Consider the following 288358-nt stretch of genomic DNA (forward strand, 5'->3'; position numbering starts at 1 on the left):
GATCAGACCAGACAAGTGGGATGTACCAAAGCATCCCTAAACTGGGTGGGATTCCGAAAGACCCACATGCAGAACACTCTCACCAAAGGACATGTCATCCTGCGCCAGCACATCTAATTGGTAATGCTTGATGAAAGTATGAAGCGTTGACCACGCCACTGCCCCACCCAGGAGGCCACCTGCGCTCTTGTAGAATGTGTTCGCAAGCCTACGGGCACTGCACGACCCTTACAAATATAAGCGGAAGAACTGGCTTCTTTCAACCAGTGAGAAATCATAGCCTTTGAAGCCTTAGCGTCTTTGTTCACCCCTTCGAATAGCACAAAGAGGTGATCCGAATGCAGAAAGGAATTTGTAACCTTCAGATATCGCAACAGGGACCTGCATACATCCAAAAGATGCAGCTCCCTCTCTGGAGGAGACACCCTAAACCAGTCTGGAAAGCCTGGTAGCTCGACATTGATTCAAATGAAAACAAGAAACCACCTTCAGTAAAAAGGTCGGCACTGTCCGCAATATCACCCTGTCAGACTCAAACCAGAGAAAAGGGTCCCTACAAGAAAAAGCTTGCAGCTCCGAAATCCACCTGGCCGAACATATGGCCACCAGAAAAACAGCTTTCAATGTCAGATCCTTTAACGACGCTCCCCTTAAGGGCTCTCACAGAGCACACAAAGTACCAGGTTGAGGTTCCAATTCGGACACAACTTCCTCACCAGCGGCCGTAAATGCTTGACTCCTTTAAGAAAACACACAACATCTGGTTGGGAGGCTAAAGACCTGTCCTACCCCCTGCCCCTAAAGCAATCCAAGGTAGACACCTGAACCCAGAGAGAATTGTAAGCCAGACCCTTTGACAGCCCTTGCTTGAAGAAGTCTAGAATATGCGGGACATCCACAGATAGGGGATCCAGTCGCTGCTGAAGGCACCAAGCATCAAACACCTTCCAGACCTGAACATAAACCATAGATGTAGGAGGATGTCTAGCCTGTCTCTGAGTAACCCTTTAAGCGCAACCACCAACTCTCAAAAGCCAAGCCGGAGACAAACACGATCCTCCCGATTCGAAAATGTGACCTTGCCGAAATAACCCTGCCATCTATCGCAAAACCTACCAGATCCATGAACCATGGCCGCCATGGCCATTCCAGCACCACCAGAACCACCTGACCTGGATGCGCCTCTACGCGCCACAATATTTATTTATTTATTTATTTTAGGGTTCTTATATACCGATATTCTTGTAACAAGTTACAAATCAATTCGGTTTACATTAAAACACAAACCAGCGCTAAAAAGGCATTACATTAAACAAGGAAGCTGAGAACTTGGGAACATTTACAATGTTAACGGGGTGAGTACACAAAAAAACGAGGAACAGCTTTAGGCGGGTAGCAAATTCTTAAAACTATGGTTAACTGGCTCAATGTCTGAGGGGGCCGTAAGTTGCGTAACAATACGCAACTGACCAGAGGCTGAGGAGGAAACACGTATAGGAGGATTGCCGTTGGCCACAGGCAAACTAGAGCATCCAGCCCTTCTGCCCCAACTTCTCTCTTACGACTGAAGAACCTTGGCACCTTTGCATTGCCCTCGTTGCCATTAGATCCAACTGGGGAATTCCCCACCTGGCACACAGGCAATCCCAGGCCTCCAGGGATAATTCCTATTCCCCCAGATCTTACTGCTGTCTGCTGAGGAAGTCCGCTTGAACATTGTCCATGCCTGCTACACCTTAGAAATGACGCTTCGTCCAAGTGAACAACTGTTGAGCTTCCAGAGCCACCACATGACTCTTCATACTTCCCTGATGATTGATGTAAGCCACCGTTGTCATATTGTCCAAGAAGATTCTCACCAAATGACTCTTCACCAAGGGAAGAAAGGCCTCTAGGGCTCTACGTACCCCCTCATCTCCAGGTGATTGATCAACCAGACCATTTCTGCTGGAGACCAGTGTCCTTGTGCAGACCACCTCTGACACACCACCCCATCCCCCAACTCTTGAGTCTGGTGTCTGTGGTCACTACTACCCAATCTGTGGCTTCCAGATCCACTCCTTTCTCCAAACTGGGATGGGAGAGCCACCATGAGAGACTGGATCTGGATTCTCCCCAAAGAGGCAAAGATAGATGATACTCCTCTGACAACGGATTCCATCTGGATAACAGCACCTTCTGCAAAGGTCGCATATGAGCAAAGGCCCATGGAACCAAGTCCAACATGGAAGCCATAGAGCCCAGAACCTGGAGATAATCCCAGACCTTCAGTACCGACAACTGGAGCAGTCGCTGCACTTGTGCTTGCAATTTTGACTGTCTATCTGCAGTCAGAAAAAACCTGCCTATCCGAGTATCGAATTGTGCTCCCAGAAACTCCAAGGATTGGGTCGGCACCAGATGACTGTTGCATTTATCACCCAACCCAGAGAACGCAATTGGAACATCACACGCTGTATGGAGTAACCACACTCCTCCTCCTTCTTCACCCGAATAAGCCAATCATCCAGATAGGGGTGTACTCTTGCAGTAAGGCTGCCACCACCACCACCATCACTTTGTGAAGGTGCGGGGTGCCATGGCTAAACCAAAGGGAAGAGCTTGAAACTGAAAATGCGACCAACTTTCAAGCCCGCTTGGGAGAAATCCCACTCTTGGTTTACCAGTTTACGGATCTTCACAGGCAGTGGGAAGGCACTAGGGAGCCCACGCAGGCCATCCAGAACTGGGTTCACCCCTTTGCTATCTGACACTTCCAGAGCTACCTTCACCCCTAGTTCCTCCAGAACCTGGGGAATGAGGGGCTACAACTCCTCCTCCTCCTTTTTTTTTTTTTTTTTTTTAACTCTTTCTTTATCATTTTTAAATGTTAATAAGTTAAATCAACTTGACAAGCAATGGTACAATAGAGATCAAATTAAATATAAAAAGGAAAAAAGATACAATATAAATACAAGATCTCAAAGTACTCTGTCAGACTACTAAAAAAAGGATAGATCCAATGAAAATAAGAGAGGAAATATAATAGAAGAAAAAAAGCCCATCCAATGCTAAGGGAAAGAATCTTAAAAAATTTAAGGTGCCATATATCACAGAGATTATTGGCTGGGTGTTAAGGGTGCAATATCCTGTCTGGATCTATCATTAAGGAAAACATTTAGTTGGGAGGGGTCAAAGAAGACATTTAACTCCCTGAAATTTAACACATTTGCATGAAAAATACAACCAGAATAAAGCTTCCAAATTCAAAACTGCAGGACGCATCAACAAGAAACATTTCCTCTTAGTCTGAGTTACTTTAGACACATCTGGAAACATATGAACCTTGAATCCTAAAAGGGATTATCTGTCTTATGAAAACATTTCAAGCTAAAGTCCTAATCAGAATCCAAAGCAAAGGTCACGAGTAGAAATACAACATCTTCATCCACCAAACTTTCAAAAAGAAGAAAGATGTGAGGAATCTGGTAAATCAGCATCAGCAGGAGCTTCTCTCACAGCTTTCAAATTCGCAGTAACAGAAAAGGCTTTAGAGATAGGAGGAAGCAAACTTTCCTTGAGGGATACATTTTCCATGAAATATCTACGTAACATCTCCACAGGAGTAGTGAACTTTTTTTTTAGGAAGGTTAATAATCCTAATGTTCTGGCGACGTACGACATTTTCAAGCATATTCTGTAAATACAAATGACCAACCAAAACAGTTTCAACAGATTTCTGCAGGACTGCCTCCTTGATCTCCCAAGAGTCCGTGCTTGATGAAATTTCAAGCAATTGAGAATGTGAAGCTTGAAATGAGTTAGATAACTCATTGCTGCAAGACAAACTGAGAAACTTGGTTAGAAAGATTTGATATAGCTTCCCAGATTATGTCCAAAGTTATGTTAGTGGGTTTGGCCCTGGCAGTAAACAGTATCTCCATAGAAATAACAAGGGAAGTAAAAGCAGGCAGAGATTCGGCTCCCAGCACACACCAGCCGTCAGCTCTGTGATCAACTCCGCCATTAAGGCACTGCTTGAAGCCAAGTCAACCGGCACTCTGTTGTCATCTAGGCGCGACTAGGGCAAAACATTCCCATCAGCGCCAACCACAGGGGCGCGGGTTGTGGAGGAATTCGGCACACCTCCGGGGTTAAGGATGACTTAATGGGGCAGCTAGTGGCAGACCACTGCTCGGCAAGCCGCCCAAAGACACCCCAGCATAGTTTGAAGGAAGAACTTGGGTCTGGAAAACATGTTTGGCCATCAGGCCAGTTGAAGTCGAACTTTCGGAGACTTCTGAGTACGCTTTTGCCTTGCCCTTCCTCTTATCCATAGCAAGAAAAGGTAAGAAATGTTTAAGAGGCAAAATATTTTTAAGGCAAGAGGGGAATTGACAGAGCAATGTCCCTTAGCATGTGGCCATCTTGGATCCCCCCACAACTTCTCCTGCCCTCCATCCATCACCTGAAACTCATCCAAATCTGGTTCATCCACTTTCACATCAGGATTGGAATTTGGGTCTGGATCAGCGGCCACATCCGGGTTCACTTGCAGAAGATCTACAGAATTATCCTGTATATCATCAGAGCCCTCCCAATTCCTGGGAACCTTCTCTATCCCCATACGGCTATGCCCCAGCCACCTCAGAAAATCCACTGAGCAACCAGAAGATCCCACCTTCTGCTTCTTGGCTGAGCGACCGGGAACCTTCTCGCTGGGACGCTTCCCCCCTGCTCCTTTTCTCTCCAGAAAGGCCTTATGCAGCAGGAGTACAAATTATGGGGGAAAAATCCTCTGGATCCTCAGCACTGTGAACAGATAAGCTACCTTCAGACTCCCCTCCTCCAATCTAATTCTCTGCAGGAACCTGAGCCACAGGGAAACGCGGGGGAATCACCTGCCTCCCTATGGCCCGCGGACCACTGCCTGTGCTCCTCTGTCGGTCCAGCTGCCTCAATTGATCGCCCCGGGGACCACAGCCGTGGCCCCCAACGATCTTGAGGCCCTCTGGTCTCCCGATGCACTAAAGGAGGTTCCCTCCTCCTCTGAAGCACAGCCAGTACAAAGGGAACAGGAACCGAGTCGGGCCGACCAAAGGCCACAACACTTGTACACCACCATGTGTGGTTTTGATGCCATTCCCACGCGGCCAAGAAAAACTCGCCAAAGGAGAAGCACCATTTGGTGTGCGCCACCGAACACACAGGCCGCGCACATGGCTGAATTGCGGAGAATGGCGTGCAGGAAAAAGCCCTCCATCTGCTGGGATCCCCCAACAGCATAAAATAGTAACGGGCTTATCCCTCCCCACCTGCACCTGGCGTCGACAGCCCCCACTACCGGGAGTGCCCTGCCGTCGGACTACCTCCCAAATGAAACTCCTGGTTTCCTGCCTTTTTTTTTTTTTAAACTTAATCAAAAGAACAAAAAACAGGAATACTTCCCTTTGTGGGGATGTTGGCAAGCAGGAGGCGGCCTCGGAAGCCAATAGGGAGCCAATCCCCCTGGCTATCAGGGCCTCCGGCACTAAACAGCTATAGACAGGCAGGGGTTACCAAGCCCCCGGTTGCCCAGCTCCACCTGAGGGATGGCCCACTAAAGTGCCTAACATCTCAGGGAGCAATGAGTTGAATCTGAAATTCTTCTTTCCTTTTTTATTTAATTACTTTTGTATACCGTCATTCTGTATTCAATCACAACAGTTTACAAGAAATAATAAAATCAATAAATCATAAAATTAAAGTAAAATGACAATAAATATCTTAGTAAAAACAAATAAATTACAAGAATTAAAGTAATAAAGACAAAGTATAAAAACAAAAATGAGATAAATCATGAATAAGAGTAAAAATGCAAGTCTCATTCTTCAGAAAAATTGCTTAACTTCCCTGCCATGATAATAACCAATTAATCAGATCCCTCAAAAGCTTTTTTTTACGTTTTTAGATTTTTTTTTTTAAAAGTCATAAAATCTGTTTGCAGCCTTAAATCAACAGGTAAAGAATTACATAATTTAGGTCTTGCTGTTGAAATGGCTCTCTCCCTCACCTCACTCAAATGTACAATTCGTATAAGAGGGGACAACCAGAAGGCCTTTATTTGCCGATCGTAAATTTCTCAATTTCTCTGTGGACTGTAAAGATGTAAAGCCGCATTGAGCCATTCTGTTTTATCATTGATAATACATTTTTGTAACAGACAACTTTAAAAGCAATTCTGTATTTTACTGGCAACCAATGCAAAGAAATTAAAATTGATGTGATCAAACTTTCTACACCCGGCTATGACCCTAGCTGTTTTAAAACTAGTTAGATTGCAAATTTGCACCTCTACCATCTGCTGGAGACAGAGAAATACTGAGGGACTGCAGGCGGCACTCTCGGTTATGTAGCAGTACCTCAAAGTTTTGTTCTCTGCCTCCCTCTGCTAGTAGGGAGGCAAACCCCACTTGTCTGGACTGATCTGGGTATGAACAGGAATGGCCTTCATTGTCTTCTGTCCCTGAAGGTATGAAGTGAATAAATTAAGCAAGTGCTGGGAGCTGTCAGAGCTATGGGCAGTGATGGATAAGACACTGTACTCCATCTGCTCTGTGGTTGGGAGCCTTTAGGTAGTAATTTACCCAGCTATTATGCTGAAACCTTACTTAAGCTGATACTACTTAAACAAGACTTGGGCGGGTGGGGGGAGAGAGATCGGCTGCTACCTTATTTTTTTCCCCTCTGTTATGCAGCTAACTGTAGGCCTGCAATTACTCCAACTAGAATTAGTTGGATAAATTTACTCAACTAGTGCTGATATTCAGTACTAGCCAGATATAGTTAAGCTATGTTTCTGGAATACCTCTGCTTTTCCTTTTTTTTTTATCTGATTACATTTCAATTGGGTAATGATTTAACCTGATTAAAACTTAGTCGTACAAACAGTTTTAAATATCCCACCCCACAGATTGGCTAAGTCCCAAATGCAAACAGACAACCTCTTTTGAATATCTTCAGGCTGTAGTTGCTGATTAAAATACATTGTTCTACACAGAGAAAATGGAATATAAATCTCTCAATGTAGTTAGATCAGGGGTGGGGCAACTGAAGGCCACAACCCATTCTAGTTTTAAGGATAACCCTAATGCATATGCATGAAATAGATTTGCATAACTGAGGCAGTGTACATGCAGATCTCTCATACGTATTCATTAGTGATATCCTGAAAGCCCAACTGGTTTGCAATTCTTAAGAACTGCAGTTGCCCAGAGGCTCCTCAACTGCTGGAAGCCAGTTTTCCGGCTGTCCATACTGAATATGCTTGAGATGTGTTTGTATGCAGTAGAGGATCTCATGCATATTTAGGTTGGATATCTTGAAATGCCAACTCGCTTGTAACAATCGATGGCTAGAGTTGCCTACACCCCCCCCCCCCCCCCCCCTAAACTGTGGAAAGTCTCATTTTTAGCCCCTGGCTTCAAGACCAACAGGCTACCTTTAACCCAGTTTGCATTCAGAAACAAGGAACATTTACATAGCCATGGTTTGATTGTAGTGTCAGTTTATTAACTAGACAACTCCAGCATTAAAAACTGTACATTAAATACTTGAATTCCACATCAGTGTAAATCTGCAATAACAGTAGAGAAACAAGTAATGTAAAATTAATATTCCTCTCCTTCATTTGGCTCTTAAATCAACAGGTTATAGAAATGTCAACAAAGAAATGTATCAAAATGGATAATCTTACTTAGCTTCATATGAGCAAAACCAAGTTCATATACAAACTACTACCCAGCAACAGATCACATAAGACCACAGGTGCGTGCAGCATTCCCAATGTAACAGAAAAATGCAGCAAAGTGAAATTTTTCAACTACAATGTATGGAAAGGTGTCATTCTTCATGTTGTGCGCTAATCTGGTTTCTCGTTTGAAATTAAGTTCAAATGGAATACTTTGAAGAATACTCTCTAATGCACAGGAGGATTTACTTCCTCCGTAGCCCAAAGTTAAAGCGAGAACTCAGACTAGGGGCTTTTGCTTGCAGCAGAAAGTCATTGTATGCCTCCTGAATCCTGAACAGCACTGTCCATTTTTGCTGTTTTAATTTTGAAACGTAAAAAGGACCCCCCTCCAATAATTTAGCACAAAGAAATACAGCTGTGAATGGTACCGGAGCTCAGACATCTAAAAACTAAAACTCCAGTAATGGCATGATCACAGTAGTCTTTCTAGAAAAGCTTTTGGCTGTTTGGTTACAGATGGGCAAATATAACAATCCCTTTAGGCTAATGGCATTCACTGTTAATTCTTGAGGGCCACAAAGGGGTTGGGTTTTCAGGATGTCTGCAAGCACCCTACCTCAGTTTTCTGCAGATATGTCTCAAGAATATTCATTAGGGCTAGCCTGCAGCCCCTAAGCAGTTTGAGGACAGATGCTGCTATAGTATGTCCTTTGAGACCATTTTATATTGTAGAATATTATCTGAACACAGTCGGGGGGCAAAGTTCTATCTGAAGATTTGGGAAATTAAAAATGTGTTAATAAATGAAAGCTAGCCTGCCTTCCAATGATTTCCAGCGTCTTGCCAAGCAATGGCTTTGCTAAATGAAAGTTTATGGGCACCTGATAAGCCTGTACAGATACATACTGTCCACCCAGCACTGGATACCAACACTGCACATTAGTACACTAACAAACACCATAGACTGGATTTATTAACTTCCATTTTCACTTTTTTTTTGTCATTGAGACTTACATTATGTTTGGGTCAACAAAGAAACCCAAAGAGGTTTTATAACATTTTACAATTAGTAACAATTCTTTAAAAAAAAACAACAAAAAAACAGAACTATTACAGCACAAGACACAGTAATAAAAATACACCCAGCAAACCCACCATAACAAGACACAGTATTTACAAAGACAATAAACAAATTATCTAACAGAGTCCAGAAATACACTGGTTGGATTTTGATTGGCAACTCTGTTGCCGTACATAGTGAAGCCAGCATGCTTCTCTCACCACAACCACAGCGAAGGAAGAGAGACTGCTACACAGGCACGTTGTAATATAATCCGAGACAAACCTTCTTTTGCTCTTAAAAAAACAACATTATTTGTATAAAGTAACATTTACAGTATAAACAGAATTATGATCACATGTTCCTTAAATAACCAAGTATCAGCGACTAATGGCAATCCCCACTTGAATTGGCACATTGAGTGTCTGAAAGCATTTTATGGTAAAAATGGTGAAAGGACTGCTCACTTTTAGCTGAAGAGACACTGTTAACCATGATCTGATTTGTTAGTTGGAAAATGAAGCAAAGAATATAAACATTAGCAGACCATCTTTGCACAAAATATGCCCGGGCAGCTTTTAGCTGAAACTTCAGCAGGGTGCTTCCCCTCTTCCCCCAACACAAGAACCTTCTCACAGACAGGACACTAGTCGAGTACTCCAACACTCGAATGGACCGAAGGGAGAAAGCAAATTCCTGCAGGATGTGCTCAAACAGGCGCAGCTGACTGCAGGAACCACCCACTCCAGGCCCTGCACAGGGCACTGGAAGGAAGTCTGGCTGTGGAGGTTGAAGAAAACCAAAACCAGCATCTTTATCTCTTGCAAATACTTTGAAATTCATGCCGAGATGAAAAATGTGGTTGTTGCCCAAAACATTCCCAGTAAAGTCCTTCTTATTTTTGCAACTTGTCTGCAGTGATGATAAAGCAGAGGGGACACAGTCATTACATGTTCTGTTTAAAGACAATATATTAACACACTTTATACAGAAATCAGAGCGTCGGTTTCATAAATAGAAGATAAGTTAATGCTTTTAAACTGCCCAGGAGCTCTATGCACGTCGTATAATAAAGTGGTTTGGAAAAGCTCTAAACGCGAGTGCCCATTGATAAGAGACAGAGGATTACCCATGGGCTACCCTCACAGTGACACACAGTGTCACAACAACTGTGGGGAAAACACAATACTGGAGCTAATCTACACATCAGATTTGTACAGGCTTTTGGTTTTTTTGTTTTTGTTTTTTTAATACAATCAAGAAAAAAAGATACAATTTGTATCAACAAACAAAAGGTTATTTCTGGTTATTTGAGGCATTGCTCTTGGCTGCTTGTACCATAGAGAGAGAGAGAGAGAGAGAGAGATGAAAGGCAAGTGACTACAAAGCTTAGAGTTTCCTTGTGTGAAATTTCTCAAAGACTGGTACCATTTTAAATGGCCTCCATTCTGGAGGTGACTCCTTGCGGGCTGTAAAGTACAGCAGGATCCTGCCTGAATAAAATGGGCCATTGCACCCAAATTCTTACCTTACTGGAATTCTGAGATGCTAGAGCTGAAGGGCCACTGATCTTTGGCATTAATGATTATAATGTCATGTTATACATTCAGGGAGTCTGTGGGGTGAGATCTTAAAGGATGGAATATCTATACAGGTCAATGATATGCCTGCACCCTTCTATGGAAATACAGAGCTTTATATACTGCACATGATAAACCACCCACTGCATCCAGGAAATGAAAATAATGGTGTTACCGGGGAAAGAGGAGAGAAGGAGAGAGCAGCCTGCAAGCCCCTGTCAAACCACCAGAAAGAACCCTGACTGCAGCCTCACGTTCTGTGTGTTTCACAGTAAGAAACATTTAGGCGGTGTCACACCTTCTCATGAAGCAACAAAAGGCCGACAAAGTGGGCCCTTCTCAACGTTCATGAAAAACTACAAGTCAACAGCTCCTAGCTCGAAACATAGCGAGCTACTAATGCTTCAAAATGTTGAAATATTTTATACACTCTGGCTTTAAATAAATAATAATAATAATAATAATACACCAAAAGAGCAGGGGGAGCATTTCAGTGCAGCGTTAAAAAAGCAATAAAGGCCTCAGAAGGCGTCAAGCTGCAAACCTGGTCTCCCCCCAAGTAAACGACGGGTCTTGCACTACCTGCGCATGTTTCTCGAAGGGAGATCTCAAAATCCTGCCCAAAGGCACTGCCCGCCTTGTCCTGGATTTGAGGTGTAACTCTGGGGCATCCCTTTTCAGAGGCAGCCACCTTCCATCCCAAAGCACAGGCAGGAATTCTACAGGAAATGAGGTGGCAATCCCACAAAGGATTCTGGGTGTTTTACATCCTCACGGAATTCTAAAGGAGGCGTGCGAGGACTTTAAAATGCAGAGTAACTGTTCCACATCTGAATATTTCCCAGTTGGTGGCTGATTTTCTTTTTTTTTTTTTTTAAGTACAGTTTCCAAGCATTTGCATTTACTACAATGGAACAAGCATACAAAGAACAGTAAGAGGACCAGAGTTACTGCACCTATCTAAAGAGAGGTAATACTGTGCGCAAAATCTACTGCTGGTTCCAGAGATTACTGTATGCCTTTAATTCATTGTAGTAATCTGCCATAGGTCTGGGCAGAAATCAAAGGGTTAATCCCACCCATCATTCTCCCATCACTCCTAGATAAGGGGTTAACTGCCTCGGACCAGTCCCTGGGAAAAGGGATGCTGACTATTGCCAGTTTCCCAGTATAGATTGTGATGGTGAACTTTTCAAAAGTAGCCACCTCGATGCACCCTTAGTCTTTACTCCTACTCCTCTCCCTTTGAAAGCTGCTTTGGGAGAAGAAATCTGCTTTTTCCCTCAAAACAACGCACGTAGAATTCAAAATCCTCGTGGGTGTGTTTTCCTCCCCAACCTGACCCCATCCCCTAAGCCCGGGTAAACGTACGCAGGTTGTTGATTTCACCTGCGTAAAGAACGAGCAGTTTTCAACAGCCATTAACCCGAGTAAATTGCTTTGGAAAACTGCCCTCCCAGCTGGTAAGCAGAGGCAAATTATTGCATATAAATCTGTCTTGCTTTAATACTGCCCAAAGCATTCGTTTGGCTCTTTTTCCTTTCTCCAGCTGGCTGAAGGATTCTTTGACTTGCTTTATGTTTAGAACTGGTCACTGTGCCTGTCCACCAGCAACAGATAGCAGAGCTTGTCTTAGAGACAAACGGTATATTTAATTGCAAATATACCTTTACGCATGCAATAGAATTGCTAACAATACATCTGAAGAAGTCACTTTTGGACAGAAGGGGAAATCTTGTACTTCTTAGTTAATTCAGCATATTAAAGAAGGCGAAATCCATGCAGTAAAGTATGCACTTCCTTTTAAATATCTCTAAAAATTTCTAATTAAAAAACCTCATGGTTACGGATCAAACCTAATAACTATTAGGTTCCATCTGTATAGTTTTATACAATATTCCTTAGCACAGAATATGAAAATATTTACAGCAGAATTCTAAATTTTCTGCATTTGAATGGTCTCCACATACACAATAGATACTATTGTCCGGGTCCTAGCAATGCTTAGTGTCCTGATCGTAATTTGGTAACAATCACAGCTGCCAACTGCTGTGCATCCGTCACGTGCGGGTTCTTCTCCATTACAGAAAGGACAATGCCTGGGGGGAATATATTGCAGAGGTTTTTGTATGTTTGATACTGGTGTTCAGGAATTATATGCTGCTCCCTGGGCTCGGCCATCCCAGCCCATGGACACCTCCAGAGCTGCTCCATCTTTTCAGGCATGCTGCGAACCATGACTGGTTCATAACAAGGCTGCATGAGACTGTTACTCAGAGGGTAAGACTGGTAGGCATAGGGATCAGTGGGACCAGGTAGTGGGTCCCAGCTGGCATGCTGCTCTCGGCACAGTGGTGGTCTCCTCTGCCTCATAGGGTTGCTTTCATACAGACGGGAATCAGAAATGCTGTCCATTCTTGTCATGACCAGAGCCCTCCCAGGTTGGGTCGTGGCAGAAGGATGCATGTTTTGAGGCACAGGATAGTCTTCAGGACAACTGGAGCGTGCACCCACCACTGGGTGCTGGATGTGTAGTGCCAGGTGGGAAACTGATTGTTTGCGTGGAGGTTGCTTAGGTTCCTCGGGCCCATAGCTCTGAACTCTAGTTAAGGATTCGTGATAACCATGGGCAAAGGGCTGGAGACGATTCTGAGATGAAGGCCGAGGCACCTTCATGTTGTCTTCTGGGACGGGATCCGATATGCCTAGATATAAGTCACTGTATGAGGCATAGGAATCCGTACTTGTATGGCTCAAACAATTGTCGGGACAGGGGCTGGAGTTCCTGGAGTACATCCCATGCTCTTGGTCAGACACATAGTAATCGGTGCTATGCATGTTGCTGATGCTCAGGTTGGAGAAGTCATTTAACATGGAATAGTAGCCATGATCTCCCAGAGATTCATATTTAGGATACTGCTCTGCATAACTCACAGAGGTTCCATGGCTATTGGTAACCAGAATGGGTGGGTACTGCATGCTGGTCATGTGCTCCAAGGAGGATTTTTGATGGGCAAACTGAGATGATCCAGGCACTGGGCTACTTGCAGATCGAGTGTTCAGTGCTCCAGCGGCGTGGCTTTTACTGGGAGGAATGGTTGGGACACTCAGCGCCGACACCAGGGATGGGACTGAGTTGGCTTCAGATTTTCGAGCTGCGGACAGCCTCTCCTCGGGTTCCACAGCTGCTGAGCGAATACTGGGGTCTGACTGACGCTTTGGAGCAATGCGTTTCACTTCGGAAGTCACTTCCCCTTGGGCAGTGGATGTGCCTGTGCCACATTTGACCAATGCGCCTTCACTCATAGTTTTCACCGCTGATAGCTTGGCACTGATCCGAAGCTCATCTGCCACAGACCTCTGTGGCTGGTTTGCCCGTTCTGGATGGTAGTATTTGCACTTATGTCCATATGTGCACTTTTTACCTGGAAATAATATGACATAATGAGACCAGAGCACAACAATTCAAGAAATATTTGGAGAAAAAACAAACCCACTAGATTTCCCCACCATGACCATTTCATTATTGCACTTGAAAAATTATCTGAAGCATTTTTATTTTTAACATAGAATTGGTGTTCCTGCGTTATACTGAAAAATCTTTCTTGTTTCTAAAATTGCAAGGGCTTGTAGGAGATAAGATACAGTGGAGCTGGCTTCAGCAGCCCTGGTTGCATAATGGCTGGTTGTGAGTTTTGACGTTCCTTTGTAAATACAACTTTATTCTTTAGTTCTCATCCACTTTATCCCAAGATCTGCTACAGCTAAATTGTCACCTGTTTCTTAAATATTTGTTCATTTTACTAACCCCAAAAATCCAGAACTGTTGATAAAGCAAAATTGCTTACCTTGTAATAGGTGTTATCCCAGGACAGCAGGATGTAGTCCTCACATATGGGTGATGTCACTGACGGAGCCCTATTGCGGGAAAACGTCTGTCAAAGTTTCTAGAAACTTTTGACTGGCACTGTGAGGGCACTGAGCATGCCCAGCATGCCATGATATTCTCTGCCACAGGGGTCTCTCTTCAGTCTCTTATGTAGCAATAAGCTTTAGCAAAAATAAAATAATAAAACGTATTGGACCCAACTCTGCGGGGTGGCGGGTGGGTTTCGTGAAGGCTACATCCTGCTGTCCTGGGATAACACCTATTACAATGTAAGCAATTTTGCTTTATCCCAGGACAAGCAGGATGCTAGTCCTCACATATGGGTGAATAGCAAGCTAGAGGCTGAATCATTTTGTTGTGAAGCAACAGTGAAGTATTGTTGTTGAAAATGAATCAGCCGAGGATTACAGCAGGTTGGATGTAGAAGGAGTTGGGATTAAACTGGAAACAAGTTCTTTAAGACAGATTGTCCATAGGCTGAATCTTGTCATCCTTCTTTGTCCAGACAGTAATGAGCTGCAAAGGTATGAAGAGAACTCCATGTTGCTGCTTTACATATGTCAATGATTGGCACTGAACGATAGTGTGCTACTGAAGTTGACATTGCTCTTACTGAATGTGCTTTTACTCGCCCTTGGAGAGGAAGGCCTGCTTTTTCATAGCAAAACTGTATGCAATCCTCTAGCCAATTGGATAGAGTATGTTTACCCACTGCTTTACCTGGTTTGTTTGGATCATAGGAAACAAAAAGCTGATTGGATTTCCTGTGGACTGCAGTGCGGTTTAAGTAGAAAGATAGTGCACGTTTACAGTCCAAAGTATGTAAGGCCCGTTCTCCTTGGTGAGAATGAGGCCTTGGAAAGAATGTGGTAAAACTATGGATTGTTTCAAGTGGAATTCCGTAACTACCTTGGGGAGGAATTTTGGATGTGTACGGAGAACCACTCTGTCATGTAGGAACTTTGTATAAGGTGAGTACATGACAAGTGCTTGTAACTCACTAACCCTTCTAGCTGATGTAATGGCTATGAGGAAGATAGTTTTCCACGTGAGAAATTTAAGATCACAGGAATCTATGGGTTCGAAAGGAGAACACATTAGTCTTGTTAAAACCAGATTCAGGGCCATTCTGTGACTGGAGGCCGAATTGGTGGTCTAATTTGAGTTAAACCTCTCATAAACCTACTGACAAGAGGGTGTGAGGATATAGGTGCATCTCCCATCTTATTATGGTAAGCTGAGATTGCACTTAAATGTACTCTTACCAATGAAGTTTGGAGACCAGATTCTGAAAGATGGTATAAGTAGTCTAGTAGAGAAGTAGTGGGGCAGGTGAAAGGATCATTATTGCTTTGTCTGCACCACAAAGTAAATCTTTTCCATTTCGAAGAATAATTCTTTCGTGTGCATGGTTTACGTGAAGCTATAAGCACCTGAGATACATGGGTTGAAAGACTGAGTGGTTGTAAAATCAAGCTTTCAACATCCATGCTGTCAGGGATAGGGATTGAAGGTTGGGATAGCGCAACCTGCCCTGATCCTGAGTTATGAGAGTGGGAGCTACTCCCAGAAGAATTGGATCCCTGACTGAGAGGTCTAGAAGTGTGGGAAACCATACTTGTCGAGGCCAATACGGGGCTATGAGTATCATGGATCCCTTGTCCTGTTGTAGCTTCACTAGAGTTTGGTGATGAGCGGTATCGGAGGAAACGCGTATAGAAGGCCTGAGTTCCAAGGGCGAGCAAAGGCATCCTTGGCTGGCTGGTTTTTCTGTTTGTGTAGAGAACAGAATTTTTCCACTTTGTGATTCAGATGTGACGCAAAGAGGTCTATTGTCGGTTGTCCCCAACTCTGAAATATCCTGGTCGCTACTGAGGGATCCAAGGACCATTCGTGTGGTTGAAATTGACGACTGAGTCGATCCGCCACCACATTGTGAATGCCTGTCAGATAAGTGGCCCGGAGGAACATTGAGTGGTTCAGGGCCCAGCCCCAAATCTGTGCAGCTTCTTGAAAAAGGAGATACGAGCCCGTACCTCCCTGTTTGTTGATATACCACATGGCTACTGTGTTGTCTGTTTGGATTAGAACAGTCTTGTGTGAAAGGCAGTCCTTGAACGCATGCAGAGCATAACGTGTAGCTCAAAGTTCCAGAAAATTGGTTTGAAAGGTTGCTTCGAGTTTCGTCCAAGTACCCTGGGTTTTGAGAGTGTCTATGTGTGCTCCCCAACCCAAGGTGGATGCATCTGTAGTTAATGTTATCTGTGGGACTGGTTGTTGGAAGGGTAGGCCCTTGTGCAAATTGTCCTTGTTCACCCACCAAAGTAGAGAGGAACGTAGTTGGTGGGTTACTTGAATTGGATAATGCAGTGGTTGAATGGCTTGAATCCATTGTGATCTTAGAGTCCATTGGGTAACTCTCATGGCGAGCCTTGCCATAGGAGTGACATGAACTGTGGAGGCCATATGGCCTAGTAAGGTTAGAAACTGATGAGCTGTTTGTGTCTTTGAGTGAATGGATTTTGCCAATAAGGCCAGCGTTTCTGCTCGATCTTCGGGTAGAAAGGCCTTTGAGAGCATGGTGTTCAATTCTGCTCCTATGAATTGAAGTAGATATGACGGTGTGAGATGGGACTTTTGATAATTGATGAGAAAGCCCATGGAATGAAGTAGAGCAATTGTTCTGTTGAGGGAAGCTATTGCTCCTTGTTGAGAGTGACTTCTGATGAGCCAGTCGTCTAGATATGGAAAAACATGGACACTTTCCTTGCGTAAGTGTGCTGCTATTACTGCCAGGCATTTGGTGAATAGTCTGGGAGCAGAGGCAAGTCCAAATGGCAGTACCCTGTATTGGAAATGTTGATGGCCCACCATGAACGCAGATACTTGCGATGAGGAGGAAAGTGGAATGTGAGCGTAAGCGTTTTGTAGATCCAGAGAACAAAGCCAATCTCCTGTTTGTAGAAGTGGAAGCATGGTGCCTAGAGACACCATCCTGAACTTTTCTTTTTTCAGAAATTTGTTGAGATTTCTGAGCTCTAGGATGGGACGTAGGCCTCCGGTTTTCTTTGGAATGAGGAAATAATGGGAATAGAATCCTCTGCCTTTCTGAGACCGGGGCACCGGTTCTATTGCCCTGGCTATCAGAAGGGTGGATAATTCCATTTGTAACTGAGGGGTGTAAATTTCATTTAGATGCAGTTGTGTGGGCGGAAAATCTTTGGGAAGTGAGAGGAAATTTAATTGGTATCCTCGATATATTATGGAGAGGACCCATTGGTCATTTGTTAATGTTAGCCAATTGTTGTAGAATTGAGATATCCGGCCTCCCACTGGGAGGTGTGGGTGGGGATTTGAGAGAAGGCTGAGTTCTCTGGATAAAATTTAAAAAGCCAGTGGTAGTACTTGTTTGTAGAGCAGGCTGAGGCCTAGAGTGTCTCTGCTGTCATGGCTGCGGTCTGTGTTGTGTCCTGGAAGGGCGAGGTCGAGAAGAAGGAGGGTAATATCTCCGCTGCCTGTAAAAAGGTCTTGTGGCATCCCTCTTTTGAGGCCTACGCCAACTGTGAGTAGAGGGATCCTGCAGAAGGGAAGACAACTGTCTGTTTATGTATGCTCTTTTAACAGACACACAGCATCTTGGACTTTAGAGCCGAAGAGGTTGTCCCCCTGACAGGGAAGATCCACCAACTTGTCTTGCACCTCGGGTCTCAGATCTGAGGCCTTGAGCCATGCCCATCTTCTGGCACTGATGCCAGATGCAGCCACTCTTAAAGCAGTCTTGAATCCTTCATAGGCTGCCCGGACTTCATGCTTTCCGGCTTCCACAGCCTTATGAATGATGGCTTGGGCAGCTTCTTGGTATTCAGTAGGAAGAGATGGGACAAATTCTTGAATTTGTTTCCATAGGCTCCTCTGATACTGTGTCATGTATAGGTGATAGGCAGAAATCCTGGAGTTCAACATAGCTCCTTGGAAGACCTTTCGTCCCAGGGAATCAAGAAATCTATGTTCTTTTCCCGGGGGGTTAGAGGAATGTGTTAGTGTTCTTTTTGAGCGCTTTTGTGCCAATTCCGCAACTACAGAGTGGTGGGGACGTTGTGGCTTCTGATATCCAGGCGTGGATTGTACAAGGTAAGTACTACCCATGCTGGGACAGAGCAGGGATGTTCCCAGAGACGGTGTTGCAGTTGCAAAAGAACATCATGTATAGGAATTGCAACAATTTGCTTTGGAGGGTCGACAAACTGGAGTACCTCCAAAGTCTGCTGTCTGGTGTCCTGCTCTGCTTGCAATTTGAAGGGGATGGAGTCCGCCATCTCCTGTACAAATGTTGTAAAAGTGAAATCCTCTGGAGGAGATTGTTTTCTGATATGTGGTGGTGATGATTCAGACATAAAGGCTTCTGAGGATGTATCCGAGGCGGTGTCAGACCAAGTGTCATACTCCTGAGTTTGTTGATGAGGTGTTGTAGTCCTAGGAGGAGAAGGAGGAAGACCAGAAGGTCCTGGTAAGGGTTCCTCGAGAGGATTCTCTTCTCTGGGATCAGAAGGCAAGGAAGCTAATAACTCCTGGTATCGTTTGGTAAGGATACTATGTAGTGCTGCTTCTGTAGATCCTGAAGCCTCAGTAAGGTATGGCACTGTTGGCGGATGTTTTGGCATCGAAGATTTTAGTGTGGTCGATGCCTTCTTGGTAGATACCGATGTCTTTTTGCTGTGTTGTATCATCAGGGCCAAAGTGTAGATGGATATCGGCTGTGGAACCAATGAATTTATTTATTTATTTATTTAACAGTTTTTTATACTGACCTTCATAGTAAATTACCATATCGGATCGGTTTACAGTTTAACAAAGGGAAAACAACAAGAGTAACAAATTCACGTAAATGAAAGATAACAATAAGTAGGAATAAGTCAAAAATTACAATCAACAATGAAGCCATCGACATCGATGTTGGTAAAAAAGAGAACATCGATGTGGGAATCGTCATCGATGACATCGGCGGAATCGATGTCGCCGGCATCGGGAACAATCCCGGTATCTGTGATGTCACAGGCATTGAAATTGTCATCGGTATCGGTACTACCGGCATCGGTGACGTGAGTGGTATAGGCGACGTCACCGGCATCGGCGCGTTCGCCAGCTTCGGCGTAGTCGCCATCATCGGCATGGTCGCCAGAATCTGATTCTTCAAGGCTTCCATCACTGCTTCTCTGATGAGTGCAGATAAGTCTTGTGAACTAGATGGGAGGATCGGCACCAATGGAGGAGTCGATAGCGGTGACTGTGAAGGCGGTACCGGAGTAGGTGTGGATGGTAGCAGTAGATCCGTATCTTTATGCTGCTTTGCACTCGATTCCCCCTGGGGGGGAAAGCAACGGTGACGCTGAGGCTCAACGATTTCGATGTTTATGTTTAGGCCACGGATCGGTGACTGACCTTGCCGATGACGTCGACAGGGGTTGGCGATGCCGCCTCTCCGGATCCTTCCAGTCGACGTTTTTTGAGGAGGAGTTTCTTTGTAACTCCTGTTGGAGATGATTTGGTTGAGGTGGAAGGCGATGGAAGGAGTTGAAGTTGGAAAAGATGTGCCATCTTTTCTTGCCGAAGTTTCCTACCCTTCGGGGTCATCTCCTGACATTGTTGGCATGATGAAATATCATGCTTCTCACCCAAACAGACTACACATTCTAGATGTGGGTCTGTGACTGACATGGTCCAATTACAAATCGGGCATTTTTTGAAACCCGAAGCCATGTCAGTATCGACAGCCGTCGATGAAAAATTTTGTGAGAAAAAAATCTCGTTTTTATAACTCAAAAACGCCATCAATTTGTCACCGTCTTGTGACAAAAGGGAGAGTGAGATCCCAAATGGGGACAATATGTGAAAAATAGTTGACTTTTCAGTCAGAATTGTGAGTAAACTCACAGGGCTCCTATCTCCGCGATGCTTACAGCAGTGCGGAAAAACGAAGGCTAGAGTGAGACCCCTATGGCAGAGCATATCATGGCATGCTGGGCATGCTCAGTGCCTTCACAGTGCCAGTCAAAAGTTTCTAGAAACTTTGACAGAAGTTTTCCAGCAATAGGGCTCCGTCAGTGACGTCCCATATGTGAGGACTAGCATCCTTCTTGTCCTGGGATAAACCCTGGAAGAAATAATAAAGTGGAAGCATCATAAGTCAATGCCAAAATGACCACACAAGAGTTTGTTTTTTCTAAATTGATTTTGGGCTTGTATGTCCGCTCGGTCTTAACTAAATATAACTCCTTTCAGAATTAGTAACCTGCAATATTTTCAAACCAAGCTGACACCCCACCTTTTTACAGTATGTACAGAGGATGTCATCAACTCCCAGAACCTTCTGTAACTCAATGCTCTCTATACAAAATCTGCAGCCCCAAAATAAAAGAACCCCCTCCCCACTGAGCACCCAATTTTAGATTTGCCGATAACTTTTTGACCTGAACCTTGAGCAGGGAGAAGAAAATAAAACCTAAACATCGGATATTCTAATTTTCATACAGTCAAACAAATAATGCAGCCATTTGCTGTGCCCCAGGGTGCTCCTTTTGGGGGATTAAGATTTGGGGTAAGCAGATAGTTTGTGGCTTCTTTTCAGTACAGTTCTGGTCTTACCATAGGGACATGGCTGTTTTTTATGCTCTGGAATCACAGGCCTTTTTCTTAAGAAGTTTTCCAGGCTTGGCCCGTGGCGACCTAGTGGGTCATCTGGAGGCATGAACCTGCAGTTTGAGAAGAAACATTTACAAGTTAGCTTCGAAGGGGTATTTTTTTCCTCCGGTAGTTCCTCCTTTTATTTACAGCTCACTCAAAGCCAGTACTGCGATCCTGGTGCTATGAGCCTTCATTCACAACTACTGAGGCCAGGAGGCATGCACCAGGGCTCCTCTTAATCGTGCCACCAGGTGACACCTTTAACGCTGACCATGACTCCCTCCCTCTGCAGTATCCCCACCGCAGCTGACCTGACCCAGGCACTGAACCAGAGAACCTCTGCATGGTGGGGCGCATTTCCTCTAAGGCTCACTCTACAATCTGCTCCTGATGCAACTCCAACATTGCTCTCTGCTTCAACGGCAAGAGGTAACGGTGAATTGGACTCAGACAGCAATAAACAAGGGCCCTGACTTTTACGGTCTGGGAAGCTGATAAGTATGGGGTCAACATGTACGTCACGGCAGATGCTACCATGAGCTTGCTGGGCAGACTGGATGGACCGTTTGGTCCTTTTCTGCCGTCATTTCTATGTTAGTCTCTGATGGGTCCTGAAACTTTCATTATGAATTTCGTAGTAGCCTGGCTATTTATTTCTAGTAAAGCCTTGAACTAAAGAATTGTGGGATGCAGGAGACAGTCTCACCTTCCAAATTGCTTTGCTAAAATTGTGTAAGAACATATTGAGGTAGATAACTCAAATGTTATCAGTGTAAGATGACAATTGTGGCATATTCAACCACTTATCCATCTAAATTATAGCTGGATACAAAGGGGTGTTTTGGGGGCATTCTAGGGAGGGGCTGAATATTCAGCTAACCTAGCTAAATATCGGGTATGTCTGGGTAGGTTAGCCGGATAACTTTAGACCTGCTTCCGAACAGGTCTAAAGTTAGCTGGTTTTGTGTGGCTGGATAACCTGCCACTTAACTGGAAACCTTCAAAAGATATCCAGTTAAGAGGCAATGCTAATGGGGAAAAAAACCCCTGCATTCCAAAAGGCCCCAACCAGCCCCGCTCCTTGCAGGGCTGAGCTTGCCACCTGCTTCCTGCTCCCAAAAATGCACTGTATTGGCTGCTATAGCAAAAGCCAACGGTCTCGCCCCCTTCCCCCCCGATCTTTGGTCCGGTTTATTTTTTCCCCAACTTCCAGGGCTCCCCCTCCTTCCCCTCACCCCAACCCTAATCCTCCCACCATAGTGCTCAGTGGAAGCCTGTGGTTCTAGCAAAACAGTCACCAACCCCGGCCTCTGGTTTTGCTACATCAGCCAACACAGGCCATTTCTGGAGCAGTGAACAGGCGGCAGGCTCAGCCCCACAGAGCGTTGGAATGGTTGGGGCTTTAGGCCCACAATCTTGGTTTTTGGGGGGTTTTTTTATTAACACGTCAGCGGCTATAGTCATTTGAATATAGCCAGTCAAGTCTTAAGTTATTTGCCTACGATTAGCCAGATTGTTTTAAACATTTACCGTTATCCGGCTAATGTTAGCTGGATAACTTAAATTGGGAATATTCAGTAGGATGTTTATCCCACTGAATATCCGGGGCAAGTCATCTGGCTAACTGTAGCCGGATACCTTGTCCACCAAACATCTGAATGAATATGGACCCCATTATGTCTAGCTCTTGATGAACAAAGAGAATAGATGCCTGTAGTCTTTTGTAAATCCTTTATTGAAGTGGAGACACAAGGGTAGCCCGACTCTGGCCGAGTTTCGCCGTCTCAAAACGGCTGCCTCAGGGGCTTACATATATCGTCTTGAGTTCCCAGTTTTTGTACAAACAAAAAATGTAAGATGATCATATAAGTGACTATATGATCCACAACAGTGTTCCGTCTTTGAGCGCTTTCAAAACTGGATCTCCACTAGTCACTTATATGATCATCTTACATTTTTTGTTTGTACAAAAACTGGGAACTCAAGACGATATATGTAAGCCCCTGAGGCAGCCGTTTTGAGACGGCGAAACTCGGCCAGAGTCGGGCTACCCTTGTGTCTCCACTTCAATTAAGGATTTACAAAAGACTACAGGCATCTATTCTCTTTGTTCATCCTGACGGCTTTTATAGATCGCCTTCCTTTGTGCTTTTTGTGTCTAGCTCTTGAGACACAATACTAGATCCTCTTACATGGCAAGCATTGGCAAATAATTTTAAAAACTGAAAACCTCTCTTTTCCTCACTAATTTGCCTGGCAAGAATGCTTCTGGAAGCCCTGATTTTGCTGTGACCTGCTTTCTGAGGACCTACTTGTCATTCACAAAGGAATACATCAGCAGTCGCTCCTCAATGAACTTCTTCCACTCTGGTTTCTCGTTTTGAAGGTCCCGGTAGTTATCATTGGAGACAATAATGCCATCAGAGTCAAAGGCCAGCTTGACAATAAACCGGTCGTCGTAGCATACCACTCGCCTGCCCTGCACTCTCCGAGATGGGGTAAACACCAGGATTTTCTCCTTCTCCAGCCTGCGTAAAACCTCCTGATCTGAGAACATTTATAGAGAGGTCATGGTGAGAGAGGCATTCCACACGGCAATACCAATGCTTTGTTAGTGAGGAAAAAAAGCTTAACCAGAAAGAACACTTTCAGGTGATATCCAAGTACCATACTGAAAAGTTCATTCAACTTCTCGTTCAATAGGACTAAGGGCCTGCTTCACTAAGGCTTTTCTCCCAGTCTGTCTCTATGGGGAAAAAACTGGAATACACCAAGATCTAAGAGAGCAACTACAGCTATTAAACAGCAACTAACACCCGGTGCTACTGTCACATATTGTGCTACAATCATCCATAAATCAAGTGCCTACATGCAATAACGAAAGAAGGGATCAGTCAAGATACAATGGCCTTGCTACCCAGAACCCAAATAGCAGGAGCAGAGAGAGAAATTTAGCATGAAAATCCATGGTGATTTCAACAAAGAACCCATAAGTCACAGTTAGAAACAGAGGTTTCCCAGTTATCTCCAACATGTTCCCTATACCTAGGACCCAATGGTCTTTTCTCCAGTCACACATGAGCAATAGAAAGAATAGAAAGAATGAAAGAGATCCTTTTACAAGGACGCAGAGAAGTCCTGGTTTTTCTCTAGCCTCTGCTCTTGAAATTAAAAAATGTTTCTATGATTACTCTGCATGCCCTCCAGTTGCCAAAATACAGCACTTTCTAGATGCTTCTCAACAGAAACTTTCAACTTACAATTTCCCCTCAAATGTTTCAGGTTTTGCCAAAAAATGTTTTGATTTTATATTGTTTTGGTCTGAATATTAAACTATTCCCATGGAGCAATAACATTCTTCAGGGAGTCCAGTTTGGTGATGGCTATTTGTATTCAAGAGCCTCATAGCAGCGCTTAGAGAATGGCTACTTCAGATGTGATTTGGCACTGAGGGGTCAGCTCTCGGGGCTTCACGTGGAGTCCTTACCTGTGATGGGTGCATCAGGCCGGGACTGCTCCTTTCTCCACGCTGGTACAAATACAGTGATGTCTTTATGTCCCTTCTCCAGAAACCAGTCTACAGCCAGCTGTATCCCTCGGCAAGAGAAGGCTTCCTTGTTCCCATGACTGAGAGAAAAGAGAACAAAGGACCTCAGAGCAGCAGGAGAGAATGAGGGACAGTTAGCAAATGAGAGGAGTCAGGCCACTAGGGTTGTGTGAGGAAATAGCACTAGTTTATGTTCCCATATACACTCAAGAATTAGAATTAAGCAAAGAGGGAGCGGCATGCGTGGACCCCCACCCTGCTCCAGAATAGTCATCAATGGGTGCAAAAACCAGGTCACTGTGACATGAAATCTGCTCCTCCTCTGCCTAACGCTTCCAATTCCCTGAACTAAAAAGGGTCCCTGCGACTATGACTGAAAGAAGTAGGATCACACCAAGTTATGACTTTTCAAAACTGCAAAACCAGAAATGGGAACGTTCACAGCAGCTCATATCAAATTGAGACGAGATTGCCTTCACATCTGGATCCAGGGTGGATGCTTTTCACTGTCTAGGAAATGCTGATCTACAACCCAGTATCCTTCAAAGGGTTCCTGCATTACCACAGGGCAGTCAAATCGACAAGCTGTAACCTATTCTGCTTACACATTCAAAGCAAAGTAAATTGCACTCCAAATATTTAGGAAGCATTCGCAGACTGCACTAATGACTGAGTGGCTTGTTACTCTGTTAACTGGGGATTTTACAGATGGCTCTGGGCTACTGTTTGCCACAAGGCTCTCACTACTGGAGATTACAGGATGTCTCTTATCTTTAGTGGGACTCCTCACCCTTTTTGAGCTACTGAATGGTTCTTATTCAGAAATGGCAATTTACCTAGGGTCTCATTTTCATAAAGGTAGAGTTTGAAAAAGTTTAATCAACTGATTTTGAGAGTTGGCTGGTTAATCCTCTGTTGTAGACATTTTCGCCCAATAACATGCTAAATTTAGCCACCTAAATTCGCAAGGCAAATGCATTTAGCAAAATAAAGCAGAGTTGCTTACCTGTAACAGGTGTTCTCCTAGGACAGCAGGATGTTAGACCTCACACATGGGTGACATCATCGGATGGAACTTTGACTAGGCACACTGAGCATGCCCAGCATGTCCTAATCCACACGTCCAGTCTCGTAGTATAGAATTAAGATAAGTCTCGTAGTATAGAATTAAGATAAAAATAAAATAATAAATCATAGGAGAAACCCAACCCCGCAGAGTAGCAGGTAGGTTTCAAGAGGACTAATATCCAGCTGTCCTAGGAGAATACCTGTTACAGGTAAGCAACTCTGCTTTCTCCTAGGACAAGCAGGATGGTAGTCCTCACACATGGGTGAATCCCTAGCTACAGGCTGCTCCCCAACACAAAAGGGGACGAACAAGCACCAACCAGGTGTCAACGGGCACAACCACCACAGGGGGAGACAGCCTGAACCCAATGGGCTCTAGGTAGGGATAGTTGGGTTCTATACCTCAAACAGGTTCTGGAAGACAGACTGGTCAAACCTACTGTCCCAGGACCAGATCTGTACGCTTCCTGATACAGGAGGTACAATCCCATTCCTCTTTGCTTGTTGACATACCACATGGCAACTTGGTTGTCTGCTTGGATCAGGACAATCTTGTTGGACAGCCAATCACTGAAAGTCCATAGAGTGTACCTGATCGCTCGGAGCTCCAGGAAGCTGAAGTGACACTATACTTCCTGAGCTGACCACAGACCCCAGGTGTGGAGCCCCCAAATGGGCACCCCACTCCAGGATGTTTGCATCCATGGAAAGAACAATTTGGGTAGGGATATTTTGGAAAGATATTCCCTGCTCCAAATTTGAAAGGACACATCACCAGGAAAAGGAGTCCCAGAGGGATGGCGTGATGCGGATGTTTTCCTGAAGGTTCTGGGTGGCCTGGCGCCACTGCAACCTCAAGATCTATTGGGCTCTGCACATGTGCAAATGTGCCAAGGGAGTGACATGGATGGTTGCGGCCATATGACCCAGCAGCTTCAACATGTGCCGGACTAACATCTACTGGCTCTGTTGACTCACCTCTGCTATGGATGCCAAGGTGACCACCCTGGCGTGCGGTAGGAAGGCCTTTGCCTGAGCTGTGTCTAGCAGGGCTGCTATGAACTCCAATTAGGTGACGGGCTGAAGAGAGACTTTGGGTAATTGATGACAAACCCTAGTGACTCCAGAACCTGGATGGTCAAGTGCAAGGACCGATCTTGACCATCCAGCCGCTCTTGACCAGCCAATCGTCCAGATAAGGGAAAACATGCACTCCCAGTCTGCGGAGGTGCGCCCCCCACCACGGCCAAACATTTGGTAAAGACACATGGGGCCAATGCTAGCCCGAAGAGCAACATTCTGTACTGGAAGTACGCTTTTCCCACTACAAATTTGAGATACTTCCTGTGACCTGGAAAGATCTCTATGTGAGTGTAGGCACCCATCAAACTGAGAAAGCATAGCCAGTCCCCCTTTTGCAGGAGGGGAATCAGGGTGCCCAGGGAAACCATCTTGAACTTTTCTTTTCTGAGAAACTTGCTCAAGGCCCTAAGGTCTAGGATGGGATGGAGTCCCCTACTCTCTTTGGAATCAGGAAATACCAGGAGTAGAATCCCTACCTTCTTTGCCCTGGTGGGACAGGCTCAACCACTTTGTCCACTAAGAGGGCAGAGAGCTCCCGAATGAGTACCTCCTGATCCACTACCGGCCCCCAAAATGGGCAAGGAGGAGAATTTGGTGGGAAACCCAAAAGGTTCAATCGGCAACACTGGCGGACAATGGACAGAACCCACTGGTCTGAGGTTATACTGGGCCACCGGTTCACAAAGAAGATCCAGTGTCTTGGATATGGGTGGCTAACTAATGCTCCCTATGATCCAGTCAAAACCCCATCCCAGGATTTGGCTGGGGCGCTTATTGGGGCTTGGGAGCCCACTGCTGCCTGGGCGGCCACGAGAGCTCACCTTCTGAGAACAGAAGCGAGGGGGCCAGAGGATAGTGTTTCCTCTGGAAGTAGAAAGACTTCCTCGGGCCATAACTCACCAACCTCCTGCCTGAGGAGGGCAGGTCTGAAGTGTTAGCGGAGAGTTGTTGGAGGGTCGATGATGATCCTGCAACTGGGCCACCGCGTCCCTTACCCTATGTCTGAAGAGATGTACACAGCAGGTCAGTGAGTCTTTCCTGTATCTCCGGTTGGAGATCTGAGGCCCGCAGCCATGGCATTCTGTGGGTGCTGATTCCTACTGCAGAGACTCTCGCTGCTGTCTCGAAAACATTGTAGGTGGAGTGCATTTCTTGTTTTCCACACTACAGGCCCTGACACACCAGCGACAGGAAGATGTTTTGCTGCTGCTGAAGTAGCCACTTGGCCGTCTCCTGCACCTGCTTCCAGAGGTTGCGAGAGTATTGGCTCATATAGAGCTGGCATGAGGCAATGCGGGCAATGAGCATAGCCTCCTGAAAAACTTTCCTCCTAAGGGCGTCCAGTGCTCTGGCTCTCTCCCTGGGGGCACCAAAGCATGGATCCAGGAGCACTTGGCCTTCTTGAGAGTGGATTCGACCACTACTGATTGGTGTGCCAGCTGGTGCTTGTTGAATCCGGTAGCTTGCTGGACGAGGTAAACCCCGTCCGCCTTCCTGTTAACAGGAGAAACCAAGAGGGGGTGCTCCCAAATCCTCAACAGCAACTCTTTAAAGATCCCGTGCATCGGGACCGCCACAATCTCTTTAGGAGCATCCACAAACTGGAGGATCTCCAGTATTTTGTGCCGGGCATCCTCCTCCGTCATTAACTGAAACAGGATGGCTTCCACCATTGCCCGCACAAAGCCTAAAAAGGTTGGGTCCTCAGGGGAAGACCTCCTTCACTCCTCTGGAGGAGAAGGCTCTGAGGGGAGACCTTCCAAGTACTCTGAGGAGGATTCCACAGTGTCATCCCCCCAAGGGGTCATAAGGTGCCTCATCCTTGCTGTAATCCACAGGGGATGGGGCCCTAGGTGCTCAGCCTTTGTCCAGGGGTCTAGGCACTGATGCCAGACCTGGCAGAGCTGGACGGGGGAACTACAGGCCGTGGGATTGGCACCGGCACTGATGGGGCTTCCTCCTTGGAGGAACTGGCAATGACCACCACATCGGTCAGGGGAAGCATTGGTGCTCCGCCGGACATCGATGGCACCCTGGGAACCGGCACCACCTGGGTTGGTAACATACCGATGAGCACATTGAGATGCTCCAGCAGTGGTTCAAGCAGGGAGAGCCCAGGCACTGATATTGTCGGTGCCACCAGCTCTATGCCCCGGAGTGCCCGGTCGAACGCCAGCTGGACTCAGTGCTCCAACTCCTCCTCAAACGTTGCTGATGCCAAAATGGACTGGGAGGTAGGAGGGGTGGTCAGATCTTCCTTGGAATCGCAAGGTGGATCGATGACAGACACCTGGACCGGTGGAGACTGCCTGGGAAGTCTGGAATCGATGAAGGTCAGGCACTCCTCACCACAGGGTCACTTCGGGGGCATCGTGGCAAGAGCTGGCACCAACCCAAGCCTGGCACCATGTATCAAGGACTACTGGTGCCTATGCTTCCTTGGCTTCCTTTGGTGCTTAGCCTGGTCTTTCCCTGGTGCCAAGGTCAAAAGTGACAAACCTGATGTCCTCAACCTGGAAGAGACTGACAGGGGCCAGTCCCCGATGCCCCTATCTGCCAATGACTTTAACGGAGCAGGTGGCCCTGCCGATGTCTATGGCTTAGTGTCCATCAGTGCCGTAGTCCTTCAGCGTTGATGCCACTGATGCCGGTTGATGGCTTGGACTTCCTTGCCCCAAAGAGCTACACCATATTGTCAAGGCAAGCGTGACATCCTTTGGGGGTCATATGGTCGCACGTGCAGTACCCCCGAAAATTGTGCGATGCCCCCAAGCAGAGGATTCACACCTCGTGTGGGTCTGTGATGGACATGGTCCTCGGGAATTAGGGGCATCAAAAAAACCCTGACAAGGTCATGAAGAGGTAAAACTCAAAGGGCAAAAACAATAGAGAAAGCGACGGGCAACAGACATTGCGGGCACCAAAGCACTGTTGCCACGGGGGAATGGATTGAAAGAAAACTTACTAAACCAACGAAAAACCTAACTGGAAGCAAGAAGGAACCAAGAGGACCCACGATAGGGAAAAAACCGCGATAGACACCGACCAAATAGGTGAAAGTTTTCTAAAAACTTTAGAAGATAACATGAGCTCAGAAACCATGATGCAATAGCTCTGTGGAAAAAGGGAGACTGAATCCCACGTGGCCATGTGGATTAGGGCATGCTGGGCATGCTCAGTGTGCCTAGTCAAAGTTCCAGAAACTTTGACATAAGTTTTCCGTGCCAGGCTCCATCCGATGATGTCACCCATGTATGAGGACTACCATCCTGCTTATCTTAGGAGAAAAAAGAACAGCTTTCTGGGGTTATTTTCCTGACTCAGTTAGGCAATCCCAACCACACAAAACTGTTCTAAATCTAAGCTGTTAAAATTTTGCCCAGCTGCATAGAGGAGAATTTTAAATCACCTTGGTGAGGTGGGGCTGAAAATTCACCTAAGGATCCCCGGTTACAATGCTCAGTGGGGCTCCGAAAATTCACCCCAAGGGGACTTATTACATATATTTTATTCCTTCTGGGCTATTATTGGATCTGCTACTGCTTGGAGAAGGAAAGCCAGTCTGTGAATGGGAAATCCCCTGCTCCAGACTTCACATTACATGCTTTGTGCTTTTGCAGCACTGTGCTATTTCACATGAGACAAATGTCAACAGCTATTCTGGCTACCTAAGAGCAGCTCCGAGACACACTGCATGATAGCAATGCCAGAATCAATTTCTCTGTGTACAAGTGGGACTGCAGGTACTCTGGTATCTGGCATTAAGCAGTAGACTCCTGGGAGTCTGAACATTTCACAGGATTCCTCTTTGATTCATGCTAATGTCCACAACTTGGATTTGCATCTTTCAAATTCAATGTAAATGATGACTGAAGATTGTTTCATGAAATGAGGCATTCATGGCTGCCTTGAGAAGTCAATGTATGATAAAACTGAGTAATGCAGCACTAGCGCTTTCCATAGTGTAAGAAACTGGAATCTGTCCAACTTTACGCATCGCAGTGAAAGCCCTAGTCAGAACACGTCACGATGAGTCACTGCGCATTTAAGCAAATGGGATCAAATCTATGGGTCATCCTCGCATTACACTTTCACTTTGCTCCAATTATGGGGTGAGATATTTTTCCTCCCGCACTGTTGCCAATTCCCAACAAACTGGTATTATAAAACGCATACATCTATCTAGAAATGGCATCAGAAAAGATGATACAATTGCCAATTTCTTAAAGCCATAAAAAGCGCGGTTTTCTGCGCAGATGTGGCGCTTTGGAAACAGCGCAGTCACTTTAGTTTTATGTGCGCTCACTGGAGGCGGCATTGGGGTGGGGATCAGACTTGCACGCAGACGTCAGGATTTTCAAAGGTCTGCGCTTACGATTACATGTAGAAGTAAGCGCAGACCTTTGAAAATCCTGCCGTCTGCACAGAGCAGACTTTACTGCCATGTGCAGTGTTATAAAATTACACTCCCTATAACGAAAGAAGAGCTCTGAAGTTTTAGATATTGTATCAAGGCCAGAGGATAAATTAAAGAGGAAATACTGTCCCTACCTTATAGAAAATGTAGTGAAACTAACAGCTGACCACAAAGAGTCTCACAAAACTTGTTTGTATGTTGCAAAATGGAACTTCTAGTCATGAGATAAAGTGAAACTGTTGCTTCTTTACTAGGAGGAATAGCAGTGGGCTATGAACCAGGAGACCAGGGTTTGAGTCCCGCTGTCACTCCTTGTGACCTTGGGCAAGTCACTTTACCCTCCATTGCCTCAGGTACAAAAACTTAGATTGTAAGCCCTCTGGGGATAGAGAAATACCTGAATGTAAACCGATGTGATATCTCAGATTGAATGTCGTAAATAAATAATACTATACATTAGGACTAATCGCTGCAACTATGGAGGGCTTAGCTGATGTTCTCATTACATAAGACCAACAAAAGGAGAACTAGGCAGATGCATGCTAGCTAGCTAACAGGTTGCTGGGCAAGCTCCCAGCATCCTGTCCACAGTCCCCTTCCTGTGGAGGCTAATAGCCACAGTAATAGCATGCGCTGGCCTTGCACTGAAAAGGCAGCAGCTTGAGCCCAGCACCAGCCTTCAGCTGGCACAAAACAGTGAGGAGACAAGCCTTGTAAAGTTCACTAAGAAAGGAGAAGTGTATCTTTAAGACTTAACACAAGTGGCCTACTTAAGAGGATACTGCAAGCCACAGCTAAATGCTTGGAAAGAAGTCTGAGGATTCTAGAGTTTTCTGGCTGATGAGAATTCACCCCATGGTTTGAACATTTTGAAATGGGTGCAAGGCTCTTGAGAGAAGGTCCAAGTATCACTTATAGTCATATAAATTCGGAATTACAGGGGGAGGGAGTTGCACTCATCACACAATGGCATGACCTAGCGGCTAGTCTGCAGGGTTACATGCACCAGGTTCTAGAGCAGAGCTGATGCAATTCTAATCCTCAAGGGCCACCAGCTAGTCAGGTTTCCAATATCCTGAATGAATGTGCTTAAGAGAGGTCTGCATGCATGCAAATATGTCTCATGCATTTTCATTAGGGATATCCTGAAAACCCAACAGGTCGGTGGACCTCAAGGACCAGAATGGCCCATTCCTATTTTAGAGAGCTAAGGACAGTCCTGCAAAGGCTGGGTTAGTTGGCCCTTGCAAATGAAGGCTCATGGTGCTCTAGCTCAATAGCTGGAACCCCAAAAGGAGCAGTAGGAAAGTGCCAGGCTAAAACAAAGCAAGTGGATTATATAGTGCTTTTCAACCAAACAGTATCCCATCTGTTTATACTCACAGCGTTCACAGCACCTCAGAAGCATGCAGAGAGCAAGCTCCTGGGAGCTAGGGGCTGCATGTGAGCAATATTTATCATTACTATCATTCCCTACTTATACCTGGCAAGCTGAGGCTCAGGGAGGTATGCATGTATGCTCAAAGCCTCAGAACGTCCATGGCAGGTACAGCATTGAAGGAGTAGCCTAGTGCTTAAGAGCAGTGGGTGGGAAACCAGAGTTCAAATCCCGCTGCTGCTCCTTGTGACCTTGGGCAAGTCACGTTACCCTCCGTTGCCTCAGATACAAACTTAGGACCTGTTTCTTCCCTTCTGTGTCTAAGCCCTCCAGGGATAGGAAAATACCTATGGTACCATTTTTAAGTGCCAAAAAGCAGAATAGAAATAAATAATGCAGCACAGGAGTTCTGCCTCCTATGCAGTCGCTGTCCCACACTGTACTGCTGTACTTTATAGTAAAGGTGACCAGTCTAGTTATAAAGGGGGAGATGAGGAGAGGAAGGCTGGGTGATGGGAGGGAGAAGAATACGGCCTCTCCATGTAATCACAGAACAAGCTGGTGTTTCATGGGCGGTCATTTGGGTTCTGCTTGGGCCTTCCAGGCTTCTCATTATATTGCACCTGTAAACTGGCACATGATCATGCTTTTTGCAAGACATCACTGCCATCACATGAGGAGAGACAGAAGCTTCAGTTTTGGGGGTTTTTGGTCATAATTAGCATAAATGTCACTGTAAATTTCTAGGGCAAATCTGTATCCATAGTTTTATTCCCTTTGTTTTACCTAATGCTTTTACTAAAACTCAGATATGGGCAAAGCAAATCTATTAAATACAAAGTTTAAGTAAGAAAATGAAGCCTAACTCATGCCACACAAAAGCAAACATACAAAACCAGTATCAGGCAGAAACGACAGAAGCTGTTAGTCTATACTTGACGAACACCAAACATACTTAATGTCCTTAAAAATGGCGCCAAGTCATCACAGACCATGCGGCATGGCAAAACGGGGGAGTCTAGGCTTCCGTCCTACCTCATCGCCACATTACTCCCATCAATGACGATTGGTCTCAGATTGTCAGTATTATCCACCACATCATCTTCGAGAGAAACCTCTGGGCTTGCCATCTCCCTGGGGCACGGACCCCGGGGAACCAGCATGCCTGCAGTATTGCTCCCAACGCTTTGCCCCTCAGTTTCGCCTTTGTTGCCAAGCCTTACCAGTTCTGCCAGAATATCATTTATGAGGGCATCAGCCCCGAGTTTGTTGAGGACTGCTTGGATCTGATCACTGGCATAGCCCAACTTTACGGCAAAGTCCATTTTGGCTTGGTAATCCTTATCCAGGTTGGCTTTGTCTTCTTGGGGCTTTAGGTGATGGTCCTGCAGCACCTGAATGCTGCCCTGGGAGAAGCTTGGCCGGTCCAAACAGGGGGATCGGCAGAGTTGTCGGTGTGGTTTGTTGATCTCTTTGCTCCTATAATGACTGCTGGTGCTGCCTCCAGATCCACCACAGCAGCCCCCTTCGCTCTCCCTGCCTCCTTGCTGTTCAGCCTCGCTCTCCGAACTGGTCCATTCATCAGACTCGCCACTGCATTCCCCAGGGTCCTGGACAGAGGCTGCTGCAGCCATCTGCTCTTCTCGCAAGGGCCTTTTCTCCATTCTCAGCTTCTCCACCATGGACCAGGCTGTCATCACGTTCAGATGTCGGCCCGAGATCTCCACGCTCTTCTCCCTCACTTCCAGCACTGCTTGTGACTCATACTCTATGACATTGCGCAGGGTGCAAAGAAGTTTCCGCAGGGCCGGTGTCAGGCTCTCCTGTTTGGTATGTTCTGGACTGCACAATGCCAAGATATATTCCTACAAAGAAGGACAAAAACAAGGTACTGACATTTCATTCAATGGCTGGAAATGCAGACTGTCAATGTGAAAATCTCAGAAACAGCAATGGTACTATCAAAAGCAAAAGAAATAGTCATAATTTGTAGTAAACAGTCAGCAGTTGAAAACAAATTATTAAAGTTCCCCATTTGCTTTCTGAACTGTATTTCATTCTTGAGGTAAAGTAGATATTTGAAGGCCAATATTCAGCTGCTATCTGGCTGAACAAGTTAGCTGGATAAACTTATCTGGCTAACTTAGTCGAGATATTCTGCCATGTGGCTGCACCGCTGAATATGTTCAGTTATCTTATAGTTACTAAGCCAGATAAGGCTGAATATTGGCACTTATCCAGCTAAGCTAGTCAGATATGCAGCTCCACCCCGCAACACCGCTATCCCATCCCTCACTTATTGGCTGTTTAGCCGGTTGAACAGTCAGATAAGTGGCTGCCGCTAAGTGCAGCCAAATATTCAGACACTTGGAACTTAACCGGCTAAGTGGAGCGGAATAATGCCTCCCTGAAGTTTTTGAAAGCTCATCTTACTTGGCCATGCCCAAGAATGGAACAAAATAAAATTAAGGTGCAGCTGTCCTGAATGCCATCAGGCACAGGGCCTCTCTTCCAAGGCATGGAAAGAGGCAGATGTGCAATATGGATAGAAAAAAAAACAGCCCATCTTTTATTTCTCTTAAAACAGGAAAATAAGATAAGACCAAAAGAAGGCAGGGAAGAACTAAGAAAGGAGAACATTAGTACTACAGGGAAAAAGGAGGGAGATTTGGCTGTCTACTTTTCCTTTTGCTATCCAAATCTACAAAATGCATAATAAACAACACAGAAAGAGCAATAGCAGAGGCCTCAGTGGCCCTCTATTTCCCACTCGAAAACCTTCAGGGTGACTTCCCTTTTTCCTATTTCTTTTTGGTTTTAGACAAAAAGGACAACAAACATGTTGTGGGTGAGACCTTTTCAGTGCTGAGTCAATTTTATGATACTATATTATTTATTATCTCTTGTAGGCAAACTAGTTTTGTAATGGCAGGATATAAAAAATCAAATCCACTTGTGACTGGCTTTTAAGAGATATAACGGGGGCCTCAAAATCTTGAAAGTTAGTCACAAATGTATTATGTCAATCCAACAGAAAGGTGCAGACCACTCGTTCTATCATGGGAACTGCCCTCTTCAAGCCACAAAAATGAAAGCAGAAGTGGAACTTTTTTTTTTTTTTTTTTTTTTTTTTTTTTTTTTTTACACGTGACCTTGCTATGTAGAAAAGATAAAACTAGTCTAAAGTTATCTTTACTGTGCTAAAAAAAAACCCAGTTCCTTTATATGAAAAACCCCAAACACTCCACCCCAGTTGCTTTCAGTAGCTCAGATGAGAATGAGAATGACAAACACAAGGTTAACTCCAAGGCCTGCAGTAGCTTTCTAGGAAGTTCCAACAAGGAAGAAAACCAAAGCATTTGGCACTTAACCCTTGTCCAGGGCACTATATTTTGAAATTATATTAGTTACTTATGATGTGAAATTTTCACTGCTGCATTTTAACAGTTTCTAATCTGGCAATTTGGTGATAAAGTCACACAAAAACAACAAAACAAAACAGTACAAGTGGATTCAAAAAAGAGACTATTAAAGCATAGGGAAGATTGGTCAAGTCTCTGTTCCTTGTAAAGGCAATGCCTATTTATACATTGGTTTTAAGTTACATGTAAACCGACACGATGTGCAAACGGTTGTCGGTATATAAAACCGTTTAAATAAATAAATAAATAAATAAATAAAGTTATTTAACATAAACCAGTATTGCTAGAAACTGAAGGGTCGGGCAGAGGATGGACCACTGACCTCATGCCCTCTACTTGCTGCTGTCATGGCCAGGACATTGAACAAGAAGGACCTTTTATCTGACCCAGTTTGGCAATTCTTAAAAGTTCTTACGTCCCTCTTCAAACCTTAGATGTGCTAAGTCAGAGATAAGTCCAGTGTTTCGTGTACTTCCTATACATATGACATATGAAGTTGTACGTATATTTCCCACATGGACCAGGACCTGGATGAAAATTTCAAAAGAACTGGATTGGCGGAGAAGAGTTGGGATCCCCGGTTCCTGCTTTAGCCCTTATTCACCGCTCCCTGTGTTATCCTGGCTAGATTACTGATCAGTCTGAGCACAAGGGTAGGGTTTGGAAGTCTCTGGGGCAGGGGCAATATAAGCAAATAAAATATCACATACACCACTAATTAAGATTTATTCTAAAAAAAAAAAAAAGGTAGCAGCTAGAAAACCTGCGTGCTACTAGAATACACAGTCCTGCCTGACTGATGATAAGTTCACACATTAAGGAGGGGTGTTTGAGGGGGTGGGAAGGATGCAGGAGGAGCCTGGGGGGGGGGGGGGGGGGGAGCCAGCCAGGGAGGGGGAGGTTGTTAAAAATATTTTGTGCTGGTTTAGTCTGGGGGCAGGGCTGATAGTCATCTTTTCTTGAGCGCTGCCAATGGCACACAGCAGAACGTTTTAGCATGCACTATTGTAAAATAGTGTGCGTTAAAAAAAATATCAAAGAAACAAAACTCTACCGATAAAACAAAGAACCCCTGGCACACCTCTAGAAAATCCTCCACTTTTCCTTATTCTTCAGGTTGAACTATTGTGGTCTTCTGTTTCAAAATCTAATTCCTAGTACTATAAATAGCAGTGAAACATAAAGAGCTAGTGAGTGTGTTCAGTCTGCCATTACTAAGATTAATGACTAGTTGTACCTGTTTTTGCAACAGAAAGAATGGGGATGCAGTCTTGCCACCTGGCTCACGACTTGCTGAAGTGTAGTTTTTTAATTCCTAGCGATGGTGCCACATGGAGAGACACCAGCAACGCCTGGGCCTGGAGGTGTCAGACTTGCCACTCAGCACCCGTGGGTCATGACGCACAGAGCGAGTGACTTCCAGGGATCTCTCTCCAATAAACAGTTCCAGCCCTGGCAGGCCGATGCCTGGAACAGATGAAATACAGCGGGTCCTTCCCAGATCTCGGCTGTGTAACACAGCTGCTGCTTTGCATGTGAGCATTCCTTGTGCCAATAGTTTACATATACATATGCAGATCAAGGTTATTTAAAGCACAGGGAGAGAGTGGGAATGAATTTTAGCACATCCACAGAACAGGTACAGGATCTGAGCTTTACAAAATGTTTCCCTGGCCTTTCGATGGAAATATGTTTCTGATCCTTCCTGAAAAACATTTTTGCATACTGTTTTCCACATGGCTCTTATCAGGGAGCCCTCAGGGATGGTCCCCAATCTCATGCTCTTTTAGGTTGTTTTATCATACACATAGGTCAACTACTGTCACATGGTCCTGTGACTAAGAGGCATCCAGTTTCCTTAAAGAGAACCAGAGCAACAGGAACCAGTGCAAGATGTTGTTCTAGAGGCTGTGCAGGACTCAGTTTGTGTTTCCATGAGGTGTTCATTGTTGCACATAATCTGCATCATTATTCCATGACACTCACATTACAAAAAGATAAAGAGCTCTACTATCCTTGGAAAGGAAGTACAAATACAAAACTATTACAGAAAAATCTTTGCAGCCCAATGTGTGCTATTTTGACTGATTAAATAATATTAACCTCAACTTGAAAATTAATACAAACTGTTGCCAGTTGTCATATTTTGGGAGCGATCCAAAGTAGCAGAAGCTTCCCCATTGCAAATTTCAATTTTTATTTTATGTACCTACAGCAGATGAAGCAGTCAGGGACCTCATCTAGTGCTGCAGTGCTAATGGAAGGGGCATCAAGCAAGTTATAGAGGAAATTCAAGCCACTGCTTCACTCCCATATGACCAGCTTATCAGTCTTTTATGCAGAACAGTGTTAATGGATGGGTAACGTTAACCGTATCTCCCTGATTCATTTTGTCACCTCATCTCACGAAAGAACTCAATCAAATATAAAGTGAAAATCCATCAACAAGATAACTAAACTTTTATTTCACATACATTCCTCCTTTCTGTTCTCTCCCCTCAGGAGCACACTGAAATGAGCATGATCTAAAAAAAGGCCATCAAAAGACAGCGGCATCCACTGTGAATACCACACAGCAAGTCAGATTCTTTGCAAACTGTGCTACCTTCTGTAGGATCAACAACAGAAGAATCCAAGATGTTGCAGAATATGAGCTTTCAGGATCACACAGGTCCCACCTTCAGATGCGACACACATTTCCGAACTTCACCTTGAATAAAAACTCGCAATTCTATGCTGAAATTATTATTTTTATGTTCTATAGCAAGGGTAGGCAACTCTGGCCTTGGAATTCCATTAACAGGTCTGGTTTTCAGGGCATCCACAATGAATCTGAATGAGAGAGATTTGCATGCACTGATTCCATTGTATGCAAATATGTCTCATTCATATTCATTGTGGATGCCCTGAAAACCAGACCTGTTTGTGGCACTCCAGGACCAGAGTTGCCTACCACTGCTTTTTTGCAATGGCCCTGAAGCTCTGGGAGCAGCCATATGTGTCACTATAGCATGGGATCTATTTAATGTTCGGGTACTTGCCAGGTACTTGTGACCTGGATTGGCCACTGTTGGAAACAGGATGCTGGGCTTGATGGACCCTCGATCTGACCCAGTATGGCATGTTCTTATGTTCTTAACTGTCACAAATCACCTCCCATGAAACAGGCTCCGACTGGTTTATGTAGTCAGTGCGAACCTATCGGATCCAGCAACTATGTGACTTTTACATCAATATCATCATCATTTATTTATCTCATGCGTTTCCGTGTCATGTGCAAAGCAACATGGCTTCTCCCTGAAGTTCAGGGGGGAATTGTGGGAATGACACACAATTTAAAAAAGAAATAAAGAGTAACCTTTTTAATTAACTGAGTACAAGTGTTACTGTGCTTGCCACATCTTTCAAGATATTCAAACGTTTTTAGATGTTGCTATTTCTCCTCCTGCCTGGTCTCTCTGCAGACTAATTCTCAGCTCAGGGACCCATCTCCAAGTTGCCCGTTCCAAGTGACTGAAAGTCATTACTATCCGAAGGCTGAGCAATGGCCTACACGTAGTGAGTTTGTGGTCTCAGACCAGTTTCCAGAGGGCAGATGCCCGCAGCAGCATGAAAAAATGCCTATTGCAATTGACTTTAACTGGCAACTTGCTGGCAGTCCGGACAGTGACTGAATGGGCGTGGAAACCAAAAGGATTGTGCAGGGCAGCTCTCGCATTGCCTGTGCTGCACCTGCTCTGTGAATAAACAGAGCTTTTGTTCCCTGTTTGTACAAAACATTATATCTGTTCAGCAAAGCTATTAAAGCAATTGCACGTCATCTGTGTTTCTTCGGCATTGTGATTTATACATTAATGTCAGCGATGGATGCTTTTCATATGTTTCAGCTTACGGTTTCACAACAGCAACTAGGAAAACAAAAACATACTGAATTCACTGATCAGGGATTTTTTTTTTTTTAAATATAGGCTAAGTTAACATACTCCCAGAAGAGTACATAACACTAAAATACAGCACCATATGAAAAGACTTCACAATAAAATGTTTCTTTATCCATAATCTGGGGCATGATGCATGCCAAGGGAATTCTGTCTTCCTTCTGCATCTCTCTCTCTCTGTTAGTTACCTCTCTCTCCAGCACTTCAATTGATTGGAAAATTAGTTTACAAAAAATAAAAAGCTGAAACCAGGCTTTCAAAAATCTCCACTCCGCTCCTGGACGAGCGCTCCCATGATGTTATCGTGATTGATAATATCGCTTTCCCCCTGAAATCCAGCATTCTAAATCTGGGGATGCTAATTGACCAGTCTCTACCTTTTCGCCCATTTGTAAAAAACAGAATCAGAGCAGGATTTTTCAAACTTTGAGTGCTGTGTGGCCTGAGACACCTGTTAGAAAAAGCAGATTTCCGGACAGTGAGACAGGTTTCCATCTTACCATTAGTGGATTGCTGTAATTCTACTCTTTTGGGTCTTCCAGCCTTGACCCTCAAACCTCTCCAACTGTTGTTGAATGCCGCGGCACGACTGATCACCGGCACGAATAGAAGGGAGCACATCACGCCAGTGTTATTTGAGCTACACTGGCTCCCAGTAGTGGAGAAAATTAAATATAAGATAAGACTGAACGTGAACCATCATGTTCAATCTTATCTCTTCTGATGCATCACCATGGAGTAATGCCCTATTACAGCTATACTGCCCAACCAGACAGCTTCATTCAGCACAACGAGGGCTCCTGGACGTGCCCTCACCACTTCACGCCAGGCTAAGTACCACCGGAGAGTGCACCTTCTCAGTGGCTGCCCCAGTGACCTGGAACTCGTTTCTGGAAGCATTATGGATGACAGACAGTGCGAAGTCATTAAAAATATGGCTGTTCAGCAATGCAATTTTACTAAGTCCACAGAAGCATTTTTTAAATGTTTATTTTATCTAGGATTATGACTATCCATTTTATGCAAACGATATGATTGTGCTTATGTACATTGCCTAGGATACGGGCGATTAATAAATACAAATAAAGATAAAGACAACTGAATGCAGCTCATATGTTTTCTGTATACATACATGCTGCTGAGATCACGTCCTTTAATAACGAAAGCCACAGCTCATGGACAGAATAAAGACTTCTTTTTCACAGTACAAGCTGTCTTCTAGCATGCTAACCAACTTTACATTAAACAGCAACAAGTTATTTAAAATACTTCCAGATAGCAGTCCTCAATGCTAAAACATTTGGGTTGTGAACCAAGAAAGTTAAAACCCAATATGATGTAAGTGTTAATCATCTCCCATATCAGCAAATTAATGCTATAAAGAACAGCTAATAATAATAGTAATGTGCTTCATCCCTTTAGATCCTCTCCCCTGAAAGCTGCTACCAAATCAACCACCCCAGAAGTGGCTGCATTTATACACAGTAAAGGACAATGATGGCAAATGGACACCAACTGGCTCATCCAGTGTGCCCAGGCTGAAACTTTCTATCTGGGTTTCTACCACTTTGAGCAGAACAGCACACTAATTCCCACTGCATCCAACCTTTCTCCCTTGCTCCTACCACTACCCTCCACATCTGCATGTTCCTCTCAATGATTCTGTCCTACTTGCCCCTCCCCACCAGCCCTTTATCACTGCTCTCTGGGGCTCTGGGTGCTACTTCCTCCTGCTGGCTGTTTTCAGGCATCAACCACCCTCAGTGCAACTTCACATCATTTCCCCTTAGTCCTTGAATTTCCTCTTTAATGGAAGATTTCACCTTCCCATACTTTACAAAAAGCTGTAAAAGATGTGAACGTTTCTTTCATGTCACCCTTATCTCTTTTCCCCTCCAACCATAAGCCTTTCTTTGTAGGTTGTGTTCATTTTAGTAGGCCTCCATCTTCACAGTGTCCCTACTATAGCTTCCAGAGCTGCACACACTACTCAAAGTGGGGTCCTGCAAGGGATCTATGCAGAGGCAATAACCAAGCAAGCAGTCCCAGATGCTTTATTACATTAACTGGCAACTTTGATTGAGGTCATCGGAGATGATTACACCTACTACCCTTTCTTGTTAGGTGGTTTCCAGTTCTTGCCCTTCTAAATGAAACATGGCTAATAGATTTGTGTGTCCCAAATGCAGGATTTTATATTCCTTTGCAATAAAGCTCATTTTCCAAACCCTTGACCATTCTTCCAGTTTATTCAACTCCTCTCATTTTTATTCTTCCTTTAGACTTCTCTACTCTGCTGAAAATGTTAGTATCATCTGCAAACTACTACTAAATATTCATTTATGCTGATGACATCCAAATACTTATACCAATACACAACTCTCTGGAAGACACTAGACAAAAAAAACAGGCAACTACCTCACCAAAATAAAGCAACTACTAACCAACATGAAACTTATCCTAAACATTGATAAGACAGAAATAATCATGCTGGACAGAAAGAATAACCCTACGCACATAACACCACTCAACATAACGAACCAAAAGTCAGCAATCTCCCCTGTCACCCATGCCCGCAACTTAGGAGTAATAATTGACAAGGAACTATCCTTCAAGAACCACATCTCCGCAAAAATCAAAGACGGATATCACAAACTCCTAACCTTACGAAACCTAAAACTTTTCCTTTCCCCCGACTTCAGAACAGTCCTCCAACTACTCATCTTCTCCAACCTAGATTACTGCAACTCCCTGCTTTTCAACTTACCTCTCACCACCATCCGACTGCTCCAAATCCTTCAAAACACAGCTGCCAGAATACTCACAGGAATGAAAAAATACAATCACATCACTCCAACACTCATTTCACTACACTGGCCCCCAATAAAATACAGGATTGACTATAAAATACTATCCATAAGGGGAAGTGACGTCATCCACCCAAGATGGCTGCTTAAATCTTTCCTCCGCTACTCCCCAACGCAATTAAAGCAGATATCTCCTGTTTTCAGCAGTATAACCATCCAGCGATCTTTATAGTTCAGAAGCTAAAAACCCAACAACATGGCTAGCCGCAAAAAAGCAGTGGATCTACAGCAATTTTCCTTTGATGCCGGGGGATCCCGTTTTGCAGCGCTGAGTGAGACCTCCGGGGCCGCGCCACCGCGTGGCGCAGAAGATAACCCAGACTTAGGAATGATAGCACCGGACAGTGGAGAAGAGTCCTTTAATAAAAGAGACCTGCAAAATTGGTTTCTGGACTTGAAAAAAGACATAAAAACACTATCGGACGAATTTCGTGATGCGATTGCCGGTCTCCGTACGGACATTAAAGATCTAGGGCACAGGGTGGATGATAGCGAGGCCTTGCTAGATGACCACACCACGCGTATAAACCATGTAACGTCGGAGATTGGTAGCTTACGTACCCTACAAGAAGAGACAGAGTTGAAGCTCGAAGACCTGGAAAATCGCTCCAGACGAAATAATTTACGCATTCGGGGCCTGCCAGAAGACGCAGCTTACAATGATTATATGGAAACTGTGCGGCTCATATGCTGCGCGCTTCTTAAAGCCGCAGCTGATAACGATGAAGCTTCGGATTTAATCTCTTCTGTCCTCATTGAGCGGGTGCACCATGCTCTTGGAGCGGCACCCAGGAATGCCCCTCGGGATATTGTTCTTTGTATGCTTCATTTTCCAGTCATGGAAGCAATTTTGAAAGCTGCGAGAAAAGTGGAAGCTTTTGAGTGGGACGGCCATGCTCTCTCACTCTATAATGACTTAGCGCCCGCTACATTAAAATGGCGCTGAGAGTATCAACCAGTCACCGCAGCCCTTCGGCGAGAACATCATTGATACCGGTGGCTCTATCCCTGTGGAATTGCATTCACTATTAAAGGTATATCATCCAGAGCTAAATCGGTAATGGAGGCGGTGACCATGCTGAAGGATCAGGGAGTGGACATTGTATACACGGCACCAACGAAAGCGCCGTCACTACCCGCTCTGGAGCCCGTAAAATGGCAACGGGCAGGGAAAGGCGATCGTCGATTGAAGCGGACATCAGGATCCAATATGCTGGGACACTCGTCCACTGAGGCTCGGAACCAAGATTTACCATCAACTTGAAAGGGCATGAAATCTCAGGTCCTTATCTTCTCATGGAATTCCTATGAAAGTACTGTGGTCATTTGGATATAATGGCAAAATTCTCGAATAATCTGCTTTATTATATATATATAGCTTGTTGGGGCTGGAATCGGGGATACTAATGTTCTGCTATTGAACGTACCGGGATGGGGAGGAGAGGAGGAGTAGATGTGACTTCTTCTGTTAGGGGTCGACCTCATGGGGGCGACATTACTGTTTTGCGGGAGGGGGGGGGGAGTTTAAGGGAGGGGGTGAAGCAGTTTGTTTGCAGTACAGTTCCTTTTAAGTAAACAATATCCAAACCAGGAGAGGGCATTGGTGAGAAGAGGGAGGCGGTTACATGATGTCTACTCTTAAGGTTGTGTCCCTCAATGTGAAGGGTTTAAACTCCCCAATGAAGCGGAGACAGTTATGCAATGAGTTATCTAGGCTGCAAGCCCAAGTGGTTTTCATTCAGGAAACGCACCTCAAGTGGCGACATGAGCATTTTTTGCGTCCTCATTTTTTTGATCAAAAGAACTATGCCGCCAGTACCCCTAAATGTAAATACTCTGGAGTGGGGATTCTATTGGCTAATTCATTGGGAGCAAAGGTTATTGACATCATTACTGGCCCAAATGGTCGCTATTTAATTATGGTAGTTGAGCTGCATAACTGTAAGTATACCCTAGTTAATGTATACTGCCCAAACTCAGATCAGAGAACGGTTTTAGATGAAATTAACCAGAAATTACATCAAGTGGAGGGGGGACATTTAGTAATTGGGCGTGATTTTAATATGGCCCATATGGTGAGTAAAGATACATCTTCAGGAAAGGGGGGAGCAACTCAAAGGGATCGGAGGTCTCTCAATCGACTTATCAAGGATTGGCAACTGGTCGATGTCTGGAGACTGTTGTATCCTCATAGCAGGAATTATTCATTTTATTCCAGACCGCATAATACGTACTCACGTATCGATTATTTTCTAATTGATAAAACGCTTCTAGATCACACTATTAATGCTGATATAGAATGTATTATATGGCCTGACCATTCCCCCATATGGTGGGAGATAAATCTCCCCAACTTTGATCAGGGCCAACGATATTGGAAGCTAAAATACTATCCATAAATACACAAAATAATATATGAAAAACAAACAAATTGGCTAAGTGCATTCATAAAACTCCACTCACCAAACCGAAATCTCTGTTAAGCTAACAAAGGTCTATTAAAAATTCCACCTGCTTGTCACAAACTTACCTCAACTCGGAAGAGAGCCATATCCCTAGGAAGCCCTGAACTAGGGAACTCCCTCCCAACCGAACTGAGAACACAAGAAAATCTAAAAACATTCAAAAAAGAACTAAAAACGTGGATGTTCACCAAAGCCTACCAAAACACCCTATGAATCTATGCTACAACTTCCCTCCCTATCGGCCCATATAAACATACAGATCCAATCCAAAATGTACAATTTACAACCAAACTAACAGGCCGATACAGTACAGTGCGCTCCGGCGGAGAGCACTGTTAACCCGCGATTGGACATGCGTTTTCGACGCGCTAGTGTTACCCCTTATTCAGTAAGGGGTCGAAAATGCACGTCCAACCCCCCCGAACCTAATACTTTCAGAAATTAGCGTCTACCCAAAGGTAGGTGCTAATTTCTTTGGGTACCGGGAAAGTGCACAGAAAAGCAGTAAAAACTGCTTTTCTGTGCACCCTCCGACTTAATATCATGGCGATATTAAGTCAGAGGTCCTGAAAGTTACAAAAAGTTTTAAAAAAAATAAATAAATTTGAAGTCGGCCCGAGGCTTGAAAACCGGATGCTCAATTTTGCCAGAGTCCGGTTTCCGAACTCGTGGCTGTCAGCGGGTTTGAAAACCGACGCCGGCAAAATTGAGCGTCGGCTATCAAACCCGCTGACAGCCGCCGCTCCTGTCCAAAAAGAGGCACTAGGGACGCGCTAGTGTCCCTAGCGCCTCTTTTTACCTATTTTTATCGCCGACCCTAATTTGAATACTGAATCGCGTGCACAGGAGAGTGGCCTATACGTGCGCCTCTCCCGCGGACTTTACTGTATCGGCCCATACGTATATAACGAATAAGATAACTATGTTAACAAGCATATGAATTTTTAAACACTCTGTTAAACATCGAAACTTTGTAAACCGTTGCGATGGCGAAACCGAACGATGGTATATAAAACTCAATAAATAAATAAATATAGCGTGTCACCACTACAAGGTGTATGCTGCACGGTACAGACACACATCAGAGAGTTAACTGCTCTGCGAAGCTTATCATTTAATCAAGACAGACAAACAAGACAAATAAGTGTCTGGGAAAAACCAAGTGCAACATTTAAAGTATGAATGGGAGAATAATAAATGGAGTTGAATTGTTTACTTGAAGACTACTAATGCTGCAACTAAGCATACTTTTCCCTCAAGTCCCTCGGCAATGCCTCTAAAAACACTACTGAAAACAAGACATGCCAGTGCTTGTCCCAGGGGAACCCCACTGCCTTCAGCAGAGTGCACTTCATTAAGTGCCAATCTCTGTGTCCTGCTGCTCAAGCACCTGCTTCCCAACTCTTTGGCCCACTCCCATACAACCAGCTTGCATATGCAGAACAGTGTCAAAAGTCTTACTGAAGTCTAGAAAGGCAATGTCTACTACACCTCCCTGATCCATCTTTGTCACTTCATAAAAGAAATGGATCCTGTATATCCGGGCAGGAGGATCTTCCTCCTGTGAAACTGTACTGTATTCCAAGGTGATGCAAATTCTGTTTCTTTAGTAATGTTTCCATAGTTTTGCCCATTACTGATGTTAGACTAACTGATCTGCAGTTGCCTACCTCCTCCCTGTTTCCACCTCTGTGTAGCGGATCACACTTAATCTCTGTCTCTATGATTCAAAACTACTCCCATTGCAAAGCCTGTTGCAATCCCATTTGAATGAATCAAATTACTCAAAAATGAGACAATCTCTATATAAAGTAATGTCTATGGTGTCTAAATTATACTTTTGCAGTGGTGGCTTGTGTATAAGTGCAGTAGTGCAACTGCACCACCAAAATTCACTTTAAAAAAAAAAAAGGAAAAATATACCGTATATCTTCCCTGTAATGCAGCCACAAGAGCTGTTGCAGCAGGCTTTCCCAGGAGCACCTGGCTCTGTAATGGGGGTGAGGGGAGGAAAGGGCTCCGTGCTGAATTTAGACACAAACTAGCTAAAGGACAGCTTAGGGCCTCAGAATATGAGGGGCTTCTAAATACAAAAATATTACTAACATTTCAAGTTTTATATTGTTTTGCTAATACTATGGGCCTATTGACCTTGACAAGGCTTAGAGCCTCAGCATGAATTAAATCAGCCCTGAAAGAGGCAGCAAGTGGACCACATTGGTTCACGCACAACAGGGACATCCCTAGGAGTGACTACCTTGGCGGCTGAAAGGTGAAATATAAAATCTAGATAAATATATAAAATAACTAAATGTAATCCTGGGCTGAGAAGATGGGGAGGGGTGGAAAGGGATACCTGGCAGCGACTGAAGGAAAAAATATGGGGTTCGGAGCAGGACAATAGTGCTCACTTTTGACCCACCAGCAGTCAGTTGCAATCAACACATCATAGAAAACAAAAGAGCTAGTGAAACTACAAAAAAATATACACCCAAAAGGTAAAACATTTTACATTTTTATTCAAATTAGGAAGAATTTTCATTTTTGCAGTCTGGCTAACTGCCTGGGAGGAAGTGCGAGATGATAGTAAGATCTTTATGTGGAAACTGCTAGGATTCATTAAAGTTCATTTCCTCTGGACATGACACATAGACGGGTTAATACTGTAATAGATTGTACTATTTGTTCTGTAAGACTGTAAGAAGCTACCATTAAGGAGCGACAAGTGTCCAGCTCCCACTTTTACTCCTTTTGACTTTCTAATACATTATAGAAATAACACTAAAGTACAGCATAAGGGTGCTTATAAAATAAACACCTGTTAATAAATAACTGAAGATTTTCGCGTCTGCCTATGTATTTGCTTAGTGAACACAATAAGTAGATGTGCCGGGAAAATAACCAGCATTTTGATGTGCTTAAGCTTTCTGCAAGCTTTGATCCCCTGTAAATAAAGCACCAAAAAGTTCTCGATCGTCTCCAAACTGCGGACTCCCTCCTCTGCGCCCCTCGGAGTTTAACTGTGAGCCACAGCCCAGACGTTACCTCTTACAGTCAAGACTCCTCCACACTTTTTGCTCTCTTGTAACGACAGTTCACATCTTAATCAGGATAACAACTACAATAAAATCATTTTAAACTTACAGCAGAAAAAGTCTTCATAGCCTATGTGGCTGCGATGCCTCCGATACCTTAGGGAGCAGTCGGCACAGCGCGCGGCGGAGCTGGCGTGCAGCGGTGCGCAGCTGGACGGCCGGCTTCTCCCTTTTCCTGCCAGCGCCGCGCCCCCTTCCGTGACGTCAGTGGGCAGGGGAAACTCTCCCGGCCCCTGCCCGCGGAATCCCCCTTCTGGCACACGCGGGACACAGCCCGCTCAGCCATTCGACTCGCTTTTCAGTTTTGATTTGTCACTTTATCGATACTTGCCTTCTGTAATCGGGACAAGCCACCCCTTCAGCCGGCGGACGGCGTACTCCATTCCTAAAACCGACCATCTCTCTACGCCCTGTCAAACCTCAATTCTTACAAAAGCAGCACTACCACAGTTTGCAAATGATACAGCCCCAAACTAAAAGCAAACCGTAAACATTGCCGACTGTGTCACTCCTCGTGATCCTGACGCCAAATCAGTGTTCACCGGTTAGGAAAGTTCCTCTTACATAACTGTTCCCACTGCCCGCAGTAACTGAGCATTTTATATTTAAACAATGTTTAAAATCTATTAAAACCATGAACGACAGAAGAGGAAACTACAGAGTAAGCAAACTGGAAAGTTTCGATTTTGAGCAATCTCTCACTAGTTAAGCTGTTTAAAGCTCGATCATATATATCATTGGCAAACACATGTTAACCTTATTCACTAAGGGGTAATAGTGTGTGGAAAATGCACATCCAACCCTCCCGAAAATAATAGCGCCCGCAACATGCAAATGCATGTTGATGGCCCTATTAGTTATTCCCACGCGATTCAGTAAGTAAAATGTGCAGCCAAGCCGCACATTTTACATTCAGAAATTAGCGCCTACCCAAAGGTAGGCGTTAATTTCTGCTGGCACCAGGAAAGTGCACAGAAAAACAGTAAAAAGCGCTTTTCTGTACACCCTCCGACTTAATATCATGGCAATATTAAGTCAAAGGTCCCAAAAGTTAAAAATAATTTAAAAAAACCAATGTAAAATCGGCCAGCGGCTTGAAAACCGGACGCTCAATTTTGCCGGCATCCGGTTTCCGAAGCCGTGGCTGTCAGCGGGTTTGAGAACCGACGCAGGAAAAATTGAGCGTTGGCTGTCAAACTCGCTGACAGCCGCTGCTCCTGTCAAAAAAGAGGTGCTAGGGGCGCGCTAGTGTCCCTAGCGCCTCTTTTTACCGCAGGCCCTCATTTGCATGCGGGCTGATACTAAATCGCATGCACAGGAGAGTGGCGCTCGCCTGCTCTCCTGCGACTTTTACTGTATCGGCCTGTATGAAAGGAGATTGCTAGGCGACTCCCTCAGCTAATTTCACTGAACGATCGGTAAGTTGGCAAATGGTGGCATGGTTAGAGCTTGGGTCCAAGTTTCACTTCTGACTTTGTGTGCGGTAATAAGGTGACTGGTTATGCTATATTATTCCTGAAAAAGGATTTTGATGAGGGGGATGCTAGTACATTCAGTCCGAGTCAGTCACCAGTGAGGTCCTGGAACCAGCTCTGCTAGGAACTGCCTGGCCCCTGTCTAACCATAGGTGCAGCAATGTCTGCTGCCAAGAACACACTGAGGTAGATCTTCAAAAGATACGCGAGCGCGAACAAAAGTACGCTGGATTTTATAAGATACGTGCGTTCCCTCCGAGGCCGCTCCAATTTTGGAGCGGCCTCGGAGGGAACTTTTCTTCGCCCTCCCTTCCCCTACCTTACCCACCCCCCAGGCCCTATCTAACCCCCCCTTACCTTTGTCGGCAGCCCCGCTCCGTCCTCCGGTCCCGGGGGCTGGTCCGGAGGCCTCGACCACGCCCCGGGCCGGCGCCACGCCCCCCGGGCCCGCCCCGAAACGCCGCGTCGTTTCGGTGACGCCCCGGACACGCCCCCTCCCGCCCCTTTTCGAAAGCCCCGGGACTTACGCGCACCGGCGGCCTATGCAAAATAGGTGCGCCGGCGCGCGCAGGCCTTTTAAAATCCACCCCTATGGTTTTATTCAAGTATGGCCTTTTTCCAGGGCTAGTGCAAGGATATTAGGTGCCCTAAGTTAACCATAGCCTGGTGCCCCACCTCCCCCTACACAATTTAAAATTATGCATTGATAACAGATTTTATATGAAAAATGACATTCTGGGGTAAAAAATATGTTATTATAGTTATATGCACTGCTGTGGTGCCAACCAGACAATCCTGCAATTTGGAACTCCTATGGCATTAGGCTTGGGTGTGGGCTTGATCCTCCTGTATCAACACTGTATTATTTGCCAACACTCAAACAGTAAGAACCCTACCTATGAAAAGGAACACAGGCAAATATTACACCAGACTCTAAAACATCAATACACCTCCTATCAGGAAAACAGAACAGGCCAAGCTACTACAGACCTCTACAGAGAAACCACATGCTATCAGAATGCTTCACGTCAGTCAGGCAAGCAGGATAAATACCTTCACCAAATACAGAGTAAAGATACCAGAAAGTATAAATAGAAATGTGCAAAAACTGAATTGTAAATTGCAACACGCCAGAAATATCACCATTACTCCTGATTAGATTAGAGCAGCAGGTTTTGAACCAGGGAAACCAGCGTTCAAATCCCACTGCCACTCCTTGTGACCTTGGGCAAGTCATTTTACTCTCCATTGCCTCAAGTACAAATTTAGATTGTGAGCCCTCTGGGGACAGAAAAATAACTACAAGTATCTGAATGTACTCCACTTTGAAGCGCTGAAAAGCGGAATATAAAATAAATAAAGAAATAAAGCTATATAAATCATTAATCATAATAGTAAAATCATACTAATAAAAGAATTTCAGAACAGCTGATGAATAAAAATCCAATTAAAGACTCATACAAATTTTGAAAGCTTTCCCAAACACCAATAAAATATTTCAAAATAGTAGACACACCAACCACCACCCAATAATTAAAAATAAGAATTACAAAAATTCTCCATACCTAGGAACTTTTGATTTTCAGTTTGGGCTTTTTTTGGGGGGGATGGGGGGTGGTAGCTGCGATACACAAACTTTCTCCTCTCTCCCCCACATGCTCTCACACACATACATGCTCTTTCCTCTATAGGCTCTCATATACACATGCTCTCTCTACCCCAGACCCTCACTCTCCCCATGCTCTCATACACACACACACACACTCTTTTGTCCCACATGCTCGCTCCCTCACATGCTGACCTTCACCTTTCACACATACTTTCTCTATCCCATACATGCTTTCCCTCATGCTCTCTCTCTCACACACACACACACACACAAGCTCTCTCTTCCATATACTCTCTCACACACATGCTCACATCCATACACTCTTTTTTTATCTCTCCCTCCTACCTACAGGCTGCAGCAGCAGCTTTCTTCTTGGATTTCCATGGCATCAGAGGCCTCTACCCTCTTCCCTTGTTGAGCAGAAACAGCTCCTGTCCTTGACCACGTAGGCCATCTGCTGCTGCTCCTCTTTTCTGCCACATGGCCTGGCCAATGCTGCCTCTCTTCAGCTGTGGCCCAGCCCGATGCTGCAATGTGTGACCCTCTCAGTCTTTTCTTCCGGGCCCACTCCTTCCAGCTGCGATGATTGGGCATCCTTCCGCCTGTGCAGGCCCACAACACATTTCTTCTTCCAGACCCTGAGGGCTGGAAGAAGGAGGTCCAATTGCCTAGGTCCTGCAGCTGCCACAGGTGTCAGGATAATGGTTTTCCACAATTCTGAACAGGTCCAATGGAAGCAGTAGATGGCCACTGGGCCACCCCCAAACCTGTGACGCTATAGGCAGTCGCCTAGTTCGCCTAGTGCTGGCAGCGGCCCTGCCTTTTTCAAAGCCACTGGAAAGCTACATGGTGATCCAACAGGATTGTACACTGAGTCTGCCAGCCTGAGAAACCTCCTCCCATACCCCATTACAGTCACAACCCCAAGACAAGCTCCAGATTTATGGGCTCACATCTGAAGAAGTGATGGAACGCGACCTTAGGCTGGATTTTAGTAAATGTAGCTTTTATTTTTATTTTTACTAAGATCCAAGTGTAGGGTTTGGTCCTCCCTTCTTGGCCTTTTGAAGGGGTTAACACCCTGCCACCTATCTCCACTGGGGACACCATTAGTTTATAAGTATAACCATTACCAAAGCAGGACTAAATCTCCTGCTATAAAAAGGCTGAAAACCTTCACAGATGCAGAATTCACACCAATATCAATAATTTATTTCCTAGTTTTTGGCACGACAAATATTTCCCTATCCCCAGGGGCTTACAATCTAAGTTTGCCTCAACTACAATGGAGGATGAAGTGACTTGTCCAAGGTCATAAGGAGTGGCAGTGGGATTTAAAGCCTGGTCTTCCTGGTTTGTAGCCCACTAGGCTACTCCTCCACTCTGTGCAGAAAGCATTTCTGTGCACATAAATCATATTTTATGTGCACAAAACATGCTTTGCGCATGTTTTCTTTTCATAAATTATGTTCTATCTGCTAACCCTTTTCTTTGCACGTTTTCTGGTTTGTGTGCATTTAATTCCCGCTGCAATAGCAGATCATTAGCTTACTGCATCAGGAGTTTAAAAACATTAGCTTGTGCATTAAAAAAACTGTGAGCTGGATTACAATTTTAATGTCCCAATACCAGCACAGTGATTGTCTAAACATCCAGCCTCCCAGGTCCCCTGCATAGCCTGCCAGCCAGATCCAGCTATATGACTACCTGTATTTCCACTAGGTCTTCTGCTTATCACTCTACTCGTGTGATTCTTCACAATTCTTCCATTACTCTGTTCCAGAGCTTTACATAATATTAAACCTCTCCATCAGCTACACTCTGCCATTATTCTACTAAAATGTATTATATTTCATTCTGACTGTAAAACATTTCTATAAATGATAACACACATTTTTCTATACCAGATGCGCACACACACACACTTCTTTCCTTAAACATGCAGCGATTTAGTCAAAACATTATTTAGGATGAGCTACCCCTGCATATGTGCTGTAAACAGGGGTGCTAAGGCACCTCCTGAGGGTGCAGGTTTCCTTTATATATGGGTCAAAAATTGTTTTCCACATCATAAAAACTGTTGCAAGTCCCCTGTGCATACATACTATATAAGTCTGTGTCCTAGAAAGGAATTAAGCTGAGGCACTTTGGTTTCAGCAGAGGCTACTAATGTCTACTCAGCCACACCAGAAAGACTCTGGGAGTTTTCAGCTGAAATGAGCCTCCTATCACTTTTGCATCCTGTTCACACTGTGTCGCTCTCCCGCCCTAGTATAGCAATATTACCTTTTGTTATTTAACAGCTCATTCTTTCAGGCTGCTTTTTCATCACCTCAAACGTAACCTCTGTTTACTATGACTTTCGTATACACAGTCATTCATTCTGTAAAAGCAGGCAGCCATTGGAGGCTGTGTGGCAGAGAGCACAGCCAAGCATCCAATCGTGGTATCTGGGGCCTGTGCCGCATCTCTCACATCACACAGGCCCCAAAATAGCAACTCCTTTGTATCTTGGCTCAGTCTCTCCTTTGATACATTTTATTCCTACAGCTAGGCTCTAGGTCCTCCTAAGATATTTGTCTTTCTTGTCTATATGTTATGAAATAAAAGCTGTGCTGCTCCCTCTCCCTCATACTGATTACATTGAATTTATATTTCGGATGTATCGAGTTATTGCTAACACAGCCTAATTTATTCAGATCTATAATGATGGGGTAGCTAGGCAGGATGACCCTTTAAAGCAACAAGTCTGAGTAAATAAAAAACAAAAGTGGGATCTTGCTGTTTTAGTTTAGACCAATTGCTATGTTAATTATTTTAAATCTATGACCCCTATCTGCAAGGTCTCTTGCACCCAGAAATCACAGAGACAATCTTCTTAGCATTCAGAATAACTGGTTTCCTTTATTATTATTCTTTTTGTATATTTCACTTTTCAGCACTTCAAAGCGGATTGCATTCAGGTACTGCTAGGGGCCAATGTAATAAGCTGATTATTAAAACTGTGCTTATAATTCACTGGTTTCTTAAGACACATGCTAAAATGTTTTTAACTCCCAGCACAGTAAGCTGATATGCTCATGCATTTGAAATTAAAGAACGCTTCAAACCAGCCATGGGTTAGGAAAATGGATGCTTGTAAATTGAGCGTCCATTTTCCTAACCTGACCGCCAGCAAGACTTTTCTTTTTGTCACATTGCTGCTTTCTGTGGTTCCTCTGACTTAATATCGCCACGATATTAAGCAGTTTACAGAAAAGCAGTATTTTCTGCTTTTCTGTAAACTTTTAGGGCTCCTCAAGACTTAACACCAGCTAATAGCCTCATCAACATGGCATTTACATGTGATAAGTGCTATTACCTATGCACTGGTTTGGACACGCTAATCCCCTTACTGCAAAATGCACGTTCATCTGCAGGTTCACCTCTACTTTAGCCTGAACACAAGGTATTGCATTGGCCTGATTGAGTTTAAAAGTCAGGCAGTTGACATGACTAACAGATTTCAAGACAGGTTATCTACATAGCATAATAAAACGTGCCTATACCAGAACTTGGTGGTAAAAACAGGAACTTACTATTACAAGCTACGCAGCTGCAGTCTGTGTTCTGGTTAGTTTATATGTTAGTGTACTCACCACAGATCAATCTGGTTCAATGAAATATAAAGAAGCACTGGGCTAATGTTACAGTTTCACTCTGTATTCCGGTTACTGCCCTTATTTGCATTAAAAAGAGGTAGCAGCATTTGGGACACTGTTGTTAGTTCAGTGTTTGAATCACCTACATTGGATCCTTTTATTCAAAAGCTGATAGGACATTACCCATGTGGACAATACTTGGCATGTCCCCAGGTGATACGGTGCCATTTCCCTCATTACAGAGACACAAACTGAAGATTAGGACCTTATGTGCTTAAGTAGGGGTTGTATATATACTATGGCGCCCCCTGCCATGCGATATACATTGGTAAAACCAGGACAGCATTGAAACTATGCATGGTGGAGCATTAGATGGTAGCTGCATTAGATGGAAAAAGACTGAAGCTCCATTAGTACAATAGTATTTAGTTGCTCAGCATGAATTTGAAGATCTTAAATTCTATGTTTTGGAGAAATGCCGGGTAAACTCTCATGGAGGTGATAAAACCGAATTGCTTATCTGTAACAGGTGTTCTCCTAGGACAAGCAGGATGGTAGTCCTCACACATGGGTGACATCATCGGATGGAGCCCGGCACAGAACTTTGATCTCAAAGATTCTAGAGCTTTCAACATGCCCTACTGAGCATGTGCAGCTAGCTGTAGTCATCACCCTGCCCCCAGGCAGAGCCCTCAGTCCATGATATAGCTCATACACGGAGAAACTAACTCCCAGGGGAGGTGGGGGGGGGGGGGGGTTTCATGAGGACTACCATCCTGCTGTCCTAGGAGAACACCTGTTACAGGTAAGCAACTCTGCTTTCTCCTAGGACAAGCAGGATGGTAGACCTCACACATGGGTGAATACCAAGCTACAGGCTGTCCAAGCAGGACAAAGTGAAAAACTGCACAATGCTGGAGCACTATCTCCATCCTTTGCCTGCGAGGCAGCCGACCCACCAGGGTGCAAGCTGGGGACGTGTTAGGTTCTACAAAGAAAGCCAAGAAAAAGACTGAGACACACCTTCTCATACATAGTAGGGATGCCAGAGGCAGGGGAGTGATGCGAGTGCAAGCAGAAGCAATAGTGCAACATGGAAAACAGTACAAGCAGAGTTTCTAACAAAAAACTGTGGATTTAGATCCTCCTGGATACAGGAAGGAACCAGAAATGTAAACAAGAGAGACTCCCGGACGAAAACCATACAGTTTATTCGGTGTGAAAAAAAAAGAAAAAACAAACTGGGGTCCGAGAGCCCTCTAGAAAGAGACTGACGACCATTGACAGCCAAAGGTCTGGAGAAGAGTGCCCAGGTATGGCTGGTAGGCAGAATGGGCAGAAGAAACCTACATCACGCTTGAAGAACAAGCAGTAAACCACAGCAGGGCCTGGGACAGACACTACGTGCCAAACCATCAGACCTAGCTGACCGCGCAGGACAGCGTCAAGGGTTTCAGGGGATGAGAACAATCCCCAAAACAGACCTGTAGCCCAAAGCTTCCCAGCAGGAAGATAAAATAGGCCTGAAGCTCACTCAAGAGCACCTGCCAGAACCGGTTCATCTATCCTGTCACAGGATAGCAAGGGGAGCAGGAAGGCCCTTTGGGCAATCCAGAGAATGAGAAAAAAGCTAAGGCAGTATCTCTCCCTGCAGGTATACGGAGAGATACCACAGGCTTCTTAGCTTCATCTCCACTCCCCACGACAAACCAATTGGAAGTCGGAAGGATCTAAGAACACAAGGAGGCAGACTGGCGGATTGCCTGGGCAAGCACAAGTCGCCCAGTTGTCTATCAACTCCAAGTGAACAACTCACTGCCAAAACCAGCAGGGAGTATCCCACTGAGATGGAGCCCTCAGTCTTATTGAAACAGTGGAAACTGAGAGCAACTGCCCCAGGGGAGAAGTCCTGAAGGGGGATGTGAACAAGTCCATGTCTGGGTTCCCCAGAGGCGGAAGATCTGGTTTGCTACCCCCTGCTCGAGTGACCACTCTTGGGGCCTGAAAGTCTGACTCAGTCTGTCCGCTATGCCATTCTCCATTCCAACCAGGTACATGGCTCGGAGCAATATCCCAAGGGACAGAGCCCAGAACCAGATTTGTACTGCTTCCTGACACAAGAGGTACGATCCCATGCCTCTTTGCTTGTTGACATACCACATGGCAACTTAGTTATCTGTTTGGATCAGGACACTCTTGTTGGATAGCTGATTCCTGAAAGCCCATAGAGCATACCTGATTGCTCAGAGCTCCAGGAAGTTGAAGTGACACTGCATTTCCTAAGCTGACCACAGACCCCAGGTGTGGAGCCCCCCAAATGGGCACCCCACCCCAGGATGGATGCATCCATGGTAAGAACAATTTGGGTAGGGGTATTTTGGAAAGATATTCCCTGCTCCAAATATGAAAGGATGTGCCACCAGGAAAAGGAGTCCCAGAGGGACGGCGTGATGTGGATGCAGTCCTGAAGGTTCTAGGTGGCCTGGCGCCACTGCAACCTCAAGATCTATTGGGCACTACACATGTGCAAATGTGCCAAGGGAGTGACATGGATGGATGTGGTTATATGGCCCAGCAGCTTCAAGATGTGCCAGACTAACACCTGCTGACTCTGCAGAGACTCCTCTGCTAGGGACGCCAAAGTGACAACCCTGATACAAGGCTGGGAGGCCTTCACCTGAGCCATGTCCAGCAGGGCTCCTATAACTCCAATTGAGGTGATGGGTTGAGGTGAGACTTCGGGTAATTGATGACGAACCCTAGTGACTCCAGCACCCGGATGGTCAAGCAAGGTCCAATCTGCACCCTGTCTGAGAGGCACTCTTGACCAGCCAATCATCCAGATAAGGGAAAACATGCACTCCCAGTCTGTGGAGGTGTGCCCCCACCCCCCATGGCCAGTCATTTGGTAAAGACATGTGGGGCTAACGCTAGCCCGAAGAGCAACACTCTGTATTGGAATTACTCTTTTTCCATTACATATCTGAGAAACTTCCTGGGACCTGAGAAGATCTCTGTGAGTGTATGCATCCTTTAAATCAAGGGAGCATGGCCAGTCCCCTTTTTGCAGGAGGGGAATCAGGGTGCCCAGGGAAACCATCTTGAACTTTTCTTTTCATAGAAACTTGTTCAAGGCCCTCAGGTCTAGGATGCGATGGAGTCCCCCCTGTTCTCTTTGGAATCAGGAAGTACCAGGAGTAGAATCCTTGCCCTCTTTGCCCTGGTGAGACAGGTTTGACTGCTCTGGCTGTTAAGAGGGCGGAGAGCTCCCAAAGAAATACCTCCTGATATACTACCGGCTCCCAAAACGGGCGAGGAGAATTTGGCGGAGCATCCAATAGGTGAAATTGATAACCTTGGCAGACAATGGATAGAAACCACTGGTCTGAGTTTACACTGGGCCATGGATTTGCAAAGAACCGTAGCCTGCCCCCGGCGTCTTGGGTACTGGTGGCTGGCTGATGCTCCCTACGATCCAATCAAAACCCAGTCCCGGGATTTGGCTGGGGTGCCGACTCGGGTTTGGGAACCCGCTGCTGCCTGAGACAGCCATGAGCGTTCACTCTCTGGGAATGGGAGCAAGGGGCCATAGGATAGTACTTCCTCGGGCCCTGCCTCAGTCCTCCTGGCTGAGGACTGCGGGTCTGAAGTGCTGGCGGAGAGTTGTTGGAGGGTCTCATGGTGATCCCACAATTGGGCCACCGCGTCACTCACCTTATCTCCAAACAGATTCTCCCCTGTACACAGCAAGTCAGCAAGTCTTTCCTGTACCTCTAGTTGGAGATCCGAGGCCTGCAGTCATGCCATTGTGCGGGCACCGATTCCCGCTGCAGAGACTCTCGCTGCCATCTCGAAAATATCGTAGGTGGATCGCACCTCGTGTTTTCCACACTCCAGGCTCTGATGCACCAGTGACAGGAAGGTGTCTTGCTGCTATTGAGGTAGCCACTCGGCTGCCTCCTGCACCTGCTTTCAGAGGTTGCAAGAGAATTGGCTCATGTAGAGCTGATAGGAGGCAATGAGCATAACCCCCTGAAAAACTTTCCTCCTAAGGGCATCTAGCGCTCTGTGCTCTCTCCCTGGGGGTGCCGAGGCATAGGTCCGAGAGCGCTTGGCCTCCTTGAGAGCGGATTCGACCACTACCGATTGGTGTGCCAGCTGGCACTTGTTGAATCCGGTAGCCTGTTGGACAAGGTAAACCCATCTGCCTTCCTGTTAACAGGAGGAACCGTGAGGGGGGTGCTCCCATATCCTCAACAACAACTCCTTAATGATCTCATGCACTGGGACCGCCACAATCTCTTTAGGAGCTTCCACAAACTGGAGGATCTCCAGCATTTTGTGCCAGGCATCCTCCTTCATCATTAACTGAAATGGGATGGCTTCCGCCATTGCCCGCACAAATCCTATGAAAATCATGTCCTCACGGGGACACCTCCCTTGCTCCTCTGGAGGAGAAGCTTCTGAGGGGAGACCTTCCGAGTACTCTGAGGAGGATTCCATAGTGTTGTCCCCCCAGGGGTTGTAAGTTGCCTCATCCTTGCCGTAATCCATGGGGCAAGGGAATTGCTGACTGATGCACTAAAAACCTTTTTTAAGTGAATGGAAGTAGTGGTAAATTATTATATAGCTGTGCTGGTTTATGACCATGCCTATAGGAACAGCCTAATGCTAAGAGCAGTGGGCTATAAACCAGAGAAATCAGGTTCAAATCCCACTGCTACTCCTTGTGACCTTGGGCAACTCACTCATCCTCTATTGCCTCAAATAAAAACTTAAGATTGTAAACCCTCTGGAGACAGGGAAATACCTACAGTACCTAAACATAATCCACTTTGAATTGGCAGAATATAAAAAAACAGCAGATTCATAATATTCTGATACCACTATTCAATTAATAGTGCACTCTGTTTTTTTGATTGGGTAATAGCTAATGCCATCATTAGCATGGGCTTTGCATGAAAGAGCACTAACCTGCATGCACACCGTCGTGCGCAAATCTCCTCACTGCATTGGCAGTAAAGTTTGCACACAACTGCAGATTAAACTGTGCACTCTGCCAGGTGTAACTTATTAGATTGGCCTCACTCTTAGGAACGTGGCAGTCACAGCAGATATTACAGAAGAAAAGGCAAAAGAGCAAAAGTAGAGACAGAGAAAGTTCTGAGCTCTTCCCAATTCTATAGGAGCAAAGCAAATTTACATATTATCTCATTATTTTAAGTTTCCATAGATGGTGAAAGCAATGAGCAGGTTGGCTACTTCTATATCCTGTGATATCACATTGATATAATACTGATTAGTAATAAGGATAATCTTTTTAACAAGTTCTTGGCCTATGGTGCCATCTAAGGAACACAAGAATGCACAGCAGAAAGTACTAGGTAATCTGTTGAAAATATGGGAACAGATGTAGGTTTCTCTTATTGGTGTTTTAAGCTATTGTTTGCTTGTTATAACTTTTTTTTTTCTTACTAGGGACTGTGCCACTGCTCACCAACCCTGCCAGTGGGCTCTCCGCTCGACTTCATAGTCATGCCTAGGCGGAAAATGCAAGGAGTGGCTGGGTAGGGCAAGTGACTTTAATAAAAGGGTGGGGAAAAAGCTATAGAATTTTCAACTCCACCCCTCCTTTTTTCCTTCCCCTTGACTGAGTGTGCCTGGATGTTAAGGGAATCCCCAACAAGAGAAAGTGATACTTGCATGGCAATGTCAAAATGCAAATTTTGACTTAGAATGTGTACTTAATCGGTGTCTTGTACTTGATCTGTTGGGGATAGAGGAATGGGGGTAGGTATGTTGGGGGGAGGGGGGAGAGTGGCATTCTGTGGGGAAGGATGTAGTTCAGAAGGTTTACAGAGGGAGGCAGGAGGTGCAGGTGGGGGTGTGGTATAGGTGGGTGGTGGTGTACTTAGGATGTGTGTGTATGTGTGTGCGCACGCACTTTTTCCCTCTTGCACTTTCCACATTCTCCCCCTATCCCTCTCCTCTCTAGGTGGGAATAAGGTGTATGTGTTGTGGATGTGAAAGTGGGTATCAGGAGGTGAGTGGAGTGTGTGTTGAAGGGAGCCCACCCCCATTAGCTGCCATCCTCTCCCCTGGGCATGTGTGCACGCTCTCTCTCTCCCCCCTACTCCACTCCTGTTCTCCCCTCCCTATGTATGTGCAGGGAGGGGATGTGTGTGTGTGTTGTGGGGAGGTGAGAGTGAGGGTGTGTGTTGGGGAATGGACTGAAAAAAATGATCACTTCCTATAAAAAGTCTTTAGAAACCGTTATCATATTTTCATACATGAGAAAAAACATTAATTTAACACAGAGAAACCAAAGCAACAGTGCAGTAGGTAAAAAAAAAGTTTCATTCACACTAGCCATTCATACTACTACCACGCCATTCACTCAAATAAAACATTAACTAATTGTGCCCACACAAAAAGCCGACCAATATACCTCAACCGAACACGTCTGTCATAAAAAAATAATCTTTCTGTGAAGGTTGTCAGCACGTCAGCTCAAAAATGGTAATTCTCAAAAAAATATACCCCAATGGGATATTTGAATTAATGTTTGTTTTTTTTGAGAATTACCTCTTCTCCCCTCTGCCCCCTCCTCCAGCCCCGTTCACCTACCCGTCTTCTCCCTTTTTTGCTCCGTTTTCCTCTCCCATTCCCCTCCTTCACTTACTCTGGCCCTACCCTCACCTCAGGCTTCCTGCAGCTGATGAGGCCTGAGAAGCAGCCTCTCCCCTGCCGGCCGACTCTGCATTTATCTTGCATTGGTGCGGCCTGGGAAAGCCCCTCAGCTCTTCTGCTGATGGTGACTCCGTTTGGTTTCTTTTTTGCTTTTGCGCTGGTGAGGGCCTGGGAAACCCAACCAGCTATTCTGCTACCATACCTCAGTTTGGTTATTTGTGTTTGTTTCCTTTGTGGTGGTGGTGGGGCTCAGACTACCCCCACCAGCCCTTCTGCCATCTGTGCTGCTGTTCCTCTTTTTTTTGTTGTGCTGGTGGGGCTTGGTAAAGCCCATCAGCCTTTCCAGTGTCAGCACCACTGAGGCACTCACTGGCCCCACAATGCAGACTTTGCGTTCCTCACTCACTGCCTTTAAAACCACCCCCCCCCCCAGCTCCAGCTGATTGTGTTGCATATGTGCAGACATGATGCAATGATTATCTGAGCCCCGAATAATTATATAATATATATATCGAAAAAGCAGTTAATGAAATGTAACAAATAAATAAATAAAATACAACTTTCAGACTATAACTGTCTTAAGGCACACAGTTCCATCACCTACTTAACATGGCACAGGAAATGTTTATGACCTGGAGTACACTATCATCCTCCCCAATTCTGTCTTCATTGGCTCTAATTAGAAAAGTGTCATTGTTCACAAGGAATGCATCTTTATCTGGTACTAGCAAGTCCTTTACTCCTCTGTGGTCTGCTAATTCTCAAGTTTGACTTGCGATAGTACCGGGCATAAGTCATCATTTTTCCTCTGAGACATACGAGATGAAATATGAGAACCTAAATCTGTATATCCTGACCTAGAGGTCAGGAGAGTCGGGGGGGGGGGGGGGGGGGGGGGGGGGGGGGGGGGGGAAACATGAACGTTCCGCCTGTCTCTCCTGCAGTTATCACCCAAGACACCTTGCTAGGCAGACCAGTTAGGCCATTTTGGTCTTTAGCTGCCAACACGGACTATGTGACTATGTATTCGGAGAGAAGAGGGTCTCAGACTTCACAGATCTCTGTCCTTTTCACAAGTGGGAGATTTCCGATCCCCTGCAATCCCTGTTCACAGTGATGTTCGGGGTAGATTTGGGGTTATTCTAGTTGTGTTCCTTTACACTTAACAAATGTTTTTGATAGTACTGCTGCCTTCGCAACACTTCAGACTAGCCATCATGCCTGATTCATTAAGGGTTTTTCCCGTAGACACAAAATGGGAGAAAAGCCTTAATGAATCTGGCCCAAAGGTTGAAATCATCCGCCTAGCGCGTTTTTTCACTATAGGCGGAATAGAAATATTTTTAAATAAATGAATGAATGAATGAAACACTTCTCCATGGCATTCCTTTTTAATAAAGCATTGTCGTCTTCACAAATTTGGGGGCTTTCTTCTCGATACCAGAGGCCGGACTAACCTCTAGCTCCTGTCAAGAACCTGCAGTGGAAGCATGAACCTGCTTGGCAAAGAATGGGGCTTGGAGTACTACTGGAAACAAGGCAACTGTTCCCTTGGTGAATATCAGGTCCAAATTAGGGATAAGGTAGTTTAGAGGGTCATTTCTGTAGCCCATGTAGGGCTAAAGCCTGTGGGTACTTTTTACCTGCAAACTTGAGGCACAGTTTCAAAGCAGATTTGTGTGCACAGAACCTGGCACAGCGCAGACCCGTGTAACTCTACGCATGTGGATTTACACGTATCCTTTCAAAACTTGAATGTACACAGAAATCTGTCCCCCCTCCCAGAACACCTACTTACTATGCCTGCAAAGTATTGGCAAATTCGTGTTTCACATGACCTCTTACACACACACTCCAAATTTTCAAATAGCGATCTGTGTACAGAACATGGAGTCTGTGTGTAAATGCTTTGGCAAATCAAGCCCTTAGTGAGAAGTCATTTTCTCTTCCTATATATCTTAGCTCTTCAACATTTCTAAGGAAAAACACACACACACACACACCCACACACACACACACACACACACCCCTTAATTTCAAAATTTCTGGTCAAGCCTGAAGGTCAGTCAAGATGGTATTTTTGTGTTTTCCTAGCCTGCCAGTTCCTCTAGTTAAACAGTAAGCCTAGGCATAAGGAAGTTGATATTCAGTGCCACTTTGCCAGATAAGTAAGGATTTAGCTGGCTAAGTGGTGAGGGCTGAATATCTGACCACATTTAGTAGCCGCCAGGTCTAAAGTTAGTCAGTTAAGACTTATCTGGCTAGCTAGTGATTTTTTCAGGGATATTCAGCTGTACAGACATGCTACTGAATATCTCGTGTTAGTTAGCCGGATAAATCTTATCAGGCTAACTGACTTCAACGTTTTGCTTTGATTATCTACCTCAAGATCCACATCTAGTGGTGCAGAACACACAATTCCTGACAGAGGATGTGAGATTCCTTTAAAGAGGTTCAGCGGACAGGATGCTGTAGAGAAACAGGGAAACATTCTTAATTACAAACCCAGTATTATGCTGTGTGGTATAAATTAAAACAAGGCTGCATCTTTAATTTGCATATGGCTGGATTTTCAACAGCCCCGGCAGCGCGCGTAAAGCCCCGGGACGCGAGTAAGTCCCGGGGCTTTACTAAAGGGGCGGGAAGGGGGCAGGGTGGTCGAGGGATTGTGTACTGGCAGTCGGCCAGCAGGCGCAAAAGGTAGGATAAAACTTTTGGGGGGGGGTAGGTCAGGCTAGGGGGGAAGGAATGGGGGAAGGCAGCACGGCTCAACGCGCTCAAGGTGCACAATTGTGCACCCCCTTGCGCGCGCAAGTTATAAAATCGGGCGTACATGTGCGCGTGCCGGGTAGCGCGTGCACATGTACGCCCGTGTGCATGTTATAAAATCCACCCCATAATGTTTCATCCCTTAGGTCTCGGAGTGCTTTACAAACATCCTAAAACAGACCATGGGCTAGGAGTGTATTCATTGCTGTTTACTCAGAACAATGGAATGCACTCTGAATTTTACCATGCAAATGAAACCGCAAGATGACAACAGTGAAAGAACAATCAATTGCATACTTGAGTTGTTGCTGACACCCATTCACCAATGAATGATAGTTTTATTGCAACTATTAAATTAAAAAAAAACAAAACAAAAACCTATTCTGCTGACAGTACACTTTCTGCTTATAAAGACCCATATTAAACATTCAGGTCCAACTTGAGGCAGCGAGTCAACATCCGACCTTTGACAGCAATTCTGATACCAGCATCAGTGTTTGAGCAGGAGGTAGCACTACGGTGGTGCTTCGGATTTCTGGGAAGTGGGAAGGCTGTGGGGGGTACTGCTCTCCACCCCCCAGGCTTCAGCACTCCATGGAGATTCCCCCTAGTCTCTGGATCTCCAGCAGTGATTGCCCCCCCTGCTTAGTCAGCCCTAGGCCAGTCATTTGTACTCCAATGTGGCCACCAGGACAAAATGTTTGCTCACCCCTCCATTAAAGGCTACTATGCTAATGGGCTGTTTCCTCCCTTCACATTTTTGCAGTAATCCAAGGAATAGCTTCTTATCATGGTGCTAGTTTAAAAAAGGTCTACTTTTGTGATCATGTAATGAGGCAGTTATGCCGACATCATGGGCTTTTGAATGATGCCTCATTTATGGAAATCAGTGCAATGGTGAAGGAATAACCTGGACATACTTTGACTGGCTCATTACATACTGATAATTACCAACCAGTTACAATTTGTTCTTATGTTATCCATCTTGGAAGGACAAAGGCTTAGTCATTCATACTGGGATCCAAACCTATAAGCCTCCTATTAAAAAGGTTGTTGCAGGCTTAAGACAGGATCATCAGTCCATCTTAAAGGGTTAATTCAATCATTCCAAGAGTGTACGAGGGCTTTTTGCCTTGTGCGTGGTGTGTGCAGCAAGTCTGAAGCACCGAACAAAGGCATCTAAAAATAAAATTCATAAAACACAAATGCAGCTAGGGGGCTTGTTCTTTCCTGCTGCTTTCTGTCCTATTGTTCATCTCGTCTCTTGTTGAAACTAAAGCAGGGCAAAAAAAAAAAAAAAAAAGGGCTGCCACAAGGAAAGCAGAAATAGGTAGAGATTTCCGTGTCACCTGATTTCCTAGTCTGGCAGGATCTGTTTTAAGCTACTGATTAGTTAATTCTAGCAATGAGCAGAAAAAGTACAAAGAGCACAGGAAGACAGAAGAGACAGAAAAAGGCAAAATATAACCAGTTTTAGTAGTTATTGGCTAAGACTGAGTTGTCAAATGTAATTATTAATCTTAGCAAACCCAGCAACACAGGATTGGGTTACAGTCAAAAGTGAAAAGTAACCCTAAACCATCTTTTGTCCATACTGCAGGTGGACTAGGAGTTTACTATCATACTTACGGATCTCATGACTGTGCGTTAAAGAATTACCATGCAAGGGCAGAAGATTTCTCATTTGGGCAATTGTTCCACCAATAATCTGATTGAAACCTGCTTGACAAAATGCCTTATAAATTTCACATTTGTTTATTTCTGACTCTACAAATTTTTAGGACTTTTACCTGTCTAGTGTTCCATTGCTTCTGGCTCTCATCAGAAAATCTAATTTTCTCTCTCTCTCAAGCCTGATATAAGTTCAGATGTAAAAGTATTCCCTGATAATCTCCCTTTTCCTGGTCATTGGACAGACAGGGCTAACTGTTGTGGAAAGAAGAAAACTGGTGCATTAAATGAATGTGATGTGAATGGGTCAATCATTTCCTCTGCACAAATTCTGCACACACTTCCAAGCTCTTGATCCTATTTCATGCTTTCTGTCTTGTACTCAGAATAGTCCAACAACTGTTGCTCAACAGCAAGAGACATTTTGTTCAGCATATTCAAGTGATGCATTAAGATACAACAGATGTGTGACTCCTGAGGTAGGCAGAGTTTGCCGAAACACTGGTGTTTGGTGATCTTGGGGTCAAAACCAACAATTTAGCTGGCTCAGAAATGTGCCTTGACATGCTGAGATAAGATGATAAGTACTATCTCTCTTGTAAATTTATTTATTTAATATTCTTTAATTGCAAAGCCACAAATTGTCCAACGCAGAGTACAATCCACATCCACAATATCTCAATATCTTGAAGAGTATTTAAAAAAAAAGAACAAACATAAAATTAAAATATCATGCTTGTTCATATCATCAAATAATTATGTTGCTGCCATTAAGTATGACTATGTTCAGGATATGCAACCACAAATAAAAAAAGTGGTAACCATTTTCAAAATTTCAAACAATCTTTCTCACTTCTTAATTCATTCCATCATAGAGGACCTACAACAGAAAAAGTCCTGGAACGATTTGCATGCAACTTACATGTTGCAATAGTAGGAACAAATAACAATTCTTGAGAAATGATTGTACATGCTCTTGGTGGTTCATAACAAACAAGTATGTCACTGACAAAATTAATATTTATAAACAGCCTCATATAATAGAGTAAAATACTTAAATAATGAATGCTGGGCAATAGGTAACCAGTGCAATTCTTTCATGTGTATCCTAACATTGTCTCTCCAATGTAACCCATAAATAACCCTTACAGCAGTGATATGCACCAACTGTAAAACCTAATCAGATACCTAGATAATCCAATGTATAGGGAGTTACAGTGCTTTACCATCAACCTAAAATCCAATGATGATAAAATTGTCCTAAAGGGACAAACCAATCTCAATTTTTAAAATGCTGTCTTCACTACTTAACATGACTTTTCATAGAGTCAAAAATAACTCCAAGATTACAAGCCTCCTTAGTAATACTAGAAGCCAAAACTCTATCCAGACATGACATTGTATTCCGGGTGAGAGCACTGTGACCCAGACAAAGAATATAGGTTTTTTTCGAGCAAATAAATACATCACAGGGAAATTCTCCTTCATTACTGCAAAGGATATCATCTGCATACATTTTTAAATATCACATTCATAGATTCAAGCAAAACACCCAAGGGCTGAAGATGTACCGGTATATTAAAGAGAGCTGCTGATAATGCAGAGCTTGCGAGCCAGTGAGATGTCATACTATTCCAACTCCTTGATACTGGCTCTCAAAAAGAAATGATTCAAACCAATTTAACATCATCTCATCTGTACCCAAGGCTCACAGTTTAGTAACGAGAAATTGTGGCAAAGGCAGACGATATATCAATTTGTACCAATATTCCTGTCTTACAATGATCAAGGCTACAATACATGTCATCTAAGAGAGATACCAGCAAAGTTTTAGTACCATATTGTTTCCTAAAGCCATATTGATGCTTAGCTAAAATATTATTGTTTTCTAAAAACTCATCCAGTTGTATAAGTACCCACGTCTCCAGAATCTTACTAAGCATGCTTAAATTAGAAATGGGACAATAATTATATATTGTTGAGTTGGCTCACAGAAGTATATGATACATTCTTTTAAGTGGATGTTGCCTACTTTTGGCTTTTGACTTGCAATAGAAAACTGAAAAAACCAAACCAAAAAAATACTACATACTGTGCTGTGTTTTATGACTAATGGTAAATGATTATAAACATCGAGTCATTACTGTCAGAACATTTGAGCACCGGAACAGTTCTTTGACTATCATACACTATTAATATTTATGATACCATTTCTTACAAATAATTCTTTTTCAAAGAAGAACTGATGAAGGAATCTCCTTATGAAAAACCATGAATCGTGGGGTATTACAGGGTCTGCTCTCTCAGCAATACTAATTAATATTTATCTACAACTGCTGGGTGCCCATATTGCCCCCTTTGACATGAGCTATAGAATCTACACTGATGATGTACATTCTGGTTAGTCCTGATCTTGCCAGCTCTTAAACTGACTAGACATATGCATCAAAGCAATTAACACATGGATGTAGGATAATAAGTTAGTCCTGAACATACAGAAGACATGCACTTTGCCCAGTCCATCACAAACCTCATTACAACTTCAAAGTGCTACAATTCCTTTCACTGAATCGGTGTGTAACCTTGGTGTGATATTAGATTCAGCACTCTCTATGCAGAAGTAGATTAAAAGATTTCTCTTTATAAGTTAAGACTAACTCATTGAATTAGATTTCTGGTTGAACACAAATGATTTAGGAGCAACTGTTCAATCACTTGTTTTAGGACCAATCAACTATTGTAATGCCCTTTCCATCGGCCTCCTTAAGAAACTGAGAAATGCCTTGCAGATCTTTCAAAATGCCACTGCCCGCCTGATCATGGGGTGTCACCTTAAAGATCATATAATGCCCAAATTAAAAGATATGCACTGGCTACCTGTAAGCTATACATCTAATTTTAAAATGTTCTCCATAGTTTTTAAAGTGCTACAGGGCGGTGAGCCTAGTTATCCATTAGAGAAAATGACAAGATATGCTCCATTTCACTGCTTGAGATCTCAGTGCAAAAGTGATTAATCTTCAAGATTCAAAAAACATCCCCTTATTGGCTCCACCCTGTGGAACTCATGCTCCAAATCTGTGAAGGCACTCTCCAAATACAAAACTTTTAGAAAACAATTGATAGTGCACTTCTTTACTTTAGCATTTAGTCTGATGGTCTCATTTCAACTTTGCCTCTAAACTTGAGTTTTATTTCAACTTTGTAGGCTGTGTTTTTAAAAGTATGTCTTTTTGTGTCTATGTTTGTAATCATTTTAAAAATGTCTTAAGATATATCCCACATTATATGATAGATGTTCTAAATGGATTACAAGTTTTTAAATAAATAAATTAGTTTCTATATCAGCATTGGTGCTTCATTCTTTAGAATAACCTCAGCCTCATCTTGGAAATAATTTGACTATTTTGCTGGAAGATTGTGATCTTTTATTGTTCAGTTGTAATCTTTCAGCCATTCCCATCCTCTAAATACATGACATTTGATCTGAGTTTCTCACTTAGGATCATTTTTACTGCCATAGAAAGATGTAGGCCATCTTTACTGTATAGCCTTTTACTGTTCCTTATACAACCACTGCCCCCAGTTTATCTAAAACCTTCTTCTTTTCATCAGGTTTTGAACCACATATTGAAGTTGTCTATAATGGCTTAACCTTTCCATTTTCTTTCTGTGCATAGGTTTTAATTTTTTATTTAAAAATACTTGTCCAGGGTGGATCACATAAGAACATTCATAATACATACAGTCAACAAATATATGACAAACAACATCCATATCTTGCACAAACTTCTGAAAAGGCTATGGGCTTCACCATGTACCCAAGCTGCTTCCCTAGAGATGGAAATCTCTCTGTACTGCTGACATGATGTTTATAGCGAAGTCATTGGTCCCCAAATGGAGTAAAACATCAGTTTTAAAATCCTTACTTTCTTCTTTAATTGCATTAACAATCTGGTTTGCATTTCTGCTAGCTGAGGAACCTGGAAAGCATTTAACTGTTATGTGACCCTCAAAACGTGTCCCCAAGTTAGTACCTTTGAAAACAATTATCTCCCAGAAGAGGTTTTCTGTTTTGCTGGTTTTTGACAGTATTTTGATTGTCATTTTTTAAATTTCTGATACTACTTCAGGTTCCATTTCTGGAGAACTGTAATTTTCCAGTGCAGAAAAGGTAATTTGTATGGGTATCATTTGTGGGAGGGTATATGTCTGTGTCAGAGGTTTTGCTCTATCAGATCCCAGAGTAATTGTCCAGAACTTCTCCCCCAGGAGGCAGAGGTGAGGATTACGATTATGGAGTTTTAATTTTCAAAATAGAGGGGGAGATGCCTGTTGGTAGGTGAAACTTTTAAATATCTAGCAACGCTTATGTTAAGAAGGGTACTAGCAGTAAATCTGAGAGATTGAGATTGTACCCAACATATCCTGGCTTATGAGTAAGGTTCATTCCTGTCACGGTATGCACAAAAAACTTGGAGACATATTCTTCCTAATCACTATTATCACAGAAAGTTAACATGTACATAGTTTCCCCTTCCTTTTCTACACAATTAAATATATAAATGTTTGCTCTGGAAAACAGGAGAAAACCATTTCCTCCCCAAAAATGCATAAGTAAAACCAATCATTTGAACCCTGTTTTTAATTATTATTTTTTATCCCTATATACAATGTACTTCTGATGTATTACACAATTCTAGCACATTTCTCCCCCATGCCAACCAATATTACCACTCTGTTTTATTCAATAGGGTCTGGGGGAGATAGAAGGCAGAATTAGCAAAGTGCCTTCGAAAGACTTCCAAACCCGGTGAAAAGGCAAAAGCTCAGATTCTTGTAAAAAGATCATCAAACAGGCATTTTTTTTAGTTGCCATTGAGATGTTCACACGTGTCTGCATCAGCAAAATCGATTCACAATTCGTTTTTGAAAAATATCTTGTTATTGTTGCAAAGAAAATTAATACAATCATATTGGAATAAAAAAGTAGACACACAAGAGGTTCACAGTCTAATCCCAAAGCGCCTGCAGTGAAGGAAATGTTAGTATTCAGTATCCTGCTATAATTGCTCTGTTTGACTAAGAAGCCCCAGTTACTATTTTAAACTCTGACTGACATCACGCAGCGAGATTTGCTGCAGTACACAGAGTCCATTTCCAAGTATGCTTTGTTACAAAGATAATCAGTACAGGAAGCAGAAAACATTGCTAATTCCACAATGAATGTAGCAAGCAAATCTTTTTATTAGATTAACAATCACTACTGAAATAAAAAGGGCTTAGGCCAGTAAGGAAAAGCTAGAAAGCTCTTTAAATAGAATAGGAACTCTAAGAAATGGATGCATTTACCACCGGAAATTCAGCATCATCACACAAGTACAAAGTCAGATTGAAGAGGGAAGGCTTCAAGCAATAGCCTGGACTTGATTAGTAAAGGCTGCTCACATGCTGGGCTACTTATTTATAGAATGAATTCATTTCAAGACAAAACATACTGGTGCCTACTCGGAGCCAAACCCTTCTCAACCTGACCCCCTGTACGGTTGTACCCAATCTTGGCCCAGACACCCACTGTTAGTCCATTAGTAGACAGAGGAACAGTGACAGCCAGCAGAGGAGTCAGGCCGAGTAGTTCCAACAGCTAAGGAAGATAGGCAAAATCATTTTTATACTGGTACAAGAGTCTCCCAGATCTTTATGAATGTTTTATTCATTATGGAGTGGAGAGAAATGGAATAAGAGCCAATTTTTGCCAGACAAAGTTCACTCTTGGAGGCCTCGATCTAATAAACAGTGTGCACATTAGCCTGCAGTTGTGCACACAATTGTTTATATACAACTTTACTCCTAATGCAAGTAGGAGCTTAGTGCACAAATGTGAGCAAAACAGTATGCCCAAATTAGCGCTCTCCTCTATGCAAATCCCATGTTAATCAAAACACTAGGTAATAGGTTAATCAAAACACGGTGTTACTTCCTAATGCAAAGAGGTGCATAGGCTTAACTTGTGTTAAAAAGAAGTGTAAGGTATGGAATAATATCGTAAAAATACACCACCATCTCTATTCCATACCTTCTGTTTTTTATTTATATGCTTGGGGCTCCCAAATAGCAGGGCTAATTCAGCCTGCTTATCAACGGAAAAAAGCTAGTTTGCTTACCGTTAACAGTGTTTTCCGTAGATAGCAGGATGAACTAGCCCTGCTTTCCACCCTCCTCCCTGGACATGTTATTTTCCGCTTCCTTCTAGCTTTTTTAGTAACTGAAAAGAGTGATGACGCGCTGTGTGTAGGGAGGTGCCATGCAGGCGCAGCACACAAACACTTTGAATCTTGGAGAAGAATGTCCACTTGAGTGCGCTGTCAGTGATGTCACCCAAATAGCATGGCTACTTCATCCGGCTATCTACGGAAAACAGTTTACGGTAAGCAAACTTGCTTTTATTCTGTATTCTCCTTGTTTACATCTCCATTTACCTGACTTGTTCCTGCTATCCAGCACACATTTTGTCTTTTGATTTTCTCTTTTGGTGTGGTATCTGTGCATCGGTCCACTATCATTTTGAGGCTACATAAGAGACCTTGGAGGCCCACTAGTAATGGTAGCTATTTAGATAATACTGTAATAACCGAATCAGATTAGCAGCTGGGCCTGTTTGGCAGGCTCCACGTTCTGGAATTGCCTAGAATTCCTAGCAGAAACACAAGCACTCACATTGCCAGGTCTATCTGGCAGGTTATGCAAGGGACCTAGGATGTTGGATTGGTGGCTACTTAGATTAATACAGAGCTTTGTGGTTAGGCATGGGAAAAGTGGGTCTTGGAGGGAGCTAACTGGAGGAACTATGCAAGATGGTGGAGTACAAGGGAGGAAGAGAAAAAAATAAAAATTGTCCTGGATAAGAAGATACTTTAGATGAGTATGGTCTGTGGCTGGTAGCTGGGATGTATTCTTTGCAGCATAACTAGGAAGACAGGATGGGATGGATGACCTTTTTCTGCCATCATTTACTATCTTACTATATTTTGGGGGTGAATCCACATAGTCCATGAATTCCATGCAGTTATGCCACTTAGTAACATTTGGGGTTTGCATGATTCATACCAAATTTTTAGATTTTTTTTTTCCGTGTCCACATAGGTATGTGGTTCCAGAAAGTAGTTTCCATTAGTTGTGTGTGGAATTTCTAGATCTCAATTTTCAAGAAATCAGCTAGAGTGTCTAAGTTTGGATGAAAAACTGACACTTGACGGATTATATTCTTCTTGTGAGCAAATCTACAAGATTCTGCTGCTGGCATTTTAACAAAGCTTGGAAACCATGTCCTTCTTGGCCAGTGAGACAGGATTATGATTGCTGTGGACTGGTGTACTTTTTTCCTTTCTAGCACCTCTATCATAACAGAATAAGGCCAAAAATCAAAAGAACATAAGTAGTACCATGCTTGGTCAGACCAAAAGCCCAGTCTCTGACAATGGCCAATCCCTAAAAATAGATTCAATTTCTTGCTGCTCACTCCCTATAGTTAAGAACTATGTATGGACTTTTCTTCTATGAACTTGTCCAAAGCCTTTTTAAACCCAGCTAAGCTAGTTACTTTGACCACATCCTCCGGCAATGAATTCCACAGCTTGATTGTGTTGAGTGAAAAAATACTTTCTCCCATTTGTTTTAAATCTGCTGTTAGCTTAAAAGGAGCATCCCCTAGACCTAGTATTATTTGAAAGGATATATAAATTTTCTCTATTTATTCTATTTACCTTCAAATCTGTGAAAAACCTGTGAACCTCTGTTGACGTGAAATGTCATGAGATCCAGCACTGATACATCTCTCCTCTTGCATATGAACTGGTTTAGTTCCTACTCGTGTCTGCTTAGCCAGTCTGTTTGTGAATTCATCTTCTCTGCCACATAAATTGATAAACAGATTTCTTTCTGCCCACCACAGAACTTTTGCAGTCTCTATCATCATCTTGGAACTACTTGTCCCCTGTTAATTACATTACTGTTAACAAAACCGTCTAAACCTTTTGCACAATCCTTTACAGGAAGGCTACCAGATCTATTCCTGGATACTCATTTCTAGAATATTCATGTGCAGCTTTCTCTCTTCCTGAGACCAGCCCATTCTCAACTTAGTGGTTCTGCATCTGACCAACCTTGCATCTGTTGAAATGAATATCCAATTTATTCCCAATAATGATCTTTTTTTCTATATTTTCCCTCTAAGTCCATTAGTTCACAGACTGGATCACTTCTTGGAACTGCTGAAAAATAAGTCATAACCTTCCTCAGCAGCTTCCTCTACTTTAGCAAGAGATATTGTAATGTTCTCATATGAAACTTGACCCAGAGTGCCTTCTCTGAAGTCACCACGATGAGACCCAATTGTTGTATACATTATTCTGCCATCACTGCTCTTTAAGAGACAGTGTCTGGCCTCCTTCATCAGACAACAGTCATCATAGTGTTTCGAGACAAAACTCTCAGACGACACAAATTCTGAGACGATTGAAAGGATATAGAGTGTCTTGCAAAAGTATTCAACCCCTAAAAAGTCAGATTTATATGGACTTCAAATACTGTCTGGAACAAACTCTTGCACAGTTTGTTCCAGACAGTATTGTTTATTGCAAACCAATATGCTCTTAGAGCAAATTTTCAAAGTCAAAATTCATTATTTCTCTGCAGTTTTTGTAAAATAAAATAAAAAACTGAAAAATGCTGCTTGCATAAGCTTTGAACCCCTATGCTGTGGAAGCTCCAAGTTTACACATATGAAAGATATTGGTTTACAATTGGCCTCCTCCTATGAGTCATGAAAAAAAGTCAGCTTTTCTGGATAAAAGACCCCCTAATTCCAGTATCAGTGGGTCAGACTGTGAATCTGAAGGAAAACTGTGAAAATGAAGACCAAAGAGCATTAAAGAAATTAAAGAAAGTTAAAGACATGCACAAAATAGGAAAAGGCTATAAAATAAAATGAAATGCTTAGATATCCCAGTGAGCATAAGAACATAAGAAATTGCCATACTGGGTCAGACCCAAGGGTCCCTCAAGCCCAGCATCCTGTTTCCAACAGTGACCAATCTACCCTATAAGTACCTGGCGAGTACCCAAACATTAAGTAGATCCTATGCTACTGATGCCAGGGAATAGCCACTGCTATTACTAACGGGCTAATTTTAAACACCGGCGTGCCAATGCCGGGAGATACGTGTGTGGCCGGGCTGCGCACGCGCTGTGCATATTTTCAAAGCAGCCCGGCCACGGGCGTATCTCCCGGTACACATGGAAGAGCCAGGTTTCAAAAAAAAAAAAAAAAAAGGGACAGGCCATTAGGCGCTGTCCCGGAGAAGTGAGCGCCAGCAGCCAGCCGGCACTCCAGAATTACTGCTGCTTGAGAGAGAAGGTAAGTTAAAAAAAAAAATAAAAATTTGGTTAGTTAGTGGGGGTTTAGGGGTTGGGGCAGTGAGGGGAAAAGGGAGAAAAAGTTAGCTAGGGGGTTAAGGAAGTTCCCTCCCAGTCTGCTCCTTTATGGGAGGGAACTTCCTTAACCCCCCTAGCTACCTTTATTGGAGCGGACTGGAAGGGAACTGGGGAAGGCCCGATCGCATCGCCATGTGCTTCTAACTAAAATCTCCCCCTTGCGCGCGCGCGTGCGCGAGTCGGCACCCACCGTATATGCGCATGCAGATATAAAATCGGGCACGCATGTGCTTGTGGGTATCGGATTTTATAACATGCGCACGGTAAGGCACGATGTTATAAAATCGGTGTGTCCCTTTTAAAATTTACCCTTAAGTCAATTTGATTAACAGCAGTTAATGGACTTCTCCAAGAACTTACCCAAACCTTTTTTAAACCCAGCTACACTTTACGCACTAACCAAATCCTCTGGCAACAAATTCCAGAGCTTAATTGTGCATGCACTGAAAAAGAATTTTCTCCGATTAGTATGTGCTATTTGCTAACTTCTTGGCATGTCCCTAGTCCTTCTATTATCCGAAAGTGTAAATAACCGATTCATTACCAGTTCTAGACTTCTCATGATTTTAAAGACTTCTATCATATCCCCCTCAGCCGTCTCCTCCAAGCTGAACAGCCCTAATCTCTTTAGTCTTTCCTCATAGGGGAGTTGTTCCATCCCCTTTATCATTTTGGTTGCTCTGCTCTGTACCTTCTCCAGTGCAACTATATCTTTTTTGAGATGCGGCGACCAGACTTGTACACAGTATTCAAGGTGCGGTCTCACCATGGAGCGATACAGAGGTATTATAACATTTTTCATTTTATTAACCATTCCCTTCCTATTTCCTAACATCCTGTTTGCTTTTTAACTGCCGGAGCACATAGAGCCTACGATTTCAATGTATTATCCACTATGATGCCTAGATCTTTTTCCTGGGTGGCAGCTCCTAATATGGAACCTAACATTGTGTAACTACAGCAAGGGTTATTTTTCCCTATATGCAACACCTTGCATTTGTCCACATTAAATTTCATCTGCCATTTGGATGCCCAATCTTCCAGTCTCGCAAGGTTGCCCTGCAATTTATTACAATCTGCTTGTGATTTAACTACTCTGAATAATTTTGTATAATCTGCAAATTTGATTGCCTCACTTGTATTCCTTTCCAGATCATTTATAAATATATTGAAAAGCACTAGTCCAAGTACAGATCCCTGAGGCACTCCACTGTTTACCCTTTTCCACTGAGAAAATTGACCACTTAATACTCTCTGTTTCCTATCTTTTAACCAGTTTGTAATCTGCGAAAGGACATCACCTCCTATCCCATGATTTTTTTCATTTTCTTAAAAGCCTCTCATGAGTGACTTTATCAAACGCCTTCTGAAAATCCAAATACACTACATCTACCGATTCACCTTTATACAATTTGTTAACCCTTTCAAAAAAATGAAGCAGATTTGTTAGGCAAGACTTCCCTTTGGTAAATCCATGCTGACTGTGTTCCATTAAACCATGTCTTTCTACATGCTCTGTGATTTTGACCTTTAAAATAGTTTCCACTATTTTTCCTGGCACTGAAGACAGTCTATAATTTCCCAGATCACCCTTGGAGCCCTTTTTAAATATTAGGGTTATATGGTCCACCCTCCAGGCTTCAGGTACAATGATAGGTTACAAATTTTAACTAATAGATCTGAAATTTCATTTTTGAGTTCCTTCAGAACCCTGGGGTGCATGCCATCTGGTCCAGGTGATATGCTACTCTTTAGTTTGTCAATCTGGCCTACTACATTTTCCAGGTTCACAGTAATTTGGTTCAATTCATCTGACTCATCACTCTTGAAAACAATCTCCAGAATCGGTATCTCCCCAACATTCTCATTCATAAACACAGAAGCAAAGAATTAATTTAGTCTTTATACAATGGCCTTATCTTCCCTAAGAGCCCCTTTAACCCCTCAGTCATCTAACAGTCTAACCGACTCCATCACAGTTTTCCTGCTTCGGATATATTTTAAAAACTAATCGGAGAAAGTTCTTTTTTACTCAACGCACAATTAAACTCTGGAATTTGTTGCCAGAGAATGTGGTTCGTGCAGTTAGTATAGCTGTGTTTAAAAAAGGATTGGATAAGTTCTTGGAGGAGAAGTCCATTACCTGCTATTAAGTTCACTTAGAGAATAGCCACTGCCATTAGCAATGGTTACATGGAATAGACTTAGTTTTTGGGTACTTGCCAGGTTCTTATGGCCTGGATTGGCCACTGTTGGAAACAGGATGCTGGGCTTGATGGACCCTTGGTCTGACCCAGTATGGCATTTTCTTATGTTCTTATGTATTATGAATTTTTGCCTCTACGGCCAACTTCATTTCAAATTCTCTCTTAGCCTGTCTTATCAATGTTTTATACTTAACTTGACACTGCTTATACTTTTTCTTATTTTTTTCAGATGGATCCTTCTTCCAATTTTTGAAGGATTTTTTTTAGGATAAAATAGCCTCTTTCACCTCACCTTTTAACCATGCCAGTAATCATTTTACCTTCCTTCCACTTTTCTTAATGCGTGGAATACATCTGGACTGTACTTCTAAGACTGTATTTTTAAACAATGTCCATGCCTGTTGTACATTTAACCTTTGCAGCTGCACCTTTCAGTTTTTTTTTTTTTAAACTATTTCCCTCAATTTATCAAAGTTTCCCTTTTGAAAATGTAATGTTAGAGCTGTAGATTTACATATTACCTCCCTTCATTAATTTAAATTTGATCATGTTATGATCACTGTTGCCAAGTGACCCCATTACGGTTACCTCTCTCACCAAATCCTGTGTTCCTCTAAGAATTAGATCTAAAATAGCTCCCTTTCTTGTTGGTTCCTAAACCAACTGCTCCATGAAGCAGTCACTTATTCCATCCAGGAACTTTACTCTAGCATGTCCTGATGTTACATTTACCCAGTTAATATTGGGGTAATTGAAATCTATCAATCAAAATGGATGGGAACTTATAAGTAAATTTTAAATAGCCTAGATGAAGGTGCGTTGTTTTTAACTGAAACCAACCAGTCTTCTCTATCATCCACCTTCAACAGTTTTTTATTTCATATGTATTTTTTAAATTTTTTGTGATGTATTTTTCAAGTTAAAATTTAAAATATAACCACAGTCCAGAACTTTTGAAGCGCTTCAAAAGTTCTGGACTTACTTAAGACATCTGTCCATCCTGCTCCCCCCAGCATAACTATCTCTGGCATGGTTCTCAGTACTTCAGAGGACTCCTTGTTTGTTACCTACTCCTTCTTAGGCTGTAACTAGACAATCCAAAACGTGGCCATGTTGGGAAGAGGAAACACCGCTACCAAGCAATCTGATAAGCATTCATGAAATACAACAGTCATGGACATTGAAGAGATTCAAGAACTATCATTCATTTGTCAGCTAAGTAACATTAAAAATATTTTGTATGAGAAATTATACAATTTTGGGACAGTTTTAGTACATTTTTCATGGTTCCAATTTTGTGTGTTCAACACTTGATTCACAAAAGAAAGGGGGGATGGTGGTACATTTATGATTATAACTAAAAGATGGGTAACCTGGATGGTACCTGTATACTATCATATTATATGAAACTACCACTGTCTTCACTCAAAGATTTTAAAAATATTTAAGATGTTTTTCTAGTTTTGACGCAGTTTTTGGATACATGTTTAAAAACATTTTTTTTTCATTTTCAATTGAATAATGTGGGTTCCTTAGGAGTATTTGGTGATTACTCACATTTGTGGTATTTTTGGTTGTTTTGGTTTGTAACATCTAATTAAAGACAGCACAATTTTTAAATCTATACAGTACTGTAAACCAAAGCCTGAATGTAAGTAGCTGTGTGATGTGCTGTATCTGGGTCCCTCAGCCAGCTTTGAATACACCTTAAGAAGTGATCAGTGAAGGGTGTGGATGATTGATGCACTCATATTATTTCCAAAACATTGGGAAAAATGATCAATTCATCCATAATACACATGTGCATACACATTTAATGGAATGTTTGTATCTATGCAGATTATACTCTGTCATTCTTAATGGTGTTCCACAGGAGACCAGGATTCAAATCCTGCTTTGGCCACTGATACTCCTTGTGACTTGTCACTGTCTCCCGTTGCCGCAGGTAGCCACTTAGATTGTAAGCACTTCAGGACTGGGATTTATTGTACATGCATGTAGATTGTTGCATAGCATCCTGCTTTAGGGCACGATATAAATACTAAAATAGAATAAAAGAAAAATATACATACAACAATGAGGTTTCTGAGAATGCCATTTCACAGACGTTTTCAGCATTATAGAGGAACAGAGAATATAATAGCAGATAAGGACCCACCTAACTGCGCAAACAAGAGTACGCCGGATTTTAATAGATACGCGCATAGCTGCGCGTATCTTTTAAAGTCCGGGGTTGCCGTGCGAAATCGGAGCGGCCTCGGAGGGAATTTTTTTTTGTTCCCCCCACCTTTCCTTTCCTTCCCTTACCTAACCCACCCCCCAGCCCTAACTAAATCGCCCCCCCCCTACCTTTATTTTAAAAGTTACACTGGCCCGAGTCCGCGTAACTCGCACACGCGGGCTGGCTGCCGGCACGCCATTCCCCGGCCCGGGAGCAGTTTCGAAGGCCTCGGCCATGCCCCCGGGTCGGCACCACGCCTCCGACACCCCCCCCCCCCAAGCAAAGCCCCAGGACTTACTCGCGTCCCGGGGCTCGGCGCGCGCATATCTTATGTGCGTACCCCTTTGAAAATCTGCCCCCTAGGATGCAGAGGGCTTGAAAGTTATTCATGCGACATAACATGCTCTGGCTAAGGTACCCGCCAGAGGAATTTCAGGGTAAGGGACCTGCTTCTTCCATCTTTAGGAATTCAAGGGTCCTGGACCTTTGTCCTTCCTTACAACTAGTCCTACTTTTATTCAGCAAAATGTTCACTTTTTACTCTCAAAAGCTCATGAGGAATATTCTATTTTAAATGTATAACATTGCAACATAACTAATTTTGTACATTTTACTAATTTATGACTGTGAGTGATGTACATTTTAGTTTGCACATTGAGTGGTTGTGCTCCACTTCACTGAGGTTGTTCCTGAAAGATGCAGAATATAAAATGAGCAATTACATTAATGTACCACATTATCCTGCTACAATAAAATATATCAAACATACAAGAAATTCAGCTTTGGTTCAGGAGGAATACAGCTTCCAGACTTTAGTACTACTAAGAGAGAAAAAAAAGAATCAGAAGCAGAGAAAAGTTTCCCTCTATCAAGGGACTAAAGATATACAGGAGCTGATTCTATGAGAACTCCCTGGGGGTTTAGAAATCACCCCATATATCATATCATGCAGGGCTATCCTTAAGAAAACAAAACTTAAAATCTTAACTAATCTTAACATTTCATCATTAAGGGGGTAAATTTGAAATATCGTGCATAAGTTAGCTGGCAAATATGCATACAAGTTATATCAATTTTCAAAGTGGACAAGCACAAGTCCGCTTTGAAAATTAGCCCAGCAAAACAATTCCCACACTATTGGGGGGGGGGGGGGGGGGTGCAATTTTGCCAAGGCTCCTGAGGGAGTTGCAGTCGCAGTAACAGGTGTTGAGAGTACAGTAAGACTTGGCATTGCATAAAAACGGAGGTCTATCTAACTTGCTAAACTATTGCTTGCTGAGGAGAGTTTGATTGTGATTTGAAGAATATTTCTTTCTGTTTTGAAGCTTAATTGATTAAACTTGGAAGTATATTTCTGTTTGGGAGTGAGATAGAGCTTGATGCACGGGAGACAGGACTCTTTCAATGGAAAGGAGGTGCTAGAATGAGGGGTCATGGGATGAGGTTGAAAAGTGTAATCTAAGGAAATATTTCTTTACTGAAAGGGTAGTAGATGAAAGGAACAGTCTATTGTAAAGCACTATGCTGAATTAATGTTTGAATGTAAACCGAGGTGATGTTACTTACGTGCCCTGGTATATAAAAATCCATAAATAAATAAAATAAATAAATATCAGTGGAGGTGGAGGAAATGAGCAGTTTCAGAATTCAAGAAAACATGGAACAAGCGCAGAGGATCTCTGAGGGAGAGGAAGGGACTATAAAGCTGATAGGTCATATAGTCTTTGTCTGCCATCATGTTCTATGAATGCACACACTCCACCCCCTGGAACACGTCTCCCCTATGTGTGTTTGTGTATGTAGCTGACACACAGTTTTCTGCAGGTAAAGCACTACTTTACTCAAAGATTTCCCGATGAAAATTATCTTCCACAATGCAATCTTTTCTGAACTTTCACCTGAGGGAAACTTTAACTCAGCTTTTATTCAAAATGCTCTGTCTAGAACTGATTAAATAATTTTCTTATAGACACAAGCAGATTTAATATGGTGTGATTACCTCATTTCTGGGTTTACCCTTTACTTGTCATTTCCCAGCGCTGGGCTTTCCCCAATCTGACACATAGTTGGATAGCAAAACAATATCCTGGCTTTGAAAAAGCCTTTACAACATTCCTGAGGCTCCTCTTAGCTGTGACACACTGGTCAGTAGCGCATGCTTCCGCATTAAGGAGGAGATAACACCATAATTTGACATAAGTTCAGGGAAGCCACTGGAGTTAAGAGTGTGAAAAACTCCATCTTATAAGTCCATTTCTAAATTTGTGACATCTAGTAACTTTTTGGATTCAGGTTTCATATAGTTCAGGTTTCTTATAGTTCATATAGTTCAGGTTTCTTATAGTCTATAGACTCCAGGTTCTACATTTTTTACAGCTTTTTTTTTCTGCCTCTAGATCATGACATTTGGTAAGACATCTCAATTTTAGAACATTTAAAATAGATGCCATGACATGCTGAGCCAAAAGTTTACATTTCATCAGCAACTATCACTACAGCTGTCTGTATCTGGACAGCACGATTTCCCACCTCAATCTCATACAGTCACATTCTAGCTTCCAGATTATTCTATACATGCAGCAATTATCACAGAGTAGCAAGGGTCCGAAGCCAGAGTGCCATGGCATCATCATTTTTAGTTTGCAGGAATTTTAATCTACCTACCTTCTCATGTCCACCTACAAGCCTAGCACTGCAGCAAACCTCCTAATGATGAGGAGGCCAACCAAGACTTGGTCCAATCGCTGTGGTTTTTAAATTTGGCCAATGGGTGTCACTGCTTAACGACGGCTGAGCATTCTATCTCTCAGGGACTGTGGATGCTGTACACAGTGCACACAGGAAAGCCTATGCTATTATCCCAGGACAAGCAGGATGATAGTCCTCACATATGGGGTGACATCATCAGATGGAGCCCTGGTACGGAAAACGTCTGTCAAATGTTTCTAGAAACTTTTGGCTGGCACACTGAAACTACTGAGCATAAGAACATAAGAAAATGCCATACTGGGTCAGACCAAGGGTCCATCAAGCCCAGCATCCTGTTTCCAACAGTGGCCAATCCAGGCCATAAGCACCTGGCAAGTACCCAAAAACTAAGTCTATTCCATGTAACCATTGCTAATGGCAGTGGCTATTCTCTAAGTGAACTTAATAGCAGGTAATGGACTTCTCCTCCAAGAACTTATCCAATCCTTTTTTAAACACAGCTATACTAACTGCACGAACCACATTCTCTGGCAACAAATTCCAGAGTTTAATTGTGCGTTGAGTAAAAAAGAACTTTCTCCGATTAGTTTTAAATGTGCCCCATGCTAACTTCATGGAGTGTCCCCTAGTCTTTCTACTATCCGAAAGGGTAAATAACCGATTCACATCTACCCGTTCTAGACCTCTCATGATTTTAAACACCTCTATCATATCCCCCCTCAGTCGTCTCTTCTCCAAGCTGAAAAGTCCTAACCTCTTTAGTCTTTCCTCATAGGGGAGTTGTTCCTTTCCCCTTATCATTTTGGTAGCCCTTCTCTGTACCTTCTCCATCGCAATTATATCTTTTTTGAGATGCGGCGACCACAATTGTACACAGTATTCAAGGTGCGGTCTCACCATGGAGCGATACAGAGGCATTATGACATTTTCTGTTTTCTTCATCATTCCTTTTCTAATAATTCCCAACATTCTGTTTGCTTTTTTGACTGCCGCAGCACACTGAACCGACGATTTCAATGTGTTATCCACTATGACACCTAGATCTCTTTCTTGGGTTGTAGCACCTAATATGGAACCCAACATTGTGTAATTATAGCATGGGTTATTTTTCCCTATATGCATCACCTTGAACTTATCCACATTAAATTTCATCTGCCATTTGGATGCCCAATTTTCCAGTCTCACAAGGTCTTCCTGCAATTTATCACAATCTGCTTGTGATTTAACTACTCTGAACAATTTTGTGTCATCTGCAAATTTGATTATCTCACTCGTCGTATTTCTTTCCAGATCATTTATAAATATATTGAACAGTAAGGGTCCCAATACAGATCCCTGAGGCACTCCACTGTCCACTCCCTTCCACTGAGAAAATTGCCCATTTAATCCTACTCTCTGTTTCCTGTCTTTTAGCCAGTTTGCAATCCACGAAAGGACATCGCCACCTATCCCATGACTTTTTACTTTTCCTAGAAGCCTCTCATGAGGAACTTTGTCAAACACCTTCTGAAAATCCAAGTATACTATATCTACCGGTTCACCTTTATCCACATGTTTATTAACTCCTTCAAAAAAGTGAAGCAGATTTGTGAGGCAAGACTTGCCCTGGGTAAAGCCATGCTGACTTTGTTCCATTAAACCATGTCTTTCTATATGTTCTGTGATTTTGATGTTTAGAACACTTTCCACTATTTTTCCTGGCACTGAAGTCAGGCTAACCGGTCTGTAGTTTCCCGGATCGCCCCTGGAGCCCTTTTTAAATATTGGGGTTACATTTGCTATCCTCCTGTCTTCAGGTACAATGGATGATTTTAATGATAAGTTACAAATTTTTACTAATAGGTCTGAAATTTCATTTTTTAGTTCCTTCAGAACTCTGGGGTGTATACCATCCGGTCCAGGTGATTTACTACTCTTCAGTTTGTCAATCAGGCCTACCACATCTTCTAGGTTCACCGTGATTTGATTCAGCCCAGCATGCCATGATATTCTCAGCCACAGGTCTCTTTTTTTCCGCGTTGCTGTAAGTAAAGCAGATCAGGAGCTCTGGGAAATTTTCCCTCACTTTTTTCCTCAGGGAAGAAAACTTTTTCAGTCATAAATTGTCATCGGGTCTCCCTTCGACATAGTTTCGGTGAGTACATTTTTTGAATCATTTTTCGGTCGATTCTGGTCACCCTCACTATCGGTATCTGCCGGTCATCGACAGTTACTTGGCCTAATTTTTTTATCATGGCCTCCGGATTCAAGAAATGTCCGGATTGTAACCGGATTATGTCGATTACCGACCCCCACAATGTTTGCGTTTTGTGTACAGGCCATGATGTCTGGGCTTGTACAACCTGTGCCCACATGACACCAAAGGGCAGGTGGCCCATTTGGACAAGATGGAGGAGTTGTTTAAGAAAACCCCATCGTCATCGTCGACATAGTCTTCAAGAATAACACTTCCCTCGGTCGCAAAGCATTGAGGAGAAAAAAGGACCGGTGACCGTCCGTCACTGACTCCATCGGCGTCCTCCATAGTGTCTTCCTCGGCATCGAAGGAACATAGAGAAAAAAGTCGACATCGTTCCACCGACCCATCGGATGGAAAGACACAGCCATTGACGTCGAATGACATCGAGCCGATGCCCAAACGAGTCTGGGTACTGGAACCACTGTGCTCTGTGTTAAAGACTGTGCCACCACGCTCAGACGTAGAAGTGCCAGTAGCGCCAGTCTTATCTTCCGCAGTGACAGTGGACTCAGTCCCAGTTTCCAGGGAAGAGGTGACTACCATGGTCCAGCAGGCCATCATCAAGGCTTTTCGAAACTTCCAGCCTCCTTCCGTATCATCGGTACCGACACCGACCCCGGCATCAATATTGGATCTGTCGATATTTCAGCCTTTGCTGAACAAAATAAAACGCCTTGATCAGAATAATTCCACCGGCACCGACGACGCCGGTACCACCGATGCAACCATCGACTCCATCGATGCCGACACATCCACTGGTGATTCCTTCCATTCTGATCCCTGGGTCATCGAAAGAATATGATAAGGACTCGGATTCAGTCCCAGGGCCATCGGGCCTTCACTGTCATTGAATACCAGAAAAACCATAGATGCCAATAAAAGATCCCTCGATACCAATGCGTCCCGGTCCATCAGGTGACACCCGACATCGGTTCCCATCGATGCCATCGAGGCCCATCGATTCTCCATAGATAGCAAAATTGTTTACCTTGTAATAGGTGTTATCCCAGAACAGCAGGATGTAGTCCTCACATATGGGTGACGTCACTGACGGAGCCTTATTGCGGGAAAAACTTCTGTCAAAGTTTCTAGAAACTTTTGACTGGCCCTGTGAGGCCACTGAGCATGCCCAGCATGCCATGATATTCTCTGCCACAGGGGTCTCACTCTAGTCTCGTATGTAGCAATAGGCTTTTACAAAAATAAAATAAAAAGAAATGTGACCCAACTCCGCAGATGGGTTCTGTGAGGACTACATCCTGCTGTCCTGGGATAACACCTATTACAAGGTAAGCAATTTTGCTTTATCCCAGGGCAAGCACGATGCTAGTCCTCACATATGGGTGATTAGCAAGCTAGAGATTGAGTCATTTCGTAGAGAAGCAACAGTGAAGTATTGTTGTTGAAATTGAGTCAGCTGAAGATTACAGCAGGATGGATGTAGAAGGAGTTGGGATTAAACTGGAAACAAGATCTTTAAGACAGATTGCCCATAGGCTGAATCTTGTCGTCCTTGTTTGTCCAAACAGTAATGAGCTGCAAAGGTGTGGAGAGAACTCCATGTTGCTGCTTTACATATGTCAAGAATAGGCACTGAACGATAGTGTGCTACTGAGGTTGACATTGCTCTTACTTAATGTGCCTTTACTCGCCCTTGGAGAGGAAGGCCTGCTTTTTCATAGCAAAACTGTATGCAATCTGCTAGCCAATTGGATAGAATATGTTTACCCACTGCGTTACCCGGTTTGTTTGGATCATAGGAAACAAAAAGTTGATTGGATTTCCTGTGGACTGCAGTGCAGTTTAAGTAGAAAGATAGTGCACGCTTACAGTCCAAGTTATGTAAGGCTGTTTCTCCTTGGTGAGAATGAGGCCTTGGGAAGAATGTGGGTAAAACTATGGATTGGTTCAAGTGGAATTCCGTAACTACCTTGGGAAGGAATTTCAGATGTGTTCGGAGAACCACTCTGTCATGTAGGAATTTTGAATAGGGTGAGTATGTGACAAGTGCTTGTAACTCACTAACCCTTCTAGCTGATGTAATGGCTATGAGGAAGATAGTCTTCCATGTGAGAAATTTAAGATCACAGGAATCTATGGGTTCAAAAGGAGAACACATGAGTCTTGTTAAAACCAGATTCAGGTCCCATTCTGTGACTGGTGGCCGAATTGGTGGTTTAAGTTGAGTTAAACCTCTCATAAATCTACTGACGAGAGTTTGTGTGGATATTGGTGCATCTCCCATCTTGTTATGGTAAGCTGAGATTGCACTTAAATGGACTCTTACAGATGAAGTCTGGAGACCAGATTCTGAAAGATGGTATACGTAGTCTAGTAGAGAAGTAGTGGGGCAAGTGAAAGGATCAATATTCTTTTGTCTGCACCACAAAGTGAATCTCTTCCATTTCGAAGAATAGTTCTTTCATGTGGAAGGCTTACGTGAAGCTATAAGCACTTGAGATATATTGGTTGAAAGATTGAGTGGTTGTAAAATCAAGCTTTCAACATCCATGCTGTCAGGGATAGGGATTGAAGGTTGGGATGGCGCAACCGACCCTGATCCTGAGTTATAAGAGTGGGAGCTACTCCTAAATGAATTGGATCTCTGACTGAGAGGTCTAGAAGTGTGGGAAACCGTACTTGTCGAGGCCAATATGGGGCTATGAGAATCATGGTCCCCTAGTCCTGTTGTAGCTTCACTAGAGTTTGGTTATGAGCGGTAATGGAGGATACGCGTATAGAAGGCCTGAGTTCCAAGGGCGAGCAAAGGCGTCCTTGGCTGGCTGGTTCTTCTGTGTGTGCAGAGAACAGAATCTGTCCACTTTTTGATTCAGATGTGACGCAAAGAGGTCTATTGTTGGTTGTCCCCAACGTTGAAAAATCCTGGTCACTACTGAGGGATCCAGGGACCATTCGCGTGGTTGGAACTGGTGACTGAGTCGATCCGCCACTACATTGTGAATGCCTGAGGGAGATTGAGTGGTTCAGGGCCCAGTCCCAAATCTGTGCAGCTTCTTGACAAAGGAGATACAAGCCTGTACCTCCTTGTTTGTTGATATACCACATGGCCACTGTGTTGTCCGTTTGGATGAGAACAGTCTTGTGTGAAAGGCAGTCCTTGAACGCATGCAGTGCATAACGTATAACTCAAAGTTCTAGGAAATTGATTTGAAATGTTGCTTCGAGTTCCGTCCAAGTACCCTGGGTTTGGAGATTGTGTATGTGAGCTCCCCAACCCAAGGTGGATGCATCTATAGTTAACGTTATGTGTGGGACAGGTTGTTGGAAGGGTAGGCCCCTGCGCAAGTTGTCCTTCTTCGCCCACCAAAGAAGAGATGAACGTAGCTGGTGGGTTACTTGGAATGAAGAGGACAGTGGTTGAATGGCTTGGATCCATTGCGATCTTAAAGTCCATTGAGTTATTCTCATGGCTAGCCTTGCCATAGGAGTGACATGAACTGTGGAGGCCATATGGCCTAGTATGGTTAGAAACTGATGAGCTGTTACTTGATTGAGCGAATTGAGTTAGCCAATAAGGATAGTGTTTCTGCTCGGTCCTCGGGTAGAAAAGCTTTTGAGAGGATTGTGTTCGATTCTGCTCCTATGAAGTGGAGTAGTTGAGATGGAGTAAGATGGGACTTTTGGTAATTGATGAGAAAACCCGTGGAGTGGAGACCATAATGGTGTGATTGAGAAAAGACAGAGCTCCTTCTTGAGATTGACTTCTGATGAGCCAGTCGTCTAGATATGGGAAGACGTGGACACCTTGCTTGTGTAAGTGTGCTGCTATTACCGCCAGACATTTTGTGAATACTCTGGGAGCAGAGGCAAGTCCGAATAGTAGTACTCTGTATTGGAAATGTTGATGACCCACCATGAAGCGCAGGTACTTGCGATGAGGAGGGAATATTGGAATGTTAGCATAAGCGTCTTGAAGATCCAGAGAACAAAGCCAATCTCCTTTTTGAAGAAGTGAAAGCATGGTGCCTAAATAGACCATCCTGAACTTTTCTTTCTTCAGAAATTTGTTGAGATTTCTGAGGTCTAGGATGGGACGTAGGCCTCCAGTTTTCTTTGGAATGAGGAAATAGCGGGAGTAGAATCATCTGCCCTGCTGAGACCGGGGCACTGGTTCTACGGCTCTGGCTTTCAGAAGGGTGGATAATTCTACCTGTAACTGAAGTATGTGATTTTCGTTGAGATGAATTAGAGTCTGTGGAAAATCTGTGGGAATTGAAAGGAAATTCAGTTGGTATCCTCGAGATATTATGGAGAGAACCCATTGGTCTGTTGTTATTGGTATGCAATTGTAAAATTTGGATAATCTGCCACCAACTGGGAGTTCTGGTCGAGGATTTGAAGATAGGCTGAGTTCTCTGGGTAAATTTTCAAAAACCTGCAGCAGGACCAATTTGTGGAGCAGGATGGGGCCTAGCTGCTCTTTGCTGACGTGGTTGTGGTGTCTGCTGGGTTCTGGAGGGTCTGGGTCTAGATGCAGGAGGGTAATATCTTCTTTGACGATAGAAAGGCCGTCTTGTGTCTTTCCGTGGAGGCCTACGGGTAGGATGCAGAGGGGTCCTGTGGGAGGGAGGATAGTTGTCTCAATGTTTCTGTGTGCTCTTCTAATTGAGACACAGCTTCCTGCACTTTGGATCCGAATAAATTGTCTCCTATGCAGGGGAGGTCAACTAATTTATCCTGGACCTCTGGCCTAAGGTCTGAGGCCTTGAGCCAAGCCCACCTTCTGGCACTAATGCCTGATGCAGCTACCTTTGAAGCCGTCTCGAAGCCATCGTAGGCAGCTCTGACTTCGTGTTTTCCGGCTTCTAAGCCTTTGTTAACAATAGTTTGTGCAGCCTCCTTGTATTCATTTGGAAGAGATGGAATAAATTCTTCAATTTGTTTCCATAAGTTCCTTTGGTATTGGGTGATGTAAAGTTGATAGGATGAAATCCTAGAGTTCAACATTGCACCCTAAAAGACCTTGCGACCCAGGGAGTCCAAAAACCTGTGGTCCTTTCCTGGAGGATTTGTAGAGTGGACTCTTGTTCTTTTAGATCTTTTCTGTGCTGATTCAAAAACTACTGAATGGTGGGGTAGTTGTGATTTTTGATATCCAGGAGTGGATTGCACTAAGTAAGTGGTGTCCACCCTTTTATTTACTGGAGAGACAGAACAGGGATGTTCCCAAAGACGATGCTGTAGTTGTAGGAGAACATCATGTATGGGAATTGCTACCACCTGTTTTGGAGGGTCAACGAATTGCAAAACCTCCAAGGTCTATTGTCTCGAATCCTGCTCTGATTCCAATTTGAAAGGGATAGAGTCAGCCATCTCCTGCACAAATGTGGTAAAAGTAAGATCTTCTGGAGGAGATTGTTTTCTAGGATGTGGTGGTGAGGGATCAGACATAAAGGCTTCTGATGAAGTGTCTGAGGCAGTGTCACTCCATGTATCATATTCTGGAGTTTTTGGTTGTGGTACTGCAGGTTTAGGTGGAGGAATAACACCAGAAGGCCCTGGCAAAGGGTCTTCAGGAGAAGAGTCCTCTTCTCGTGGGACAATTGGGAGAGAATCCAATAAATCCTGGTATCTTTTTTGTAAGAGATAATATAGCGCTGCTTCTGGAGCCCCAGGAGGAAGTGGCACCGATGAAGAAGTCTTTGGCATAGAGGGTATTGGTGCCTTCGATGTTTGTTTAGTGGGTATCGTTGATATTCCACTTTTCTTTTGTGAAGGTGCAGTAGTAACAATAGGCACCGAGATTGGAACCGATGATGTCATCTGAATTGATGTAAACTCCGAAAAAAGAGGAGGCATCGACATCAGCATCGACGGTGCAGTCGTGAGTGGCATCGCTGCGAGCAGCATCGGGGATTTCCCCGGCATCGGGAGTGTACCCGGCATCGACGTCGTCGCCGGTACTAAAGCTGTCATCGGTATCGATTGTACCAACATTGGTGACGTCCCAGGTAGAGAGGAGGTCACCGGCATCATCGCCGGCATCGGCGTGGTCGCAGGCAGATTTTCTTTTATCGCCTGCAGTACCGCTTCTTTGATGAATGCCGTCAAGTCTTGTGGTACTGGGGGAACGCTTGGCACCGGTGGAGGCAGAGAGAGTATTATAGGTTCCACCGAGGGAGGCCTAGGTGACGGCGAGGTATATTTGTGTTTCGGCCGCTTTTCGGACGGTTCCTCCTGGGAGGGAACTGACGGCGATGTCGAAGCATGACTATGCCTATGCCTATGTTTAGGCCTTACCTCGGTCTCCGATCGCACCGATACCGTCGACGGTGTTGGCGAGGTTTTGTCCCCAGAACCATCAGGTCGACGTTTTTTCAAGAGAATTTTCTTGGTACCTGCCGCCGGTGAAGATTTTGATGAAGTAGACGGTGAAGGAATACGTTGCAGGTGAAAAAGTTGATCAATTTTTTCCTGCCGAAGTTTTCTTCCTTTTGGTGTCATTTCCTGACATTGCTGACAGGAAGAAATATCGTGGTTTTCACCTAAACAGACGACGCATTCTAGATGCGGGTCTGTGACCGACATGGTCCGATTACAGGCCGGGCATTTTTTGAAGCCTGAGGCCATGGTGATATCGACAGCTGTCGATGAATGAGAGAAAAAATTACTAGCGTTTTGAGTATAAACACTGAAAAAATATCTCACCAGCCGGAGAGATAGAAAACGAGTGAGATCCCGTGAGGGAGAGGAAATTTTTAAACAATGACTTTTCAGTCAGAAACTGAGTAAATCTCAGAGGCTCCGAAAACCGCGATGCTGAGAGCAGCACGGAAAAACGAAGACTAGAGTGAGATCCCTGTGGCAGAGAATATCATGGCATGCTGGGCATGCACAGTGGCCTCACAGGGCCAGTCAAAAGTTTCTAGAAACTTTGACAGAAGTTTTTCCCGCAATAAGGCTCCGTCAGTGACGTCATCCATATGTGAGGACTAGCATCCTGCTTGTCCTGGGATAAGCCTTCATTACCTCCTATGTTGCCAAAGCAGATTCCATTAAAATCTGCTTTCAAAACAAAGCATCATATACAACCAGAGGATCCTGAATCACCTTATCATCCTCAATATACTCCCTGGAAGGATGTCGATTCTGATACTGAGTCAGAACTACAATCCGAGCCTTCTCCACCAGAAGAGAGGAGAAAGTCCCCTCCTGAAGATTTGTCCTTTACAAATTTCATTAAGGAAATGGCAGACACAATTCCTTTCGAATTAGTGATGGAGGAGGATACATGACACAAGGCCTTAGAAGTCCTTCAATTCGTGGATGCACCAAAGGAGGTAATGGCAATCCCAATCCATGAAGTCCTTTTAGAACTCCAACATCCCTGTTCAGTACAAGTGGTGAATCGAAGAACAGATGGCACATACCTGGTGCAACATGCTCCAGGTTTCCAAAAGCCCCAACTGCCTCATCACTCGGTAGTCGTTGAATCGGCTCAGAAAAAAGCCAGGAAACAGAAACCTCACTCTTCTGTCCTACCAGGAAAGGAGCAAAGGTTCCTAGATACCTTAGGAAGAAAGGTTTTTCAGGGATCCATGCTGGTATCTCGCATTGCGGCATACCAGCTTTATACCAATAATAATATACTTTTATATTGTTTCCACAAGTACCAAAGGAACTTGTGGAAACAAGTTCAAGGTATTGCAGATGATCTCCCTCAGCAACAACAACTAGCTTTGAACACACTTATTGCAAAGGGGCTGAATCTGGTAAACTTGAGGTATGGGCAGCTTATGATGCTTTTGAAACATCAACTCGCCTATCAGCATCAGCAATTAATGCAAGAAGGTGGGCTTGGCTTAAGGCCTCGGACCTCAGGCAAGAAGTCCAGGAAAGATTGGCAGATCTTCCTTGTACTGGAGACAATCTTTTCGGAGAAAAGATTCAGGCTACCGTCTCTCAGTTAAAAGATCACCACGAGATACTCTGCCAACTCTCCAAGCTACCATCAGATCAGCCATCTTCCCTAAGAAAATCAACTAGAAGGGACACCAGGAGACCCTTCTATAGACCTAGAAGATATTACCCACCTGCTTCTTCAGCGCGTCCATACCGTCCACCGCAAAGGGGATGTCCACGCCAGCCAAAACAGCAAAAAACCCAACCACCACCACAAACTGGTCCAGCAGTGGGTTTTTAATATAAATCAAGAGAACAGAAGCCTTTCCATCAACCCTATGCCCCACTTGCCAGTAGGAGGTCAACTTCATCATTTCAAACACCAATGGAGTCTCATCACAAAAGACCAATGGGTATTAGCCATACTAAATCGGGGATACAGTCTAAAATTCAAAATAATACCCCCCGCATTCTCCACCCAATCCACTTTGGACACGCATGTTCATCACACCTCAACTCCAAGTAGAACTCTCTACTTTGCTGATTGCCAGGGCTATCGAACTAGTGCCCCGGTCTCATCAAGGCAAGGGGTTCTATTCCCGCTATTTCCTAATTCCAAAGAAAACAGGCGGCCTTCGCCCTATCTTAGACCGAAGCAATCTCAACAAATTTCTTCAAAAAGAAAAATTTCGGATGGTATCTCTGGGAACCATCCTTCCTTTGCTTCAATGGGGAGACTGGCTCTGTTCTCTAGATCTTCAAGACGCTTATGCACACATACCAATTTCCACACAACATTGCAAGTATCTGCGCTTCATCGTGGGAAAACATCATTACCAGTATCGAGTCCTACCATTCGGCCTTGCCTCTGCTCCTCGAGTATTTACAAAATGTCCAGCAGTGGCTGCTGCACATCTAAGAAAAAACAGCATTCATGTTTTTCCATACCTAGACGATTGGCTAATCAGAAGTCCATCCAGGCAGGGAGCTCTGTCTGCCTTAAAAAGCACAATAATACTATTACACTCCCTAGGATTTCTCATCAACTATCAAAAATCCGACATCGAGCCATCTCAACTCCTCACATTCATCGGAGCAGACCTCGACACCACAGTGGCGAAAGCTTTTCTTCCAAATGACCGTGCCAACAATCTAGCACGTTTGGCGAACTCTATAACCCAATACCAGTTCGCATCTGCCCATCAACTTCTAGTGCTACTAGGACACATGGCCTCGACAGTACATGTTACCCCTATGGCGAAGTTAGCCATGAGAAGAACTCAATGGACTTTGAAATCTCAATGGCTACAAGCTTTCCAACCACTGTCGTACACAGTTCAAATCACCCACCAATTACGCATTTCGCTCCACTGGTGGACAGAACAAACAGCCTTGAAAGCTGGTCTCCCATTCTAACAGTCAAATCCGCAAGTCATCCTGACCACAGATGCCTCCAACCTGGGATGGGGAGCTCACGTCAACAACCTTCAAACACAAGGGACGTGGACTACGCTCGAAATGAAGTGTCAGATAAACTTCTTGGAACTTTGAGCGATGCGATATGCCCTTTATGCCTTCAAAGACTGCCTCTCAAACAAGATTGTGCTGATACCAACGGACAACACAGTAGCAATGTGGTATATAAACAAACAGGGAGGCACAGGCTCTTATCTGCTCTGCCAGGAAGCGGTGCAGGTTTGGGTTTGGGCTCTAGAGCATCACATCTCCGAGCAACTTATCTGGCGGGCATACAAAACGTCCTAGCGGATGATCTCAGTCAACATTTCCATCCCCACGAATGGTCTCTGGATCCACGTGTAGCGAGCAAAATCTTTCATCGCTGGGGTCACCCAACTATAGACCTCTTTGCGTCCAAACTGAACCACAAAGTGGAAAGGTTCTGCTCCCTCCACGGCTGTCGACAAGCATTCCCCAGGGACGCCTTTGCTCGCCCCTGGAACACAGGACTTCTATATGCGTATCCTCCAATTCCGCTCATAGCCAAAACTCTTGTGAAACTACAAAAGGACAGAGGAACAATGATCCTCATAGCCCCGTATTGGCCTCGACAAGTATGGTTTCCCATACTCCTCGACCTCTCGATCAGAGAACCAATTCGCCTGGGCACAGTGCCCACTCTCATAACTCAGAATCAAGGCAAGTTGCGTCATCCCAACCTGACAACTCTTGCCCTGACAGCTTGGATGTTGAAAGCTTAATTCTGCAACCACTTAATCTTTCAACACAAGTCTCTAAAGTTCTCGTAGCTTCACGAAAGCCTTCCACACGTAAATCTTACCACTTTAAGTGGACTAGATTTACCAAGTGGTGCTCACAAAAAGGTTTTGACCCTTTCTCTTGCCCCACTCCTGCTTTATTAGATTACCTATGCCACCTTTCGGATTCTGGTCTCCAGACATCCTCGATAAGAGTACACCTAAGTGCCATAGCGGCATACCACAAGGGCATAGGGGATGCGCCAATAACAGCACAACCCCTAGTAAGTCGGTTTATGAGAGACTTACTTCACCTTAAGCCTCCCATTCGACCACTGGTCACTGAATGGGACCTCAATATAGTACTAACGAGACTCATGCGATCACCATACGAGCCTCTACATTCCTGTGATGAAACATTTCTTACATGGAAAGTATTTTTCTTAGTAGCCATTACATCGGCTAGGAGGGTCAGTGAGTTGCAAGCTCTCGTCATATACTCACCCTACAAAAGGTTCCTGCATGACAGAGTAGTCCTTCACACTCACCCCAATTCCTACCAAAAGTAGTTACGGATTTTCACATCAATCAATCAATAGTCTTGCCTACTTTCTTTCCAAGACCTCACTCTCACCAGGGAGAGAGAGTCTTACACACCTTAGACTGTAAACATGCGCTAGCTTTTTACCTAAACCGCATGGCGGTCCATAGGAAATCCACCCAACTCTGTTTCTTTTGACAAAAATAAACCAGGAGTTGCGGTAGGAAGACAGACTCTCTCCAACTGGCTAGCAGACTGAATTGAATTCTGTTATGAAAAAGCAAACATTCCTCTCCAGGGGCAAGTAAAAGCACATTCAGTAAGGGCTATGTCTACATCAGTAGCACACTATCGTTCAGTGCCCATTCTTGACATATGTAAAGCTGCAACATGGAGTTCCTTTCACACCTTTGCAGCTCATTATTGTTTGGACAAAGAAGGATGACAAGATTCAGCCTTTGGAGAATCTGTCTTAAAGAACTTATTTCCAGTATAACACCAACTCCTTCTACATCCATCCTGCTGTGATTTCAGGCTGCCTCATTTTTTCCAGCAGTACACCAGTTGTTGTGCTTATTGCACAAATTTTATGTTGTTGGTATAATGTAAGAATGACTCATCCTGTAGCTTGCTAATCACCCATATGTGACGACTATCATCCTGCTTGTCCTGGGATAAAGCAAAATTGCTTACCTTGTAATAGGTGTTATCCTAGAACAGCAGGATGTAGTCCTCACAGAACCCACCCGCCACCCCATGGAGTTGGGTCCGATACGTTTTATTATTTTATTTTTTTAGCTCACGCATACTGCTACAAACGAGACTGAAGGGAGACCCCTGTGGCTGAGAATATCATGGCATGCTGGGCATGCTCAGTAGGTTCAGTGTGCCAGCCAAAAGTTTCTAGAAACTTTTGATAGAAGTTTTCCGTACCAGGGCTCCATCTGATGATGTCACCCCCATATGTGGGGACTACATCCTGCTGTCCTGGGATAACACCTATTACAAGGTAAGCAATTTTGCTTTACTAAGCCATTGGTATACCCCTGCCCATGATGTGTTCTAATGCTGATAGTAGCATGGCTGGTAAAGCTGAAAAAAAACACTAGAGGTTCATCATCAAGTCCAGCCTTCTTCTGATTGTCTAACTGTTCATTCTACATGCATTATACAAACCCAACAAAATGCACTCAGAGAAGGAACAGGTGCTGCCTGTCATAGAGAACTATTAAAACACATTTTGAGTGTTTTTAAAAATCTTTTAATGATTCAGCTACTATTTTTTAAACATAGGAACATAGTATTTATGGCAGAAAAAGACCAAATGGACCATTCAGTCTGCCCAGCAAGCTTCCCATGATAATTACTGCTAGTTACCCCCAAGCCTTATGTTAAGGGTAGTAATATTAAAAATCAAAACCAAGCAACTGTCAAACCCATAACAAAATTACTGCTAGCAGCAATTTTATGAGTGAGCAGCCTTCCTGATAATCCATACAATGCTGCTGCTTGAACATGCTTTGTTTTTGGATATGGCCATAGAAGCAGTCCTGCGCTTTTTCCATAATGTCTGCATGTCAGTTCCCTGGACAGTATAAGTCAGGGCCCACAATGTCAGCACTGTTTCACTCTGGGATACAGGCCTGTCCTGTTATCTGTGCCCAGGGAGTGTGGTCTGACCCTCTACCCCTCATTATCAGACAGATGTCCGCCTCTGTGGGAGAACATTTCTCAGCAGATGATCACCAAGTGCAACTCCTAATTTGTATTTCTGCATGCGTCCCAACAGTCCCTGCACTATGTTTGTGTAATGCTGGGACGTTGTGTCATAGTTACTCCCCTGAGCTTCCTGTTCACTCTTTTCCATACAGAGTGAAGTCAGAGTAACCATCACAGAGAGAGGAAAAATATTTCTACCTTTATTAAACTTCTTCTGGGGAAGATAAGGAAAAGGCCTGTCTGAAAATGACCCTTCCTCTACTTAGTGCTTTGTTCCACGATGCACATAACTTTATCTACAGAGAAAGAAAGCATTCCTGGGGGGTGGGGGAGGAAAATGACACACACACACAGATTGCATTTTCAAATCTATGCATGGTATTTTCTAAGAGGAAACTACCCACAAGTTCATATGTCTGCAGGTACCTTTTCCCCAGGGCAGCATGTACATACTGGTTCACAGCACACAAATAAAAAACAGCTGTGGGCTTTGCATGAATGTATGCATTTGGAAATTGCCCCCATAATGCCTTCCGAGGACAATTTTCAAAATTAGCTGTATGAGTAAACAATGATTTGCATGTATAACTTGGCTGTATGAAAGCACCATCGTTAAAATGGTGGTAAGCACATACGTTCTAGTTGTGTTGAGGAGTGGTGGAAAAATGGCTGGTCCAGTGATTCATTGCAGAGAAGCTTGTGCAATGGCAACACCTCGTGGTTGAATTTAGTGCCCATGACTGCAGGGTTCTAGAAGGAGCCTTGAACGTTGCCCCCAGCTGGCTGAGGACTATCACTTGTGAACGAAGGCTCCTGGTTAAGCTGGAAGCCCAAAGGAGCAGAAGGAAATGCCATCAACCTCCCGCAAAAAAAAGCAGAATATGTAAGCAAGCAAGTATATCTGAGCAATAGATGGCTTGATTAAAATACACTAATAAGAGCAATGTGTCAATTCTGGGTCACCATAAAATCTGCTTTTAAATCACCAAGTTTCAAAAGCAGCCCTACACTTAAAGTTGTTCTGTTAAGACTTTATTAGTAGGATAATAATAGCTGTTTTTGAGACCTGGGGTAGATTGTGAATGTTTCTCTGGTGCTATCGAAACCTGGCTGGGGTGAGGGTGGGCTGTGCTCTGCAGCTTTGCACTGCTTAGCAACGAGGGCTGCTCATGAAGTACCCTGTCTCAGAGCAGTCACGACCAAGGGAGGACAGACAGCATGAGTCAGAAAGCAAATATTCACAAGTATCTGTATTCTGTTCAATGGCAGCTTGACACAGCAGTAAACCAGAAAGGCCTTCTGTACTGGACAATAAAATACATTTGCCTGAAATATGAAAATTCATTTTTTCTAGGATTATGGCAAACAACCTTATTGCCTTGCATGAAAACCATACAGTATTTCTGATCTTCTAATGACAGACAAGAAAGATCAGCAGCCTTCCCAGAATAAAAATGTTCAATATTTTTCTTTGACACCTAGAATATGATGGCAGATAATCACAAGGCCCATGCAGTCTGCTCATTTTCCCTTCCTCGTGGAATATCACACATAGAACCTACTTTATTTCTGACTTTACCTTCACTTCCCAAGCTAAGGATCCTCTGGCTTAATGCAGTCTTTCTCAAACTCCATGTCTGTTTTTGCCTCCAGCACCTCCCCTGGGAAGCTGTTCCATCCACTGTCCCTTCTGCGAAAAGCAGAGTTGCTTACCTGTAACAGGTGTTCTCCTAGGGCAGCAGGATGTTAGTCCTCACACATGGGTGACATCATCGGTTAGAGCAGCGGTTCTCAACCTGTGGGTCGCACGACCAAAACACCGGGGTCGCCTAAAGCCATCGGAAAATACATATTTCTGATAGCCTTAGCCGCTGAGAAGTCGCGCTACCGTCTGCAGCAGCGCTATTCAGCTGGAACGCACGCTGTTATGGATGCACGTTCCAAACTGAATGCCTGCGCAGACGTGATTGCATCATCCGTCCGGGGCCTAAGGGGCGGGGGAAGCGGGGGGAATGCTCCACAGTCCATAGCAACGCATTACATGTGTCCGGCGCTTGCTGACATCATCAGTGGGCGGACGCAGCAAGCGCCGGAGGACAGAAGCCTAGGAGGCGGAGAGGCAAGAGGCGGAGAGCCAAGAGAGCTTGCGAGACAGCCTGCTGGTGTAAAAAAGGTTAATAATGTAAAAATAGTACACACACCATACACACAATACTGTGTAAGTGTAAGGTGCTTTGTGTGTAATCATTACACAGTACACAAAGCAGCTTACACTTACACAAAGCACCATACATTTAAAAATGTGAACTACATCGGTCTTATACTATAAGAGACCACTATAAGATGTAGTTCACACTGTTTCCCAATGTATAATTATGTTTGATTTGTAGCAATGTGAATACATAATGCATATCAGGTATTTACATTCCGAAACTGTAGCAAAATTACAGTTTTGAAGTAGCCACCAAAATTATTTTTTGGTTTGGGGTCACCGCAACATGAGGAACTGTATTGCGGGGTCACGGCATTAAAAAGGTTGAGAACCACTGGGTTAGAGCCTGCATAGGGGTCCCTCTTCAGTCTCGTAACATAGAATTAAGAAAAAATAAAGTAACATAAAATAAAATACCTAAGTACCTAAATGTAATCCACTTTGAAGTGCATAAAAAAAAGTGTGAAAAGCGGAATTTATTTTATTTAGATAAAAATCTAAATAAAATAAATTTAAAAAATACAAAACATAAGAGAAACCCAACTCCATGGGGTGGCAGGCAGGTTTTGTGAGGACTAACATCCTGCTATTCTAGGAGAACACCTGTTATCTAAGCAACTCTGCTTTCTCCTAGGACAAGCAGGATGGTAGTCCTCACACATGCGTGAAACTCTAGCTACAGGCTAATCCCGAACAACGAGACCAACAGACACCTAACCAGGTGCCAACAGGCACAACACTGGTGCTGTTGGTAACAGAGGGAGACAGCCTGAATCCGAACAATGGGCCCTAGGCAGGAAGAGTTGGCTTCTACAGCTGAAAGAGATTCCGAGGATAGACTGGCCGAAACCACTAATTCATCGGCCATCCCTGACCAGATAGTAGTGAGAGGTGAAAGAGTGGAGAGAACTCCATGTTGTAGCCTTGCAGATCTCGTCCACGGGGACTGCTCGCAAGTAGGCCACCGAAGTTGCCATGACTCTAACAGAATGAGCTTGACTTGGCCCCCCAAGCTGCATGAGCGTAGCAGGAGATGCAATCCGCCAACCAGCTGGACAGAGTCTGATTAGTAACAGCAACTCCCAACCTATTCTTGTCAAAAGAAATGAAGAGTTGTGTGGACTGCCTATGGCCTGCTGTCTGCTCCAGGTAGAAGGCTAAGGCTCTCCTGCAATCCAAACTATGCAGAGCCTGCTTGCCCTGGTGCAAATGAGGCTTGGGAAAAAAGGTGGGCAAGATGACTGACTGGTTAAGATGGATAGGGTGGTTCTGCGCACGCACCCTAAGTTCCTGCCTAAGGTGGTTATGATGGAAATCTGTCCCCACCTTAGGCAGGAACTTAGGGTAGTTCTGCGCATGCATCCCATCATGAAAGAACTTTGTATAGGGTGCCTGAAGCTCGCTGACTCTGCCTGCTGACGTGACCGCCACCAAAAACATGACCTTCCAGATCAGGTACTTGAGGTCACAGGAGCGCTGTGGCTCAAAAGGAGCCCTCATGAGCTGAGCCAAACCGCATTGAGGTCCCAAGACACAGCAGGAGGCCATGGGGGGATGGGGGGCTTCAACTGAAGCAGATCACGCAGCAAGCGTCCCATCAGAGGCTGCACAGAGATGGACAAACCATCCACACCCTGGTGGTAGGCACCAATGGCACTCAGGTGTACCCTAATGGAGTTGGTTTTTAAGCCAGCATCTGAGAGGTGCAGGAGGTAATCCAGTAATTTCTATGTGGAGCAGGAGAACGGATCCAAGCCGTGGCACTCACACCACATGGAAAACCTCCATCATTTCAAGCCATAAGACTTCCTAGTGGAAGGCTTCCTGGAAGCCACCAGGACTCGAGACACCTCATCAGATAGGTCAAGGGGCTGCAGAATTAACCTCTCAACATCCAGGCTGTCAGGGACAAGGCCTGGAGGTTGGGATGGTGCAGCCTGCCCCGATCCTGCATGATGAGGTCTGAGGAAGTTCCCAGGCTGATCGGTTCCCAGAGGTGTGGGAACCAGATCTGTCTTGGCCAGTGAGGGGCTATGAGAATCAAAGTTCCCCCATCCTGTCAAAGCTTCAAGAGAGTCTTCGTCACTAGAGGAATCAGGGAATACACGTAAAGATGGCCCTTGCCCCAATGGTGGGCAAAGGCATCCGAGGCTGGTTTGCCGTCCTCCCTGTGCAGGGAGCAGAACTGATCCACCCTCCTGTTGCAGGGGGATGCAAACAGATCAACATCCGGGGTTCCCCAGAGATGGGAAGATCCAATCCCCCACTGACTGGTTTAGGGACCCATCGTGGGGCCAGAAGGCATAACTTAGCCTATCCACCACCACATTCTCTGACCCAGCCAGTTTCATGGCTCAGAGCACATATATTGGGACAGAGCCCATGACCAAATCTGCACCACCTCCTGGCACAGGAGGAATGACCTCATACCTCCCTGCTTGCTGATGTACCACATCATGACCTGGTTGTTTGTCTGGATCAGGCCCGCCCTGTTGGCTAGCCAATCTCTGAATGGCCAAAGGGCATACCTGATTGCGTGGAGCTCCAGGAAGTTGATTTGACACCGAGCTTCCTTTGTGGACCACAGGCCCTGAGTGCTGACCCCTTCCACATGGACATCTCACCCCGGATTGAACACATCTGTTGTGAGTACAATTTAGGCAGGGGGATTTTGAAAGGGATACCCCTGCTCCAAATTGGAAAGACTCCCCAACCAAGACAAGGAGTCCCGGAGTGGTGGAGTAATGTGGATGCGCACATGGAGGTCCTGGGTGGCCTGCTGCCACTGGGATCGCAAGGTCCATTGAGCTCTGCGCATATGTAAGCGAGTGAAGGGAGTAACATGGACTGTCACGGCCATGTGCCCCAGGATTCAGAACATGTGGCAAGCCAAAATCTGCTGGCTCCATTGGACCACTCCCGCCATGGACACCAGCGTGAGCGCCCGATTGCAGGGAAGAAAAGCTCTGGCCCAAGCCGTGTCCAGCAGGGCACCAATGAAGCCCAACTGAAGCAATGGGTCAAGATGAGATTTCGGTTTTTGATGATAAATCCCAGGGAGTCCAACACCCGAATGGTCAAGCGCAGGGATCTTACTGCTCCCACCCACCACTGCCAGACACTTGGTAAAGACAAGTGAGGCCGAGGCTGGTCCGAATGGCAACACCCTGTACTAGAAGTGTCGCCCGCCCACCACAAACCGTAGATACTTCCTGTGACCATGGAAGATCTCGATGTGAGTGTAGGCAACCTTTAGATCAAGGGAGCATAGCCAGTCCCCTCTTTGCTGGAGGGGAATCAGAGTGCCCAGAGAGACCATCTTGAACTTTTCTCTTTTTAGAAATTTGCGGCTTTCAGGTCTAGAATAGAATGGAGTCCCCAAGTTCTCTTGGAATCAGGAAATATCAAGAATAGAATCCCCGCCCCCGCTGCTTCAGCAGAACGTGCTCGATGCCCCGGCTGTTAAGAGGGCGGAGAGCTCCTCCAAAAGAATATCCTGATGCATCGTTGGACCCCAGGAGGGGCACGAGGGGAGTAATCTGGCGGGATACCCAGAAAGTTTAGCCTGTACCCCCGACGAATGATGGACAGAACCCACTGGTCAGAGGTGACGCTGAGCGAATGGTCCACGAAGAACCGTAGCTAGCCTCTGACTGGAGGGTTGTGCATCAAGGGGCGGATTTTCAGAGCCCTGCTCGCGTAAATCCGCCCAAAACCGGGCGGATTTACGCGAGCAGGGCCCTGCGCGCCGGTAAGCCTATTTTACATAGGCCTACCGGCGCGCGCAGAACCCCGGGACTCGCGTAAGTCCCGGGGTTTTCGGAGGGGGCGTGTCGGGGGGGCGTGTCGGGGGCGGGCCCGAACCACGCGGCGTTTTCGGGGCGTGTCGGGAGCGTTCCGGGGGCGGGCCCGGGGGTGTGGCTACGGCCCGGGGGCGTGGCCGCGCCCTCCGGACCCGCCCCCAGGTCGCATCCCGGAGCGCAGGAGGCCCGCTGACGCGCGGGGATTTACGCCTCCATCCGGGAGGCGTAAATCCCCCGACAAAGGTAAGGGGGGGGTTTTAGACAGGGCCGGGCGGGTGGGTTAGGTAGGGGAAGGGAGGGGAAGGTGAGGGGAGGGCAAAGGAAAGTTCCCTCCGAGGCCGCTCCGATTTCGGAGCGGCCTTGGAGTGAATGGGGGTAGGCTGCGCGGCTCGGCGCGCGCCGGCTATACGAAATCGATAGCCTTGCGCGCGCCGATCCAGGATTTTAGCGGATACGCGCGGCTCCGCGCGTATCTACTAAAATCCAGCGTACTTTTGTTTGCGCCTGGAGCGCAAACAAAAGTAGGCTATTCGCGCTCGTTTTAAAATCCGCCCCCAAGTGTACAAGTGGCTGGCTTACGCTCCCTCACAATCATGTCAAAACCCCGTGATGGGGCTTGGCTGGTGGGGGTCAGGCTGAGGCTTGGGGGGGGGGGGGGTCGTTGCTGCCTGGGGCAGCCCCTAGTGCTCACCCGCTGGGATCGGGGCTTGGTGAAACACTGGTGTGTCCCAACACACTGGTTGAGAATCACTGTCCTAGAGGAAAGTTGGAATGGGGCAATATGACAGAGACAGCAGAATTGCTCATCTGTAAAAGGTATTCTCCGAGGACAGCAGGATGTTAGTCCTCACATGGGTGAAATCATCAGATGGAGCCCCAAATCAAAAACCTTATGTCAAGGTTTCTAGAACTATCATGTTTCCAAGCAGGGTCACTCTACAGTCTTGTAATATAGAATTATGATTAAAATAAAAAATAGGAGAAACCCAACTCTAAGGGGTGGCGGGCGGGTTTCATGAGGACTAACATTCTGATGCCCTCAGAGAACACCTGTTACATGTAAGCAACTCTGCTTTCTCCGAGGACAAGCAGGATGATAGTCCTCATACCTGGATGAAGCCCTAGCTAGAGGCTGCTCCCCAACACAAAAGGGACCAACAGACACTCAACCAGGTGCTAATAGCACAACACTGGTGCTGTTGGTAATAGAGGGGGAGACAGCCTGAACACAAACAATGAACCCTATTTATTTATTTAGCATTTTTATATACCGAAATTCATGTAGCAGAGTTACAAATCAATTCGGTTTACATTTTAACATTAAACATGCATGTAAGAATGCTATTACATAGAACAAGGAGTATATAACTTGGAACAAATAAATTGGGAGACTGTTATCACCATATAACATGAACAATGAATAGTGTGATATTTTTGTGTAACAGGCTAGACAATAGTTAGACTTGAATCATCTAAACAAAATCAGATAGTGATCAGACTAGACAATCTGCGAGTAGATAAGCTGCTAATGTTAACTGGAGTGACGATATTGGTGTATTCTGAAGGAGACATAATAACTAAGGAAGGAAGTGAGTAGTGGTAGGTTATTGGCATAGATTGAACGCTTGCTCGAACAGCCAAGTTTTGAGTCTCTTTTTGAAGGTGATCGGGCATTGTTCCTATCGGAGTACAGGGGGTAACGAGTTCCATTGTTGTGGGCCTGCTTTGGATAGAGTTCGTTTATTTAAAGTGGATTTAATGGCTGGGGCAATGAGGGTATTCCTGTAAGCTGTTCTCACCGGTCTATCGGGAATAAGAAGTCGAAGAGGGATGTTGAGTTCCAGTGGGATGAGCTTGTGGATATATTTGTGAATGATGGTGAGGATTTTGTAAGAGATCCTGAACTTGATCGGGAGCCAGTGTAGGTTTTTCAAAATGGGGGTGATATGGTCTCTTTTGTTGGTTTTTGTAAGTATCCTGGCTGTGGCGTTTTGGAGGATCTGTAGGGGTTTTAAGGTGTTAGCTGGGAGTCCGAGCAGCAGGGAATTGCAGTAGTCTATTTTTGAGAAGATGATAGTCTGTAGGACTAAACGATAGTCTTGGAAGTGTAGAAGCGGTCTGAGCCTTTTTAGGACTTGCAATTTGAAGAAACCTTCTTTAGTGGTATTATTAATAAATCTCTTGAGGTTGAGTTGATTGTCCAGGCTTCTACACTTCAAACAGGTTCCGAAGGACAGACCGGCCTAACCTACTGTCTGGTTAGGTCATCACTATCCAGACAGTAATGAGATATGAATGCGTGGAGAGAATGCCATGTTGCAGCGCTGCAGATCTCCTCCACAGGAACTGCTCGCCAATGGGCCAATGACACTTAGACATGGCTCTGACAGAATGAGCCTTGACATAACCCCCAAGATGCAGTCCCACCTGGGCATAACAGAAGGTGATGCAATCTGCTAGCCAATTGGATAGTGTCTGTTTAACACATTGAAATCATCGGTTCAGTGTACTGCGGCAGTCAAAAAAGCAAACAGAATGTTGGGAATTATTAGAAAGGGAATGGTGAATAAAACAGAAAATGTCATAATGCCTCTGTATCACTCCATGGTGAGACCGCACCTTGAATACTGTGTACACTTCTGGTCGCCGCATCTCAAAAAAGATATATTTGCGATGGAGAAGATACAGAGAAGGGCGACCAAAATGATAAGGGGAATGGAACAGCTCCCCTATGAGGAAAGACTAAAGAGGTTAGGACTTTTCAGCTTGGAGAAGAGATGGCTGAGGGGGGATATAATAGAGGTGTTTAAAATCATGAGAGGTCTAGAACGGGTAGATGTGAATTGGTTATTTACTCTTTCAAATAGACTAGGGGGCACTCCATGAAGTTAGCATATGGCACATTTAAAACTAATCGGAGAAAGTTCTTTTTCACTCAACGCACAATTAAACTCTGGAATTTGTTGCCAGAGGATGTGGTTAGTGCAGTTAGTGTAGCTGTGTTTAAAAAAGGACTGGATAAGTTCTTGGAGGAGAAGTCCATTACCTGCTATTAATTAAGTTGACTTAGAAAATAGCTACTGCTATTACTAGCAACAGTAACATGGAATAGACTTGGTTTTTGGGTACTTGCCAGGTTCTTGTGGCCTGGATTGGCCACTGTTGGAAACAGGATGCTGGGCTTGATGGACCCTTGGTCTCACCCAGTATGGCATGTTATGTTCTTGTGGCAATGGTAACACCCAACCTATCCTTACCAAAAGAAATTAAAATTGGGTGGACTGTTTATAGGCTTCTGTCAATCCAGATAGAAGACTAAGGTTCTCTTGCAGTCCAACCTGTACAGTGCTCCTTCACCTTGGTGCAAATGGGGCCTGGCAAAGAATATTGGCAGGATGACTTAAGATGGAAATCCCATCACCACCTTAGGCAGGAACTTAGGGTGTGTACACAAGACCATCCTGACATGATAAAACTTAGTATAAGGTGGTTAAGTCACTAAGGCCTGGAGCTCGCTGACTCTGCACGCTGAAGTGACCGCCACCAAAAATATGACCTTCCAGGTCACAAATGCGCAGCAGCTCAAAAGGAGCTTTAATCAGCTGAGCCAACACCACGTTGGAGTCCCATGCGGGGCCTTAGTGGAGGCTTCAACTGAAGCAGGCCCTGCATGAACCGTACAACTATAGTCTGTATAAAGATGGTGTATCCTCTACCCCTTGGTGGTATGTGCCAATTGCACTGAGATAAACTAACGGAGTTGGTCTTTAAGCCAGCCACCAATAGGTGAAGGAGGTAGTCAAGCAGTTTTTCTGCAGGGCAAGAGAACGGATCTAGGGCCTTCTGCTCACACCACATGGAAAACCTCCTCCACCAATCTATAGGACTTTCTAGTGGAAGGCTTTCTAGAAATCACTAGGACCTAAGACACATCCCCTGAAAGATCAAGCGGCTGCAGGATTTACCTCTCAACATCCAGGCTGTGAGAGTCAGGGTCTGGAGGTTGGGATGCCACAGCCTGCCTTGATCTTGCATGATGAGATATGGGGGAAGTCCCCAGACTGATCTCATCACGCAAGATGGACAAATCCCAAAGGACTGGAAACCAGATCTGACTTGGCCAATAAGGGGCTATAAGGATCATAGTCCCCCTGTCCTCGCAAAGCTTCAAGAAAATCTTTGCCACTAAGGGAATTGAAGGGTATGCATACAGAAGACCCTTGCCCCAATGACGGGTGAGGGCATCCGAGGCTGGTTTGCCTTCTGACCTGTATAAGTAGGAGAACCGATACACTTTCCTGTTTCAGGGGGACACAAACAGATCTATGTCTGTCTCCCCCAGAGGTGGAATATCCGATTCACTACCCCTTGGTCCAGGGACCACTTGTGGGGTCTAAGGCTTGACTCAGCTGTCTGCTACCATGTTCTTCGTTCCAGCCAGGTATATGGCCCTGAGCACCATCCCGTGGGACAGAGCCCACGACCAGATTTGGACAGATTCCTGAAACAGGAGGTATGATCCTGTGCCTCCCTGCTGTTGTAATACCACATAGCTATTTGGTTGTCTGTGTGGATCAGGATAACACTGTTGGACAGTTGATCTCTGAGAGCCCATAGTGCATACCTGATTGCTCCAGGAAGTTAATTTGACAAGAGCATTCCTGGGGGGACCAGAGACCCTGAGTGCTGAGCCCATCTACATGAGCTCCCCACCCCAGGATGGATGCATCCGTGGTTAGGACAATTTAGGTAGAGGGACTTCAAAACAAGATCCCCCGCACCAGATTTGAAAGTACCCACCATCAGGACAATGAGTCTCGGAGAGATAGGGTTACTCGGATGCAATCCTGGAGGCTCTGCATAGCCTGGCACCACTGTGACCTCAGGGACCATTGGGCTCTGCACATGTGTAAACGTGCCAAGGAGTGACATGGATGGTTGTGGACAAATGGTCCAACAATCTTAACATGTGCCAGGCTGACACCTGCTGACTCTGATAGATCTCTACTTCGATGGTCGTCAAGGTGACGGCTCTCTGGCAAGGCAGGAAGGCCTTGGCCTGAGCCGTGTCTAGCAGGGCTCCTATGAAGTCCAAGTGAAGTGACAGGCTGAGATGAGACTTTGGGTAGTTGAGAACAAACCCTAGTGACTCCAACACTCAAATGGTCAAGCGCATTGACCTGGTGGCCCCTGCCTGAGACATGCTCTTGACTAGCCAATTGTCCAGATATGGGAAAACATGCACTCCCAGTCTGCGGAAGTGTGCCACCACCATGGCCAGGCATTTTGTGAAGACCTCTGGGGCTGACGCAATTCTGAACGGCAACACCCAGTATTGGAAGTGCTGCTTTCCCACGACAAATCGGGGCGCAACAACTCTGACCGTTAAGAGGGAAGAGAGCTCCACTAGTAGTACCTCCTGTTGTGCTACCGGCCCCCAAAACTGGCACAGAGAGCAATTTGGTGGGACACCCAATAGGTTCAATTGGTACCACTGACAGATGATGGACAGAGGTTATACTGGAGGTTATACTGGACCATTGGTTTGCAAAGAACCGCAGCCTTCCCCCAACTGGAGGGTCCATCGTCCCAGATACGGGCAACTGGTATATGCTCCCTTCGACTCAGTCAAAACTCCGTCCACAGAGTTGACTGAGGAGCTGGCTGGGGCTTGGAGGCTCTCTGCTGCCTAGGATGGCCACAGGAGCCCTGATGGTGTCTTGATGGGAGCAAGGGGGCGGAGGATAGTAATTCCTTTGGCAAAAGAAAGACTTCCTTGGCCCCAGTCTTGCTGGCCTCCTAGAAGAGGATGACGAGTCCAGAGTACTGATTGAGAATTGTTGGAGGGTTTCATGGTGGTCCCGAAGTTGGGCCACAGTGTCCCTCATCCTATCTCCGAAGAGATTCTCTCCAGTACACGGCACGTCAGCGAGTTGTTCTTTTACCTCTGGTCAGAGATCCAAGGCCCACAGCCATGCCATTCTAGGGGCACCGATTCCTGCTGCAGAGAATCTTGATGCCATCTCGAAAACATCGTAAGTCGCACGGACCTCATGTTTTCTGCACTCCAGTCCCTTATGCACCAGCGACATGAGGGTGCCCTGCTGCTATTAAGGCAGCTGCTCGATCACCTCCTGCACCTGCTTCCAGATGTCCCCAAATACTGGCTAATGTAGAGTTGGTAGGCAGCAATGTGGGCAGTGAGCATGGTGCCTTGAAATACCTTCTTCCCAAGAACGTCCATTGCTCTATGGACCTTCTCTGTAGTCACCAAGAAATGAGTCCAAGAGCACTTGGCCCTCTTGAGAGTGGATTTGACCATCACAGACTGATGGGGCAGCTGACACTTATCGAATATGGCCACCTTCTGGATGAGGTAGATGCCGTCTGCCTTTTTATTAACGGGAGCACTGTGAGGGGGTGTTCTCATATCTTTAGCAGCATTTCCTTTTCATGTACCAGGACCACCATGATCTCTTTAGGAGGCTGCATAAACTGGAGGATCTGAAGCATTTTGTCTGGCATCCTCCTCCGTCAATTATTGAAACAGGATGGCTTCTGCCATCACCCGCACAAAACCTGCGAAGGTTAAATCCTCAGGTGGAGACTTCCTTCGCTCCTCCGGAGAAGGTGGTTCTGAAAGGAGACCTTCCGGGCCTTCGGAGGAGGACTCCGAAGCGCCATCTCCCCAGGGGGTCATATGGTTCCTCATCCTCACTGTAAGCCACTGGGAATGGGTCCCTGGGTGCTAGGCCTTCGCCCAGAGTTGGAGGCACTGGTAGAACTGGACGAGGGGGCAGCAGGCTTCGGCATCTCTGCCGACCTCGGTGGAGCTTCCTCCTTGGAGAAACCAGAGATGACCACTGTATTGGTAGGAGGAAGCCTTGGTGCCCTGCTGGACACTGATGCTGTTCTGGGAAAAGAAGCCAGCTGGGCTGGTAATTTACTGATGAGCTTCTCTAGAAGCAGTACAAGGATGGGCGGCACCGGGTCCAGTGTTGTCAGTGCCACGGAACCAAAGACCTGCAGCACTCGGTCCAACGCTAACTGGACTCTGTGCTCCAGCTCCTCCTCGAACGCTGCTGATGAAAACACCGACTGGGAAGAAGTAGGGATGGCCAGATCCTCTTCAGACCCTCAAGGTGGATCGGTGACTGGTGTCAGGACCAGTGAAGACAGTTATGGACCCCCAGCACCGATGGAGGGTTGGCACTCTTGCTGCGGGGGTCACTTCAGGGGCATTGCAGCAAAAGCCGGTGCATCCCCATGCCCGGCACCATGGATCAATGGGGACCAGTAACGATGTTTCTTCAGCTTCCCTCGATGCTCAGCCTGGTCTTTCCCTGGTGCAGAGGCCAATGACGAGGAACCAGACATCCTCGGCCTGGAGGAGATAGATGGTCAGTCTCCAGCATCCCTTTCACTGATGGTATTGATGGAACCGATAGTCCTGCCGATGTCAATAGCTTGGTGTGCACTGGTGCAGCTTCTTGGTCCTTCAATGCCGATGCCGTCGATGCTGATACTGATGGCTCGGACTTCTTTGACCCGAAGTGCTGTTACATCTTGTCAAGTTGAAGCAGACATTCATTCGGGGTCATCTAGGTGCATAAGCATCAACCCCAGACGTCATGCGATGCCCCAGGCAAAGGACACATATCTCATGTGGATCCATGATGGACATGGTCTTTGGGCACTGGGTGCATCGCTAAAAACTGGACGTGGCCATGTCAGATGAAAGAAAAGGGGCACAAACTGAAAACAATGGTGGCAGGGTGTCAATACTGCAACAGGGAATCAACCTTGAAAGGACACTTACCTGAATCGCCGAAAACCCTGACTAGGAAACACACAGAAGGGCACCGTCAACAGAACAATGAGAAAATACCCACGAAAATGAGAGAGAGAAACCATAGTTTTCCACAAGTTAAAAAACTAGCCAGAGTGCGTTCATTCACACTGCGAGGCTTATGTGCCACAGAAAAATAGAGACTGGAGAGGGACCCGAGTGGACGCGTGATATAGGGCATGCTGGGTATGCTCAGTGTGCCTGGTCAAAGTTCTGGAAACTTTACATAAGTTTTCTGTATCGGGGCTCCATCCGATGATGTCACCTTTGTGTGAGAACTACCATCCTGGAGAAGGTACAGAGAAGGGCAACCAAAATGATAAAGGGGATGGAACAGCTCCCCTATGAAGAAAGGCTGAAGAGGTTAGGGCTGTTCAGCTTGGAGAAGAGATGGCTGAGGGGGGATATGATAGAGGTGTTTAAAATCATGAGAGGTCTAGAACAGGTAGATGTGAATCGGTTATTTACTCTTTCAGATAATAGACTAGGGGGCACTCCATGAAGTTAGCATGTGGCACATTTAAAACTAATTGGAGAAAGTTCTTTTTCACTCAACGCACAATTAAACTCTGGAATTTGTTGCCAGAGGATGTGGTTAGTGCAGTTAGTATAGCTGTGTTTAAAAAAGGATTGGATAAGTTCTTGGAGGAGAAGTCCATTACCTGCTATTAATTAAGTTGACTTAGAAAATAGCTACTGCTATTACTAGCAACAGTAATATGGAATAGACTTAGTTTTTTGGATACTTGCCAGGTTCTTATGGCCTGGATTGGCCACTGTTGGAAACAGGATGCTGGGCTTGATGGACTCTTGGTCTGACCCAGTATGGCATGTTCTTATATTCTTATGGTATAGACTGAGGGGCTCACGAAGCAGCATGTACATATGGGAACTCCCATGCAAGCTCAGTAAATTCTTTACTGAGCTCTGAGAGCTGGGCCTGTGTTGGCGCCGTTGGATGACACCATCCATGCGTTATGGCCGATTCATTTTGCTGTCTACAGAGAACCCTGTTTACAGGTAAGCAAATTTGCTTTATTTGTATTTTAAATTATATTCTCCTCTTTCTTAGTCAATAACAGTACTTCTCGAAAGTTATGCTGAATTTCACATAAAACTTAAAAGCTACCTTGCAACTTTGAAATTCATATTTATGGGTGTTTTGTAGTACTATATAGCATTCTACATACCCAAGAGAACCCAATATAACTTAAACAATTGTTAGCTCTGTAATAACTGTTGTTCATATTAGAACTGATCATTCCTCCAAGTATTTTTCAGGTGCCTAGGTACCAAATAGTATCTAGAAGTACCTGAAATAGACCAGATTTTAGAAGGTTATTGTTGTCTCTTTATGTATGATTATCTATGTTCACATTTTTTTTTTTACCAGGAAGATTAATCCTTCTGTTTTAGCTGTGGTCATAACACAATCTTCCCAATGGGACTGGGTGGCAGGGCATTAACCCTCTCCTCCATGCAATAGTAATTCTTCGTCTCATCCAAAAGGTCAAGAAGAGACTGTCCTCTGCTCTTAGCTCAGAGCATATATTTGATCTTGGGCAAAAAAAATAGTGAGAAACAATCTTGATGACCTAGAATTTTTCCAGCAATTAATTATATTATTTATTTATCAATTTATACATATGGGTACTGCAGGTCCTACCATTGCTGAGAAGCCCTATTCTCCTTTGGAAAAGCTATGTTGAAATTCTGTGTAGGTAACAGTGCATGCCCTTATACTATAAACATATTCACAGTTTTTTAGATTGCAGAAGTATTGGAATTATAAAACTAGGTTTATGCCTAGTGACCCAGATCCATCTAGTAACATAGAAACATAGCAACGTGATGGCAGAAAAAGACCATATGGCCTATCTAGTCTGACCATCTACAACTACTACGTCCCAATACAGATCCCTGAGGTACTCCACTGCCCACTCCCTTCCATTGAGAAAATTGTCCATTTACTCCTACTCTCTGTTTCCTGTCTTTTAGCCCGTTTGTAATCCATGAAAGGACATCGCCACTAGCGCTTTAGCAAGGTAATCAAATCTCCAGGGAGGCAGGACAATATTAAGAATGGATGACTCATCCTGCTGTCTACAGGTAAACAAACTTGCTTTCTCTATAGACAAGTTAAGTATAAATCAGCCATTAAGCAAGGGGAGTCCCAAGCTAAAGGTTTATGGGTTGCACTGTGGAGCAAGTACTGAAAACAGACAACTCTGACTCAACCAGTGGAGAGTAGGCTACTAGGTAAACAGATAGCACAGAACTGCTTGTCCAAAGTTATTGTTTCTTTGAGACATGTTGTCCAGACAATAGTGGCATGTAAAGGTGTGAACTGACGACCAAGCAGCAGCTTTGCGTGTATCACCAATTGAAGTGGCTATTAGATAAGCCACTGAAGCCACCACGGCTCTCAGTTGATTAGCCTCAAAGTCTGTAAGTGAGAATCTATTTGCAGTATTGCTCCTCCACCCAGCAGAGGCCCTCAGCAGGCCATGTTACTTTTGCTCAGTCCTCCAAGCCCTATGGCCTGGAAGTCCTGCTGGCAGCCATGTTTTCTCTATATAGACACAACCTAAAAGCCAGTCTCACAGCAAGTATCTTGCCTCAGCTTAGGTCTAAATTTAGCTCTTGTGGTCTTGCATACTCATAGTTCCTATCCTTGTAATTGGCCCCAGTATTGTGGCCTTCTAGCTCCCTATGTTTGTTTTATTTGTTCTTGCCTTGTTCTTGTCTTAGTTTGCTTCTGGTTCTGTGGTTCTGCTGACCCTGTTTGAGGTCTTCCTGTTTGTTTGTTTGTTTGTTTTGTTTTTATGGGCACCTTTTTGTTCTTGCTCCTGTTCCAGTCCTGCCCTGACTTAGTGGGTGCCTTTTAGTTCCTGTGTGTTCCACTTATGTCCTACTGGCCACCAGAGCCTGAGGGAGAGGTGGCTGATATAGGCAGAAGATCCTGAAGGCAGGCCAGTTCTGCTGAAGAAGCCAGCTGTTTCAAAGCCAGGAGTTCCCATAACAGGCAGCTGTGCTTTGACATGCAAGCCAGCCAGCACATAATAGTGTGCTATTCAGTCCACTAGCCGATCAGATAGAGTTTGTTTGGCAATGAGCCTTCCCAACCTATTGGACAAGAACAGTAAAGAAACTTGATGGTGAGGCTAAGTCCTCTTTAGGTAATACGCCAGGGCTCACCTGCAGTCCTAATGTTATGATCGTCTGTCGCAGATGGCTGCTACAGCATGTACTTAATTCCTGCACTGCTCTCCTGCCCTCCCCGGGGCTGCTCGCGGCTCGGGCCAGCTTTCACAGCCGCGTTCCCCAGGATTCCTCATGGCGGCCTGGACGCCGCAGCCATCTTCCTCGACTTTGGGCCTTCCTAGGTGCGCACGCCACTGGGCCCTCGCTTCAAGCGTCCTCAGCGGGAACCTCGGGGTTGTCTCTGGTTGGTGACATGTATATAAACTCCAACTTCGCCCTCAGCTAGCCAACAAGTTCTGTACGTCTTCAACTACTGCTTCGTGTTCTTGACTACGCTTCGTGCCTTGGACTTGAACCTTTCTGGTACCCGCTCCTCGGGGGCCAGTGCACGCACTGGGGACTCGCTCTTCTTGCCTACCCCGCTCCTCGGGCTGGCTCTGCGTCTCCTGAGTTCTAACCTGCAAGGCCTCCCATTCCTCGGGACTACCTCTGGGACATCTCAACTAAGGGACTTCCCTGCTCCTCGGGGTTGCGCCTGCATCTTGAACAGGAGTGGCTGCGCCTCCTGCTCCTTGGGACTGCTTCTTTGTATTACAGCGATTGCCAGTGCTTCCCCGCTCCTCAGGGTAACACTCTCCGGCTTCCCTGGGACTTGCGCGCTTCCCCGCTCCTCGGGGTTGCGCCTATGAACGATATTGGGATTGCCTAAACGTCTCCGCTCCTCGGGGAGGTGCTACGTCATCACTAGAGGCTCAGCTCAGGCTTCTATGGGCTGGCCTACGACGTTACATCATCACCATACGCTGTGCAGCTCCTCCCTTCAGGGATGCCCTCCGATTGGTCAAGCCTCACGCCCCCCCCCCCCCCCCCCCCCCCCGCTCTGTGGTCTGTCTAGCATTCTGTTGCGCCCTTTGGTCGCCGATGCTGAACCCTCTATTGCTCAACTTTTTTTCTACCTGACTCAGTTCATTTTGGAAAGATGGCTGCCTCCGCTTCTCCTCACTGTACCCTCCGGCATCCCCGGCCCGGCATGGGCAATTGCGTTCGCCATCTTTCTCCAGGAGTCACCTAGGGCACACCCGCGCGTGCGCAGCCCCGTCCTTTACATGCGTCATGGCGGGAACCTCGGGGGCATCCCCACTGCATGACGTCACTAGCTCTGATATTTAATCTCCGCTCATGATTCCTTTTACGAGTTAGCAATGAATCCTCTATGTTGATTTCTCCACATTACCAGACGCTCCCGCTCTGTGTACTCTCGCTCCAGGACGACTTAGGTACCTGCTCCACGGGGGCCTTGCCTCACTCCTCCTTACCCTCCGGGGTCACATCCTACCAAGTAGGACGCCTAAGTTACATGCTCCTCGGGGGCCTTGCCATGCTCCTACCTTCCTTTCAGGGTTGCCTACCTATTATCTGGATGCCTACGGTACCCGCTCCTCAGGGGTCTTGTTCGTCCGGAACCTCCACTTCTCGGGGGTTCCCTTCTACTACAACTACCAGCATCAGAGTGAGTACTGCCACTCCAGTTCTGTCTTTGCATTGTCTCATCTCTCTCTCTCCATAGATCTTTGGCCTACCCCGCACCACGGACTACTACCGGATCTATTGGCTTCTCCATCTAAGTTTGGGTTCTTGGCCTACCCAGCTTTGCGGACCACGATCGGACCCATCTCCCACTTGGGACCTGGTAAGACTGTGGAACTGCCTTTTCCACCCTGCAACCTACAGACAGAACATTGCCATCTGGTTCCTCATCTCCTGGCTGGAATCATCACCCGTTCCTCGGGTCACCATCTACGTTGCAGTACAATAAAGCTATTCTCTGTGTCCATCTCTGCCTTGAGCTAGCCTATTGCTGCAAGTCCCCACAGGGCCCTGCCCTGTGGGAGGTGCCATCTCTTACAGCGACCAAGGGCCCATGCTTCAATGTCCAAAACACAACACATTCCTTCCCTTGGGGTCCCTGGCCAGATATTGCCTCCAGTCTACTCTCACAGGGGTCCTCTCCTGGTGCCGTGGGATCTCTCTATTGCCTCACCCAGAGCTCTCCGCTGTCTCTGACCTCGCTTCCCGACGGTGCAGACCTGTGGGGGTCCTTCCCATAGGTAATAACTTGCATCTTGGGCCAAGGGCCCACATACCCACAAATCATAACACCTAAGAGTGTAGAGCCCTTTTTCCTATGAGTGCAAGTGTTCTTGAAAAGAAAGTAGATAATACAAATAGATTGGTTAATGTGGAAGGCAGATACTGCTTTTGGAAGGAATTTAGAGTGAGCATACAGAACTATCCTGTTGTGAAAATACTGCAGGTGCAGTGAGTAGGAAACCATAGCCTCACTTTGCTTAATCTTCAGTCTAAGTGATGGCTGTAAGAAACAACACTTCCCAGATAAGAAACTTCAAGTCCACAAAGGGAGACTTCATGATGTTAGCAATGACTATGTTGAATTCCCAAGATACTGGAGGTTTACTGACCAGAGGCTTGGAATACCACAAACCGTTCATGAACTTCAATGCCAACGGGTGTAGAGAGATCAGAGCCCTTTTCAACTGCTGGTAAAATGCCACAGTAGCACCAAGATGAATTGAAGAGGTGCTAAGGCCAAGGGACAGGAGGAAGAACAAGTGTTAAAGTCCCTAGTTAGCTGATCCCGCACCATATTGAAAACCTCTTCCACTTAAAACTCTAGGCTCTTCTGGTTGAAGGATTCCTAACTGAAATCAGCACGTCCACCACTTCCCTGGGGAAGAGGAAGGAGGAGACTACTGTGCGTTCAACATCCAAGCTGTGAGGACCAATGACATCCTCCTGTGCAATAAGAATTGGAGACATCTTCGATGGAGACAAACAATATGTGGACACCACACTTTCGTGGCCAGGCCAGTGCTATGAGGATGGCTTTCAACTTGTCCTGAAGGACTTTCTGGACAGTTCTGGCAATGAGAAGAACTGGCGGGCATACACAGAGCAGGAAGATGTTGGTCCTCACAGCTTGGGATGTTGAATGCACAATAGTCTCCTCCTTACTCTTCCCAGGGATGTGGTGGACGTGCTGATTTCAGCTAGGAATCCTTCAACCAGAAGAGCCTAGAGTTTGATAAAAAGACAAGAAACCGGGAAAGACTAAATGGTCAGATTTCCAAATGGAGAAAGGTCATTAACAGAGTATCACAAGGATCAGTACTAGGACCTGTACTGTTTAACACATTCATAAAAGATCTGGAAAAGGAAACATGTGAGATGACCAGATTTGCAAATGACACAAAATTATTTGAAATTGTTAAAACAGTAGTGGACTGCGAGGTACTGCAGAGGGACCTAGTGAGACTAGGAAACTGGGCAACTGAATGGCAGATAAAATTTAATGTGGAAACGTAAAAAGTAATGCATACACGTACACAATACTGGGTTCTGTATTGGGAGTCACCACCCAGGAAAAGGATCATGAGTCCTTGTGGACAATACATTGAAATCCTTGGTTCAATGTGTAGTGGCAGTCAAAAAAGCAAACAGAACACTAGGAATGATCTAAAGAGGAATGTAGAATAAAACAGAAAATAACATATTGCCTCCATGTCGTGCAGTTCTGGTCACCCCATCTCAAAAAAGGCATACATAGCACAACTAGAAAAGGCACAAAAGAGGGTGACAAAAATGATAAAGGGGATGGAACAGCTCCCCTATGATAAGAGGGGAGGGTTTTTCATCGTGGGAAAAAGACAACTAAGTGGGGTGGAGCACATAAATAAAGGACTGTTATTTATTTTTTCAAATAATATTAAAATTAAAGGAACACTTCATGAAAATAACAACCAGCAGTTTCAAAACAAATCATAGAAGGTACTTTTTCACTCAGCTCACAATCAAGCTGTGGAATCTGTTGCTAGAGGACATAATCAAGATGACTAGTATAGCGGGGTTTAAAAGAGGTTTGGCCAAGTTCCTGAAGGAAAAGTCCATAACACATTATTAGCCAGGTAGATTAAAGAAGGCTATTGCTATCTCTGGGTATAACAGGAAATATATCTACTTTCCGTAATCTGCCAGGTACTTGCGACCTGGATTGATCATTGTCCAAAACAAGATGTGGGGCTCCATGGACCTTGATCTGACCCAGCATGGTATTTCTTATGCTCCTATGTCCTCACACATGTGTGAATACCTAGCTACAGGCTGCTCCCTATCAATAAACCAAACCAACAGCCACCTAACCAGGTGCCAATGGGCACAACAACACTGGTGTTGTTGGTAACAGGGAGACAGCCTGAACCCGAACAATGGGCTGTAGGTAGGAAGAGTTAGGTTTTACAGCTGAAAGATTCCAGAGGACAGACTGGACAAAACTGCTGTTGTGTCTGCCATCCTTGCCCAGACAGTAGTGAGCGGCCTATGTATGGAGAGAACTCCACATCGCAGCTTTGCAGATCTCGTCCTAGGGGACCGCTCAAGTGTGCTACCGAGGTCGCCATGGCTCTGACAAATGAGCTTTGACATGGTCCCCCAGTTGCAGCCCTACCTGTGTATAGCAGAAAGAGATACAATCCGCCAGCCAGTTGGACAAGATTTGCTTGGCTACTGCAACTCCCAGTTTATTTATTTATTAATTCTTATATACCGAATTTTCATGAGAACATATTACATCGGTTTACATTAGTTAACAAATATTCAATTAAAAATATTTGTATTTCCAAAAGTTGAAAGAAGTGAAGAAAATACAAAGTTTCATAATAAACTAATAAATTTAAATAAACTGGAAAATAATAAATCCTAAAATTTAAATAGTTAAAGAGACAGAACAGTAAGAGCAGATTTAATACAATTCATTACATATTTCTATTACAGGGGGTATATGATTCTTAGGTTAACACTCTTGGAAGGCTTGTTTGAATAGCCATGTTTTAATACCCTTTTTAAATAACTTAATGTCAGATTCCATCCTTAGTTCCTGTGGTTGGTTTCTGTCAAAAGAGAGAAAGAGTTGTGTGGATTGCCTTATGACCTGCCATCCACCCCAGGTAAAAGGCTAAGGCTCTCTTGCAATCTAGACTGTGGATAGCCCTTTTGCCCTGGTGCGAATGAGGCTTTGGAAAAAAGATGGGAAAGATGATGGACTGGTTCAGATGGAAATCTGCAACCACCTTCGGCAATAACTTAGGGTAGTTCTGCGTACACATCATATCATGAAAGAACTTCGTGTAAGATGGGTATGACACCAAAGCTTGAAGTTCACTGGCTCTGCACGCCGAGGTGACTGCCACTAGGAAGATGAGCTTCCAGGTCAAGAGCTTTAGGTCACAGGAGCGCAGAGGCTTGAAAGGAGCCTTCATAAGCTGTGTCAGGTCTACACTGAGGTCCCATGACACTGCGGGAGGCCTCAGGGGAGGCTTCAGTTGAAGCAAACCCTGCATGACGTGCCCCACAATAGGGTGTACCATCTACCTCTTGGTGGTAAGCCTCAATAGCACTAAGATGCACCCTGCGTTGGTTTTTAGGCCAGACTCCGAAAGCTGTAGGAGGTAGTCCAGCAGCTTCGGGGTGGAGCAAGAGAATGGGTCTAAACCATAAGTCTCACACCAAGCAGAGAACCTCTTCCACTTTAGGCTGTAAGACTTCCTAGTAGACAGCCTCCTGGACTCCATCAGGACCCAGGACACCGCATCCAAGAGGTCCAAGGGCTATAAAATCAGCCTTTCAACATCCATGCTTGTGAGGGTTAAAGCTCAGAGGTTGGGATGATGCCTGAGAGATCTAACAGTGTGGGGAACCATACTTGTCGAGGCCAGTATGGGGCTATGAGAATCATGGTCCCCTTGACCTGTTGAAGCTTTACTAGAGTTTTGGTTATGAGTGGTATCGGTGGATACGCGTATAACAGGCCTGAATTCCAATGGCGAGCAAAGGCGTCCTTTGGTAGGCCGGTCTGCTGTCGGAGTAGAGAGCAGTAATTGTTCACTTTGTGGTTGAGATGGGATGCAAAGAGATCTATCGTCGGTTGACCCCAGCGTTGGAAGATCCAAGGACCATTCGTGCGGTTGGAACTGACGACTGAGGCGATCCGCTACTATGTTGTGGATGCCTGCTAGGTAAGTGGCCTGTAGAAGAATCGAGTGTGTCAGGGCCCAGTCCCAAATTTGTGCTGCTTCTTAACAAAGGAGATAAGAACCTGTCCCCCCTTGTTTGTTGATGTACCACATGGCTACTGTATTGTCCATTTGGATCAGAACAGTCTTGTGTGATAGGCAGTCCTTGAATGCATGTAGCGCATAGCGTATAGCTCGAAGCTCCAGGAAGTTTATTTGAAAGGAGGCCTCGAGCTTTGTCCACTAGCCCTGTGTCTTTAGTTGATCGATGTGTGCTCCCCACCCTAAGGTGGATGCATCTGTAGTTAAAGTCACTTGTGGAACTGGTTGCTGGAAAGGTAGGCCTTTGAGCAGGTTGCTCATTGATGTCCACCAGCTGAGTGCAGATCTGAGCTCTGGTGTGATATGAATGGGCGTGGACATCGGTTGAGTGGCTTGTATCCACTGTGCTTTGAGTGTCCATTGCAGTAGTCGCATGGTCAATCTGGCCATGGGAGTTACGTGAACTGTGGAAGCCATGTGCCCTAGAAGAATTAGGCACTGGTGAGCAGTTACCTGGAATTGGTTGCGAAGATTGTGAGTCAAAAGGACAAGTGTTTGAGCCCGATCTCTTGGAAGAAAAGCTTTTGCTATCGTAGTGTTTAGCTCTGCCCCTATGAATCGTATAAGATGAGTTGGTGACAGATTGGATTTCTGGTAGTTGATGAGAAATCCCAAGGAGTGAAGCACATGGATAGTCAGCTTGAGAGAAGTGAGAGCTCCTTCTTTTGATTGACTTTTGATGAGCCAATCGTCCAGGTAAGGGAACACGTGCACTCTTTGTTTGTGGAGGTGAGGCACTGCTGCAGCCATGCACTTTGTGAATACTCGTGGTGCTGATGCAAGGCCGAATGGCAGCACCTTGTATTGAAAGTGTTGATCCAGTACCCGAAATCGCAGGTATTGGCGATGAGGAGGAAAGATGGGGATGTGAGCGTAGGCATCTTGAAGATCCAGAGAGCAGAGCCAATCTCCCCTTTGAAGAAGAGGTAGAATGGTGCCTAGAGACACCATTCTGAACTTTTCTTTTTTGAGAAATTTGTTGAGATTTCTGAGGTCTAGAATGGGACGAAGGCCTCCTGTTTTCTTTGGAATGAGGAAATATCTGGAGTAGAATCCTCTGCCCTTTTGAGGTCTAGGAACTGGTTCTATGGCCCTGGCTTTCAGAAGGGTGGATAATTCTGTTTGAAGAATTATGGAATGCTGATTTTCTGTCCAAGATGGAAGTGGTGGGTTTTCTTTTGGAACAGTAAGAAAATCCAGTTTGTAACCGTGGGCTATGATGGATAACACCCACTGGTCGGTGGTGATGGAGGTCCAAATGCTGTGGAAGTATTTTATCCGACCCCCTACTGGCATATTTGGGAATGGGTTGATCTGGCTGCTGCTCTCTGGGGCTTTTCAAAAACTAGATGTAGTGGCAGTTTGTGGAGGTGGTTGAGCTCTTGCAGGCCTTTGTCTAGGCTGCTGGCGTTGAGATGGCTGGCCAGTTCTGGGCCTACTTGCTGGGGGGTAATATAGACGTGGGCGATAATAAGGCCATCGAGTGTCACGCCTTGGAAACTTCCTTGTAGAAGGCTGAGTATCTTGTGGTAGAGAAGATAACTGCTTTAATGTTTCAGTGTGGTCCTTCAGGGTTGCCACAGCTTCTTTTATCTTCTCTCCAAAAAGGTTATCCCCCAAGCAAGGCAGATCTGCTAAATGTTCTTGCACCTCTGGGCGTAGATCAGAGGCCTTGAGCCATGCCCACCTTCTTGCAGCTATACCAGATGCTGATAGTCTTGCTGCAGTCTCGAAACAGTCATAGGTAGCTCGGACCTCATGTTTACCTGATTCGAGGCCTTTGTGAATGATATCCTGTAATGGTTCGTGATATTGTTCAGGAAGAGAGAGACAGTTCTTGAACCTGCTTCCAAAGGTTCCTTTGGTACTGGTTCATATATAATTGATAAGATGATATCTTAGACACCAGCATAGAACCTTGAAATATTTTCCTTCCCAGGTTGTCCAGAAACCTACTCTCTTTTCCAGGTGGCACAGAGGAGTGGGACTTTTGCCTTTTCGCCTTCTTTTGGGCGGATTCGACGACCACTGACTGGTGAGGCAACTGTGTTTTCTGGAACCCTGGGATAGGTTGCTCTCTTGTTTACTGCTGACACCGATCCTGGATGCTCCCAAATCCTGTATTGCAGCTCCTGGAAAACTTCATGGACAGGGACTGCCAGCATTTCTTTGGGAGGGTCCACAAACTGCAGGACCTCTAAGGTCTTTTGACGTGCATCCACCTCTGTTTGAATAGGAAAGGGGATGGTTTCAGCCATCTCTTTAACGAAATTTGTGAAGGAGAGGTCCTCAGGAGTCGACTTCCTGTGGTCATCAGGTGGAGAAGGTTCTGAAAATATTTCTTCATCCGAAGAATAATCAGAACTGGTGTCCACAGGCATCTCACGTGGTGTGTGATGAGTGACTGGCTCCTTAGGTCGTGGTGGTAAGACAGGAGAACGAGGCCTTGGGGGTCTTGGTACTCCAGATGGGCTTGGAATAGGTTCCTCTGGTAATTTATTAGAGAGGATGTCCAGGAGTGTGTCCAGTTTAGTAATCACTGGATGTAGCATGGAGACATCTTCTTTGGGAACCGGTGCTGGCATCGATGGCACCGGTGTGGGCACCGATGTAGGTATTGGTGGCACCGGTGAAGGTACCTGCGGCACCGGTGAAGGTACCGTAACAGGCATCGGGATCGGTTCCCGGGACCTCATCGGTGTTAGCGGCATCGATGGGGTTGGATCCCTCGGTGATGGAATCGGCATCGATGGAGGTGTCGATGGCTGAGGCGGAATGGCATCGCGCAGAGCCTGTTGCACCGCTTGACGTATGAACCTGTCAAGTTCCACTCTCATAGCTGGTGATATCAGAGCAGCTATGGAGGGAGGCGGTGTTGGCGATGCCGATACCTCCTCAGAGCCCTGAGGAGGTACGGAGCCCGGCACAGATATCGGTGGGGATCGCCCTGGATCAGTAGGCCTTAGAGCCTCAGTCCCCGTCCGGGGTTTCTTTGCAGGTGAGGCCGTACCTGACGATGGATCCTCGGTCATCGGTGCCTGGCGTCTTCGATGGCGGTGGCGATGTTTCTCTTTTTGCTTCTCGCTACCCGAGGTCGATGCCTTTGATGATACGGAAGGGGATGGCGTTGAGGCATCTCCCGCCTCCGGACGTTTCTGCTTCAGCATTAGTTGACGGACTGAAGCGGATGGCGATGATTGTGCTGACGTCGAAGGCCTTGGAAGCAACTGAATGTTGAATAACTGCTCCATCTTTTCGGCTCTAAGACGACGACCCTTGGCAGTCATTTCAGCACAAGATTTACAGGACTGAATATTGTGGTCTTTGCCTAGGCAAAGAACAAACTCAAAGTGAGGGTCGGTTATCGACATTGTCCTCACACAATTTGGGCATTTTTTAAAGCCGGAGGCCATGGCGCCGGACAGCCGTCGACGGCGATGACCCAAAAAATATCGTTCCCGGCCGGGAATCGAAAACGGAAAAAGTTATACTAAGGGAAACCCCTGCGGTGGAGTAATTTTTTTTCCGAAAATATTAATTTTTTTCAGATAGGTGAAAATCACCTCAGGACTCCAATTTAGCCCGCGATGCTAACGGCTTCGCGGAAAAAAGAAGACTGAAGGGAGACCCCTGTGGCAGGGAATATCATGGCATGCTGGGCATGCTCAGTAGGCACTCCGGTGCCATTCAAAAGTTTCATGGAAACTTTGAGAAGTTTTTCCGTACATAGGGCTCCATTACCGATGTCACCCATATGTGAGGACTAGCATCCTGCTTGTCCTGGGATAATGTTTATGAGACTCCTTAGGTCACCCATGAAGGGAGTGGAGAAAGGAGACAAACAAGGAATAAGGTGTGCAAAAAAGGAAGAGGTAAGGAAAAGAGGTAGAGAATGGGGAAATGAGAGAATCAAGACAGAGGATCTGTGCAAGACGTTCACATTCAGTCCCATGTTGCTGCATAACTCCAGATACCAATCTGGCGGTACTTGTATAGCACAGCGTTTCTCAACCAGTGTGCCATGGCTGAGGAGCAGGTATGCCGTGGCTGTAGTCTTTATTTTGCCTTTCCCTCTGGACCTGCAGGATGTCCTCCCATCAGAAGGGGGGGGGGGGCATTAGAGAGCAGCGCTTATTGGCAGCTGCTCCTACGTTCCCTCTGCTGGCTCTCTGCAATGGAAACTGCATGGGGCTCTGTAGTTTTGTGAGATCTGCTGGCCCCGTGCAGTTCAGATTGAAGAGGGAAACTGGCAAAGGTGGAAGAAGTGGATCCCAGACTTTTGCTTTCAAGGACTGGGGGTGGGGTGGGAAAAGGGACAGCTGAATGTGCCACCAGATGTGGGAGAGAGAGAAGGGAAGTTGATGCCAGGAGACAGGGGATAGGGAAGATGATGATGCTTCAAAAAACGTGAGGAGGATAGGTGGAAGGAGAGGGAAAATTATGATGCCAGGGAATGAGGTTGAGGTAAGGAGATGCCAGGAGTGGGAGGAAAGGGAAGAGAAAGTGATGAAAGGGGGTGGAGGAGAGGGAAGATTAGAATGTTGGTGGGCAAGAGGAGTGAAGAGGGAAGATGATGAGGATGCCAGGAAGTAAGGGAGAGGGCTCATGATTCCAGGGGGTGAAGGGAAAGGGGAGAGAAGGTGATTGGCATGGGGGCAAGAGGGACATTGATGATGATGCCAGGGGTGAAGGACAAGGGTGGAGGGAGAGTGAGAGGGATGGTGATGATGCCAGGGAGTGGAGGCAGAGAGAAGTTGATGCTGTTGCCAAGAGGTAAGAGAGAAGGGTGCAGGCAGAGGGAAGGTGATGATGATGAAGCCAATGGGTGAGGGAGATGGAAAGTAAGGATGATGGGGGGGGGGGGGGGGTGAATGGGTTAGGGAAGGTCATGATGATGCAAGTGGATAGAGGGAAGAGGTGGTGGAAGGTGATGATGCCTGGGGATGGGGGAGAGGGAAAGTGATGATGCTAGGGGGTGGGAGAAAAAGAAGAAGGAAAGGGAATATAGTTATGATTCCAGGGATGAAGAGGTGGAGAGAGAAGGTGATGATGCCAGGAGGTATGGGCAAGGGGTGGAGGGGGGAAGTGATGGTGATGCAAGGGGCGACCAGGAAGAGATGGTGGAGAGGGAAGGTGATGATGTCTGGAGGTGGGGGGGAGAGAGATGGAAGTAAAGAAAAGGTGATGTCAGGGAGTAGGGGAGAGGGAAAAGCATGATGATGATGATGATGATGATGATAGTGGGGAAGGTGCAGAAGATAGGGAGTGAGAGAGGGGGTAGAGGAAAAGGAAGGTGATAATGATGATGCCAGGGGTGGGGAAAGAGGTTGGTTGAAAGGGAAGATGGTATGAAGACACCGGGGTGAGAAGGCGGAGAGAAAAAGGGATAATTCCTGGGGTGGGGGAGGGATGGAGGGAGAGGGAAGGTGATGATGATAATGCGAGGGGGGAAAGGAAAGGAGATGATTGTGATGATGCCAGGGGGTGGGGGGAGAGATAAGGGAAGAAGATGATGATGGCATGGGAGAGGGGTGATTATGATGGTGAGGGAAGGGAGAAGGTGATGGAGCCAAGGGATAGGGGGAGAAAGAAGGTGATTATGATGCCAATGGGAAGGGAGAATGAGGTAAGAGAAGAGGAAGTGGTTGGTGTGCCACAACAAAGTGAACCCTGTGCTAAGTGTGCCATGAAATAAAGAAGGTTGGGAAGCACTGGTATAAGAAACAAAGAAGGCTGGGAAGCACTGGTATAGCACACAAAAGGGATCAGCTTTTTAAACTACAGTCAGGGTGTGAAGTTCTGAGCATACACAAATTGTCTATGGAGACTCCTCCCTTTATGCAGTCCAAAGTAATTTGTGCTACCTCAAACAATTAGCAGGAACAAAAGACAGATTATTTACCAAAAAATACCAAACAGGGAGAATCTCAATTTAGTTACCCATGGACAAGGCTGCAGAATTTATATTTTTTTTAAACCACAAGTCCAAAAAAGCTTTCACCCTATTAGGTACATCATAACATCCATAGTTAGCATAACATAACATACAAGCACAGTTGTAAAACTAAGAGAGACAACAGTGTCTTAGCAGGCACATGGAGCTGTGGGAGTGGGTGAATATAATATGCTGGCATTTGTAATATAGCATGGCCTACATATGCTCAAAAATATAGTTAGCCAAAGATTTTCTCTCAGATTCAGAAGAATATTAACCAATACTGCTGAAAACAGTGGAGCTAATAATTTAAGTTTAGCCAGACACTGTCCAGTGCCACACTATAATTAAAGCCCACTGATATAAATTACTGTGGATCACCAGCACAGACCAGTGGTCAGTCCTGATAAGTGCATCTTTCCACTTTCATTAAAAGCACTTCTAAATCCCAGTGCCGCTTACAGGTAAATTTTAAAAGGAGCACACAAGCAGAGAGCATGCTCGCACAAGTGACCATACTGAGGGGTGAGAGAGAGAGAAAGAGAGACTACGTTAGAGAGACAATATGACACTTTATATATCTACCATTGTTCAGGGTGGCTTTTTTTTTTTTTTTTTGGGGGGGGGGGGGGGGTTTGGTGGTACAAGGTTTCTACAGACCCTTGTGCCCTAGGCAAACCAATGTAACACTGCTACCTCCCCAAAACCCATCCTGAGTTGAAAGTGCCCCTCTTACAGTGGTAAATATATATTCATTCATTCTCTCTCGGACCCCTCCGATTCCTCATCCTGTGAGCCCCACACTCGAGCCCGAACCTTGCTCCTCATCAGGACCAGCGGTAAAGTTACACAGGTAACTAGATAACCTGGAACACCCATGCCCCGCTCCTTTTCCACTTCCTTATTCTTCACGCGTGTACTTCCCGGCTTCTTAAAATTTGCATTGCTCACGCGCGGCCCACATACATGTTTATGGGGCCATTTTTGTGTGAGCAACGCTTTTAAAATCTACCTGTTATTGTATATATTTTTTTTACTGAAAGGAAGATGAAAAATAACTAATTAAAAGCTACTAGCATTCTTTCTACCAACAGGCAATATCAACTCATGTACCAGTGCCGTCTCTAGAAAATAATATGCACTCTCTACGGTATTTAAAGTAATGAATTATATGAGGAGCTGACACAACTGAACAAAAAAATCGATTACTATTGGCAGTGATAAAAAAAACCAAAAAAAAAAAACCCAGTACCTTCCATGAACTCTGCTCAGTTTCAGAGCAGTAAAAAAGAATCCCATGGTCCAGCTCAGTGATAAAACAAGTGAAAATTATAACCGGCTATAAGCTGGAGAACAGGCTTTAACGAGTATTGCCATGTGGGCAAGAAAAGGCCAAGTCAGTTCTGGTTTTACCCCCAGTGCACCCAAAGGATTTTTAGTTCCAGTCTCTTAATCAATCTTAGCCTGGTGCTATATGTGTTGTGTTCCGCGCCCGCAGCAGCGACCCGCCACGGCAGCTGCTAGCAATTCCCCTGGGCCGGTGCCCGTCGCTCCGGCGCAGGTCCCCGGTCTGTCCGCCGGGTGGGGAGCCGTCCCTGCTCCTCCCTCGTGGCGTTCTGCAGTCTTTCCTCCGAGGAGGAAATCCAAGATGGCCGCCACCATCTTTAGGCGCAAGGCCGCGCCTCCTCCACAGAGTTAAAGGGGCCAGGCCCCTTAACTACTCACAGCTGTCTCTAATGGACCAGAATAGAGGAAGTATAAAGGGAAGCTTCCTCTGCCCATTCTTCGACTTGACAACGTCCCACGTAGTCAGGTCTGCTTGCCTCGGTAAGTTCTTGTACTTCGGATCCTTGTTCCTGTCTTGTCTTGGTGTTCCTGACTTCGGATCGGCTAGTGGTAATTCCTGGTGTGTGACTTCGGACTGGCAAGTGGCGATCCTTTGGTATACGACCTCGGACTGGTAAGCGACGACCCTTTGGCACGTGACCTTGGACTTCTTCTGGACCATCGTCTCCAAGGGCCCACCTAAATCCCAGCGGCCCGGGTCCCTACCGGCTCCTCCCGGGGGGACCGCGGGCTTCCAGGGGTGAAGCTCCAGTTAGCCCTTGCACCAAACTCTGGACTCCTTGACCTCTCAAAGGTCCACCTAAGTTCCAGCGGTCCGGGTCCCTACGGGCTCATCCTGGGGGGACCGCGGACTTCCAGTGGCGAAGACACGGTTCTTCTCCTTGACGTCACGACTCTTCATCTGCTTCCACAGTGGCTTCAGTCTCCAGTGCAGAGGGTCAGCTGGTCGCATCTTCTGTTCTGCCTCGCCACCCGACGGGAGAACCTACAGATCTTCCTCCTAAGGTACACCATCCTCCCGACGGCCCAAGGGTCCACAAGCCTGAGCATAACAATATGGTAAACCTAACTTTAGCAAGGTCTGCAATAGATATTTGTCTTATTCTGAATTTTATTAACTTGGAACTATACAAATTGTCTATCAAAGACCAAGTCACACTCTTCTAACACTGCTTTTTCTTGTCATGCCTCCGACAGATAATTTAACATTTCTGAAAATCATCAGATCAGTAGCCAGGGACGTGAAGAGAATGGCCAAAAAAAGGAGACCAGAATTGCTACAAGTGGTTTTCTTGGCCCCTGGGCATTTTGTTCTAAAACAAAATCCCCTACATGATGCTAAGCAGGAGGCACTGGAATTTGAAATGCTGGCACTCTCCTTCTCCTGCATGTCTTCTCTCTCTCAAGACAAGACCTCTGTCATCCAGTGGCCTCACAGTCAAAAGCTCAGAAATCTGCTTTCTGCATCACGCATTGCTGTGCAAGTCGGGAGGGACTCATTTAGCAGTGATGATGGCGACAATGTCATGTTGAGTGCACTTTCCTTCCCCCGGGATTTCACGATCCGTTCCAAAAGACTGTAATTACATCTTTAAACAGCCACTGCCTCGCATAACCTGTGACTTACTGTCAGAGCCCCGGCAGGCAGCTGTGTGCAGCGTCACCTAATTGTGTACTTTCAACAGGAGTACTAGAGAGTTGTAAATTAACAAAGAAGAAAGAATTAGCCCTCAAGTTAATCACTTGTGCTGCAGTGGAGACTGGGCCATTCCAACCATAACCTAGAAGTTTAAATTTAAAATTAAAAAATGGGAGAGGCTGGAATGACATTCCCCCAGCAAGCAAGAAGAGAGGTAGCATTTGTTTTCTAGTACTGAGAATACCCTAGGGTAGCAGGCATGATCAGGAAATTCTTTCCTTTGCCTATGGTTAGAGAACTTGGCCAAACTGTCCTACACCAGAGGCCTCAAACTGCATTCCTCCTCATACCCAAGACAGGTACTATGTTCACTTTTACCAAAAAATGCAAGTTATAACAAGATTTTGAAACCAACTGGCTCCAGATTTTCAGGATAGGCTGATCCAGTCTTGGTTTTTCCCACTGCCTGCTTGGACTTATATTACTGCTTTTCTTAGGGGATGTCCTTTCGTGGATTACAAACTGTTAAAAGACAGGAAACAGAGAGTAGGATTAAATGGTCAATTTTCTCAGTGGAAAAGGGTAAACAGTGGAGTGCCTCAGGGATCTGTTCTTGGACCGATGCTTTTCAGTATATTTATAAATGATCTGGAAAGGAATACGACGAGTGAGGTTATCAAATTTGCAGATGATACAAAATTATTCAGAGTAGTTAAATCACAAGTGGATTGTGATACATTACAGGAGGACCTTGCAAGACTGGAAGATTGGGCATACAAATGGCAGATGAAATTTAATGTGGACAAGTGCAAGGTGTTGCATATAGGGAAAAATAACCCTTGCTGTGGTTACACAATGTTAGGTTCCATATTAGGAGCTACCACCCAGGAAAAAGATCTAGGCGTCATAGTGGATAATACTTTGAAATCGTCGGTTCAGTGTGCTGCAGCAGTCAAAAAAGCAAACAGAATGTTAGGAATTATTAGGAAGGGAATGGTGAATAAAACAGAAAATGTCATAATGCCTCTGTAGCGCTCCATGGTGAGAACGCACCTTGAGTACTGTGTATAATTCTGGTCACCGCATCTCAAAAAAAGATATAGTTGCACTGGAGAAGGTACAAAGAATGGCAACCAAAATAATAAAGGGGATGGAACAGCTCCCCTATGTAGAAAGGCTGAAGAGGTTAGGGCTATACAGCTTGAAGAAGAGATGGCTGAGGGGGCAAATGATAGAGGTCTTTAAAATAATGAGAGATCTTGAATGAGTAGATGTGAATCGGTTATTTACACTTTCAGACAATAGAATGACTAGGAGGCACTTCATGAAATTAGCAAGTAGCACATTTAAGACTAATCAGAGAAAATTCTTTCACTCAACACACAATTAAGCTCTGGAATTTGTTGTCAGAGGATGTGGTTAGTGCAGTTAGTGTATCTGAGTTTAAAAAAGGTTTGGATAAGTTCTTGGAGAAGAAGTCCATTAACTGCTATTAATTAAATTGACTTAGGGAATGGCCTCTGCTATTACTGGCATCAGTAGCATGGGATCTTCTTAGTGTTTGGGTACTTGCCAGGTTCTTGTGGCCTGCATTGGCCACTATTGGAAACAGGATGCTGGGCTTGATGGACCCTTTGTCTGACCCAGCATGGCAATTTCTTATGTTCTTGTGTAATAGGGAAATTAAAACTACAGGGTGGCCCATGGAAAAGTAGGATGCCTGCGTGACACTGGTATTGGAGGTGGGCTACTTTTCCATGGGCCACCCTGTACAAGTCCCTTCATGCAATGAGGTAAAACCAGGACCGGATCAACCTGTCCTAAAAACCTGAAGCCAGTTAGTAACCCTATATTCAAATATACATAACACATATCTGATGAGCAGGACTACTAAAATAGTCAGTGGTCTTTATTATAAAGCATATGGCGACAGACAATAATCTAAACATATACATCCTAGAGGAAAGAAGAGATAGGGGAGATATGATAGAGACATTCAAATATCTCAAAAGGTTTCCACGCAGAGGAAGTGAGCCTTTTTCAACGGAAAGGAGGCTCTACAATGAGGGTCATGAGATGAGGTTGAAAGGGCGTAGATTTAGGAGTAAGCTTAGGAAATATTTCTTTACAAAGAGGGAGGTGGATGTATGGAATAGCCTCCCAGTGGAAGAGGAGGAGACAAAAACAGTATCTGAATTCAAGAAAGCATGGAATAAATACAGGGGATCTCTAAAGAAGTGATGAGAATTATAATGCTAAATTAATTGGATGAATGGGCAGACTGGATGGGCCATACTTTTTTTCTGCCATCAGGTTTCTATGTTTGCAGGCGAGGGGTAGCAGAACTGAGACCCACACTGCTCAGCTAATGCCCACTGGCAAAGGCAGCATCACTTAATCATTCCCCTGCTACAATGCTGGCCAAGCAATAAACATTACTTTACAAAAATGAGGCCTTCAGGCTGCCCAGTATCTCAGCTACATCAGCACCTTCTTTTACAGACTCACATTACTGCAACCTGGAAGAAGAAAAATGCCACTCAGCAGCAATCTCTTTCGAACTGCTGTCACTAAGCAGCTGATTGACATTACAACACAGCTTGAACTTTGAGTGCTATTTTCACTTTGCAGGAACTGAGAGTGTGAAGTAATTTTAACAAGTACACCAAGCAGATCTCACTAGAAATTTAAAGAACAGGCACACAGCACAAGCTGAACATTTCATTTTATGGCATGACCTTCATCTCCAAAGGGTTCCTAGCAGACACGAATCGTTTTCTATTTTTTGATTCGCAGCTCTTCATATTACAAAAACGTTTCATCCCAAACAATCTTGATTAATGTACTTAACTACATTAAGTTATGTACATTAAAATCCAACCTTAGGAAATTCAACATGAAATGTGAAAAAGAATGGCAAAAAGACAAGTGTCCCGTGTCTCTGCTGAGATATCGCACGCATTTACACTTATAAAAAAAATGATTCTGAATACTAAACGTGACTACTACAGTCAAAAGATCAAAAACTCCTCCAATAACGCCAAATCCCTTTACAACATAGTAAACAACCTCATTTCTGAAAACATCACCTCCAACACAACCGAATCCAAAAATTTAAGCCAAGACTTAGCTACGTTCTTCAAGACCAAAGTAACCAAAATAACAGATGCCTTTAACAACTCCTCGATTGAAGAAAACCAAACATCCACATCAAATACAGCACCATGGTCTAACTTTGAACCTATATCCTCCACGGAAACAGAAAAAATGATAAGAAAAATAAACCCAGCTCGCCATGACCTAGACACCATCCCCACACAAGAGCTAAAGGAAATCGCTCATTCCATAGCCCCAACAGTAGCAGCAATTATCAATAAATCTCTTGAAGAAGGGGAGCTACCAGCAAAGTTAAAAATCGCAACAATCAGACCAATTCTGAAAAGAAAGAACCTTAACCCAGACGACCTGAACAACTACCGTCCAACATCAAACCTACCCCTACTTGCGAAACTGACAGAGAAAGCGGTCCTGAAACAACTCAATGAACACCTCGAGAACTACAAAATACTACATCCCACCCAACACGGCTTTAGGAAAAACTTCAGCACAGAAACTCTACTGCTCAACCTATCCAACAATATACTAAGAGGATTTGATAACAAAATAGATCACTTACTAATCCTTCGACCTTTCTTCTGCATTTGACACAGTTGACCACAAAAAGCTAATTTCTAGTCTAGCAAACATAGGGCTCTCAGGCAAAAAACTCTTGACTGGTTCACTTCTTTTCTAAAAGACAGATACTTCAAAGTCTCCATCAACAACAACGCATCAGAAGCCATCCCCCTTGAAACAGGAGTACCACAAGGGTCTGCTCTTTCGGCCACACTCTTCAATATTTTATCTACTTCCTCTATGCCAACTCCTATCAAGCCTAGGAATAACCTACTACATTTATGCCGATGACATACAACTCCTCATTCCAATTACATCCACCACCGAAGATGCACTGATACTAGCCGCCTCTCACCTCGATTCGATCAAAAATATGCTAAATCATCTAAAATTATGTCTCAACATGAGCAAAACTGAATGCATCCTAATCGAAAGAAAAAAACTCAGGATCCAAAACCAACCCATCCTTCCAAATAGACAACATCCACATACAACTTAAAGACAACGTAAAAGACCTCGGTATTTGGATTGACAGTGAACTAACCCACAAAAAGCACATCACAACAAAAACAAAAGAAGGTTTCCACAAACTCCAAATACTTAAACACCTAAAACTGATGCTTTACCTCCAAGATTTCAGAACAGTCCTACAATCTCTCATCTTCACCAGCCTTGACTATTGCAATTCTCTCCTGATAGGTCTACCTAAAGTGACCATAAAGCCACTTCAATTACTACAGAACGCCGCAGCGCGAGTCCTAACCGGCAAAAAGAAATCAGAACACATCACACCTGTACTCAACAGTTTACACTGGCTTCCAGTTGAAAAAAGAATTGAATTCAAAATACTAACAGTCCTACACAACGCAATTTACAAAACAGATAACACAGCACTTGACAATGTCATACATATACACAGATCTCAACGTACAACTAGAACAGCATGCAAACTACAACTAGAAATACCATCACTCCCATTAGCCAAGCTATCCACCACAAGGAACAGAGCCATATCCATTAGCCAAGCTATCCACCACAAGGAACAGAGCCATATCCATCGCCAGTCCGAAACTATGGAACTCACTACCAGAGCACTTGAGCTCACAAAGCAACATTAAGGCATTTTAAAAAAGAGCTCAAAACATGGATATTCAGCCAAACATTCAAAGATGATATTGGTTAATCTCACATAACAGACCCAATGCATAACCCTTATCGGATATGCAATGGAACTACTAAGACTATGACACAGAGCGTTTTAAGCTATTAATTACATGGTTTGATCACAGATATACCCTGTTATAATCGTTCAAAGTTTTTTGCTTGTATTAAGTTAGTTGGATGTTTCTCCGTTTACTGTTAAATGTAATAGGTTGTTGTATTTGTAAACCGGAGTGAAGGCTGCTAGCTATACCTCGGTATATAAAAACTTTTAAATAAATAGACAAACTACTAAATAATTCCCAAAAGCCTTTGTTTGAAAGAAAAATACTAATTGTAGTGTGATACTCTGGAGGACACTCTGGAGGACAAGGTTAGGAATGATGGTGGTCCTGAAGGATTTCTGAAGCCACCCATGGAAAACTGACTCCCCTCCCCCTGTTCTCAAACGGCCGGATTTTAAAAGGATTACGCGCATAAGTTATGCGCGTAACCCTCTTAAAAGGCCCCTGCACGCACCGAGCCTATTTTGCATAGGCTCGGCGGCTTGCGCAAGCCCCGGGATGCGCATAAGTCCTGGGGCTTTGCAAAGGGGGCGTGTCGGGTGGGCGGCGCGAATTTCGGGGCAGGGCGGGAGGCATGTCGGGGGCATGACGCCGGCCCGGGGGCGTGGTCGAGGCCTCCAGATCAACCCCCGGGTTGAGTGATGGCGTGCCAGCAGCCCGATGGCAGGCGTAAATCTGCCAACAATGGTAGGGGGGTTTATATAGGGCCGGGGGGAACAGGCAGCGTGCGCCGGGCTCGGCACGTGCAGGTTGCACAAACGTGCACCCCCTTGCGCGCGCCGACCCTGGATTTTATAAGATACGCGCGTATCTTATAAAATCAAGCGTACTTTTGTTCGCGCGTGGTGTGCGAAAAAAAGTACGCGCGCGCACTGTTTTTGAAAATGTACCCCAAAGTGCACTTGGCTAGCCATGATCCCAATGTCAGGAGTCCCTGCACAGACCCCCAACTTATTACTGCACGTTATCTTCAACCTTGATCAAACAAAAAAATTCAGCTGGAAAGAGATATTTCACAAAACAATAAAAACAGACAAATCTAAAAACAAATCTTTTCACAGTGCAGTTCATGATTACTAATACAGGTTTGGATAAGTTCCTGGAGGAAACAACCATAACACATTATTACTCAGGTAGACTAAAAGAAGCTATTACCATCCTGGGAGTGAGTAACAGAAATTAGATCTACTTTACGGGATCTGCCAGGTACTTGTGTCCTGGACTGGCCACTGTCGCAGACAGGATACCAGGCTCAATGGCATTTCTTATATTCTTAAAGTACCTAGAAATACAGCTGCGTTAAGATTCTGTGATCGCTGAATGACCTCTATTCAGGGGCAGCTCAAGGCAATATGCTGCCTGAGGTGGGGACCACATGCCGCCACCCCCCCCAAATTTAAATAAAATAACCCCCCAAGTCTCACGAAAACCCCTGGTGGTCCAGCGGGAGGGAGGCCTGGAAGCAATCTGCCACTCCCGGGCTGTCGGCTGCCAGTAAACAAAATGGCACTGGTGGCCTTTAGCCCTTACCATTTGACAGGGGCTACCAGTGCCATTGGCTGACCTGTGTCACAGAAACATAGAAATGATGGCAGAAAATGACCAATGGTCCATCTAGTCTGCCCAGCAAGCTTCCCATGGTAGTTTCTGCCATGCCGTATAGGTTACCTCCATGTATCAGTCAGTTTTGCTTGATGTGCTTTGCTTATGGACTTGGCCATAGAAGCAGTCCTGTGTTTTTTCCCTTATGTCTGTGCATCAGTACCCCAGACTGTAAAAATGTCACGGCTTGAGTTGGTTGTCTCTGAATCCAAATTTCTCTTTCCTTTCAGCCCCCTGCCCCCTCCTTCAAAGCAAAGAGTAATGTTGCAGTTGCATCAAAAAGCATCAAGGCTTATTGGTTAAGGGAAGTAAACCCATGTCCTATGTTAAGGATAGTAACTGCTGCTCTGTGCTGGTTATCCCCATGGTCATCAGTTCTGGAGACCGTAAAAGTTGGGGCCCTTGTTGGTTGCTGTTTAAATCCAATTCCCAATTTCCCCTGCCGCTGAAGTAGAGAGCAATGTTGGAGTTGCATGAAAAGTATCAAGGCTTATTGGTTAAGGGTAGTAACTGCCACACCAGCAAGTTACCTCCATGCACACTTTCTTCATTTCCTTTAAGACTTGACCATAGAAGCAGTCCTGTGCTTTTTCCCTTATGTCCACGTAACAGTATCCCAGACCATGAAAATCGGGGCCCTCGGTTGTTGTTTGAATCCAATTCCTCTTCTCCCTGCCATCTAAGTGGGAGGTAATGTTGCAGTTGCATTAAAAGCATCAAAGCATATTAATTAAGGGTAGTATTCTCCATGCCTTCTGCTAAGGATAGTAACTGCCGTACCAGCAAGTTACCCCTTCAGGCGTGTCCACTCTTTTGCAGATCTTATTAGTATCATCCGCAAATAGACATATTTTACCTTCTATCCCTTCCGCAATGTCGCTCACGATATTGAACAGACAGGGTCCCAACATTGATCCCTGTGGCACTCCACTTAACACGGCTCTCCAGAGTAGGTTTGTAATCTACGCCATCACCTTAGCGCTCTCTCCCAAGCTTCTCATTTTATTCACAAGCCTCCTATGCGGGACCATATCAAAAGCTTTGCTGAAATCCTTCCTCACACCAGGTTTTGAGCCATGCATTGACATTATTTATATGGCTTAGCTTATCTTTCCCCTTTCCATGAACAGGTAACACTTCTGAAAAGGTAACAGTCTTTATTATGTGCCTAATCTGCTTGCCCAGAGTCTGGAAATCTCTTTGTGCGGCTTGGATGCTGTTTCTAGCAGATCATTGGTTCCAAGATGGATGATAATGTTACGACTGTCGCTGCCCGACGTCTCTATCCTCCCTCCTTACCTCTCTGGCGACTCCTCCCGCGGTTGACAACATCTGGCTGCCACGGCGTCTGCCTGCCATCCTCTCCGGCGTCCCCGGTCTGGCTTGGGCGCTGCCTCCCACCATGCTGTCAAGCTGCCTTAGGGCGCGCGCCGCGCAGCCCTGCTTCAAATACTTTCTTTGGCGCGTACCTCAGGGGCATCCCCCTGTGATGACGTCACGCATCCCAGATATAAAAAGCCTACGCTACTGCTAGCTAATCGAGTTAGCAAGGGACTCCTTACGGATGGGATTCGCTCTCCGTACCTAGCTACTCTGCCTCTCCATTATTGGACTTACTCTATTTGGGGTACCCGCTCCTCGCGGACCTCTCTCTTCTCTTTCAGGTCGCTGTCTGGAACCGGTACTCGCTCCTCGAGGGCCCATGTTCCCGGACTCGCTACCTGGACTTCACTTCTGCCTGGAAGTTACCGCTACCTACACCATCAGTGAGTTACCATCTACTTCTCTCAGAGCTGTTCCCTGGCACCAGGTATTCGCTCCTCGAGGGCCTACCTCTATTCCAGCTCCTGTGTTTCCTACCGAGAGAAACCATAGCACAGCCATTGAGGGATCGCTGTTCCAGAGCCCTGAGGGACTACAAGCCCAGCCGGGCTTCATCTCTGCTCACTACTGCCACCTCTGGTGGCTCCTCAATACTGTTAATAAAAGATCTATCTGTGTTGTGTGTCCTAAGCTGAGCCTGACCTGTGGCCCCTCACGGGACTTCCCCCATGGGTGTGGTCAGCCCACGGGGGAAGTGTCCAAGGGTCCACCCAAAAACTTACAAACAATAACAGATAAGGTCAACGTCAGAGTCCTTACTTTCTTCATTGATTGCATTGAGTATCTGATTAGCATTTCTACCAGCTGAGGATCCTGGAAGGCATTTAACTATAGTGTTCCCCTTGAGAAGAGTTCCAAAATTAGTGCTTTTGATGACTGAGTCTCCCAACACAATGAACATCTTTCTTATGATTTTTGGTTATGTTATGGAATTTCTGTGCGCATTGGGTTTCTGCTTTCCTTTCTGATCTCACATCAGCATCATTACTAGAACTTCTTAATTTTTCAATACAGAGAATGAATTTTGTACTTGTGTCACATGAGAGAGAGTAGGTGTCTCTGCATCACAGGTCTTATCCTAACACAACCCACTGTAAGCCATTTATTATTGGTTTTCTGGATGCTCTGTGCAAGTGGATGAGGGTATATGGATGCACTATTGTGAGGAATAAGTGTCTTTGTGTCACATGTCTTATCCTACCTGAGCCAACTGTAAACCCTTTGTTTCTGAATCTTTTGTGATGGGTGGGAGATTCCTGAATGTTGTAGAATGGGTGAGGCTTCCTTGGTAGTTGCTAATTCCATTTTTATTGTAGCTAATTCAGCTTTAGAGTGAGTTAACTCCATTTTCATTGAGGAAAGTTGGGAACTAATGGGCAAGCCTTAAGCTTCCAGATGGTTTGCTTCAAGACAAAGGATTCACAATTGTTACACTGAATAATAGTCATCTTGTTCATTTATTTGATAACCTCCTTTAATCTGATAATAAATTAGCAAATTATCTTGTTACCATATACCCCAGCAAGACTATATTAGAAGAGCAACCTCTGGAGTGGGTAGGGAGGGCTTTTAACATTTGAGATTATCAATGACCAAAATATTCCTTGACATGCACTTATTTTGAGTTTATCTGAAAGTTAGGGGGGGGGGGTTGTTTTTATTTATTTGCCTAACAAATCTGCTTCATTTTTTTGAAGGGGTTAATAAACATGTGGATAAAGGTGAACCGGTAGATGTAGTGTATTTGGATTTTCAGAAGGCGTTTGACAAAGTCCCTCATGAGAGGCTTCTACGAAAACTAAAAAGTCATGGGATAGGAGGCGATGTCCTTTCGTGGATTACAAACTGGTTAAAAGACAGGAAACAGAGAGTAGGATTAAGTGGTCAATTTTCTCAGTGGAAAAGGGTAAAACAGTGGAGTGCCTCAGGGATCTGTACTTGGACCGGTGCTTTTCAATATATATATATAAATGATCTGGAAAGGAATACGACGAGTGAGGTTATCAAATTTGCGGATGATACAAAATTATTCAGAGTAGTTAAATCACAAGCAGACTGTGATACATTACAGGAAGACCTTGCAAGACTGGAAGATTGGGCATCCAAATGGCAGATGAAATTTAATGTCGACAAGTGAAAGGTGTTGCATATAGGGAAAAATAACCCTTGCTGTAGTTACACGGTTAGGTTCCATATTAGGAGCTACCACCCAGGAAAAAGATCTAGGCATCATAGTGGATAATACTTTAAAATCGTCGGCTCAGTGTGCTGCAGCAGTCAAAAAAGCAAATAGAATGTTAAGAATTATTAGGAAAGGAATGGTTAATAGAACGGACAATGTCATAATGCCTCTGTATCGCTCCATGGTGAGACCCACCTTGAATACTGTGTACAACTCTGGTCTCCGCATCTCAAAAAAGATATAGTTGCGATGGAGAAGGTACAGAGAAGGGCAACCAAAATGATAAAGGGAATGGAACAGTTCCCCTATGAAGAAAGGTTAAAGAGGTTAGGGCTGTTCAGCTTGGAGAAGAGATGGCTGAGGAGGGATATGATAGAGGTCTTTAAGATCATGAGAGGTCTTGAACGAGTAGATGTGACTCGGTTATTTACACTTTCGAATAATAGGAGGACTAGGGGGTATTCCATGAAGTTAGCAAGTAGCACATTTAAGACTAATCAGAGAAAATTCTTTTTCACTCAACGCACAATAAAGCTCTGGAATTTGTTGCCAGAGGATGTGGTTAGTGCAGTTAGTGTAGCTGGGTTCAAAACAGGTTTGGATAAGTTCTTGGAGGAGAAGTCCATTAATGGCTATTAATCAATTTTACTTAGGGAATAGCCACTGCTATTAATTGCATCAGTAGCATGGGTTCTTCTTAGTGTTTGTGTAATTGCCAGGTTCTTGTGGCCTGGTTTTGGCCTCTGTTGGAAACAGGATGCTGGGCTTGATGGACCCTTAGTCTGACCCAGCATGGCAATTTCTTATCTTCTTATGTTCTTATCTATTTTCCTCAAACCCAGAAAAGCAGTTTAGATTGCACACTTTTTGATTTCAGTTAAAATCTACCCCCTCCTAACACCAAGGCACACAATTATGCACAGCTTCTATACTAGGCTCAAATATATATTAAACAGTAAAAAAGTTTACTTAGCGATTCTGGAAGCCTTGTGAGTCCGAGAATTCCTGCAGACAGAAGACTCTGATCTTCTTTAACACATTAGTCCTATGGCCAGGCAATTCAATTAGCCCCCACATACATACACATACTAGGTACAAAAGCCAGGAGGATTTTTTTTTTCCTCAGTCCCAGAAAAGCAGTCTAGATTGCATATTTTTGGATTTCAATTAAAATCTGCCCCCTCCTAACACCAAGGCACATAATAATGCAACTGTACACAACTTCTATACTAGGCTCAAATATATATGTTAAACAGTAAACATTTTTGAGCCTCACCAGATCCGCTTACCAATCCCGGGTGATTCGTGGATTATCTTCAGGACCTTTCCTACCATCGGCCAAGGTAGAAACATGTGCAGTAATGTACTTCTTAGCAAAATCTGCCTTAGGGTGTCTATGCTCTTCAATCCCTAATTTCTTCTTTAGCTGAAGAAATACTCTGCTTTGGCATTCTTGTGAGTCGCCATTAGATCCCAGTGGGGGCATCTCCATTTGGTCACGGCTTCTTCTTCCAGCTCCCATTTCTCTTGGGTCTAATTTCTGGAGGCTTAAGAAGTCTGCTTTTGTGTTCAGGCCCCTGCTATATATGTGTGGCTAATATAACCAGCAGACATTGTTCCACCCATCTTATGAGGCATTTTGCTTCATTGTCACTTGTAGGCTCCATGTTCTCCCTTGCCTGTTGACATAAGCCACTGCTGTTGCATTGTCTGACAACATCTTACAGTTTTTCCCTTGACCTTTCATAGGAAGCTTTTTAGTGCTAGTCTGATTGCTCAGGTTTCTAGATGGATTTGTTGAGAAAAGTTCTTCCCTCACTTGACTAACATCCTTGAGTTACTCTTTCTTTGCAGTGTGCCCCCCCCCCCCCCCCACCTGTCCTGCTCATGTCTCTGGTTACCGTCACCCACTTTGGTGATTCCAGACAGATTCCTTTTGTCAGGTTGGCCCTAATGAGCCACCACTGCATGCGTTCCCTGGCATGTTTTATCAAAAGGTGTTCTCCTGTAAAATTCCTGGAAGACCAGCCGGACCCCGTGTCCGGCCGGGCGGCGTAATGTGGGCGCAGGCTCACTTCAGAGGCGAGGCGCGTGTGGTTGGAGAGGGGGGGGGGGGGGAAGGTGGAATAGACGGAGGTGAAAACAACGTGGGGACACAAGTAGGGCTGCAACGTGAAGTACGTGAAGGAGGGGGGAGGGGGGGGACTGAAGGCGAGTGTCATAGAGTCGTGGAATGCAGTGATTGGCTTTAGGTGCAAGGGGGGGGGGCAGAAGGAGTAAGCGTGGAGAGCTGGGATAGGTGGGGAGAAAATTCAAACTGCTGGTTAAGCAGTTTTAGTAACGCGGGCTTCAGTCGGTAGCTGGGGAGCGAGAGAGGGGCAGAAGGTTCGCGCGACCCTCCCACCCACCCTTAGTTCTAGGCGATTGTTGTTGGGGAATTGCAGTTTTGTTTGGGGGATTTGTCGCAGCGGGGGCGGTTGGTCCGAGCCATAACTGTTCAATTTTGTTGTTCAAGTTATTTGGATTTTGGTAAAGCCGACGGTGGTTGACAACTGAGGGCTGTTGTCAGGGTGTGGCTCCTTGCCGGATGAGGCGGGGGCCGCTTGGCCAGACTCCTTGCAAGTTGGAGGCGGGAGTACACCTGGGTTGGCTCCTTGCAAGAGAGTGTGGCGGGAGTCGGAACCTGGCGTGTTGGGGCCAAAGAGTGTAACAGAGAGGCTGGTTAGGCTATCCTGCCGGAAGGTGGCGGATAGTCTGGTGGGGGCTGGGCAATACCAAAGTCCTAGTTGTTGGTGTTAATGTGTGGATATAAGCTCGGACCACTGAATGATTAAAGCTGCGGCCTTGTTTTACCCACAATGAAATGTGTCTGTGATTATTGGATTGTAAGGGGGTGGTTGCGAGCGAGTGAGGTCCTGCATGCCCACATTATGACTGTGTGGTGACTACCTGGACAATAGGCTCTGCTGTAAGGAGTTCAAATGGACTCTTGCATAGGGCACCACCTCAATCATGGCCATCATCGAGCCTAAAAGTTAGAGACAACTGCAAGCTCAGAGTGGCTTTGGTCAGAATGCCCTTGGCTTGGGTCTGTAACTTGATAATTCTTGTCTGGTAGTAATACTTTTCCCCTCCTTGTATAGAACTGGACTCCAACGTAGGTCAGTTGTTGTTATGGTTCTAAATGAATTTTGCATTTGTTCACCACTGAGCCTACCTCTCCAGTGTTACCTGGCACCCTCCTGCTCCCAATTCGGCCCTTATTAACTTGTCGACTAGATACGGGTGAACCCTTATTCCATCCGTGCGCAGGAAGACTGCAACTACTACCATGACTTTGGTAAATGTCCTGGGGGCAGTTGCTAGGCTAAATAGTAAGGCCTTTCAATGGTAATGATCTCCTAATATTGTGAAGCACAAATACTGCTAATACTGTTTCCTTATTTTTATGTGCAGATAGGCCTCTGATAGGTCTGTAGATTATAGAAATTCTCCTTTTCTTATTGCCATAATAATCATCTTCAATGTTTCCATACAGAAATGGGGTAATGAAGAGACTGGTTTACCCCTTTTAGGTCTAAAACCAATTGAAAAGGAAATTCTCTTTCTCTGGAGCAAAGTAAATTGAGGACCTGCCTTTCTCTCTTTCCTTTATTAGAACTGGTATTATTACTTATAAATACAGCAACCTGCTAGTGTTGATTGTACTGTTAGCTTTGTATTCCCTTTGCATGGGGACTGAACAAATGTTTCTTTTACTAGAGCTTTTAGTTCTACTGCATAACCCCACTGGTTAACTTCTAGGATCAACTAGTCCCCCTGTAACAGGCCCATGCCTCGTAAATTTGTTGTAGTTGTCCTACCAATGGTATTGAGAAGTGGCTCTGGATACTGGCACTAGATGCCTCTGCTTGCTATAGGTTCTTTGCCATCCTTATCTGTGCCCTCTCACCTGCTTCCTTGAAAGGGCTGTATACATCCTAGTGGTCTAGCCTTCTGTTGGTTCAGCAGCCTGTCTGGCCTGTTATACTCCTTCAGCTGGTCCTAAGGAAGGTTCCTTTAAAGTTAGTCCTGCCCTGTCCTCAGGCAATCAGCGAGGTTCAGATTCTCCCCACCTTTTCAATAAGTTCTCTAGGTCTTCCCTAAAAAGGAATGAGAGTCTGCCCAGTCTGGTTTTGGAGTCTGAATCTGCTATCCAATTCTTCAATCATAGTAGATGCCTGGCCATCACTGTGGTTGCCACCTGTTTGACCGAGGCCTTGACTAATTCATACAAGGTATCTGCTATGAAGGCTGCTGCAGACTAGATGTGTCATGTGCAAGCTACTGGACTGTGATGTCTCCAGATCCTCACCTCATGAGGGCTCTTGCAATCATTTGAGCAATGCCCTTGCTATGTACCCTTCACAAAGAGAGGCTAGCTATTTCAAATGATCTCTTCAGAGTGGACTCCACGTTCCTGTCTTGAGGATCCTTCAACACTGCTCTGCCTTCTACCAAACAGTGATTTTCTTGGTCATGGCTGCTACTGCGGTGTCTACCTTATGTAAATGGAATAATTGGTCCTTCTGTTGCTGCTGGAGAAGATACAATTTTTCCATAACCCTTCTGAATTTAAAATATTGCATCCAGGCATTCTCATTCAATTCCCAGCATTTCCATTATCACTGAATGAACCAGGAAAGCCTTAGAGCAGTGGTTCTCAACCAGTGTGTCGCCAAGATTCCTGGTCCAGCTGCTCCTCCTGCTCCAACGAAATGGAACTCTTCCTCTGCCCGGGCGGCAGGAGAGCTGGAGTCAGCGGCACCCACAGCATGGTCTCTTCTTCTCGCCCCCACGGCCCGGAAGAAGAAGTGAAGTGAAGCGGCCACATGTGTGGGAAGAAGAGACCCTGTTAGATAAAGTCTCTGCAGAGTCAGCTCCAAGAAGATCAATAGCACCGGCCTGAAGAACAGCGTTGGCCCAGAGCAAAATAAGGAGTGACATCAGCCCCTGTGGCCGATGGGACTCCTTTCTCAGGCAATGAGAGCTAGAAGAGGAGGCGGCTGTTGCAGCTGCTAGTTCAGTGGGGAAAGGGAGTGAGTGTGTGTGTGATTAAGAACCTGTTTGTGTAATTAAGAGTATGTATGTATGTGTGATTGAGAACCTGTATGTGTATGTGAGAGAGCAAGCATGTGTGTGACCGAAGGAGAAATTTGCAATCAACATCCCCCCCTCCTCCTAATTCACAACAATCTCGGAGCATCTGGAAATCAAACGTTTCCAGGTATGGAGAACAGAGCATTTTTTAAGCCTTATTTTTAATTATTGGGTCTTTATGTCTGCTGTTGTGAAATATTTTATTGGTGTCCAGAAAATTTTTATATGAGTTTTTAATTATTGGATATTCCATTCTTCAGCTGTTTTGAAATAATCTGTTCTTGTTATTAGTATGGTTTAACTGCTGCTGATTTTATATTTCTTGCTTTATTTTATGAGGACTGGTGGTTTCTCTTTTTCTTTTGTTGCACTGCATACAGAGACTCTGGCTTGTTGCAGTTTCCAGTTCAGTTTTTGGCTGCATGTTTCTATTTATGCTTTATGGTCTCTCTATTTTTTGTTAGGTGAGGGTCTGGACATGTGACTGAGGTGCAGTATTCTGCTGCATGTAATTTCTGGATAGGGTTCTAGAGCAGCCTGGCTTGTTCCATTTTCCTAATAGAAGTATTGGAGTTTTAAGGCCAGATGTAATATTTTCAGTATTGCCTTTTCTTAGGTAAGGTGGTCACTGTTGAGTGCTGGAAGTTGGTGCTGTTCTGGTATGGGAGGTTTACTATTTATATAATTTATGTTCAAAGACAGTACTCTTATTTTTCCCTTGTGTCATACTTAACAATAAATGTAATACAGGCCTTTTTTTTTTTTTTTTTTTATTTCCACCATAGATTGTAATAAACAGTGTGTCACATATGTGAGAACCAACTGTCAGGTGTGTCCTGACAGAAAAATGGTTGAGAACCACTGCCTTAGAGGGCTTCTGTACCCCTCTTCAGTAAACTTCACTCTTAATCCCAAGTTCAAAAGGATATATCCACATAATTCACTTACTGCTATTAATATCAATTCTTAAATTTCCTGTCTGATATTTATATAGGCATAAACTGTCAGAATCACACTCCTAACCAATTTCCATACAGTCACTGACCACCTATTCCAAACCTCATTAGCTAAAAAAGAGAAAACAAAAAACACTATATACAAAGATATGTTTATACCACATTCAAATGACTCACCATGAATAGCCAAGATCAAGAGTGAAGTTTTTCTTTCCTCTTTCAGATGTTAGAAATCTTTGTTAAAGACTCTTGAAATTTTGATATCATATGAAGAAAATTTTTTAGAAGATTAGAAGCCCTTCTATTTGAACATATATTGTATGTGGGTATTTTTTAATATTTTGAGCCATTGTTTGATTTTTTTATTAATGTATATGGAATTGATGTATGAGGAAGTGTTCTACATGGGCCTGATTTTAAAAAGCATTTACTCGAGTAAAACCAGGTTTACTGGAGTAAATTCACTTTACTTGAGTAAGTGGGTTTTTGAAAATTGCTACAATATATGCCATTAACTTGTCTGTAGGATTTACTCACATAAGTGCACTTTACTTGAGTAAATGGCTTTTGAAAATTGCTACAATAGTAGCTACATTTACGCATGTAACTCCTTTTGAAAATTACCCCCTATGTGTGCATGTTTATGAATGTGTTTTTTTATGGAGGCTGAATTATTTAAACAATTGATAAATTGGTGAAATTTTGTATAAATAGATGAGCACATATGGTTGAAAAATTAGTATATGCTTGCTAGTCTGTTCTCTAACTTTGTTGTAATATTGATATTATGAATAAACTTTATTTTTTATCTTAATTAGTTAAGGTTCATTGAAATTGACTATATACTTACCTCAAATTTTGTACCATATCTTATATATTGAGGAAATTTACTTTGTTTCAGCCAGTGTATATTCCTTCCTGGGAGTCTGCCAGGGACTCTAAATCATTTTTCTCTAAAAGGCAACTCTCTTCTCAGGAGTAATACTGCTCTAGCTGTAATTTTGTTTTATTTTGTACCTGGGGCTCCTCCTCCCATGAGGCAGCTATTACTTGCTGCAGTCTCATAGCCATACAGGCTAATTTTAAAATGAGCACACGTGCGCCCATACACGCACATATCTGCATGTGGGCAGAGATATGCTGGAATTTAAATCATGTGCACACTTGCGTCATATGATTTAAAATACGTCTGTCACGCATATGTACCTAATTTTAAGAGTTTATTCAAGCAAACCTACTTTGCCAGCTTTAACGCTCATATTTAAGCAAATTTTAACACATACTTGTGCGAGTTACAGTGGTAACCCTTTCCCTAGAAGTTACCCTTTCCCTAGGAGTCAGTGATAATAACTGAAAATCCACTGGCTCTTTTTGCATCAAATAATTATTTTAGTGTTTTGGAACCATGCAGTTCAGACAATTTTGTGTTTAAGAAATCGAACTACATGGGTACTCGACCAAAGAGGATGGGAGCAGATAAAACTGGGCCTGCAGCTGAAAATAAGATGACGCCTGAGGTAGGCCAAAGCCTTGAGGAAGTCTTGGAGGCAATGCTAAAAGATTTGACCAGAGCCATTACAGCAGCAGTTACAGATTAACTGCTAAAACTGCAATCTTCTGTAGATGAACTCTAAAAATAAATAAATAAATAAATAAATACTTCTCTTGTTAATTACTTTTATTTATTGCTTCAGTTATACCCTTGTTTTATGTAAACCGATCCGATATGGTCATTACTATGAAGGTCGGTATAAAAAAGTGTTAAATAAATAAATAAATAAATAAATAAATATAAAATTTTGAAACTTATAACATGACTTTTGTGGAGCTTGGTGAGAGTGACGTTGTACGAAGTGGGTCTCGAGAGCACTGATTCTTCATTGGGAGCTGTAAAGACCAAAAATAAAGTCTTAGAGGAAAAGTTTGATGAGCTAGAAAACCGAAGTCGATGAAACAACATACACATTTTAGGTGTTCCAGAGAGCCTAGCATCTGACAAATTGATAGACCTTTGCAAATCTTGGTTGCCGACAGAATTAGAGTCTGGTTTGGGGGAAGCCAGATCATTGTTGAAAGAGTGCATCAAAAAGGTCTGGATGGTCAAAGTGATAATTGACAAAGGCTAATAATCGCTAAAAATATTTATTACATTGACAAAATGAGAATTTTAAATGCGTTCAGGAACATGAAAGAATTCAAATATGAAGACAAAATTTTGCTTTTTCTAGATTACTCAGCCAAGGAACTGGCAGTGAGAAGAGAGCTCATTCCCTACTGCACAATACTTTATGACAAAGGTATCACATTTTCACTCCAATTCCCTGCCAGGCTCTGTATGTTTCATAAAGGTGAAGCCAAAATATTAACAAACGGCGCTGAAGCAAAGATATTTAAGGATGCATTTTGAGGATTGAGACCTTCATTATTCATCAAGCCACATCATGAAGAAGCTTTGAAATACCAACGGTTTGGTAGCTAAAGATAAGATTTGGTAGCTGAGTTTTTGTATTTACATGGACTCACTTGCTGCATTTTGCCATTTCTTGTGTTGTTTGTTGTATAAAATGAAACTGCATCACTCAGAAGTGGAGAGAATACTGGATCATAATTGTTTTCATCACATACAGCAGCTACTTGTAGACAAAAAAAAAAACAAAAAACACAAGTGCTGCTGTAGGATCCATTATCACTAATTGGCGTCTGGCGCTGAAGCAAAACCTTATATGGGTGGCCTATGTGCTCGTGTATAATATTGCATTCAAGGCCATGTTGAGAAGCCTCGCTGAAGTTCCAGTTATTTGGCTTTTAAAGATGAGATGTCCTTCTTACAGCATTCTGCAATGTGATGCACATAAATCAAAAGGGGGAAAAAACAATGTCTCAAACAGTTAACTAATTCTTGACAAAAGCCTGGGTCGGCACACACGAGATATGAGGAAGTGCGGATACACAAACCCTATTCATCAGCTTTTTCTTTTCACAGACTGTGGGAGGTTCTTGTGATCGAGGGAGGAGGAAGAATCATGCAAGGACAGAAACCACCTTGTAGAGTGGGGAGAGTTCTTTCTGGATGGAGATTGGGAAGAGTTTGGGTTACACAGTAATGGGGAAGGGGTAAGATGTTTGTTATATGAAGAATGGGCGAGGGACCGGGGGGTGAGTGTATGTGTTGGTATGTATGGATGAATGTTGTATCAATGTGTATAACCATGGTTAAAAAAACATTTTTCTCCAGAATCAGCTAAAAATGGGCAGCTTAGGCTGGGAGGTCCACCCATTGGAAATAATTTGAATATAAATAAGCTCATTATATTTTCTATCTGGTAGCATTACAAGTGTGTTCTTCGAATGTTGATGGTCTTCATTCTCCCAAAAAAAGAGGAAAAAAAAGTCTTGATAGGTTTAAAAAAATTACAAGCAGATATTGCTTTTTTCCAGAAGACACATTTTGATGCCATTGAACATACTAAGCTAAAGAGGGAATGGGTGGGTCAATGGTTTTTTTCCCTTCTTTTTCAGACAGGCAAAGAAGAGTCACAATCTTAATACATAAATCACTACCTTGTCAGATTGAACATCAGATTACAGATGTTACTGGCAGATATATCATTTTGCTAGGCACTTTGCATGGAACAAAGTTTTTGTTTGCTAATATTTATGCTCCAAACAAATACTAACAACATTTTTAATCGACATTAGTGTCCAGGATAGCAGGATGGTCTGTGTACACATTCATAGTGAGGGAATCCCATATTGGATTATAAACCTGGTAAAACCCTTGGGAAAAATCAAAACAATATGGGTGTTGGGCTTCTTATACAGGAACTTCATCTTATTACTTCCTAGAGATTTTTGCATGTGGACAATAAAGAATATTCTTTTTTCTCCCATGCTTATCAGGTTTATTCTAGAATAGATTTGTTGATTTCTGACTCTTGGTTTAACAGAATTCTCTCAAGTGAAATATCAGAAGCTCCTTATTCTGGCCATGCCATCATATCAATGAAATTAAAATTACTTGAACAAGGGGATAGAAAACCTGACTGCAAATTCTCATCTATGTTATATCATGATAAAGAATTTACAAAATTTTTGAGAGAAAAATGGAAGGAGTATCAACAATAGCATACTAGATGTTAATGCCATGATATTTTGGAACGCTGCCAGGTATTGCAATCCAAAACGATCGTTACTCTCAGAAAAAAAATTATAGCAACTTAAGAAAAACCATATTACCTCTTTGGATCCCAAAATACGGCAGGAGATTGATGCAGTTCGAGCAGAATTAAATGCTATAATAGAGCAGGAATCCCAGAATAATTTAACTTGTTACAAACAGAAATTATTTCAATGAGGCAATAAGGCAGGGAAGCTAGTTGCTAATATGGCAACTATTCCCTTGTTCAGATGAACTGAACCAAATCACGGTGAACCTAGAAGATGTGGTAGGCCTGATTGATAAACTGAAAAGTAGTAAATCACCTGGACCGGATGGTATACACCCCAGGGTTCTGAAGGAACTAAAAAATGAAATTTCAGACCTATTAGTAAAAATTTGTAATCTATCATTAAAATCATCCATTGTACCTGAAGACTGGAGGATAGCTAATATAACCCCAATATTTAAAAAGGGCTCCAGGGGCGATCCGGGAAACTAGACCGGTTAACCTGACTTCAGTGCAAGAAAAATAGTGGAAAGTGTTCTAAGCATCAAAATCACAGAACATATAGAAAGACATGGTTTAATAGAACATGGCTTTACCCAAGGCAAGTCTTGCCTCACAAATCTGCTTCTCTTTTTTGAAGGAGTTAATAAACATGTGGATAAAGGTGAACCGGTAGATGTAATATACTTGGATTTTCAGAAGGCGTTTGATAAAGTTCCTCATGAGAGGCTTCTAGGAAATGTAAAAAGTCATGGTATAGGTGGCGATGTCCTTTCGTGGATTACAAACTGGCTAAAAGACAGGAAACAGAGAGTAGGATTAAATGGATAATTTTCTCAGTGGAAGGGAGTGGGCAGTGGAGTGCCTCAGGGATCTGTATTGGGACCCTTACTTTTCAATATATTTATAAATATTCTGGACAGAAATACGACAAGTGAGGTAATCAAATTTGCAGATGATACAAAATTGTTCAGAGTAGTTAAATCACAAGCAGATTGTGATAAATTGCAGGAAGACCTTGTGAGACTGGAAAATTGGGCATCGAAATGGCAGATGAAATTTAATGTGGATAAATGCAAGGTGATGCATATAGGGAAAAATAATCCATGCTATAGTTACACAATGTTAGGTTCCATATTAGGTGCTACAACCCAAGAAAGAGATCTAGGCGTCATAGTGGATAACACATTGAAATCGTCGGTTCAGTGTGCTGCGGCAGTCAAAAAAGCAAACAGAATGTTGGGAATTATTAGGAAGGGAATGATGAATAAAACGTAAAATGTCATAACCTCCACTGGCTACCCATCAAACAGAGAATCCTATATAAAACCTTAACCATCATTCATAAAGCAATTTATAACGTCGCACCTATATCTCTACAAACTCAACTTCGTCCACACTTATCTTCCAGACCCATCAGAAGCGCCTACAAAGGCACATTAGTCGCAGCGCCTGCCAAATCAACACTAAGAAAAAGAGCACTCTCCACTGTGGGACCACACCAATGGAATGCGCTCCCTCCAGACCTACGACTTGAACCCAATCTACCAGAGTTCAAAAAAAGGTTAAAAACTTGGCTCTTCAGGCAAGCGTTCCAATTCACAGAGTGTAACTAGGCACCTCCTCCTGACTTTCAGATCCAACCATTGCAGGGTGTCACTAACACCTTGACACTTAATTTCATACCCGTACTTGCTTATTCGCATGTCTATTTAACAGTCATTATTCACCTTATATATAACCGCTTACTGCAGACCATATACGCTACTAAAGTTGCTTGAAAAAAGGTGAACACACACATACTATTCAATACACGAATAAGGTTATTTGTTATTTGGTTAAATATTATTGTTACTTTCAATGTTCCTTGTAATAATGTTCAATGTTTGATTGTTATTGTTCAATGTAAAAAAACCCCGGTCTAACCTCCCAGACCAGGGCAACCTTTTCGTTACTTGTAAACCGGATTGATTTGTATTGCATACAGGAATTCCGGTATATAAAAATTAAAAAATAAATAAATAAAATAAATAATGCCTCTGTATCGCTCCATGGTGAGACCCCACCTTGAATACTGTGTACAATTCTGGTCGCCGCTCTCAAAAAAGATATAATTACGATGGAGAAGGTACAGAGAAGGGCAACCAAAATGATAATGGGAATGGAACAGCTCCCCTTTGAGGAAAGACTAAAGAGGTTAGGAGAAGAGATGGCTTGAAGGGGGGATATGATAGAGGTGTTTAAAATCATGAGAGGTCTAGAACGGGTAGATGAAATCGATGATTTAGTCTTTCAGATAATAGAAAGACTAGGGGGCACTCCATGAAGTTAGCTTGTGGCACATTTAAAACTAATTGGAGAAAGTTCTTCTTCACTCAACGCACAATTAAACTCTGGAATTTGTTGCCAGAGGACGTGGTTAGTTCACTTAGTATAGCTGTGTTTAAAAAAGGATTGGATAAATTCTTGGAGAAGAAGTCCATTACCTACTATTAATTAAGTTGACTTAGAAAATAGCCACTGCTATTACTAGCAACGGTAACATGAAATAGACTTAGTTTTTGGGTACTTGCCAGGTTCTTGTGGCCTGGATTGGAAACAGGATGCTGGGCTTGATGGACCCTTGGTCTGTCCCAGTATGGCATGTTCTTAATGTTAAACCTAAAACACTGATCACCCAGTTGCAGCATGAGGGAATCACTGCAATCTCCGCCAAAGAGAGATTATGAAAATGTTTTAGGAGTATTACAAGAAATTATATACAAGTACTTCCACTTCTTCACAATTTCCTCAATTTTTTTTGTGACATGTCCTTTTCTTGCTTAACAGATATACAAAGACCAGCTTTGAATGCTCTTATCACTGAGTCTGAAATCAAATACTCAATTACCCAGCTAAAGCTGGGAAAGGCACTGGGTCCAGCTGTTTCGGACTGGAGTTTTACAAGATGTTAAAATTTGAAGTGGTTTGTCCTGTCAAAGAGATGTTTAAGGTAGTATATGAGGTGGGATATTTTGATGTGGGGCTTAATCTTGCTTTTGTGATTTTAATTCCAAAGCAAGGTAAGATTTCTCTGTCCCCTGAGTCATACCATTTGATATCCCTTCTAAATCAGGACATAAAAATTCTAGCTACCATCTTAGCCAACAGAGTGAATATGGTGATACAGACAGTTGTATCCACCGATCAAATGGAGTTTATTAAGGGGAGTCATTCCTCCTCCAATCTGTTAAAGGCAATTCTTGCAGTTCAAGGAGCTAAAGCTATTAGTTCATGAAGGCATGATGGTGAGTCTAGATTCTGAAAAAGCCTTTGACAGGGTGGAATGGTCATATATATGGTGGGCACTAGAGAAATATGGTTTTGGGGAAACAAATTTTACAATGGGTTAAGCTGCTATATAACTCACCTATGGCACAAAATGAATGAACGGGATGCTCTCATATTTCAGCTATTTAGAGGAACTAGGCAAGGGTGCCGCTCTCGCCTTTACTATATGTATTAAGTCTGGAACCTAATGCCCATCATTTGCGAAATATGGAACAATTTGAAGGCATCGCTATCGGTGTTAACCTTAGCCTCTTCGCTGATGACATGCTGCTATTCATTAGAAACCCTAAAGACTGTTTAAAGAACATCATTACAGTTTTAGAGAAATTTGGAAGTTTTTCAGGTCTAAAAATAAATTATAGAAAATCGGATGCCTTTCCAATAGATCCTTCCCAAAAAGATATTTTGGGGAATTCTTTTCCGCTTAAGTGGAATGTTGGCAGTATACGGTATCTAGGTGCTGCGCATCTGCCAGGAACTAGGCATCTGAGGAGTGCCTGGAATGGTTTTCCCTGTTCCAGCAATGCCGGGAATGCTTTGGAGAGGCCCTGGAGTTCAGCAGTAGTTATTCCCTCTCTGGTGCTGTGTTCAACTCTGCACCATCACAGTTCCTACAAAAGGAACTGGCCATACTAGTGACATGGTGGGTCCTGCACCCTCCACATTTCCTTCTGCATTCCATACCTGAGAAATCACCGGGGGTTGCACCTAGAATTGTTGAATCTTTTAGGCCAAGTTACTACCATGGGCTTCACATCTCTTTTCCTCTCCCCCCCTTTTTTTTTATAGTTTCTTAAAGGGGCAGTCTCATCGCTTTATTGTGCAAGGGAAATACAAGGATCTCTCACCCTGATTGCCCTGGAAAGGGTGGGGGGAAGAGCAGCCACTTTACTGATAGTTGTCCCAAAACTTCAACCCCTTGCTTGGTTATGATCTCCCTGGGAAAAGCAGGCTGAGAGATCATTGTCCCAGGAGCCTACTCCTTTCACTTTCCTGCTGTACCAGCTTCTCCTATCATCTGTTGGAGGCAAAGAACTACTTTCCCAGACTATAGGGAGGGACATCAGTATAAAACACTTTCGACTTTGTCGCCATCTGCTGGTGGGAAGGAGGGGGAAATCCCACTTGTCTGGCAGGACAATCAGAATTGAGTAGCTAGAAAACTTATAATACATGTCACAAAATAAATGAGAAATTACTACTTACCTGATAATTCCTTTTCCTTAGGACAGTCAGATGAATCCAGAACAAGTGGGTTATGTACCTCTACCAGCAGATGGAGATGGAACAAACTGACATCACAGTATATATACCCCTGCAGTGACATCAGCCTGCCAGTATTCTCTTCAAAAGCAACTGTGGACAGACTAGCAAAACTTGATTAAACAGATAACCATTTCAATACTCAGCCAACAGGCAACACTGAGCTCAGACAAGAATGTATTAACATTAGTCTAGGGACTGGACTAACAATTACCAGTAATCCTCGTAAAACATTGTCACTGAGGAGGACTATAATACGATCATTAGGCAGCCAAGGGAGGTAAGCTAGATTTATCTGACTGTCCTAAAGAAAATTATCAGGTAAGTAGTAATTTCTAATTTCTTAGTGTCCAGTCAGATGAATCCAGAATAAATTGGATGTACCCAAGCTACTCCCAAATAGGGCAAGAGGCTGCCCATGGTCCAATCAAAACCGCACTTGCAAAGGCCACGTCCTCCTGGGTTGTACATCCAGATGATAATACCTGGAAAAAGTGTGCAACGAAGACCACGTTGCAACTCGGCAAATTTTGACGGGAGACAATTTCACTTCTGTCCATTACACTGCCTGAGCCCTACTAGAATGAGCCCTGACCTAACTAGGTAACGACTTCCCAGTATCAACATATGCAGCCATGACTACCTCCTTAATCCAGAAAGTTATGATAGCCCGCAAGGCCAGCTCTCCCTGCCTAGTACCGCCATGAAGGACAAAACAGGCAATCTGTCTTCCATAAAGGCTTAGTAACCTCCAAATACCTGACAATATGTCTCTTGACATCCAAGGGTTGCAACAGACAATACTCCCCTACATATTTCTCTTTGTCCAGAGACGGCAGGGAGATGGACTGATTCAAGTGAAAGTCAGTAACCACCTTTGGTAGAAAAGAAGGAAGGAACAGTACGCAGCTGTACTGCTCCTGGAGTCACCTGGAGGAATGGCTCCTGGCAAGACAAGGCCTGCAGTTCGGAAACCCTATGCCCAGAACAAATTGCTACAAGAAATACAGTTTAAGAGGTCAGTAATCGCAAGATCAGGTCACACATCGGTCTAAACGTAGGGCCCGCTAAGAAATACAATACCAAATTAAGGCTCCATAAGAGCACCAGAAACCATAAAGGAAGACAAATGTTTCACTCCTTCCAGGAAACAGGCAATATCAAGATAAGCAGACAAGGATAGAGCCGCTACTTGTACCTTTAAGAAATTAAGTTGCCAAACCTTTATTCAAGCCATCCTGCAAAAATTCCAAAACAAGCGGTATCTTGACCGAACAAAGAAGAGTATCTCGATCCTCACACCAGGCCTCAAACACTTTGGCAGATCCCAAAGAACAGATCCATTCTTTGTTGCTCACTCCCAAGGATAAGCGATGGCTTAAACAAATCTACCTGGCTAATTGTTTATGATCTTTTCCTCCAGCAACTTGGCAAACACCTTTTAAGCCCGGCAATGCTAGATGCCTTGACCATATCCTCTGGCAACAAATTCCACAGCCTAATTGTGCAGTGAGTGAAAAAATACTTTCTCCAATTTGTTTTAAATTTGCTACCGGTTAGTTTCATGGTATGATCCTAGTTCTATTTGAAAGGGTAAATAACCATTCCCTATTTACCTGTTTCATGCCACTCATGGATTTTATAAATCTATAATATCCTCTCTGTCTCTGCTCCAAGTTGAAGAGCCATAACCTGTTCAACCTCTCTTCGTAAGGGAGTTCTTCCATTCCCTTTATCGTTGATGTTGCCCATCTCTGTTTCAGTAATGCCATTTTTAATAGTTGGCTTCCAGTGAGAGCTATAAACTTTGTTTTTGCTATTCACTTAGAAGCTAAACTACCAAACTATTTACAGTAGATTATACAGCTCTTTCTGTTCAGTCTGCCATATTCATAAGTCTCTCCCTTTCTCATTGACCAACTATGTTGAAAAGTTAATTTAACTATTGTGTAACACATTACATAAACTAGAATATAAAATCTGGAATGTTTTCATCTCTGGAGTTGACATCCGCATTCCCCCTGCTCAGAAGAGGTATGAGGCAAGTGCATTGGGAAATTAATATGTATTTTTATAGTACTACTGGGCCTAAGCAGCACTGTGCAATGCTGATAAATATCTAGATTCAATAAGCCTCTTCTTCCCTAAAGAGCTTACAGTCTAAGTGGATACCCAAGGCAAAGGGAAATAAAGTGACTAGCCTAAGGTCACAAGAAGTTTCAATGGAAGAAACAGACGCAAAAATGTAGGATAAAACTTTTGGGGGGGGGGGAAGATTAGGGGGAAGGGAACAGAGGAAGGCAGTGCGGCTCAGCGATTTTATAACACGCGTGCACCTGCACATGCGTGTTATAAAATCGGGCATACATGTGCGCGCGCACATGTAGGCTACGCGCACGTTATAAAATCTACCCCTTAGTGTCACAAATGTTACTAGCTGCTAAATGGCTGCATTTTGGAAGTCGGTACCTTCCCTGGATTAGTGATGACAATCAATTATTTGAAGTGGCTTGAAATGAGAAACTGACATACGCGCTAGAAGACAGGTCAAAATAGGGCTTAGTCGGGGGAAAATTCATGACACTGTTTCGCTACAAATACATGAGACTTTGTATGAACGGCTTATTTAAGGACTGCAAACTTTGTATTTGGTTGTATTGCAATGTAAGACATGAGACTGCTATTATCTGTTTAAGGAATAAAAGATTTATATATATTTTTGAAGGTTTGGTTGTTTGGATACCAAACTTGGAAGGACATTCCTTTTCTTCCAGAGGAAAATCAAGGATTATACTTGCATAATCTAGCATTCTTTGCAAGAACAAAAGTGTTAATTTGTTTTTTACTAGGAAAAAATGGTTTAAGATAGCAACCTGCAGGGTTTTTTTCTTTATGAAAGGTATGATAAAGGCTTTTTTTCAATTTGAAAAAAATGCTGCCGAAACGAAGAACTCCAATGGGCAGAAGAAAATTAGCTCTGAATAGAATGGCAGCCAAAAATACAGAAGAGGCAAATTTGGTTAGATACTCAAAAGAACATGGCAATCCCACCAAATTTCTGAGCTCTTGAATGCCACGACATTACTTGATCTTTAAAATTGCTTCTCCCATTATGCTCCTGAAGAATTTGGATGTGCCAAGATTAAGCAATGTGTTAAAAATCTTGTTTCATACTTCTGAAGCAATATCCAGAGCTGGTGTTAAGATATGTTGCTGCCCTCAATGTCCAAATTTTATATAAACAACACACAGCATAAAGTCTCTGTCTGCCTCACATACATACAGGTATAGTTGGGGGGGAGCACGAAGGAGCTATGCCTCCCCAGACACTCAAGTCGTGCTGAGTCAGCCGTCTTCCTTCCCCTCCCCCCCCAATATGAGCTCCCTAGCTCTTGCCCTCCCCAAACTAAGCCTATGCCATCTCAGTGTCTCTGTCTCACACTCAAACAACATAATGGCTAACCTTGGTGTAAATCAAAACCATTTTATCGATCACACTAGATTTGTCATGGATTGTGAGCCAAGGCCCACACCAACAGCAGGCAGACGAACTCAAGCTGGGACGAGGTCTGAGCTTCACCTATACCAATCCCTTTCCCCGCAGGTTCCAGGGCAAGTAAGACTTAAACAATGGTCCCATAGAGAGCGGTCAGGCATGATCAGGTTTCCGGCAGACAGAGACATGGTGTAGGCAGTGGTCAGGGCAGATGGAGATCAGGCAACATGGGTGTCCGGGCAATGGCAGGGCATGCAGAGATCAGGTGGTGTAGGTATCCAGGCAGAGGTCAGGGCACACAGAGATCAAGCGAAATCAGAATTGAGGCCAGAGTCAGGAACCAAGAATCAGTCAGAGACAAAAAAAGACAAAGATGAGAGCAGGCACGACGCAGACTGGGACAACCAGGACAAGGACAGGCAAAGCATGGACTGAAACAGCCAAGGCAAGGAGCAGGACCAGGACAAGACAAGACAGGGGACAAGGACAGGACAAGAAGGATGCGGGAGCATGGCAAGGCAAGGAGAGAACTAGAACTGGAAAAGGAGGGGGGGGGGGGGGGGGGGGGGGAGTACAGGACTGGCAAGAATGAGGCAAGCGCAATGCACACTGCAGATAACACACAGCAGGAGGACCTGCCTCTGAGGCACTGGCTGGGAGCGCAGCTGCGTTGATGTCATCACTGAGTGCCACTCCTATTGTTCCTGCTGTCGGGTAGCTGTGCATACATCCACCTGAGGGGAGGTATGGTACTACGGCAATAGGAGTCTGATGGCAGCATCCCTGCCGAAGAAGTCCTTGCGGCGTGTTGAGGTGAAGCCGCTTGTGGAGACAACCGTGACTGGCAGAGCGTTACAAGATATAAAGGTAAATTTTAAAAGCCTGACATGCACCAAAATTAGGGGATGCACGAATATGTTGGACTTGCGTGCACCAAGTAGATTTTAAAAGCTGCCCGAATACGCATGTAAATACTGCTGCGCACATATCTCAGAACTTCTCAAAAAGGGGCAGAGCATGGGCTTGGTCTGGATGGGACATGAGCAGTACATGGGCATTTCAGGACTTTAACCAAAATGTGTGATCCGGCACACACCGAGGACCCTGCTACATAATTTTATTTCTGCTATGGATGGCATGTAAGTCCAAAACCCGCCCCCAAAAAGCCAACAAGCCATTTCACAGGGGTTTAAAGGGTCTGGGGTAACTGGGGGGTGTACAGGCTATCAAACCGGGGGGAATGGAAGGACCTAGCTGTTAACTGGTTGAACTGGTAAATGCATCAGCACATGTCCCTTTTAAAATCTCACGGGGTAAAAGCAGGATTTGTGCACACCACTTAAAATTCAGTGCTCATGTGCATATGTGCATGGAGAAGCCTAGTAGTTAGAGCAGTGGGCTATGAACCAGGAGACCAGGGTTCAAGTCCTGCTGTTGCTCCTTGTGACCTTGGGCAAGTCACTTTACCCTCCATTGCCTCAGGTACAAACTTACGGTACCGATACGGTAAACCACATGGGACAGTGGGCGAGCGCCCGCTCTCCTGTGCGCGCGATTCCGCGGTAAAAAAAAAAAAAAAAAGAGGCGCTAGGGACACTAGTGCGTCCCTAGCGCCTCTTTTTTGACGGAAGCGGCAGCTGTCAGCGAGTTTGACAGCCGACGCCTGTTCTCAAACCCGCTGACAGCCACGGGTTCGGAAACCGGACGCCGGCAAAATTGAGCATCCGGTTTTCAACCCGCGAGCTCATTTAAAATTTTTTTTTTATTATTATTTTTAACTTTTTTTTTTTTTTAAACTTTTGGGGCCTCAGACTTAATATCGCCATGATATTAAATCGGAGGGTGCACAGAAAAGCAGTTTTTACTGCTTTTCTGTGCACTTCCCCGGCACCGGCAGAAATTAACGCCTACCTTTGGGTAGGCGCTAATTTCTTAAAGCAAAATGTGCGGCTTGGCTGCGCATTTTACTTACTGTATCGCGCGGGAATGACTAATAGGGCCATCAACATGCATTTGCATGTTGCGGGCGCTATTAATCTCGGGGGGGGGGGGGGGGGGGTTGGACGCATGTTTTCGACGCAGTATTACCCCTTACTGAAAACGCGCGTCCAAATGCCGGTTAACAGTGCGCTCCACTGGAGCACACTGTACTGTATCGGCCTGTTAGATTGTAAGCCCTCTGGGGATAGGGAAATGCCTACAGTACCTGAATGTAATCTGCTTTGAAGAGCTGAAAAAAAGTGTGAAAAGCAGAATATAAATCTAATTAAATAATCTCAGTTTTGGCACTGGAGAAGATTTTGAGTGATGTAGCTAATAGTACATTGATGGCAAATCGCATGCCTACCAAACTGGTTAAGAGCCCAGAATAAGGTCTTTCTAAATTCCTCTTAATTATTGTTGATTCTAATTTGTCTCCTCAGCTGAAACAAGCCATAGTCTGCACTCTATCATTGGATCCAATGGACATACTATCCATTTGTTTGAGACAGGACAACTATCATCCTGTCTCAAACACCTCTCCCTTTATAGGGAAAGTTATGGAAAAGATAGTGGTGAAAGACAAAATCAGCATCTTTCATCCGTGTCAGTCTGGATTTCATGATGTCCAGAGTACAGAAACAGGATTAGTGACTTTTGTAAATGAAGTGGAGGCTGAAATCTTATGCTGGATTTAGGCATAGGCAATGTAGGAAATTGCTTCCGGTGCCAAATATTTATAGACAGCGGAGTGTCACCACCACTGCTGCATGCCTAAAGCCAAGCCTGCTGCCATGGCACCAGGAAATTCAGTGTGAGGCCTCCTGCAACTTTTGCACTGACCGGCCCTGCGCTGCCTCTCCCCTTGAATGGGTTTCCATTATAACAAGAAGCCATATGGCAGGAGATGAACTGGGACACTGCAAGGCAGGGCAGTGCAAGGGCTGCAAGAAACCTCCCCCCCCCGGTTGAATTTCCTGGCTCCACTTGCTGCTGCTGCTGCTGCAGGAGGGTGGGCACTGCAATATAGAGGTGAGGGGAGCTGCCACAAGAGGGAAGTATTTGATGGGGGGCAATCAGGGAAAAGAGGAGGAATCATTCCCTGCCCCTCTGGGAGGGTGGAGGGGTGCAGGGCAGACAACCCCTGACTATTGCCTGTAGGCACATGCAACTTAAATCTAGCCATGCTACGGTGATATTTATTGACATCAGCACAGCTGGCCTTTGATAATTTGGACCATCAGTTGCCATTCCATGTTTGTCTGAGCTTGGACTAGAAGGAACATTTTTAGCTTGGTTTGAGGCTTTTTTATTTTTATATTAACCCCACTTTTTAGGTTAACTGGTGCTCAAACTTGTCTGTACAGAAGTACCTGTGTACAACAAAATGGCAATGGCCACAGGGCCAGCCAGTGCCATTTTTACATACCAGCAAGTGGAGCAGGAACGTCTGGGATCACTCTATCCCCTCTAACATCAGACTGGAAACATGCATCTCAACCTTCAAAAAAAGACTAAAGACATGGATATTCATACAAGCATTCCCGGACTCAAACTGATATATCTCATCCTCGCCAATCCTTATCTCCAACTACACCATGATTAACCATCTCCATTATTGTTTACATGTTTGAATTAATAACCTGTCCTTTCTCTTCTTTCTCTGCCAAGTTCCAATCTCCCTGTTATATGTAACTGCATTTTCCGCACCACTGTTTTTAGTTTATGTTTATGATGCACCCCTGTTCTATGTGAACCAGCATGATGGGACTGCGTTCTCGAATGCCGGTATATAAAAACCCAAAATAAATAAAATAAAATAAAATCACTTCTGCCCCATTTAGGTTTGGGTGGGAAGCGGTGTCAATTTACAAATTTTTGAATACTGGAGTTGGGCTGCATCTTCTTTTTTTCTGCATCCACCTGCAGACGACAGTCGATTCCACCGTGCCAGCATCCCTATCCTGGCTCCGGGTGTGCCATCCCATGTAATTGCATTGTTTGCACAGGCAGTAGCACTGAGCCTGGCAATAATTTTGACAGGCTGCACAAAGGGTGAGGATGTATTTATACCACGGATACCAACCCTTCCTACTGACATGCCCGTTGAATTCAAACGTTTGCAATTTCCAGTATGTCTTGCCTTTGAGATGTCCATCAATAAAACTCAAGGACAGTCAATTAAGGTAGCAGGTATTAACCAAGAGACTCCTTGCTTTTCTCAAGAGTTGGAACTGGAAAAAAAATTTTGCATTTGTTAGCCTCTAACTCAAACAAAAAACATTGTATATCCTACTGCTTTATAATAAATCTGATGTAATACATATTTTACAAAGTATGGGCCAGATTCATTAAAACCTCTTGTTTTGAGTATATGGGAAAAACCCTTAGAGAATCAGGTACTATGTTTGATTTTGTTTGAATACTTTCTGATATGTCAGCTGTTAGATATTGGATTTCCCAAGCAATGTTTTTTTTCCCCAGAACATCTAGGTGACATTCAAATTTCTTAATAACCTGGAACTATATCTCCCTGCATGCAATAAGGTAAAACCTCGACTGGCTCAGATTGTTCTTTTTGACATGGAGCTATCTGTTCACCCTAACGTTCATCTGCTATAATGGCATTTTTGAGACGTCAGGTCTCAAAAGAGGAGTCTGAGGCATGAGCACTGGGATGTTTAATAGAGAAGTTTTGACAAGAAACAAAATTCTTTGCCATTCTGTCATTTTTGCCTTAATAAGGATCTATGAGTACATTATAAAATCCCTCTGGCTACTGCTGACTCTGCTAAGCACCACTCACTCTGTGAGTGTGATCTGAAGGTTAACCTCTTTCTAGCTCTTATTATACAGAACAGCAGTCAGGTCTAAGATTGCTAAGGACCCATCTGCAAGGAAAACGGAAGGTGTCCCACTATGCTCACTTCAATAGCTAGCAATCAAGACCCTTATCAAAGCGGCACTATTAATTAGGATCTTTATAGTGTAGTGCCCTTCTTCCAAACATGCCCGGATGCATGCTGGAAACAGTCTGGGAATATTCTGCATACGCAATGAGAATCTGGGAGCCCAGTTCTGGTGCCTGGACCCCACAGCACCTTCAAAGGACTAATGGAACATTATTGTATTATAACCCAATAAGAATTCGGTAAAGTGAGTCACAGGGAAATAAAGGGATGTGTCTCACACTGTCACTGGCAAAGCGAGGATTAGAAATGAGTCATAGAGAAGTAAAGGGGCCTGCTCAACCTCACACAGAGAAAGTGGAAGGGTTGGGATCAGAAATATAGTCACAGCCATACAGAAATCTCTGTGTCCCAGATGTTTTGCTGAGACACTCCTGTATATCTCCCACCAGACATATGATAAACCATAACAGGAGGCCCTCTTTTAAGTCTGCCTTCCTAGAATCAGAAGACTGGTGGGAGAGTAACAAGCATTCTTAGGACTGGACCACACTGCAGCTAGTCAGCATGGTCTCCCCCTTCAGATATAAATTCTACTAGAACGGCACTACACAACGGCACACAAAATACTGGGTACACAATACACACACCACATCTTGGTGGTAACAACACCCAGATCTATCAACCGGCAAAACAGTGACACTGCTTATAATTTCAAAAGAAGCTGAAATGAAGACTATCAAATAACTCATCTACTGCCAGAAACTGTTAGCAAATTAAAAACCCAAATGGCTGCATTGTTAACTGGCTATTCATAACGCACAAAGTACTACAGCTCCCTCTAATATCCAGCACCAATCTTTCATTTCCCACATCCACCTCCTCTGTGGATAAGTTCACAAAGGGACTTTCTTCCCCGATGAGTCTAGTTTTGGCTGCTTGGCATTCCGGTTTCACATAAAACAAGTCATGTCTGATTGCTGTGCACAAACACAACAGCTACCTGAAGTGGTCAGAGGCCTGGAAAATGTCATGGGTGAGTGCCTATTGGAGCTTCTTGAGAATTGGGGAGGGGTTGTAATAGTTTGTACCAAGAGGAAGTTTCTTCCTTTTAAAGTCTGGGAAGTTTTCAGCCGGTGACTGGAGCTTACTACAGCGCTTTCTCACTCTCTCTGTCTGTCTGCTCCCCCTCCTTTCTGCCACCCACCTAGTGAGAGTAAGGAAGGGAATCTGTGACTTAACACAGTCATGTTACAGAGGCAGTGAGCGTGACTCTGATTCAGTCCCTGGGAAAACATTTAAGTCCCTACCCCCTCCTAATATTAACATTAAACATATCCTTCCAGTAGTTTCTTTCAAACCCACCAGGATGTGTAGTGTTATTAGTGTGTGGAAGAATGGCTTGCAGCTCTCAGATCTAATGTCACCCTTGTGCATTAAGACGAATCGGGAAAGATTCCAAGCTGGAGCACTGGCAGATGCAGCTTAGGGCAAATACAAGACATGAAACTGAATTCTGCAAGGTGAGAATTACATCTGGGATAAAGGTGGCATAGCTTAACAACTCCTCTTGCTGTTCATCTGATACAAGGAGAGAATCACATGGAGGATAATAGAGTTATTTTACATTTTGATTGATTGTGCTATTCAGATGCCTTCATAACCTAAAACACCTTAACTGATCTCTAACTTTATCTCATCTTCCTGACAACTACAGATGCTCTATTCCTGCCCCTTGCTGTCTTGAATTCCTATATCATCACTATTTGTCCCCACCACCTCCATTATGAGACTATTCCATGCACCCACCACTGTTTCTGTGACGAAAAGTTGCTTACCTGTAACTGATGTTCTCTATGGACAGAGGGATTAACAGTCCCTCATGTGGGTGATTTCATCACATTGCACCATGTACAGAGAATGTCCGCTCATCGGCTAGACGCCTAAAGGATTTTGCACAGGCACTACACTGGGCAGCCCTCAGCAAAGCCCCCTCAGTTTATGTCAAAGCTAACAGCATGCAGAGTAAAGAAGAGATTAAACTCTACGGAAGGTAAAAGGGCATGTGGGACTGTTAATCCTACTATCCATGGAGAACACTAATTACAAGTAAGCAACTTTGCTTTCTCAGAGGACAAGCAAACTATACAGTCCCATGTGTGGGCTTATCATAATGCCCCCTTCCATCTAGCCCCTGCAAAATAACCCACTATTTGGGCGACTGCAGGAGGCGTTTTATTTACCTACGTTTTAAATATATTTTCGAAAACTGACTGACTAAACTTACTGTCCTGATATAAGTCCACCTCTAGGCAGCAGAGGTGAGCAGTAGTGTCCACTGAATTCCACATGGCTGCCTTACACATTCTTCCAAGAGAGATCAACACAATATATGCTGTGGAAGTAGCCATTGCCCTGACCTGATGAGCATGTGCAAGGCCCTGCAATGAGAGGATATACTATCCAAGATCCAGATAGCCACGATTTGTTTGTTCACAGGCCTTCCTGCTCTATTTAGGTCTGAAAACAGAGTTGTATGACTGTTCTGACTTCTTTAGTCTTATCCAAACAGAATAAAGCTCTTCTACAATTTAGTGTATATAACACCGCCTAGTCTGGCAGAGTATATAAATTTAGGAAGGAAAGTGGGCAGGATAAATTTCTTGATTTAAATGTAAATTTGAGATTACCTTTGGCAAAACTTTTGGATGTGTACACAAGATTACCCTATCGAGGTGACCATAATGAGGAAAGTCACCCTTGTAGTCAAATACTCTATCTTTGGTTTGAATGGCAGTTCCATTAGACACAAGAGGAATACCCTGAGGTTCCACGAAATGGCAGGCGACCTTAATTGTGGCGGTAAATGTAACAAACCTTTTATGAGACAGGAGGCTAAAAAATGACTGGAAACTAGTTTCCCTGCCATCTGGTTATGGTACGCTGCTAGAGCACTGAAATGAATTTGTACCAAGTTCATTTTTTGCTCAAAATTTGATAAGTAAATAGTCTAGCAAACACTGGACTGTACAAAACAAAAGCAAGTAACTCCTTTTCTGTATAGCAAATTATGAATCTCTTCCACTTAGAAGCATAGGAACCCTTAGAAGGTTGTTTTCTTGCTGCTAGGAGCACCCTGGACACCAAGCAAGAGCATCTGTACGTCATGACTATGGAGCTCTGAACATCCAGGTTGTCAGAACTAGTGCTGAAACGTTGGTGGAAAAGTGCCCTTGTGCTGAATGACTAGTGACAATGATGGCTTGAACCTATTTAGTTCTACTGTGGACAGCTGAAGGAGTAGCGGAAACCACACCTGCCTAGGCCACACTTGGTCTATGAGCACCATGGTTCTACAGTCCTGCTTCGGGTTTGCTAGAGTCTGGGATATGTGCAGTATTGGCAGGTAAGCTTCTAGAAGACCCTGTCTGCAGTGTAAGGAGAAGGCATCCCATGCTATATAGTGCATCCAATCTCTTCTTGAGCTGAGTTCATTTACATAGAATCTGGCTACTTAATCGTCTGTTTGAATGAGTACTGTTCTATTTGACAGGACATGCTACGATGCTATGCGTGCCAACTATATTATTCCGCGTTCCAGCAGATTGATGTTAAAAAGGTGCGGTAAGAATCACTTGGTGTAGTGGCATTTGCAATGGATGTACTACTACGGAATTGTCCCCAACCAGCCACACTGCCAAGGACTTCCTGTATTCTCTGGCCATTCTTAGGCTGTGACCGACACTTTAGGATTACTAGCTCTGCTGAGAACTTCTGAAGCTCTGAGGCTGCCTCTTATGCAATCTGGCACTATGGAATATATGAACCACTGAGGCCATATGGCCCAGCATTCCAAGAGAGACTATCACTGCTATGGATGAACTGATCATAGACTGCGAACAGAGCCAGTGGAAGCACTAGGCAAACTAGGGGGCAGCCCAGCAGCCACCTACTGTTTCCACCATACCTGCTCTGAATTATGAAAAAAACATCATCCTGACATCCGACACTGGTGGCAGCTGCAGGACCTAGGTGACTGGACCTCCTTCTTCCAGCCCTCGGGAACCGGAAAAGGAAATGTGTTGTGGGCCCACGCAGGCAGGAAGAAGGATGCCCAACTGTTGCCCCTGGAAAGAGCTGGCCTGGAAGAAAAGACTGAGAGGGTTACATATTGCAGCATTGGCAAAGCTGCGCGGCAGATGAGAAGCAGCAGCAAATGGCCTGTGGGGTCAAGGACAGGAGCCGTGTCTACTTAAAAAGGAAGAGAGTGGAGGTCTCCTGATGCTATAGAAGTCGAAGAAAGCTGCTGCTGCTGCCTACACCTAGGAGGGAGAGAAAAAAAAAAGTGTGTGCGCGCATGTGTATGGGGAGCGAGCCTAGGGCACCTAAATCCCTTGCACTAGCCCTGACTGCGAACAATCACTAGAGTATTGTTCACCTGATCGGGGGGGGGGGGAAGAGAGACCTCGGCCTTTTTCAAGAGGAGTACTGCCCCTTTAAATTCTAGTTGGTAATATGGAGATAGGTTGGGATTTTCTGTAATTCGTGATGAATCCCAGATTTTCTAAGAAATTAATCAGTAATCAGAAAGCCTTCCTTATGGAGGCCTTGGAGATGAGACAGTCCTCTAGGTATGGAGAAATGTATTCTCTGTGCCTTCTGAAGCATGTACCTACCACCGTTAAGTAATTTGTGAAGACCGTATGTGCTGCTGATAGAACTAAAAGGAGGATCTTGAATTTCAGGTGACAGTTCTCCGCTAAGAAACCCAGACATTTTCTTTCATCTGGATGAAGTAGAGAGCATAGCCCTTCCATAGTCTCCCTTCTCCAGGAAGAATTAAATCCTGGAAAAACTGATCATTTTGAATGTTTCCCATTAGTTGACTTTGTTCAGGACTCTGTTGTCTCGAATGGGGACCCAGGATTCCAGACTTCTTCAAGATTAGGCAATACCTGCTGTAGAACCCTGTCTCCATTTTCCCCCAGGTGGCCCCCAATTCTAGGTCCTTGCACAGAATAGAGCAAAGTTTTCTGCTATCAAGACCTAGTGGTCATGTTGGAGCCACTTCTTTGGAGGTCTGCTTGAATCTTAGTCTGTACCTCTGCTTCTTTTTGAGAAGGACCCATGGGCCTACAAATGGGTGAAAAATGTTAAATCTGCCATCCACTGGGATTTCCACTATCTCCATAAGGAGTCAAAAAGAAATGTTTAGCTGTGTGTTCAAGTCTGGTCCTTTTGGCTTGCGATGACATGGCATTGCTTTTAGTTGCCGAGTTGCTCTCTTTCAAAAAGGCACTATATAGCACTTACCCTGGTAATAAAAGATTTGTCTCTTTTGGAAAGGTTGCTGAAACTGCTTAACATAAAAAGTGCCATGCTGGGTCAGACCAAGTCCCATCGAGCCCAGCATCCTGTCTCCGACAGTGGCAAGCCTGAGTCACAAGTCCTCAGCAAATCCCAAGAAGTTGATCTGTAGCTGACTCCCAGGGATAGCAATAAACTTTCTCTAGTTTACCTGGCTAATAATGTTTTATAGATTTTTCCTGCAGAATGTGTCCAAACTGCTTTTCAACCCTACTATGCTAGTCGCCTTGACTACTGGCCGTTAGTTTCCTGCACTGTCCCCTTGTTTTTAGTATTATTTGAGAGTAAATAACCATCCCCTATTCATCTGTTCCACTCCACTATGGAAAAAAAAATAAGAGAAACCCTAAGTAAACTTGTGAGAAGTGAGGAGCTGCTGCTCTCCACAGATGATAAAATGATTGAGGATGCTTCACTGAAGGCTGCTGGGTGCAGGGCCTACTGGACATGTGCAAAGCCTTCTGGTCAATGAAGGCCCAATGATGTCACTCTCCGTGCCACAGCATCACCCACACGTGGGACTCTTCGTCCTGCGTGCCCATAAAGAAATCTTCATAGTATTTTCTTTCATGACCTTTTGTTTTAAAACTTCCATAGCAGTGAGAAACGTTTGCCACTCCTGCATCACTTCTACCTTTTAAGCATGTGAAATCTCTCTTATAATCCCCTGACTCTTCCGTATGGTTTACATCCTCAAGCCACGGCTGTGTGCTGCCATGGAGGAGACCTGAGCTTGATTTCTGAGCACAGCTTTTACTCCACTGACTAGTTGGGTCAATGATCACAGCCCCTAGAGTGGTAGTCACAGTCATTGCACAACAGTGAAATCTAGTGGCCAGACTCAGGGTGCACAAGAACAGAGTTCCAGAAGGGTCACGGTCTAACTCCTGGCCAAGGATTGTCACAGTAATGGCTGATCTAGATGGGGAAGGGAGGGGAGAAATCCTGGGTAGATACATGAAGCTTCATTGCATCGGAGCCCAGTATAGTTCAGAATGAGCTGGAAGTTCAAAGAAAACAGGAGGAAACTGACGAATTAAAAATAGTCTCACCTCATAGAGCTTGTGATGTGCGCTGTACTGCCTTGGACTGTCAACGTGGCCTGCACAAGTGATTGTTACACCTCACACTGCTGTGCTCACTTGGAACTGAAGGCATCTGAAAAATGTACCCTCCAAGGAGAATTCTCATCCAAATATGGATCAGCTGGGAACTGGGAATTCCCAAACTACAACAGTGGCTAATCACCATTAATTTTTGGGAAAGAGGAGAAAAAGCTGCTGGGAGGACAAGAGGCTTCATATGCTGCACATACAGTATTAGGATACTGCTGATTTCCCTTACCCCCACCCAAAAGACTCTCCTCAGCTCTTTGTGCTATATTCATAAATGAGATCTTCTGTATTCATACTAAGATTATTCAGTTGGTACACATTTTCTGAGGATGCATAACTCCAATGTCTCCAAAGTAGACCTTTGGGAAACAGACAGTAGCTCTCCAAGTTCTAACCAGTTTTCTTATTAAGAAATTCTGATATTCTGAGCTTACATAGATTCTACAAGCTGTCGTTTTTCAGATGCTGAAATTTTTTACAGAATGTATTGTCCTGAGCTTCATTATTCATCTCCAAAGTAAAACCGAATTCTGTGTAGCAGCCATCTGTCTATAAAATCAGTTCAAGCTTTCACTGGCAGAATTTCTCTTTGGGTACCGCTACATCATAGCACAGAAATACAGAAATGAGAAATCTGGTAAAAGCTGTGGCATGTTTCCTAGGCCCTTGGAGGAGTGATATATTAACACATCAATACACATTTATAAATGTTGGATTCTCTGATGTATTGAATGTATTCTTCCTATGTACAAAGGCAACAGGTAAAAATGCTCACAAAAGCAGAAACCCTAGAATATTACCCTGAAAATATCAAATGTTTGAAAAATTGATTAAAACAACTTCAGAAGGTTATATTGAACATAATCTTTAACTACAGAAAGCTGGAATTTGAAGCCACCATAGTTTAGTGCTGTCCTAACTATACAACTTCAAACAAAGCATCTTATACATCCAAGGCAAATTCAATCCCCCAGCACTCAGGGACTAGTATCTGCCATCTCTATGACACCTTAACAACAAAGCAGACTGTGGGCTTACCCTGTCTCAGCTGTCTGCCTGCCCCTCTGCCATTAGTCAAGTATTAACACGTGAAAATTCAAGGCCTTCTCAGGCACAGACTAAGGACTCTTCCACAGCACAGATGGAGAAAAAGAGCTCATGACAGGATGCACTGTGCTGCTCTCCTCCATGGTGCTGGCAGCGGCAAGAGCCAAAAAGGATCGTGATGGAGCTTCTACCTAATGAGCCACTGCCAAGGCTGTCACCACAAGGAGATGTGTGCTGCAGCAGGAGAGTATGACTCACTCCCATCCCTTCACCCTCTCTGCAGCAGCTTTACCCTTTCAGTGCCATGCCAGCAGGTTCAGTGCAGATTTCAGTTTGCAGGGGTATAGGGAAAGGTCAGCTATACTATTTCTTCATGTTTTTACCAAAACAAACAGATAAATAACCAATTTCTCATCACAGAATTAGTCAAGAAACATTATTACTTCATGGCTATTAAGAAAAACTTCCTGTTGATTAACAAATTAAGGAAAAATGACAGTGCTATCCAAATGCAGCTCCATAACTTAAAATTAACTTTGGGAAGAGTCTTGAAATACCCGACGCATACTGCTCCCCCCAAATTCACAAAACTCAGGCTGGGCTGCATGCTTACTTTGTAGCAGTTCTTTGTGAACCTTGCACAGGCTGTAGTAAGGGTCCATATGTCATCACTTCACCTATCCTACCTGAAGAGCTGATGAAGCAGGAGGCTGAAGATGCTCACTGCTGCAGCCTCAGAGCATATCCATCAGCTTTCCTCACCTTTTCCCTGACACTGCCAAGGCCTAACATTTCCGCTGCCACTATAGCAGCAGACAGTCTCCTATGATCCTCTGACAGAGGCCTCCAGCTTTTCACATTCTGCAAGATGACTTGCAACCTCCCCATCTAATGAAAGAAGACCAAACAATACACTTTGGGCTGGTATGGTCCTGAGTCCATCAATGTGTGGCTGAAACTCTTATGCTTCCCAGCTCTTAAAAGGAAGCACAACAAAAATGAGATAAAAATAAAAAAGAACAAGTCAGGGGGGGAAGGGAGAGGGAAGGGGTGGGATATAGGTTGTGGAGATGGGTGAAGAGAGTGTGCGTGATGGAATCCAGTTTGTGGGACAAGAGAATGTGTATGGGGTGGGATCTAGTTTCGGGAGGGGGAGAATGTGTGTGGTGGGATACAGCTTATGTGGGGCAGGGAGAGTGTGGTGGGATCCAGCTTGTTTGGGGGAGGGGAGGAAGAATGTGTATGGTAGGGTCCAACTTAAGGAGGAGAAAGAAGTAGGGTACAACGTGCCAGGGGAGTAAGAATGATGCAGGTTGGGAGGGAGGGAGAGGAGAGAGAGTAGTGGGGACTGGCTTGAGTGGGAGGGATCATGCATAGGGGGAAGAGAGAGAGAGTATGGTGGGATCTTGTTTGGGGATAAGGGATCGAGAAGTGGTGGGTTCAGTTTGATGGGGGAAGTGTATAGTGCCTTTTTTGGAAAGGGGAAACAATGAGCATGGTAAGGTTTGGCCTGAAGGATAGGAGAGAGAATGAGAGCAAGACAGTGACGTGTGAATGTAAGTGTGCATTTTGGGTCCTAAATAAAAATGTGCACAGAAGCCAAAATGATCATTCCTCCGCCATTAGCAACCTGGCATTTCAGCAAGGGGGTGCATAGTGACAGTGGTGCCAATAAGAAAATTGACTTGTGGCTGCCCACACAGTGGCAGCAATATGACTGCATGGACGCAGCAGCAGCAGCAGCAAGTGGAGGAGACAGACCATTAGGGGATATCACGGGAGGTAGAGAGGCTGGTGTGGTGGAGCAGGGAGGGGAGGTTTTGAGAGAAGAAAAGAGGCTGGGGCAAGTCAAGGAGTCACTGCCTTTGTACTGAACAGTGAAATAACATTTTTAACAGACATTTGATCTAATAATTATTTTAATTTGACCAAAATCTTTCTAACAAAAATATGAATGCATTTATGATGAAGTCTGACAAGAACTCTTACTGCTGCTACATTGCGCAAAAAGCTTATAGCAATTCATTTTTTTTAACATGAGATTTAATCCTCTTGCTTTGGCAATGGTTGAAGTTAATTGTTTCCCAAATGGCATTGAAGACAGGGCATTAAATTCCCCACCATCATACCTAATCTCTAACAAAAGCCTCAGAATGAAATGTCCTAAGCTCATAATTTAGAACCTGCACTTGGATTTTCACCAACAGGTTTAGAAACTTTTATCAGCTCAAGCAACACCAATCATGAGTTTAGCCAGAAGTCCATCTGATGTGACGGACCTATGAATAGAAACAGATGCCGGTGAATGGATTTCTGCTATACTGCCTCGTAAGTCTGATAATTTTGTAGCTATCTGTTCATGACAACTACAAGCCATGGATAGTTACCACTGGCCACCAGATTTGTGCCTCTCCGAGTTTTGTGCTTGACCATGCAGCAGAATATTCCCAATCCTGTAGTGCTATTAGCATAAAAATAAATAATAAGACCAGGGATTCACTAGTGAACTGTGATGCTGTTACCTCTTCAGGAGCCACCCCCCTCACAAGCAGGAGCAAGGTCATTCCTTTTCTATCTCTACCCCAGCTGGATGCTGGCAGGCTACGGGACAAAGGCTGGTATAACTACAGTAATCTTGCACATCACAGGACATTTAAACACCACTTCATGCACAAACTTGCCACATAACTTCAGAGCACAATTGCAGCGTGCCTGTGTACACCTGAACTCAGAGACAAGGACCAGGAAGAAGTACAACTTGTGCTCATCAATCATACTTCAACTAAAGCGGTCCCTTCCCTTTCCCAAAGAACAGTGCTACACACAGACAAGACTTCAGCCTTGCATCTCTACCCCAAGAAACGGGAACAACTGCTGAAGCCAGGAAACCATGGTCCCAAGTCTGATGGCGGGAGCGGGGGGGGGGGGGGGGAGGAGAGAGAGAAAGAGTGAGGGACAGGGAGCAATAGAAAGAAGGGAAGGACTGAATGAGAGGGAATGACAGAGGGAGGAAAGGGGAAAGGGACAAGGTGTGACAGAGGATGCAAGGAGTGAAAGAGAGGGAAAGGGAATCACAGAGGGGGGGGAGGGAAGAAGTGACAGTCAGCGTGAGGGACACGGAGTAATAAAGTGTGATGGAAAGGGAATGACAGAAAGGGGGAAGGAGCAATGGAGAGGTAGAGGGACAGGGAGTGACAGAGAGGAGGAGGAACAAGAGCAATGGGGGAAGGGAGGACAGAAGGAAGCACTGAGGAGAATCGTGAGAACGCGGATGAGAGACGGGGGCGGGCTCCGTACTCACCTTGGCCTTGCCGCGGTCCTTTTCATCACCCTGCTCGATGGAGACCCGGAGGCCGGGGCCGGGGCGGTGCAGGCGGAGCCGCACCCGGAAGAGGCGCTGGATGTGTGGCAGGGAGCGCTGCAGCCCGGGGCCTGCACTCAGCGGCACCGCCAGCTCCAGCACCATTTATCCACCCGCGGCCAGGCCAGCGCCGGCTGCCGCCGCTTCAACGCCGGCCCGGGGCCGAGGGCCGCTCAGTCCCCGCCGCCCGCATCCCGCACCGCCCACACACTGCCCGCCCTCCCGTCTCCTAGCAACGGCCGCTGCCGGCCCGCGCGCGCCCCCGCCAGGAAGAGCGGCCACTCTGCACGAGGCGCTGAGCGCCATCTAGTGGCAAAACCACCATCCTGCACCCGCCTCCAAACAGAGAGAAAGCACCACCTATCGCCCCAGCTAACACTGACAGAGAGAAAGAGAGAGAGAGCGCCTCTTACCGGCTCAGGAGCTACACTGCATCTGGCTCCGAACACAGGACAGAGCACTACCTACCGCTCCAGCGGTCGCGCTGTACCCGTCTCCTAACATAAAGGGAGAGCGCCATCTACCGGCAAAGGGGCCAAACTGCAGCAGCCTCCTTACACATAAAAGCACCACTTAACCACCTCCTAACACATAGAAAGAGAGCGCCACCTACCAGTCCAGCAGTCAAACTGCACTCAACTCCTAACATAGGTGCTGATGCAAAAAAAGAACTCTGAAGGTGGGCGTGCGCCCCCAGGCACCTCTCATGCAATATTTAAATTAGGGGTCGCGTTGTCAAGGATGTGTTAGGGTCGATGCGCGCCCCTAGCACTTCCTTGACAGCGATTTCGGGCCAGTGGTCAGCTGTCAGCGGCCTTCCGCCGGTTAAGAAAACAGACGCTGAATTTATCGACGTCTGTTTACCTAATCGGTGCACAGCCACGGGTTCTGGAAATGGATGCTTGTTAACTGAGAGTTCGTTTCCCAAACCTGACCCTCGGAACTTTTTAAAAAACTTTTTTTCTTTTTAATCTGTAGTTCCTCCTACTTAATATCATACAACTTTTGAGAGTGCTCAGCACAAAACTGTGCATATTTGATGCACATTAATCTTTTTGCTTTTGGGGTGAGTAACTAATAGCCATCAACATGCATTTGCATGTGATGGGCACGCGTTGGATGGATGTTGTGGAGACACTAATCCCATATTGCATAAGAGGATTAGGTTGCACCTACACAACCCGCATCCAGCTATGGGTTAAACAGTGTGCTTGGCTGAGCGAACTGTATTGCATTGGCCCCACAGAGAGGTGCTACCTAGTAGCACAGCAAACACACTGCACCCGCGGAAAGTTCGCCGGAGAGCGGGCGAGCGCACAGGCCACTCTCCTGTGCACGCGATTCAGCATTTAAATGAGGGCCCACGGTAAAAAGAGGCGGCTATCAGCGGGTTTGACAGCTGACGCTCAATTTTGCCGGTGTCAGTTCTCAAACCCGCTGACAGCCACGGGTTCGGAAACCGGACGCCAGCAAAATTGAATGTCCGGTTTTCAACCCGCGAGCTGCGGGCTGATTTAAAAAAATTTTTTTTAATTTTTCATTAATTTTTACTTTGGGACCTCTGACTTAATATCGCCAAGATATTAAGTCGGAGGGTGTACAGAAAAGCAGTTTTTACTGCTTTTCTGTACACTTTCCCGGTGCCAGCAGAAATTAACGCCTACCTTTGGGCAGGCGTTAATTTCTGAAAGTAAAATGTGCAGCTTGGCTGCACATTTTACTTAGTGAATCGTGCGGGAATAACTAATAGGGCTATCAACATACATTTGCATGTTGCGGGCGCTATTAGTTTCGGGGGGGTTGGACGCGCGTTTTTGAATAAGGGGTAAAGCTAGCGCGTTGAAAAAGTGCGTCCAAACGCGGGTTAACAGTGCGCTCCACTGTATCGGCCTGATAGAGAGAGCGCCATCTTCTGAACCAGTAGCCATACTGCACCCACCTCCTAAAACAGAGAGAGAAAGTGCCATTAACCACCCGCTTCCTAAAACAGAGAGAGAGGGAGTGCACCCACCTCCTAACACCGAGAGAGAGAAAGCACCACACCCCAGCAGTCGCACTGCACTCACCTCTTAACACAGAGAAAGAGAAAAAGAACACGCCACCTATCGTCCCAGCGGTCACACTGCATCCGCCTCCTAACCAATAGAGAGAGAGCACCACCTATCACCCAGCGATCACACTGAACCCACCTCCTAACAGAGAGAGAGAGACCTTACCCCACTGACCACACTGCACCCACCTCCTGACACAGAGAGAGATAAAGTGCCATCTACCATCCCTGCCACCACACCACACCTGCCTTCTAATATATAGAGAGAGAGCACGTTACCTACCGGCTCTCTAACACTTAGAGAGAGAGCGCCATCTACTGAACCAGTGGTCACACTGCACTCACCTCCTAGGACATAAGAGAGAGAGCATCACTTATCGTCCCAACAGTCACACTGCATCCATCTTCTAACACAGAGAGAGCACCCCACCTACTGGCCCATCGTCTAACAGAAAGAAAAAGCGCCACCTAACAACCCATCAGCCACACTGCACCCACCTCCTAACACAGAGAGAGAGAGAGAGAGAGCCACCTACCACCCCAGCAGTCACACAATACCCACCTCCTTTCATAGAGAGAGCATACACCACCTACTGCCCTGGCCGCGGGCGGATAATTGGTACTGGAGCTGGCGGTGCCGCTGAGTGCAGGCCCCGGGCTGCAGCGCTCCCTGCCACACATCCAGCACCTCTTCCGGGTGCGGCTCCGCCTGCACCGGCCCGACCTCTGGGTCTCCATCGAGCAGGGTGATGAAAAGGACCAGCCACACTGCACCTCCCTCCTAATATATATATAGAGAGAGAGAGCACGTCACCTATCTGCTCAGTGGACACACTGCACCCATCTTCTATAATCTAGAGAGAGAGAGAGAGCTCCACCTACTGGCTCAGTGGCCACTGTTATAATCTGTTATAATTAGTGAGGTTTGGGTGGACCCTTGGACACTATGGCAGTTGACCATGCCCATGGGGGGAAGTCACGTGAGGAGCCACAGGTCAGGCTCAGCTTAGGACACACAAACACAGAGATTGATCTTTTATTAGACAATGTGATGAAGCCACCAGAGGTGGCAGTAGTGAGCAGCAGAAGTAGCTCAGCTGGGCTAGTATCCCTCAGGCGCTGGAACAGCGACTCCTCCGGTAGCAGTGCTGTAGTGGAAAGAACTGAGAATAATGAGTACAGTGGAATATGCACAAAGCCCCAGTATGGAGAACCCCAGGATAGGGAGAGCAGGCCCTCAAGGAGCGAGTACCTGATCCCTGAGAGCTGAGAGACTTGAAGGTAATGTACTCACACAGCGGTTTCACGTAGGAGATGGCACTAGGGCTGGAATGGAGGCAGGCCCTCGAGGAGCGAGTATCTGGTTCCAGGGAACAGCTCTGAGGTGAAGATGGTAGTACTCACTGGTGTTGAAGATAGCGAATCCTTCCAGGCAGAAGGTAGGAGCAGGCAGCGGGTCAGGGAACATGGACCCTCGAGGAGCGAGTACCTGGTTCCAGGGAACAGCTCTGAGGTGAAGATGGTAGTTCTCACTGGTGTTGTAGATAGCGAATCCTTCCAGGCAGAAGAGAAGGTAGGAGCAGGCAACGAGTCAGGGAACATGGACCCTCGAGGTGCGAGTACCGGTTTCCTGATAGCGACCTGAAAAGCGAGGCCCCCGAGGAGCGGGTACCCCATTAGCGATGAGTCCAATAGAAATTGAAGAGGCAGAGTAGCTGGGTACGGAGAGCGAATCCCATCCGTAAGAGTCCCCCTTGCTAACTCAAAGGCTAGCAAACATCGTAGGCTTTAAATATCCGGGCAGTGTGACGTCATCACAGGGGGACACCCCTGAGGTTCACGCCAAGTAGGAAATAAGAGTGAGGGCCAAGTGGCGAGCGCGCCCTAAGGTACCAGCGGAGCATGGCGGGAGGCAGCGCCCAAGCTGGTCCGGGGACGCCGGAGAGGACGGCAGGCAGACGCCGCGGCAGCCAGGCGTCCATCCATAGCAAGAGGAGGTGCAAAGAAAGAAAGGTAGGTGGAGTGAAGCTGTCGGGAAGGGACAGTTGCAACAGCCACACTGCACCCATCTTCTACAACTTTGAGAGAGATCGCTACCATACACCCCAGTGGTCACACTGCACCCGCCTCCTGACACATAAAAAGAGAACACCATCTACCACCACAGCAATGACACTGCACCCACCTCCTAAAACCTAGAAATAGAAAGCACCACCTACTGCCCCAGTGGTCACACTGCACCCGCCTCCTAATATCAAGACAGAGGATCACCCTGCACCTTACACCTAAAGAGAGAGAACTCCACCTACTGCCTCAGTGCCCACACTGCCGGACACATGGAGAGTGCCTCCTATCATCCCAGTGCCCACACTGCACCCACTGCCCGACAGATAGAGAGTGCCACCGACAGTCCCAGCATTCACACTGCATCTGCCACCCGACACAGAGGGAGAGAGCAGCACTTGATAGGGTTAGTATAACGCTGGTGAGGACCTGAGCATCAGCAGGTAAAGGATTTTCAGCCTATTTCCAGCTCTGTGCCACTATGCAGAAACATTTCTGAATGACATCATGAAGGCAGTTACTTTCCTACAGAAGAAAAGACATTATTCCCAGCAACAAAGTTGTTACTTCAAGGACCTTTGGCATGGAATATAGAGATCTAAGAACCACAAGCAAAAAGATTCTCCTTCCAGCATGCTAACAAGCTGCATGACTAACTCAAGGTCAGGGTATTCTCAAGCATGAGATGCCTGCTGAGACAACCAGCTCCTGCATGACAACCAGCTCAGCCCAGTGATAGATCAAAGGGTCTCTACTGTTAATTGGAAAAATAAGAATGGTATGGACAGTGCAGCCTGTGGAAAATAGGGCATTAATAAAGTATGAGGTGGACAAGCAACACAGAGTACTGCAGCGTCAATCAGCAGCAGCAGCAGCAGAGACCGAATGCTGACCGGACCAGACAATGGTGTTCCTGTTTCCTTTGCTTCTCATCAAAGTGATGAACCAATTGATTTGGATGAGAGAGGAATCCCATTCATTTGCTAGCTAGGCATAGAAAGACATTTGGAATTGGCTCACTGTAAATTCTAATTTTGTGCTTTATCTATAAATCAGGGTTGTACTAAATATTATAGTACCATTGGTTGGTCTCTCCTATCTCTATATTCCTACACATGCTTCTCGGTGGTCACGTTATAACACACCCTGCACCCCAGCATCGACACTGTACCTGCCATCTGACACATAGAGATAGAGCACCACCTAACACTCCAATATCCGCACTGCACCCACTGCCCACCACACGGAGACTAAACTCTACCTAACACCCCAACATCAATACTGCACTCACAGCCCAACTCATGCAAAGTGCCATCTAGCACCCTAGTGCTCACACTGCATCTGATGTGCTATAGCAAGCGAGAAAGCGCCACCTATCATTTTAGCTCCCACATTCAGTCACTGGTTGGATTGCAAAGTTAGCCGGATAAACCTAACTGGTTAATGTTTATGTTTATTATTTCTTGATTAATCTCAATTAATTAAAAATGTAAAACAAAGGGATGTACAATTAAAATAAGCAGGACTAACAATAATAACTAATAAAACATAATATAAAACATATCAAAACAAATTTATTTATTTATTTAAGAACTTTTTTATACCGGTATTAGTGGGTACATCATACTGGTTTACATTCTAACAAAAAGGTTGAAAATACATAAAACAAGGGCTAGAAGTGGGATCAGGGAGCACACAGAGTTCAGGGTAGATAAAAAAAATAAATAAATAAAAATAAATAATAAAAGCAAAAAAAACAATCAATCTAAAAAAATAAAATAGAACAAAATACATAAAATAGAACCTAACTTTGTAGGGATAGACAGCAGCAAAGCCTCATCATTGAATATACCCGTCTACCTTACAGGTAAGAACATAAGACATTGCCATGCTAGGTCAGACCAAGGGTTCATCAAGCCCAGCATCCTGTTTCCACCAGAGGCCAAACCAGGCCACAAGAACGTGGCAATTACCCAAACACTAAGAAGATCCCATGCAATTAATAGCAGTGGCTATTCCGTAAGTAAACTTGATTAATAGCCGTTAATAAACATCTCCTCCAAGAACTTATCCAAACCTTTTTTGAACCAGATAGGTTTATGCAGCTAACTTTAGGACTACTCTAAGGGGGCACACACCACAGATAATTCCTCTACCACTCCCCCCATACGCATTGCACTCCAACAAACTCCCACTTTAGCCTTGCATCTTCCTTATGCCCCCCACTTCCCTTCCCCCATTAACATTTGGGGCCCATAGGCGAACACCCTCCTGAGACAGAATAATCCTGCTAAAAATCAAAACTGGACATAGAAAGAATAATTTCAAAAGTCACATATGTGGGTAAATACTGATTTAGCAGGGTAAAAGGGCTTTTTGAAAATTGCTCACTCTAAAAGCACCTAACAGTATGCACTGTTCAAAGGGAAGGACTGCTCAGACTTTCTTATGGGTAAATGTACCCTGGCACGTTGCACCAAAACGTGCCACTTTGTTATCTTACATTTCTGTATAGCCTTCCTTGGCAGGGCTGGTGCAAGAGTGTTAGGCACCCCAGATGAACCTTACGGTCTGGCACCAACCCCTCCCCCAGACCTTCCCACAAACAATTAAATATTATGAGGTCCATATTCAGACACAGTCCAGATACCAAAGTTAGCCAAATAAAATTATCTGGCTAACTTTGGAGAGATATTTGGTGGTACAATTGCACTACTGAATACAGCCAGATAGCTTAGTTAGCCAGCTAACTTTAGGACTGCTTTTTGGCCCAACCAGATTTTGTCTGCTAAGTTATCCAGCCAACTCTGAATATTGGAGTTAGCTGATTAACTTAGCTTACCAACTCAAGTCCTCCCAGTTATGCCCCCAGAACACCCTTAACTTATCCAGCTAAATTCTAGCCATGTAACTTATTATGTGCTTATTATTATGTGCTCAAATATTCAACTAGCTGCCGTAGCCAGTTAACTTCTGGCTAAATTCTTTTGAATATGGACCTCTATGTATTTATAATAATAGATTATTCATGAAAAAGGACATTTTGGGCAAAGATATCACTTACAACATATATATTATATTTACATACACTACTGTGGTGCTAACCAAAAAACCTTGTAAAAAAAGACACTTGGAACCCATATGGTATTAGGCCCATTGTAAAGTGCATTGGGTGTGGGCTTGACCCACAGAAAGTCATGAATAAACTGAATTACAATTACAATATAGCGAACCTACCATATCAAACAGCACTCAAACAACTGTGCCTATAACAAGGGGAAATATTACAAATATTACAAATATGACATCAGTTTCCTAAAACATGAATACACCTCCTATTAGGACAAAACAGAACAGGCCAGGCTGCTACAGATCCCTAACAGCCATACTAATAAAAATAAATATTTAAAAATGGCTGATGAATACAATATCATCTAATTAATTAAAAGCTTATTTACAAATTTGTAAACATTTCCCAAACTCCATCAAAATATTTCAGAACAGCAGATACATCAAATAATACCCAATAATTCAAACTAATAAGGATTAAAAATATGTCTTACTCTTCATACTTAGGAAGTTTTGATTTCCAGTCACTCAGATTGCCATGGATTAGTCAGGGAGGGAGGGTGCACAAAGTTTCTCCTAATTGTCTCACATTCACACAATCTCCATCACAAACACTCTCGCTTGTTGCGCCGAAGGTGGACCCTTGGGCCGAGGTGGGGTTGACTCTACCTGTAGGAAGGATCCTACGGGTCCCCACCATCGGCAGGCAGAGTGGGCTGAAGGACGGAGGCCGGCTGGCACTTCACCAATACCAGCCCTCGTTCCCCACGGGTTGAACCTTTGGGTACCGGGGCCGGCTGGACTTAGGTGGGCCTCCATATGTTGTCGTCAATGGAAGGACAGAGAGGTCAGCCCAGAGGCAGCAACAGTGGAATGGAGAAGTTTGCACTGGACGAGGCGGAGTCCCAGAGACCCGGGCACCAATAGAACCAAAGTCAGACGGGGCGCCTGAGCAAGAACAGGCTAATGCTTGACTAAGCCAAGTCCAGGACATGGACTGAAGAGGCGTCATAGAGCAAGCTGGAGTCAGGGCCACGGCAATCAAGAAGTGGTTGATTGCCGCCGGCCCTGACTCTTTCTATGCTATAGACTCTCTCCTCATCCAGACCTCATCCAGGCTGAGGTCTGGATGAGGAGAGAGTCTGTAGCATAGTCAGGCAATGCAGAGGTCCAGGCTTGGAAAGGGACAATGCAGAGGTCATGTACGAGAAAGCAATCTGATGAAAGGTTAGAAATCAGGAACGCAAGAACAAAGGAGAACAGGAACAGGAACTTGCGAGGATCAGGAACCAGAAACGCAGGAGAACCACCAGGAGACAACGAGTACACGACCAGCGTGGAGACCTGTTGCAAGGGCAATCATTGGAACCCGAGCCTGGCCTTAAGTACCGGAGCTCCAGCGATGTCATCATCCAGGGCTGCGGCCAAGTTCCCACCGCGGGTCCTTCATAAGAATCAGTGATGCACGCACGCGCGCCTAGGGAGGGGAGCGGCACTGGATGGCGGCGTCTCTTCGCAGAGCACAGGAATCTGTAGCTGAAGCTGAGGCACCGGGGGCGGCCCGAGGATGGAGCCGGCGGCCCACCGCCACCAGGGATGAGGAACCGGGCACTGGATTCACCAGAGAGAGATGAGCGGGCTGGGCCATGGGTGTGCCGTGGCTGGCACATGTAACAGTACCCCCCCCCCCTTTCGCCCCCCCCCCCCCCCTTGGAGGTCTGGGTTTGCCCGGATGGGCACGATGAAATTGAAGGAGGAGATTTTATCCAGGATGTTACGAGCTGGTTCCCTCGAATTCTCTTCGGGGCCGTAACCCTCCCAGGAAAGTAGGTATTCCCACCGGCAGTCCCTACGGCGAACATCAAGGACTTCATGAACCTTGTAGGTAGTATCGGTCTCCGCAACCAGCAGAGATGGTTCGGGAGCTTTTCGTGAAGGCCATGATAGGACCACTGGCTTCAGAAGTGATACGTGGAAAGTATTATGGATTCCTAATGTTGGTGGCAACCGAAGCTGGTACGTAACTGGTCCAACATGACGAATGATTGGAAAAGGTCCAATGTACCTTGGTGCAAACCTTTGAGAAGGTATCTTAAGCCGAATATATCGAGTGCTTAAGCAGACTTTCTGGCCAGGAAGGAACTCAGGAGCCAAGCGTCGATGGATGTCCGGCAGACTTCTTGGCCCAGGATGCGGCTTGGTGTAAGTGAAGAGTTGTCTGATTCCAGAGTGCCTTGAGGGCATCAGCAGTAGCTTGCGCAGCAGGAGAGGGCACCGATAATGGTATGGGTAGTGGTGGTTTTGGTTGCTTCCCATAAACGATAGAAAAAGGGCGATGTACCTGTGGCAGCGGCAATTTGGAAGTTGTGGGAGAACTCCGCCCAAGGAAGGGGTTCAGACCAGTTGTCTTGATGGTTATTTATGTAGGCGCGGAGGAAGGATTTTAAGGAGCGATTCATTCGCTCAGCTTGTCCATTGGCCTGCAGATGGTACGCTGTTGTTAAACTGATGTTGATGCCAAATTTATTGCAGAGGGCGTACCAGTATCGGGCAACAAATTGTGGACTCCTGTCGGAGACAATGTCCTTGGGCAAGCCTTGTAGCTGAAATATATGGAGAAAGAACAGGCGTGCCAATTCAAGAGCAGATGGTAGGCCTGGTAATGGAACAAAATGGGCCATTTTATAAAATCTATCTATGGTGATCCTTGGATGGCGGTAAGTCCACAATGAAATCCGTGGAGAGATGTGTCCACGGTTCTTCGGGAGATGGAAGTGGCTGGAGCAAACCCATGGTCGACCGACCGGGATTTCTGTTGAGCATAAGTATTGCAGGAATCGATGTACGCTTTAGCATCAGAGACCATAGTGGGCCACCAGAAGAACTGCTGGAGCAACGCTAGGGTTCACGCTCACCCTAGGTGACCGGTGAACTTAGAGTCATGTGCCCACCGGAGGGCTCTTTCACGGAGGCGATGGGGCACAACGGTCTTCCCAGTCAGAACTGGGTGAGTTGCAGTCAAACAAATACAAGCCGGGTCAATAATGTGACTGCGTTCTTCAGGAGCATCTTCTGGTTCGAAGGAACATGACAGGGCATCTGCCTGAAAATTTTTTCCAGCTGGGCGATAGCGAAGTTCGAAGTTGAACCTAGAAAAAAACAGCCCATCGAACTTGACGGGTGTTGAGGCGCTGGGCACAGTTCAAATGATCCAGATTCTTGTGATCTGTAAATATGGTGAATTTATGTTGAGAACCCTCTAGCCATGGGCGCCATTCTTCTAGAGCTAATTTAATAGCAAGCAATTTGCAATCTCCAATGCTGTAGTTTTGTTCCGCAGAAGAGAATTTGCGTGAGTAGAATGAGCACGGAACTAGGGACCCAGAAGTTGAATATTGGCTCAAGACCACCCCGACCCAGATAGCAGGGGCATCCACCTCGACCTGGAAGGGGCGGTTTGGGTCTGGATGGTGAAGACAAGGTCCAACTAGGAAGGCCTCTTTGAGGCGTTGAAAGGCTTTAATGGCTTCCAGGGTTCAGTTCCAGGTATCTTGGCCCTTATGGGTCAATGCAGTAAGAGGAGCCGCCAGTGTTGAGTAATGAGGGATAAAATGGCGGTAATAATTCGTGAATCCTAGAAATCATTGAAGAGCTTTAAGACCCATGGGCTGAGGCCAATTTTGGATTCCTTTGAGTTTTTCAGGGTCCATAGAGAATCCTCGTTGCGAAATTATATATCCAAGAAAGGGCAAACTGGATTTTTCAAACAGGCATTTACCCAATTTCGCGAAAAGATGGTTTTCGCGGAGACGTTGAAGAACCGTGAAGACATCGGTGCGGTGTGTAGCCAGATCCTTGGAGAAGACAAGGATGTCATCAAGGTATGCCACAACCTTAACATATAATAGATCTCTGAAAATGTCATTAATCATTCGTTGAAATACTGCGGGAGAGTTACAGAAGCCAAAGGGCATCATCTGATATTCGTAATGCCCGTCTCTAATTTTGAAAGCTGTTTTCCAGATGTCATCGGGGTGGATACGCACCAAGTTGTAAGCTCCACGCAGATCCAATTTGGTGAAAATAGAAGCTCTGTGTAATCGATCAAATAACTCAGAGATCAAGGGCAATGGATATTTGTCTTTGCGGGTGATGGCATTTAAGTTGCGGTAATCGATACACGGCCTTAGGGATCCGTCTTTCTTCGTAACGAAGAAAAATCCTACACTGGCAGGAGATGTTGAGGGACAAATGAACCCTTTAGCAAGGTTCTCTTGGATGTACTCCATCATAGCCTTGATCTCAGGAAGGGACAGAGGATAAGTACGCCCTTGGGGAGAAGTGTTCCCAGGCAGAAGTTCGATAGAGCAGTTGAACCTCCAAAGAGGTGGTCGAAGGTCCACCTCTGCTTTGAAAAAACATCTTCAAAGTCTGCATAAGGAGCTCGTATGCCTGAGGAGGTGGTCGCAAAAGGAATCACAGGGGGTGGCACCACCTTTTATAAACAAGTCTGATGACAGGTGGAACCCCATTCCACCAGCTGAAGCGACCCCCAATCAAATTGGGGGGAATGACGTTGGAGTCAGGATAGTCCTAAGACTACTGTGTGGATAGATTTCTCCAAAACCAATAATTCAATTTCTTCTGTATGAAGGGCGCCAGTAAGAGGTTGAACTGGCTCAGTGGTCAGGGAAATTCAGCCAGGTAATGGATCATCGTAAATCGAAGCAATGCACAAGGAGGTCTCCAAAGGATGGGTATTTATACCCAGAAGTTGAACTAGATCCTTGAGGATAAAATTTCCTCCTGCTCCAGAATCCATCAGAGCAAGGACTGGAAAGGTCCGTGAGTCCCAAATCAGAGTAACTGGCAAGGACAGTTGAGGGGCCCCGGTGACGTTGAGCCCAAGTTCAGGACCCCAACTGAACTTAGGCCGGATAGTTTTCCGGACGGACTGGGCAGGCCTGCAGGTGATGGCCAGGTGCTCTGTAGTACAAACACAGGCCAGTTTGTCTCCTCCGGCAGCGCTCTTCCGGGGACAGCCGCCTACGGCCCAACTGCATGGGTTCTTCCGTCTTGGCCACAATGGAGACCCTACCGGAGGCAGGGCTAGTGGCTGATGGTGAGCGGGAGCGAACCTGAGAGGGCCTTCTGGGATTCCAATTCTCTTGGTGGTGCTCTTGGAGACGATGATCAATTCGGCCAGTCAGATCGATGAGATCCTCAAGTGAGGGAGGGAGCTCCTGAGCTGCCAATTCATCTTTCAGCTGCGGGGATAGTCCATCCAGGTAGGTGGCATGCAGGCAGTCTTCCTGCCAAGAGAGTTCTGTGGCTAAGGTCCGAAATTCAATCGTAGAATCAAATAGGCTTCTTTGGCCTTGGCAAAGATGTAGCAAATTAGTGCTTGCCACGGCATGCTGCCCAGGATCATCAAAGGTCCGCCGGAACACGGCCACAAATTGAGACATTTCCTGTAGGAGCGAATCCGATCGCTCCCATAAGGGCGAAGCCCAAGCCAATGCCTTCCCTTCTGGACGAGACAAGATAAAGGTGACTTTCGTGAGTTCATCTTGAAAGATGGAGGGCTGCAGAGCGAACTGCATGTAGCATTGGTTGATGAACGCTCTGCAGAGCTTGGATTCACCGTTGAAATGAGGTGGAGCTGGTAGAGCCAGCAAGGCTCTAGGAGTGGAGAGAAACAGCTGTTGGTGAGAGGAAGCTGGTACTGGAACTGAATTACTAGACAGGGCATCAAGCCGGGCATGCAGACGCTCAAGGGAGGAGGCTAGGGCCTCAAGAAACTGTTGCTGTACTTGTACCTTTGAAGCCAGGCCAGGAATAGCCTGAAGGGCACACGGATCTGCCGAGTCCATGGCCTTTGCAACCTGTTCCGCCGGAGGTGGACCTTGGGCTGAGGTGGGTTTGACGCTACCCATAGGAGGGATCCTACGAGTCCCCACCATCGGCAGGTGAAGTGGGCTGAAGGACGAAGGCTGGCTGACACTTCACCATTACCAGCCCTCGTTCCCCGCAGATTGAGCCTTTGGGTACCGGGGCCAGCTGGACTTAGGTGGTCTTCCATATGTCGTCGTCGATGGAAGGACAGAGAAGTCAGCCCAGAGGCAGCAACAGTGGAATGGAGAAGTCTGTACTGGACAAGGCGGAGTCCCGGAGACCCGGGCGCCAACAGAACCAAAGTCATACAGGCGGTGCCTGAGCAAGAACAGGCCAAAGCATGAATAGGCCATGTTCAGGACGAGACTGAAGAGGCATCGTAGAGCAAGCTGGAGTCAGGGCCAGTGGCAATCAAGAAGCGATGGCAAGACAAGGCTGAGGTCTGGACGAGGAGAGAGTCAATGACGTAGTCAGGCAATGCAGAGGTCCGGGCTTGGAGAGAGTCAATGGCGTAGTCAACAATGCAGAGGTCTGGGCTTGGAGAGAGTCAATGGCATAGTCGGGCAATACAGAGGTCCGGGCTTGAAGAGAGTCAATGGCGAGTCAGGCCATGCAGAGGTCTGGGCTTGGAGAGGGACAATGGCGTAGTCAGGCAATGCAGAGGTCCAGGCTTGGAGAGGGACAATGGCGCAGTGTGCCTCCTTGTCTCAGGTGAGCTTCAAAGCCCAGTGAGGCAGCAGCCAGACCAGTCTTTCTTTCACCCCGAGGACCGTTGCAGTCTAGGCAGCTGCCTAGTCTGCACAATGGTTCCACTGGCCCTGTTTCTTAGAAAACAGTCCAACCCAAAGTAGTTTACAAAACATGAAAATACAGTACTACATCATACACAATGCATCCAGTCTTTTGTAGATAGTGCACGATTGGCTACATGCACAGATGAAAGAACCTTTGTATAAAGATGAAATATATACACTTTATACAAAGGTTCTTGCATATACATATTTCGGGCAATCATACACCATTTACAAAGGCCTGGATGCATTGTATGTAATGTAGTATTTTCATGCTCTGTGTATTCCAGCTTGTTCTGTTTTCCCAATAGGAGGATTATTGCTAATTATAAATTTAGATTTTTAGCCCATCTTTCCAAATAATGCTCACGACAGCTTACAGCATTTCTAGAATTCAGATACGGCGGGCCACGCGGAGAGGCCCGATGCAGAGCACAGGGATCAGCGGCTGAGACCAAGGCACTAGGGGTGGCCCGAGGACGGAGCGGGCAGCCCACCGCCGCCAGGGATGAGGAACCAGGCACTGGACTCGTCTGAGAGAGGTGAGGGGGGCCGGGCCCCGGGTCTGCTGCGGCCGCCATGCGTAACAGCCTTCCTTATCAATACTTTGCATCTAACTTCCCAGTGCTTATGCTGTTTCCTGTTTTCTTCATTCGGATCCTTTTTCCATTTCTTGAAAAATGTTCTTTTAAGTAATTATAGCTCAAAGGACATTTTGTTTGAACTAAACATTTTGTTTCAAATAAACAGAATGAAACGAAATAAACCACAAACAAACTGGGAAAGAAATGTAAATGCATACCCAATCTCCTACTGCTCCATCTCCACATCATCCCTAATCCTCATAATGCCCCCTTGCCCATTCTTACCCCTCACCGGCACCATCAATGCTCCATTTCTCAAAGTAAACATAAACCTCATAGTATTTTGTCTGCATGGTTTCATAGGCAAACATCAAATTAACATCTACTGGTAGATGATAAATAAATGCATAACCAATATAAAATCAGGCGAGATAGGGAGATCGGATACAGACATTTAAGTACCTGCAAGGTTTCCATGCACAGGAGGAGGGGCTCTTTCAATGGAAAGGAAGCTCTGGACAAGGGATAAAGGGGGAAAGGGGGGGTGGGGGTGGGCTCAGGAGTAATCTCGGTAATCTTTACGGAGAAAGTGGTGCAGCCTTCCCCGTGGAGGTGATGGAGACAAGGGCAGTATCTGAATTCAAGGAAGCGTGAGACAAAACATGGCCGTTCTCCAAAGCGACCGATTCCATTTTGGGATTTGTCCTGTTTAACTGATCTCTGTTTATTAGTGCACCTCTTTGAGGCCTGGGTTAAACATTTGAAAATAAATAAATGAGCACAGGGGATCTCTGAAGAAGCGCTAGGGATGGTAGAGCTGAGCCGTTGGTGTGGCTGGGCAGACTGGATAGGCCGGATGGTCCTTCTTCTGTCCTCCTGTTTCTATGTTTATTTATTTATTTGTTTATTTATTGAGTTTTATATACCGTCGTTTGGGTTCGCCATCACAACAGTTTACAAGATTCGATCGGAGACAGACAATTTAAATGGGGAAAACAAAGATTAAGATTATTGTAAATTGAAACATAAGTATGGGAGCAGGTACATTTAGAGGCCGGTATCAGAAAGTCAGATAATGGTATAGATCGAGGTAACATTAACATTGTTAGCAGGTAATAATAAGTAGTAGATAACAATAATTGGAGTGGGTATGTTTACATTTAGCAAAAATGAGAGTTCAGGTGGTTATGTTGTCTGAGGTATGTGGTCATGTTAATTTCCGGTTATTTATTTATTTAAGGTGTTTTGTATACCATCATTCGGTTTCGCCATCATAACGGTTTACATACATCGGTTTACATAGACATGCGTTATTTGTAGAGAAATTATTTACATCGTTAGATCTAAAAGTTCATTAGCTAAACAACATAAAACAACATTTCTAAAAATAGGAGTAAGTCAACCTAAATTAAAAAAACCGAACTAATATGTTTTGAGTAATCTCCTGAATCCAAGAAGATCTTTTTCCATCTCAAAGAATCTCATAACTTGGGGGCCATACCCATGAAAGATCACCTCCATAAAGCATGAGACTGCGTCCTCCACAGAGCAAGGGATCTGATGGGAACATATGTAAAGCTGCGCCTTTCCAGATAGATTGCACTCGGTATCTTTTGAACTTTAAAAGCCAGTACTAACATTTTACACATTAGCACCGATACGTAATAGGCAACCAGCAAAGCTCACAAGGAACTGGGTTAATCCTCTCCCTCTGGCTTTTCTTTTGAACTAGCCTGGCACCAGTATTTTGTAGGAATTGAAATAATCAAGTGCATTACGAAAATCAACTGGTGACAGCACTAAAGCAGGAAGAACCATTTGCAAATCGTCTTCAGATAAAAAGCAAGGCCCTAATCTTGCCATATAAAAGGAAGCCTTGCAAAACAGCTGGTAGGAACCGGCTGGAGCTGAGCCTGAAATTTAATTGTGAGTCCAGAACAATTCCCAGACTGACAGCACTTTCCTGGCAGGTAAGTGGAGCAGCATTCAGTTCAAATCCTGGGCTGCACGGGAGACATTGCCTCTTCGCTGAGGCACCTTCCTTCAGATTCTGTGAGATTTTCAAACAATTCATTAGATGTGAGCCAGCTTCCGACAGCCTGGAACCAGCAACTCAGGTCACTGTCAGGCTCTAACAAATGTGTCAATTGCAGTATAAAGCTGAAGGTCATCAGTGCACATATAACAGTGAATCCCCCCCCCCCCTCCAAAATACCTAAAAATATGGTCCAAAAGTCATAAGTGTTAGGGAGGAAGCAAGGGTGGCAGGCACACCGTTAAAACAGTCAGGAGGTTTAAGTGCTGGGTGAGACTCCCTGCAGAGAGACCTTCAGCTCTGCCTCCAATGTATCAGAGAAAAGGAGCCAAATCTGCTGGCTTTCCATGGTCACAAGTGGATGGCGAAAGAGTGCCTCTTCCTCCTTCAGGATTAGAGGTAACATCTCGGCTGACTGTTTATTCCGGGGGTGGGGGGGCTTTTAAATCGAGACTGGAAGGGGGAACGCTCACAGTCACAGAAGATTCCCAAGCAATGCACATTTTTCAAGCTTCCACCACAGACACAGATACAGTAATGTCCGTCTTCAAGCCAGGCAACTTAAATATCAAATATGCAATGGCTTCACTGGAAGCTGGAGCCTACCTTGCACTTAATTGTGTGTGATACAATTATAAAGCACATTTCTAACAAAAATAAAAACATATATATATATATATATTTCTTTTCCAATAATGAATAAAAGTGATTCTTACAAATAAATACATACTCAGTAACTACACCATGCATCTAGTCATTAAAAGAAGAAGCTAGATTTCAGAACTGACATCTACTGGGCCCGGCTTTTGCTGTAGAATTTAGAAGCAGGCTTGCTGTTAGAAATATAATCATATTATTATTATTAAAAATCCTACTAATAATCATGTTAACTCCGTGGGCTGTTTCACCTTTGCTAGATTCTGCTGTTTAATCTGAAATCCTCCCACTCAACCCTCCCCCTCCCCCCCTAGTTTCCTAGCAACTGGATGCTGGTGGGCCTGCCGGAGCTAAGTTCCCTTCCAGCCCATGCATCCATCATCCTGGACAATTAAACCAAGCAACTGAGCTCAGACCCCCCCACCACTGCTGAATCCCAGTTTACTTCCCTCATTAGCTGGGTGAAAACCAGGAGGCTCATTGGTGCGGGATCAGTCCTTCCATCTGTAATCAAAAGGTAAAAGCTATTTGCAGGCTGGAGTTTGCAGATAAATGCAGGATGCACGTTGCTCCGGCATGTTTCGTCGTAGAGTAAATCGATCCCTTTCTCAGGATTCTCCCCCTGAGGTTGGAGTAGGGGCCACTTTTGAGCACTGCTGAGTCCCCCACACATTTGCTGCCGACCTGGGGAATATTTCCCGTTGGGGATGAGTCACTGGCTCTTGGGCCCAAGGTTTAGGACCCTGACATTCAGTAACAGTCCTCACACCAAGAAAAAAAAAAAAGTTTAAATAAAAGAAAAGTTTATTATTGCAAAAGGTAGCAGGTAACAAAAATCCCACTTCCAGAAACAGCAGAAAAATCTGGAGTTACAGTCACTCAAACAAATACAAAAATGCAGTACTTAGAGCTCCCAAGTATCTGATAGCCTCCCTTACCTCCCAAGGCTTCCTTAAGAGCAATGTTGGGATGTTTTGTTGCTCCTACAGACTCTGGAATACCTGCATTCTTCTCCTTTTCTTTGACCTTGGATGGATTACCCTTCTCTGGATGCAAATGCAGATTTCTTCACCAAAACACAACACTAAACTCCTTAGTCACAGGACAAGAAGGCCCTTGAACCGATTCACCACCCGAAGAGGGAAAAGCAATCTCCAGCTCCTCACAGGGAACAAGCCAGAAGAAGACACACTGCCCCTACCCCTCCAACAACTCCCAAACCACTTCCTCTAGTGACTCTGGGTGAGTACGTTTATATTATCACAAAGATCCCTCCCAGTGGGGATGGATTAGATCCATCATAAATCCATTTCCTAATCCATCTCTGGAACATTCACCCTGGTAAGGTTCTGCTAGGCCTTACAGTAACAGAGCAAGAGAATAAATGACAGCAGACAAGGACCAATTGACCCACCCAGTCTGCTTAGTCCTCTATCTCTAGGGTTATCTACAACTTTGGGTAGATGAGCGTGTAAATTCCCCCCTTACTCCACCCTCCCACCCAGGACTTTCATCCGACCTCTCAGCCCTGCTCCTATCGTTGCCCTCTATATCTGTCTCACACGCCTTTATATCACCACCGCTGGTAGGCTGATCCCTCTTTGGTTCTTCCAAGTCCCGTGCTGAATGCCACACCCAGGCCGCTTCTCTACGCTTACCACCAAGCTTTGCAATGACCCAAACAGCCACCAACACTAGTAAATGCCCTGTCCATCCAGGCTCGGTCATGTGGGGTTTCCGACCACCCCTTGCAGGTCACCCTTGCCTTTTTGGAAGCTTGATGGAGACGTATATTTTAGCTTCCCATGAAGCGGCAGCTGATCTTCGCTCGGATTTTCCGTTGGCTCAGTGGACTGAAATCTGGACTCACCAGCTCCACTACCGATGTTCAAGTGAGAGCAGGAGCCTCTGGCAATAATCTCCTCTCACATCTCGGAAAAACCATCGCTGGGAAATTCAGACACTTTAGCCCGGCTTTCCAAAGGCCCACACGCGCAAAAACCGGGGTTTACAAGCGTGGCCGGGCCTTGCGCACGACGCGCGCATTTTAAAACGGGCCCGGCCACACGCGTAAACCCTGGTACGCACCCAACTGCCAGGCCTCTCCAAAGGGGCGGATCAGGGGTGGGCCTAGAGGCAGGCCAGGACAGCGTCATTCTATGCTGCCCCAGGGAAGGAGCAGTAAGTAATGAAACAAAAAAAATGTAAGTAGATAGGAAGGGGTTAAGGGTTGGGGAGGAGAGGAGAGGAGAGGGGAAGCGGAAGGTTGGTTAGGAAGGGGGGTAGGGAACTGGGGGTGGCCTGATAGCATCACCGCACGTATTTACTGAAAATTCTCCCCCCCCCCCCATGGCCATTGGATTTTATAACATGCACGAGCCGGGAACCGAATGAACATGGACGGCTGCGCGCTCCTTTTAATATCGACCCCTTGTAGTGTTGCAGTTATTTAACAAAAAAAAAAAAGTTTGTTTTTTATATTTCATCTTGTGTTTTGCATTTGGATTCAGGAGTGGGTGCTGGTCCCATGTAACCACAAGCTGGAAAGGAAAACCAGAGATTGATGGAAATGTATCCCGTTACTTCTGGGCTGCGACTCTCCTGCTGCGGTGGCTATTGGAGTATGGCAGTGTGGGGTTTCAGATGTTACTTCGGGAGTCATTATAACCAGAAAAGAGGGGGATAAGAGAGAAAAATTGCTCTCCTTCCTGTTGGGTCTTCCCAATGAAAGGAACCAAGGAGACTGAAACCCACCCAACGAATCTCCCAGGGAAGGCAGGATATTTAAAAGCATAATGCTCAGATAAATTCAATGTTAAATGAAAGAAAACAGTTTATTTAATAATTCTCTTCACCAAGCAATTCAAATTCCTGTGAACTTTTGAAAATAACATTCAAAACAGGAAACATATTTTCATAATAGTGAATAACATTAAAGAACCTTTTCCTCTATTTCTTTTCCTCCTAGGATTCTTATTCCCTGGCTGGTACCGGTACCTGCTAATATGGAATTCATCAGATACGTATATGTGCTGTATGTATCCCTAAATCTCTGAGTAGTAAAATGTGTTTCGATTGACATAACATGAACGTAAAGCAGATGTTTATTTTAAAAGAGGCTGATTCTTTTCTCATGCTCCGCTTCCCAGGTGTTCCGGTGTATTTCTTTGTAGTGGATAAAGGTAAGTATGTCTTCTCAGTGTTTCTCAAATTTGTCCGAGTCCTTTAACACTGTTGCCTCGTCGTTTCACTCTCCTTTGCTTTTACTGGGAGTGTCTCTGTATCTCTTGCTTTCTTGTACAATGTAGCTAGCCATTTACAGGGCATTGCCATACGACGCGCAGAGAAATGTGCATCCAAGCCTGGGTGCCCGTTTTTTTTTTTTTTTTAATGCACGCACAGCCACCTCTCCTGGGCGCCCGATGCTATATTTAAATGAGCTGGTGCATTAAAAGGGACACACTAGGGAGAAATTGTACATCCCTAGCACTCAAATGAATCAGGTGCCCTGGAAATGTGGCTATGCGCTTATATATTGTTACGGGCGCGCGATACAATTGCTACAGGCTCTCAAGAAAGAATGAATGTAATGGATCGATTACAAAAAGAAACTTTTCTGGACGCACAATATACACGCACAATAGCATGGGGCGAAATCGGCTTGGAGCGTGTATATTGTGTGTCCAGAATTTTTTTTTTTTTTTTTTTGTAATCGATCCATTTCATTAAGTCTTTATTGTTAATCACCAAAAGCAGTAGATCTATTGTTCTCTGTAGCTTCTCCTCTGTGGAGGAGCCACAGAAAACAGTATTTTGGAATTTCTCATAAGCCCATGCTCATGGAATGGCTTAATGCCAGCTCCGGGGCTGGCATTAAAAAATGTGCATTGGGCTCCTGTGGATTTCCTGCATCAGGGGATAACAGCCTCATCGACATGGAATTTACGTGTTGAGCGCTATCAGCTACGCAGGTGTTTGGGCGCACGTTTTGTATGCGCTAATCCCCTTATTGCATCAGGTGTTACGTTCAAAACGCGCATCCAACCTCTCATTAACCAGAGCGCTAGGCTGGGTGCATTTTATTGCATCAGCCCCACGAAGGGGTTATGCTCGTAAATGTAGCACGCTATCAAAGTAATTTCCAAAAGCCCACTTACTCGAGTGCAGTGCATTTACTCCAGTAAAACCCAGTGCGCTGGGTTTTACTGGATCTTTGAATGCGCTGTTTGCAGTTTGGTTCTCTTAGCCGTCTCCTTCTCCACTGCAGCTTTCCTATCTTTAAATAATATGTGCGTACCTTGATTGCTCTGTCGCGACCCTCCTCTTGCGAAGATGTCCTATTGGTGTTGCTACATGTGGTGTCTTTGCTGTCTAATTGAACTTGTGCTAGCTTAGGGTTCCCTGTCCTGGCTCACAGAGGGAATGAGTAATGTATTTTCTTACATGCACTATTACACTCTTTTGGTTCGGAACTGAAGTGAGTTCCAGGACAGACCTATTTTATTCAGAGATAGAAGATGGAAGATCCCACTTTTCCTTCTCTTTCTTTCTTTACGCATAGTTTTCGGGGTTTTTTGTTTCTGTTAATCAGATGTTCAGTGCTGATTCAGAGTTTTAATTATTCTTAACAATAGCTATCTTGGCTAGGAATAAGGAGATAGCAGTTACTGTCTCTCCCCAAGAAAAATGTCCTTGATGTCAGTTTCTCAAACTGCCCTATGTACTTCAGCAACTTCTCCTCCTGTTATATTCACAGCCTAGGCAGGTTTTCCTTGAAGCTATTCACAGGATCCCCCTTTAGCAGGGCGGTGCACTAGGCAATGAGATCTCTCTCCTCACCACCTGACCTCCCCAAATCTCATACCATACACCTCCAGAGCTGCGTTCCCACACACTATTTCTCCAAAATCCACATCTCCGTCACCCCACTCTTGTTTGCTTTCCAAAATGCCGCCCTCACGTTGAATTACAGCACCCTGCCCACTTCTGGCAACCTCGTGGCCCTGTCCTTTAGCACAGGGATTTTCTTGAATTTAAAGTAATCACTGATAAAATGAACCTGGATTGGTCACTGTTGGAAACAGGATGCTTGGCTTGATGGACCCTCAGTCTCACCCAGTGTGGCAACTTCTTATGTTCTTAACATTTTAACACCTGGCTGCAATTTCTCTCTATCAGCTTACTTATCTCTCTGCTGAACTCAGGGTTATTATGCAGGTGCTTAAAACAACCACCTGAATGAGTCCAGAAAGTTTATGATAAATAACACACAAAGAGTACACAAAAACATCAAAATGCAATTTTAAATTATTTTTTTCTTTCACACCATGTTTTCTATCTCAATTAAACTGGGGGAAACCATGCAACCCACTTGTACTTACAAGAATCTGGCTGTTCTACATCTTACCTGGAGTTCTTAGGATTAAATACTCTCAAAAACAACTTCACTCATTCTTACACATTCAAACACTAATCTATTTGCCTCAGTTCCCTCTGTATTTCATACTATTGGACATAAGAACAGGCACTTTGAAGGAGCTCTGTGACACAGTCTGCTCTGCACGTGCTGAGTTCTCACACAATGGGCGGAGACTGCTAATTTGCATACAGCCCAGCATGGCTTCCTCTCTGCAGCAATAGCATTAACAGGGCTGCCATTGCAAACATGAAAGTAAGAATCTGCAGCCCTTTTCCTTCCTTCTCTTCAGTCCCATCTCCCTTCAGCACTGATAACATTACGCTATCGAGTTGTTGTTTTTTTTTCTACAAAGCTTGTCACTGCCTGCACTTAAAGAAACTTGCCATACAGCTCCAGGGTTTCCTTCAATTTGGGCCAAAACAGCTCCCCCTCCCCTTATTTTTCTATTTTAACCCCTGGTTACGGAAGCTGATAGAGAATATTGCAGGGGGCAAGACCAGAAGCACTATAAGCCCAGGCTGTCAAATGACAGTGGCCCAAGCCACCCCTTCCTTTCTCTGGCTTCATTGCTCTTCCCCTAGCCCCCCCATTATTCACTCGCATCCCTCTCTTCTTCAGCCCCACTGCTTTCTCATACCCTCAGCCCCCGTTGTTCACTCTCAGCTTTGCCCTCTGCAGAACAGGTGGCATGGGTTGGGGGATGGGACTGGGGCCAGGACCCAGTACTGGTTTATGACCCTGAGTCTAAAAATCACTGAGTTAGACTTTGCAATTTAATGTTTTATTTTATAATACCAACACTCAACTGCAAAAAGACTCAATACGCAATGAAAAGAAATGTAAAATATGTAAATACATTAGCTTCAGGATCGAGTACCTTTATTTTTTTTACTTGTCAGTTTCCTCCTGCTCAAAAGCCTATATTGGGCTAGAGCACCATGCCTTCATTTACAGGTACCTGGGGGTAGGGGGATTCCCCCCTGCAGTATCTTTATATCTCTCCAAACTTACTTAATCAAACCTTTGCAGCAACCATCCTTGGCTGGGGGCTACAAGCCGCATCTCCCTCTGGGACTTGGCAATGTGGATCCCGAGTCCGGTCACTGGTTATCGCCATTAAGCAATGGCTGAGACTCCTTCCTACTTGAGAATGTGAATATTGCCTCCACAGCCCCGGCTGGCCTGGGGAGCAGGCTCCTGGCCACCGAACCGAGAGCAGGTCCTCTGCACGCCAGCCCACAACTGCGCTGTCCAAGCATTATGTACAGCAAAAATGTGTGTGGATGACTCAGTTTGCAGCTAAGCCAAAGAGTTCTTTATCATCCCTCTTTTTCTGTCAGATTTGTATTTTATGCCTGAGCAGAAATCGGTCTTTCAAGATTATAAAAACTCCTTCTGCTTAGCTACTACCATTATTGTGAGCTGGGAAACAGCAGAATCCCATGCAGGGATCAGAGTGATGCACAGAAAACAGGATGGGAAAGGGGTAGATCGGGTCCTCTTCAGCAACCTGTGCTGTATTCATATTTTGGGTGTCTTGGAGTGTTCCCATCCCCTCACTTGAGGTCTCTCTTCAACAACTCTTTGTTCTGAATTCATTGGGTGTCTCAGATCCCTGCCTCTCTTGCGGTCTCGCTTCAGCTGTTTGTACTGCATTCATATCTTGGGTGTGTCAGGGGAGCTACTGTCTCTTCACTCTTAAGGTAACACAGGACATCATTTCAATTTATGAAAGATCAGAAAAAGGAAGAAATGTAATGACTATGTTTACATGGGGAGGTATTAAATATTTTCTGATGTACAGCTGATGTAAGATACAGGACCATTTTACAGGCAGCAAGGATGCTCTGTTACAAGTCTGTGGAGGCTGGAGAGAAATCTCTGAATGTCTGTGGACCACACGTCAATAGGTAGCTGCTGACTTTGCTGGGAAAAACGAAAGAATTACTTTTCCCTGCCTCTAGCCCCACCCCAAATAAGACCTGTTTTCTGTCTCTGGGGTTTCCTGTGTGCTCAGAGACCAGTTCTTCCTGGGCCTGCTGTGCGCTGGAGTTAGGGCTAACCGTACAAATCTGCATTTGAAAAGTGTTTCCTCGGGAGCCCCTTTCAGCTCCTGTCCTGCTCTTTGTGCCAAAAAGCACTGGTTTTCACGGCTGGCGTTTGCCACCCACCTCAGAGGAAGCGTCCATGTGTGGCAACTGAGGAGCTGATCTGCCTTAGAAAGGTGACTGGTGCCTGTACCCTGAAAAGAACAATTGGGTCAGGCAGAGGTAACCCCAGGGGGCTCAGAGCAATTCACCCAGAGGGCCCCCCTCCCCAAAATGGAAGAGATGGGGGAGGGAGGTTTCTTCCCTGAGATATGTTGAGTGGGAGAGGGAGGGACTGTACTTCCTGGCTTGGCGCTGATATCTCCACCACGCAGGCCGTGGCTGCTTCTGACCTACCAGCCCGTACAAGTGATATCAGACCCCGGGGTGGGGGGACCACGGTGATGCACGGCCTCCAGAAATGCAGGATCCAGGGGCACTCCTCCCAATTTCCCTCCCCGTAAGGATGGCCCTAGGGGTCAGGTTCTGTTACTTTGATGTCCACCTCGATGCCTCATGTTCCCCGCGGTGCATATTTCTCTACTGAAGTGAAACAGTGCACAGACATGGGAGCGTGCAACACCTTCCTTTGAAGCCATGTGCTCTTCTTGTGAGATTATTCGATGTATCCCTTGTTCGATGTAATAATAATAATAATTTGTTTAACCTTGGTTCGATGTAAAACGATGTGATGTGTCCGTTCATGAATGTCGGTATAGAAAAGTGCTAAATAAATAAATAAATAGTTTAACCAGAGACACAGAAGGAGTAATTGCATGCACTGGTGCACAGTCACTTTGAAAATGATCCCAGGAAAACCAACCGCACACATTTACATCTAATTCGGGCAGGGAGGTTTTCCCTGAAATAGGTGGGCCTGCGCCTCCTGGCCAGAGCCCACTCTTAACCGAAGCGCGGGACCCCATGAAGGACGGCGGCACGATGGGAAGGTGGGGGGGGGGGGGGGAGGAGAGGCACGCAGTGACATGGGCAGGAGCATCGGCACGTGATTCGCGATCGGGCCCACCCCTCCCCCCCCCGCGAGCGCGATGACATGGCTCTAAGCCCCGTCCCGGGCTGTGTGTAGAGGGAGTATTGGCGGCGCCAGCCGATGACGTCAGCGGCCCTTTAAAGGGCCGAGACGGAAGCCCAAGAGCGCCCTTTTTTTTGATCGCGTGCCGGCAAACTCAGCCACCCACCCCCGGAACTAAGCGTAAAAAGTTGAGAATGTCTTTAAAGACTGGATGCTCGATGAGCAGAATAACGCTGCGTACTGTGTTAAGCTAGCAATATTATGAGGCATACCTTATTATAATAGGTTAACATATTCAGCAGCTGGCATACTTATTATGTTGGTTAGTACAGTTCAAATGTTATTCATTGCTGGGGGTTAATGTCGCGGTTAAGAGGGAGAGGACGGTTACCCGGGCCGGCTGAGCATATTGCAAGTGGTTCCGGTGGCATCGCAGGACTGCGCGGCAGCCGATCAGCGCCTTGGGCGGCGCAAAAAAGGTGGGGGCGCGGAATGCGCAGATGGTCGGGGCCCCCTTGCTTGGAGGCAGGGCGGGGGGCGGCCATGGGTGGGATTGATTTATTTAGTCACATTTACAGCCTGCACAGTCACTATCACCTGGTCCTCTCGGTGGGTTATAGCAGGTAGCAGGCACCACAGAACGGGAAAAACACAAACCAAAAACGTAATACAGGCATTGTCAAGATCACAAAATAACAGCTGCAGAGTCTAAACAGGTAATAAATAAAGCATACTGCAGGATGAGAGTCCCTAAACTACAAGAATTCACAGACAAATAGATCCCAATAAACAATACTTCACCGGTCCGAACATCACCTGGACTCCACAGCCTAATGGGGCCACACGGAAAAAAGGTCTGAGAGTGACTGATAATTATTAATTGGATCTGATTGTCCCCCTTGCACAAGGCGGAGTACAGTGAATACAATAACTGAGGAAAGGACAACTTTAAGAGGCCCAGGGAAGAGGCCTTGGGAAGATATAAGGAGACAGCTGGTGGGATGGGCGAGAAGGATTAGGAGGGGGTTCACCTGAGGACACGGACTGCTGCATCTAATGATCTGCAAGCTACGCCAGATCAGAACTCTGTCCCAGAAAAAAAAAAAGTAAAAAAAATCTAATCTATGAAAGAAAAGCAGAGATGGGGCAGGGGGAGGTGCTGGGATTGCAGGGACCTCCAGACTTTTTTCCGCTTTTATTTCCCCAAGGAGCCACAAGCAGAGGCAGAAAAAAGATATATTATATTATCCCAGCACTGCCAGCAACTTCACATCAGCCCCCCCCTCCCCCCAACAATCAGGATCAGCTAAGACGGGTTCTCTGCAAATCCAGATGTAGCCTTCCCTGAGGTCGCTTACTACAGATTTGTTACAAACCCGGCTCTAGACTGGAGATGATGCACCGTCCAGTTCTAGGGGCCCTCTGGCGTGTGCCACACAGGGCTTTACTGGGACACGGGTTCGTACATTTTCCTCATAAAAGTTAATTCCATGATTTTTTTTTTTTCATTGTGCCAAATCATTAAACGCACATCACAAAATGTTCCTCTCTTTAAAACCTAAGCTTGTGTCATTATTTAGACTTGAAAACGTGGGAACAAAACTTTTTTTTTTGTCACTTTTATTTTATTTGGATAAATCAACAAAAAAATGGAGCCAACAAAACACGTTCCAATAAGCAAAGCGTCCTGTTTCTGATAAACGGCAGAAAGGCGGAACAACGGAAGGAAAGCGCACAGAGAGAGGTGAAGAAAAGGAAAAGCTTCCCGTCCGGGAACACAAGGCGCTCTTATGTCCATCCAGTTTCGCAGAGGGATCCAGACCCCCCCCAAAATTCTTGCCACCTGATCTGTCGGAGCAGTAGCTTTCCCAGGATGTCACCCTTTAGCAGGAAACGCCAGTGCCTACGGCAGGGCCTCTGGAGATTTAAGCATTGGCCTCCAAAGAAATAGTCATGGCTCAGTGCAGCTGTTGCAGAAGCGTTTTAGAGGGATGATCTTTTACTTTCCTTAGATGCAGCCTCTTAAAGGAAAAAAAAACACATGCAGGGAGGGAGGGTTAACTAGCTTTTGTCATTTCACGCCTGGACTATGCTACAGATGTTCACGTAGGTCTTCCTCTGAAAATTTCCTACCGCCTACAGGTTGCACGGAGCACAGCGGCAAGGATCCTTACAGGAGTGAGTTATAGGGGTATTGATAGCTGATAACGAAGGCCTTTCATTGGCTCCCACTTAGATTCCAATACCATTGTCAAGTCTTAATGTTGACTTTCAAACTTTAAATGGAGCAGGTCCCCAATATCTACGGGTTTCATTAATCCATTATACTCTTTCCTGTGTCCAGAGATCCTTATTTATTTTATTTATTTTATTTTATATACCGGCAGCCGTTTGCACATCGTGCCGGTTTACAGATAACTTACAACCAAGGATATATAGGCAAAGCCTTTACAAGGAACATTTTGTAACATAAACTCAGTAACATAGCAAAAAACAAGATAAATAAATAGGGGAGGGATGGATATGGGTAGACGAGACAAGGGAGGGGGCGGGGGGAGGGTGTGAAGGATACATAGGGAAAAGATATGTACAGGGGTTTGAGGAAAAAGTAATAAGCACATAGATTATATACAAAGTAGTATAAGGGCAGAGGAGCAATGATTGAGGGAGAGAGGCGTTTGTGCTAACTAACATTTTAGGATTGTAGTTCTTTGGGGGGGGGGGGTGCAGGGTGTGGGTCCTGGGGGGGGGGGGTGTTGGTGAGGGTGGGTAGTTGGATTAGGGTGTTAGGAAAGGATGATGATGATTGTGATTGTGATTGGGGGTATGCTTGGAGGAAGAGCCAGGTTTTGAGTTTCTTTTTGAAAGTGGGTGTGGAGGTTTCGGTGCTTAGGTCAAGGGGCATGGAGTTCCAAAGGGAAGGGCCTGCTAGGGAGAGGGCCCTTTTGGTGGTGGAAATGAGTCTTGTGGATTTTATGGAAGGGGGAATAAGGGTTCCACGGAGCGAGGACCGGGTGGGTCTGGTGGAGGTACGTGGGAGGAAGGGAGGGTTTAGCCAGTTGTAATGTTTGTTGGTAATACTTTTGTGAATGAGGGTAAGGGTCTTGTAAATAATTCGTGAGTGAATGGGTAGCCAGAGGAGATTGCAGAGGGTGGGAGTAATGTGGTCTTTCTTATTGGCATTAGTGAGGATGCATGCAGTGGCATTTTGAAGGAGTTGTAGAGGTTTGATGTGGGAAGCAGGGAGACCAAGTAGGAGTGCGTTACAGTAATCAATCTTTGAGAAAATTATAGATTGAAGTACTGTGCGGAAATCAGAGAAGTAGAGAAGGGGTTTAAGTTTTTTGAGGGTTTGTAGTTTGAAGTAGCAGCTGCTAAGAATAGATTTGATGTATGGTTTGAAGGTAAGTTGGTTATCGAGTATAACCCCCAGGTTTCTTGTGTCAGAGAGAAAGTTAGGGGGGTGGAGGGAAAGGGTATGGGTATGGATGCATGTTTGGGGGAGATAAGGAGGAGTTCAGTTTTTTGCGGATTAAGGGCTAGGTGCATGTCGGAGAGGAGTTGGTTTATGGAAGCGAGGATGGTGTTCCATTTTTGGATAGCAGTGAGTGCAGAATTTGTGAAAGGTATAAGGATTTGCACATCATCGGCGTAGATGAAGTGTGTAATACCAAGGTTGGAGAGGAAGTTTGTGAGGGGGAGCATATAAATGTTAAAACGGGTGGAGGAAAGGGAGGAACCTTGGGGGACGCCACAATCAAGATTAACAGGGGGGGATGTAAAATTGTCAGTGAGGACTGTGTAGGTACGGTTTTGGAGGAAGGACTTAATCCAAGACAGAGCGGTACCTGTGATTCCTATGTTGATGAGGGTGTTGATAAGGATGTTATGATTTACAGTATCAAAGGCAGCGGAAATGTCGAGCATGGCGATGAGATAGGAGTTACCTGTATCCATACCTTTGATGATGGTGTCAGTAAGGGAGAGGAGAAGGGATTCCTTTGTCGCTCCTTCACTTAAGGACACAAAGCTCTCTGCAGCATGTGCTAGAGCGCTCTCCTGATTTATTCCAGGTTTATGGAACTTCCTCCTCAGGGACCTTTGCCTGATCAACTATTATTGGATATTTTGCCATCTTTTGAAAGCATGTTTCTTTATACTAAGGCTTTTCTTTGATGAATGGCGCTGCCTAGGGATTTTTCCTGTCCTTGGATTGTGTTTCCTGTCAATATACTTTGTCAATCAGTTGCTGGACCTGAGACAGCATGGATTCACCAAAGGAAGGTCCTGTCACACTAATCTGATTAATATTTTGGATTGGGTAACTGGAGAATTGGATAGAGGAAAAGTGCTTGATGTGATCTACTTGGATTTCAGCAAAGCTTTTGATATGGTCCTGCATAGGAGGCTTGTGAATAAACTGAGAAGCTTGGGAGTGAGCGCCAAGGTGGTTGCATGGATTACAAACTGGTTGACCAATAGGAGACAGAGGGTAATGGTAAATGGAACTTACTCTGAAGAGAGATCCGTAATAAGTGGAGTATCACAGGGACCGGTTCTGTTCAATATCTTTGTGAGTGACATTGCGGAAGGGATAGAAGGTAAAAACTGCCTATTTGAAGATGAAACTACCAAGATCTGCAACAGAGTGGACACGCTGAAGGATTAGAGAGAATAAAAAGTGGTTTACGAAAGCTTGAAGAGTGGTCGAAGATTTGGCTGCCGGGATTCAATGCCAAGAAGTGCAGAGTCTGAATCTGGGATGCGGTAATCCAAAAGAGCTTTATGTGATATGGGGGTGAAAGACTGATGTGCAGGGACCAAGCGATGGATCTTGGGATGATAGTGTCTGTTGTTTACTCCTCCTTATGGGCAGAATGCTGGGCTGCATAGAGAGGAATAACCAGTAAGAAAAAGGAGGTGATGATGCCCTTGTACAGATCCTTTTTTGAGGCCTCACCTAGAGTACTATGTTCAGTTCTGGAGAATGTATCTCAAAAAGGAAACAGACAAGATGGAGGCAGTCCAGAGAAGAGCGACCAAAATGGTGTGCGGTCAGCATTGGCAGACTTATGAGAGGCTGAAGAATCTGAATATGTACACCCTGGAGGAGAGGAGGTGCAGGGGAGCTATGATACAGACGTTCATATACCTGAAAGGTTTTAATACACAATCTTCAAACCTTTTCTGTTGGAAAGAAAGTAGTAGAACTAGGGGGTCACGAAATGAAACTCCAGGGAGGACAACTCAGAACCATTAGGAATATTTCTTCACGGAGAGGATGGTGGATGCCTGGAATGCTTTCTGGAGGAGGTAGTGAAGACAAACACAGTGAAAGAATTCAAAGGGGCATGGGATAAACACTGTGGATCCCTAAAACTAGAGGCTGGAAATGAAGAAAAGAGTGCATGAGGGTAACTTGCTATTGCAGTAGTTACTACCCTTAACCAATAAGCCTACATATTGTTAATGCACTGCGGTAACCCAATCTCCGCAATGCATTTATTTTAGAGTGCTTCCTCCACCTTCGACCCATCATGCCCCTTCCCCTGCACTTTGCATTGAGTCTGTGAGGTACCACTGAAAAAAAGTTTATCCATTTTCCATTATCCCAGTGGAAGTCGATGACTACCCCACTGATTTGTCATTTAAGGCGGGCATTCCACTGGTAATAAAATCATTTTTCTACATTTGTATCAGTTCCTCAGAGGAAGCCACTGTCATGCAGTTATGACTTGATGCAGGGTCTCTCTGCAGCTTTGGATACCTTCCATAGGATGCACTAGGGCTACCTGCACATTACAGTGCACCACTGCCTATACTTTCACAAGCATGGAAGCAGCTGACATTTTAACAGTCAAGCAGAAATAAGAGAAACGGCAAAAATAACTAGAGGCTTAACATGTTGCCCTTCCTGCTGTACAAAAATACATCGGAGCCAGGGTTTACAATCTAAGCAATGGGGGAGGGTCAGGGGGGAGAAGGGACTCCAGAGCACTGCGCAATGGCGACACCTAGTGACTGGATTTAGGGTCCAAGATTTCTGGAAGGTTGCCCCTGGCCTGGCCGCGACGGCCACTGCAATGACTGGGGAGGAATGTAAAATGGAGGGGGGAGGGGACCGGGTAGTTGGGAAAGAAGGGTCATGGCGTCCAAGCCCGAGCGAGGCTGCTTCCAAGTGAGGTGCCACCCCAAAGGAACAACATGAAAAACCCGGCCTCGTGAACTGAATCATCATCGATGCACGGCGACCGGGAACCTCTCAGCAAGTCCGGGCTATGATCTGCCACTGCCGCCAGCCTGGGCTTTTCCTGCTGCAGTGCTAGCAGTAATTTAACAAATAAAACACGACACGGTCCCTTCCCCGTCTTACAGACAATGAGCCGCGGCCAATTGATTCGAGGCGTAACAAAAGCAGCGGGCGGCAGGCACGCAGGAAGGGGAGGCGGCCAGCCCCTCGGGGGCTTCTGGGAAGTGGAGTTTTACTGACCATGCGGCTCCATTGACAGCTCGGGGTCTCCGGACTACAGCTCCCGGCAACCCGCCGTCTTCTCCCCCCCTCAGCAGAGCAGCCGATTGCTTGCTATATTGTATCCATTGTATTGTTTTGCTGGCGTTTCCAACCTTTCACGGGACGTTTGATTTAGGAGTGAAAAGCATGGCTGATGAGCAGGAGATTATGTGCAAATTGGAAAGCATAAAAGAGATCAGGTAATTCTGCATAACTTATTTACGGCTTCTGATCCCCTCCCTCTCTCCTCTGCGAGAGGGTTATCATCTTAAATTCAACTATTTCTCTTTATCCTACAGAAAAAATCCCGATAGTAGGAAATCTTGACACTAAAAAGTAGGAAAGTGCTGTCCCTAGATACTGGTTATGCCCACGGGTAAATTAATTTCAAGGGATTGTATTTTTGTACAGGAAAGCTGCGACGGAGAGCAGCCCCCTTTTCTCAGGCAGAATTAGTTCTTTATTCCCTCGATGCCTCTGCAATGATTCACGGATGGAGAAGCAGCGCGCACCCCAAGCCCCGGAAAGCCGGCGATAGCTGGCAAATGGGACGATCGATGTGCTAAGGAATCTCCGTGCCAGTAGTGCGCTAGGCATCGCAACGTGGGGGAGGGGGGGGGGGGGAAATATATCAAAAGGTTCATTCTAGTTTTCTTTTCTTTTCTGTTGTTTTTTTTTCTGGACACTTGTGGCTTTCCTAGTAGGAGGTTGCGCCTCAGTGTAGCACTGTGATGTTAATTAAAGCGGGCCTTTATTCACTTGTTACCTCCGCTGTTGCTATTGGAGATATCCCCCCGGCTGGACTCTGCATGCACACAATAGCATTTAACCCTCCCCGAAATCGGTGCAGCGCTGCCCTCCCTTCTTTCTGTTAAACGGTACCTCTTGGTATTCTCCCCTTCCAAAACATAATGAAAGTGTGTATTTATTGAATATGTTTGGTAAAATAATTGCAGTTAATGTCATGAATGAATGAAGGTGGCTGAATTTTTGTCTGCAGTCTTCCTATAGAAGAAAAGAAACAAAAGTGATTTAATGCTTCCGTTGCCTTCGTGATCCTTGTTTAACAGGAAAATGCTCGAGGCACGTGTAAGGCATCGCTTTACGTGCGGAGCGGCTTTAAGGGACAGTGAGATCGGATTTGCAGCGGGAGCCGGTTCTGAATTCACCGACCGCAGATTTGCGCTGCCAAGGCCAGGGACGCGGGGTGAGCGCATTGCCTCGCACAGACAGAGCTAGCGGTGCTGTACCCACTCCCAGGCTGTGTCTGAGGTGGTGCCGCTCCTCAGCCCGGCAGGTACCTGCATGCCACCAGCTTAGCGTAAGGGGACATCAGTTGTTAGTGGCCTAACTGCATATTTTTCTTTGGATCTGATAGTTTCCTCTGGCTGAGCCTTCTTTTACACCCACGTGGGGATTTTTTTCCCCTTCCTTCTTATCGCCCCTCCCCCACGTCTGGTTATGGCAGTGACTGTCTTGGGTCTAAAGCTGGCCATTAGGTGACATCCTTGAGCGATGGCCACACTCTGTCCTTCACAGCATCTCCAGCCTCAGGGAGCCCAAGAACCAGCTCGGGGATCAAACTGGCGACCTTCATAGGAACCACTGGGCCAGCCCACTTAATAAGTTTCTTATCTAGCTTCTGGCACCCGCACCCCTTAATAAGTTTCTTATCTAGCTTCTGGCACCCGCACCCCTTCCGTCAGGTTAAAAGCAAGCCATGAAACCTGGCGTATGTGTTTCAGGAGCATAGTGCTGGCTGCTTTTCCAGAGGAGACTCAGCGAGCCATGTAATCTTGCCAGTCTGTTAAAAGTGTAACCAATTAACTTTTAAGATGACATAGTACAGAGGTTTAGATCCTTACTGCTCCTGCAGAAAACCAGATATGACAAGCTGCAATAATGCTTATCATTTATTTAATACTCACTATTTTTATAACACTACTGGCTGCATCCAGTGCTGTACTGTGGTAATAAGTATTCAGCTGTGAAAAGTCCCTGCCCCAAAGAACTTAGTCTGAGTGCCTGCTGCAACAGAAGGCAAAGTGACTTGCTCAAGGCCACAAGGAGTGTCAATAGGAGATGTGGGATTTGCACCCTAGCTGCCAGTCCATTACTCTACCCCCTAAGTCATGCCTTCCAGCCGGGAGAGCTTTTATTGGATGATGATAGGCATTATCTCAAGAGGATAATGTATACATAGGCCCCTTCTTTACCAGTGATACCTTTTTGTTAAGGTAACAGTCCTTGCCCGATACAAGATAATCTGAGTTTACATCTCAAAGCATTCCTTAGCCTAATAAAGTTTCATCCTTTACCCAACTGCTGCGCTGCTGTTCTCTGAACGTAATTTTTAACAAAGGATTGACACCTGCCAGTCTTGTGTCTTGCCACTGAGCCTTCACATGGGTCTTCTGTATTGCCGCTCCCAACCCAGTAGTGAGTACTGCAGGCTGCAAGCTTCAGAGTAACTTACCCAACACAAGCATCAGCGAAGGGTTGGGCTCTGGCGCCTGGTTATCATTGAATACAGAACAGGCTGTATTAACTTTTGTGGTATCCACTGACCACTGAATTGCTGATCACCTGGTACTGCTGCCAAAAGCAAAACGCACCTCTTAACCAAGAATTCACTGGCCTAGTGAATGCATTCATATATACAGTTGTGCTCATAAGTTTACATACCACTGGCAGAGTTTGTAAGATGTGCAGCATTTTAAGAAAGCAAGAGTGATCAGCCAAAACATCTGTGATTTTTAATGCGTTTCAAATTAAAACTGTTATGCATCACAGAATAGCACAATCATTAAACAAACCATAGCAATAAAGGAAATAATAAAATGGTCCTGTTGAAAAGTTTGCATGTCCTTGGTTCTTAATATCATGTGTTGTCCCCTTTTGCATCAATGACGGCTTGAATTCTTTTGTGATAGTTGTGAATGAGGCCCTTTGTGTCTCATGTGGTAAAGCTGCCCATTCCTCTTGGCAAAAAGCCTCCAGATCCTGTAAATTCTTTGATGGTCTAGCATGAGCTACATGTTTGAGTTCTCCTCAGAGTGGCTCAATTATGTTGAGGTCAGGAGACTGTGATGGCCACTCCAGAACTCAAAAGTTCCTGGCTGATGAATGCAAATTGTCCTCCAATATTTTCTGATAAGATGCTGCATTCATCCTGCCACCAATTTTGACTAAATTCCCTGTGTCTCTGTAGCTCACCCCTCCCGCCCCAAAACATCAGAGATCCTCCTCCATGCTTCACAGTAGGGATGGTGTGCTTCTCTTCATAGTGCTTATGGTTGTGATCATAAAGTTCAATTTTGGTCTCATCACTCCAAATGACTGTGTTCCAGAAGTTTTGAGGCTTCTCTAGGTGTTGTTTGGTGTATTGTAAGCAAGCTGTTTTGTGGCATTGGTGCAGCAATGGCTTTTTTTCTGGCAATTCTACCATGCAGCCCATTTTTGTTCCTCATCATGCATGTTGAAACACTCATACCACTTTGTTTCAGAGAAACCTGTATTTCAGTAGCAGTTGCTTGTGGGTTTTTCTTTACATCCCAACAAATTTTACTGGCAGTTGCCTGAAATCTTTTTTGGTATTAACAGAAACAATCATTTTCCACTTCTTGATCAGAGTTTAAACAATATGGATTGGCATTTTCAAATCTTTTGATATCTTTTGATATCCATTTCCAGATTTATAAAGTTGAACTACTTTTGCTTGCTTATCCTTTGACAGTTTTGCTTTCCCCATGCTTCAGTAACCACCAAAGTCAGTGTAGCCCTGGATGAAATGCGCAAGGGTTTCTCGAAAGAGCTAAGAAACTCATTAACTATTTATACACAGACACAAATTATAATCAGACAAGGCACAATTGTGGCTACCTATCCTTCATTGCCATCTCAAGCTATTTGTATCAACCTTGTATCAGCTCAAACACTCAAGGGTATGCAAACTTTTGAATAGGCCATTTTATTATGCCCCTTATTGCTATGGTTTATTTGATTGTTCTATTTTGTGATGCATAAAATAGTTAATTTGAAACACAATGGGGCGGATTTTCAGACTCCGCGAATAGGCCTACTTTTGTTTGCGCTCCAGGCGCAAACAAAAGTACGCTGGATTTTAGTAGATACGCGCGGAGCCGCGCGTATCTGCTAAAAACCTGGATCGGCGCGCGCAAGGCTATCGATTTTGTATAGCCGGTGCGAGCCGAGCCGCGCAGCCTACCCCCATTCCCTCCAAGGCCGCTCCGAAATCGGAACGGCCTTGGAGGGAATCCTCTAACGCCCTCCCCTCACCTTCCCCTCCCTTCCTCTACCTAACCCACCCGCCCAGCCCTGTCTACACCCCCCCCTTACCTTTCTCCGGGGATTTACGCCTCCCGGAGGGAGAAGTAAATCCCCGCGCGTGAGCGGGCCTCCTGCGCGCCGGGCCGCGACCTGGGGGCGGGTACGGAGGGCGCGGCCACGCCCCCGTACCGCCCCGTAGTTTTTGGGTGCTTGCCAGGTTCTTCTGGTCTAGTTTGGCCTCTGTTGGAAACAGGATGCTGGGCTTGATGGACCCTTGGTCTGACCCAGTATGGCATTTTCTTATGTTCTTATACATCTTTGAGAATGGTTTGGATATTTTCTGATTCAGAATAGCAATGGCCCGTCTTCCCCCTGTAGTTTAAGAACTGATTGTTGATGATTGTGTGGAAGTGTGCGCTTACTCCTACAGCGCTGCATATTACAGGGACCAGGACAGGCAGCAATGTAGGGAGGACGAGAGGGGCTTGCAGGGACTCCCAGGTCTGAGCTGTACCGTTCTTCGCTGGGAGAACCAAATAGTAAAATATGATGCTTGCCAAAGGTGCAATGCATGTAACTGCAGAATGAAATGTAAAGCAGAGGATAGTCTATGCAGAAAGACACCACTGTCTGGGGCGCTGTGTGTACACTTGAGGATAGCTTCCCCTCTTGTTCTGAAGCAGCAACCTCCCAAGAGGTGCAGAAGTCACTGCGACGCGATTTCTTCAGGACCATAAGAAAATACTACAACTCCACAATTCTCATAGGCCCTGCAGGGTCACCTCCACAGGAGGCAGCACGGTTTCAGCACTTCCCTCCCAGCAACCGAACACTTGCCAAGGTGACAAATGTCTCCTAATAAAATATGTCAGCTCTCCGCTCCCTGAGGAAAAAAGGTTGGTTTGCCTTTGTATGTATTCTGGATTTGTGGGGGGCGGGGTTCCCTTTAAATCTGCTTTCTAGTGAATTTAGCATGTTTAATGCAAAAACAAATTAAAAAATCCGTGGCAGTTAAAATGATCTTCAGGGCCTGCTTGATTTATGGCTGAGCGCGCTCGCTCCGATTTGGCTGATAATCCTCTGTGCATGTCCCGGGCCTTCTTGAATTTTAATGCCATTTAAAAAAAAAAAAATCCAGCCATCTCCACTGGGAGGCCCTTCCCTGCATTCAGAATCCTTTCTCCAAAGAAATACTTCCTGAGTCCACTTCCCAACGGTCGTGCACCATGGCCCCCTTGCTTTACAACTTCCTTTTCCACCCAGAAATGTCTGTGCTTCCCTCTTGTGCGCTATAAATGCTCAGGTTGCAAGCGTGCCCTTTCTGTAGTGCTAGCGCAGTACATTTGGGATGACCTTTCCAGAGTTTTCCTCCGTTAGGCTGGTGCTCTGTCTTGATGTAGGGAGCGCAACTCTCAAAAGCCAGTCACAGTTGCTTTTGGATTAATCCAGTGAAAAGCTTTCAACTTTAAGCAGGTTAAGGTTTAAAAGTCTCTTGATCTACAGTCTGTGGTCAAGAAATCCCTTGGCTCTTGTTTCCGCCGTTGAACGCATCGTATTTCGGGTTTCATACAATTGTCATTATGGTTTCTAGGAACAAGACGCTGCAGATGGAGAAGATCAAAGCTCGCCTGAAAGCGGAGTTTGAGTCGCTGGAGTCGGAAGAGCGCCACCTGAAGGAGTACAAGCAAGAAATGGACCTCTTGCTGCAGGAGAAGATGGCACACGTGGAGGAGCTGAGGCTGATTCATGCCGACATCAACGTGGTAGGTAACGCCAAGGCGGGGGGGAGAGGGAGAGGCGGCCACTGGCTGTGCGCGGCGAGCTCCAGGGCTGGACTGGCAGGGAACTGTGCAGGTGCTGAGGACCCTTCAGCAAATACCTTTTCCATTTTTAAAAGGCTTTTTACCATTCAGCATAGTGCATGGACCTCTCTGTCTACTCTGTGCAGTAATAATACTAATTAGGTAGCTGATTAATGATCTGGGGGCAATGCTCCTGGTCTAACTCCATGCCCTCCTGACATGCTGATCCGGTCCTGAACCTCCCGCCTCCTCTTCCTCTGTGCTTGTTGCTTTGCAGATTGCTTTCAGGTGAGGGAGTCTGACTGATCTCTACACTCCTGCTTTTTCTTTCTTAGTAACTGCTTGAGGGTTTGAATGCTGGGTTAATTTGCATTTAGGGAATCAAGGCTCCGTGGCATTGGTTGTTGCTTAGCTTTTTTATTGTAGCTTACACAAGATGTTTGACAAAATATACTTTATTTATTTATTTATTTTTTTTAATTTCATTTTTATTAAGTATTTCTTTTCATTAAGATATTACACAGCTGTATAGGAAAATTTTCAAATCATGATTCAATATCATATATACATACACACTGTGAAAAACTAGAAAAACTTTTTAAGCAAAAAGAAGACCGGCTTGCTAGATATAACAAGAGCAGTTATTAACAGAAAATTCTTTTTCTGCTCACCTGTTGGTCCTCGACTCCGGAGGGTGGAGCCCTTCCTGACGCCAATAACAGCGGCATCAGAGCGGTACAGTTTGTGTGCTGAAACTGTTTCCTGTTGGAGGTAGCAGACGTTACCCTGCAAATTCTTTTTCTGCTCACCTGTTGGTCCTCAACTCCGGAGGGTGGAGCCCTTCCTGACGCCAATAACAGCGGCGTCTGTACGGCGCGTCTGCCGTCGGCGCGTCGCCAAAGTCGCGTGCCTAAGGGGCGCGCGGCTTTGCCCGGATTCGCCGGGATCCAGGCGAAATTATTTTATCTTAGTCAACTACCACTGGAGACCGGGAGCTGTTGAGACAGTGTCTTCAAAGGGATCCATATCCTTATCAGGTACATTTTCTCTTTCTTGTTATTGTTGGCGGTAATTCTCTTGGTATGCCTCATACCAAGAGGAAAGGGAAAATATCAACATCTACGCCAGTGGCAAGTGACAACCAGCCACGAATACATGATCTCTTTGGGAAAACTGTGTTAGTAACACCAGGAGAGGAAGTCGCTGGAGTGATTGGCCAAGAGCAGGGCCAAACCTCCCTGACTTATGAAACATCTTTGAGCCCTGGTGCTCCTCTGACACCAGAGCCACCTACAGGAAAAAGGGGAAGTGAAACTTTTTCTGAAGAAAAATTGACTATGAAATCACTTAATCCTGAGTTGGCAACTAAGGACAAAGGGATATTGGGAATCCAGGGGAGGATGTTGGATGATATTCAAGTAATAACTCCTAAAAAATTCACACTGGAGGAAATAGGCAGTATGTTATCTTCCATGCAAAAATCAATAAATGATTTAGCTAAGATGGTTCAGGAGGGAATGAGTAACCATTTGTTATTACAGACTAACCTAGAGAAGATAGATAATGAAGTTAAAGATCTGAATGTAAGAACTGTTAATGTCGAGAAAATACAAGTAAATTTAATCAAATCAGAAAAGATACAAACAGATAAGATTGAGTATTTGGAAAATCAAATTAAAAGGACAAATCTGAGGATTTTAAATTTCCCTAGAACCCACTTACTTTCTCCAAAGGAACTGTTTAAGAGTTACCTTAAGAATGTGTTAAAATATTCAGAGAAAGAAATACCTATGTTATCTAGAATTTACTATACTACACAGAGTGCGGGTCAGGGTGATTTGCAAGATCAACAGTTGGGAGATTCAAACGAAGATACTAATTTGTCTGAATTGTTAGAAAAATCTTCTGAAATGGAGATAAAGTTAAGAGCAACGCTGATAGTCCAATTTGTTGACATAGCAGAAAGGGATGCCATTTTCAGATTATACTTTAAATATCAGAAGAATAATTTTTCCTGTTATTTATTTATTTATTTATTTAGGTGTTTTTATATACCGGGATACGTTGGGAACATCATCTCGGTTCACAAATAACTAAAACTGCAACAGGCTTTACAGAGAACAATTTAAACAGTGGAAGTAAATAATGTAAACCATGAACGACATTTGAACAGTTAATATTTCCCGACATTTCACATAATACACAGCTAAGAAGGAAAGAATTTTTAATGCTACGGGAAAAAGTTATTCAGCGAGGAGCTAAATTTATCTTGCAATTTCCCTGCCGCTGTATTGTATTGTATCAGACTACAAGATTTGTGTTTCATTTGCCCGAACAACTTCGCTCATACCTGGATACCTAATCCCGTAATTGTCCTTAGGGAAAAGGGGAGGAAAATAAATGTATATCACAGTCAAAGACACTTTATAGACAAAATATACTTAATGCTCAGTACAAGGAGAGTTCCAAGAAAAGCAAGACTGCTCTCATTCTCCCCTCCTAAGTGCCATCCTAAGCTCTCCAAAACGTATCTTAGCAGCACCGCTCCTCCGGCCTGCTTCCTGCTCCACGTTTCAGCAGGGACCGAGTCTCCAAAGAGCCGCGTTATTGCGCCAGGGGGAATTCTGCGCGGAATTTTATATTTCGTGTGCAGGATTAGCCCAGGCCAGGATAGGAAGGAGGTGAGCGATTTGGGTGTGCGCTGGCTGGAAGAGGGAGGAGGCTGTTTGTTTCCCTCCTCTGTGGTGCAGACAAGCCTCTCTGTGAGGGAACATATAAGAAACTCCCTCAGAACACCTGAAAAGGACCGGCTATAGCCTTATCTCCCAACCCAGCAGGGGATTCTGGGCTAGGGTGGAATGGAGGCAAGCTACAGGGCACAGGCAATTGTAGAACACTCTGCAAACCCAGAGGCAGGTGCTGCGAGCACAACTTATTCAGCAAAACTCGAGTAGCACAGGCCGTGCAGACCGCTGTGACCAGGATGCCCCAGGTGAATCCGTTACATCACATCTTGTTTAAAATGAAGGCAGGCAAGGACCCGGAGGTCTCCCTGAAAAAACTTTGAGAGGACCCCCCCGCTTGTTGGCTTGGCTCAAAGCCAGCCGGACTATGTACTTGGGGAACTTGCTCACGGGCAGGAGTAAAATTTAGGCTTTCCAAGCAACCAGCCCGGATGGGAGGGCTACCAATGAGGAAGTCAAGGCTGCTATTCTGGAGAGAGCTGGGGTTCCTGCAGCCCGGGGAGAGCCCCCGAAACCTATTTCATTACCTGAAGGTTTCTGGCCGGAGGCAAAGACTGGCCTCAGAGTAGCCCGATATGTGTTTCTGGAACAATTCTTAGATGGGCTTGACTGACCCATGTGGAGTTGGGTCTGCTGACACACAGGGCTTACGTTGGAAAGAAAGAGCTCTAGAAGTGGCGGGCGGCTTCCACCTAGAGCAATTGATGCCTGATGTGATAACTAGGAGGCTGGAACGACAGCCCACCCAAACTCCCTGGCGAAGCACAGAGAGTGGAGGTCCCTAGCAGCGTTCCTCAGAGGCGGATAACTCGTCTTCTGTACCTAGAAGTTGGGCCTCAGTCTCTTCCACGTGATTTAACTGTGGTCAGAGTGGTCATTTGGCAAGGGCCAATTTGAGAGGCCCAAAGTTATGTACGTCGGCTTAGTGACCCAGCCAACACAAGAATGTAAAGTCTCTGGGGATAAAGGAAAAACACCAAAGCAGGACAAATCCTCACCCCGAAAGAAGAACGGTACCTCGGGGAATTCATCCCACCTCAGGAATGAAACTGTAGACAATTTTTCCTTCTGTGACCTCTGTGCAGGGAATATTCATCAGGAGGACCGCTGCCCATTTGGAAAGGCCAAAACAAAAGAGCCCTCGAAGGGAACGACTAAAGGCAAAGGCGAACCCACCCAGTGGGCATGATCTTTTTGTAAGGCGGTGGACCAGAACGTTGAAGAGTGTGCGTGGTTAGACGTCATGGAATGTGAACGCAAGCTGGAGGAACAGCGCATGAAAAAGCAGGCAGCAATTAGAGATGTGCTTTGTTTAAAGATATCGGGTTGGGCTTTGGATCGGGTGCTCCGCGGAATTTTATTTTTTTTCCGGCAATTTTCGACTAAGTGCATTAGTGTGTACTAATGGGCCTTACTGTGCACTAACAACCAGTTAGTGCGCACTATCTCAGCATTAGTGTGTAGTACACCGAACGAGATATTGCGCATTAAGGCTCGTTAGTGCGCAATAACAGGTTACTTAGTATGCCCTAATAGAACTTCCGGCGCACTATGCGGCGGATTTCAAAAGGGTTACGCGCGAAATATACGTACACCGAGCCTATTTTGCATAGGCTCGGCGACGCGCGCAAGCCCCGGGACGTGCGTATGTCCCGGGGCTTGAAAAAATGGGCGGGGCGGGGCAGAGGCAGGGCCGGAGCCTCCAGGCACAGCGGCCATTTGCCTCTGTGCCCGGGATCGCGGGCCGGCCGTCACCGGCGCTCACAACCTACACTGCCCGGAGGCAGGCGCAACTTAAAAATTAAAGGTAAGGGGGGGTTTTAGGTAGAGCTGGGGGGCGGGTTAGGTAGGGGAAGGGAGGGGAAGGTGGGGGGGGCAGATTTCTGAGCGGCCTCGGAGGGAACAGAGGAAGGCTGTGCGGCTCGGCAAGCGCAAGTTGCACAATTGTGCACCCCCTTGCACGCGCCAATCCTGGATTTTATAACATGCGTGCGGCTGCGTGCGCATGTTATAAAATCGGGCATAGTTTTTAAAATCTGGCCCTAAGTATGTGTTAGTGCGCTGTAACTAATGTTAGTGCGCACTAAAAAATGCAACTTAAAAATTAAAAAGTATCAATTCAGAGGAGTTCGTTAGCTAGAAAAACAGTGCACACTAACAGATATGAAGTGCACAGTAACTCTGTTAGTGCGCACTAACACGAAATACGAATTTTGCCAAAATTTCGGCAAAAATCACTTCATATTTCGGCGCTTCCGAACCATGACGAATTAAACAATATCGTTGACATTGTCTAATTCGTGAAAAACGAATGCACATCCCTAGCGGCAATAGCAGAAGCCCAGAATGAGAATGAAAAATGGGAACAAGACTTGGACAAACTGCAAAAGTGTAGCTTAGTAGGGGCTCCTCATCGGCATTGTAAGGAGTTCATGATTCAGCTGGAACTGGACGAAGTGCCCACCCAAGACTCTCGTTCGTGAGGACCTCCTCCAAAAAGAGTGCATCAATCACAACAGAAAAGAGATCCTTGCTTGCGTACATGGGGACAAACAGAAATACCCAACCAGTCAGGTCCTGCAGATGACCCTGGCAGGTCAGGCCATTATGGAAGTGGGAGTCCTTCCTGAGCTCCCTTACTCACAGGTCTATCCAGTAAAGTGCGGCTGCGTTTACCCCGCTCCTAACCCGCGTTCTACTCACTTTCCGGCCGCATTAGCACTTCCTGCGATCCCCAATCCCCTTTAACCTACTCCTACCGCGTCCTAAAATCCCCGGGCAACCCCTTCCGCACGCAGCATGTATATTGCATGTAAACGAGCGAATTAGCTATTCCCTACCATCCAGTAACATGCCCCGACTATCCCTTTTTTACCCTGCTGTTTTGCCGCGCGTTTAACCTGCTAACTTACCGCCTACCTCTACCCCTGCGTTAGAGGCAGGGGTAAGGGTAGGCGGCAAACTTTCCCCCAGCCCCCGCTCTCCTGCCCTGGCCGCGTCCATGGGTGCCGGTCTCCGGGGCAGCCCCAGTCCTCTCCCCTCCTCCCGAAGCAAAAAAAAAAAATTGCAAGAGAGAGAGGGGAGAGGACTGGCAATCCTACGCTCGGGATTGCCAGTCCTCCCTCCCCTCCTCCCGAGGCAGGCGCGAAAAGCAGCCTTGCTCCGGGAGGAGGGGGGAGGGGACTGGCAGTATAAAGCGACTTACTTTTTGCAGCCCCCCATCCGGACATCGGCGAAGACGACCGCGGCTCCCCTCTCCTGCCTCCAGCTGCTCAGGAAGATGGACGTCACGTCTTGAGCGGCCATCAGCAGAAACGGATCGCGGCTCCCCTCCCCTGCCTCCCGGCAAAGATGGACGCCTGCACGGGGGAAAGTGGCCCCTGTGCGTGCAATTGGCCGCTCAAGACGTGATGTCACATGCCGTGACGCCAAACGTCGTGACGTCACGTCTTGAGCTGCCAATTGCACGCACAGGGGCCGCTTTCCCCCGTGCAGGCGTCCATCTTCGCCGGGAGCAGCGATCCTTTTCTGCTGATGGCCGCTCAAGACGTGACGTCCATCTTCGCGGGCAGCTGGAGGCAGGGGAGCCGCGGTCGTCCTCGCCGATGTCCGTCTCCTCCGGAGGGCTGCAAAAAAAAGTAAGTCGCTTGGTCGCTTTACACTGCCAGTCCTCTCTCCCCTCCTCCCGGAGCAAGGCTGCTTTTCGCGCCTTGCCTCGGGAGGAGGGGAGAGGGACTGGCCATCCCGAGCGTAGGATTGCCCTTCCTCTCTCCCCTCTCTCTTGCAACTTTTTTTTTTCGCTTTTGTTGCTTCGGGAGGAGGGGAGAGAGGGCTGACAAGCCCGAGCGTCGGAGAACTGTCCACTTCCTGGTACCTGTCATTTGAAATGACAGATACCAGCGTGTCCGTGAAGCGTTAGGCCCGCGCACCCAGGTTACTATATAGGCGCTGTATAGGCGCTGTATACAGTAAAACGGGTTGCGCGGGCCTAACGCTTCACGGACGCTTCTTAGACGCAGCTTGCATTTGCAAGCTATTTACATACAGGATCGAGCGGTAGGTGAGCTGCACTGTGCGTGCGGCAACCGCGGGTGCGCCGGGCACTAACGCAGTTCTTCCTACCGCTCGTTACCGGATTGACCTGTCAGTTATTCTGGCACGCAGTTGGCTCTGGTTTTCAGCCCTGTGGATCCAGCTCACAGGTGATCTGGGCAGCCCTCCCCACCCCCTCCCAGGGATGGGGCACTGGTGAGGAAGAGCTGGGAAGTAGCCTGGGAACGGCTGGACGTTCGGCTCGACAAGGCTGAGCTGAGGGGAAAGGTTTGTGAGGCAGCATGTAAGAAACTCCCCCAAAACACCGTAGAGAACCAGCTACAGCCATCTGTACCAGTCCTCCATCGCTCCCAAACCAGCAAGGGATTCTGGGATAGGGTTGATCACTGTGAGCAGGGATGAGGGAGGCCCCAGAGGGAGATGGAAGCCTTGAGATAACGAACTGTAAGTTGCAATTGTTTTGTTGAACTGCACAAACCAGCTAAGTTGTTCTGTTTATAATTGTTCACCAATAAAGAAGCTTATAAAGATTTTTTGGCCAGCCTGGAGTCTGTTCTCTGGCTGGTCCTGACTGTTCGGCATCACTCTCTCCTCTGACAGCAGCGAGAGGATCGCCCTGGCGGCATCTTTTCTGCTCTGCCGCCGCCACTAAATCTGGATACTGCCCCCCACTGTTCTAACCCTTCTCTGGCCTTCCCTACCTCACAATCACCACCACAGGTGCTGGCAACTAATTCCCTCTCTCTTGTGGGAGCAGCAGATCTAGAAGTCGACCTTCAGAGTTTGTTTTTTTCCCCCTAAAGCTGTCTCGGAGCATCTCCTCATTGCTGGCCCAGGACAGTGGTGACATCAGAGCTGGTAGACTTGAAGGAGTAACGCCCCCTAGCATTAATAGCAGAAGGTTGAGGGATGATTGGGGAAGAGGTTGAGCTTGGAGGATTGGGGGAGAGAAGCCTTGGGAAGAAAGGAAGAAAGAGAGTTTGAGGGGGGGGAAGGGTTGAACCTGGGGATGATGGAGAGGGAGGGAGGGCTGGGAGGAGAGAGAACTGAGGGGTGGTTGTTGAGCTGGGCTAGGGTTGAGTCTGGATTGAGGAGAAAGAGCTGGAGAAGAAGGGGGCGGGGAGTGCACATATGTGTGAGAAAGGTGGAGGAGAGAGCTGGGGAGAAGGCTTGGGGTTTATGCATGTTTACAGTACTCCTGGGGAAAATTCTGCATAAAATATTTAAAATTCTGCATCTTTAAGGAGAAACTTTTTTTTTCTGTATTGCATTTTAAATTAATTATTGCTCAAAGACAGTGATTATATTGTGTTATTTTGACAAATAATGTTTGCAGAATTTGCAATGTTTTCCAGCGGAATTTCCCCAGGGGGGGGGTAACATTGGAATTTAGATTTTAAAATCTCAATGCTGCATTGCTCTGCGGTTTACGAGATGCAGGTGGATCTGCACCAGTGGCTCAGATTTGCTGCTGCTGGGGACCTGAAGTTTGCTCTTTGAGGATGATGCAACTGCACAGTCTGTGGATGGGCTCAGTGTCTTCTACCGAGGACCTGCACTTGGGGTGCGTCGTTCTGCATGAAGTCTGCTGAGCTGACTTGATGTTTTGCCCCGATTATCAGATGAAAACTGGCCTTTACTTGCCTTGGGCTTATAATATCAGAGGGTGCGAGAGCCAAGCTGGAAATTAGATCAGAGAGCGACATTCAGAAATGCTTCCTGACATCAGCAAATATTGTTAATGTCACTCACTGACAGTATCGTTGTCCTTTGTCCGATGGCAAGTTTGGTGATTGATTTTCAAGAATAAAGCATTGTAAGTCCAAGGAGTTTTAGATTATTTCATCCATAGCCTCTGGTGGTCATCCAGTCATGTATTATTATGCTTTTCACTCTTTTTTTTTTTATACTTTCTCATCTTAATCCTTAAAGATTGTGCATTGATTAAAGAAGGGACAGGACGGTGGCATTCTGTATGTGCGCTGTTGTTAAAAGTAATAATTCAGATTTCTCTTGGATGAGTGGTAAAGGAATTATCTTTAGTTGACAGCTTACTGTAATTATGGCAATGCTACTTGTTTCTAGTAAGAGGAATATAATTCTCTCTGGGGCCGATGCAAGATCATGTGCTTAGGCTAGCGTACAGGTTAGCTCATGATTGGATGCACGTTTTGGACGCTCTAGGCTAACACCCGATGCAAAAAGGGGATTAGCACGTCCAAACATGCTCGTAGCTAATAGCGCTCATCACATGGAAATACCATGTGGATGAGGCTATTAGCTGTTGCCCCTATGCAAAAAATGACCGTGCACCTAACGCACATGTTTTTATATGCAAGAATTAATGCCAGTCCTGGAGCTGGCGTTGTCTTGATGTATCAAGGGCTCAAAAAAAAAAAAAAAAAGCAGAAATTAGTATCAGGATGATACTAAGTAGGAGGAACCTCAGAAAAAAAATTTTTTTGATTGGGGTCAAATTAGGAAAACAGACACTCAATTTACAAGTATCTGTTTTCCTAGCCCATGGCTGCACGCGGGTTAGGAAAATAGATGCTCGTTAATTGAGCGTACGTTTTCCTAACCCGCGCACAGCCATATCTCCTGGGTGCTTGAGGCCATGGAGACGTTGGGGACGCACAATTTATCCCTAGCGCGTCCTTTTTAGTGCAGCAGCTCATCTCCCTATTGCATCGAGCGTCCAGATGAGGGGGTTGTCCAGTTTGGACGCACTCTTTTTTTTCGCGCTTGATATTTGCATTTGCCCCTCTTTTAGGACGGAACCAGTGAGTCCCTAAAGTGTTTCCGTATCTTCCGAGGCCTGCTAACTTGCTGTTTGGGTTTTACAATTAAGAACGTATGCAAATAACCCCAGGAGGTAGACCTCAGGTTGGTAATAGCTTGCATTCCTCCGGCTTTTACATTACTACTGGGTAACCAGGATTGAAGCTTGCATCGCACACATCAGGTGTGAAAACGTCTCAGAAAACGTTTTTGAACCCTAACATTTGATTTCTGCAAGAATGCAGACCTCTGATTTTGTTTGCTTTTCATGATTTTTTTGGCCTAGCCCCTCTGCCCTCCCTTTGGGCTTTAAGCTCCAGTGGAGCCCGTTCCCACCCTGCTCATCGCAGCCCATGCGGACGGTGAGACCTGAAGCAGAGGTGCCTTGGGCCTTCGTTCGTGGCTGCCTAATTTTTGCGCCCACCCCTTGGTCCCCTGCTAAGGGACATGTGAGCTATCTCTTGCCGTAGCCTGGTAAAAGTGCACCCTGGGGTATATATTATCTCCCTTACCATGCAGCCCTGGTCTGATCTGTACCTTTGGTACAGGAGAGCTACAGGGTCCCCCTGACCCCGACAGACCATAGCGCGTGTACCCTTGGCGTCTTTCTCAGGCAAGACTGGCTTGAATCTTGGACAGCCTCAAGCAGCTCTGTAAAAACCCCAAGACTATTTTGTGTTCTGCTGAGGAGTTCTTCCTGCTGTCTCCCTAACATGCGATAGCTCATGGAGGTCTCTTTCCCCATATGGAACATCTGGTGGTGATGCGAAGGGGCAGGGAAGGGAACAGCATTGCGAAATATGTATTCTCTTCCCCTCTCTATTTTGCTCTCTTCGGTGTGTGTGTAAGATGCTGAGACAGAGTGCCTTATAGAAACTTTCACACAGTCTGGGCCCAGTCTACCTTGACACAGGACTTTCAGGGTGCAGGGTGTCTCCTCTGAGCACAGATAAAAGTGTAGGCTCAGAGGAGAGCAAGTCAGGCCCCCTGGGAGAAGGAGAAGGCAGCTCCTTACTGCGAGGTAAGCAGTCTTATACTCCATTTTGGGAGCAAAGAATAAGGTTGTGCAAGAGGAAAACTGGAGTCCAGACTGTAAGCTGTCCTCCAGCCAGCCATAGACTGCTAGTGCTCTGTGACAGATGGTGTCAGGTGGGGGATTTTCTGCACTAAGGAGGGCACAGACAGAAATCCAAGCCTCCTATAGTGTCAGAAAAGAGAGGAGTTGTTGAATGGTCTGCACTGGGAAGGAAGACAGAAATTAATTTATTTTTTTTTGAGAAAGTTTTGCTCTAAGTACCGCACAGAGAAAGTGCAAAATCACACGAAAGGAAGAGAGATATTCTGAGAAAGTGTTTGCTCTAAGCATCACACAGAGAAACACTAGCATAAAGCATATGAAGAAAAAAAATCTTCAGAGTTTTTTTTTCTTTTCCTGGGGCCTCACACCACTACACCCAGTTTGGCAGCGGACCAAGGCAATCCTGTATAGTCAGGGGTCAAGCAGTGAGTAAAGGCAGAAGAGGCCAGCAGGTTTTTTTGTTTTCCTATCCTTGGAGAGATGCATGCACAGCTTTGTTTCCTGGGGAAGAGGGTCAGGTGGAGCCAGAAGGCTTTGGAAAGGTGCACAGTGGGGGAATGTGATATCCTGGAAGTTCTCTAGGCCTAAAAGGCCACACTGAGGGAGAGCATGAAGCCAGTCCTAGTTGCCAGAGAGAGGAATGGCTAGCCATAGAGACCCAGACAGAGGAATGGTCACAGTCTGTAGCTGAAATATGGGTGTTGTCTGCAGAGATTGAATCAAGAGTTAAATGAAGTGGTGCATGGTGCCTGTGAGGAACTGAGGAGCAGGGTGGCAGTTGGGGACGCTGCCAGGAGCCAAGAACCAGGTATCATGGAAAGCTTGGAGAAAAGGGGCTGTGGAGATCCCTGAGAAAGAGACCACAGATGTCTCTGGCAGGCTGGGTTAGTTGGGGAAACCCGGCTTGGACTGAAAGCGGAGGGAGCACAACAACCCGGTAAGGTGCTGGTTTGGGACTGTAACCTCCTGAGAATAAAGGATGGGAGCTACAAAAAGGAAAGCAGGCCGGCTTGGTCAAGGCTGACCTGGGTCACCTTGGAGACTGGCCTGAAGTTGGCATGGTCATAGAGGCTGGCAAAGCATCGGTGGAGACAGGGGTGACTAATGCTGACCAAGGGCAACCCTGAGAGCGGCTAAAAGGGGACACTACAGCGAAGCATCAAGGAAGTCCAGCCTGGCCCAGGTAGAGAAGCCAAAGGGGGCCAACTCCAGTCTGGAGAGTTCCGAAACCCCTGGAGCCCATGGGGATATTCTCCAGTTTGGACATAGGGGCAGCAAAGTATGGGGAGAGCAAGCAGTTGTGGCTGAGTAAAATTCACTTCCCAAGGGCAACAATGATAAACAAGAAAGGAAAGAACGCCCATTGGGCTTGGACCCTCAGGCTTGTCTGTATTATGGGGAGACTCCAGTGACTGCTCCACAGGAATGAATAGCAGAGCAAACCCCAGAAGGGCAAGAACAGTACCACTGGAGAACAAAAGGAGAATAGGCAATACCTCATGAATCTTATTATAATAGCAAGGGTTTCCTTGGAAGAACGGGATTCCCATGCATTGTTGCAAACAGGCAAGCTGCACCCTTCTCGGATGGCTATCCCACTCACCGAGGGAGGTGCGGCACAGGAAGCCGAGGGGATAAAGGCAGATCAAGAGGTCAGTACTGAAGGGATGGTGGAGGTCGGGATCCCAGAGGGCCAGCAGATGGAGAAGAAGCCAGACCTGTTTGGGGGAAAAGTGGCCCGCTACCCATCAGCAAGAGGAAGAGACGAAGACAGCCAGGACTGGCAAAGAAATGGGAGTTCTTGGAAATGCAGCCCAGAGCGGCCAAGATGCCAGTAAAGGCTGGTGAAATGGACACATTGGGGAATTGGACTCTGGGGCCTAACCAGAGGTCATCCAGAAAACCAAGAGGGCTTGAGGGGCTGTAAGGAAGCCTCACATAAAAACCCAGAAGGATGGGGGTGGGGGTGGGGGTAGATCCCTAGGACAGGAAGTTGCCCTTCATACAGAGAATCCCCAGCGGATAAGGTGCCGGGCATTGCAAAGTTTGGAACCCCAAATCCTAAGGCAGGCGGGGGTGAGAATGGCAAAGAGGTTGTCCCGGGTTAAGAGAGGACCCAAGGACAAGCATAGTAATGTCCTACGGTGGGACATGGCCTAGAAGGGGCAGTCGCTCAGTGGGGTGGGGGAGGGTATGTGACAGATTGCCCTATAGAAACCTTCATGCTCTACAATTCGAATGGTTCTGGAACACATGTGCAGCCGTGTCTGATTTGAAGGGCCTGGCAGCTTGCCTCTGATGCCTGGACTGCAGGGTGTTTTCTAAGGAAGGAGCTGTGATTATAGTATTACTGGGGTGAATGGAGGCATGGATTAACAGGACTTGTTCAGAGTGATGTGGAGTCAGTGGCAGAGCTGGGATTAGAACTCGGACCCAGGGAGATGGTGATGTCTGCAGGATCCGTGACAGAGGGGAACGCTGAATTCAAGCCCCAGGATGTCTCCTGAATCCATCCAGCGCTCCGACTTTCAGCCACCATCTGAAGCTGCATTATTTATTAAGCCAGCGAATGCTTAGGAGTTAGAAGCAGCCTCTGACCTGACAAGCAGGATTACACGGTCATCGGGGACCAACATAATTATTTTAATAAGAGCTTGGGATTTGTGGATTTCCTTTCGTCCAAACCATGCCTTAAAACGCTTTATGCTCAAAGCAAACTGAAAGCATGTCGGTGGCTGTGAGGATGGATTCCAGTGCTGGGACGATCACAAGCTCAGTAAGAGACAGAGGATTAGTGTTTTATTTGGGGAGCCAGCCCCCAGCAGCAGACTGGCCCAGTATCCCAAACGGAATCTGAGTTGGCGCCGTGCCTGGGACCCAGATTATAGCAGTACCCCGCCTTCTAGAAGGAGATAAAATTAGTACGTCATGATGCAGTGCAAACTGATTTCTCCTTAATGGGTTATTTATTTCCTTTTGGATCTCAAGGTGATCTAGGCATCACTGAGGATAATACACTGAAGTCCTCTGCTAAGTGTGTGGCGGCAGCCAAGAAAGCAGACAGAGTGCTAGGGATCATTAGGGAAGGACTGGAGAATGTCGAAATGCCTCTGGATAGAACTGTGATGTGATTACATCTCGATTATTGTGTTCAGTTCTGGTTGTTCCTTCTCAAAAAAAAAAAAAAGATAAAGGTGCAGAGAAGGGCGACCAAAAGAATAAAAGGCTGCGAGGAAAGGCCAACGAGGATGAGGCTGTTCAGCCTGCAGAAGAGACGCTGAGAAGGGATGTGACAGAGGTTAATAAAATCGTGAGTGGCGTGGAACAGGTGACCAGGGGACGGCCATTTACCATTTCAAACAGTACTGGGACTGGGGTCACTCTGTGAAACTAACTGGGAGCAGATTTAAAACCATGGCGAGAGAACTTTTTTTTTTTTTTTTAACTTTGTTGCACAGTAAAAGCTGTGGAATTTGTTTCTGGAGGATTTGTTCAAAGTTAATAGCGTAGCTGGGTTTAAAAAAAAAAAGGTTTGGACAAGTTTCTGGAGAGCAGGCCCATTAATACTTAATAACAGGAAGGCCCGGGGATCCCCACCTGCTATGCCGGGGAATGAGCAGCAGGGGGGCTTCCTCTTCCAGATACTTCCACGTGACCCCGGCTTGGCCACCGTCGGAGACAGGATGCTGGGCCCCATGGACCGCTGATGTCACCCAGCCTGGCACTACTTACGTTCTCGAAGGCAAACGGCCCGCGTTGTTTCCAGTTAAAACGAGCAGCCGCAAAGTTCATGGTGTGGGTGCGGGGGAGGGGGGCATGATAGTGTGTAAGTACGTCCCGAAAGCCCCACGCACATCCCAAAGACACCCACAGGAACTCCTCCTTTTTAATGCAGCTAAAAGGACGTCCTCTCTGCTTTTTTACCCCGCAAATGGCTGTGAAAATTGGAGACCAGAGGCTGCCTCGCTGTCCAAGTCGTCTGGGGCTTCAGGCACGCTGCGGCTCATTCTTGTAGGTTTTGCCCCTGCTTCTCTGACAGATGAGAGGAGGGCAGGATGCAGCCTGATTGGGGTCGGCGTTTTCTGTTCCATCCCAGAAAAAGGACTTTGGCCCAGTTTGCTAGGCCCGAGCGAGGAAATCCTTCGGCACCTGCTGGGGTGTAGTAAGAGGGGCTTTAGGTGATGAGGGAGTCATTTTGCCATTGTGTGTTGGGCACTGCCTGGAGTATGGGGCAGGGCTGGGAGTGGGGGGGCTGGGGTAGGGGGAGAGGTACATTCCAGGCTCCATTTCTAGAGAGAGGTGAAGAGCCAAATCTAAAAAAAAAGTGCCAAGGAAGGATGCAGGAAACTGAAAGAATTAAAGTGATGCAGGGGGATGGATAAGGCTAGGAGAGGAGACGTTCTGCGAATGCACTAACATACATAAGAGGATTTTGTAGGGAAACCCTTTATCCCCAGAGGAACTAACTCTAATGCGGTTTGATCATGCAGTCCGGCAGGTAATTCCTACTCTCCTCCCACATCGCGATGCATTAGAAATGCAATGCATCAAAGATACAGTGCATCAAATCGAGATGGCATTAACAGTTTAATTATGATTTGAGTAGTAATAAGCAATGCCATTGTTGATTGTAGTGCTATGTGTACATAATATGTATAATTTTAATTTGTAAACCGTTCTGGTCTGCTATGGGGGGGGGGGGGGGGAAAAGGTATATAAATAAATAATGTGTAACACATCATTTTAATTCAATACATAATAAATAACAAAAACATCAGCGAATGCCACAAATATGTTTTTCATTTGCATTCAACCCAATCCCCCCCTACTCTCATTAGGGTGGAATGGGCACCAGTTCATCTATTAAACAAGCCACCCCCAACAACCCACTGGATTCCTGTCCCCCGCATTCATTGCTCATCTTCAAGCCACAGCAATAGGAAAATAAAGTAACTACAAACCACAACCAACCATAAGGAAAAATAAAATTCTCCTTGACCGAACCCTCGCCTGACAGGTTAACAGGGGTCACGACTGGGTGCACACCTTTGCTTGCCCCGAGCCATCCCATGACGTCACAGGAGGCAGAGCTTGGCTGGCCGGCTCCCCGGGTCTCTGGGCTGATGTTGGAGTCCAGGTGGGGTCCAGGCACGAGGAGCGGGAACACGCGGCCACATGTGCGTGCGCTAGGCTGAGAGTAATAAAGCTGCAGGATCTGCTTCCGGAGGGAGTTGTCCTGTCTGCGTGCATTGATGGGCGGGCGAGGGGCGGGCAGTCTTAGTGGGCCCGATGTGCCGCTGGGATGTTAGGTGTTGACCCCAGGAAAAGTCATTTTTAGGGGTTAGGTAGATAATATTCTTCCACCGGGAAGCCAAACTGTGACTGAGGTTCTTTCATTTCATGCGCTGGATAGCAGTAGCGAGGCAGCGAAGAGGTAGCTGGAGAACGACTGTGATCTTCTTTCAGCTGGGTTTCAGGGCTTGCTGGGCTCAAACCACTGATAGTAAAAGCTCACTCTGCTGTGCACGGGCGGGGGGGTGTCTTTCAGTATTCTCTCTTTGCTCTGGTGCTGTTACGATGCCACCCTAAGCCTGGGGGTGGGACTGCTGCCTATGCATCTGTCTGCTCATCGGCTATTCTTGTCCATTTCAGATGGAGAACACGATTAAGCAGTCCGAGAACGATCTGAATAAACTCCTGGAGTCTACCAGACGCCTTCACGAGGAGTACAAGCCCCTGAAGGAGCACGTGGATGCCCTGAGGATGACCCTAGGGCTGCAGAGGTTGCCAGACCTGTGCGAGGAAGAGGAGAAACTCTCACTGGAGTAAGTTCTGAAGTCTGTCTGTGTTACATGTTCTCCATCCCCCCCTCCCCCCCCTTCCTCCCAACCAGGCACCACGACGCGGGTCCGTCCCCGAGAAACGTGGCATGCCATTGCTCATGGACTGGACAGAGCTCTTCAGGACAGGGGAAGAGGGCCTCACCTGTTCAGCTGTGAAAGAGGTAAAGGGACGCTCAGTAAGCCTTTGATATCCAGAGCAAGGTGCGTTTTCCAGCTGTTTGAGTACACACGAGGGTCCGGTTCAATTTGCCGTGGTTTGGAAACCAAAATCTTCCCTGTGTTAAAATTCAGATCTATTTCAATTTGTTTTACGTTAACCCCATCCCACCCCGAAAGAAAACAACAAAAAAACCTAAAATAGCCAGTGGCGATGCTTCTTTAGAAGAAAGCTAAAAATCTCTCAGTTATGGCGTTCCCGGGTCTTTGCCGCCCGGTCTCTCCGCCCGTTTACCAGAGGGAAGGGGGCACTACAAGAAGTACCAGCTCGGTCGTCCAGGAGGAAGAGGCTCAAGGTTTCCCAGTTAATCAAAACTTCTCCAAGCTGTTGTTAAAGGAAGATTTGGATTTATGTGGCACCGAACTAATCCAACCTAAGATATAGAAGTGGGGATGTGTTTTGTTTTTTTTTTTTTAAAGTTTGTTTATGCTTTTTAATTTGGATTGAAAATTTTGGTTCATGAGCTGGGGTGGCTCAGTTGGATCCGAGTGCTCCAGCCGTCTTACTTCAGTGCATGTAGAAATAACTTTTATTTCCTGTTGTGCGCCGCCTATGAACTGCTGTGTTCCCGGTAGAAAGCGTTAGTAGTTGCACACTGTCTCTTGCTGGAGAGCAAGCTCTTCTGCACTTCGTTGAGGCGTTGCCTGTAACCCTGAGCCTGCCTGGTTAATTCACGCTTTTCAGATAGAAAAAGTGAGGAGCGGGGCTGTACCTGGGTGGTAGTAACAGGGGTTCTCTCTCTCTCTCCCTCTCTCTCTAACATGTCTGGGACAGGGATTTTCTCCTCTCTCGTTGTTTTGTCTTGTGATCGCAGTTTTTTAAATTTGCCTCTTGAATCCGTTACGGAGTACAAAGCTCGTCGTTTCCCTCTGCAACACGGAAACACTTGGATCCTGGTGCATGGCCACGAAATTCTGAGCACCGAAGGCCCAAGGAGCAGAGAGCGAGAGGTTTAAAGAAACCAATGGCTTTGCAGAAGCAGCAGTTGTAAAACCAGGCTTTTTTTTTCCTTTTTGACCATGTAAAGTTTGAGCAGTGAGGTGCTTTTTTTTTTTTTTTTCCCCAAGCAGTATAAACCTCGCTGCCTTCTGGGGCTACCCCTGCTTGTGGCAATAACAAATTTATCTCGCCACAGGGGAATGCTGAGGCGTTCATATATTATTCATTGGTCGCATATTGATTCTGCTGCAGTGAGACGGTAACAGGCCTGAAATATCGCGCCTGTGGGGGAAGAAGGTTTCATAAATCAGGCCCTTGGAGATTCGAGCTGCAAGGGCTGACATAGCCACCAGATTCCAAGTCATTAGCCCATAATATTTATTTATTTTATTTATTTATTTATTTAAATTCTTTTAATATACCGATGCTCAAGACCAGGTCTTTTCGTACCGGTTTACAATAAACTAGGGGGTAAACCAGTTAACACTGAAAGCGAAAGTTACGTTACAACAGGGAATGTGGAACAAGGCTGTTAGAAAAAAAGGGATAGATTAACAATTTCTAACTGGAGAGCAGTGCATGTAAGCAGAGAGTAATTGCTTACATGGTGAGAATTATATACAATTTACACAGTGGAGTCGATTAGGCAAGTTATATGAGGGCGCAGTTAGCAGAGAAACAGTTCCTTTGTGCGGCGGAAAGAGGACGCAACCGTGGGGTGTTGGTCCGTGTGGATTACCATAAGGCTTCTTCAAGGATATGCTTGGGCGAACAGCCATGTTTTTAATTTTTTTCTGAATGTGATATGACAATGTTCCTGGCGGAGAGCTGGCGGGAGAGAATTCCAGTGATGCGGACCGGCAGTTGATAGCGCTCGTTTTTCAATGGTGTTGTGTATAACGGATTTGTTCGGGGGAATCTGGAGGGAGTCTCTGTATGCAGATCTGGTAGGTCTTGCTGAGGAGTGTGGTTTGAGGGGTATGGTGAGTTGGAGAGAGGATTGCTGATATATGGTTTTGTGAATGATGGTCAGTGTCTTGAAGAGAATTCTGTAGCGGATGGGTAGCCAGTGAAGTATTTTCAGAATCGGTGTGATGTGGTCCATACGGCGAGCGTTTGTGAGGATCCTGGCTGCAGCGTTTTGCAGCATTTGAAGAGGTTTGGTAGAAGAGGCCGGGAGACCAAGCAGCAGCGCATTACAATAATCAATCTTTGAGAATAGTATGGCTTGAAGGACAGAGCGGTAGTCATGGAAGTGAAGGAGAGGTCTTAACTGTTTTAGGACCTGTAGTTTGTAAAAGCCTTCTTTAGTGGTGTTGTTAATGAATTTTTTAAGGTTCATTCTGGAGTCTAGGATGGCTCCTAGGTCTCTCACTTGATTTACTAATGGTGTATTAGTAGTGTTGGCTAGTGGGTTATTATCATTGGGGGAAATGACCAGCAGTTCCGTCTTGGACGTATTGAGAACAAGGCTGAGGCTTGTGAGGAGGAGGTTAATGGCGTGAAGGCAGCTATTCCAATAGTTTAGAGTGTCAGAAACGGGATCCTTGATGGGGATTAGGATCTGCACGTCGTCCGCATAAATGAAGTAGGTGAGGTTGAGGTTATTGAGTAGTTGGCATAGGGGGAGGAGATATATGTTGAATAGGGTCGGCGAGAGCGAGGAACCCTGGGGAACTCCTTGCTTGGCTGCTACAGGGTGAGACTCTTTGTTGATTATTTTTACTTTGTAATACCTGTCGCTTAGAAAGGATTTTAACCAGAGGAGTGCAGAACCTGAGATACCTAGTTCCATCAGATGGTTGATGAGGATTGTGTGGTTAACTGTGTCGAACGCAGCCGAGATGTCTAGCAGAGCTAGCAAGTATGATTGACCTTTGTCGAGGCCCATCAGGATGTTGTCTGCTAATGAGAGTAGGAGAGATTCTGTGTTTCTGTGTTTCCTGAAACCGAATTGTGATGGGTATAGAATGTCGTGGAAGTGGAGGTAGTCTGTGAGTCAAGTATTGACGAGTTTTTCCATTAGCTTGGCTATGAAAGGTAGGTTGGCAATGGGGCAGAAATTTATAGGGTTGGATGGGTCCAAGTTAGGTTTTTTTAGTAATGGTTTCAGAGAAGCTGTTTTTAAAGTGTCCGGTACTGTTCCGTGAGTGAGGGAACAGTTTATGATGTCGGCCAGAGGTTTGGCGATGATGTTTGGGATGGTGAGAAGGAATTTGGTCGGGATTTGGTCTATTGGATGCGATGAGGGCTTCATTTTCTTGATGATAGATTCGATTTCCAAGGATGATGTAGGATCAAAAGATTCTAGTGACAGTTTGTGTATCGATGGGGCGTGGTTTTGGTCAGGTGGAGGCTGGGAGTTTGGAGTGGGGTTGAAAGATGTCAGCGGAATAAGTAAATTTTTTATTTTGTTGTTGAAAAAAACTGCGAGCTCAGAGAATTTGTTTTGTGCTTCTTCTTCTGGGATGATTGGCAGAATAGGGGTGGTGAGTGCTGCAACATATGAGAATAGTGTTTTTGGGTCGTATAGGAAGCCGTGTATTTTTTTGGCATAGAAATCCCTTTTGGTACGAAGAATGGTGGCCCTATAGTAGCTCATTGCGGTTTTGTAGGAGGCCAGTGCGGTGGAGGAGGGATCCTTCCGCCAGTGTTGTTCTTTATGTTGTAGGTCTTGTTTGAGTTTTCTTAATTCTGATGAGAACCAGGGTTTTTTGTTAGTACGGGCAGGATTGATATTTTTGGATGTCAAGGGGCATATTTTATCAGCTGCTGAGCGAGTGATAGTTAGCCAAGAGTTCATGGCGGTGTCCGCATTTGTGAGGTCCAGGTTAGTTAGGTCCTTGGTGAGAGTGTTGCTGAGGGCTTCCATGGAGCATGGTTTTCTGAATTGGAACGAGGATTTAGGGATGTTGGAGGTCGGTTTTTTCTTTATGGATAGTTCAGTTTCTATCATCGAGTGATCTGACCAGGGGATGGGATCTGCCCCAGGGGCATGCGATGGCATTCTGAGTGACTGCGCGTTATTTGGAACAGGGCTCCCGCTTTCAGACTGTGCATTGCCTCCATTAGGGGAAACCCTTAGAAATCTTCTTAAGCAACGAGTTTGTGGGAATCTGCTTTAATTTTGCCCACTCTCCCTCCCAGGGGCGGTGCAAGCATGTTTGCTGCCCTGTGCTGCCCACCCCATTCATTCAGTCTCTGTCCCGGGATGACAAAAAAAAAAAAAAAAAGCCCAGTTTCCTCCAGCGATCAATCTTTAAAAACTGATATCTCCCCCAACCCCTGGGTCTTCACTCCTGCCCCAGAATCCATGGCTAGAGCAAGGGTATTAGGCGAAGTTAATAGCCTTGTACAATGCACCCTTCCTCCCCCCAGCACTCTCCACATCCGGAGATAAGTTATACATTTATAACAACATTTTACATGAAAAATATCAAAGTACAGTATTCCGCGGTAAAAATATCATTTTCCTAGCGTGTGGCAGATGGACTCAGGACCAATGGGTATAGTGTACTCGTACTAGCAGTTGGAGACGGATCAGATTTCAATCTGACGTCAGCCCCTAGTACATATACCCCTGCAGGAAGTGCAGCTCCTCAGTATTTTCCGTCTCCAAAGCAGTTAGGAGCTATCTGCATGCTCCCAGAGCATTAGACCAAAATTGAAGAACGAAATTGGAAGAAAAATCCTACCTGAAGACGAGCCCCGCACTCCTGCGGTGATACCCTCGGGTCCCTCCCCCAGTTGAGTTTCCCGAGGTGATTTCCGTGGTCCCTTGGAGGTGAGCCTCTGTCCGGTGGCCGAATCGCGGTAGGGACCTAGCCCCCGAATCCCTCGGGCGCGGCTTAGAGGCAGCCTCTGCCTTGCGGCCGAATCACGGCGAGGACTTAGCCCCCGATCCCAGGCGCGGCTGAGAGGCAGCGGGTGCACCCCCTCGAGCGCGGCGGTGAAGGTACTTACCCTCTCCCCCCGCAGCCAGAGACCACCTGGAATGAAACTGGGAAGCGCCGAAGACAAGGTAAGGTGGAAATCTTCTACTTTAAGCCGGTCTCCGAAGATCGAGGAGGAGCACAGGTCAGCGATCAGAAGCCTATACCGCCGGGTACAGGCCCTAGAAGGGCTAGGCCCCGGCCATTCTAGGATCTGCCCTCGTGGAGACCCTCCGAGGAGGTAGCCATATTGCCCGCATGCTCGCCATCGCTATCTTGGCCCTGTTCACCGCGCCGCTCGCCGTCTGACCCAAGCGCACAAGTTTAGTTGAACGCTTGAAATCACTTGTGCGCACAACTTTAGGCGCACATAAAGTCTTAGGCGCATAAGTAAAGCGCACAGGACAAGGCGCACATCCGCGGCTAGACACACCCCTGCGCGCATTTCTCAGACGCAATGGAGCGCACAAGAGCTTACGTGTCCACAGAAACGGCACCTCCAGAAACAGGTGTAAAAGCTCAAGACCTCTGCCCAGCATGCCATATCAGAGCCGCACAGAGCAAGGAAGCTTATATACAATTTTTTTTAAATGTCCCAAACACCAATAAAATATTTCAAAATGGCAGACACATCACATAACTGAAACTAAAAAGTATTTTAAAAAATTCACGCTCTTTTGATTTCCAGTCACCCTGAGATTGTCATTGCTTACTGGGAGTGGGTGCACAAACTTTCTCGTCTCTTTCTTATATATATACAGTATATGTGTGTAAACACACCCATGCTCATACACACATACACTCCCTATCACACACACATAAACATATGCTCATATTATACACATATGCTCCCTCTCTCATACACACCCAGGTGTCTCTAGCTTTTCTTTGGTTGGACTCCTCCAGCATGCTCGGGCCCTCCATTTCAGCTGCTGGCAGGTTGGGATCCGACCTACCAGCACATACCCCACAAACATACATACCCCAGGCAGGCTCGCATTCATACACACAGGCAACGCAGACAGCCACACGCACACAGCTGCAGACAGCCACACACACACACACGCACGCACGCACACAGCCGCAGACACATATACACACACTCCTGACAAGCTCCCATTCATACACATGCAATGCAGACAGGCAGGGTCCATGGGGCCTCTTATTTCTCCTCCCCTGCTGCCATCCTATTCCTCCTTCGTTGGGGAGAGCAGAAGTTGGTATAGAGCTGGAGCCTGTTCTGCAGCTCCTCCTCCATGCAGGCCCTGCGGTATTCAATGCTCGCTAGCACCACGAGCATTGAATACTGCAGGGCCGGCACCTGAGTAGGAGCTGCAGGACGGCTTCCTCTTCTGTGTTATGGAGTGCGGGCGGTTTGTTTCTTCTGCTGGTGGGATCTGGTCAAACAGTGGCTGCATGGGCCTCTCCCTACTCCCGATGCCAGCCCCTGGGGGTGCCTCCCTATGCAATTACACGGTTTGCACACCCGGAGGCACCGGGCCTGCTTCCTCCCTCACTTCCCATTTCTGATTAATTCTGCCAGCCACTCATTGAAAGCTTTGAAGGCTGTGTCAGAGTGGGAATTTGTGAAATGGTTTGACAGAATATCTCTTAAGCAGGAATAGTAGGTCAAAAACTTGTTAGGTAATTAAACTGTCAGTCCAAACGAACAGAATCATTTAAGATCTGCCTACTTTTTACTTCTGAGGAGATGGAGACCCAGAGGATGTTGGCAGATCAGGTCCACCCTGTCTGCCCATTTGTGTGTGGCTGCTGCGTTGCCACGAGTCCCCACTCAGTCTCCGGCCCCCCTCTTGTCTGTCCCAAGTTATCGGTATTGAAAGATTCTGAAAGCTCCCTCCACTTCTCACTTCCACCATTACGCAAGCAAGTAAATCGAGCACTGCTGTGCCAGTACTCATCCGAGCCCCGTGCAGCCCTCACACTGGCACATGTAAAGCAGGAATACAGCACGGACAGCTGAAGTGTGGAGTTAGCGATGGAGATTTATTTTACATCAGTAGGGCATGGCCGATCCAAAAAAAAAAAGACAGACTTTTTGGACAAAAGAGGAGACCAGAGCTAAGACCCAGCGAGGTAGAGATTGACACAATTAACTGACAAGTAACTGAGGAATTGGTGTAGCATTGCTGATTGGGTGATGCATGTTCTTCTGTTTCTCCCTTTCTCCTAGTTACTTTGAAAAGCAGAAAGCCGAATGGCAGACGGAGCCCCAGGAGCCCCCCATCCCAGAGTCCCTTGCTGCAGCCGCAGCCGCTGCCCAACAGCTGCAGGTGGCCAGGAAGCAGGACACCCGGCAGACGGCGACCTTCCGACAGCAGCCGCCCCCCATGAAGGTAAGGCTGGGGGGGGGGGGGAGGCCATGCCGGGGCTTTCCCGGCAAAGACTTCCTGGTTCTGACGAGGATTCCTCCTTAACGCACCTCGCTGGAGGAGCCCAATCTGCCGCCCAGAGCCTGTGTCCCGAGCTGCCGCCTTGTGCGAACACGGAGAGCACTTCTGTGCCCTGGCGCTTCTCACTGGGCGGCGTCCTCGCAGCCCGGCAGCGTGCACGCTTATGGCCTTGTGCGCCCTCTGCAGTTGCTGTACCAGTTAAGCCATCACCCAGCGGGCGCCTCCTTTCACTCTCCTCCTATCCCCCAGCGCTGTTGCTCCTCTGTGCATTTTCCTTGTGTGGGCTCGAGAGATTCCTGGTGCCCACACTCTCCTGTTTCCTCTAGCGTCCTAGCAACCAAGGGACTAAACGTAATTGCCTGACATCGAAATCTCTGTCTGCAATAGTCTAGAGAGGGGGAGGATTTATTTCTGAAGGATCCCCGCCCCTGTTTCTCCCTCCCTTTCCCTAGGACAGTGGCCTTGGCCAGCTCAGGTAGCCCTGCTGGCCCCAAGCTGGAATGGATGCAGCTGAGGTTGGGCCCCTGGGTGCCTTTCTTTGCCCACACGTTTGCCTCTTGGCTGCTGATTATCGTCAGGGTCGTGTAGCTGACCCGTGTGGTGCACCCGACAGGTGGAAACCCAAAACCAGCAAGGGTCACTCCTGCCGTCTACGGAGAGTTGTCTTTTTCTTACTGGAGCCTAAGGGATTCTTGGGTTTTTTTTTTTTGATATATCCAAATCCTCTCGTCTCTCTGGATAGGAGTCTCGGAGTGGGCTTTTCTGCATGGGATCACATAATGGTGTCTCCAAGCAGTGGTGCCAGGCAGGAGGTTAGTTTTAACTGTAAAAAAAAACTTAGCAGGTGCGCTTTGTCCAATACTGGGATGAAGTGAGCCTCCGAAACGGCTGTGCACAGTTGAGTGCAGAGTCCCATCGAGACAGCACTGCCACAGGGGTTGGGCTGTAGGCCACGCTGGTTTTCAGAGTAACCAAAGCGTGCAAATGAACCATAAACTGGGGCCACCGATTGCAAAGACATTTTCATGACTATTCACTGTGGCCTTCGAGGAATGGAGTTTGTAACCCCTGGTTTAGAAATATACCCAGAGGATATGAGTTGTATTCACATGGGACCTGTAAATAGAGTGCACATTTATTAGAATGAAAGCTGATACAGGTAACTTAGAGAAACCCCTCAACTCCTGATTACTGAACTGGATTATTGGACCAACATAAGATGGTGGGCAGGCGCTTTCATTGGACCGTGTGGATCCACTTTTCTGACTGCCCGAAAACGCCTGCATCTCCTGATCTTTGGATTCTTCTGTTGGTCCCACATGAGCTGTTACAGCCGACGAGGATTCCAGTGTTCGTCAGGACTGGTGTGGTTGTTGGCTATTAGATCTCTGCGCCCAAGGCTTTAGCAGGACCATTTTGAGATGTTTCTGCTCCTCTAAAATCCATGGGATGTACTTTTTGCCATGCCGAAAATGGGATGGGACCAGGACCAGGGGCGGGAGCAGTAAGGTGCAAGTGGGGATTTAATTTTGAATTCCCTGCAGTCCCCTGAATCTTTAAAGGGAAATTCAGCAAGGAACCTCACTTTGAAAATTTGCTTGCTGGCCCGCAGGTACAAAGCAAAGTGCTCAATTTAAAATCCCCCCCCCCTCTTAGTGGATAAGTGCAATGCACTCTGTGCACTAAGCGGGTGCCAGCATTTCTTTTTGGCTGATGTGCTCTGTAAGCCAAACCCCCTTGGGAATGTGTCTTGCCGTTTTTTGCTGCCTCGTGGGGGGTGGGGGGGATTCTACTGTGCAGGAGGGGCAGTGAGAAGCAATGTTATTGACTTGACCATCTCATGTGATCTTGCAGGCATGCTTATCCTGTCACCAGCAAATTCACCGGAATGCTCCCATCTGTCCACTGTGCAAAGCCAAGAGCCGGTCCCGGAACCCGAAAAAACCCAAGAGAAAGCAGGATGAATAGAGGCAGAAAGATGGATGGATGGACTCACACACACACACACACACACACACACACACTCACTCTCTCACACACTCTCACTCTCTCACACACTCTCACTCACACACACACTCTCACTCACACTCACACTACAAACCAAGCAACCTCTTGCTAGTAGAACTGTACCCGAGGCTACAGTACTACTTATCCTGTGTTCTATATTTAATGTTATGTAAGCACAATGGTGGTTTGGTACTCCCCTCTCCCCTCTCCGTTTGCGTTGAGGATGGACAGTGTCTTATGGTGCTATTAGCCTAACGTTGCTCTCGACTGGGTCAGAGGAGAGTGTGAGGCCTGCGAATGCGTCTGTAGGGACCCCGGGGTGCTGCAGTAGATGTGCTTCCCCCTGGACAGCCAAACAGAAGGCAGTTTCTTCCCAGAAGCAGGAGAGTCCTCTGGTACGCACACCCAGAGCACTAAAGAGGAAATGGTGCAAAATTCCAAATATTTGTTTCTGATTATGTCATGGTGTATTTGTGAGTTGCTGTTCGTCGGCAGAACCGGTTTGAAAGGGGTATTTGAGCAGTGGGGGGGTAGTACATCGAGGTAAATTGTCTACAGGTGTGATTTGATAATCCATGAGGATAACCAATCTAACCTTAGGTTATGTGATGTTAATCGGATGCTGCTGATGCCGTTTGACATCCGGTGCATGCTGCCAATACGACTTGTGGTGGTTGGAATTAGAAGGGGGGGAAAAAAAGCAAACAGACTGCAAATTTCTTCGTTTACCTAAAATGCACATAGAAGTGGAGTGGACAATATTCGTTTAGCTTTGCATTTGATAGAGAGAAACGTCTACACGTTTGCCAAAATATCACAATGGCTTTCAACATCTTCTTTCGTTTTTGTCTTTCCCGTGATTTTGCCAAAAGCAGTTGCTAGCCAGAGATTCTGAGAAATGTTAATTGTTAAAAAAAAAATGTTAGTGGAGTGTATATATCTATATATATCTATATATATTTTTTAATTTTCATCAGTTTACGGTGTTTGTATCATGATATTTTTCTTCCTCCTAAATAAAACCTCCGGCAGGGTTTGAACAAACCTGTGTTGCATTTGCTAGCTGTCTTTCTACTTTCAGACCAGATTCCCGAAGCAAAACACAAAGCTGTGCTGGGTGATGCTATATAATAATTTTCTAATTCCATGTCTGGGTCTTTTTTTTTTTTCTGTTGCTGTACTCTCTGCAAGGAGGATTCTACTGATGAATTTGTCGTCTGTCATTCAATACCTGTACCCCAACTCGCAATAAAGAACATCTTCTAGTCATACCAGTCCCTTCAGTGATTGGAGTGGAATAGGAGTGTCTTATGACCACCCCTCTGCCCAGTAAGGAACTGTGTACTGGATTTCAGTGCACAGTTTTAATGCTCAGATTAAAATATTTAACTCCCAATGCAGAAAGCTAATGCTATGCAAATGCAGCGGGAGTTAAAAAAGAACGGCATTTTAATTGTAAAATGTGCTTTTGGCACAGGCCGAATCCATATTTTAACTCAAAAGGGGGGGGGGGGGGGAACTGGGAAAGAAAGACTGCAGAGAATTGAAAACCAGATAGCCGGATAAATCATACTTATCTGGCTATCTGGTTGCAGCTAACCACTCTCACTTAAGCCAAATAAGTCAGTACGTATCCAGTTATCTGGCTGCAGTTAGCCACTGCCACTTAGCATAAGTATAGCTTTAGCTGGCTAAAGGGGTGTGGCTAACTGCGGCCAGATAAACACTGACCCAGCCAGCTAACTAGCGGTGGCTGACCATGGCCAGATAGCTGGATAAGTATGATTTACCTGGCTATGTGGCAGCTGAAAGGAAAGATTTCTTTTATAACATTTTCTGTGCCCACACATCAGCACTGGAAACTTAACTCCATCTCTGACCCAGGAGATGGAGTTTCCAGCGTTTAAGAAAACCTGGATTAGGCCAGTGCACCTCTCTGCATCAGGGAGTACTGCTCAGTGCCCTCGTTTGCATGGGATTTCCATGCAAGGACGCCAAGCAGGTCTCACGTTTTGGGAGCGGAAAACTCCTAGCTGTATCGGCAGTAAGGGGCCGAGGCAATAAGATGTGCATTAAAACGAGTGCTCGTATTGAATGCCTGTTTCCCTAACGCGCGCACAGCCACGTCTCCTGGGCGCCCGATGCAACATGTAAATGAGCTGCTGCTGCCTTAAAAACGGACGTGCTAGGGAAGAATTGTGCGTCCCTAGCACTCAAATCCATCAGGCGCCCACAATTGCAATGGGGCAGTCAATACGAGCGCCAGTTTTATTCCGCGTCAGGTCAGTTTCACCCAATATACACGCACAATAGCAAGGAGCAGAAACGGCCTGGAGCGTGTGGTGTGCGTGTATGCTTTGCGTCCAGAGTTTTTTTTTTTCATCAAGCCATTACATTATACCTTTATTCTTAAACACTACAAGCAGGAGATTTAAGTATCCCAACGATACCAAGTAGGAGGAACCACAAAGGACAGTATTATTTTATATTTATTTAAAAATGTTTGTATACCGCTTTTACAATTGGGAAATTAATCAAAACGGTTAAGAAAGTAAAACATACATAATCTAGAGGTAAAAACTTAAAAAATAAAAACAAAATAACAATATAAAACGTTGTTCAGAAACATAAAATTTACAAAAATACCAAACAAAGTGCCTTCTAAAATGTAGTATGAGGGGAAAATGATTGAGGGAAAATGGGTGAAAAATTAATCGATGGTGAAAAAGTGAAAACTGAAATTATGATTAGTCAGGGAACTAAATGCTTTCTGGAACAGATAGGTTTTTAATGCTTTCTTAAATTGTTGAGTTGAAGGTAAGAGGCATAAAGAATCAGGCAGGGAATTCTATAAGATTTATTTATTTATTTATTTTTATATACCGGTGTTCGATTTTACATATCACATCGGTTTACATTTAAACAAAATTTGCAGGAACTCATGCTTTACCTTTGTCAAATACATTAAACATTTAAATATGGGGATTGTTAACAAGGGATATAAAAGAACATGGGGAATGGCTAACACTACGGGATGCTCGAAGGGGTGCACAAAGGGAAGTGCCGCTTTGTTGCGCCCCTGCGGAGCGCGACGCACGGCACGCGACGCCTGGTGTTCTGGCGCTGTTTAACGTCCGCCACAGTCCTCAGTGACGTCAGAGGGGGCGTGTCTCCTGATCAAGGATCACACACCGCCCCTCCCCTCTCAGTTCCAGATTGATTCTTTTACCAGCTACCGAAAAAGATCTTTTACTAGTTATTTCTAATCTTGCCAGTTTCTCCTGAGCGCTTGACTTAACGCGAGCTCCGGGGCTGAAGTTAAATTTGCCATGTTAAAAAGTGTGGTTGGGCGCCCAGTGATTTTCCTGCTTCGGGGGAAGGTAACAGCTAATGGAGTCATGAACACGGAATTTACATGTGATGAGCGCTACCAGCTACTCGTTTGTGCATGCATTTTGGATACACTAATCTTATTGCATTGGGTGCTATTCTAGCGCGTCCAAAACGCGCATAAACCTGTGTGCTAGGCTGGGGGCACTTTATTGTATTGGCCCCTGAGTGTTCATATGTGGGTAAAGTTGTTTGTTGGGGTGAACTCACCTTTCTGCATCGGCCTGTTAGAGAGGCAGCAGCATCGCCAGAAAGTGCCGGTTACATTGATCTATATTTCCAGGTATTCCTTGTCTCCCTACATCACTGCAAGCATCGTATCCTTGTCTGCTACCAGAACCAGTGGCATTGCCTTTTCTGACCTAAATGTAAGCATCAGATTACTTTTTTGTCTATGGGTATTCCTGTGTATACAGGCTTTCAAAAGAGCCCTGCCCCATTTAGACATTTTGGACCTGTAGATGGAGGAAATTGAGTAGTGGGGTGGGAGAGGGCAGAGGCGTGAAGGCCCAGGGTGAGGAAGTGTGAATTTTTAAAGTTTGGATTATTGGAAGGAGCTGGTCTTTTTCTGGTGGGGATGGGAGGGCCTGGGAGAGATACTGAGATTGACAGTGTCAGAGAGAGGGTGTGAGACAGAGACAGATACATAGGCTACAGTTTGTCTGCTTAGTTGGGGGTGGGGAGAAGGACTAGGGAGGTCATACTGGTGGGCCAAAAGGGGGCTGACTCAGCCCTAGCCTAGAGCATTTGAGAGGGCACTGTCCCTTCAATATTCACCCTAACTATGGTTATGTGTTACAGTGTGTGAGAGAGAGAGACTGACAGAGATTGTTTCTATTGTGTTTTGATTATTGGAAAAACAATAAAAATTAAATGTAAAAAAAAAACAGAACAAGGAGGGAGCAGCACAATAATTGTTCACATAGCACAGGGCAGGAAAAAAATCTAGAACTGGCCCTGTTTTATAAATATGAAAAAAATTAAGTGGTATCCACTGAATGTAGCTGGATATTCAGCAGTCACTACTTAGCCAGGTAAGTCACTACTTACCTGGATAAGTAGCACTGAATATCAGCCTTTCTTCATTTAACACACACACAAACTAAATATGCTTCTTCTTCACAAATTGTGTTAACATTTTAATTGAGGAGATTAGCACAGATGTTTCCTTTTGAAGAAGTCTCTTTTCTTTGATGTAGAAACACAGAAGATGTTAGCAAATAAGGCCCACTTCATCCACTCACTCTGCTTGTTGGTGCTGGTCTAGTGTGCCATCACAGGTCTTCCACCTGCCACCACGACGAAGGTCTCTGTGTCTGCCTGTGCATGTTTGAATTCTGCCACATCCAACCATCTCCACTGCAGTCTCTTCCAGGAGTCTACCATCCACTCAGTGAAAAGGTATCTTCTCTCACTCCTTTTTTACTTCCCTCCCTTTCCTCTTCAATCATAAACCCTTTCTCCTTGAGTTCTTCATTCTATGGAAAATGCCACCTCCTGGTGCCTTATTTAAGCCTGCTCAATCAGATGCAAAGCAAATCATCCAGATCACAGACAATGCAACCCACAAACACATAAGTGCAAGACAAACATATTCTTTTATGACCCTACATCTACCTCTAAAGATAATGTTAAGGCTTTATTATGCATTTTCATTCTCCCTCCTCCTATTTTCAATACAGTCAACCTTTTGAATCAACTAAGTTGAAGGATGACTTTAAAAGTGACCAAATTAAAAGTACCTCCAGGAGATCATTTCACAGAAGAGAAAAAAAAAGAAAGAAAGAAATTTTCCAGTCCAATCAATCATAAGAACATAAGAACATAAGAAAATGCCATACTGGGTCAGACCAAGGGTCCATCAAGCCCAGCATCCTGTTTCCAACAGTGGCCAATCCAGGCCATAAGAACCTGGCAAGTACCCAAAAACTAAGTCTAATCCATGTAACCATTGCTAATGGCAGTGGCTATTCTCTAAGTGCACTTAATAGCAGGTAATGGACTTCTCCTCCAAGAACTTATCCAATCCTTTTTTAAACACAGCTATACTAACTGCACGAACCACATTCTCTGGCAACAAATTCCAGAGTTTAATTGTGCGTTGAGTAAAAAAGAACTTTCTCCGATTAGTTTTAAATGTGCCCCATGCTAACTTCATGGAGTGCCCCCTAGTCTTTCTACTATCCGAAAGAGTAAATAACCGATTCACATCTACCCGTTCTAGACCTCTCATGATTTTAAACACCTCTATCATATCCCCCCTCAGTCGTCTCTTCTCCAAGCTGAAAAGTCCTAACCTCTTTAGTCTTTCCTCATAGGGGAGTTGTTCCATTCCCCTTATCATTTTGGTAGCCCTTCTCTGTACCTTCTCCATCGCAATTATATCTTTTTTGAGATGCGGCGACCAGAATTGTACACAGTATTCAAGGTGCAGTCTCACCATGGAGCGATACAGATTCCTGTCAGATTCCTGAAAATCTATGAATTCTGCAGGGAACCTTGTCCCTGATTTGTGACAAAGACACATGGAGGAGGAATTATCCCTAAAAAGATGGATTTTGAAAAAAGAAATGAGTGAAAACTAGGTGGCTTCAATTTTACCATTTTAAGACTGACACAGTATTTTTGGTTTTAGATTCGGAGCCTTTAACCCACAATGGAATCTCACTTGTCATCCAAATCGAAAGCCATGTTAGTCTGTAGTAGCTAAAACAACACCGAGATTGTTGGCACCTTATAGATTAGGGGTCCCCCCAACTCAGTTCTTGAGGCCTGCAACTCAACTGGATTTTGGGGATCACCACAATGAATAAGCATGAAATCTGTTTGCATACAATGGAGGCAATGTATGCAAACAGATCTCATGCATATTCTTTGTGGAAATCCCAAAAACCTGACTGGGTTGCAGCCCTCAAAGACCGTGTTTGGGGAACCCTTTATTGAGACCGACTTTTTAAAACAGAAGTTTCTGTGTTTGTATTATAAATAGGTAGCCAGAAAGGCAGGCAAAAAAACAGAAGTTTGTGGATTTTGTATTTCCCAACCCTCCCACCCCTAGCTCGTCCTTTTATTGATAGGCAGGTGACACTTTCACACATAAATAAATAAATAAATAATTCAGCCTTTTATCTTAAATTCAAAAATTCCCCATACTTTATCAAGAGTTTCATCATTTCCTTGCAGGTTTTTATCAGATATATAGTGAATACATTAATACATTTAAAAGACCCTAATTGTACACAATCCTATACCCATAGCACCCTAAAACTTAGACTAGGAACTGAACAAATTTAAGATGAAGGCAGCAGTCCAGCAGCAAGAGGAGGGCCTCACAGTCTTTTGAATCGAGTATCACATGTATGATTTTATACCCGCCAGTGAGAAATTATACGTGTGCATCCGGTGCAAAGAGTTCCTGTCTCAGAATGAGTCCAGTCTCTGGAGGATAGAGTGAAAGACCTGGAGGAGTTGAGGCAGACAGAGAGGTATATACCTTTAGGGACATAGCCAAGTCCCAACTCTAGTCTGGCAGCCCTGGTGCTGCCTTGGAGGAGGAAGTTCTCATGATCGGAGAGCATCAACCTGATGCAGCAGGAAAGGATCCTATAGCAAGGACCTGCTCTCCAGGTGGTGCACTGACTTCTCACACTGAGGATGCATCTCCCAGGGCTATTGCCCAGGAGGGAAGGGTTAGGTCGGTTATCATAGCTGGTGATTCGATTATTAGGAATTTATACAGCTAGTGGGCATAAGGATCGCCTGGTAACATGCCTACCTGGTGCAAAGGTGGCGGACCTCATGCGTCACCTAGATAGGATTTTAGACAGTGCTGGGGAGGAGCTGGCTGTTGTAGTACATGTGGGCACCAATAACATAGGAAAATGTGGGAGGGAGATTCTGGAAGCCAAATTTAGGCTCTTAGGTAGAAAGCTGAAATCCAGAACTTCCAGGGTAGCACTCTCTGAAATGCTTCCTGTTCCATGCGCAGGTCCCCAGAGGCAGGCAGAGCTCCGGAGTCTCAATGCGTGGATGAAACGATGGTGCAAGGAAGAGTGATTCAGTTTTATAAGGAACTGGGGAACCTTTTGGGGAAGGAGGAATCTTTTCCGAAGGGATGGACTCCACCTTAACCAGGGTGGAACCATACTGCTGACGTTAATCTTTAAAAAAGAGACAGAGCAGTTTTTAAACCAAATCAAAGAGGAAAGCCGACAGTTGCTCAGCATCGCAGAGTTCAGAGGGAGGTATCTTCGAAGGATACTAATGAAGCATTAGAGTTAGGGCATCCCAACAGAGAGGTTCCAATAATAAGAAAAGTAGTCCAAATGCCTATAATTAAAAACTCACCTGAGCTAAAAGATTTCAATTTATCCCTGTCAGCTGAAAAGCAGAATGTTAATACAAACAAAAAACACACTTTGAAATGTTTGTATGCTAATGCCAGAATTCTAAGCAGTGAGATGGGAGAATTAGAGTGTATAGCAGTGAATGGTGACAGACTTAATTAGCATCTCAGAGACATGGTGGAAAGAGGATAACTAATGAGATAATGCTATACCAGGGTACAAACTAAACTAAATTATATTGCAATGTTAGAGAGGAGTATCTTGGTGGTGGGGTGGCGCTTTATGTCCAGGAAGGCATAGAATCCAACAGGATAAAGATCCTGCATGAGACTAAATGCACAATCAAATCTTTTTGGGTAGAAATCCCTTGTGTGTTCGGGAAGAGTATAGTAATAGGAGTATATAACCATCCACCTGGCCAAGACGGTGCGACAGACAGTGAAATGCTAAGAGAAATTAGGGAAGCTAACCAAAATGGTAGTGCAGTAATAATGGGAGATTTCAATTACCCCAATATTGACTGGGTAAGTGAACATCAAGCCATGATAGAGAGAAAATTCCTGGATGGAATAAATGACAGTTTTATGGAACAACTGGTTCAGGAACCCATGAGAGAGGGAGCAATTTTAGATCTAGTTTTCAGTGGAGCACAGGATTTGGTGAGAGAGGTAACAGTAGTGGGGTTGTTTGGCAATAGTGGTCATAACCTGTTAAGTACTCTATGTTACTATGTAAAATAAGTTGTAAAAATAAGTTGCCTGTTAAGTATTCTAAGACACGCTGTAAAAATAAGTTAAGTACTCTGTATCTCCTAAGTTGTTAAGTTCTCCATGTTAGCCTGTAAAAATAAGCAGCCCATGGTCTTATTTGCCTTCTCAGTTTCATGTGAATCAATGTGATATCTCGATCTAATGTCGGTATATAAAATCAAACAAACAAATAAATAAATAAATAAATATGATCAAATTTGAATTAATGACTGGAAGGGGGAAATTCATGACTCTAAACTTTCAAAAGGGAACTTTGATAAAATGAGAAAAATAGTTAAAAAAACCAAACAAACAAAAAAAAAACCCCCCAACTGAAAGGTGCAGCTACAAAGGTAAACAGTGTGCAACAAGCATGGCATTGTTAAAAAATACCATCCTAGAAGCACAATCCAGATGTATTCCATGTATTAAGAAAGGTGGAAGGGAAGGTCAAACAATTGCCAGCATGACTAAAAAGTGAGATGAAAGAGGCTATTTTAGCCAAAAGATCTTCATTAAAAAATTGAAAGAAGGATACGTCAGAAGAAAACAGGATAAAAAAGCATAAGCATTGGCAAGTTAAATATAAGACATTAATAAGACAGGTTAAGAGAGAATTTGAAACGAAGTTGGTTGTAGAGGCAAAAACTTACAATAAAAACTTTTTAAAGTATATCCAAAGCAGAAAGCCTGTGAGGGAATTGGTTGGACCATTAGATGGTTGAGGGGTTAAAGGGGCACTCAGGGAAGATAAGGCCATCAGGGAAAGATTAAATTATATCTTTGCTTTGGTGTTTATTGAAGAGGATGTTGGGGAGATACCCGTTCAGGAGACAGTTTTTAAGGGTAATGTTTCAGATGAACGGAACCAAATCACGGTGAACCTGGAAGATGTAGCAGGCCAGATTGACAAACTGAAGAGTAGTAAATCACCTGGACCAGATGGTATACACCCCAGGGTTCTGAAAGAACTAAAAAATGAAATTTCAGACCTATTTCAATTAATTTGTAACCTAGTGTTAAAATCATCCGTTGTAGCTGAAGATTGGAAGATGGCCAATGTAACCCTGATATTTAAAAAGGGCTCCAGGGATGATCCAAAAAACTATAGACCAGTGAGTTTCACTTCAGTGCGGGGAAAATCGTGGAAACTGTTATAAAGAATAAAATCACAAAACATTTAGATAGACATGGATTAATGGGACACAGCCAGCATGGATTTATCCAAAGGGAATCTCCTACATTTTTTGAAGGGGTGAATAAAACATATGGACAAAGGTGAACCAGTAGATGTAATGTGTTTGGATTTTCAGAAGGTGTTTGACAAATTACCGCATGAGAGGCTTCTATGAAAACTAAAAAGTCAAGGGATTGGAGGCGATATCCTTTTGTGGATTGCAAGCTGATTAAAAGACAGGAAACAGAGAGAAGGCTTAAATGGTCAGTTTTCACACTGGAAAAAGGTAAACAGTGGAGTGCCTCAGGGATCTGTACTTGGACCAGTGCTTTTTAATATATTTATAAATGATCTGGAAATGAGTATGACAAGTGAGGTGATGAAATTTGCAGATTACAAAAATGTATGCAGAGTTATTCAATCTCAAGTGGATTGTGATAAATTTCAGGAGGACCTTGTGAGACTGGAAGATTGGGCTTCCAAATAGCAGATGAAATTTAAAGTGCAAGGTGATGCGTATAGGGAAAAATAACCCTTGCTGTAGTTACACAATGTTAGGTTCTATCTTAGGAGTTACCATCCAGAAAAGAGATCTAGGCATCATAGTGGATAATACATTTTGGATGGGCTGGATAATTTGGATATTCAGAATTATCCAGATAATTTTGGTTATGCTGAGAGGCAGTATTAAATTTATCCTGGTAAAGGGTTTCTCCAGTTGTATTCAGTGGTGCATCTGTGCTGCTGAATGTATGGTGTGAGTCACCTGGGTAAGTTTTAACTTACCTGGACAGCCCCTGGCCTAGAACGGACCTCTTATGCATGCAGGTGCCGCCCATTTCTGTGTTGTCTTCACTCAATCTTAGAGCTAATAATGGCAGCAGTGTTGTATATTTACATAGTACTAGCTGATACATGATGAAATTCCCTAGAGGTCCCTATTCACTCTCCTCTCCGGTCCAAACCTGGCATATTCCAACCCCTTCTCCAGTCCAAGCCCAGAACTCTCTACCCCCACCCCCACTGCAAACCAACCCTGACACACTCCCTCTCCAGCCTGACCCCAGCATATTCTGGCCTCCCTCCTCAAATCAACTCCAGAACTCTCTTCTGCCCTCTCCAGCCAGATTATAACACAATTAGACCCTCCTCTACAGCCCAACCCAAAGACTCTTCCATACCTCTCTAACCTGCCCTAGAACACCAACTCCTCTTCCCCAGAACTCTCTTTTGACCCTTCCCATTCAGACCCCAGCACACTCCTATCCCTCTCTGAGCCCAGAACTCCCTCCCACCACCCCAATCTGACCCATGCATACTCTGAGCCCTCTCCCCATATCTAAGCCTAAAAATCTCCCTCTCCAATCCTAATGTTACGTTGGTTGGTCTGCAAGCCTCTCCTGCGGGCCGCTGCACTCACCTCTTCCTCCAGCCAGCCACCCCACTCTCCTTTCGATGTGGCAAATGCCGCCAATCAACCATGTGGCAGGACACCACCACTGCTATAGACGCTGCTCTAGCCCAGGCCTCACCTCAAACTAGGCGTACACCACCTCTGGAGATTTCCCATGGCCCCTAGAAATGATGACAGCCATTTGTAAGGGCAGCTTCCCGGAAGCAACTCGCCTCAGCAACAGGTTTCCTACTCTTGAAGTAGTGAGAGTTGCTCCAACATCTAGTCTAAAGTTTGACTTCAGTTCTAGAGTCTTGGCTTTGGCTTCTCTTCAGTCCCAGTGTCTTCAGTTCTGGTGCCTTGCCTCCTTCCTCGTGGTCCTCTTATTCTTCTCCTTGCCCATCTGCCCTGCCTATCCGCCCCTTCTCTTCTTGGACAGATACCCAGCTTGACCTCGGCCTGACCTTTGTTAGCTTGACCACTGCCTGCCACCAACCTCTGCCTTCCCTGGATATGCTTGACCCTGCTATCCTAGGACCTCCACTGCAGCTACCAGCAGAGTCTCCACCTAAGACCTGCTGGCTCCGGCACCCAAAGGCTCAACCCGAGGGGAACAAGGACTGGTATAGACCTAGCCCCAGCTGGGTCTCTGCTTCGTCCGGGTCCGCCTGCTGACAGTGGGAACCTGCAGGGCTCCTCAGTGCAGGTTACACCAATCCTGCCTCGGCCCAAGGGTCCATGAACAAAATGCCTAATACGCTCCAATCCCTTACCCCAGAATTCTCCCATTCCCTAGCCCCACCCAGCACTTTTTAACTGCTCCTGCCCAGAATCCTTGTCCCCCACCTTCTGTTACACTGTAATCACCCTCCTCAGATTGAGTCCAGAAGTTTCTTCCTCTTCTCCATAGCCTGAAGCAAACACACTTCTACTCCTCTCCTCAGCCTGAGTGCAGAACGCTCTTCATATCCTCCAATGCCTGACCCCAGGACATTCAAAACCCTCTCCTCATCTTGACCACAGAGCTCGCCCCCACCTATCACACGGAATGATTTGAAGGGAATTGTTTTTTTCGGATTTGACGTGCATAAAAAAGTTTATTAAAAAATATTTCTACATTTTGAAAACATATATAGGACAAATGATTATAATATAAGGTAATGAAGAAAAGTGGGGTACCCCAACCATTTTTTAATCTGTATGCCCTGCAATCATCGTTTTAATTTGTTACTCATTATAAATACGTTTGTCACGTAAAGGGCATTCCTTTTGATTACTTTCTTGAATTAAGTTTTAACACCAACATGTATGATAATGAGATGTGTGGAAAAGCAGGCACGTGCCATTAAATACTATAGCACAAGAACATATACAGTTGCATTAATAGAAAAAAACCCCCAAACCACTGTGTCTCCAGTGGTGTAGTTAACTTTGTGCATCATCTGTATATTATTAACATGGTTGTGGCATAAAAGACACTCTATTTCAATTGCAAACATTGTATTTTGTTGAATAAATGGTTATTTTTTTTAGGAAGAGATCCAATGTGTAAGATCATCTCCTACATGACACTCTGCTATCTTTAATGCTCTTAAAGAAATTCATAGAATTGTATCCTAGATTTGAAGTACAGGATGAGTGATCTGTCTCAGTGTGTGTGATCAGTACAACATGACCCAGTACAGTGATAAGGAAAGGAGTGCTTTATTGGGAAAAAAAAAGTATTGAAAACCATATTCATTATAAAAAAAAATATAAGGTGGGAACAGACTACCATGGGTAAAGATAGGGCTAGGAAAAACTTTGGCTGGATTATCCTGCCCTTCCTCAAAACAGACAGGTGGGGTTACGTAGACAGAGGGGAGGATTGTGTTCACTGCCAGGGCACAGGGCACATCTTTGAGATCCCTCTGTCAGAGGCGATATAAAGGGGTTCAGCACAGGACCCTAATTACTCCAGCTACAGCCTTGGAATTCTGTCAGCCTCGCTGAACTTCATGTGTGTCCTGCTCACAGCCCTGCCACTCCTCTCCTTTAATCCGGGCACGATTCTCAGATAGCTCTCAGCAGGCAGGAGGATGTCCGTGACATGGCAGAAAGGAAAGAAATGTTTTCAAAATGTACAAAAAAGGAAATCCAAATCTATTATAGGCCAGACATAGCCATAAAAAAACAGATTGCTCTTCTCTAAGAAACAGAGACCAAGTATTCTAATAACATTGAACACATGTTCAAAGCTGGAAAGTCTCTTTTTTAACGCATGTGAAACAGGCAACCTCACAATCCTGTTTATTGCCATGGCTTTGGATAACAATAGCCCGATGGGCTTTGCAATTATATTTCCCAAGCATGCACACACCTATATCTGTGCACCTGCAGGAAGAAGACTAGCAGGGGGAAAGAGAAGGAGCACGAGCTGGTATTAGTTTCAGGACTGTCAGTGGGAGGGAAGGAGATGAGCATGTCAGCCTCTCTGATCCTGACTGTTAGCTCACTGGTTTCATCATGACTGCACCCGTTCTGTTGCTCGTAGTTCTAAATCTATGGTAGAAACCATTCTTAAAATCAAAATTACTGGCCACATAGAGAGACATGGTTGAATGGAGGAGAGTCAACATGGTTTACTAGATTTTTTTGTGTGGGGAAAATAACATGTTGATAAGGGTGAGTCAGTTGATAACCCTGTATTTGGATTTTCAGAAGGCATTTGCCAAAGTCCCTAATGAGAGATAGGAAATTGGGAGGTCATGGGATTGGAAACAGTGTCCTATTCTGGATTAGTAACTGGATAAGACAGGATACAGAGGCTAGGACTAAAAGGTCAGTTTTCTAAATGGAGAAAGGTTGTTAGTGGAGTGCCCCAGGGGTCTGTATTTGGACCTGTGCTATTTAGCATGTTCATAAATTATCTGGAGAAAGGAACAATAAGTGAGGGAACCAGCTTTTCAGTTGACACAAAATTGTTTCATGTTGTTAAAATGGCAGCAGATTGTGAAGAAATACAGAAGGACCCTTGTGAGACTAGGAGACTGAGCTTCTAAATGGCAGATGCAATTTAATGTGGACAAGTGCAAAGTAATGCACGTAGGGAAAAATAATCCCAATGCTGGTTTCCGTGTTAGGAGTCACCACCCAGGAAAAGGACCTTGGAGTCCTTGTGGATAATATTTTGAATTCTTCAGCTCAGTGTGCGGCAGCAGTCAAAAAGGCAAATAGAATGCTAGGAATTATTTGGTAAGGAATAGAGAACAAAAGTGAGCATATCATAATGCCTTTGTATATAGATCCATGGTGTGTCCTGTCCACACCTTGAGTATTGTGTGCAGTTCTGATAGCTCCTGTCTCAAAAAATACATAGGATAGCAGACGTAGGAAAGGTATTGAGAAGGGCAACAAAAATGATAAAGGGGATAAAAAACTCCCTTATGGAGAAAAGCTAAACAGATTAGGGCTCTTTAGCTTGGAAAAGAGATGACTGAGAGGGGATATGCTTGAGATTTATAAAATCAGGAGTGGAGGTGGAACGGGTAAATAGGACAATGTTTCCCAACCCTCTCCCGGAGGCAGACCTAACCAGTCTGGTTTTCAGGATTATTACAATGAATACTGTACAATTCCTTTGTATATAGCCCTGTATATAGCCCTGTATATAGCCCTGTATATAATGTATTTATAATGTATTTATAGTTATACTCCATACTGTACATAGTTCATCACAGTTTACTGTCCGCTTCCTTGCCTTTATCTCCTCTGCAGCCTATGCTATGCCCCCTCCCAATACCCCTGTTCATTGTATTTCCTTTCCTCCTTTTTAGTTCCAATGTAAACCGGCATGATGTTTGCATACTAATGCCGGTATATAAAAACCTTAAATAAATAAATAAATAAATAAATTCACCTAGGAATCCTAATGCTCTTGCAATGGCCCTGAGGGCAAGTGAGGGAGGGATGTGGGAGGGCAAAAGGTGTAGCCTAGTGGTTAGAGCAGCAGGCTCTCTCCTATTGCCACTCCTTGTGACCTTGGGCAAGTCACTTTACTTTCCGTTGCCTCAGGTATAAGCTTAGATTGTGAGCCTTCTAGGAATAGGGAAATACCTCCAGTACCTTAATGTAATCCCCTCTGAAGTACTGAAAAAGCAGAATATAAATCAGATGAAATGAAAATGAAAAAATGAAATGCTTACCCTGGGTCTCCACTGTATGCAAATTTATCTCATGCATAGTCATTATGGATATCCTGAAAAACAGTCTGGAGAGGGTGGGAATTAGGGAATGGTTTTTTTTACCCTTTCAAATAACAGTAGGACTAGGGGACACTCTATGGAACTAGCAATAAGAATATTTAAAACAAATCGCAGGAGGTATTTTTTCCACTTAGTGTGCAATGAAGCTATGGTCAAGGCAACTAACATAGGGGGATTCAAAAGAGCATGGGACAACTTCTGAAGGAAAGGTCCATAAACAGTTATTAGCCAGGTAGTTTGGGGAAAGCCAACGCTTATCCCTGGGAGTGAGATACAAGATGTAGATCAATGAGATCTGCCAGATACTTGGCAGCAGTTTAGACACAACAGGCTCCCTGCCCCCCACCATGACCAGCGATGGCCACTGGCTCAATTGAATCTTTTCACATGGGTGTGACTTGGGGTAAAGAGGGAAGGATAATGATGCTTGATCAAGTGGGAACACAAGATGATGGTAATATTCTATATGGTGATATTCTATGGGGACCAATAACCCCAAATAGCTAAATATTCTTGTAGAAATGTATATAGTTGCATAGTCCTGAGATTACATTGTTCAGACAGATTATGTAGTATATACATTTTATAAATAAATAAACCAACCATGAGTAGATAAGTGTGCTGTCTGATACCCTGATAGTAATGTAGAAATGTCTATAATCATATAGTCTAATAAACTTGTATATATTTATACATACTGCTAGCCCTGTTTTCCTGGGGTGAAGGGAGGGGAAATCCCACTCACTAACATCTTCCTCCCCAGCTGGAGGCACCAGGTGCCAAGACGTGAGGACCGGCGGACTGTGCTTCAGGGGGGCTCCTGCCAGGTTGGTCCTGAAACCAGGAACACCCCTGCAAGGTCAAGGGGGCATTACAGGCAGAAACTACATTGGCTCCTGATTGAAAGCCAGATAAAAGTTAAATCACTCTGCATCATCTTCACAAGCCTAAACCAAGTGGCGCCAGATTATCTGTCTCAGTTGCTGACCACCTTCAATCCCACAAGGGCATGTCAATCCTCCTAACAGGCCTTCCTGTCCTACCACTGGCAATAATAAAACGGACATGAATGAGGCTTCCCACTCTCACTTGCTTCTCATTTGAACTCTTGTGGAATTGTCCATTTTACTGTAAGCCAGAAGCTTAAGATATTGTTCTTGCTCTGACTAGCAAATGGTGACATGTGAATTACTTGGCAGGACCTTGGTTGGTCAGACAGAGAAGGGCCAATGCAAATGATTTCCTTTGAAGCATGCAGAAGTCCTTCACACCTATGCATATGTTAAATGACCCTCTGGCTCCATTACAAAAGGGGGGGGGGGGTGCCATGACTGGAAGCCAGTGGTATGATTCCCTGAACTGCAGTGACACCAAGTGGACCTGGCTACAATTGCTAGGATTAAATGGATATTTCTGCAGAAGGAAAATTTTGAGTTGAATGGACCTATGGCAGTTCTTGGAATCAGAACTTGGGGTGTAATCCTGGACCAGAGCCAATGAGGAGCAGGGGATTGATTGCTAATGAACTTTTTAAAATTAGGTATAAAAGGAAGGTTGTCTTTTGTGTACCGTCAGACAGGCAGAGTGAGGCAAAGACAGAAGGACATAGCAATGAGGTGAGGTTTTTACCCCAGCCACATTGCTGCTACCACAAAGGAAAGTGCAGTTGCAGATAGATTGGAGCATTTTCTCATAGCCGTAATCAATAGAATAGTAATTGTATATCAGTGCTGAGAAAGCAGTGGTTCATTATTTTGTAGTGAGGAAAAAGAGCGAGTTTCAAGTATTTCCTGACCTTTTGTTTCATTTATAGCTAGAAGGATAGTATTTAGAATAGTATCTACATACATTCAGTATCAGGCTGACTTAGTTGCAGGGAAATTCAGAAGATTTGTCACAATTTTATACAGAGTAGAGAGGGAATTTATATTTTGTTTTGGAAGAACAGGGACTTCCAATCTCCTGAAGCAAGTGGACACTGCAGCTGGACTGAGCACAGGGTTTCAAGCATCTGCATTGGCTTCATCAAGCATACAGTGGAGCAGCTTGTCTAAAGAAAAGGAAAACAGAATTCACATGAGACTTAACTGAGAACTTATATTATTATTCTGGCCAGAATTTAGGTGGGAGTTTGAAGCATTTTGCAAGTGAACTGAACTGAGATACAGAGTAGGGCTAGTGATTTTTCTTTTATATCTTGCAACCTAATTTTCCTCATTTTTCCACGTTAATAAAATCTTTTCTTTTTTATTATAATGCCATTTGTCTGTGCTTGCTGCAGAGTATAGAAATCCTAATTCACTGTGTAACTGTGCATGTACTGATTTTATATGCAATACTTGCTGTAGCTACATTAGGTGGGTTTTCTGTTATCACTTATTGTTCTATTCTCTGCTCCAGCCTCTCCTCCCCATCCCTGGGAGACCCTTTAGTTGTGTGGGTGCATTACATGTGTCTGTCCCTAAAAACATGGCTGAGAGGTGGAGTTATTTTTGTGGCCCCTCCACAAATAGGGGAGAGGTTTACATTGCCTTCTGCAGGAAATGCAGAGCTTGGCTGTTCAGCCAGATTTATTTATTTATTTATTTAAGGGTTTTTATATACCGCGGCAAGTTAGGAAACATCACCTCGGTTTACATTGAACATTAACTTAGCAACAGCTTTACAATCCAAATCAAGTAAAAAAGGGTATATCACTCATAACATTAAAACTATAAGATAACATAGGGAGCATAACGAAAAAAAGGGTACAAAGCTGATAGTATTAAACTTGCAAATAAATAATATCCAATAAGTTCAAATGAAGCGCATTTGTCCAGCTGATCAAATTAAGAGTACAAATAATTACATGATGGGCCATATGAAACATGATATGTGGATTATTTATGGTTCAGAAGAAAATTGATGGATCAGTTACAATATTAAGAAAGCTGTGTATAAATAGGTCAGGGGGAATGCTAAGAGTGATTGGAGGTAACATGATTAGAATAAGTGGTATAATTAGTCTCTTAAATGTTATCGTCTGAAGGGAAGTAGTCATATATTGTAGGCCTGTTTAAACAGCCAGGTTTTCAGGTTCTGTTTGAATTTCTTGTGGCAGGGTTCCTGGCGCAGATTTTGTTCCATAAGTTAATTCCAGCTATCGTGAATGATCTTTTTCTTGTTGAAACATATTTTGTATTTTCGAGCGTAGGGAAGGAGAGTTCCTTCAATGTTCCTTCAATTTGAGCAGAGACTTCCCCTGTATCAGACTCCCAGCAAAGATCCCGCCCCCCACCCCCACAGACTCCTCTATCCCTATTGTAATCCTGAAGTCTCTCTTAAGGATTACGACAACACAAACTGTTTTTTGCCCCTTTACTTGCATCATTTTATTCTCCCTATAAAGCTATGTATCTGTATCATTGCCATGTACCCTGCCTTATATCTCACCCAAGAAAAGGCAGAATGTCAAACAGAAATAAATAGATTTATGGTTTGGTGCAGAGAAAATGATTTGAAATAATTATTGATTTAAGAGTAGATGAGTTTTACCCTATTGATTGCTGGTCGGTGGAAAGATTTGCTAGGACATGGAAGGGAAGCTTGCAAACCTCAAAAGGGACCATAAAATGGGATGAAACAGAAGTGTCTATCCCAGATGAATAATGAAATGAACGCTGTTCAGAATCCTAATGCAGCTTCTGAGCATCTCCAAACTGTGCGATCAGCATCTACACGGCAGCTGATCCAAGGTCCTACTCTCCTTGGTAGCGACAGGAGTAGCCTTTCTTGAGGGCTGTGAGAATGAAAGCCTGAAAAAATAATAGATCAATTTTATTTTATAATTTATATCATTATTCATACACAGCCTAGTAAATACGTGCTGAGTAACAACATGAAAGAGAGAGGAACAGAACTTAGAAGAACAAAAACAAAACGATCTTTCATGTCAAAACAGACCACCAAGATGGGGGATCCCAAACCCAATGTCCAAGAAATGTTAGCAAAGACGATAAACCAAACACAAACTGAAGTTATCCCTTTCATGAGTCAGTATTAGTAGGTGAAATAGTGGCTTCTGGATCTGGAGGCAGGTAAGCAACAACCTGCCTCTCAGACAGGATTTCATTTTTAATTGAGCCGGAAGAAGAAAAGAAGAATTAAGGGGTAGATATTCAGAAATATTCGGCTAAGTGATGGGCCGATACAGCAAAATGCGCAGGAGAGCCGGCGAGCGCCCGCTCTCCCGACGCACGCACAGGCCACTCTTCTGGGCACGCGATTCAGAAAACCCAGGTATGTAAATTAGGGCCCGCGGTAAAAGGAGGCGCTAGGGACACTAGCGCGTCCCTAGCGCCTCCTTTTTGACAGAAGCGGTGGCTGTCAGTAGGTTTGACAGCCGACACTCAATTTTACTGGCGTTGGTTCTTGAACCCGCTGACAGCCACGGGTTCGGAAAACGGATGCCGGCTAAATTGAGCATCCATCTTCCAACCCGCGGGCTGCGGGCAGATTTTTAATTTTTGATTTCTTTTAAATTTTGGGGCCTCCGACTTAATATCGCTATGATATTAAGTCGGAGGGTGTACAGAAAAGCAGTTTTTTCTGCTTTTCTGTACAGTTTCCCGGTGTTGGCCGAAATTAAGGCCAGCCTTTGGCAGGCTTTAATTTCTGAAAATAAAATGTGCGGCTTGGCTGCTCCAGGCAGGCGTTCATATCTGAGAGCTAAATGTGCATCTGAGACGCCCACTTTTTTTTTTAATGCGGAGTGAATGAGTAATAGCCTCATTCACATGCATTTGCATGTGATGATCGCTATTGCATTCACTCCGCGTCGGACGCGGGTTAAATAGGCACTAATTCCCCTATTGCATTAGGGGGTGGATTAGCGCCTATTTAACCTGTGTCCGACTGCTGGTTATACAGTGCGTTCGGCTGAGCGCCCTGTATTGCATCAGCCCCAGAGGGGGGGGGGGGGGGGGAGAACAAGGAGCTGTAACTGTCATAGTGTTGCCCCCGCTGTGCTAGCCGCAAAACTGTGGTGCCTTAGCCAGCCGCTTACTTCTACTGGCTCTGCACTCTCTCTCATTCACATCCCCCCCAATACATTCTTGCTTCTCCCCTCTTCCTGCCCACTCACCCCATCTCCTCCCTCTCTCACCCCTTCCTCCTCTCATTCACCCCTTCCCTCTCATTCACCCCTTCCCTCTTGCCCACCCCTTCCCTCATTCACAAGCCCTTCCCTTCCTGCTCATTCACTCACTCACTCTCCATTACATTCCATTTCCTTCTCGCTCTTCCCACTCTCCTTTCACTCATTCAGCTCAGCTCAGCTCCCCTTCCCTCCCTTCTCACCATCACCGAATTGTAGAAACATAAAAACTCAGAGGTGGGGGAGGTGAAGGGCTAGGGGTCGTAAAACAGTATCTGACTTTCAGACATCCCCTTTTTTTCTTTAAATGTTGGGCTTCTCTTAGTTCTCCTTTCAAAAAATGTGGAAATATTCCAGATCTCTTCCATGAAACTTAAACAGTAACACAACCTCACCGGCCGGCACTGGGAAGGGGGGGGGGGGAAAGTGAGAAGTTCTCTCACACCTTCCCTTTGATTCGCTGACAGTGCCTCGCCCCTCCTCCTCCCTGTGTTCTCAGGGCCGGTGGAAGCACTAGGAAGACTAGGTGGCCACCTAGGTGGCCACCGGTCTGGGGGCAGCGATGGCATGACTTCTCCTTTTTGCTGCCCACCGGCCCAGGAAGAGGAAGCAGTGGGTCCGCACGGGCGGGAAGAAGCAGCTATGCAGGAGAAAGAGCAGCGCGTCCCCTGGGTCGTTGCAGGAAGAGGCGGCATTAGCCCCTAGGTTTTCGCGGCATTCAACACAGGTGGAGGAGCAGCAGCAGCAACAGCGCCCCCCCCCCCCCCTGCCTCCACGCAGGCGCATTCCCCGAGCCGTCTCTGTTGCCAGATAGAGACGCTGACAGGAATGGGAGATTTGCTAACCAGATAAAGCGAAGCACTGGCACCATGTCGGGCAGTACTCACGGTTACAAGATTTATTTATTTCTATTTATTTATTTGTACTGTTTTCTATACCGGTGTTTGGACCGTCACATTGGTTTACAATAATACAATTATAAAAAACATGTAGGTACATATATAAATATAATAATATAATAATAAAATTCATAATAATAAATTGGATTGGAGCCACAAACACTAAGTTAAGTGATTTTACTTGCATTATAAAAAACTATTAAAAATGGACTTTTGTATAACCAATGATTATAAGCCAGATGCAGTCCATTTGGAGACCATTTATCTCTGCCATTCAGTTATTCGGGCATTTCTTTATGATGATCATGAAGTAATATGCATTCGTTTAAGCACATATTTACAACCACTTCCTTAAATGAATTGTTTATTTTTGGTATTTCATATTTTACCGATTTGGGTTCTTGTTTAAAAAGTATTGTCACAGGAAGAGGCATCATCGGCTCAGGTTCAAGTGTAGGAGGAACAGCGCCCCCGCAGAAAACAGAGAACCATCAGCCCCCACAGCTCAAGAAAAATGAAGAGCCCTTCTGCCATGGGTGCTGAAAGAGGAAGCTGCTGCTGGACTATTGGGGAGGGGGGAGGAAGTGAATGAGTGAGAGCATGTGTGTATGTCTGTCTGGAAGGGTATATGTGTGTCTGTGACTGTGAGAGCATGTCTGTGTGAGAGAGCATGTGTGTGTATCTGTGAGAGCATGTGTGTGTGTGTGTGATGACTGTGAAAGCATGTCTGTGAATGAAAGAGTACGTGTTTGTGATTGTGTGTCTGTGAGAGCATGTCTTTGTGTGCGTGTGTGTGTGTGTATTGCTGTGTGTGAGAGAGCATGTCTGTGCTTGTGTGTGAGAGAGCATGTTCTATGATTGAGCATGTCTGTATATTTCCTTGAAATGTGGATAACGTTTATGGAAAATCGCCGAATTGCATGTGTTACTGACATCCTGTAATATCTTGTTTCCTCTGAAAATGTAGATTAAAATGCAACAATGCTCTTGCGCAACAACATTATAAAAAAATGTTTCAGTAGATTTCTTTTGCCCTGAATGATAATTCTTAAAATTCGTACTTAGCACATTCACTGTTGGGAATCCCGGCTGCGGACCGCCGCAGCCAGACGCCCTCACCTCGGCTGGCAGGCGCCGGCGTTCGCTGCTCTCCTCGGCGGCATGGGGCAGGCCGCTCCCAGGCCCGACTGCTGCACACCTCCCACACAGTCTCAGACACCACTGACTTCCTGCTCGCGTCCACCTCCCTAGGTATTTCCTTGTTCACCGGCAACTTGAAGGAATAATTAAAGGAGTCAGTTGGGAACTTGCAAGAAAAGATGTTAAAAAAAAAGTTTTTTTTTTAATGAAGTAAAAATATACAATTAATTTTCTCCACCAAAAACAGGAATTAAAGTGTCACAATGATACTAAGGGGGAGGATATACTTATCCTAAAAAAGAGAACTACTTTTTAATGTTTTTCATGAGCCCTTGATTGCAAGCTGACTTTACTCCACCTCCGAGGTTGGAGTTAAATTTGCCACATTAAAAAGTGTGCATTGGGCGCCCAGCGCTTTACTGCATTGGGGGTAATAGCTAATGTCCTCATCTGCATACAATTAACATCTGATGGGTGCTATCGGGTTCGTGTTAGGGCGCGCATTTCAGATGTGCTAATATCCTTACTGCATCCGGCGCTATCTAGCACGTCTAAAATGCACATCCAACCTAGGCTGGGTGCATGTCATTGCATCAGCCTCTCAGTGTTTGCTCCCTCCTTACTGCTGCTGAGGGACTGACTCATTGTGGTCTTTTCCCATAGACGAATAATGGGAGAAAAGCCTTTAGCAAATGAAACCCAAAGAACCTTTACATTGCCAGATAAATAATCATGGATGCTTGTCTTTCCAATATATTACTTTTTTGTTATCACACTACGTGCAAATTCCTGAGCATTTGCATCATTTGTTAGACAGACGAGTTCGGAGTAGGCCACTGGTTTTGGTTGGTTAAGATCTGTGCATTGCCCTGCAGAAGGTCCCTGGTTCAAACCCTAAGGCAGGTCTTACATTCCCTGGGTTAACTGGAGCTGTGGATGCTAGAGAGGCAGCATTCACACCCTCTGATCATGCTAGTGACAGCATTCACAGCCCATGATTCTAGAGTTCTAAAAAGGGTCCTGGGGTATGGCTCTCAGTCTAAGGCCTTCATTCAATGACTGGACTAAAAATAAGCTGGAAAGGAGATATAAAATAGGGGAAAAAAAAATCCCTGGGTATTTGTGAATGAAGGCCTGTGTTTCAGTTCGAACTTCTAAACTTTTCACGTTATTCATGTGCTATTCGTTCTTGGAGCCCAACAATGGTGGTTGAAACATTTTTTTCTTTTAATTTTCTTTATTTAGATTTTTTATATTCCGCTTTTTGGCACTTCAAAGTGTACATCAGAACGGATTATATTCAGGTACTGTAGGTATTTCCCTATCCCCAAAGGGTTTACAATCTAATTTTGTACCCGAGGTAATCATTTTAAGTAGGGCACTTCAAACATACGCCACTAGTTTGTATTTCTATTATTTCAATATTTTTCAACTAAGGATCCTCTGTGCTTACCTAAGGCTCTCTTGAAGTCAACTATTGTTTTAGCCTCCATCACCCACTCTTTCGGGCCGATGGAGCGCACGGTTAACCCACCATTGGACGCGTGTTTTCCCTTACCCCTTATTCAGTAAGGGGCCGAAAACACGCGTCCAACCTGCAGAACCTAATAGCGCCCTCAACATGCAAATGCATGTTGATGGCCCTATTAGGTATTCCCGGGCGATTCAGAAAACAGAATGTGCCCCCAAGCCGCACATTTTGCTTTCAGAAATTAGCGCCTACCCAAAGGTAGGCGCTAATTTCTTCGGGCACCGGGAAAGTGCACAGAAAAGCAGTAAATACTGCTTTTCTGTGCACCCTGCGACTTAATATCATGGCGATATTAAGTCAGAGGTCCCGAAAGGTAAAAAAAGTAAAAAAAAAAAAATAATTTGAAGTCGGCCCGTGGCTGTCGGGTTGAAAACCGGACACTCAATTTTGCCAGTGTCCAGTTTCTGAGCCCGTGGCTGTCAGCGGGCTCGAGAACCAACGCCGGCAAAATTGAGCATCGATTGTCAAACCCGCTGACAGCTGCTGCTCTGGGCCAAAAGGAGGTGCTAGGGACGTGCTAGTGTCCCTAGCACCTCCTTTTGCCCGTTTCTAACGCCGGGCCTAATTTGAATACTGAATCGCGCACACAGGCGAGTGGCCTGTGCGCACGCCGGGAGAGCGGGAGTTCGCCCGCTCTCCCACAGACTTTACTGAATCGGCCCGTCTGTGAGGTAATTCATGCATTCCATGCATTCACCAATATTTCCTGATATTGCTCCCTTGAGAAAAGACAAAAATTACAATGCATAAAAATACATTTTCATATAAAACATGTGTAAAAATAATAAACACACAATAGCATAAATAATATACATTTGTTAATCAAGGGAGCAGTGAGTCACTCAGGCTGACTAACTGAAGTTAGACTGTTTGTATTTCCCACCCCTAGCTCATCCCTTAATTTATAGGCAGGTGCCACTTTCACAAAAAAAAACAAAAAACCATCAACAAAAACTTTATTGAGAATTCAATCAGACCCCGGTAGGCCACTACCAGACATATAGTGAATTCACTAATACATTTAAAGGAAGTTAGACACATTCCTACTCCCATAGCAACCTAAAACTTAACTAGGAACTGATCAAAATTGAGATGAAGGCAGCAGTCCAGCAGCAAGAGGGGGGCTTCCCAGTCTTTTGATTCGAGTGTCACATGTATGATTTTTTACCCACCGGTGAGAAGTTGTACATGTGCATGCGATGCAAAGAGCTCCTGGCTCTCAGAGAATGAGTCCGATCTCTGGAGGCTAGAGTGGCAGACCTGGAGGAGCTGAGGCAGACAGAGAGGTATATAGATGAGACCTTCAGGGACATAGTAGTCAAGTCCCAACTTCAGACTGGCAGCCCTGGTGCTGCCTTGGAGGAAGAAGGTCTCATAATGGGAGAGCACCAACCAGGTGTAGCAGGAAAGGATCCTGTAGCAAGGACCTGCTCTCTAGGTGATGCATTGTCCTTTCGCACTGAGGATATCTCCCCAAGGCCTACTGCCAAGAAGGGAAGGGTTAGGTCGGCCGTCATAGTTGGTGATTCGATTATTAGGAATGTAGATAGCTGGGTGGCAGGTGGGCGTGAGGATCGCCTGGTAACATGTCTACCTGGTGCGAAGTTGGCGGACCTCACGCGTCACCTAGATAGGATTTTAGACAGTGCTGGGGAGGAGCCGGCTGTCGTGGTACACGTGGGCACCAACGACATAGGAAAATGTGGGAGGGAGGTTCTGGAAGCCAAATTTAGGCTCTTAGGTAGAAAGCTTAAATCCAGAACCTCCAGGGTGGCATTCTCTGAAATGCTCCCTGTTCCACGCGCAGGTCACCAGAGGCAGGCAGAGCTCCGGAGTCTCAATGCGTGGATGAGACAATGGTGCAAGGAAGAGGGATTCAGTTTTGTTAGGAACTGGGGAACCTTTTGGGGAAGGGGGAGTCTCTTCCGAAGGGATGGGCTCCACCTTATCCAGGGTGGAACCAGACTGCTGGCGCTAACCTTTAAAAAGGAGATAGAGCAGCTTTTAAACTAGAACAAAGGGGAAAGCCGACAGTCGCTCAGCAGTGCATGGTTCGGAGAGAGGTATCTTTAAAGGATACTAATGATGCATTAGAATTAGGGCATCCCGACAGTGAGGTTCCACTAATTAGAAAAGTAGTCCAAGTGCCTGTAACTAAAAACTCACCTGAGCTAAAAAATTCTAACTTATCCCTATCAATTAAAAAGCAGAATGAAAATACAAACAAAAAACAAACTTTGAAATGTTTGTATGCTAATGCCAGAAGTCTAAGAAGTAAGATGGGAGAATTAGAATGTATAGCAGTAAATGATGACATAGACTTAATTGGCATCTCAGAGACATGGTGGAAAGAGGATAACCAATGGGACAGTGCTATACCAGGGTACAAATTATATTGCAATGACAGAGAGGAGCACTCCGGAGGAGGTGTGGCGCTTTATGTCCAGGATGGCATAGAGTCCAACAGGATAAACATCCTGCATGAGACTAAATACAAAATTGAATCTTTATGGGTAGAAATCCCTTGTGTGTCAGGGAAGACTACAGTGATAGGGGTATACTACCGTCCACCTGGTCAAGATGGTGAGATGGACAGTGAATTGCTAAGAGAAATTAGGGAAGCGAACCAAATTGGTAATGCAGTAATAATGGGAGACTTCAATTACCCCAATATAGACTGGGTAAATGTATCATCGGGTCACGCTAGAGAGATAACGTTCCTGGATGGAATAAATGATAGCTTTATGGAGCAATTGGTTCAGGAACCGACGAGAGAGGGAGCAATTTTAGATCTAATTCTCAGTGGAGCACAGGACTTGGTGAGAGAGGTAACGGTGGTGGGGCCGCTTGGCAATAGTGATCATAATATGATCAAATTTGATTTAATGACAGGAAAAGGAACAATATGCAAATCCAAGGCTCTCGTGCTAAACTTTCAAAAGGGAAACTTTGATAAAATGAGAAAAATTGTTAGAAAAAAACTGAAAGGAGCAGCTACAAAAGTAAAAAATGTCCAAGAGGCATGGTCATTGTTAAAAAATACCATTCTAGAAGCACAGTCCAGATGTATTCCACACATTAAGAAAGGTGGAAAGAAGGCAAAACGATTACCGGCATGGTTAAAAGGGGAGGTGAAAGAAGCTATTTTAGCCAAAAGATCTTCATTCAAAAATTGGAAGAAGGATCCAACAGAAGAAAATAGGATAAAGCATAAACATTGGCAAGTTAAATGTAAGACATTGATAAGACAGGCTAAGAGAGAATTTGAAAAGAAGTTGGCTGTAGAGGCAAAAACTCACAGTAAAAACTTTTTTAAATATATCCGAAGCAGAAAGCCTGTGAGGGAGTCAGTTGGACCGTTAGATGATCGAGGGGTTAAAGGGGCACTTAGAGAAGATAAGGCCATCGCGGAAATATTAAATGATTTCTTTGCTTCGGTGTTTACTGAAGAGGATGTTGGGGAGGTACCCGTAATGGAGAACGTTTTCATGGGTAATGATTTAGATGGACTGAATCAAATCACGGTGAACCTAGAAGATGTGGTAGGCCTGATTGACAAACTGAAGAGTAGTAAATCACCTGGACCGGATGGTATACACCCCAGAGTTCTGAAGGAACTAAAAAATGAAATTTCAGACCTATTAGTAAAAATTTGTAACTTATCATTAAAATCATCCATTGTACCTGAAGACTGGAGGATAGCAAATGTAACCCCAATATTTAAAAAGGGCTCCAGGGGCGATCCGGGAAACTACAGACCGGTTAGCCTGACTTCAGTGCCAGGAAAAATAGTGGAAAGTGTTCTAAACATCAAAATCACAGAACATATAGAAAGACATGGTTTAATGGAACAAAGTCAGCATGGCTTTACCCAGGGCAAGTCTTGCCTCACAAATCTGCTTCACTTTTTTGAAGGAGTTAATAAACATGTGGATAAAGGTGAACCGGTAGATATAGTATACTTGGATTTTCAGAAGGCGTTTGACAAATTTCCTCATGAGAGGCTTCTAGGAAAAGTAAAAAGTCATGGGATAGGTGGCGATGTCCTTTCGTGGATTGCAAACTGGCTAAAAGACAGGAAACAGAGAGTAAGATTAAATGGGCAATTTTCTCAGTGGAAGGGAGTGGACAGTGGAGTGCCTCAGGGATCTGTATTGGGACCCTTACTGTTCAATATATTTATAAATGATCTGGAAAGAAATACGACGAGTGAGATAATCAAATTTGCAGATGACACAAAATTGTTCAGAGTAGTTAAATCACAAGCAGATTGTGATAAATTGCAGGAAGACCTTGTGAGACTGGAAAATTGGGCATCCAAATGGCAGATGAAATTTAATGTGGATAAGTGCAAGGTGATGCATATAGGGAAAAATAACCCATGCTATAATTACACAATGTTGGGTTCCATATTAGGTGCTACAACCCAAGAAAGAGATCTAGGTGTCATAGTGGATAACACACTGAAATCGTCGGTGCAATGTGCTGCGGCAGTCAAAAAAGCAAACAGAATGTTGGGAATTATTAGAAAAGGAATGGTGAATAAAACGGAAAATGTCATAATGCCTCTGTATCGCTCCATGGTGAGACCACACCTTGAATACTGTGTACAATTCTGGTCGCCGCATCTCAAAAAAGATATAATTGCGATGGAGAAGGTACACAGAAGGGCTACCAAAATGATAAGGGGAATGGAACAACTCCCCTATGAGGAAAGGCTAAAGAGGTTAGGACTTTTCAGCTTGGAGAAGAGACGACTGAGGGGGGATATGATAGAGGTGTTTAAAATCATGAGAGGTCTAGAACGGGTAGATGTGAATTGGTTATTTACTCTTTCGGATAGTAGAAAGACTAGGGGGCACTCCATGAAGTTAGCATGGGGCACATTTAAAACTAATCGGAGAAAGTTCTTTTTTACTCAACGCACAATTAACCTCTGGAATTTGTTGCCAGAGAATGAGGTTAGTGCAGTTGGTATAGCTGTGTTTAAAAAAGGATTGGATAAGTTCTTGGAGGAGAAGTCCATTACCTGCTATTAAGTTCACTTAGAGAATAGCCACTGCCATTAGCAATGGTTACATGGAATAGACTTAGTTTTTGGGTACTTGCCAGGTTCTTATGGCCTGGATTGGCCACTGTTGGAAACAGGATGCTGGGCTTGATGGACCCTTGGTCTGACCCAGTATGGTTTTTCTTTTGTTTTTGTTTTTTTTAGTATGGGTAATAATAGGCATCACAAGTATGGGTAATAGGCAGAGACAGCAGCAGCACCAATGAAAGTCTGCAGTTCTCTGATCTGGCCACTGGATGTCAGCAGCAATCCAGGCAATGTGCCCAGAGCCAGAGAGAAATCTCTGTTTTAGTTGCTGCTCACTTTGAATGCCCTCCCCCACTTAATTAACTGATTGTGCAGTTGGGAGCCAGCTATATGTATTTTGCAACAGCTTGATTATACTGCAGTGAGATGCTAATTATGCAGCCTATCATGCAACTGTGGAATCATTGGAGACTGGGGGCTATAATATCCCCCAAAATCTCCAATGACAGCAAATTCAATTAAATATAGTTCAGTAGAATTTATGTCACAGTAAGAAATATTGACTGTGAGGCAACACAAAGGATGGGGGTTTGTTAGCTTTATAGTAATTGCAAACACAATACAAAGGGAGCCTTCTGGTTCATTTTGCATTCTGTAATCTCAGCAGATAAAAGGGTCTGTATTTCTACAATAGAATATACCAAACTTATCTTTGCCTGCATCCAGCATCCCTTCTTCTTTTGCTCTTTTACGACTTCTGAATCCTGTGCATCCTTTCCTCCCCATTGTATCACACTCATCATTTTTGTCCTTATATCAGCACTTGTCCATTCCATCTGCTCTTAGTTGAATGGACTGTTAAGGCAGCCAATCAAAAGTGAATAATGCCCAAATACTTTAAACATAGACGAGTTTCTCATTAACTTTGTTGAAATGGTTCATTCAAGATGCCCAATGTTCCAAGGGACTAAGAAGCACATGTCCTATCCCATAGCCACAACAGATTAGAATAATGAAACATTTTTACCATAGACTCACGGGAAAATTCCTTTAGTATATCTAGCCCAAAATGGGATAAACTCCTTCATATAACTGACCCTAAGTTTCCTAACATGTATTACCTGCTTAGCTAGCAGGAGGAGAGATCACCTGACACCAGCCCAAATATACATTGATGGGACAATTTTTAAATTGCCCGGCTACCCTTGACCTGCAAGCTGTTTTTTTTTTTAAAGGGAAACTCCCCACAGAGTTTCCCTTTGAAAATTTGGACTGGCAAAGACCTAGGGATACAACCCCCACTCCCTCCCCACCACAGGCTGTGCACCTGCTTCTCCACAGGGCCAAAATCTACTTAGGGAAATTTGCACAGCGTACTCAGTCTTCCCCATCCTAACTCCATCCCCGGGCTTTCCTCTTTCAGCTGTGACTGCAATTTTACACTCTGTGAAAGAAAAAAAACCACTTTTTGACCTGCTGAGCGGAGGCTAATATGCAATCTGGGGAATTTACCAGGGTAACTGCTAAAGTACTATGACAAACTCTTTTGAAAATTGTCCATTACCTGTGGTAACTTTTCTGCCTGCAGATGACCTCACACTGTCCCACTATATAAGGTAAGGCCTGTTCCCCTGAATGATGCCTTGGCAATCGGGTCGTACACTCCGGTGTATCTAGTTTGCCTTCCAGCGTCTCTCATTTCAGCGTTTCTCGTTCCAGTGACTCCAGTGTCTCCTGTTCCAGCGTCTCCTGTTCCTTCTTCTCTCCATCCCTGGTAGTACCCTTCGGACTGATCTCATGGTACTGACCATTGCTTGCTCCTGACTATTCTTGATTGCTGCCTGTTCTCTGACTACTCTTGACCGCTGCCTGGAACCGACCTCTGCCTGAACGCTGACTACTCCTGACCGCTGCCTGGAACCGACATTTGCCTGAACACTGACTACTGATCACTGCCTGGAACATGACCTCTGCCTGACCTGACTACTTCCGGATTGATTACAGGTACTGACCCCCTGCTTCGGCTGACCATTCTGAACTACTACTCTGGCCTTGATCCTCGCTATCCATTCGAACTCTCTGTTCTGGCCTCCTGTGACCTATGGATATTCTAGTTTGGACATCGACTGTGCACCCTTGTTCGTGGTGGGCACTCCTCCGCACTTCCTCTCTAGGAGATCCTGCGAGGCCCACCTAAGACCAGGCAACCCAGGTAACCAAGGGCTCAACCTGAGGGAACCCCGGGTTGCTACTGGTGAAACTCCAGCTAAGCCTCTGTCTCCTCCTGTGCTCCGCCTCCTGTGGCAGGCGCTCTCCGGGTCTGACCGGAGGGCCGTACCAATCCTGCACCAGGCCAAGGGTCCACTCCCAGCGCAACAGTTGTGCTGGGCGGGTTACAACAATTAAATCAAACAAAATCCATACATATAAAAACTAATATCTTAAAACATAAATTAAAACAGATCACATTAAAAGCATACAAATAGACAGGAAAAAAAACTATAATCCAAAAACGTCTAAAAACAAATAAGCTATTAACTGCTTCTGAAATAATTTCAAGTCAGAGATCTTATGCAGCTCAGTGGCAAGGAGTCCCATGCGTACAATAGGACCTATAACAAATGTGCTGCTTTTAACGATGGTACCTTTAAACGTTTCATGTCTTGAGAACGAAGGACGATTAGGAACATAATTACTTAACAAATATGACAAGTAAGCAGACCCTTCTAACTTTAATGCCTTAAACACTAACGGGTTGATACAGTACAGTGTGCTCTGACGGAGCGCACTGTTAACCCTCTATTGGACGCACGTTTTCGACACGCTAGCGTTACCCCTTATTCAGTAAGGGTCCGAAAACGTGCGTCCAACCCCCCGAACCTAATAGCGCCCGCAACATGCAAATGCATATTGATGGCCCTATTAGGTATTCCCCCGTGATTCAGAAAACAAAATGTGCAGCCAAGCCGCACATTTTGCTTTCAGAAATTAGCGCCTACCCAATTTCTTCGGGCACCGGGAAAGTGCACAGAAAAGCAGTAAAAACTGCTTTTCTGTGCACCCTCCGACTTAATATCATGGCGATATTAAGTCGGAGGTCCCGAAAGTTTCCAAAAGTAAAAAAATAAAATAAAAAAATTTGAAGTTGGCCCGCGGCTGTCGGGTCGAAAACCAGACTCTCAATTTTGCTGGCGTCTGGTTTCCGAGCCCGTGGCTGTCAGCAAGCTCGAGAACTGACGCCGGCAAAATTGAGCGTCGGCTGTCAAACCCGCTGACAGCCGCCTTTCTGGTCCAAAAGGAGGCGCTAGGGACATGCTAGTGTCCCTAGTGCCTCCTTTTGCCTGTTTTTACCACCGGGCCTAACTTGAATAGTGAATCGCGCACACAGGAGAGTGGCCTGTGCGCGCGCCGGGAGAGCGGACTTTACTGTATCGGCCCGTAAGTTCTGTAGTTTAAAACAAATACACTGTTGGGGATAATCAATGTAGTTCATGTAAGAGGGGTAACATGATCCCAAGGTCTACCACACATGACCAACCTTGCAACAGAATTCTACAATATTTGTAACACTCGAATGCTAGATATAGAGTTAGAGACAGAATTTCAAAGCCCATTGTGACCTGGCTGAGAGGCTGAGCTTTTTACCTGAGTCCTGCTTCTGCTAAGTTAAAAGTCTTCTATATTTTCCCAAGATATATTGCTTTTCTCACTGTTGTTTTGAATCTATTCTTATATGTGGCTGGATTGTAGATTTCTCAATAGTATTTATTTATTTATTTAAAAACTTTATTTAAAAACTTTTCTATACCGTTGCTAAGTTAAATACCATCACAACGGTTTACATGTAGGCACATATTTAATGTAGGTAAAAGTGTACAATAGTACATTCTAACAGGTTAGAATGTACAATAGTACATTCTAACAGGTGCCATCAAAGGTTCGGTTACAATATATCATTAGGCATAGTCATTTAGCGAAGTAGTTCATGACCAATTGTACCAAGGTACTTACACCAGTAGTTTTATTACACATAGTATTATAGTTATGGTTTATTGTGGTGTGAAGTTCATAGACTAATCTACTGTATAGTCCTAAGGACTGTATGTCGGTGCCTTTCTGTCTTTTCCTGAAATATTTCTCTGTATTCTCCTGTCTCTTTGTAAAATACTTGTTTAAAAAGCCATGTTTTTAGGTTTTTCTTGAATGTCTTGAGATCACTTTGTAGCCTGATCTCTGGAGGCATTGTGTTCCAGATTATGGGTCCTGCTAGTGATAGGGCTCTTTCTCTCACTTGTGTCAGTCTTGCTGTTTTAACTGATGGAATGGTTAGGAGTGCTTTATTTGCTGAGCGGAGGTTCCTGTGTGGAGTGTGTACCCGTAATGCTGTGTTCAACCAGTCTGATTTCTCATCATAAATTAGTTTGTGAATGATACATAGGGTTTTGTATTTAATTCTGTGTTCAACTGGTAGCCAATGTAGCTCTGCTAGGGTTTCAGTTATATGGTCCCTCCTTCTTTTTCCAGTTAGTATTCTAGCTGCTGTGTTCTGAAGTATTTGCAGTGGTCTTAATGTTGTATTAGGTAGTCCTAGCATAAGGGCATTGCAGTAATCTGTGCTGGAGAAGATTAGTGCCTGCAGTATTGTTCGGAAGTCATTTTGAGTTAGCAGTGGTTTAAGTTTTCTGAGTACTATGAGTTTTGCATAACCTTCCCTTACTTTTAGTGATATGTGTTGTTTCAGATTGATTTCAGGGTCTATTATTATTCCCAGGTTACGTACTTTTTCTGCTAGTTCAATTTTCTGGTTGTCTTTGAGTATTATTGATGTTTGACTGATTTCAGAATTTTTTCATTCTAAGTGAAGAAATTCTGTTTTATCAATATTAATTACAAGTTCCATTTGTGTCAGTAGTTGTTTTATAATGCTTAGGTACATGTTGGCTAGGTTTAATGTTTTCTCTAGAGTGTCCTCTATGGGTAGAATTAGTTGAATGTCGTCGGCGTAAATGTAGTGGATAATTCCTAGCCCTGCAAGTAAGTGGCATAATGGCAGCATGTATATGTTAAAAAGGGTCACAGATAGGGCTGATCCCTGTGGAACTCCTGTTTTGAGATTAATTTTTTCTGATAATGTGTTGTTGATCTGAACTTGGAAAAACCTGTTTTTTAGATATGATCTGAACCATTTTAAAGATAGGCCATGTAATCCAATTTCTTCCAGTCTATTTAGTAGTATTTTATGGTTTACTGTGTCAAAGGCTGCAGATAGGTCAAGCATTAGTAGAATGTAGTGTTTACCACTATCAAAGCCTCTTAGAATGTTATCTGTTACTATATGTCTGGCATGTGGCTGATTGATTTAAGTTAAAGGAAAATAATACCCCAAAAGAGAGTGATTTATTTCTGCTGTTTTTGTATCGTGGGGGTTGCTGGAATCTTATATTTCCATCCAGAAAGTAAGTATTGCAGATTGTGATAAATTGCAGGAAGACCTTGTGAGACTGGAAAATTGGGCATCCAAATGGCAGATGAAATTTAATGTGGATAAGTGCAAGGTGATGCATATAGGGAAAAATAACCCATGCTATAATTACACAATGTTGGGTTCCATATTAGGTGCTACAACCCAAGAAAGAGATCTAGGTGTCATAGTGGATAACACATTGAAATCGTCGGTAGGGATGTGACTCGTGTCCTCAATCGTCTTAACGATCGATTTCGGCTGGGAGGGGGAGGGAATCGTATTGTTGCCGTTTGGGGGGGTAAAATATCGTGAAAAATCGTGAAAAATCTAAAAATCTAAAAATCGCAAAACCGGCACATTAAAACCCCCTAAAACCCACCCCCGACCCTTTAAATTAAATCCCCCACCCTCCCGAACCCCCCCCAAATGAGTTAAATAACCTGCGGGTCCAGCGGCGGTCCGGAACGGCAGCGGTCCGGAACGGGCTCCTGCTCCTGAATCTTGTTGTCTTCAGCCGGCGCCATTTTCCAAAATGGCGCCGAAAAATGGCGGCGGCCATAGACGAACACGATTGGACGGCAGGAGGTCCTTCCGGACCCCCGCTGGACTTTTGGCAAGTCTCGTGGGGGTCAGGAGGCCCCCCACAAGCTGGCCAAAAGTTCCTGGAGGTCCAGCGGGGGTCAGGGAGCGATTTCCCGCCGCGAATCGTTTTCGTACGGAAAATGGCGCCGGCAGGAGATCAACTGCAGGAGGTCGTTCAGCGAGGGTTCCGGCGCCTCGCTGAACAACCTCCTGCAGTCGATCTCCTGCCGGCGCCATTTTCCGTACGAAAACGATTCGCGGCGGGAAATCGCTCCCTGACCCCCGCTGGACCTCCAGGAACTTTTGGCCAGCTTGTGGGGGGCCTCCTGACCCCCACGAGACTTGCCAAAAGTCCAGCGGGGGTCCGGAAGGACCTCCTGCCGTCCAATCGTGTTCGTCTATGGCCGCCGCCATTTTTCGGCGCCATTTTGGAAAATGGCGCCGGCTGAAGACAACAAGATTCAGGAGCAGGAGCCCGTTCCGGACCGCTGCCGTTCCGGACCGCCGCTGGACCCGCAGGTTATTTAACTCATTTGGGGGGGGGTTCGGGAGGGTGGGGGATTTAATTTAAAGGGTCGGGGGTGGGTTTTAGGGGGTTTTAGTGTGCCGGCTCACGATTCTAACGATTTATAACGATAAATCGTTAGAATCTCTATTGTATTGTGTTCCATAACGGTTTAAGACGATATTAAAATTATCGGACGATAATTTTAATCGTCCTAAAACGATTCACATCCCTAATCGTCGGTTCAGTGTGCTGTGGCAGTCAAAAAAGCAAACAGAATGTTGGGAATTATTAGAAAGGGAATGATGAATAAAACGGAAAATGTCATAATGCCTCTGTATCGCTCCATGGTGAGACCGCACGTTGAATACTGTGTACAATTCTGGTCGCCACATCTCAAAAAAGATATAATTGCAATGGAGAAGGTACAGAGAAGGGCTACCAAAATGATAAGGGGAATGGAACAACTCCCATATGAGGAAAGACTAAGGAGGTTAGGACTTTTCAGCTTGGAGAAGAGACGACTGAGGGGGGATATGATAGAGGTGTTTAAAATCATGAGAGGTCTAGAACGGGTAGATGTGAATCGGTTATTTACTCTTTCGGATAGTAGAAAGACTAGAGGGCACTCCATGAAGTTAGCATGGGGCACATTTAAAACTAATCGGAGAAAGTTCTTTTTTACTCAACGCACAATTAAACTCTGGAATTTGTGGCCAGAGGATGTGGTTAGTGCAGTTAGTATAGCTGTGTTTAAAAAAGGATTGGATAAGTTCTTGGAGGAGAAGTCCATTACCTGCTATTTTCACTGCCATTAGCAATGGTTACATGGAATAGACTTAGTTTTTGGGTACTTGCCAGGTTCTTATGGCCTGGATTGGCCACTGTTGGAAACAAGATGCTGGGCTTGATGGACCCTTGGTCTGACCCAGTATGGCATTTTCTTATGTTCTTATATTTGCTAGTTATTATTTTAATATCCAAGTCTGTTATTTAAGTGAGGACCCCAGTGCACTAGTATCTACTAGATATTTGGGGGTGCTTTGAAACTATTGCACAGCTGGAGGTAGCCAGAATCTAGTTAGAGACAGAATTTCAAAGCCCATTGTGACCTGGCTGAGCGGCTGAGCTTTTTACCTGAGTCTTTCTTCTGCTAGGTTAAAAGTCTAAATTAATCTGTTTAGTAATCTCAACTGTTTAGTTCCCTCCCACCCTAGCCCTCTTCCCACCCACCCGTGAGATTACTTTTCTTATAAGGTCTTCCGTGTACTCCTAATTAATTAGCTTCAATTACTTAATCTTCCATTACATAGTAGTTCCTTACAACTCAGATAACTTAAACTGTCATATTGCTTGTAAAATTGGTTTTCATATTTTACCTATTAATCTTTACTGGCTAACACTAATACTTTTAGTTTTTACTAAAAGTATTTAACCTATTAAAACATCTTTCCTAGAGCCTATATTTTACCTTACCTTTTCTAGATGATTTAAGAAATTAGAGATAATTTAACAAAATGTCTTTCATTCAATGCAACAGTGGTTCTGTTGCGCTGGAGGTGGACCCTTGGGCCGAGGTGAGGTTAACGCTACCCGTAGGAGGGTCCTATGGGTCCCCACTGTCGGACGGACACCAATACCAGCCTTCGTTCCCCACAGGTTGAGCCTTTGGGTGCCGGGGCCAGCTGGACTTAGGTGGCCTCTGTCAGTGGTCATTGATGGGTGGATCGAGGTCAGCCCAGAGGCAGCAACTAATGTAGGTATCAGTCTGTACTGGACGAGGTGGAGTCCCAGAGACCCGGGTGCCAATAGGAACAGAGTCTGACAGAGGGCGCCTGAGCAAGAGCAGGCCGAAGTCTGAATGAACCATGTCCAGGATAAAGGCTGAAGAGGCGTCTTTAAGCAAGCTAGGTTCAGGGCTGGCGGCAGTCTGGAACCAGTGGCAAGCAAGGCTGAGATCTAGACGAGAGAGTCAAAGGATGGTCAGACGAAGCAGAAGTCCAGGGCTAGAGATAAACAACGGCATGGTCAGGCGATGCAGAGGTCCGGGGCTGGAGAGAGGCAACAGAAAAGTCAGGCAATGCAGAGGTCCGGGGCTGGAGAAAGGCAACAGAATAGTCAGGCAATGCAGAGGTACGGGGCTGGAAAGAGGCAACGGTTTCATCAGGCAATGCAGAGGTCAAACCAGGTTAGCAATCCGAAGGAGAGATGAAGGACAGGAACACAGAAACAAGGAAACAGGAATGAAAGCAATCTGGATCGGGAACCAGGAACTGAAGAGGCAATGAATACTCGACTAGCGAGGGGACCTGTTGCAAAAGCAATTTGAGAGAGCAGAGCCCGGCCTTATATACCAGAGTTTAGCTGATGTCATCATCCGGGGCCGCGGCCAGGTTCCCGCTGCAGGCCCTATTAAAGGATCAGCTGTGAGCACTCATGCTCCTAGGGAAGGGTGCAGCGCTGGTCAGGACGGCGTCTCTCCGTGGGCCACGCGGAGAGGACTAACGCGGAACATCAGGAACTGTAGCAGAGCTGGAGGCCCCAGGGCGGCCCGAGGACAGAGCTGGAGGCACACAGCCGCCAGAGACAAGGGACCAGGTGCTGGATCACTTTGAAAGAGGTGAGGGGGCTGAGCTGCGGGTCTGCTGCAGCCGGCACACGTAACAGTACCCCCCCTCTACGCCCCCCCTTGGAGGTTTGGGTTTGCCCGGAAGGGCACGATGAAACTGGAGGAGGAGTTTCTTATCCAGGATGTTACAGGCTGGCTCCCACGAATTTTCTTCAGGGCCGTAACCCTCCCAGGAATTGAGGTATTCCTACCGGCGGCCCCTATGGCGGACATCAAGGACTTTGTGGACCTTATAAGTGGTGTCGGTCTCCGCGACCAGCAGAGGAGGTGCAGGAACCTTTCGTAAAGGCCAGGATAGGACCACAGGTTTTAGGAGTGATACGTGAAACGTATTATGGATTCCCAATGTAGGCGGCAGCCAGAATTGGTAGGTTACTAGTCCAACATGACAAATGATGGAAAAGGTCCAATATACCTTGGTGCAAACCTCTGAGAAGGTATCTTGAGTCGAATATAACGGGTGCTTAGCCAGATTTTCTGGCCAGGAAGGAACTCAGGATCCGAGCGTCGATGGCTGTCAGCAGATCTCTTGGCCCGGGAAGCGGCCTGGCGTAAGTGAACATTCATCTGGTTCCAAAGTGCCTTGAGGGCATCGGCAGTAGCTTGTGCAGCAGGAGAAGGCACTGATAATGGTATGGGTAGCGGTGGTTGCGGTGTTTCCCGTAAACGATGGAAAAGGGTGACGTACCTGTGGCGGCGGCAATGTGGGAGTTGTGGGAGAACTACGCCCAAGGTAGAAGCTCCGACCAATTGTCCTGACGATTGTTTACATATGAGTGGTGGAAGGATTTCAAGGAGCGGTTTGTACGCGTGGCTTGTCCACTGGCTTGAGGATGGTATGCTGTTGTTAAACTGATGTTAATGCCAACATTTTTACAAAGGGCGCACCAATATCTGGTGATGAATTGTGGGCCTCTGTCAGAAACAATGTCCTTGGATAAGCCGTATAGTCGGAAGATGTGTTGAAAGAACAGGCGTGCCAATTTGGGTGCAGATGGTAAGCCCAGTAGTGGAACAAAATGGGCCATTTTGTAGAATCTGTCAATTGTAACCCATATGACCATGTGGCCTTTAGATGGTGGTAAGTTCACGATGAAATCCATGGAAAGATGTGTCCATGGTTCTTCGGGAGCTGGGAGTGGCTGGAGGAAATCCCAAGGTCGCCCGACTGGGGGTTTCTGTTGAGCGCAGGTGCTGCAGGAATTGATGTACGCTTTAGCATCAGAGACCATAGTGGGCCACCAGAAGAACCGCTGAAGCAGCACGAAGGTTCGCGCTTGCCCTGGGTGACCAGCAAACTTAGAGTCATATGCCCACCGGAGGACTCTTTCATGGAGTCAACGGGGCACTACCATTTTCCCCGTAGGAACAGGATGAGTAGCCGAAAGACAAATGCAGGCTGGGTCAATAATATGACTGGGTTCATCGGGTTTGTCTTCAGGTTCGAATGAAAGAGACAGGGCATCTGCCCGGAGATTTTCTCTGCCGGGCGGTAGTGAAACTCAAAGTTAAATCTGGAAAAGAACAAAGCCTATCGGGCTTGACGGGCATTGTAACTTTGGGCTTGGCTCAGGTGTTTCAGGTTTTTATGATCTGTGAACACTGTAAATTTATGTTGGGTGCCCTCTAGCTATGGGCGCCATTCCTCCAAAGCCAGCTTGATGGCAAGTAACTCGTGATCTCCAATGCTGTAATTTTGTTCTGCAGCAGAGAATTTGCGTGAGTAGAAGGAACACGGGACCAGGGATCCGGAAGCAGAATGTTGGTTCAGGACCACCCCCGCTCCAATCGCGGAGGCATCTACCTCAACCAGGAAGGGGCAACTAGGGTCCGGATGATGGAGGCAGGATCCAGTTAAGAAAGCCTCCTTGAGGCGATGAAAGGCGGAAATAGCCTCCAGTGTCCAGTTTCGGGTGTCCTGACCCTTACGGGTTAGAGCTGTAAGAGGAGCCGCCAACGTAGAGAAGTGCGGTATGAAGTGGCGGTAGTAATTCGTGAATCCTAGAAAATGTTGAAGTGCCTTCAGGCCCACAGGTTGTGGCCAGTCTTCGATTTCTTTTAGTTTCACAGGATCCATCGAGAATCATTGTTGGGAGATTATGTAGCCCAGAAAGGGCAAGCTGGATTTTTCAAACAGGCACTTGTCCAATTTCGTGAACAGATGGTTCTCCCGAAGACGTTGAAGTACAGTACGAACATCGGTACGGTGCATGGCCAGGTCCTTGGAGAAGATAAGAATGTCATCCGGTACACCACAACTTTGATGTATAAGAGATCCCTGAAGATTTAATTAATCATTCGCTGGAAAACTGCAGGTACGTTACAAAGGCTGAAGGGCATCACTAAATATTCATAATGTCCATCTCTGTGTTATGGTTATTGATGTTTGGGTGGATCTTTGGACACTGTGGCAGCTGACCACGCCCATGGGGGGCAGTCCCGTGAGGGATCACAGTGTCAGGCTAGACTCTGGACACCCAAACACAGATTTGAATCTTTTATTAAACAGTGTTGGAAACCACAAGAGGTGGCAGTAGTGAGTAGTGGATATTGAGCCCGGCTGGACAGGTCTCCCACAGAACACTGGAACAGCAAATCCTCTGCTAGGCTGTGCTGTAGTGGAAAGAGACTGAGAGTTATGAGTACACAATGAGAAGCATTCAGAGTCCCAGGTAGAATTAGGAGAAGCTCCAAGACAGGGAGAGCAGGCCCTCAAGGAGCGAGTACCTGATCCCTTAGAGCAGAAAAACTCAGTTGTATTGTACTCACGTATCAGTAACAGAGATTCCACTAGACGAGAGGTCTGGCATTGGAACAGAGGGCAGGCCCTCGAGGAGCAAGTACCTGGTTCTAGTGAAGCAGTACTGTGGAATAGATGGTAGTTGTACTCACAGATGGAAACTGTTAGTGAAGTCTTCCAAATAGAAAAGTTTGAAGATGCAGGCAGTGACTCAGGGAACATGGGCCCTCGAGGAGCGAGTACCGGTTTCCTGATATCACCTGAAAGAAGCAGAAGAGGCCCTCGAGGAGCAGGTGCCCCGTTAGCAAGCCCGAAGGGTGTAAGAGATCCAGATAACACTGGAGTGGCAGAGCAGCTTCAGTACGGAGAGCGAATCCCATCCGTAGGGTTTCCGTTGCTAACTCGATGAGCTAGCAAATACTATAGGCTTAAATATCCAGGCAGCGTGACGTCATATAGGGGGATGCCCCTGAGGTTCGTGCCAATATCAGTTTAACAACAGCATACCATCCTCAAGCCAGTGGACAAGCCACGAGTACAAACCGCTCCTTGAAATCTTTCCACCGCGCGCCCTAAGGTTCCTTGGAGGAGCATGGCAGGAGGCAGCACCAAAGCCAGTCTGGGGACGCCGGAGAGGACAGCAAACAGTTGCCGCGGCAGCCAGTAGTCCGAGGTGAGCGGGAGGAGCCGCAAGTAGTTAGAGGTAGACAGGGCGAAGCCGTCTAAGACCGACGGTCGCAACACTCTGGTGTTGAAAGCAGTCTTCCAGATGTCATCAGGGCGGATATGCACCAAGTTATAGGCTCCGCGTAAGTCTAACTTAGTGAAGATAGAGGCTCCGTGTAGCCGATCAAACAATTCAGATATCAAGGGCAGAGGGTACTTGTCCTTGAGAGTGATCGCATTCAGACTGCGGTAGTCGATACATGGTCTTAAAGATCCATCCTTTTTTGTGACGAAAAAGAACTCTGCGCCAGCAGGGGAGGTAGAGGGGCAAATGAACCCCTTCACAAGATTCTCCCAGATGTACTCCTTCATGGCTTTGGTCTCGGGAAGTGACAGTAGTTAAGGAGACTCGACCAGGTAATGGTTCTCCATAGATTGAAGCAATGCACAAGGAAGTCTCGAGAGGACGGGTATTGATACCCAGGAGTGGGACCAAGTCTCTAAGGATAAAATTACCACCTGTTCCGGAATCCACCAGAGCAAGGACAGGAAACAATTGAGTGTCCCAGACTATATTAACAGGCACGGATAGTTGAGGGGCCTGGGATGTTGCGCCCAAGTTCAGGACCCCAACTGAACTTAGGCCGGGAAGTTTCCCGGGCGGATTGGGCAAATTGTAGATGATGACTGGGTGCTCCACAGTACAGACACAGGCCTGTTTGTCTCCGCCGGAGGCACTCTTCCGGGGACAGGCGCCCACGACCCAACTGCATGGGTTCATCGGTCTCAGCCACAGCAAAATTCCTATCAGTAGTAGGGTTGGTAGCAGGTGGCGAATGGGAACAACCTGAGAAGGTTTCTTGGGCATCCGATTCTCCTGGTGACGCTCTTGGAGATGGTGGTCAATTCGGCCTGCTAGATCGATAAGATCCTTGAGAGAGGAAAGGAGCTCTCGTGCTGCCAACTCATCCTTGAGTTCCAGGGAGAGCCTGTCCAGGTAGCATCTGAACTCGCTTGGCAGTCCTCCTGCCAAGCGAGTTCAGATGCTAAAGTCCGGAATTCAATGGTGTAGTCGAAGAGGCTTCTTTGGCCTTGTTGCAAGTGTAGTAGACTAGTACTTGCCATGGCATGCCGCCCAGGATCATCAAAGGTTCGTTGGAACACGGTCACGAAATGAGACAGTTCCCATAGGAGTCCAATCGCTCCCACAAGGGAGAAACCTACTCCAGCGCCTTCCCTTCTAGGCGAGACAAGTTGAAGGTGACCTTGATTAATTCATCTTGAAAGATGGAGGGTTGAAGAGCAAACTGCATATAGCACTGTAAATAAACCCTCTACTCAGTTTGGAGTCACCGTTGAAATGAGGCGGGGCTGGCAGGGCCAGTAGGGTTCTGGAAGAGGAAGTAGATGGCTGTGGCGGAAAGGAAGCCATCACTGGAACTGAGTTGCTGGACATGGCATCTAGCCGTGTATGCAGACACACGAGGGAATAGGCCAGAGCCTCGAGAAACTGTTGCTGTTCTTGTACCTTTAGGACCAGGCCAGGAATAGCTAGGAGGGCATGCGGCTCTGCCGAGTCCATGGCCTTTGCAATCTGTTGCACCAGAGGTGGACCCTTGGGCCGAGGTGAGGTTGATGCTACCCATAGGAGGGTCATACGGGTCCCCACCGTTGACAGGCAGAGAGGGCTGACGGATGGAGGCTGGATGGCACTTCACCAATACCAGCCTTCGTTCCCCGCGGGTTGAGCCTTTGGGTGCCGGGGCCGGCTGGACTTAGGTGGCCTCCGTCAGTGGTCGTCGATGGGTGGATCGAGGTCAGCCCGGAGGCAGCAACTAGTGAGGTATCAGTCTGTACTGGATGAGGCGGAGTCCCGAAGACCTGGGCGCCAATAGGAACACAGCAAGAGCAGGCCAAAGCCTGAATGAACCATGTCCAGGACAAAGGCTGAAGAGGCGTCTTTAAGCAAGCTGGGTTCAGGGCTGGTGGCAGTCTGGAAACAGTGGCAAGCAAGGCTGAGGTCTAGATGAGGAGAGAGTCAAAAGGATGGTGAGATGAAGCAAAAGTCCAGGGCTGGAGAGAGGCAATGGGGTCGTCAGGCGATGCAGAGGTCCGGGGCTGGAGAGAGGCAACGGAGTAGTCAGGCGATGCAGAGGTCTGGGGCTGGAGCGAGGCAAAAGTGTCGTCAGGCAATGCAGGGGTCAAACCAGGTTAGCAATCCGAAGGAGGGATGAAGGAATGGAACACCGGAACAAGGAAACAGGAACGAAGGCAATCAGGATCGGGAACCAGGAACAGAAGAAGAACAAGTACTCGACTAGCGAGGGGACCTGTTGCAAAGGCAATTTGAGAGAGCAGAGCCCAGCCTTATATACCGGAGATTAGTTGACCGGGGCCGTGGCCTAGGGAGGGGCACTGCACTGGTCGGTCTCTCCGAGGGCCACGAGGAGAGGCCCGACGCGGAGCATTAGAAACTGTAGCAGAGCTGGATGCCCCAGGAGTGGCCCGAGGATGGAGCCGGCGGCCCACAGCCGCCAGAGATGAGGGACCAGGTGTTGGATCACTTTGAAAAAGGTGAGGGGGCCATGCCGCGGGTCTGCCGCAGCCGGCAAGTGGATCTATATACAGACATCAACCAACAAGGACTGAATTACATAGTCTGGGTAAACAAATAAGCATGGGTGTAGCTTGCTTATTGCAGCGGTTACTACCCCTAACTAATTAAGCTTGATATTTCACTTAGATGCAGCTCTAACACTGCTCTCTACATTAATGGTGGGGGTGGAAGGGAAATAGAACCAAAGGTTACTAAGAGCCAAGAGTAACAGATAAGTATGAGAAAAAAAAAAGTGTGAAGCTTGCTGGGCAGACTGGATGGGCAGTTTGGTCTTCTTCTGCCATCATTTCTATGTTTCTATATGTTTCTATATTTCTATGTGTGTAACACTACAGACGCTGTGAAGACTGAATCCGAAGGCACTGAGGAACAGCAGCTAGGCCCTTTTATAGGGCTGATCCAGGAACAGGTTGATGACATCATCGGCGAGGGACGCAGGGCTTTTCCCGCTGTTGGCCCTTTAAGAGCAGGAGAGAGGCGCGCGCCCGCGCCTATGGTGAGCAGGAAGTGAAGATTGCATCGGTGGCGTCCCTGCCGCGTGGAAGACCTGGAGGACAGCGGCAGTGGCTGTGGCCGCCCTGCCGCGAAGAAATGAAGCAAGCAGTAGGAGTGGCTCCGTGCCGCGAAGAGAAGACTCCCGGCAGCAGCACTAGGACTGCAGGGGAGCCAGGAGTGTTGCGGCTCGGCCTGCCTAGGAACGGCGTCGGCAGTGGCCTGACTGGCCGCTTTCGAGCTGGAAGGAAGGTAGGCGACTGCCCACGCCTGTAGCGGGCAGGATCCTAACATAGATGGTCAATGATGAATGACGAATGAATGACTAATAATTATAATAGTTAGCACATAGATGGGTTTTGATGCACATACTTGTGAGTGCCTACCCAGTGCCGTATGAAGGTCATTCAAATATTAATTTGAGTATTTTGGTGTTTCCTTATATTGTAAAAGAGATTTTTCATATGTTTATGTAAGAATATTCTTACAATTTTGGGGTTTCTGTTTATTTTCTATTGCTTCATATTCAAAACATTTACCATTCAAGGGAAGCATGCAGGGCTAACCTGACTGCTTCAAAGCCATAGAATTAATAATCATACCAGGAGAGAACATAAGAACAAAAGAAATTGCCAAACTGGGTCAGACCAAGGTTCTATCAACCTCAGCATCCTGTTTCCAATGGCCAAGCCAGGCTACAAGTATCTGGCATGTACTCAAACACTAATTAGATCCCATGCTACTGATGCCAGTAATAGCAGTGGCTATTTCCTAAGGGGTAGATTTTAAAACGTGCTCACGTCACGTGTCCATGTGTACGCACTTCCTGGTGCTTACTCATGGCCATGCCGATTTTATAACATGTGCGTGCATGTTATAAAATCCAATGGTCGTGCACACATATGTGCTGGATTTTATAATTCGCGCACGTATGTGCAGGCAGCATGTGCAAGGGGAGGAGAATTTATGCAACCTCTGCGCGGTGATGCATTTGGGCCTCCAGTTGCCAGTTCCCTCTCAGTCCGCTCCAATTAAGGAGTGGACTGGGAGGGAACTTCCTTACCCCATACCTATACTCCCTCCCTCTTCCCCTCCTCTTAAACCCTACCTATTTTTTTTGGCTTGTTTTAGAACTTACTTAGGTCCCCAGGCTGAAGTAAGTTGCGAACGCCAGAGTCTTCAGGTCAGTGTTCAATGGCTCTATCTCGGCCTCCCCCTCCCTGCCCAGACCCTGCACCCTAGCCTGCCCTTTTGAAGAGGCCCGGCAGTTGTGTGTGTACCAGGGTTTACGCACGTGGCCAGGCCTCTGAGCCTAGAGGGGGAGGGGAGAGATACTGGCAGGTGGAGGAGTTGGTGCCTGAGAGAACGAAGTGGCCAGGGGAGTAGGGAGAGCAAGTGGAAGGGACACTCTTACAGTGAATTTCTAGAGAAATTCTGCATCTCTAAGTAATAAAATTTTTCTGTAGTAATTTAAAATTTAATTACTTAAAGACTGTCATGTAAATTGTGCTATTTTGACCAATATAAAGTTTGCAGAATTTTAAGTTTTTGTGCACAGAATTCCATAAGAACATAAGTAAATGGCATACTGGGTCAGACCAAGGGTCCATCAAGCCCAGCATCCTGTTTCCAACAGTGGCCAATCCAGGCCATAAGAACCTGGCAAGTACCCAAAAACTAAGTCTATTCCATGTTACCATTGCTAATGGCAGTGGCTATTCTCTAAGTGAACTTAATAGCAGGTAATGGACTTCTCCTCCAAGAACTTATCCAATCCTTTTTTAAACACAGCTATACTAACGGCACTAACCACAACGTCTGGCAACAAATTCCAGAGATTAATTGTGCGCTGAGTAAAAAAGAACTTTCTCCGATTAGTTTTAAATGTGCCCCATGCTAACTTCATGGAGTGCCCCCTAGTCTTTCTACTATCCGAAAGAGTAAATAACCGATTCACATCTACCCGTTCTAGACCTGTCATGATTTTAATCATCTCTATCATATCCCCCCTCAATCGTCTCTTCTCCAAGCTGAAAAGTCCTAACCTCTTTAGTCTTTCCTCATAGGGGAGCTGTTCCATTCCCCTTATCATTTTGGTAGCCCTTCTCTGTACCTTCTCCATCGCAATTATATCTTTTTTGAGATGTGGCGACCAGAATTGTACACAGTATTCAAGGTGCGGTCTCACCATGGAGCGATACAGAGGCATTATGACATTTTCCGTTTTATTCACCATTCCCTTTCTAATAATTCCCAACATTCTGTTTGCTTTTTTGACTGCCGCAGCACACTGAACCGACGATTTCAATGTGTTATCCACTATGACACCTAGATCTCTTTCTTGGGTTGTAGCACCTAATATGGAACCCAACATTGTGTAATTATAGCATGGGTTATTTTTCCCTATATGCATCACCTTGCACTTATCCACATTAAATTTCATCTGCCATTTGGATGCCCAATTTTCCAGTCTCACAAGGTCTTCCTGCAATTTATCACAATCTGCTTGTGATTTAACTACTCTGAACAATTTTGTCATCTGCAAATTTGATTATCTCACTCGTCGTATTTCTTTCCAGATCATTTATAAATATATTGAAAAGTAAGGGTCCCAATACAGATCCCTGAAGCACTCCACTGTCCATTCCCTTCCACTGAGAAAATTGTCCATTTAATCCTACTCTCTGTTTCCTGTCTTTTAGCCAGTTTGCAATCCACGAAAGGACATCGCCACCTATCCCATGACTTTTTACTTTTCGTAGAAGCCTCTCATGAGGAATTTTGTCAAACGCCTTCTGAAAATCCAAGTATACTATATATACCGGTTCACCTTTATCCACATGTTTATTAACGCTTTCAAAAAAGTGAAGCAGATTTGTGAAGCAAGACTTGCCCTGGGTAAAGTCATGCTGACTTTGTTCCATTAAACCATGTCTTTCTATATGTTCTTCCCCCAGAAGTAGTCACATTATCAAAACCATATTAACAAAATTAGTCCCATATAAAAATCAATACCACCATAGAATTCAAAACACAATAATACAATCAATAGTATAATTTATTCTTCAAGCATTTATTCTACCAAATTAACATAATATTCGCTTTCAAAATCAGCACTTTAAGATACGAAAATACTTAAAAGTTGCTACATACAACATACCAGAGCCTCAAATAAAAAAAAAAAAAGTAACGAGGTTTTGAAAATGTATAGCCTATAAGTAAGCAGACAGTCTTCTCTGCAATCCGCTTCCATCATGTCAAGGGCGCTAATGGGAGCGGAGAACCCGTAACCAGCTCTTAGACGCACGCACGCGCACACAGGGCCAAGCCTTCCATATTTATTCTAGCCGGAAATAAACGAGTAAAAACTTCCACTTGAAGAGCGTGGCGCTGATCGAGAACGAGGCTCGGAACGCAAGACTATGATTAAGGTCTGCGTAGGCGCATGCGCACTGACTCGTCGCTTGGCGGATAGAAGAAGGTGTTAGGCCATGGAGAGAGTGGATAAAGGGGCTTTGAACGCTGCTTTGCCGCCGCAGGACTTCCGAGCGTAAGAACTTTCTCTCGTCCCAAACCGCGGATTCTGCACCCCGTGGGCGGCTGTGGAGCGGTTCAGGGCCGCCTTCCCCTCCCCCCCCTCCGGCCTTGTCGGAATGCAGCCCCCAGTGGGGCGGTGGGGAATACTCGCCTTTAAGGGCCTGTTTCCCTGCAGCCTGTCGGTTTCTCAGGTTGGGGGTTCCGCGGTGCTCGCTAGATGGAAGGAGCGTTTCTCTTTTACTAGCTGCCAGATCTGAAAGGTGGAAAGGTCAGGGAAAGCTCGCCCAGGCACTCAGAAAGGGGCGAGCTGAAATCATGTGCTCTGGATCCCTTGATCAGTGAATTCTATCTTATGGGGTCATTTACTAAGCATTTTTCCCATAGACACAGAATGGAAGAAAGGTCTTAGTAAATCAGGCCCTTAGTATAGCCATCTTAACAAAAGAATCATCATTTTTTTGTTCCAGGAATTGGGAGCCAATGCAATTCAAGTTCAATGTCAAATATTTCTGGCTCGAAAAGCTCCAACAGTAAAATGTGATTGATCATGGATGAGCTTTTGTCATACTAGGATCTTGTGGTTGCCATCTGAAGGTCCTGGGAAGCGTGGGAGACCAGGAAATTATTCTGCAAGACCTCTATATCCTCTATTAATTGGCCTGGTCTTATGCTGAACCAGGGGTTAATAACATAAGTATCAGGCCGAGTCGCACCAAAGGTCCAGAGAGCCTAGCATCTTGTTGCCCAACAGTAGCTAGTTCGGGTTTGAGTGACCAACATTTTGTGAAGCTCTTTATATAATTTTGTATTAAATGAATTAACTAAAAACTGCCAGGTAGTTGACCTTGGATGAAATCTTAACCAATGTTTTAAACATGCTGCATTGAATTCATATAGCCTCATGCAAACTCAGTAAACTTTGACAAGAAGCTTTTAGTAGGATTATTGAAATCATTTGGAGACCAACACTTAAGAGGATTTTATGCTTATGTATTTATGTTCTTGATCATGTATTGTTTACTTTAGCAGCTTAATGGTTGATGTTTTGTAATCTGTTTAGAATGTCTCACCTCAGGTGGAATCTAAGATTTTAAAAAATAAATAGGGTAAGAGACTTTTGGGGAACCTTCCTTGATGCAGGTCTCTGATGTGCAATGCTTTTAATAAGCTTACATCTGCTCTCTGGTCATTTCCAGCATTTATAGTCAGCTAGCTGTCTTGCAGAATGTGATTTTTTGCTTCCAAGGCCCAATGCCATAAGATGTGAGTAAAAATGTATGTTGAAATTCAGCACACATTTTTCTTTATTCATATACTGAAAAAGCTTATTTTCAGTATGCAAATATATAAAACTGTGCTAACATAATATGCATACAAACATGCACTCAGCCTAGTACACCATGTTTTATGCACATAATTTGAGGTGCTTCTAAAACTTGTGCTCCTAAACATTATGCTTGCAAAAACATGCTGTGCTTATAGAAATTGTGTACACACAACCTGAGTCTAGAACTGCACCAGAAATTCCATGTCCACAACCAGACTGTGGCACAGCAACCTAGGCTAACACTAGTCTCCATTAATGTTATTCCACTTTTGACCCAGGAGTTAAATTTCCAGCATTAAAAAAACAAAACAAAACAAAAAAAAAACGAGTTAAGCCTATGCACCTCTGCATTGAGGAGTACTAATTTTGTATGTTAAAATCCTCAGTAAAGTTAAACTTGCAAAAAATGCATGTGCAGTCTAGTGTGCTTATTACATTAGCGCTAGATCAGTGTCTTGATGAGTTACAGCACCCTGGTCCCTTGCCTGTGTTTACATGGATCTCCAAGGCATTATTATTGTTTGTATAATGCTACCAGGCATATACAGCATTTTATAGTGACATGTAAGGAACAATCCCTGCTTCTTGGAGTTTACAATCAAGATGGAAAGATGAGGCAAGACAAAAAAATAAGATTTTGAATTATATCAGTGATGCAATAATTGGGAAGAAATACACCAGATAGTTTGGTTAGGAGCAGATGAGGAGGGACAGCTTCAATTAAACAGTCTTAAATAGTTCAAGGGATGAAGAATCTTGAGAATTTTTAAATAACACCCCAGTGTCAACTATAGGTTGTAGCTTTTGAATATTAAATACTAATTCA

General features: G+C 45.2%; 3 protein-coding genes across 7 annotated transcripts in view; 2 read left to right on the plus strand and 1 right to left on the minus strand.

The window, feature by feature from the left end:
- Positions 1 to 8666: 8666 nt before the first annotated feature.
- ZC3H12B (zinc finger CCCH-type containing 12B) lies at positions 8667 to 173843 on the minus strand. 2 transcript variants are annotated; one of them, XM_029607560.1, is made up of 6 exons: positions 173578 to 173843; positions 33450 to 34279; positions 24409 to 24548; positions 23234 to 23468; positions 20883 to 20989; positions 8667 to 13776 (listed from the first exon to the last, which is right to left on the minus strand). In XM_029607560.1, exons 1-6 carry the CDS (start codon positions 173740 to 173742, stop codon positions 12356 to 12358), a joined length of 2898 nt encoding a protein of 965 aa, XP_029463420.1. In that variant the 5' UTR covers positions 173743 to 173843; the 3' UTR covers positions 8667 to 12355. The 2 variants fall into 2 exon arrangements, with proteins under 2 accessions (XP_029463420.1, XP_029463421.1); XM_029607561.1 differs by lacking the exon at positions 173578 to 173843 and adding an exon at positions 48251 to 48364.
- A 31904-nt stretch (positions 173844 to 205747) lies between these two features.
- On the plus strand, positions 205748 to 239203 carry ZC4H2 (zinc finger C4H2-type containing). 2 transcript variants are annotated; one of them, XM_029607562.1, is made up of 5 exons: positions 205757 to 206032; positions 211714 to 211885; positions 228233 to 228405; positions 235706 to 235868; positions 237780 to 238042. In XM_029607562.1, the coding sequence occupies exons 1-5, from the start codon at positions 205980 to 205982 to the stop codon at positions 237891 to 237893; spliced, it is 675 nt and encodes a 224-aa protein (XP_029463422.1). In that variant the 5' UTR covers positions 205757 to 205979; the 3' UTR covers positions 237894 to 238042. The 2 variants fall into 2 exon arrangements, with proteins under 2 accessions (XP_029463423.1, XP_029463422.1); XM_029607563.1 differs by lacking the exon at positions 235706 to 235868 and having other exon boundaries at positions 205748 to 206032; positions 237780 to 239203.
- A 46859-nt stretch (positions 239204 to 286062) lies between these two features.
- The window catches only part of VMA21 (vacuolar ATPase assembly factor VMA21), an 11014-nt gene continuing 8718 nt past the window's right edge, over positions 286063 to 288358 (plus strand). For all 3 annotated transcript variants that reach the window (XR_003857562.1, XR_003857563.1, XM_029607564.1), the window contains exon 1: positions 286063 to 286218. Coding sequence is in view for 1 of the 3 variants with exons in the window: in XM_029607564.1 (XP_029463424.1) it covers positions 286160 to 286218 (59 nt within the window). In the remaining 2 variants the exon portion in view is untranslated. The remainder of the gene's footprint in view (positions 286219 to 288358) is intronic.

This window comes from Rhinatrema bivittatum, chromosome 6 (assembly GCF_901001135.1).
Source record: "Rhinatrema bivittatum chromosome 6, aRhiBiv1.1, whole genome shotgun sequence".
NCBI classification, from domain to species: domain Eukaryota; kingdom Metazoa; phylum Chordata; class Amphibia; order Gymnophiona; family Rhinatrematidae; genus Rhinatrema; species Rhinatrema bivittatum.

Bases quoted from the DNA above. Each gene is read 5' to 3' on its own strand.
- ZC3H12B (XM_029607560.1), bottom strand. From the start codon at position 173,742: ATGGTGCTGGAGCTGGCGGTGCCGCTGAGTGCAGGCCCCGGGCTGCAG. The intron at 24,549-33,449 runs GTAGGACGGAAG...CTTTTCTCTCAG, and splicing joins GGGAGTAATGTGGCGATGAG to TCATGGGAACAAGGAAGCCT. The intron at 23,469-24,408 runs GTAAGGACTCCA...AAATGTTCTCAG, and splicing joins GCCTGATGCACCCATCACAG to ATCAGGAGGTTTTACGCAGG.
- ZC4H2 (XM_029607562.1), top strand. From the start codon at position 205,980: ATGGCTGATGAGCAGGAGATTATGTGCAAATTGGAAAGCATAAAAGAG. The intron at 206,033-211,713 runs GTAATTCTGCAT...TATGGTTTCTAG, and splicing joins GAAAGCATAAAAGAGATCAG to GAACAAGACGCTGCAGATGG. The intron at 211,886-228,232 runs GTAGGTAACGCC...TGTCCATTTCAG, and splicing joins TTCATGCCGACATCAACGTG to ATGGAGAACACGATTAAGCA.